This window comes from Rana temporaria, chromosome 1, assembly GCF_905171775.1.
Source record: "Rana temporaria chromosome 1, aRanTem1.1, whole genome shotgun sequence".
Taxonomy (NCBI): Eukaryota; Metazoa; Chordata; class Amphibia; order Anura; family Ranidae; genus Rana; species Rana temporaria.
The window spans coordinates 551673446-551912119 of record NC_053489.1 but is presented as its reverse complement, the minus strand read 5'-3'; the positions used below and the strand labels follow the sequence as shown (position 1 = coordinate 551912119).

At 43.8% G+C, this 238674-nt stretch overlaps 2 protein-coding genes across 7 annotated transcripts; one reads left to right on the top strand and one right to left on the bottom strand.

The window, feature by feature from the left end:
* Positions 1-23737: 23737 nt before the first annotated feature.
* SPATA4 (spermatogenesis associated 4) lies at positions 23738-41196 on the top strand. Its single transcript, XM_040333674.1, has 6 exons — positions 23738-23936; positions 29955-30084; positions 32052-32170; positions 34288-34508; positions 37016-37138; positions 40848-41196. The coding sequence occupies exons 1-6, from the start codon at positions 23833-23835 to the stop codon at positions 40964-40966; spliced, it is 816 nt and encodes a 271-aa protein (XP_040189608.1). The 5' UTR covers positions 23738-23832; the 3' UTR covers positions 40967-41196.
* A 3210-nt stretch (positions 41197-44406) lies between these two features.
* On the bottom strand, positions 44407-212614 carry WDR17 (WD repeat domain 17). 6 transcript variants are annotated; one of them, XM_040333663.1, is made up of 31 exons: positions 212508-212614; positions 212199-212284; positions 169172-169300; positions 162578-162761; positions 158632-158862; positions 156092-156343; positions 140697-140819; positions 134311-134498; positions 130766-130934; positions 130587-130678; positions 126455-126537; positions 123347-123433; positions 110562-110726; positions 107894-108096; positions 104887-105036; positions 98120-98250; positions 95655-95780; positions 82704-82859; positions 82148-82212; positions 81436-81568; positions 77621-77709; positions 77398-77497; positions 74714-74853; positions 71030-71050; positions 66156-66267; positions 63171-63312; positions 60988-61090; positions 56489-56590; positions 54346-54441; positions 48791-48974; positions 44407-45088 (listed from the first exon to the last, which is right to left on the bottom strand). In XM_040333663.1, exons 3-31 carry the CDS (start codon positions 169292-169294, stop codon positions 44969-44971), a joined length of 3870 nt encoding a protein of 1289 aa, XP_040189597.1. In that variant the 5' UTR covers positions 169295-169300; positions 212199-212284; positions 212508-212614; the 3' UTR covers positions 44407-44968. The 6 variants fall into 6 exon arrangements, with proteins under 6 accessions (XP_040189597.1, XP_040189553.1, XP_040189562.1 ...); XM_040333619.1 differs by lacking the exons at positions 212199-212284; positions 212508-212614 and adding an exon at positions 177442-177603; XM_040333628.1 differs by lacking the exons at positions 212199-212284; positions 212508-212614 and adding an exon at positions 177442-177603 and having other exon boundaries at positions 134311-134489.
* Positions 212615-238674: the final 26060 nt, after the last annotated feature.

Here is a 238674-nt window from a genome sequence, read left to right as displayed (position 1 = left end):
CTTCCGGGTATGGGTCTTCGGGAGCGGGCGTTCCTTCTTGAGTGACAGCCTTCCGAGAGGCTTCCGACGGTCGCATCCATCGCGTCACTCGTAGCCGAAAGAAGCCGAACGTCGGTGCGGCTCTATACTGCGCCTGCGCACCGACGTTCGGCTTCTTTCGGAAAATCGTGACGCGATGGATGCGACCGTCGGAAGCCTCTCGGAAACCTGTCAATCAAGAAGGACCGCCCATTCCCGAAGCCCATACCCGGAAGCGACGGAGAGGATGCGTCTCGTAAACGGGTAAGTACTGCACATATTTTAAAATAAATTGCCGATTCCCCTAGTAATAACGAGCAGGAAGCGAAGGGGGAAAAGTGCCCTCTAAGGGTGAACCCCCGCTTTAACTTGAAATGATTTGACTATTATCTTTGTGTGTGTGTATATACTGTATATAAAGTGATGCTTTCAAAAACACCGATAAACTCCTCTACAAGTTTATAAAGGAACATTCACGCTGTTCCTGCCAGGAACAAAATGTGTTATTCACTACAAGATTCATTACAAAAAAAAAAGTACAAACAGATGATTTTTGCTGATTCTGTCAGTATTGGAAGACAATCATTACAAGTGTGGACAACAGCAGATCTGTTCTCAGAGGCCCAGGTAATGTATGATGGTGCTTGTCTTTGTGAACATTTTATTGAAAAAAAAAAAAACATGTTTTGCTAATGTAGGTTTAAACACCATATAGCTTCAGTTCAGTACATGCTGCTGCATTGCTTGTATGAAGACTTATGACCAATGCTATGTTATATACCTGACTGTGTTGTAGGTGTCTGCTGAACTTTGCACAGGACAGGAATAGACTTTCTCTTCAGCCAATGTATAGTTGCAGCATACTAGCCACTAACCTGCTTATTTTCACTCCTGAACCCTTTGGGACAATTGCATTTTTTCTGCACTCCTGCGATCCATTGTCAGTTGAAGCTCTATGTCGGCTAACATCACAGAGCCGGTCCTGGCTTTGGAAAGATCCCGATCATAAGGTAAGGAGCCAACCAGAAGCCTGGATTGACAGCTGGCTCAGCCTCTCAGCAATCTGCTGAGAGCTTGAGCCAGCCCCTCCCACTCCAGTGAGTGATTGATCCAGTGAACACTCGGGGTAGATTCACGTACGGGCGCCTAAAATTAGGATGGCCTAGCCTACTCTTTTTAGGCTACACCGCCTTAAATTATTTAGGTTAAAAGTGATTCTCAAACCACTTACCTTCAAATTTTAGGCGGCGTAGCCTAAAACGAGCGTGCGTAAGCGCACCTAATTCAAATGACTGGGAGGGGGCGTGTATTATTGAAATGAGGCTTGACCTCACGTTTTTTGACGTTTTTTACACTGCGCATGCACCGGGCGACTACATTTCCCAGTGCGCATTGCGGCTAAGTAGGCCGTACAGGCCTATTGATTTTGACGCGTACGTAAACGACGTAAATCCCGATTCGCGGATGACTTGCGCAAACGACGTAAAAAATTCAAACCACGCGGCGGGAACAGCGGCCATACTTAACATTGTTATTCCACCTCACAGGTGGAATAACTTTAGGCGGCCTATCGCGTACGGAAAACGACGTAACTCGACGGTGTAGGCCCGGCGTACGCTCGTAAATCGTCGGGAATCTGCGTAGCCCCTCATTTACATAATCTAGGCCGGCCGCAATGGCAGCGCCATCTAGCGGGCAAAAGAAACATTGCAGCCTAAGATAGAATGGCGCAAGCCAGCCTATCTTAGGTATGTTTAAGTGTATCTCTGTTTGAGAATACACTTGAACATAGGCCGGCTTAGATTCAGAGTTAGGTCGGCTTATCTGTAGATAAGCCGGCCTAACTCTTTGTGAATCTACCTATCAGTTCTCAGTGCAGAGTAAGGATGAGCTCCGGCGTGTTCGCATAGAACACGTGCAGAGCCCGCCAGGAAGTGAGCACGGCGCTGTGCTAATCACAGCCAGGGAGACATTGTCATTGTCATTGTCCCAATGGGATCGTGAAATGTCTCCCTGGCTGTTATTAGCGCAGCGCCGTGCACACTTTCTGGCGGGCTCTGCTTGTGTTCTATGCGAACACGCCAGAGCTCATCCTTAGTGCAGAGCTGGCAGGGGACAGATGCAGCATTGGATCGATGCTGCATCCACATAGGTGAGTATAATTGTATTTATTTATTCATTGAAAGTCCATACTTCTTTTTTTAATCTCTAATTATAGGGCTGTGCTGTCCATGAGGCTAATCATCTATTCGTTTCAGACAGAGGCCAAAAATGGAAGCACCCATACTTTTTTCATGACAGAGCCACCTCAGTTCACACTGGAAATTACCACGATTCGCACATGCGTCCCTGTTTTTTGTTTCAGGGACGAATCAGGGTCGAATCTTTGCCTGAATTCGGCCCTGAAACTGAGCCAAAGTCGCACAGCGTTTTTGTGCAAGCCGCCCAGGAGTTATGTAAACCGGCTTCATAGAGACCCGGTCACACTCTTCTGCTATGCGAATTGGATGCGAAAAATTCACAAAGGTGTAAACCCAGCCCTAGGCTGGGGCTGCTGTTTACAGCATGGGGTCTGGTGCATCCCTGTTCACTGATTCAGGTGCAAATCGGGTCCAAATTTGTGCCTGATTCGGCAACCAAAGATGCACGGGACCCTTTTAAAATGTGAACCGACTCCATTGAGAGTGGGTCATACTCTCCTGGCATGCAAATTGGATGCAGAGAAATCTGCATCGAATTCGCATAGGTGTGAACCCAGCCTTAAAGATGACGCAGCTATCACGTATTACTACTTTTGCATTTTTGTGAACAATTAGCAGCAATCTTTTGAAATTTTGTATTTTAGTTTTTTTAATTCTTTTGCATTCGTAGTCATTGTTTCCCCAAAAAATATTTGTGGTGGAGCAGTTCATCTTACACTAAATGGTTTATTTATAAAAAAAAACATTAGATTTGCTAATGTCACAACATTATGCAAGCGTAATGACTTATACCTGCAGTGTTTGTAATGTGCGTGTAATAGTTTCCTTCTTGTCTTTTGCTGGGCAAATGTGACATTTGATCTTAAGACCAAAATAGCCCTAAGAACATACGACCATGAAAGTTAACATTCACCAATGCGGAAAATAGCCTAATACCATAGGCTAATAACATTTGACCAGCAGGGGAAATAATATGAGGGAGATCTCTGCACTGTCTATGGAGATTTCTGTGCAAACGACTGATTGGATGGGTGTTTGGCCAAGCAAACCTCCAGCTGCAATTGGAAGTGAAACATTAGCAGTGGTAATATTACCACTGCTAAATGTGACAGCTTCCTCCTGGTTGTTAGGGAACCAGGACGTGCTGGTGTCTTAACATCCAATGACTTATTCCAGCCTGGCACATTCAGTTTACAGTCAGGGATTACCGACTGACAGGTGAATGTAAACAAACAGCATTAATAGCATATAAAAGGAACATTTCCCCTAAAATTCATACCAGACCCTTTAGGTCTAGTAGGGATTTTAAGGGGGACCCCATGAGAAAAAACAGCATGGTGTCCCCCCAAATTTTATACCAGACCCTTTGAACCTGGTATGGATATTAAGTGGGAACCGCATGCAAGAAACAAGAAAAAAAGTGTGGGATACCCCCAAAATTCATACCAGACCCTTATCAGAACCTGGGTGGCCAGGGAAGGGAAGGGGGGGTTATTCCCTTAATCATTCACATGTGGGGGAGTGGTGACTCCCTTAATTTTAAAGGTGTCTTCCAGATTCCGATAAGCTCCCAAATCACTGAGGGCCAGGGTTGTGGGGAAGAGGCCCTTGTTCTCATCAACATGTCAAGGTACCCCCCCCCCCCCATTTTGAGAGTAAGTTGTCTAGTATGGTTCAAGGAGGGGGGTACGCACACTCATATGTCATTTTCATGGTCACCCAGACTGTGTGCTTGATGGATTTTTTGAGGAGCCCCGGAGCTATTTTCTCTTGCTTTTTTGCAAAAAAAATTTAAAATCCAGACTCAAAATGTCTAGTATAGAATTTGAGGGGAACTCCAATGCCTTTTTTTATGCTATTTCTGCTGATTGTTTACATTCACCTGTCAGTCAGGATTCCCCAGCTGACAGCTTACTGGGACAAGCGGGCAAAAGTCACTGGTTGGCAGGATGCTGGTGGCCGCTGGTTCCCTAACAACCAGGAGGAAGCAATCACATTTATCAGTGGTAATAATACAACTGCTAAATGTTTCACTTCACACTGCAACTACTAAAAAAAAAACTATACACCCACTATAGTCACATGATCAGTTTCAGTGCTAAAATAAGGGAAAATAAGGGAAAATTGCTGGGAGAAAGTCCAGCCAATCACATGAGCAGGTAATCAGAGTAAACCTGCGCCCATGGTAAACCTGCGCCCATGGTAAACCTGCGCCCATGGTAAACCTGCGCCCATGGTAAACCTGCGCCCATGATCATGTTAAACTATAACTAGGAACAATATTTTTTTTCTACAATAAAAAACATTGATAAGAATTGATGTTGATCTCTCACATATACTGTATACCTAAATGAAACATATGTTAAATAAGTTATACTGTATTGCACAAAAGATGTGTATGGTTAGCAAACAACATTAAAGCCTCATACACACTTTTTGGCAGGGGATTGTCTGTTGACAGACTGTTGTTGTCCAACTTTCGGCCAAAAAATGTTTGTAAATTGTAAATTTTCGGTGGACAACGGTTTGTTGTCAAATTTTCTGATGGTCAGTACACAAATCTGTCACAAAAAAGTTGAAAGTACAAACACGCATTCTCGTAATCAATGCTCACCAAACACAAAATTAGCAGAAGGGGCCCAAAGGGTGGCACTCAAGAGCTGAAATCGCTTGTAGTACGTCACTATGTTTGTTGCACGAAAATTGTGTACCGTTCGTATGCAAGACAAGATCTTGGCACATGTCCTTAAGACAAAAATCTGACGCTTGGTTGGCCATCAATTGGATCGTGTGTATGAGGCTTAAAGCATCATGTTTTTGGGCAACATTCGTTTTTTTTTTTTTTTTGTATGTTGGTTTTAGAAAACCATAGTTAGTATCAGATTGAAATTATCATTAACGTTCACATTTTACCTACATCATCATGGCACAGGTAAGTAATACCAAGTCATATATTTTTGGAGTAAAAACTTTCCTCTATCTCACAATTGTTAAAAAAAAAAAAAAACATCCATCCTAGACAACTAAGATCACATTGTTTCCAGCTACCAGTCATTTTTAAATGGATTCAATTGTTTCCAGTCAGCACTGTTATAAGAGTATCAAAAATGCTGCGCCCATGGTAAACCTGCGCCCAAGGTAAACCTGCGCCCATGATCATGTTAAACTATAACTAGGAACAATATTTTTTTTCTACAATAAAAAACATTGATAAGACTTGATGCTGATCTCTCACATATACTGTATATCTAAATGAAACCTATGTTAAATAAGTTATACTGTATTTTTCTTTTACTAGCTTGTACAACATCTATAATACATTATGGTATACAGAATTAACAAAAGTTGAGTTTCTGCTTATCTGAGGAAGGTGTATAATTAATGGGGTTGTCTCCCTGAGGCCCCGTACACACGGCCGAGGAACTCGACGTGCTTGGCACGTCGAGTTCCTCGTCGAGTTCTGGGATGAAGCCGCCGAGGAGCTCGGCGGGACGCCTTCTCCCATAGAACAACGAGAAAATAGAGAACATGTTCTCTATTTTCTCGTCGAGCTCCTCGGCGGCTCCATCGAGCCAAAACTGTACAGACGACAGAGTTTCTCGGCAGAATCCGGGTTTTGACCGAGTTTCTCGGGGAATTCTGCCGAGAAACTCTGTCGCGTGTACGGGGCCTCACACATCATTCGTAGAGCCTTTTCATTTCCATCAAACCAAATAGGTCATGTCCTGATTTCATTATTATGAACAGCTGGGGATTACTGATCTACTGACAGCAAACAAAACAATGATGCCCCATTGCATTGGTGGCAGGACAGGATCAGTGATGCAGATCATAAACGGTTACATTTTTCCCTTCTTTATTTTAAATGGGAAATTTAAAGAGAAACTACAGTCTGCTCACATAATTTGCATATTATTTTATATATATATATACTCAGTGGCGGCTGGTGCTCAAAATTTTGGGGGGGGGGGGGACGCAAACGAAAAAAAAAAAATTGCAGCCTCACTGTGCCCATCACATGCAGCCACTGTGCCATGCCACCAAATGCAGCCACTGTGCCATTAATTGTCACCACTGTGCCCTGCCATCAAACACAGCAACTGTGCCATCAATTGTCACCACTGTGCCATGCAACACAGCAACTGTGCCATCAATTGTCACCACTGTGCCATGCAATCAAATGCAGTCACTGTGCCATCAATTGTCACCAATGTGCCATGCCATCAAACAGCAACTGTGCCATCAATTGTCACCACTGTGCCATGCCATCAAACACAGCAACTGTGCCATCAATTGTCACCACTGTGCCATGCCATCAAATGCAGTCACTGTGCCATCAATTGTCACCACTGTGCCATGCCATCAAATGCAGTCACTGTGCCATCAATTGTCACCACTGTGCCATCAATTGTCACCACTGTGCCTTGCCATCAAATGCAGTCACTGTGCCATCAATTGTCACCATTGTGCCATGCAACACAGCAACTGTGCCATCAATTGTCACCACTGTGCCATGCCATCAAATGCAGCCACTGTACCATCAATTGTCACCACTGTGCCATGCCATCAAACACAGCAACTGTGCCATCAATTGTCACCACTGTGCCATGCCATCAAACGCAGCTACCGTGCCATCAAACGCAGCCACTGTGCTATCAATTGTCACCACTGTGCCATGCCATCAAACGCAGTCACTGTGCCATGCCATCAAATGCAGCCACTGTTCCATCAATTGTCACCACTGTGCCATGCCATCAAACGCAGCCACTGTGCCCCTCAATTGTTGCCACTGTGCCAATTGTCACCACTGTGCCCTTTAATTGTCACCACTGTGCCCCATAATGCCACTGTGCCCATTGTCACCACTGTGCCCCATGATGCCACTGTGCCCATTGTCACCACTGTGCCCCATGATGCCACTGTGTCAATTGTCACCTCTGTGCCCTTTGTCGCCACTGTGCCCATTGTCGCCCCTTTCCCTGTAAAAAGCACTTACCTGAAGCTTCCACGTCCTCCCTCGATGTCTTCTGCCGCCGTTGTGAAGCTTCAGCCAATCAGGTTCCTGATAACCAGAATCCGGGAACCTGATTGGCTGAAACGGCCATCAGTCTTATGCAAGGAACGCAGGTTGCCTGCGCTCCGGGTATAGACATCTGAGAGCCGGAGGGCGGTACTGGAAAAGCCTATCAGAGCCGCTGGCTTTGATAGGCAGTTCCCCTCAGCCAACCAGCTGCCGCTATTCGGGTAACCGGCGACCCATGTCCGGTTATATGAATAGACCAGGCAGCTGGCAACCAACAATAACATACATTCGTGCATTTATGCACGAATGTGTGTTATTTGCGAGAGGGGGTGGCGCTGCAGTGCCCTCTATAGACGGCTGCCAGAACTGCGGTTAAAATATCAAAATGACATTTTAGCCGAATAAAAGTTCTTAAAGGGCCCGTTTTTTTTTTTTTTTTTTGTGTGACTGCGGGAGGGGGGGGGGGCGCGCCCGTGCGTCCCTATGGACGGGCCGCCACTGTATATACTGCATAGCTCCCAAATGTCCTTGATTTTGAGGGACTGTGCCAGATTTGGACATCATCTGATTTCCAAATAGCTGCATTTGTAAATTCCAAAAGCCAGTAAAAAGGAATAGCAGTGGTAAAAAAAAAAGCACTTGTGGGTTTAACCAATCTTGTTTTTTTGTACAATTCTCCTTTAAGGGGGTGTGGCAATGGGCGTGTCCTATGCTTTCATAATTTTGTATATAGGTTTCCCCCATTCCCATCACAAAAGGTTGGAAGGTATGTATACTGTGATTCTGTACTTGCCAAATATGCTGCAGAAATCTCCCTCCACTGAGTCTGGCTGCAACTATTTTAACTGTGTGCAGCTGAAGCTGCTGCCTGTTCACTTCCTGGCTTTACACAGACACACAAAGGCACACCTCCAGCTCTGCAGCTCTCATTGGCCCATTTATGACTCATCCCCCTCCCTTCCTTGCAAACTCTCACAAGAGTGAGACAGAGCTGTGCATGATGTCTTAAGCCTAGGTTTTTTTTCCCCAGACAAGAAACAGGAAGTGGGCTGTATAAGGTATTTACTGGCAGAAACAAAAATGTTTTACTATCCAAAATTAAAACAACAAAGGCAGAAGATTTAATAGATGGAAAAAAATATTGAAGTCTTGCTTTAAAGTCGTTTCCCAGGTGACATAAGCACCATGGCAACTACATTATTTTATTTTTTTTTAAATGCGGGTTAAATGAAAAAAAAAAGATCCCGCCCTGAACGCCAGCTGGCGGTACATGTTTTTACTGCAACTAAACTGACCATAGCAAGGGCCTGGAAGACCCCGGTCCTCAGCTTTGCAGCAGTTAAAAACTGCATTAATGATATTATGGTTAATGAGAAACTTACTGCCGTGTTATTGGACGCCTACAATAAATTCCTCCGGGTATGGCAACCCTGGGTGGCTCACAATCACCCTTCACGTTTTGATCCAACGCTACTTTTTCTCTGATGAGCCTCTGTTCCCCCCACCCCGAGGACCCTTTTCTTCTATCCCATTTTTCCTTATTTATTTATTTTTTTATCTTCTTTTTATTTTTTCTCTCTTTCTTTTCAATATCATTTGTTCATGCTACTCTTCTAGCTGGTTCTCTTTCCTCTCATCCTCCCTTTCTTCGTTCTTTGTGGCTCGGCCCACAGGCTTGGTCCTGTTGGTCTTGGACACATGATGCGCTTTATTTTACAATTTGGTTAATGTTATCCTCTGTTATGTGACTTTTTACTTTTATTTTCCTTTTTGTAATGTTGCACATTGAATAGCCCTTTCGCTTTTAAGTTCTACATATACTCCGGTGTGTAAGCCAGTATGTTATCTAAACCAGCATAAGGTCGATTTAGAAGGATCCTTGTGATTGGGACATCCTATTGCTGGTCTTCTATGTTCGCCCTTGGATTCCTAGGAGCTGGATCAATCTCAGGACTACGGACTAACTTTTCTGACGCCTCCAATTCTATACATGATAGCTCATGGTGTGTCCACCACTGCTTTTCTTTTTTTTTGTATTCCTTTTTCTGTTGCTGTGTTCTCAATAAAACTCATTGTACAAGAAAAATAAAAGATCCAATTCCCCCATCCACAGATTCGAGGTGGATGAGGAAATCCTTTCCGCTGTGGTATTGTATTCTGACAGCGAGAAGACTTCTCTACATCGATCAGTTCTATAATTCGAGGAAAAAACCCAGCAGGCTTGTGGTCGATTGACCGATTGACTTGTGTACAATTAGCCTGCCCAAAAATGGCTTGAAATTTGGCTGGTCCCTGCTGAACCCCCCAAATTGCTAGCCCCCCAACGCTTAAGCCTTGAAAAATTAAACATAGGACTAGTTATCCTAACATTATCAAATAGTGCCCCCCTGGGCAACCTAAATCATGCCATGCCTGATGATTGAACGAAAAAAAAAAAAGATTAATGCATTGGCTCCCAAAGTCTACGAGCTTGTTCACACCATTGTGCTGCAGTATAGCGTGTGCTACTACAACATACCGTAATGCCCCGTACACACCATCACTTTATGTGATGAAAAAAAATGACGTTTTTAAAAACGTCACTTTAATTGACTGCGTGTGGGGGAAAACGTCGTTTTATGTCTTCTAAAAAACGACCAAAAAAAATTGAAGCATGCTTCAATTTTATGTCTCGTTTTTCAAAACGTCAACTTTTACTTCACAGAAATTGACAGTGTGTAGCAAAAACGTCGTTTAAAACGACGTTTTTTCACCCGCGCATGCCCAGAAGCTACTTATGAAGCAAGCTTCAATGGAAAAAGTGGTGAGAACGTAACCTCGCTTTGCTAGAACATTGTGAGAAAAACGATGGTGTGTAGGCAACTTCGTCTTTGAAAATTGAAGTTTCAAAAACGTCATTTTTTACTTCACAGAAAATGTCGTTTTTTTTCATCACATAAAGTGATGGTGTGTACGGGGCATTAGGCCTCATTCACATGGGGCTTACAAAACCGTAAACCCATAAGGGCCATGTTTACCTGCACAGGTGTTCTGTGCACCACCCTGCAGGCAGTCCAATTTCTGTCAATTGGGACACAATGGCTGCATGGGCACAGCCGAGGCCCCAATGTGACATTCATGCAGATGCAGGTGCATGGCCCCAAATGCATCCAGCATTGGTGCAATTTGGTGCCATTCATTGTCAGTGTCGAGACTTCCCAAGGGTTTGATTCCCAGGTCTTCAGTCTTCACATAGTTTGGTGTATTTATGATGTAAACAAGTGTATACATTTTTTACATTTTTGTAATAAATACCATAGTTTAATTCATCCTTTATTGATATTTACCCTCAAAAGAAGTTACATAGAATCTATCAAGTACCGTAGTTGTCATAATGTGATATACAAACATACCTCATTGATAAACTTAGATTTGTTTGCCAATTAATTTACTTTGTATAATAACTTGTTACTACAACATACACAATGTATGTTTCCAATTTTTGTTTTGATAAACAGTAAATCTAAATCAATTCCAAGGAATGACAAGGATTCCTTTATCTAAAGAAAATATCATTTCTTTATATATATGTACATGGTTCCAGCAGTGCTATCTATAAAGGTTAAAAGGATGGACACCAATCATTTACGATAAATAGTGCTGCCAATATTCAATATTTGCATTAGGCTCTGAATAAGGCCCCTTTCACATGGGGTGGATCCGCTTGCAGTGGTCCGCCAGCTCAGCGGTAGTGATGGATGAACATCCAACGGGACGGAACGCAAACGCTAACCGCGAACGATCGCAAATGTCCATTGACTTTAATGGCAGGCGAATACTAAAAACCTTGAGATCATATTTTCAGCCACAAAATACTTACTAGCTGTGCACAAATAGTCCCACAACATGGACACTGACCTACCAGAAGTATTAAGTAAAAAAACGGATACATAAGTAAGTGCCGGCCATTACAAGCCCCAAAAATTAGCTGACAGCCGTTCACCTGACAGCAAACAACCTTGTATTATGTGGCTGGTGGTACAATAGGCATTCACCGGATACAGAAGTAAGTGTCGGCCATTAGAGGCCCCAAAAATTAGCCCACGGTCACAGGCGTTCACCGGACAGCAAACAACTTTGTATTCTGTGGCTGGTGGTACATTAAGCCATTCACTGGATACAGAAGTAAGTGTCGGCCATTACAGGCCCTAAAAATTAGCCCACAGGTGTTCATCTGACAGCAAACAACTTTGTATTCTGTAGCTGGTGGTACATTAGGCATTCAACGGATACAGAAGTAAATGTCGGCCATTACAGGCCCCAGAAATTAGCCCACGGCCACAGGCGTTCACCGGACAGCAAACAACTTTTCATTCTGTGGCTGGTGGTACATTAGGCATTCACCGGATACAGAATAAAGTGTCGGCTAGTACAGGCCCAAAAAATTAGCCCACAGGGGTTCACCAGAATTTGAATCAAACATGGTCTACTGGTCACATGTGTTGAATTCCTCCGAGATCCATGCTTCATTCATTTTTATAACTGTGAGGTAGTCAACACTGTTGTGAGCTAGGCAAGTGCGCTTATTGGTCACAACCCCCCCCCCCCTGCTGTGCTGAACGTCCTTTCGGACAGGACACTGGATGAGGGGCAAGCCAACAGTTCCATTGCAAATTGTGCAAGCTCTGGCCAGAGGTCAAGCCTGCCCACCCAGTAGTCCAGGGGTTCATCACTTCTCAATGCGTCCACATCGGCCGTTAACCCGATGTATTTGGACACCTGTCGGTCTAGGCGTTCCTTGATGCTGGATCCGGAGGACAGCTGTCGATGGGTCGGCTGAAAGAATGATCTCATATCATTAGTGACTAAGACATCTTCAAACCGCACTCTTCTTGCGGGCGCTGTTGGATTGGTACCCAAAACTGTTTCTCTGTGAGTGGAAATTCCTCTGCCAGCGGACGCAAAAGAAGAATGCAGCATTTCTCGAAGCAAGGCCTGGAAGTGCTGCATTCTGATAGCCCTCTGTGATGGTGGTAACATTTCCACAATGTTTTGTTTGTATTGGGGGTCTAAGTATGTTGCCACCCAGTACTGGTCCTTGCCCTTTATGCTTTTTATACGGGGGTCCCTCTTAAAACACCGGAGCATGAAGGCCCCCATTTGCACTAAACTGGAAGCGCTGTACTGACCTGGCTCCTGCTCATCATCCAGGATAATGTCGTCCTTGTTCTCCTCTCCCGATCCACGGACAACACCAGGGATCCCAGAAAGGTTTAAAGCATGCTCTTCTTGCTCCTCCTCCTCCGCCATGGCACCATCCTCCTCTGACTCCTCTTCAGACTCCCGTTGTTGACTTGTTTCAGGTGGAGTAGCCCCCCTGGGAATTCATCCAGCATTGCGACTTCCTCATCTTCCTGCTCCTGCTCCTCGACGGCTTGATCAATGACACGACGCAATGCACGCTCCAGAAAGAAGGCGTAAGGTACGATGTCACTGATGGCGCCCTGGCTGCGACTGACCAGTTTGGTGATCTCATCAAATGGCCGCAGAAGTCTGCATGAGTCACGCATGAGCAGCCACTGGCGCGGTGCAAAAAAACCAAGCTCCCCAGAACCTGTCCTGCCGCAGAGTTCGTATAGGTAGTCGTTAACTGCACGTTTCTGCTGGAGCAGCCTATCAAGCATATACAATGTTGAGTTCCATCGCGTCGGGCATTCACAAATAAGACGTCTGACGGGCAGGTTGTGTCGCCGCTGAATGTCAGCAAGGCGAGCCAAGGCCGTGTAAGATCTTCTGAAATGGGCCGAGATTTTCCTGGCCTGCCACAAGACGTCCTGGAGCCCAGGGTATTTGGCAACAAATCGCTGCACGACAAGGTTCAGGATGTGTGACATGCATGGCACGTGTGTAATTTTGCCCTGTTTCAGCGCGCTCAGCAGATTGGCACCGTTCTGGGAGCGCCAGATGTGACTGTACATGGTTGATGGCTCGCTCCTGATACATTAGGAGTCTGCTTTGTCCCTCATGTGCAATGTAAATTCGGCCTGCTTCTCCTCCCTATCTGCTGGTCCATCTTTCCCTCTGAACTCCCCTCCTCTTCCTCTCTTGTGGGCAACCACATGACGTCTGTAGACACGTCATCATCGACGTCACCTTCCCCATCACTAACAGTAGAGATCTCGGAGTAGGCAGCAACAGCGGGCACCAACCTCTTTGGTCTGATCTGAGTACTGTCGTCAGACTGCTGAGTGGCGGCTGTTGCTACCTCCTCTTCCTGATCCAATGCCAAGAATGGCTGCACATCCGAAATGTCTTCTGATGGATCGGAAAATAATTCCTGTGACTCAAGCGGAGGGTATGTGGTGGTGGTGGTGGCGAGCCACTCAACCAAGTCTGGTGCGTCCTTTGACGTAATCGAACGAACATTGTGCCACTTCCCACTTTGGCTCCGGCCTGGTGGTCCTGCCCTACCCTTACCACCCCTGCGGAAGGGCCTGCCTCTTCCTGTCATTTTTTAAATGACCCTGTGACAAAAGTCTCTAGAGAAGCGCAGTATATGTGGAAGGTGTATATAACAAAATCTGTCGTTTTGGGGGGCCACTGGTTTATTTATTTATGAAACTTTTTTTTCAGGATTTTTTTTTTATGTGTGTAACAGAGGAAACGCAGCGAAAGAGGCAAAAATCCATCAGTAACCAAATACACCGCCAGTCACAATGCTGCACAATACAAATCCACTATAATATGCTTTCTATATTCGAAAGTATATTATAAGTGTATATTACACCTATATACTGCAGTACACAGCAAGTAGCACACCTATACCAGTGCTTGAAAGGACTTTTGTGGACCTGTTAGGTAGCGATTTTTGTCGCTAAACTCTGTCCCTGCTGGAAACGCCAACCTCTCCCTACACTGACAAAATGTATATGAATGTATTACACACTATTATGTTCTGCAGTGCAGACCAAGTAGCACACCTATACCAGTCCTTAAAAGGGCTTTTGTGGACCTTTTAGATAGCTATTTGAATGAATAGAGCCTGTCCCTGCTCCAAACAGCACCCTCTCCCTACACTGACAAAAAGTATATGAATGTATTAGACACCTATATACTAGAGCAAGTAGCACACCTATACCAGTCCTTAAAAGGACTTTTTGTGGACCTTTAGATAGCTATTTGAAATAATACAGCCTGTCCCTGCTCCAAACACAGCACCCTGTCCCTACACTGACAAACAGCAGAATGTAAGATGGCCGCCAGATCAGGTCTATTTATAAGGTAGGGGGTATGTCCATGTGCTGAAATGTCTCAATTGGCTTTCCTGCACCACCTGATGCATGTGTCATAGGTCAAAGTTCTTACCCATGTAACATTGCGGACTGCTGCGAACATCTGACCGCCTGGCGAACCGGCAGGCCATCTCTACTCAGCGGGAGATTTCTCCGTTGATCTCTGCTGAGCCAGCGGATGACAGGTCCCTCTCTGCTCACTGAGTGGAGAGGGGCTTGTCGAACACCGCTGTCTCCTTTGGAGAGATCTCACCTGATCCGATCTGCCATGGACGTGTAGCGCTCACCCCTGAAGGAGCCGCTGATAATTAATGGGATGGCAGATTTACCTCATGGCTCTCTCCGAATGTCTAGGGATGAATGGTGCATGCAGCAGCAGCAGCAGCAAAGGAATGTCCATGAAAGAATGTGTTTTTATGTGCTCTTTATTACCCAGCCGGGTAAAAACAGTGAACAGGTAATAAAAGGGATAGAGATGGAAAGAAGAACAGCAGATTCAGGCATAGTATCTGGAACAGTCCTGTTCCCATGCGTAACACTCTTACACCACTCCTGCTTGAGTGGGCTTAGCGTGCCCGGATAGGCCTCTCTCACTGACCTAGCAGCCGGAACACCGCTCGAATCTCTTCAGAACAAAGTCTCTGCCACAGACCGTCTTGAATGAATGTTCAGAGAGGAACCTCTGCCACAGGTCCTCTCCGATTACAGGTACGGAGATAATCCTCCTAGGTAAAGTTACGCCTGGATCCTCTTTTCTTTAACGTCGCCCAGGTACCGACTGAAAGAGGAGTCAATCCTTCAGTGTCCGGTCACCTCGATCCCCGGTGGTTCATCAGAATCCTATTGGACCGCCAGCCTCTCATTGGCTGGGATCTTCAAAGTGGGAACCCAATCAACCACTGGGTCCCCATCCTGCTCAAATGCTCCGGACCAACTTAGGCCCGAAACCAGGAACACTGCATAGCCCGCACACTCCAGCCAGGTAGGCCATAATGCCGGAGTGCCGTGATGTGGCCACCCTGAAGGTGGGTGCCACACCGGAAGACCAACAACACAAAATGGCATCTGTCTCATAAGTACCCTCTCCCAGCATGCCCAGCGAGGCCCAAAACCTCCTGATTGGCCACTGGGAGAGAACACCCAGACCTCAACTCCACTGCTGCCACCTACCGCACCGGGGTGGGAACACACCCCAGCACGACAGAATGAGCCCACAGCACAGCTAAGCTGAAACAGAGACCCTCTCTAGAATTTTAATGGAAATCAGAGTCACTTACACTCTGATTATACTCCTAAATTTCGATAGCATCGGTTACCTTGGGAGTAACCCGGCGCTACAGACATATTGGGGATGTATCGCCATTCGTCTGATTTTAGCGGCTTGGATGTCAGCGGACATGTCACCGCTGACATCTGACACTCCATAGAGAAGCATAGAGCGGCCGTTCAGGTCCACCGAAAAAACTGACAGGTGGACCTGAACGGTCCGGCACTATAAAAGGGGCCTAAAGACTCTCATTACATTTATGAATTTACATACTGATAATGGATTGTAAACTATATGTACATAAATGTGTCACCTACCTTTCACAGAAGAAATGTCAGCTTGAAACCTGTACTCTGAAAAACCTTTATTATACCATACAAACTATTTTGTGGATCTCAGTGGAGGGATTTTGGGAAGTATAGAGGGAGCTTTACGGGGCACGGATGTGTGAAAGCAGTGGTATAATCCTATACTCCTAAATACTCCTGCACTGTTATACTCCAGCTAAATTATATGTTACTTACTCCTGTACACTATGGCCTGGATTCACAGACACTGGCGCATATTTATCCCGCCGTAGCGTATCTCCTTTACGCTACGCCGACGCAGCGCAGAGAGGCAAGCACTGAATTCACAAAGCCAGTGCTTCCAAATCTGTGCTGGGTTTCCAAGGCGTAAGTCGGCGTAAGTGGAAGTGGGCGTGAGCCATGCTAATGAGGCGTGACCCCATGCAAATGATGTGCCGAGCGCCAGACAGATACGTATCGCCAACTGCGCATGCTCCGTCCCGTGGGCTCATCTCAGTGCGCATGCTCACAATCACGTCGGAACAACTGCCTAAGATACGTCGGATCACTGCCTACGGCGTGAACATAACCTACGCCTAGTCATATTCACGTCCTACGTAAATTACGTAAAATATGTTGGCTTGTGTTCCCTGGTGCAGCCTTTTGCATGGATGCTGCTGAGTTACACCTCCTTTATGGGGCATAACTTTACGCCGGACGTATGACTTTACGCGCACTGCGTCGGACGGACGTACGTTCGTGAATCTGCGTATCTCCCTAGTTTGCATATGTGAATGGAAAATCAATGGGAGCGCCACTTGCGTCCAGCGTAAATATGCGCCCACTCTACACCGGCGTAGGCAAGTTATGTCGGTCGGATGAAGCCTATTTTTAGGCGTATCTTGGTTTTGTGGGCACGCCGCACAGATACGACGGCGCATATTTGCACTTACGCAGCGTATCTCGAGATACGTTGGCGCAAGTGCTTTGTGAATCCGGGCCTATGTGATCATTTAGAGAACAGATATTTTCTGCTTTCTGTTATAATTCCCAATATACTACAGTGGGGAAAAAATATTATTTGATCCCCTGCAGATTTTGTAAGTTTGCCCACTTACAAAGAAATGAAGGTTCTATAGTTTTTATCATACGTGTATTTTAAATGATAGAGATAGAATATCAACCGAAAATCCAGAAAAAACACATGATACAAATGTTATAAATTAAGTTGCAGTTCAGTGCGTAAAATTAGTATTTGATCCCCAAGCAAAAAACGACTTAGTACTTGGTGGAGAATGTGCCCACACCCCTCCCGCCACGTTACGGTCGTCTCTGCCACTACCGACAGCTCAGGCAAACGGGGGAGACAACCTCCTCAGAGGCGGTGAGGGAATGATGGCCCCCACTCGCAGGGCCGCTGATAAGTCAGTACCACTGGCCCTGTTGTACCGGGCCCGGCCAGTAGGGGTTAACTGGGCAATCTGACAGCAGAATGCATGCAGAATAAAAAAAAGAAAAAGAAAACTCCAACTAGCGCCCTTCCCTCTGTAAATGTCCTTGTGAGAGAGATAATTTCTTGTGTTTCGAGTGGAAGGTCACCTCCCCCATGTCAGTGATGGCTGAAGTCCTGGCCAGCCTTCCCTGGCAGGGTGACTTAGCTCCACTCATTCATGGGGAATCCCCTGCTGTGTTATGGAGGAGGGGTCTGAACTGTTTGGCGGCCGTATATTCACTGTAAAAAGCCCCGCCTCCTAAACTGTGATGCCGGGAAATTGGATCAGTGTTCCGTCTATCACGATCTAGGAGGCGGGGCTTTGTTACAGTGAGTGGATGGCCACCGAACAGTTTAGACCCCAGCTCCATAACACAGCAGGAGCTACCTGCTCTGTGTAATAAGGGTGCTGACAAGGCTGCAGATGGACACAGTGAGGCTGCAGATGGCACAGTGAGGCTGCAGATAGCACAGTGAGGCTGCAGATGGGCACAGTGAGTCTGCAGATGGGCACAGTGAGGCTGCAGATGGGCACAGGGAGGTTGCAGATGGAACAGTGAGGCTGCAAATGGGCACAGTGAGGCTTCATTAATGGGCACTGATCAGGCTACAGATGGGCACTGGTGAGGCTGCATTGATCTCTTGTATCATGTCTTCAGTCTCTGACCATCTACTGTACACCGTCTGCAGTCTCTGACCATATCTTGTATCATCACAGTATTTCTTTTGGATAATCAAACTTTTAACTGGCTGGAGAAAGATAGATATCACTTGAAGACAAACTTGCACTTTGTTTCAAGGCAGGATCTGGGGAAGGGGCAGGGACGGGGCCAGGGTGGGGCTGAAGGAGGGACCATTGGTGGGGCTGAAGGGGGCCCCATCAGGTAAGCTGTACAGGGCCCCGTGATTTTTATCAGCGGCCCTGCTCACTCGTCTCAATGATGTTGGATGATGGAAGCAACGTCAAACTTCACTTTCGCCCAATGGCCTTAAAGGGACATTTTTTCTTTATTGAAAAAAAAAAACTTTATTTTTTATTTTATTTTTTATTGCATTTTAAGTGTAAATGTGAGATCAGAGGTCTTTTTGACCCCACATCTAACATTAACCACTTGCTTACTGTGCACATATACCTCCTTCCTGCCCAGGCGAAATTTCGGCTTCTGGCACTGCGTTGCTTTAACTGACAATTGCGTGGTCATGCAACGTGGCTCCCAAACAAAATTGATGTCCTTTTTCTCCCACAAATAGAGCTTTCTTTTGGTGGTATTTGATCCCCTCTGCGGTTTCTATCTTTTGTGCTATAAACAAAAAAATAGCGTAAATTTTGAAAAAAAAACACAATATTTTAAAATGTTTGCTATAATAAATATCTGATTTAAAAAAATAATAATAATAATTTTCTCAGTTTAGGCCAATACGTATTATTCTACATATTTTTGGTAAAAAAAAAAAAAAATATCGCAATAAGCGTATAGTGACTGGGTTGCGCAAAAGTTATTTTTTACTAGGAATGGCGGCGATCTGCGATTTTTTTTTTTTTTTTTATTGGGACTGCGACATTATAGTGGACACATCGGTCACTTGAGATATTTTTGGGACCATTCACATTTATACAGTGAACAGTGCTATAAATATGCATTGATTACTGTATAAATGTGACTGGCAGGGAAGGGGTTAACCACTAGGGGGTGGGGAAGGGGTTAAATATGTAGCCTAGTGAGTGTTCTAACTGTAGGGGGAGGGGGGTGACTGGGGGAGGTGACCGATCTGTGTCCCTATGTACAAGGGACACAGCATCGGTCTCCTCTCCCTAACAGGACGTGGATCTCTGTGTTTACACACAGAGATCCACGGTCCTGCTCAGTTTTTGGGCAATCGCGGGTGCCCGGCGGCCATCGCGGCCGCCGGGCATGCGCATTGTGTTCCCAGTAACGCGGCACCCCCTAGCAGCTTTAAAAGACGAGGACGAGAACAATTGAGCTACCTTGCCGCCGTCAATTGATGGCGGCTGGTAGCCGAGTGGTTGAAGAGGTTATGTCATGCTTTTTTTTCTATTACGAGGGATGTTTACGATCCTTGTATTAGGAATAAAAGTGATACAAACATTTATTTTTTTAAAGGGACAGTGTAAAAATAAAATGCATTATTTTCTTTTAAATCCCTCATCCCTCCGTGCTCACACGCAGAAACTAACGCATATGTGAGTCACGCTTGCATATGTAAATGGTGTTCAAACCACCAGAGTGAGAGCAATAATTCTAGCAAAAGACCTCCTCTGTAACTTAAAACTGGTAACCAGTAAAAATGTTTAAACATTGCCTATGGTGATTTTTAAGGGTCAAAGTTTGTCACCATTCCACGAGCGGGTGCAATTTTGAAGCGTGACATGCTGGGTATCAATTTAATCAGCTTAGCATTATCTTTCATAAAATAAAAATCGGGCTAACTTTACTGTTTTCTTATTTTTTATTTCCTGGCTGTGCTGAATGGATGGTCACACTGCTGCATGTCCTGCTAGGCTGTCAGCAGTGGGGTAATGTGGGACAAACAAAGCTTAAAATGTGGGAAAGTCCTGCCCAATCAGGGACTGTTGGGAGGTATGGGCGCTGCCCCTGACTCTGGGGTGTCCCCAGTCTGGGGATGTCTGGTCACCCTAGTGTATAAGCACCATTTACCTGCATAGACAACTTTTGCTAAAGATGAACTAACCCTTTAAAGTTTATGGGGCACAGTTGGCAGGCAGTGTGGTGAGTAGGGTTGCCACTTTGTCTTCAAGCCAAACCTGAACACTTTAGCTGCACACAGTCATTTTTTCTTTTTTTGGTATTCACTATAATATTGTAACAGACCTGGGACACCTTTGGGCACTCCAAAGAGAATAGTAATGTGGTGCACATCAGCAGAGGCCCGTCTATAGAGGGCACACGGATGCCGCCTCCCCTATCCATGTGTCCGGTCCCCTGATCTACGTATCAGTGGTGCCGGACTATGGATTACAATGAGGGGGGGTGTTTTGTTAAGCACCTGATTAGAGCCAGAGGCTCTAATAGGCTTCAAAAAAGGGTGGCCTCGGATGCAGAGCATTCTGCTCCGAGTCCACCCAGTTGAGTGACGATAGCAAATTAATTTTCGCTATTTTCACACTAAAGTTCCTCCCTGCCAATCAGGAGGCATGTCGTGAAACCTGTTTCCTGATTGGCCAAAGTGTCAGGCGATCCTATTGGATGCCTAGCGCTCTGGTGGAAGAGGAGACGCACGGCAGAGGAAGCTTGAGGAATGGACACCAGAGCCGCCGATGCCTCCACTGCAGGAGAGGACGCCACAGCCTGCCACACGAGCGGATAAGTGGCGGACTGCCTGGGGGGGGGGGTGTTTGTTTGCCGTCCCCTAAAAAAGAACAACCCATCAGCCTCTACTGGTGCACATAGTGCCCACTCACCCTCCTGCCAGGCCTTGTTCCGAATCACATTCCTGTCTGAATAATATGTCCGGGTTTCAGGTGGACTGAGACCCGGACACATGACTCAAAACCCAGACTGTGCGGGTGAATCCTGGACAGGTGGCAACCCTAGTAGTGTAATAAAAATAAGCTGCACTAATAAGTGATAGTGAACTTGCAAATATCTAAACATAGTGTGTGAGTATGCAATAAATAGTGTAAGAAGCCCTTAACCAAAATGATGGAACAAACTGATAAAAGTTTTTTGGCAAAGTAAAAAACTAATTTTCCAGTCCTAACAGGATCCAAATCTGTTCATCCAGGGTGACACCAAACAGAACACCCAAAGAAACGTGGGAAGGTAGGATAGAAGGTTCCACCACCTTTGAAAATACAGCCGCTTACCAGCTAAAATTGATCTCTTGTTATAGGAGATCAAAAACCGCCTGTGGCTTGTTAACCCAGCCCCGGTTCTCTGTATTAGGCAGGCGAATACCCCAACTTCTCCACCAGTGCAGGTCCTCTGTTATGCTTACGATCAATTAATCCCCATGTAAGAAAAAAGGCTTGCATAGTGTAAATCCATACAGTTTATTAAGTTTAAAAAGAACAAGATTGCACTTACAATATTGTGTCATTAAAATGGCATCTAAAAAAAACTTGACAGCTCTCGATAGCAGCCAGCTGCTTCCGGGACCTGCGTACACGTGGTGACGTCCTCCCTATGCGTTTTGTCACAATCAACGTCGTCCTGGGGCACGGGTGGCGTGCTGACTCACCGCCATATATAGTCTACAACACATGGGGTAATGCCCATCTCTGAGTTCCAAGTGTCCGCTATGTTAAATCGGCCATCTTGGAATAGGGATAATGCCCATAAAGAGTGTTCCTATTGCAAAGAGCTACCTTACCTAGGTGCGGGCTTAAAAACGTTAAATCCAGGTTTGCTTAACCTCTTGGACACAGACAGTTCCCAGTGGGGGTGTCAGAGAGGTCATTGTTATCCAGAAATCCTGTCCTTTATTCGTTCCATGAAATTAGACCCAGTACACACATGGGGTTTTTTATTGTGTAACAACAATAAGTCTAAGGAATTATATAATATATGGAAATATCCTTTTATTTATTTAATTATAAATTATTGGTTATACCTAGCTTTTCTTTTTAGCTATTACAATCTGTTATACTCTCACTGTATGGTGATAGCATATGATATGGCTGTATATGATAGTTAGTTTCTATGACAAGAACATCTTCTATGTAAAGCAATGCATTGGATTTATTATTTTCTGTGTATTACTGAATCGTATACTGCTGTTATAGTACAAATGTATGTACTTTTATTGAAAATAAACTTAAATTTGAATGAAAAAAAAAAAAAACGTTAAATCCATGTAAAAATGTATGTAACATCACACTCCCTCCCCCCCCTCGATCAGCATGCAATGCTGCAAAGCCAACCAGACGATTCTGGAACAAAGTTGAGTACTTTAATCAAGAATCATAATAAACTAAAAAGATTTCAAGGAGCTACTAAAGATCTCCGGTGAACAAGAGAATGGCAATATCGGGAAACCATGAAACCACGGGGGGTTCACACACATAAGAGCTGATCTTAAAGTGGTTTTAAACCCTTTACAACCACTTCCTGCCCGGTCAATATACAATTGACGTCTGGGAAGTGGTTGTGAAATCCTGACTGGACGTCTATTCGACGTCCTGCAGGATTTTGTGCCGGCGCGCGCCCGTGGGGGCACGCAGCGCGGCTATGCGGGGTGTCAGTCTGACACCCTGCATCTCTGATCTCGGTAAAGAGCCTCCGGCTGATCACGATGTAAACAGGAAGAGCCGTTGATGGCTCTTCCTCACTCGCGTCTGACAGACACGAGTAGGGGAGAGCTGATCGGCGGCTCTCCTGACAGGGGGGGGGTTCGCGCTGATTGTTTATCAGTGCAGCCCCCCCTCGGATGCCAACACTGGACCACCAGGGAGTGCTCAATAGTGCAAAAAAAAAACACCAATAAAAAAAATAACACAATCGATGCCAATCAGTGCCCACAAATGGGCACTGACTTGCAACATGGGCACTGGCTCAAATGATACCCAGCAATGGCATCAGTGCCACCCAGTGTGCATCAGTGCCACCTCTTAGTGCCCATCTATGCCCAGTGCCCATCAGTGCCACCCATGAGTGCCCATTAGTGCCGCCTATCCGTGCCCATCAGTGCCGCCTATGAATGCCCATCAGTGCAGCATACCAGTGCTGCCTATCGGTGCCACCTCATCAGTGCCACCATATCAGTGGCCATAATTGAAGAGGAAAACGTACTTATTTACAAAAAAAAGCACAGCACATCATTACTAATAGCTACCATACTTCCTATACTATAAGCAGGACAGCACCCCTCAGAAGACTACTTTCGGACCAGGCTCCATGGAAGACATGCTTTCCTCACAAGGATGACATTGAAATGCCGCCCAATTGGTCTGCACTGGGCCCCGTGACTGCGCTATCACTTCTATTATAAAGTGAGGGATTTATTCGGCAGGTATGAGCGGACACAGAGCTGAGCAGACGCTCATACACAGGCCACGCCTCCCTGCTGTCTGATACTGTAGGCGGAGGATAATACTGGACATCACCAATCACATGACCTGGAATCAGCGCCTCCTTACAAACCACAAGTGCAAGGAGGCGGGGCAGAACGATAGAGCCGCACTGTGATTGGTCCTAGCGCTTCCTGCTCTGTTAGCATGACAGCGGTTGCTATGGCAGCGGAGAACGCGGCTCGGCTCAGCGTGGAGTGTGATTGTCCCGGTCCGCCGTCTCCATGTCCTCGTACCCCGAAGCCCCGCGTAGAACCGGCGTGCCCAGAGATGTGCTCCGGTGGTTGCAGAGCCTGGATCTGAGCGTCTCTCCTAAAAACTTCCGGAGGTATCAGTGTGAAGGGGGAGGGGGAGAGAGGAAACCTGGGGAGACCAATGAGAGAGAAGCTGACAGTACTTCCAGCAGGAGAAGATCTACCAGCAGTGGGCATGCCCTCACCTGACCCATGGCTGGTGACTTAAAGGGGTGTTCCAGTCATTTGTTATGTTTATTAAAAGTCAGCAGCTACAAAAAGTGTACCTGCTGGTTTTTAATAAACATACACTCACCCGCTCCACGTTCCAGCGACACGCCGGCCGGGGCTCCGCTCCCCCCCCCCCCTCTCCGGCCGGCGTCTTCATTCCAAGTGTGTGCACCCGGCAGTGACAGCTTACGGCTTCATGGCCGGGCACCCACTACGCGAGCGGCGCTGCGCCATCCAATTGGACAGGCGATCGCCTACAGGGAGGGGCTGCAGAAAGGCGATTAGACTATTCACCTTAGCAGCCCCTCGGCGGAAGGAGGAAGTGGGACAGGAAGTCCCACTCCTCCTGAAGCCCCCACTCCCCCCCCCAAAAAAATGACATGCCAAATGTGGCATGCAAGGGGGCGAGGAGTGGATTAAGCGGAAGTTCCATTTTTGGGTGGAACTCCGCTTTAAGCTGGCCATACATTATACAATTTCCTTTTGATTTACCTTCAACTATGTAGTGTAGGGCCGGTGTCTTGCAGAAAAATTTGCCCCGACAGGTAAGGACAATAAGCTTCCGAAAATAGCCGAACATGTAGAGATGAGAGTCAGCTCTAGACGGCGCCTGCGCACACCAAATTGTACTGCCGAGGCGGTGGTGCTACACTTCTGACATCCAGGCTCATTCCTTACCATCCCTACCATGGACATGGAGTATGTTTAAAAAAAGAGCCAGGAGGCCGAGCGTGCAAAGCAAGGACGTGAGGCCGCCTGGCCACTTACAGCGAGGTCCACGTCGCCCTGGACCTGTTGCAATAACTATTTACATCAACATTGCAAAAACACCCGCCCCTTGCAGAGTAGCACTGGCATTGCGCAGGCGCCGTCTAGAGCTGAGTCTCAGCTCTACATGTTTTGGCTATTTTCGGAGCTCAGTTCACGCCTGCGCAGTACAGGGGGACCTTATCCTCCGGGGGGAACTTATTCGGCAGAACACCAGCCTGATTTCATACAGACTGAAAGTCTTTGGGTGTAACCTCAGCAGTGGCGGCCTCTTCATTAGGGGCCCCGTCCCACCCTAATCTATGCGCCCCAATCCCCTAATATACATGTAGGGCGCTGGACGCATGGATTCCAATAGGGGTGTTTTTTTTTTTTAAGCACATGATTAGAGCTTGAGGCTCTAATTGGCTTAAAAAAAGGTGGGTGGGTTTGGGGCACCCTAAGGAGAAATAAAAAACGATCACCAGCTTAAGTTGCAAGGGACATCGGTCCCGAACAGGAAAGAGGCACATCTGCCTCTATGTGCCAATCTAAACTCCCTGCCAATGCCACTCCAGTGTACACAGTGCCCACCAGTGCCACCTATCAATTCCCACCACCATTGGTGCCAATCGGTGCCACCTAGCAGTGCTGCCCATCAGTGCCCATTATTGCCATCCATCCATCAGTGCCTATCACTGCCAGCTATCAATGCCACCTATTAGTGCCACTTTTCAGTGCCACCTATCAATGCCCTTCAGTGCTGCCCACTAGTGCCGCTTTATCGGTGCCCATCAGTGCAGCCTCATCGGCGTACATTGATGAAGGAGAAAAATTACCTGTTTTGCAAAATTTTATAACAAAATTTAAAAAAATAAATATATATATTTTAATTCGGTCTTTTTAATTTTTTTTAACCAAAAATAAAAACCACAGAGGTGATCAAATACCACCAAAATAAAGCTCTATTTGTGGGGAAAAAAATGATAAAAATGTCATTTGGGTACAGCATTGTATGACCGCGCAATTGTCATTCAAAGTGCATCAGCGCTGAAAGCTGAAAATTGGTCTGGGCAGGAGGGGGGGTCTAAGTGCCCAGTAAGCAAGGGGTTAATATTTACTATTGTTTTCCTGCTTCTCCTGGCCAGGCAAGAGGAGTGCAATTGGCCTATAGGAGAACCGATGGTATTGGCCGGGCGGGGAGAGGATGTACAGAAGGATCCGGGAATCGGGAGATGGCCGCCCAGAGCGATCTCTGCATCGGTGACGGTTGAGATTGCCACTGTGTGGCACCACCCGTGGGTGGGTGGTTTGTTTGAAGCCCGTCCCCCCTGGCTGGTGCACCAGCCGCCACTGATCTAAAGCAGTGTTTCTCAACTCCATTCCTCAAGGCGCCCCAACAGGTCATGCTTTAAAGGGGTTGTAAAGGTTTGTCTTTTATTTTCTAAATGGGTTCCTTTAGGCTGGCTTCACACTGAAGCGTCAGCCGCGGTGACGGTATAGCCGCGCTATTTGTAGCGCGGCTATACCATCGTGTTTACCGCGATATTCGGGCGCTAGCGGTGAGGTTTTAACCCCCGCTAGCGGCCGAAAAAGGGTTAATACCGCCCGCGTTGCGGAGGTATTGCAGCGGTATTACCGCGCTTTCCCATTGATTTCAATGGGAAGGCGCGGTATAGGAGCGGTGAACACACCGCTCCTATACCGTGGTAAAGATGCGGCTAGCAGGACTTTTGGAGCGTTCCTGCTAGCGCATCGCTTCAATGTGAAAGCCTTCGGGCTTTCACATTGAAGAGTACAGGGCATGATTTTTCATGCGGTATAGCAGCGCTATTTTTAGCGCTGTACCGCTTGAAAAACGTCCCAATGTGAAAGGGGCCTTAGGCTAGTGCATTGTTGGTTCACTTACCTTTTCCTTCAATTTCCCTTCTAAATGTTTTTTTTTCTTTGTTTGAATTTCTCACTTCCTGTTTCTCCTCAGTAAGCTTTCCACCATCATCCGAGCGGTGGAAAGTCATTCAGAACAGCTTACTGAACAGCTTACTGAGGAGGAACAGGAAGTGAGAAATGAAAACAAAGAAAAAAAAAACATTTAGAAGGGAAATGGAAGGAAAAGGTAAGTGAACCAACAATGCACTAGCTTAAAGTAACCTATTTAGAAAATAAAAACCAAACCTTTACAACCCCTTTAAGGCTTTCCATTATTTTGCACAGGTGGTTTGATCAGTGTCACTGCCTTAGGAATTACCACAGCCGTTTCATCTGAGGGAAATCCTGAAAACATGACCTGTTGGGGCGCCTTGAGGACTGGAGTTGAGAAACATTAGGATTAGGTGTTAATGGATTCCATTGGACAGATTATAATGTGTTCTGGCCAATGGAAGGAATCAATGCTCAAGCGATAAACGTGTACATTTTAGGCGTGTCAAGCACTTTTTATTCTGGTGAAACGCTCCTCTCCTGAACATGCTGGTGATGTTTTCTTTTCGGCCTGTAAATGGTTATGTATGTATGGACACCAGGCTAACATAGAGGTGCATATACAGGCTGAAGTTACACAGCCATAGAAGGAGCATTGTTCAAGCCCACTGTGGATGAGGCCGGAATCTCATGTGTAAGTTGTGTGAATCCTGGGTAACATTATTGATACATAGATCCCATAATAGAAGATCTCATCTCTCATGGCAGAACAACGCGGCTTTTAGCCTAGGTTCACATTGGAACGATTTGTCATGCGATTTGAGAGATCAGATCACATGACAAGTCGGAGGCAATGGCACTATTCCAATCAGTGCGACACCGATTTTTGTGGCGCTGCACCGGTTTGCAAAAGTAGTTCCTGCACTACTTTTGCCTATTTCAGGTGTGGCTTCAATGGACAGCTGTGCGTGACGCCACACAGATCTGGAGAGGAGCTTACTGGCATCATTTATGCACATAAATGCATTCCAATGGCTAGAATACATGAATATTCTAGCCAATAAAATGAGTTTCTAAACGCCATACACCTGTAAATGACAAAACAAGCTTTTTTTTTTTTTTTTTTTTTTTTTTTTAAGCTGGATTTTTCTACCAGCTCCTGGCAGTAGGATCCAGTGTGCATTGGACTATTTTAATACATGTGTGTGCATGATGCCCTAAAGTGCATTGCATTAAAGCACCACATTCATTTAACCACTTCAATACCCGCCTAATCTAATATGAATTCCACAGATGGGATCTCCTGGGCAGGCGTCACATGACATTCCCAGCGGTATAAAGGGCCCGCGTCAACGAGTAGACGATGCGTGTGCCTGGCGGCTGCGATGTCCGGATGGGTTAAATGGATGGGTTTACTTCCGCTTTAATTTAACCACTTAACGCCCGCCGCACGACTATTTACGTCCGCAAAATGGCACGGACAGGCAGATGGGCGTATATATACGTCCTTGCCTTCTAGCGGGTCGGGGGTCCGATCTGGACCCCCTCCGCTGCGGGCGGCTCACCTCGGGGAGCGATCCGGGACGACGGCGCGGCTATTCGTTTATAGCTGCTCCGTCGCGATCGCTCCCCGGAGCTGAAGAACGGGGAGAGCCGTATGTAAACACGGCTTCACTGTGGCGGCGTATCGATCGAGTGATCCCTTTTATAGGGAGACTCGATCGATGACGTCAGACCTACAGCCACACCCCCCTACAGTTGTAAACACACACTAGGTGAAACATAACTCCTTCAGCGCCCCCTGTGGTTAACTCCCAAACTGCAACTGTCATTTTCACAATAAACAATGCAATTTAAATGCATTTTTTGCTGTGAAAATGACAATGGTCCCAAAAATATGTCTAAATTGTCCGAAGTGTCCGCCATAATGTCGCAGTCACGAAAAAAATCGCTGATCGCCGCCAATAGTAGTAAAAAAAAAAAAAAATAATAAAAATGCAATAAAACTATCCCCTATTTTGTAAACGCTATACATTTTGCACAAACCAATCGATAAACACATATTGCGTTTTTTTTTTACCAAAAATAGGTAGAAGAATACGTATCGGCCTAAACTGAGGAAAAAAAAATTATATATGTTTTTGGGGGATATTTATTACAGCAAAAAGTAAAAAATATTGCATTTTTTTCAAAATTGTCGCTCTATTTTTGTTTATAACGCAAAAAATAAAAACCGCAGAGGTGATCAAATACCACCAAAAGAAAGCTCTATTTGTGGGGAAAAAAGGACGCCAATTTTGTTTGGGAGCCACGTCGCACGACCGCGCAATTGTCTGTTAAAGCGATGCAGTGCCGAATCGCAAAACCTGGCCTGGGCATTTAGTTGCCTAAAGGTCCGGGGCTTAAGTGATTAAAGCGTATCTCCCATGCCAAAATGTTTTTTTTGTTTGGGGTAGTTAAACGGATAATAGGAAGGGTTAAATAAACTCACGTTTCGCTGGTTAAACGTCCGCTCCTTTCTCTTACAGTCTGCAAGAATGAGTTATATTTCTCTGTGTGCGCCGTTGCCATCTTCACTGTGGGCAGTAGAATCCCACCAGCAGCGACTTCCTGCTTTCGCTGTAATCCCAGCATGCACTGCGCGATCTCGCGCATGCGCACTCTTAGCAGGGAGCAGCGGCGTCAGCGTCTCTGTTCCCCTAATAACAGCTGGCGTTCCCGTCCCGCCCCCTCAGATGTAAACACAGCCACGCATACCTGTAATGGAGATTGTTGTGAAGCCCGCCCTCCTTCCTTTGTTGATATCGCACGTCACTTCCTGCTGTAGAAATTGCACGATATTTGCTATCACGGCTGCGCAGTGAAGACAGGGAGCTATGGAGAGAAGCTCCCAGAGTGCTCTGCTTCAAACGGGAAGTGACGCAATGCCCGTATTATTCCCGCAACTATGCAGACCGGAAGCCTCAACAATTATACAGGTACTGTACAGATTTAGAAAACGAAAACGTCGTTTTTTAGCGTTTTGGCTAGCGCAAGTGTAATAGAACTAATGTTGTAATTAGGGTGGAGCTCCGCTTTAAGGACCTAACGTGTAAATTCTGACAACCTGATTATATTTTGCAGTTTCTTTTTCTGCAGTTATATTAGTAAGTGTTTCAATGCCACCTTCATTGCCACTTGAAGACGTGGCATCATTGCCATTTTGTATGTTACAGAGACTTTTCAAATGGTTTCATCACAGCTGAGATCTTCTATTGGTATTATCCAGAAGACATACAGTTGCATTCATTCGACAATGGGACATCTCTAGCTACAAAATTAGGCAACTGGTCACAGCTAGAGAAGGTAAGCACCCTGCTTGGTAAACTAATTAAGAATTGTTATATCCTAAAACAGACCTGATGTATGCCTGATTATATTATATCTACCAATGAATATGTTTGGTATGATTATTTCTACAGACTGGATGTTTGCTTTCTTATTTCATATCTACTAATGCAGCCATTCTCAACCAGGGTTCCTCCAGAGGTTTCTGTGGGTCCTTTGATCTGGAACTGACTGGCCTACCATCTGTAGGTGCCTACACAGGTCTGGGGCCAATGGTACTTGGCAAAGCCAGCAGAATGGCACATGTATCTTTTTAGTTGTCTGCAAGACTGGCATTCCCACCACCATTGTAAGAGGGCATTTTCCCCATCAATCCTCAATGAATTGGTTTTAGCAAGGGTTCTCCAGGGACCTGAATTTTTTTTTTGTGGGTTCTCCTGAAATAAAAAGGCCCTACTAATCTTTGAATCGTTGTATTATTTGTTATATACTATATATACTCGAGTATAAGCCGAGTTTTTCAGCCCTTTTTTTAGGGCTGAAAATATCCCTCTCGACTTATACTCGAGTCGGTGTACCTGAAGGGCTGCAGTCGTCCATTTTTTAAAACTCTCGGCTTCTTCCTGGTCCCCTCCTGGACAATGTGTTCAGTGTTCCGCCTATCACGGATGTTCTTTTATTCTCGGACTCGGTTTCCCAGCAGACTGGGGGCTGGATTCAGAAAGGAGAGATACGACGGCGTATCAGGAGATACGCTGTCGTATCTGAGTCCGGCCGTCGTATCTATGCGCCTGATTCATAGAATCAAGTTACGTATAGATATCCCTAAGATCCGACAGGTGTAAGTGTCTTACACCGTCGTATCTTGGGCTGCAATTTCATGCTGGCTGCTAGGTGGCGCTTCCGTTTGTTTACGCAAGGAATATGCAAATTGGTATTTACGTCGATTCAGAAACGAACAACCGCCCGGCGCTTTTTTTTTACGTCGTTTGCGTTCGGCTTTTTCCGGCGTAAAGTTACCCCTGCTATATGAGGTGTATGTGCGGCGTATCCTATGTTAAGTAAGGCCGGCGTTCCCGCACCGAGTTTTGAAATTTTTGCGTAAGTCGTTCGCGAATACGGCTGGACTTAATTTACGTTCACGTTGAAAGCAATGACGTTTTGCGGCGGATTTTCGAGCATGCGCACTGGGATGTTTTCACGAACTGCACATTCGTTGTTAAAAAAAAATGTAAAATACGCGGGGTCAAGCCTAATTTAAATAAAACGCGCCCCCAACATCCCCATTTGAATTACGCGGCCTTACGCCGCAACACATATGTTACGCCGCCGTAAATAAGCGCGCAAGTTTTTTCTGAATACAGAACTTGCGCCCAAAATTACAGCGGTGTAACGTATCGGAGATACGTTACACCGGCCGGACAGCTACGCTCAGGTATCTGAATCCGGCCCACTATGTTCAGTGTTCCGCCTATCATGGAGCTTCTCTTGTCCAAGGATGAAAGAATGCCTGTGATTGGGGGAACACTGAACACAGTGTCAAACGCATATCACGGAACAGGATGGGACCAGGGGGAAGCCGCGAGTTTTAAAAAATGGACGCCCACAGCGCAGCCTGTCAAGCATTTCAGGTACGCTGTAATGAGCACAGTGAGGTTGTAATGGGCACAGTGAGGTAATGGGCACTGTGAGGCGTGAAAATGGGCACAGGGAGGAGTGAAAATGGGCATTGTTGACCCTCTTTTCTGCTTACAGTAGCTGCTGCATTTCTCACCCTAGGCGTATAGTCGAGTCAATACGTTTACCCATTTCTTTGTGGTAAAATTAGGTGCCTCGGCTTATACTCAAGTCAGTTTATACTCGAGTATATACGGTAATTTGTACTGACTGGTGGAATGTTTTCTTATATAGATTTTTTTTAAGGTATATATTGTTTGTTGTTATTATTTGTAGATTTCATTTTAATGTGTTATGATATTTCACAGTTTTTCTTAAAAAGGAATTTGAACCTTTCCAAAGAATTAATTGATGGAACAATTCATAGCAAACCTGGAGCAGCAGAACTATTGTTACAAGAAATTTATGTCATGCTGACAAATAGGAGGTAAGATATTCAGCTTTTTATGTTGATTGTGTTGTTTACAGTGTGACAGGGCGAGGCCCTGCCACAGTGTGAGTTTAGAAAATGTCACAAGATTCTCAGTTGGGGTTTGTGTTTGTTGTGAGCGGAGAAAGCAGTTTTTTTCGAGGTTATGTAATCCCGGATTGGGGCCTGTAGCTTGAAGGTTTCAAAGTGTTTTTCGGAAGGGACAAGGACTTCAATCCTGTGTCTTGGGTCCTGCAGGTTGTGTAGCTTAGGGCTCCCATTTGCAGACAAAGCCCTTGTTGGAAGATATAGAATATAAAAAAAAAAAAGTCAGTGCTACTACCCATACATCACATAGAAAGCAAAGCTCCTGGGTGCTCGATCCACAGTCGTTAGCTGAGTAGAGTAATGAGGAAAAGATGATCCGCACTCCGGTCGTTGCTCTTAAAAAACTTTGGGCTAGATTCAGGTAGCCCTGCGTAACATTGTGCGGGCGTAACGTATCTCCGATACGTTACGCCGCCGTAAATTAGGGCGCAAGTTCCGTATTCAGAAAGAACTTGCGCCCTAAGTTACGGCGGTGTAACGTATGTGCTCCGGCGTAAGCCCGCCTAATTCAAATTTGGATGATGTGGGCGTGTTTTACCCAAATTTAGTCTGACCCCACGTATTTGAAGTTTTTTATGAACGGCGCATGCGCCGTTCGTAAAAGAATGCCAGTGCGCATGCTCGAAATTCCGCCGCAAATCGTCAATGCTTTAGATGTGAACGTAACTTACGTACAGCCCTATTCGCGAACGACTTACGCAAACAACGTAAAAATTAAAAAATTAGACGCGGGAACGACGTCCATACTTAACATTGCGTACGCCTCATATAGCAGGAGTAACCTTACGCCGGAAAAAGCCTAACGTAAACGACGTAAAAAAATGCGCCATACGTACGTTTGTGAATTGGGGTATCTACCTAATTAGCATATTCCTCGCGTAAATCGACGGAAGCGCCACCTAGCGGCCAGCGTAAAATTGCAACTAAGATACGACGGCGTAAGAGACTTACGCCGGTCGGATCTTAGTCAAATCTATGCATAACTGATTCTAAGAATCAGGCGCATAGATACGACGCCGCAACTCAGAGATACGACAGGGTATCTGGAGATACGCCGTCGTATCTCCTTCCTGAATCTAGCCCTTTGTATTTATTAACAAGCCACAGTGAACAAATGCAAATGACGGGACCCCCATGGCAGGACTGTCATGGTGGGACCTTCATGAGGTTGATTTTTGCTGTGATTTTTATGTGTTTTCATTACTAGTGGTCAAAGTGCAGAATTTTTTGTAAAGGAGAGTTTAGGGTTAAAAAACATGACATATTTCAAATTACATCAAATCTGCATGTACATGCAATTTGTGTGATTCCATTTGTGGCCAAAAATCACACCAAAGTAGCACAGGAACCTTTTTCAAAATCACGCTGTGCTGAGTTGCATTGATATGAACGTGCACCATTGATAACAATGTGATTTCCATTGTCATGCGATTCTGTGCGACTCAAGTTGCATCAGAAATTGCACTAGTATAAACCAGGCCTTATAGTGGTTCTAAAGGCTGAAGGTTTGTTACCGGCATGCAGGTAAAAAAACTTCTGTTTGCAGCAGCCCCTCCTAATACCTACCTGAGCTACCTCTCAATCCAGTGATGTGCACGAGAGCATCGGCTCTCTGGGGTCTCTCCCGCCTCATTGGCTGAAACAGCAGCAGGAGCCAATCACAGCCAGTGAGCCAATGAAGGGATAGAGGAGGCGGGGCCGAGCCACAGCTCCGTGTTTTAATGGACATGCAAAGCAGCGGCTTGGGAGCGTGCCTGCTTGGATGCCCTCGTTGCAAGCTGCTTGCTTTGGGGGCACTCAACAGGGAGGAGCCAGGAGCACCGGTGGTGGACCCAAGAAGAGGAGGATCAGGGCTGCTCTGTGCAAAACCAACCGCACAGAGGAGGTAAGTATAACATGCTTGTAATAAAATATATATATATATATATATATATATATATATATATATATATATATATATATATATACCTTTTAATATCACTTTAAGCAATAATCAGAGCTGTTTATTTTGTTATTTTATAATCTAGGATTAAAACTCTCCAGGATAACGAAGTGGACTTTACTGATAGAAATTATCAAGACAAGCTGCCTATGGTGGCCAGATCTACAGCGACAAAGGCAGTAAAGAGCAATATAACCCTAAGTGAGACCCTGGCTGAGCCAGACATCATCATCAACCAACAGAAAGTTCAGGCTGTCATTGACTTGCATTTGTTGCAGAGACAGCAGGAGAGAATTGATGACCCAAGTGAGTAGACTGCATACATTTCTACAAAATACTTTATCTGTTTCTTTCTGTGCACCTAGGTACTTGCCTTTTCCAACCCATTTTTTACAATGCGTTATGAATGCCATTATTGTACACTGAGAGCTCATTGGATAGTGGGGCTTAGTTCATGGTTCCCTATGGTTTTAGCACTGCAGCCTCTGTCAATGTCTTCAGCATTCGATAATCCCTGCGAGTGTCAGATGTCCATGCCCCCCTCTGTGCAGTGGTTCTAATATCTGACTCCTACATCATTGCTTTATATTGTGTTTCCATACTGGTCTGGATGATGGGACACCGCACGTGATGGAGAACACAGAAATGCTGAAGACACTGACAGGGGCTGCAGCTCTCAAATGGTTAGAAGGTAGGACTATCAGGGAGGGGAGTATATAGTATGGTGTGTGTGTGTGTGTGTGTGTGTGTGTGTGTAGTATCTTCTTTTTCAGACATGCTCTAGTCACTAGTGTCTAGTGAGTTCTTAAAGGTGAAGTTTGGCCAAAGTTCTTTCTGCACTCCTGTGAACAATTTTAAGCCGACAGCGAGGTAAAGTCCACTGTCATCTGATATCACTCAACTGGCCCAGGTTCTGGATGGATCAGTTGGGATTCATCCAGATGCCTGTACTGGCAGCAGGCTCAGCCTCTCAACGACCCGCTGGGAGATCGAGCCAACCGCACCCACCCCCTCCACAGCCCAGTGCTCCAGGAAGCACTGGAAGAGCAGAGCTGACGGACAGTCACCACTTAGACCGGAGGGGAGAACTGAGCGATCAGCGGCCTTTGATCACTCCAGTTCTCAGTGCAGAGGCAGTGGGGCACAAAAGCTGCATTCACCTAGGTGACTGTACTTAATTTGACAATTGTGATTTACCGTATTTATCGGCGTATAACACGCGCCGGCGTATAACAAGCACCCCAATTTAAGAGGGAAGTTTCAGGAAAAATTTTTTTTTTTTTAAATTAACCACTTAGAAGCAAAATAATGGTATCTGAGCATCAATGCATCTGTGTCCATCTGCAGCTTCAGTGCAGCCTGATCTGTGCTCATCTGCAGCTTCAGTGCAGCCTGATCTGTGCTCATCTGCAGCATTGATCTTTAATGCCGTTTGATTAGTGCCCATCTGCAGCCTTTAAATTTATCAAAATGCTCTCCCTGTTCAGTGCCAATCTGCAGTTTTTACCTTTCAATTACATCTCTGTTTGTTGTCTCCGAGTGAGGAGGGGGAGCGAGTGCCACTGAATTACATAGAGCTGTGATCTCCTTCCTGTGTATCTGGCGCTCCGTCACTCACAGCCACGCCTCCTGCCCCTGCTCATATGATAGACAGTACAGTAGTCCAATGCGGGGCCAGGAGGCGTGGCTGTGCGTGACAGAGCGCCAGATACACAGGAAGGAGATCACGGCTCTATGTAATTCAGCGGCGCTCGCTCCTCTCCCCAGACAGCAGGGATCGCCGTATAACACGCACACGTGATTTCCCCCTGATTTTTAAGGAGAAATAAGTGCGTGTTATACGCCGATACATATGGTAAATCTCAGCTTCACATTTGTTATTTGTAATAATAACCAGTTTTGCAAACAGTATTTTGATCATTTCATTTATGCCTACACAGGCTTTAAAGTGTTAATTGTATCCAGTTACAATGTCCTTCTTTTTTTTTTTTGTATTTTTTTTTTTTTTTTGACACCCATACTAGTAAATAAATAAAAATATCCCATAGTTTGTAGACGTTATAACAATATACGCTTATTGGGATTTTTTTTTTTTTTTTACCAAAATATGTAGCAGAATACATATTGACCTAAATGTATAACATTTTATATTCTAGATTTTTAATTGGGTGTGTTTTTATAGCAGAAAGTAAGAAAAAATTTATTTTCTTTAAAATTGTTGGTCTTTTTTTGTTTTATAGAGTAAAAAAAAAAAAAAAGGAGATGATAAAATACCACCAAAAGAAAGCTCTATTTGTGGGGAAAAGAGGGTATACATTTTTTGGGGAACCGTGTCATATCGCCAAAAAATGGCCTGGTCATGAAGGCGGTAAATCTTCTGGAGGTCAAGTGGTTAACAGATGTGTTACCTGTGGAGCTGAGCTACACGTACAAACCAGCCGCCTTACAGACACTTAGAGTCGGTTCACACAGGGGCAGCATGACTTTGGGGGCGACTCAGCAAGGCGATCTCAAGACAACTTGAGAGGCGACTTGCAAAATGACTTCTGTATTGAAGTCAATGCAAGTCGCCCCCAAAGTCGTACAGGAACCTTTTTCTAAGTCGGAGCGACTTGCGTCGCTCCTATTAGAACGGTTCTATTTAATAGAGCGGAGTGCATCTTGTCAGGCGGCTGAGTCGCCCCTGTGTGAACCAACTCTAAAAGCCGGGGTTCTAACTCCTGTAGTTTGTCAGGCCATTGATACCTTTTCATTTTTTATATTTTATTAAATGTTTAAATCTGTAATTTTACTGTATTTTTCTCCACTGCAAGGACGGTTTAATGTGAAACCATCAGTGGGTGAGCTTGCCCTCCGTATCCCACCACCGCCTGATAATCCTGGCAGTGAAAGCAGCCTGTCCAACAGATCAGCATCATCTTTGTCCTCTTCCTCCAGTACGTATGAAAAACTGCTACATTATAATGAAAATATTTCTGAAATATAAAAGAAAATGCAGTACTTTCTAAAATTGTTAGTTATGCTCATAAGTTTACATACCCTTGCAGATTTTATGATTTCTTGGCCATTTTTCAGAGAATATAAATGATAACACAAAAACATTTCTTTCACTCATGGTTAGTGTTTGGCTGAAGCCAATTATTATTAATCAACTGTGTTTACTCTTTTTAAATCTTAATGGCAACAGAAACTACCCAAAGGCCCCTTTTTAAAAGTTTGCATACCCGGGTGATTTTGGCCTGATAGCATGCACACAAGTTGACACAAAGAGGTTTGAATGGCTATTAAAGGTAATCAATCTCACCTGTGATCTGTTTGCTTGTAATTAGTGTGTGTGTGTGTGTGTGTGTGTGTGTGTGTGTGTGTGTGTGTGTGTGTATAAAAGGTTGAGTTTTTGGACTCGTAACAAACCCTAATCTTTCATCCAGTGCTGCACTGACGTTTCTGGATTCTGAGTCATGGGGAAAGCAAAAGAATTGTCAAAGGATCTGTGGGAAAAGGTAGTAGAACTTTATAAAACAGGAAAGGGATATAAAAAGATATACAAGGAATTGAAAATGCCAATCAGCAGTGTCGAAACTCTAATTAAGAAGTGGAAAATGAGGGGTTCTGTTGAAACCAAACCACGGCCAGGTAGACCAACTAAAATTTCAGCCACAACTGCCAGGAAAATTGTTTGGGATGCAAAAAAACCCCACAAATAACTTCAGGTGAAATACACGACTCTGAAAACGTGTGGCTGTTTCAAGATGCACAATATGGAGGCACTTGAAGAAAGATGGGCTGCATGGTCGTGCCGCCAGAAGAAAGCCATTACTACACAAATGCCACAAAGTATCCCGCTTACAATACGCCAAAGAGTACAAAGACAAGCCTCAAACCTTCTGGCACAAAGTCATTTGGAGTGATAAGACCAAACTTGAGCTTTTTTTTTTTTACCACAACCATAAACACTAGATTTGAAGAGGAGTCAACAAGGCCTATGATGACAGATGCACCATTCCTACTATGAAACACGGAGGTGGATCACTGAGGTTTTGGGGATGTGTGAGCTACAAAGGCACAGGAAATTTGGACAAAATTGATGGCAAGGTGAATGCGCAGTATGTTATCAAAAAAATACTGAAGGAACATTTGCATTCATCAGCCAGGAAGTTGCACATACGTACTTGGACATTCCTACATGACAATGATCCAAAACACAAGGCCAAGTCGACCTGTCATTGGCTACAGCAGAATAAAGTGAAGGTTCTGGAGTAACCATCTCAGTCTCCTGACCTCAATATCATTGAGCCAATCTGGGGAGATCTCAAACGTGCCGTTCATGGAAGACAACCCAAGAATTTACAGGAACTGGAGACTTTTTGGCAAGAGGAATGGGCAGCTTTACCATCTGAGAAGATAAAGAGCCTCATCCACAAATACCACAAAAGACTTCAAGCTGTCATTGACGGTAAAGGGGGTAATATGTGGTATTAAGAACTGGGGTATGTAAACTTTTGATCTGGGTCATTTGGGTAGTTTCTGTTGTGATAATTTAAAAAGAGTAAACACAGTTGATTGGCTGAAGCCATTGATTATCAAACACTAACCACAAGTGAAAAAAGTTTGTGTTATCATTCATATTCTCTGAAAAGTGGCCAATAAATAACAAATTCTGCCAGGGAATGTACACTTAGGAGCACAACTGTATCTGAACTGTTAAAATACTTATAGATATAAAGCAGCAGATTATTTTGATCATTCAAATATTTTTGCCACTGAACGCCCCTTTAGGAAATCCACTACAGTAATAAACGCATTCACTGTCTGCACATTTTCTGCCATTTTTAAAGTCCAGTTTAAGCAACACTGGACAAATATAGCTGACCTTTCAACCATTGCTTTGAATCATTTAGTGTTTCTATATGGAGAATGAATGAATGATTTTGCTGTTCCATCTAAAGTCCTCATTTACATACATTCCTTTTTATAAATTTGCTCCAATCTGCCATTTTCCTTTTTTTTTTTTTTTTTTTGGAAAATAACTTGCCTATTAACAGCCACACTGTCAACATAATTGTAGACATGCACAAAGACAGCATTCAGTGTCTGGTGACAGTTTAACACTTTTAAAGTGACTATAGGACTATTTTGAGAAATCTCTTTTCTAAACAAAGTACCCCAGGTTTTGGAGCTCATAGGGCCAAATCCTCAAAAGGGATACGCAGGCGGAACTGCTGTTCAGCCTGCGTATCCCTGTGCCTATCTTTGGAACTGATCCTCAGAAGCAGTTTTCCAAAGATAGGCAGAAGATCTGACATCTGTAAGACACTTACACTGTCAGATCTTAGGATGCAGTACCGCATCCGCCGCTGGGGGCATTTCGCATTGAAATGCTGCTTTGCGTATGCAAATGAGGACTTACGGAGATCCACAAAGCTTTTCAGCTTTGTTTTTTCTGCGTAAGTTTACGTTTGCATACGTAAAATTAGGGCTGCTTTTACAAGGTGTAAACTGTTTACACCTTGTAAAAACAGACCTTTTTTTCGATCGCCGTGATTTTTTTAAAATTTTGAATTTTATTTTTCGGCGCGTAACTTTTTTTTTTACCCGACGCAACTTTATTGTCCCGTCGCAATCCACAAAGCCCGGCGTAACGTAATTTTGCGCGCTGCCCGTCGGGGAAAATGACGTCACGAGCATGCGCAGTACGGCCGGCGCGGGAGCACGCCTCATTTAAATTGTCATCGCCCCCTGGATAACAGGACCGCCTTGCGCCGGGAGAATTTAGGTTACACTGCGTGAAATTTCTAGGTAAGTGCTTTGTGGATCGGGCACTTAGGTAGAAATTTCCCGCCAGTGTAACTTAAATGGGAAAAATTAAGTTAGGCTAGGATTTTGAGGATTTGGCCCATAGGGTTTTCTGCAGAACATACTGTAGGAGAGTTTGTGCAGACATCCCTTTGTTCCCAGAGCCTATCAACCTCTAATAGTGATAGACTGCCTCAGTGTCCAGAAGTGGGCAACGCAAATGCCGTTATGTGCTAGCCAACTCCTGGCCCTGACCGGTAACCTATTACATTGATGGATGATCTGACTGATTAATGGTGAAGTGTGAGAGGAATGAGGGCTACACGCCGAAGCAGGAACTGGTTTATGGTTTGCATTACAAAGAGCGTAGGTTTTGGGGCCACCATAACACTCTGTAAATGCCTGCCATGGTATCTGATGTAATAGGTTGCACAGCAAAGTTGTATAAATGTCAAGTTACTCAAGTCTTGCATGGGTGTGGGTACTCTTTTCTATGCAGGTTTTTATTTTTTTGCTCGCTTTATGGTTACAGGTAGTGACTCTTTGGGGGTTATTTACGAAAGGCAAATCCACTTTGCACTTAAAATTGCACTGAAAATGCAATTGGAAGTGCAGTTGCTGTAGATCCAAGGGGGACATGCAAGGAAAATAAAAAAACAGCATTTTAGCTTGCACATGATTGGATGATCAAATCAGCAGATCTACCCCTCAGATTTACAGCGACTGCACTTTCAGTGCACTTTGCACTTGTAGTGCAAAGTGGATTTGCCTTTCGTAAATAACCCCCATGATAGCGGATAGTGGATTACTAGTGCTTATTGTTCACTGTGGTTGTGTTCTTCATTTACATAGGCATTCGAAGCAAATCAAATGTGAACTTCAAAGAAATTCAAGTCAAGCAAGGAGATAGAAGTTATGTGTCCTCCAGTATGACCTCTACAGCATCATCCTCTGCATTAAGCACATCCTAAGCGGAAACATGTGTATACGAGTCTATCCCAATGTGATTTGTGTCCTTATCATTAGACAGTGTGGTGTCTTCTGTTAAATAAAATACCATTACTTAAATGATTTATTAATCATTTTCATAAAATACCATGACTAGATCGAAAGCATAATACACAACTTATGGTGTTTCAGAACCTGCGTTGTAAGTTTTGTTGGCTCTTGTGACATTCAGTAATAAATTGTATCTGAATCATTGCTGCATCCTTCACACAGTTCCGGCATCCCACATTGAGATGTCACATTTAACAGCATGGGTTATTCGGGCTGTTGCAAGTTCTGCCAGTCAAGGGGTGTGCCTATTTTTTATTTATTTTTTCCAGGATTCCAGCCAGGAATTTGGCCATGTATGAGATCTGATGTGGACTAAGACCCAGCCCTATTTTATTATCTAACACATTTCTCAATATACAAATGGAAGCACTGCCTGTGTACATTGGGAAAGGTTTCTCTAACATTTTCTTGTAGTTCTTTTTTTTGTAACAGTAAAAAAATAAAATCCATAGCGGTAGACCATCATCAATTTCAGCCTTATGTGGCGTATACTACCGTGTTTCCCCGAAAATAAGACGTACTCCAAAAATAAGCCGCAGCGGGATTTCGACGCAAGATCGAAATATAAGACACCCCCCGAAAATAAGACGTAGCGATGGCGTGTCGTATGCGTAGCGGGAAAACAAGACGTGATAGGCGTACTGTACTGGTGCGGAGCTCAGGAGCTGTAAAGAAGTCGTGCAGCCCTTCTTATCTGCTCCACGGTATCTCTAAGTGACCGGAGAGGTGTCGGCAGCCCCATAAATACAGTAAGGTCGGCTCCCCCTGTCAGGTGAAAGTAAAAAGTCTCCTCAGTGAAGTGAGGAGAAGGACGCTCTGTACTCGGGAAGAAGTAAAGCTTCTCCCCAGCACCAGTCTCTCACCCCCACACAAACACCAGGGGATAGTTGAATAAATGTAGATTGTTGTACCATACTGTTGTACCATACTTGCCGGTAAAAAAAATAAGACATCCCCCGAAAATAAGCCATAGTGTGATTTCTGGAGGAAAAATAAATATAAGACGGTGTCTTATTTTCGGGGAAAGACGGTATATTCAGAACCACAAGACCAGTAGATATGTACAATTTTCCAGGCATGCATTTTCTTGGATGATGCTGAAAAATTTTTTTTTGGGCATTCGGGTAATGCTACATTTATTTATACAAAAAAAAAAAAACTGTGAGTAGTCAGTTGTGATTACAAGTCAACCCTAATTACATTATTGTGATCAAATTTAAGGCCTTCTCTTATTATGAGTTTCCTCCGAAAGATGCAGTTTCTTCAGAGTACAAAGGTCTGTAGGGTAGTCAGTTAAAGCTGACGCCGTGTCATGAGTCTGGTATGTGTTTATTGTTCTGTCAGTACATAACTTTATCCTTTCCATGTTTTTGGGTATTCAGGGTTCTGATTATTTTTATGACTTAGCCTGCAATCCAGCTATCATCTCTTCCTGTGTTTAGATTATGTCCTTCTGTCTTGAATATTCCAATCATGTTATTTAACCTCCAATGGCAATATTATGATCCTGCCTGTTTTTATGTGTATACTGGTGATCCTGCAAATAAGTACCGCCGTGCTCCCGGTCCAATCTGTGTCAGTGTATGTGGTAAACTTGGCTACCACCACTCCACAAACCACACCTCTGGCACGTTTTGCCCCATCCATCCCATCGGGGGTTTAGTTATAGGGGTAAAGGGCAGAGGCAGGGCAGAAGAACTTAAGCAGGCCATACACGGTCGAATTTCGAACAATTTTTTTTTTCGAAATTAGAACATTCGTTTTTTTTTTTGTTTTTTTTGTGATCTGATGATGCCACCATTGATTTTCGAAAGTCGGCCGACCAAACCTTCATGTTGCCGGGAATATTCTTTTCGCTCCGGGAATATTCTTTTCTTGCACATGCGCATTTTTTTTCCCTATTACTTTTCTCACACGATTCTCCCATCGTTGATCAGAAAATCGTTTGTTTTCCAAAAAATTTCCAACATGTCGGATTTCTCAAATTTGATTGCCGCACAAAAATCGGCTGTTGCTGAAGCCGACTAACGGTGCGAAATTCGTACGAAAATTCTTTGATACGATTTTCGAAATTCGAACCGTGTATAGCTGAAGAAGCACTAAGAAGCACTAAGGCATAGTGCGAAACGTCAGCTTTTCTTTTGTTGTGCTGTTTTTTGCTGTGGCATGTATTTTGTGATTTTTAATTAAAGGAGGAGTTTTTTTTGGAGTGCGGCTGTCCCAGCTTTTTTCCTCAATAGGTCTACGTACCTTACAACAACCTCCCAATAATGGTGGCCTTTCCTGACATGGAACTGTGCAACTTTGTGTCTTTAACTAGATACATATGGGAATGGATTCACACCCAAATGTATACGAACACTGAACTTGATCAAAACATGACCCTCTTAAACAATTTGTTACATGTTCTCCATATACATAAAGAACTCCTACCCATGGAGGTATCGGCGAATCCCCTTATACTACTGGTTGGCGTGGCACAAAATACACACATATTGCCTACTAAACAGTCCCAAGGAAGTCGGTGACAATAAACAGGCAAGAATAGGGCAATATTCCGGCAACCAAATGGCAATCATGGAATTTCTAAAAGTCTGTGACAATAAACAGGCAAGAAAAATGCACATATACTATGGGATCAAGAAGGGAGAGATACTGCAGACTAAGACTGGCTTTGTTCACCACACAGAGGGAGACCACCTGCTAACACTAGAAGTTGGTGAAAGGCTGCTGGCCAAAACTACTCTACATTTTGACCAAAGCAACATAGTATCAGCTCCTAAAGGGACAGAGTTATCTGCAAGTAACACATTGTTAGCACCTGCATCAGTTCTCGAAAGAGACACTGACCTGAGCACTCCAGCGTAAAAGTTTGGGCCCCAATGAGCTGGCCAGCAGAAGGGGTTGAGACTATTTTAGAGACTGCTTGAGTGTTGTGGTGGTTCAGTACTCCCTAGATGGGTTTCCCCCAGTATAGGATTTCAGAGAAGTTGCTCTCTGCACCCGCTGCTTGTTTTTACAGTATATTTCCTTATACTGTTCATCTATTTGCAATATATTCCTTACTACAGTTTAACTGTTTGCTGTAGTGTCATATCTCTTTTGCTACCGAGGTATTGCATATACATCTGAAATACATCTGGCTGGGTGGTGAATATGTATCAGAATGTTGTGGGCACAGAAACAGGGGACCCAACACATCAAGCGGGGCACCTTCAGGGATAAACACTACACATACTTGATCAGTACCAAAAGGTCCGAATAACAGCTGGGCAACTAACATTTTCAAAAGAAGAGGCAATTATGTTATATGCACATGACAATTGTACTTCAATTAAATCAGAGCCACAAATACATTTACTTTAACTTTATTCTGTAAATAGAACATCTGTATAAACAATAAATGGAAGGGGAAGTATATGATCAAACGTCTGCCTTCATTCGTGTATATTTTTACAATTAGTGGTATACTACACACAGTAGAAGTTACAGTACAAATTTGTGTGATAAATCTTTACATTACTTAAAAATGGTCATAAATTTCACAGCTTTTTTTTTCTTTGCCTATGTACAGCGCTAATGGGACCACTAAGGAGCTTGCCGTGCGTTCAAACATATACAGTCAGTACCAGTGTTATTTATGGTGTGGTAATAAACTGCATTAAGGAATATGTAAACAGATTGACAGAAAATGTTGGTCTTTGGCTAGTCAAACTATATATTTTCTCTCTGATTATTATATACACAGATTTGACTTTACCATTACCAAACACAAACTAAATATAGCCGCATCTGATATTTCAGCTTTTTCTGCAGAGAAACAAAAAACAACGGAAAGTCCTATTTCAAAACCATTTCGCCCCGTTCCCATTTGTTTGTTGTTCTGTTGTAAAGTATTTGCCTTCTCACCGCACTTAGAATGGGTTGAGTCGCATTCCTGTTCCTAAAGGTGAGAATGGGTTAACCTTGGCCCACATTAAAGCGTCATTCAATGATATTGCAGACTTTCCATCTTCTAGAAAGAATACAGGTCCCTGTGAGACACAAAAATATATTTTAAATAAACTGCAACAGTACATTTCATGGTGGATCACAATGCCTAAAATACAACGAAGATTAACTTTCAGTTTAAAGCAGAATTTTACCCATAATAGTTTGATAACAATTAAAGGGCTCCAATTCACAAAGTGGTATCTATCACTTTAAGATCCACAGTAAAATACCTGTTAGCGTTTTTTTGCAAATCACAAAAAAATACTGCATGAGCTATTTTATGAAGTGATGCGATATTTTAGTAGTAAAAGCTAGCAGTATTTTACCACCGGCAGTAGCCGGCGTCCTTAACCAGTCGGGGTCCACGCTATAGACGAATGACAGCCACAGCACAGACCCCAATTGTCTTCGCGCGCTTTGATCACCCGAGTCACTGAGACTCGGGTGATCACAGATCCGATTAAGGGGCCAATCCCGGCCCCTAAGACCCCTTTCACACTGAGGAGTGTTTCAGGCGGTACATCGCTAAAAATAGCGCTGCTATACCGCCTGAAAAACTCCTTCACTGCATACTCAATGTGAAAGCCCGAGGGCGCTGGCGGGAGAGAAAAAAATCTCCTGTCAGCAGCATCTTTGGGGCGGTGAGAGGAGCGGCGTGTATACCGCTCCTTCCCATTTAAAACAATGGGAAACCGCGGCAATACCGCCCGCAATGCGCCTCTGCATAGGCGCATTGCGGGCGGTATTTACCCTTTATCGGCCGCTAGCGGGGGTTAATACTGCACCGCTAGCGGCCGATTCCCGCGCCAATCCCGGCGGTATAGCGCCACTATTTTTTGCGGCGCTATACCGCCACCGCGGCTCTCGCTCCAATGTGATAGGGGCCTTACCATGTGATCAGCTGTCAGACAATGACAGATGATCACGTGATGTAAACAAAGCTCGGTAATCTTTTTTTTTTCTCCTTCCGCACACAGCGGGAGGAGAAAAAAAAGCCGATCACCTGCTTATGTGCAAGGGACATCGGTCCCGAAGAGGAAGGAGGCACATCTACCTCATCTGTGCAATCTGTACCCCCTGCCAGTGTCCACAGTGCCCACGAGTGCCACCTATCAGTGCCACCTAGCAGTGCTGCCTATCAGTGTAACATACCAGTGCTGATCAGTGCCCATTATTGCCACCCATCAGTACCCATCACTGCCACCCATCAGTGCCCATCACTGCCAGCTATTAATGTCACCTATTAGTGCCACTTCTCAGTGCCCACCAGTGCCACCTTTCAATGACCTTCAGTGCCACCTCTCAGTGCCCACCAGTGCTGCCTATCAGTGCCCAACAGTGCTGCCTTATTGGTGCCCATCAGTGCCTATCAGTGCAGCCCATCAGTGCCGCCTCATCGGCGTACATCAATGAAGGAGAAAAATTACCTGTTATAACAAAATATAAAAAATATATAATAAAAATTGTCTTTTTTTTTTTAACAAAAATTAAAAACCACAGAGGTGATCAAATACCAACAAAAGAAAGCTCTATTTGTGGGAAAAAAATTATAAAAATGTCATTTAGGTACAGTGTTGTATGACCATGCAATAGTCATTCAAAGAGTGAGAGCGCTTAAAGCTGAAAATTGGTCTGGGCAGAAGGGGGGTTTAAGTGCCCAGTAAGCAAGTGGTTAACCAGTAAAAAGCTGTTTTTTATGGAGTGAGTGGCTGCTGCGTCATTACCAACCATAACTCATCTGCTATCCATGGGAATCCCCACTGTCGGCAAAATGTAAACAAAAGAATTGCCAGCATTTAAAAAAAGAAAACAGCGTGGGGGTCCCCCCCAACCCCAAATCCATAGCAGACCCATATCTGAGAATGTTGGGGGGGGGGGGGGGAATTATATGTGACAATTTACAGTATCTCACAAAAGTGAGTACACCCCTCACATTTTTGTAAATACTTTCTGCATTAAATATATCTTTTCATGTGACAACACTGAAGAAATTACACTTTGCTACAATGTAAAGTAGGGCCCAATTAGCCATCCCCCCCCGATGTCATGTGACTCGTTAGTTTTACAAGGTCTCAGGTGTGAATGTGGAGCAGGTGTGTTAAATTTGGCTCTCACTCTCTCATACTGGTCACTGGAAGTTCAACATGGCCCCTCAGGGCAAAGAACTCTCTGAGGATCTGAAAAAAAAGAAGTGTTGCTCTACATAAAGATGGCCTAGGCTATAAGAAAATTGCCAAGACCTTGAAACTGAGCTGCAGCACGGTGGCCAGGACCATATAGCGGTTTAACAGGACGGGTTCCACTTGGAACAGGCCTCGCCATGGTCAACCAAATCAGTTGAGTGCACGTGCTCAGCGTCATATCCAGAGGTTATGATCAGAGGAATATATTGCTTTGCATAAAAACTAAAATACTAGTTGCAGAGAGATGAAAGTACTGTATTTATTGGCGTATAACACTCACTTTTTTACCCTGAAAATAGACTGTAAACTGTGCCTGCGTGTTATACGCAGGGGCTGTGGAAAGTTTTCTCCCTGAAACTTCCCTCTTAAAGTTAGGGTGCGTGTTATATGCCTGTGCGTGTTATACACCGATAAATACGGTAATTCTTTCTGATTATATTTTATGGTATGTGTAAAATTGTATGCATAGTGTGGATAGGATCCAGAAGAAATCCCCAGAATGTTTGTATGGACCCTGTTCGACAGCCAAGTGGTGATTATTCTTGTTGCAATCGGATTGAAGCTCTGGTGTCGAAAATCCTATCCCCGACCCAGCCATCAAAGCCATTCATGGCCCATTTAACTCTGGTCCCTTCAGAACGTAGAACCGTCCCCAGCACCCTCGGTACCCCCATCCCTGATACCTTCCCTGGTCTATCAAAGACTAGTTGGGTTTGACTTTAGAGTATTATTTTGACGTTTACAGTCATATATCAGATAATAAATAATAATAATATAGTGTTTCACAATTGACAAATAAATGATTAACTGTGGCGCACGACTCTTGGATATCATTTGATCATCCTGATATGCTTGTTAGCAGTATTTATTTCAACCAGATACAGGTGACACTTGATTGTGAAGACATGGTTCAAATCAGGGATTTATAAGACCAAAATGCAGCATGTAAAGTGACTTACCTATGACAATGTGCACAATTAACCCTGAATTACTTTGCTTGACATTGCTTGGTATATCTATTCTAACTGCTGACAAAGAAGTGCCATCAAAAATACTTAAAGTGGAAGTAAACCCTCCTATCGTTTTCAGCCAGGGAAGCGGCCATCTTGACCTCTGTTTAATCTGCAACTGCCATGATGCTGTACATGTGACCTGTTATGAAACCAGCCATTGGATGGTTTGGCAGTTTGCTTGAGAGCACAAACAAATGTGACAGCTAGCATTTCCGGCATGCCGGGAATGTTAACTGTTTTTGTAACTATGAAATTGAAGGGTTTACTTCCACTTTAATCTGACATGGACCAAAATGGATTCCAGCAAAAAAAAATAAAAAAAATGGGGAAGGATTCAAATTTCTTTCAGGTGTTAATGATTAATTTGGCCTCACAGGACAAAGTTCCCCTCACGTCCCTGACCAACTTTTATTGTTTGCTCTCACTTCCTGTCCTAGTGACAAATGAAGGAAACAAGAGTGGAACTCTTCAGTATGGTAACTGCAGAAACTTGCCCCAAAATAAATCACCACTGCTCCGATGGCTAAATAAGTACGGTAAATCTTACCTGAATCCATAACCCTGTTAAGCAGGACACCTGAACATCGGAATGACTTGGAAGATTGGATCCTGTGACATAGTCTGGCCCAATTAATCCTTTAAGAGGTTCTTCTTTTATTCGTTGCAGAATACTTGAATGAATCTTTCTTTGTAGCTCAGTAGGGGGTGTGTATGGAAGATCATCAGCTGACCTGCATAATAAACAGTGCCCAAAAATTTAGTCTACAAAGAAGGCACTCTTGTAAAACACCAGTCCACGGATTTTCTTTTTTTAACAGGTGAAAGATCCATCAGTGTGATGACAGAGGTAGACTGATATGCCGCGTACAGGCGATCGGACATTCCGACAACAAAACCGTGGATTTTTTTCTGACGGATATTGGCTCAAACTCATCTTGCATACACACGGTCACACAAATGTTGTCAGAAATTCCGAACGTCAAGAACGCTGTGACGTACAACATGTACGACGGCACTATTAAAAGGGAAGTTCAATACCAGTCGTGTTCATAGAAGTTTGGTGAGAGACGATTTGCGCTTTTCAGCCTCGTGCTTTTCAGTCGGTAACAGCGTGACAAATGTGCTATCTCCATTGCGAATGCTAGTTTTACCAGACCGAGCCCTTCCGTCTTGTACTTGATTCAGAGCATGCATGGAATTTTGTGCGTCAGAAATTGGCTACACACGATCGGAATTTACGAGAACGGATTTTGTTGTCAGAAAATTTGAGAACCAGCTCTCAAATTTTTATTGTCGGAAATTCCGGCAGCAAATGTCCGATGGAGCCCTCTACACGGTCGGAATTTCCGACAACAAGCTCCCATCGAACATTTGTTGTCGGAAATTCCGAGCGTGTGTATGTGACAAAAGGGTTCTACCTGTTTGATCAGTGAGAAAAAGCAACTTCTAAGGGTGTACTCACACTAGGCACAGAGAATGAACAGTGTGAGGCCCCGTACACACGACCGAGGAACTCGACGTGCCAAACACATCGAGTTCCTCGTCGAGTTCAGTGTGGAAGCCGCCGAGGAGCTCGGCAGGCCGACTTTCCTCATTGAACAACGAGGAAATAGAGAACATGTTCTCTTTTCGGCCCGTCGAGTTCCTCGACGGGTTCCTCGCTGAAAAGTGTACACACGACCGAGTTTCTCGGCAGAATCCAGCTCCGACTGACTTTCTGGCTGAATTCTGCCGAGAAACTCGGTCGTGTGTACGGGGCCTCAAAGAGAAACCCTGACACTACCAGGGAACGCGGAGATGTGTGGTCATTTTATCTGTCACAATCTGTCACAGAAATCTACTGGTTTCATTGGGTTGAGGGGGGCTGTATGGTAACCAACCTATTTATTCTACTTCAAACAGCCACTGGATGAAATTGTTACTTGGGTAGGGATTATGTTTGTCAAGCACAGGGCCCCCTGTAATGGAATGATCCGTGACACCCAGAGACTTTTGGAGGATGGGGGGTACTCCTGCGCCAGCGTCACTAATGACTCTTGGGTCTAGGGTCACCCTGTGCCCCTTTTGGGCAAAGGGTGACTGGGAAATATTAATTATAAATTACATGAGATGGGGCATTACTGATAATTCATGTTTTGCAGGAGATCTTGGAATATTACAGTTTAATTGCATGCTGACCCACAACCGGTCAATAAGAGTGTCTACTTCAATGCTTAACCTAGGCTTTTGAGATGCTAACTAAGTATGTCTGCTCCTAAGACCTTTCATTGTGTGAAGATGCTATTGATGATAGATATGTATTGTGAGTTAGCAGTCTAAAGGTCAGATGTCTCCTTTCAGGGTTAGGGAATTAGCATGTCAATTATGTTTAGTAAAGGAATGTGACTTCTCAGCTGTAGTAATTAGGTCATGTTAAATTGGTGCCAAAACGTCTGACATAGAAATGTGTATTATGCAGGTGAATCATTTAGTATTGGAGTCCAGACATCTGGGGAATAATTAACTTCTCTGAATGTCATTCTCTAAAAGAATGTGATTGAAGCCCCCCCATTGTGTGATGTGTAGGTGGAGAGTTTATTTGTTCCTTTGATTACTGTAAACATGCCTGTACTGTATATAAGAGAGCTAAGATACTATTAAAAGTGTTCATACATTTTGACTCAGAGAACGGAGCTTGTCTCGTTTATTCTGGGGAAATCCATATGGATCGTGTCTGTTGGATGGTTGGAGTGTCAGATAAGCTGTCGTGGGCGATGGAATGGGAATATCGTAAACGGTGGTGACCGTTACACCCCGTTAATAACCAGTTAATGTTAATGGTAGAATAAGTGGACCTGGAAGTAATTTCTAACTTTTAATAAGTAAAGAGTTAGACATGCAGCAAATACTGTCTACTCCAGGGGAGCCGAGTTGTTGTTTTTTGGAAACATACTAGATAAAGTGATACTAAAGACTCAGTTTTTTGCATTTAAAAATAACAAACATCTTATACTTACCTGCTCTGTGTAATGGTTTTGCACAGATCAGCCCCGATCCTCCTCTTCTCAGGTCCCTCGCCAGTGCTCCTGGCCCCTCCCTCCTTCCCCCACAGCAAGCAGCTTGGTATGGGGGCACCCGAGCCACCTCTCTGTGTGTCCATTCAGACATGGATTTGACTCCACCCCCACTCTCTCCTTATTGTCTCACTGACTTTAATTGACAGCAGCAGGAGCCAATGGCACCACGCTGTTGTCTCAGCCAACAAGGAGGGAGAGTTCTGGACAGCCCTTACTCTCCTGCAACATCACTGGATCGTGATGGGTAAGCACTAAGGGGGTATGAGGGGGCTGCTGCACACTGAAGGTTTTTTATCTTAATGCATAGAATGCATTAAGATAAAAAAACTTCTACCTTTAGAACCACTTTAAAGTTGCTGGAAACCTCTAACATGAACAATATACAGTTGTGGCCAAAAGTTTTGAGAATGACACAAATATTAGTTTTCACAAAGTTTGCTGCTAAACTGCTTTTAGATCTTTGTTTCAGTTGTTTCTGTGATGTAGTGAAATATAATTACACGCACTTCATACGTTTCAAAGGCTTTTATCGACAATTACATGACATTTATGCAAAGAGTCAGTATTTGCAGTGTTGGCCCTTCTTTTTCAGGACCTCTGCAATTCGACTGGGCATGCTCTCAATCAACTTCTGGGCCAATTCCTGACTGATAGCAACCCATTCTTCCATAATCACTTCTTGGAGTTTGTCAGAATTAGTGGCTTTTTGTTTGTCCATCCGCCTCTTGAGGATTGACCACAAGTTCTCAATGGGATAAGGATCTGGGGAGTTTCCAGGCCATGGACCCAAAATGTCAATGTTTTGGTCCCCGAGCCACTTAGTTATTACTTTTGCCTTATGGCACGGTGCTCCATCGTGCTGGAAAATGCATTGTTCTTCACCAAACTGTTGTTGGATTGTTGGAAGAAGTTGCTGTTGGAGGGTGTTTTGGTACCATTCTTTATTCATGGCTGTGTTTTTGGGCAAAATTGTGAGTGAGCCCACTCCCTTGGATGAGAAGCAACCCCACACATGAATGGTCTCAGAATGCTTTACTGTTGGCATGACACAAGACTGATGGTAGCGCTCACCTTTTCTTCTCTGGACAAGCCTTTTTCCTGATGCCCCAAACAATCGGAAAGAGGCTTCATCGGAGAATATGACTTTGCCCCAGTCCTCAGCAGTCCATTCACTATATTTTCTGCAGAACATCAATCTGTCCCTGTTTTTTTTTGGAGAGAAGTGGCTTCTTTGCTGCCATTCTTGACACCAGGCCATCTTCCAAAAGTCTTTGCCTCACTGTGCGTGCAGATGCGCTCACACCTGCCTGCTGCCATTCCTGAGCAAGCTCTGCACTGGTGGCACTCCGATCCCGCAGCTGAATCCTCTTTAGGAGATGGTCCTGGCACTTGCTGGACTTTCTTGGGCACCCTGAAGCCTTCTTCACAAATGCAGTGGAATTTTTTTTTATGGGATTAAGTAAATTTTTATGGCAAAGAGGAACTTTGCAATTAATTGCAATTCGTCTGATCACTCTTCATAACATTCTGAAGTATATGCAATTTCCCATCTCAAAAACTGAGGCAGCAGACTTTGTGAAAATTTGTATTTGTGTCATTCTCAAAACTTTTGCCCATGGCTGTATATCTGTCTATACTGTGTACTTGCCTCAACCCAAAGTGACAAAAGTGTAATGTCTTATCCCTCTGCTGTATGCATGAGTCAGTGAAAATAGTCCAAGCAACCTCCACAGCATCCTGCGTTGTGGCCTCCAGCACACAGCAGATCCCCCTTCAGAACACAGTAGCCGACTCAAGCCTCAGCTGTGTTTATTTCCCTATGATTCTGTGTAGGGGGAGGGGGGGTGTCCATTCCTTTCACTCAGGTTTCACTGAGCTCTTTATTTTAGGTGTGCGGTGTGAAGAATCCTGCCCCCTGCCTTCTACTGCTGAGAAATTGCCTTTGATCTTTGTGGTTGATATGGGGCTGCAGACACAAAGGTAAAACTTATGTGGGGGGATTTGTTTAATCTCTGTGTATCACCTGAAGCTAGTCACTTTAAAGCAGAGGTCAAGTGAACAAATAAATAAATTAAAAGCCAGCAGCTACAAATACTGCAGCTGCTGAATTTTAATATATGGACACTTACCTGCCCTGGGTGCCCGCGATGTCGGCAGCAGAAGATGAGCAATCGCTCGTCTCTCGGCTGCCCATGCCGCCATCCTCAGTGAGGGAATCAGGAAGTGAAGCCTTGCGGCTTCACTGCCCGTTTCCCTACTACACATGCGCCAGTAGCACGGCGCGTTCCCAGTGGTCCCCGCTGTCTCCTGGGACCAGAAGGCAGCGGGGGGAGGGGGCAGGAAGTGGAGTGACTCCCGTGGGAGTCTCTCCCCGAAAGTGGGTGCAAATACCTGTATTATACAGGTATCTGCATCCCCCTCCCCCATGAAAGGTGCCAAATGTGATACCGGAGGGGGGAGAGGGTTCCCAAAAGCGTAAGTTCCATTTTTGGGCGGAACTCCGCTTTAATGGATATATGTAAGGGTTTACAACTAGAGAAATTAAATAGGACAGCTGCACTCCAATATGCCTTTATTGACATCAATTTTGTCCATACGCCATCAGAGGCACAGATGATAGCTGAGGAGTTTCGCACCCTTAGTGGCGCTAATCATAGCTTGACTAAGCGCCACTAACGGTGCGAAACGCGTCAGTTATCATCTGTACCTGTGCCTCTGTTGGTGTATGGACTATATTTTGTCAATAAAGACATTATATCGGAGTGCAGCTGTCCTATTTCATTTCTCTAGTTCCCGCCTTCATCTCCTGAACACAAGGATGGTGTGAACACGGGGCTATCACCTGGAGCTGTGATTTCTTTGAACTAAGGGTTTACAACTTCTGTAACCAAGGTTTAATTCAACATTGCTGCAGCTTTAAACTCTTTATAAAGATACAGATGAATCTTTGCACCGCTGTGGTGATCATGTCACCTTATTTATTATGCATTTTCAAGTGATTTTTTCGGGATATATGTCTACGATTATGGAATATACTGACACTTACTTAGTGGATAGGGTACACGCTCTCCATGCATCCAGTTCCACTGAGAGCTGCTCAATCTGTAAGGGAACAGACACTTCCCGACGTTTCAAAAGCTGACTGGAAAATAGTATCATGAAAAGAAAACAGTGACCAATAAAAAGCAAAAACCTAATCGTAACAACCATAAATATCATCACGCTACAACATTATGAAATACAATAAAACCTTGGATTGCGAGCATAATTCGTTCCGGAAGCATGCTTGTAATCCAAAGCACTCTTATATCAAAGCGAGTTTCCCCTTAAGAAATAATGGAAACTCAAATGATTCGTTCCGCAACCATTTATTCAAAGGTCCTTTCGTTTATAGTCCATATAAAAAGATTATAGCAATGTGACCAGGTTATGTAACCATAAAATGTTCATCCACAAGTGGATTAGAAACAAAATCCAGCAGGAGCTACAGAGTATAAAAGAGAAGAGAGGCGCCTCTAAGTGTAACAATATGGTTACATTTAATGAAGGTACAACATTTAGCAACTCACATGGCACATCTAAGTATGCAGGCATCTGGAGTAAAGCTGTCCACATAGACCATCCTCCGCACCGCCGGCTCTCACCGATGTCAGTCTGCAATCGTGATCGTAAAGACTACCCTGCAGTAGAGCGTTCTGAAAGCGAGGCTTCAATCACTTGTGGAGTGCAGAGTGGAAGAGATGACGTCGAGAGGAGGATTGTTTATGTGGACATCTTTACCTCGGATGCCTGCATATCTAGATGTGACTCAATCAGCCATGTGCGTTGCTAAATGTTGTACCTTCATTAGCCACTTCCAGACCGCCGCATGTATATGTACGTCGGCAGAATGGCACGTACAGGCACATTGGCGTACCTGTACGTCCCTGCCTAGACTTGGGTCGGGGGTCCGATCGGGACCCCCCCCGCTACATGCGGCGGTCGGATTACCGCAGGGAGCGATCCGGGACGACGGCGCGGCTATTCGTTTCTAGCCGCCCCATCGCGATCGCTCCCTGGAGCTGAAGAAGGGGGAGAGCCGTATGTAAACACGGCTTCCCCGTGCTTCACTGTGGCGGCTGCATCGATCGAGTGATCCCTTTTATAGGGAGACTCGATTGATGACGTCAGTCCTACAGCCACACACCCCTACAGTTGTAAACACACACTAGGTGAACCCTAACTCCTACAGCGCCCCCTGTGGTTAACTCCCAAATGGCAACTGTCATTTTCACAATAAACAATGCAATTTAAATGCATTTTTGCTGTGAAAATGACAATGGTCCCAAAAATGTGTCAAAATTGTCCGAAGTGTCCGCCATAATGTCGCAGTCACGAAAAAAATCGCTGATCGCCGCCATTAGTAGAAAAAAAACAAAAAAAAACTATCCCCTATTTTGTAAACGCTATAAATTTTGCGCAAACCAATCGATAAACGCTTATTGCGATTTTTTTTACCAAAAATAGGTAGAAGAATACGTATCGGCCTAAACTGAGGATTTTTTTTTTTTTATATATATGTTTTTGGGGGATATTTATTATAGCAAAAAGTAAAAAATATTGAATTTTTTTCAAAATTGTTGCTCTACTTTTGTTTATAGCGCAAAAAATAAAAACCGCAAAGGTGATCAAATACCACCAAAAGAAAGCTCTATTTGTGGGGAAAAAATGACGCCAATTTTGTTTGGGAGCCACGTCGCACGACCGCGCAATTGTCTGTTAAAGCGACGCAGTGCCGAATTGTAAAAACCCCTTGGGTCATTTAGCAGCATATTGGTCCGGTCCTTACGTGGTTAAATGTAACCATATTTCTACACTTAGAGGCGCCTCTCTTCTCTTTTATACTCAGTTGTGACTTGATGTTACTTGTATATCAAGTCAAAATTTATTAAAAAATTCTTGCAAAAAATGGTTTGCAAAACACTCTCAAACCAAGGTTTTACTGTATACATTTTATAAACAATGCCAAGTTAATTAAATATAGAGTAACTACTGTATGTATCATATACTGTATGTGGGATGAATTAATCACAATACATTTATTACAATCTCACCAGGTTGAATTTGTTTTAATGTTTCTGCTAAAACATTCCGAATATAAACTTGTACTAGCGGTAAATTGATACATGTTATCACTAAGAATAAATTACCTTGTATATTCATAAAGTGCAGGAACAATGCTGATATAGTGCCTTCTAATAGCCAGTAAAGCTCCAGTGTATCCACAGAGTATGAGCAGTTCATTGCGTACTCTGCATGGAAATAGAATGGTCATTTTAATTCAAATCTAATGAAGAATAAGCTACATTATATTAGTATTAACTCTAATATAAAAAAAAAATTCTGAAGCTTCCCGCCAACCACTTTGCATATTATTTTATATATACTGTGATTCTGTACTTGCCAAATATGCTGCAGAAATCTCCTTCCACTGAGTCTGGCTGCAACCATTTTAACTGTGGGCAGCTGAAGCTGCTGCCTGTTCACTTCCTGGATTTACACAGACACACAGAGGCACACCTCCAGCTCTGCAGCCCTGCAACTTTCATTGGCCCTCTTATGACTCATCCCCCTCCTTTCCTGGCAAACTCTCACAAGAGTGATAGAGAGAGCTGTGCATGATGTCATAAGCCTAGGCTTATTACCAGACAAGTAACAGGAAGTGGGATGTATAATGCAGATTGTTTCCTTTTTTTTACTATGCATAATTAAAACAAGGGCAAAAGATTTAATAGACGAGAAGTAAAAAAAAAAATACTGAAGGTCCCCTTTAACCACTTAAGGACCGCCTCCTGCACATATACGTTGGCAGAATGGCACGGCTGGGCACAAGCACGTACATGTACGTCCTCTTTAAAGCGGGGGTTCACCCTATCGACGAAATTATTATTATTTTTTTTATTTTACCATAAAATCAGGCATTGTAGCGCGAGCTACAGTATGCCTGTCCCGAATTTTTTACCCCCGTACTCACCTTGTTCTCGTAGATTGAAGATACCGGGGAATGGGCGTGCTTATGGAGACGGAGGATGATTGACGGCCGGCTCTGGCGCGTCACGCTTCTCCGTAAATAGCCGAAATAGGCTTGGTCTTCACGACGCGTGCGCATAGCCTGTGCGCAGGCGCCGTGAAGAGCCAAGACCTACTCCGGCTGTCTTCGGGGAGAGTGACGTGCCAGGGCCGGCCGTCAATCATCCTCCCTCTCCATAGGCACGCCCATTCCCCGCGGGAGCCGAAAAATACGATCTCCGATTACAAGGTGAGTCCGGGGTTAAAAAAATCGGGACAGGCATACTGTAGCTCGCGCTACAATGCCTGTCTCGATGGTAAAATGTGTCGGGGGGGGGTGAACTACCGCTTTAAGTGCCCAGCCGTGGGCCGCGGGCGCGCGCGACCCGGTCTGAAGCTCCGTGACCGCGGGACCCGCGGACCCGATCGCCGCTGGAGTCCCGCGATCGGTCCCCGGAGCTGTAGAACGGGGAGAGCTGTGTGTAAACACAGCTTTCCCGTTCTTCACTGTGGCGTTGTCATTGATCGTGTGTTCCCTTATATAGGGAACCACAATCAATGATGTCACACCTACAGCCAAACCCCCCTACAGTTAGAAACACAGATGAGGTCATACATAACCCCTACAGCGCCCCCTGTGGTTAACCTCCAAACTGCAATTGTCATTTTCACAATAAACAATGCATTTTAAATGCATTTTTTGCTGTGAAAATTACAATGGTCCCAAAAATGTGTCAAAATTGTCCGAAGTGTCCGCCATAATGTCGCAGTCACGAAAAAAATAGATGATCGCCGCCATTAGTAGTAAAAAAAAAAAAGAATTAAAAAAAAATGCAATAAAACTATCCCCTATTTTGTAAACGCTATACATTTTGCGCAAACCAACCGATAAGCGCTTATTGCGATTTTTTTTACCAGAATTAGGTAGAAGAATACGTATCGGCCTAAACTGAGGAAAAAATATTTTTTATATATATTTTTGGGGGATATTTATTATAGCAAAAAGTAAAAAATATGAGGTGATCAAATACCACCAAAAGAAAGCTCTATTTGTGGGAAAAAAAGGACGCCAATTTTGTTTGGGAGCCACGTCGCACGACTGCGCAATTGTCAGTTAAAGCGACGCAGTGCCGAATCGCAAAAACTGGCCGGGTCCTTTAGCTGCCTAAAGGTCCGGGTCTTAAGTGGTTAATGAGTACTCCCATTAAATACTCTTCAGTGGAGGGGTATGGAGTTAGTATAGGATATAAAGTAACTTCGGTCATTGGTTGCACTGCACTGCAGCTCCCTCTGTGACCCAATGGGGGTTATTTACGAAAAGGCAAATCCACTTTGCACTACAAGTGCACTGGAAGTGCAGTCACTGTAGATCTGAGGGGAAGATCTAAAAATTGGGGGAAGCTCTGCTGATTTTAACATCCAATCATGTGCAAGCTAAAATGCTGTTTTTTATTTTCCTTGCATGACCCCCTCGGATCTACAGCGACTGCACTTCCAAGGCAAAGTGGATTTGTCTTTCGTAAATAACCCCCTCATGTATCAAACCACATTACTGACCACTGAAGCTTCCCATCACATTTAGGAAACATAGTACATGTGGCACAAACACCATGGTAGGAGGGGGCAAACGAATCAGAAATCACAGTGAATGGGGTTTTGGCATACAAAGACTACAGGTGCCTTGTAGTTGCTGTTCTTACAAAATACTTTTATTTACAAGAGTCTAAAAGGACTGAAAGATTTGCTTTAAACCTGAACTTTGGGTAAATGGCTAAATTTGAAATAGATTTAAATGATCAGTTTGACATGTCAAAGGTTTATAACTCCGTTCACCTACTTTCAATCCATGCACCCCTGTAAAAGAGCATGGTTGTGTCGATCATCTCCAGTGCAGTTGAGCAGCACAACCTGCTTAAAGCGGAGTTCCAGCCTTTTTATGTTTATTAAAAGTCAGCAGCTAAAAAGTGTAGTTGCTGGCTTTTAATAAACAGACACTTACCTGTTCCACGGTCCAGCGATGTAGCCACCCGGAGCGTCTCTCCTCTCCCCCCCTCTCCGTCGGCGCCTCTATTTACATTGTGGGTACCCGGCCGTGACAACTTTTCCTTTTCAAAACCTGGCACTCACTGCACATGCGCGAGTCGTGCTGCGCTCTATGAGTGGACAGGCGATCTCCTGGGACCTGTCACGTGTCCCAGGAGATTGCCTAAAGGGAGGGGCCACCTAAGGCGAGAGGAGGAGTCGCCAAGGCGGTCCGTAGGTGGAAGTAGGAAGTGGGACAGGAAGTCCCACTACAACTGAAGCCCCCACCCTCCCCCCCCCAAAAAAAGATTACATGCCAAATGTGGCATGTAAGGCGGTGAGGAGTGCTTAAAGCAGAAGTTCCACTTTTGAGTGGAACTCCGCTTTAAGGTCCCACACCCAAGCTGATGACAGGGCAATGAAGGAAGAGCAAACTATTGTTATGGCAAACGCTGTGCTATTTTTTTCAGTAATCACCCTCACAGTGTAGACTTGCAGCATTGTTCAAAGCGGTCAGTGCTGCCATCAGAACACAATAACACAGCTGAATAATTTCCTCATCCACATCAAATATGTGGATGAGGGAAGTACAGTGGGGATCAAAAGTTTGGGCACTCCAGGTAAAAATTTGTATTAATGTGAATAACGAAGCCAAGGAAAGATGGAAAAATCTCCAAAAGGCATCAAATTACAGATTAGACATTCTTATAATTTGTCAAAAAAAGTTAGGGGCAGATCCACATACATAGACTGCGCCCGGCGCAGATGTGAGATATGCTACGCCGCTGTAACTTATCTGGCTTTGGTTTGAATCCTCAACGAATTTGCGCCGTAAGTTACGGCGGCGTAGTGTATCTCTCGCAGCGGAATTCTAATTGGGCGGGTAGGGGGCGTGTTTCATTTAAATGAAGCGCGTCCCCGCGCCGAACGAACTGCGCATGCGCCGTCCGTAAAAACTCACAGGGTGCATTGCTCCAAATGACGTCGCAAGGACGTCATTGTTTTCAACGTGAACGGCGTCCAGCCCCATTTACGGACGACTTACGCAAATGACGTACATTTTTCAAAATTAAAGGCGGGAACGACGGCCATACTTAACATTGAGTACGCCACCATATAGCAGCTTTAATTATACGCCAGAAAAAGCCGAATGGAAACAACGTAAAAAAATGCGACGGCCGGTCGTACATCGTCGGTAATAGCTCATTTGCATACTCGACGCGGATTACGATGTGAACGCCACCTAGCGGACGCCGAAAAATTGCATCTAAGATCCGACGGCGTACGAAGACGTACGCCTGTCGGATCTATCACAGCTGCTGTCGTATCTTGTTTTGTGGATACCAAAACAAAGATACGAAGCGCATAATTCGTAATTTCTTTGAGGATCTGCCCCTTAGATTTTATTTCCATCATTTACACTTTCAAAATTACAGAAAACAAAAAAATGGCGTCTGCAAAAGTTTGGGCACCCTGCCTTTCCTGGGGGGATGAAGACAGTAACAACCAAGGCAAGTTTTCGAAGCCCAAAAAGCTATCTCAATAATTTGGGTGGCGTTTAAAATAATACCTTCTATGAGCAGCAATATCTTTTTAAGGCAAGAGAAAAAGTACTCACTCACTACATTTATGAAGTACTAATCTTTCTGTTCTGATGTAACTGAGAAGCTCAAGGATTGGACAAATGGAATCCAAGGTCCAGTCAGCACTGCTGATTTGTTCTGCAGAAAAAAAAAAACATAAAAAAAATAGCCATGGTATTAAAATATATGGTAATTGATAGGTATGCATAAATTCATCAGCCATAGGTTAATAATAGACAAAGCAGCCCACATGGTTAAAGGGGTAACCTGAGCTTCCTAGGCCCATAACCGCTGCCCCCCCCCAAGCTTTCCTGGCTTCCTATCTTAGTACATGCCCACCATACTGTACATGCCCACCATACTGTACATGCCCACCATACTATACATGTCCAACATACTGTACATGCCCACCAATTTCTACACCTGGCCACTATGCTCTTTTCTCCCACCAATTCAACCCCCAGTCTCATTGTGTCAAACATGCCTTTTGCTGCACAACTCAAGAAATGGGTACGTTTTGCTAGATTGCGTTATAAAAAAAACTTCAAGCCCAACTCCAGTGGATAGACTGAAAAATATTAACATTGCTATTCAATTTATCAGTTTTGACCCTACTTGGAAGATTTCATATCACTTCTGTTCTTGTGACAGCAGGAAAAGAAATGAGGGCAGGGATTGTCACGGAGAGAAGAAGTCACATATGATTTCAATTTCTTATTACTTCCTGTCCCAATAGGAAGAGAGAGGACATCTCCCCAATATTTATTTCCAACGCGCAAAGTATCGCTGAACTAAAGTCCAATCATCCATTCAGTGATTGCCACTGTGGTAAAGATCAATGCTTTTGGACCATGCAGGTCCCTTTCATCAGGTATGTGATGACACACTGGGGTTGATTTACTACAACTGGAAAGTGCAAAATCTGGTGCAGCTCTGCACAGAAACCAATGAGCTTCCAGTTTTTTTTGTCAAACTTACTGTATATACTAGAGTATAAGCGGACCCAAATATAAGCTGAGGCACCTAATTTTACCACAAAAAAATGGGAAAACGTATTGACTTGAGTATAAGCCTAGGGTGGGAAATGCAGCAGCTACTGTAAGTGGAAAAGAGGGTCAACAAAGCCCATCTGCAGACTCACTGTGCCCATTTGCAGCCTCACTGTGTCCATCTGCAGCCTTGCTGTGTCAGTTTGCAGCCTCACTGTGCCCATTTGCAGCCTCACTGTGCCCATTTGCAGCCTCACTGTGCCCATATGCAGCCTCACTGTGCCCATCTGCAGCCTCGCTGTGCCCATTTGCAGCTTTACTGTGCACATTTGCAGCCTCACTGTGCCCATTTGCAGCCTCACTGTGTCCATCTGCAGCCTCACTGTGTCCATCTGCAGCCCCACTGTGTCCATCTGCAGTCTCACTGTGTCCATCTGCAGCCTCACTGTGCCCATCTGATCTCCCGTGTACCTCCATGCTGCTGCAGTCGTCGACGGCCGTCTACTGTAACAAAGCCCTACCTCCTCCTCGTCCATGATACACGGAACACTAAACACTGATCCTAGCATTGTATCAGTGTTCCGTCTATCACGGACGAGGAGGAGGCGGGGCTTTGTTACAGTGGACGGCCGCCAACTGCAGTTAAGACTTCATGAACAGCGGGACTCGAGTATAAGCCGAGGGGGGCTTTTTCAGCATCAAAAAATCTGCTGAAAAACTTGGTTTATAATCAAGTTGATACGGTATTTGAACAAGCTGAAGTTAGAAGCTGATTGGCTACCATGCACAGCTACGCCAGATTTTGCACTCTCCAGTTTTAGTAAATCATCCCCACAATGACAAACACTGCAATTTACCACTATGATTACAAAATTAATGCTTGGACTTTCTTTAAATGATCCTTGGTATGCTGGCGATGTATACTTTGGCTTATGGTACTGGTCTCTAGCTGGCAGGTGCTACAACACCCACTTACTTGCCTTTTCCTGGAACGCATGCAATGGAAATATTATACATGGTTTACCAATAGAGACACAGACACATACTGCAATAAAGACAAAAATGTAATTCCTTAACCACTGTACTAAACTGTAAAAAAAAATAGTTTTTGCTGGAGCTGGGCTTAAAATATTCTATAGCTTCTCTTACCAAGTAGCTCATATGGGCTTATGTGGATATAATGTAAAATGTATATTTCTTATTATGTGCCACTGATATAACATAGGTACCTTTTACAAAACTGATCCCTATAGGCAGGGCCTTTTCTGGTTCTGAACTTAACAAGTGGTATTTGACAGCTTGGAAGATGTCTCCATCTGCATAACTGGTCTCTGCCATCTGTACACACTCTTCCAAACATGGCAAGTTACACTGTAAAGAAATATGCAAAAGAGGGATAAAAGAAGGAATATGCAGAGGCTGATTTACTAAGTATCAATCAAACCACAAAGAAGGCTACTGTACTACGTGGCTGCCATTGATAATATTTTAGTATTTACAGTCATTAAAACAGTCCAAAGAGGTGTTAGCAAAATGAGGATTCTTTAAACACGGTAAGGTGGGGGTTGCAAATAAGGGTCCAAAATCAGGGCTACCCTCTCCACACAATGGATTTAGTGGCTATACTTATGCTGGTTTATTAATATTACATTGCCTTTCAATACACATCATAAATATGTATTTTTCTAGGCAATTTAGCTTTAATAGAGTATGGGCGAGATCCACAAAGAACTTACGCCAGCGTATCTATTGATACGCCGCGTAAGTTCTACGATGCGCCGTGGTATCTTTGTTTTGTATCCACAAAACAAGATACGCCTGAATGTGGGCTAGATCCGACTGATGTACGTCTTAGTACGCTGTCGGATCTTAGGTGCATATTTACGCTGGCCGCTAGGTGGCGCTTCCGTTACTTTCCGCATAGAGTATGCAAATTAGCTAGATACGCCGATTCTCAAACGTACGCCCATTTTTTTACGTCGTTTACGTAAGGCTTTTTTCGGCGTAACGTTACCCCTGCCTCTATTAGGTATGGACGTCGGGACAGCGTTGAATTTTCTGTTGTTTACGTTGTTTGCGTAAATAGTTCGCGAATAGGGCTTTGCGTAAGTTACGTTCACGTCGAAAGCATTGACTATTTGCGCCGTTCGAAAAAAGAGTCAATTATGTGGGGTCATACCAGATTACCATACAACACGCCCACTCCAAGCCTACTTTGAATTACGCGGGCTTAAGCCGGCCGATTTACGTTACGCCGGCGCACATATAAGTGCTTTGTGGATACCCTACAAGCCACTCTGAGTTACGGCGGCGTAGCGCATATGAGATGCGCTACGCCCGACTAAAATATACGCCCGTTTTTGTGGATCTGGCCCTATGAGTTTTCTTTCAGAGATGAGGAAATGTCATTGTTTCTTGATTGCCTATAAACTACCCACAGACATTGTTTGATTTGGCTACTGGGTCCCAGAATGTACATGCTTGTGCCTACAGAATGGACAAGGAGGTGCGCTTCACAACCATTTCCTCTCTCAAAGCAAAACAACAGCAATCAACAAGGTTGCAACCAACTCTTGTTGAGTAGGGTCTATAGCCCCATACAAATATTCTGCTCTGAGATCTCTCAACTTGAAAAGATTTCCTCCACTTCCTGCCACATAGCCAAAACAGGAAGTAGAAGGTAAATCTTCACAATGGGACACAGATGGCAAAAACACAGACAGGGGATATAACCCTCCCTTACTCTGACAAAAATCTATCTATTGGTTGGTAAAACCAGGTTTGGGACCTTGAGTCTGGAGACTTCGTAGAGACTTAGGAGGGATGAAGTCTCCAATCCTGGGTCCTGGTTTTGTGAACAACCAGCACACTAATTGAGCAGGTGTGTGCAGTGATTTTAGAAGAGACCCGACTATTGTTTAGGATTCCACCCCAGGTAAAACATCCCTTGTAATAGGAATAAGCATGACAGGTCCTCTTTGCAGTGAAATATGGGGTCAATACGACCCCGCATTTCACCTCTAGGCTGGGAAGCCTGAAATAAATAAACCGATCTCAGCTTCCCAGCCAAGGCGGCACCGTTTTTTTGAGTGCAGAGGCAGGGCGTGACGTCATAACATAGCGAGTGAGTGAGTAGGTGAGTAGGTAGAAGCACCGGAGGGTGTCGGGAGGGGAGATACGTCCTCTCTCGTCGCCCGTAAGAACAATCAAACGGTGGAACAGCCGCTATGATCGTTCTTATGGTGCAGGGAATCGCTGGCTCTAAAAGATGATATCTGAATGATGCCTTTAGCTGCAGGCATCATTCAGATATCCCTGCTCAAAATCAAGAACGTTCATATACGTACCTTGGGCAGGAAGTGGTTAAAGTTGTCTCACAATATCTAAGAAAGTCTCCAAAACCTGGTTAACTCAGCTGACTTCATACTAAAGGAATGTCATTACAAACTGACCAATACCTTAAAGGTCATGTTACTTGATGTTACTTGCAAGGGGGTTGGTCATTTCCTAACATTCAAGTCCTGTAAATAACACTACGAAAAACTTGTAATAGTTGAGTCTCTATCAGGATGAGCATTCGCCTGGGTCTGATGATCTGTGCCACGCCGTAAAAGACGGGGAGCATCATGGTGTACACAGCATCTTTAGCAGGGAGCTGGAGACTGAGGCTGCATTTATGCCTGAGCGTTTCATGCGTTTTTACCACAATTTTGCCGTGATTTTGTACAGGTCACCAATGTAAAAAGCAGAAAAACGACTGTAATCTGCCCCAAAGAAGCTCATGTTCTTTTTTGAGCGAAGGCATTTTTCTGGTGTTTTGCTTCAGGTGACAAAGTGCTTACATGTGAACAGGTGCCATTGAAATCAATAGGAATTTGCTTGTTGGGTGTTTTTCAGGTGTTTTTATGGGCTGAAAATGCTCAGGTGTGAATGTAGCCTGACAGTCACCAGCTCTCTGCTCAATGAGACCTGAGAACCGAGTGATCGGCTGTGTTTGATCGTTCAGTTTTCAGTGTTGGAGCCGGCGGGGGGCAGATGCAGCATCGGACCCATGCTGCTTCCACCTAGGTAAGTATGATTAGAAAAGAAAAAATATTCCCATACAACCACAAAAACATAAAACATGATAGAAACAATATATACATAGATCATTCTTTTAATATTTATTAATAATAATTATTTCTTTACAGTACATGTGAAAAATAGAAACATACTTTGCTGTGAAGGTCGTTAATCTCTGCAGTGCAGCCCGGGTAAAAAGCGCACAGCTTGACTAAGAAGAGCTCATTGTCAGGTATCATTCTCAGAAGATCTGCTGCCAAATCCCTGTAAAAAATAAACAATGCTCATACAGCTGGTCGCAGCAGCAGGGTTTCCAGCACAGCCCTGCTCATCGCAGCTATTTATAGAGAGAACGTGACAAGCATGTACTGTATTAGCACGTCTCGCCCACTTTACAGCATCACAGAAATCCACTACACAAGCTTATCTCAGGTGCTTAAATGCAGAATGGAATTAAAAAGCTTACATTTTCACTCTACACACAAGCAAATAATAGGAAAAAATGCATGTATGTTATTAATGTGTAATGATGCCTTGAACAATATAAAATAAATACTAAATGTCCATTAGATGGCATTATTAACACAGGTAATATATCAACATGTATTTTTTATTTGATTTATTTCGATTTTAAAATGGGCATTAAATTGCTTTTCAGAGGCTATTTCTAGCGCTAAAGTGCCTAAAAACCCACTCGGTGTGAAAGGGGTCTTAACCTCCCTGGCGGTATGATTCTGTCTGGAATTACTTACCAAAAGCGGTACCATTATTTGCAAGGAAATTTGGTGTTTTATACTGTAGGTCTGTAATTTTTAGGAATAACTCATTTAAATCTGACCAAACAAGAGTCTAGTAGGCATCCCGCGTATGATTTTTTTTTTAAACAAAATTATTAATGATAATATAATAAATAATTATAACAAATAATAATATAATTATAATAAAAATTATTCAATAATGTAATCAACTCAAAATCACTGAAATTTGCTCAGTTGCAGAATTGTCGCTGTCATTACTTTTATTTTTTTATGACGTATTTCCCCACAAATCCCCACAAATCGCTATCGCACAATTCTGCAAGTGATTATAATTTATTATTGCTGTTTTCTAGCTGCTCTAAAACCATTTTTGACATAAAGGGACACTTTTGGACAATCTACAGTTTTCAGGCAGAAAGAACAGTTTTTATTATATAAAAGAACATGTAGGACACTGGGCAGACCACTAGGGACAAGGGGGGGGTGTGTATTTTTTACATACAGTACTGTAATCTATAAGATTACAGTATACTGTGTGTATTGTGTTTATTTACTTTTTTGAATTTGGCACCGTTATCCACCTCCGCTGCACACTCTGCACAGCTACCCCGAGCGTGACTCGGGGATACCGATCGCAGCATGAAAAACCCACCCCGAGTCACGCTCGGGGATACAGCCAGGCAGGTTAAGGAAAAGTATCAGTCTTTGGGATACTGACCTTTAAAAAAGAACTACAATCATTTAGATTTTTTTAATATACTTTGGGCTAGATTCAAGTAGCCCGCCGTAAGTTTGTGCGGGCGTAGCGTATGTTATTTACACTACGCCACCGCAACTTACACGGGCAAGTGCAGTATTCACAAAGCACAGTATAGATACGCCGGCGTAAATAAATGCTGAATCTAGTCCTTTATATTTGAAAGAGATCAGCTTCATTTTCTTATCATTGTGTAATAATGTTAAAATAAAACTGTCTCTGTATAGTTGGTAAATATGGGCTCTGTATCTTTTATATAATATCAATACAGTCCGCCTACTTTAATTATGTGAACGGATTTGGTCCACATAATCTTTCTAGGCTATCATTTTTTTTCTACTGGGGGTGTATAGTATACTTTTAAATGACAGGTCGGCTTTGAATTAGAACTCCAGAAAGAACAAAAATTCTAGGTATTGCTGCCTAAACATAAATTATATTTATGCCTGTCCCACATATGGCTGCTGCTACATTCAGGAATATTTTTTGTTGTCGTACTGTAAGCGTTGAATGTTCAGAGCTGGAGCTTGTAATACCAATGGAAGTACACTAATCATAGAAAATTGCTTGTTGTACAATGCCGTTCAGAAAAACCTTAGGTCACTTTCACATTCTGTTTGTCCGATCTGTTGACAGATGAAAAACGGACACCAATGTATTTCTATGGGCAAGCAGATGTTAGCGGGTGATCATGTGCTGACATCCGCCTCCGTTAACATCCGATTTTTGAAACGGAAGAAGGCCCTATTTTTCTTCTGTTTAGAGGACAGAATGGACAAAAAATAGGACTTAGGCCTCGTACACACGGGCAAGAATCTCGTCAGAAAAAAATGTTGTTTTTCCCGATGAGATTCTTGGCAACAATCTCTTGCCGCCCGTGTGCACACACAGACCTTTCAAAAGAACCGCAGTTCTCTTGAAAGGCAAGAACACGGTGACGTGTTTGCGCACGACGAGCATGCGCTTGTCACATTCGATGCAATCGCCGCCATCTTGCTTCACCCTACCTATGCCGTGAAAGCTACCGTGCATGCGTCAAAGTCATTTCGAGCATGCGCTGGTTTCCACGGCGACAGGTAAGTATACACACCCTTGGGTTTCTCGTCGGGAAACAGGCCGACAAGAATCTCGGCGAGAAAATAGAGAGCAGGATCTCTATTTTTCTCGTCGAGATTCTGGCTAGATTTCCAGACGAGAAACCTGAAAGCCTCGTACACACGCTCGATTTACTCGGCAAGAAAGCTCTCCCAGCAGTTTTCTTGCTGGTTCTTGCCCAGAAAACCGAGCGTGTGTACGAGGCTAAACAGTAAATGGACAAACGGTCCATTTTTGCATTGGTAGTGGATGTAAATAAACTGGTGTAAAAACTGATGAAATACTAATGCCCTGTACACACGACCGGTTCGTCTGATGAAAATGGACCGATGGACCGTTTTCATTGGACGAACCGATCGTATATGGGCCCCGTCAGTTTTTTTCCCATTGGTGAAAAAAAATAGAACCTGTTCGTATGGTTAAAAAACCGATCGTCTGTGGGGAAATCCATCGGTCAAAAATCCACGCATGCTCAGAATCAAGTCGACGCATGCTCGGAAGCATTGAACTTCATTTTTCTCAGCACGTCGTTGTGTTTTGGGTCACCGCGTTGGACACGATCTGATATTTAACCAATGGTGTGTAGGCAAGACTGATGAAAGTCAGCTTCATCGGATATCTGATGAAAAAATCCATTGGTTCGTTTTCATCAGCGAACCGATCGTGTGTACAGGGCATAACTGATGAAAAACTGATGTAAACTGAATCGAAAAAAAAAAACATGACTGAACTGATGATACAAATGGAACCCCCATGTGAAAGGACCCTAATATTGTTTATATGCTTTTCAGTAAATGCAATGCTTTTTGTGATTGGAGGAGGGGCAGATCTCCTCTTCTCTTAGGAGATTATTAGACTATAGGAGCTTCCATTGCCAACCTGCACCCAAAAACAGGAGACTTCATCCTCAGCCTTCTTTTAGCAGTGCCAGGTCACTACATTGGATCAAGCCTATGCATTTTGGGTATCACTACACCTGATAGGTACATACTAGAGTTGTCCCGATACCGATACTAGTATTGGTATCGGGACCGATACTGAGCAATTGCGCGAGTACTTGTACTCGCGCAAATGCTCCCGATGCCTGACCCGATAAAAATTTTCTTCCCAGAGCTGGTGGAGAGGGGGTGGAGTGCGGGTGGAGAGGGGGTGGAGAGCGGGTGGAGAGGGGGCGGAGAGCGGGCGGAGCAGAGCAATCCTCGTATGGAGGAGAGGGGAGCTGCTGCCGCTGCCGCCTAGTCCCCTACGACAAAGCCAAGTCGTCGTTCCCCCCGCCGCTGCTGCCGACATCTAGTTAATTTGCGCTGGGGGAACAAAACAGCTTTCATTTGAATAGCTGTGTGTTACCTGCCGCGCCTCGTCATGTATAGACACTCCCCCTGGCCCAGAAACTATGATAGACATATCACCCGTCCCAGGATTGGACGGGTGATATGTCTATCAAAGTGCCCGGGCAAGGGGGAGTGACGAGGCGCGGCGGGCAACACACAGCTATTCAAATGAAAGTTGTTTTGTTCCCCCAGCGCAAATTAACTAGATGTCGGCGGCGGGGGGGGGGGGGGACTTGGCTTTCTCTTAGGGGACACATGGCTGCATTAGGGACTTGGCTTTCTCTTAGGGGGACACATGGCTGCATTAGGGACTTGGCTTTCTCTTAGGGGACACATGGCTGCATTAGGGACTTGGCTTTCTCTTAGGGGACACATGGCTGCATTAGGGACTTGGCTTTCTCTTAGGGGACACATGGCTGCATTAGGGACTTGGCTTTCTCTTTGGGGACACATGGCTGCATTAGGGACTTGGCTTTCTCTTAGTGGACACATGGCGGCATTAGGGACATGGCTGAATTAGGGACATGGCTGCATTAGGGACATGGCTGAATTAGGGACAAGGCTGAATTTAGGGACAAGGCTGAATTTAGGGACAAGGCTGCATTTGGGGACACATGGCTGCATTTAAAAAAAAGTATCGGTAATCGGTATCGGCGAGTACATGAAAAAAAGTATCGGTACTTGTACTCGGTCCTAAAAAAGTGGTATCGGGACAACCCTAGTACATACCTTTTTTTGACTCACTAAATAATGCAAGAAGAATAAAGATGAGAGTCCTAAAAGTGCATTTCAAACAAAAAAACAATGGGCACTTTTATATTTCTCTCCTGACAAATAATTTGAAATAATGAAAGTAAGAAGCTTAAATATGGAGCAGCAGCAACATCCGCAGACACAAGAAAGTACTACAGTGCATCAATTACAATTGGATTCAGCACATAACAAAGTGTTTTTGTAGCAATTGAACATATTTGAAGATATGTAATGCCTGGAAAGGTTTTAATAAACATATATTTATCTTCTCTGTCACTATATAGCAAATTCCATGTCACAAGTAGAAATAGAACACCAATCAATATGTGTACCTGTATCCAAGAGATGGAAAGCTAAACAAAAGGTAAATCATTAGAATTAGTGCCGTGTAGGAAATTCACACAATGTCAGTTACCACACATTAGTAAAAGCATGTTTCACAAGTTCTAATTGATAGACAATTTTCCCTGTCATTAAAAGTGAAGGCATACATTGAAATATAAAGAATTAGGACAACCTCAAACAAGTTAATGTGGTGCTACAAAGTTTTTCAAGTTTTACTTTGGAATTACATACTTCCCATTTTCATTTACAATAATAGTACGGTATATTCATTTTCTTTGCATTAAGATACTGCAAGTCTCTAACCATCTAGACATGTAACGAAAATTCTCATCGTCTAACGAAAGTTGTTACTGTGAAAACATTTTCTGTCTAAAATCTCTCTCTACACTACAAATACACTGGACCTATTAAACAGAACCTAAACGCTGGAAGCTGTGTCCAAAAAAAGGCCAGGGGACTAGTCAACAGTATTGCCTTTGGTCTGCCTGCAGTGAAAATGTCCCCATTATTGACTCCCTATGCCTTGTTCTGTACTGTGTCTCTGTGAGGGGTCAACCATCTAATGCCGCATACACACGATCGGTTCAACTGATGAGAATGGTCTGATGGACCCTTTTCATCGGTCAAAACCGATCGTGTGTGGGCGCCATCGGTTATTTAACCATCGGTTAAAAAAAAGGCAACTTGTTTTAAATTTAACCGATGGATTCCTAACCAATAGGACAAAACCGATCGTTAGTAGGCACAATCATTGGTTAAAAATCCATGCATGCTCAGAATCAAGTTGACGCATGCTTGGAAGCATTGAACTTAGTTTTTTTCAGCACGTTGTGTTTTACGTCACCGCGTTCTGACACGATCGTTTTTTTAACCGATGGTGTGTAGGCACGACGGACCATCAGTCAGCTTCATCGGTTAACCGATGAAAACGGTCCATCGGTTCGTTCTCATCGGATGGACTGATCGTGTGTACGCGACATTAGAGGAGGCAAGGATTTTGCTTGCTTATGTCAGAGCTTCCAGGAATAACAACAGTGAGAAGTGCAGTAGTGTCATCACTAAATATTACTCCAAATCTCCTGAAAACAGCAGCCAGAGGTAGCAGTGCCTTAAAAGAGAAGTATGTTTAATTTATTTTTTCTAAAAAGTCCCCTGCCGTCTCTGCACTCAGAACCAAGCCATCAAACACCGCCGATGGCTCGGTTCTCACACCTCCCCGTGCAGAGCGATGCCGACTGTCAGGCCTCGTACACACAACCGAGAAACTCGACGGGCGAAACACATCGTTTTGCTCGTTGAGTTCCTTGTGAAGCCATCGAGAAACTCGACAAGCCAATTTTCTCCATTCCCGTCGAGGAAATAGAGAACTTGCTCTCTTTTTGGCTCGTCGAGTTTCTTGACAGTTTCCTCGACGAAAATGTACACACGACCGGTTTCCTCGGCAAAAAAATATCTCCCAGCAAGTTTCTTGCTGGTTTTTGCCGAGAAACTCGGTCGTGTGTACGAGGCTTCAGTCAGCATCTCTGCTGCTCTGCTACACTCCATACGGAGAGGCTGAGCTAGCTACTGCTAAATTAAAAAGTCAGGATCACTCCAAAGTCTTGAGCAGCTGAGTGATGTCAGCCTACAGTGGACTTTAGCCCGCTGTTGACTGAATGTTGCACTCATCACACAGTCTCATAGGGAAACATTTATTTTCACACGTCATGCGACATGAGCTCCCAATGTTGGAGCGTTTGCTTTTTTCTATTACAAGGGATGATTACATTACTTGTAATAGGAATACAATTGATCCATTTTTTTTTCAGTGTAAAAAATAATAAAATAAATAAAAATAAATAACAAAACAAACAACATTTTTTTTTAAAGCGCCCCGTCCCGACGAGCTGGCGCGCAGAAGCGAACGCATACGTGAGTAGCGCCCGCATATGAAAACGGTGTTCAAACCACACAAGTGAGGTATCACCACGATCGTTAGAGTGAGAGCAATAATTCTAGCCCTAGACCTCCTCTGTAGCTCAAAAGATGGAACCTATTGAATTTTTTAAACGTCGCCTATTGAGATTTTTAAGGGTAAAAGTTTGATGCCATTCCACGAGCGGGCGCAATTTTGAAGTGTGACATGTTGTGTACCATTTTACTCGGCGTAACATTATCTTTCACAATATATAAAAAATTGTGCTAACTTTACTGTTGTCTTATTTTTTAATTCAAAAAAGTTAATTTTTTCCAAAAAAAGTGTGCTTGTAAGACAGCTGCGCAAATACGGTGTGACAAGAAGTATTGCAATGACCGCCATCTCTAGGGTGTTAGAAAAAAATATATATATAATGTTTGGGGGTTTTAAGTAATTTTCTAGCAAAAAAACTGTTTTAGTCTTGTAAACGCCAAATCTGAAAAACACTCAAGGTCCTTAAAGCAGGGGTTCACCCTAAAAAAATGTTTTTCTTTATCTACCATCTTATCCAGCATACTAGCTTTAGCTACAGTATGCCTTTTTTTTTTTTTTGCGCTGTACTTACCGTTTAATCGTCCAGTTTTGTTTCAGACTCCGGCGGGGAAATAGGCGTTCCTATGAAGAGGGGAACATGATTGACGTCCGGCTATGGCGCATCACGCGTTCCGAAAATAGCCGAAATAGGACTCGGATATATACGGCGCCTGCGCAGTCAGCTCCTAGTCTGTGCGCAGGCGCCGTAAAGCGCCCTAAAGAGCCCAGTCCTACGCGCCATAGCCGGACGTCAATCATGTTCCCCTCTTCATAGGAACGCCTACTCCCCGGAGTCTGAAACGAAACTGAAGGATTAAACATTAAGTACAGCACAAAAAAAAAAAAAAGGCATACTGTAGCTGACGCTAGTATGCTGTATGGGATGGTACATAGATGTTTTTTAGGGTGAACCTCCGCTTTAAGTGGTTAAGGAGTTACACATTAATTATTGCTATTAGTTATGAAGTAATATAATTTGAGGTGATTTATTAATTTATATACTGCATATTTTGTGACACATTAATAAAATAATAAATATGCAGTTAGTGCTGTATTGAAATATATTATTTGTTCTGGTTTATTTACATTTATGCAAAATTTTTAGCTTTACTAAGAGAGCAGGATTTGTGGGATCTATTTATCAAAGAGGGTAGTTCAAGCCATTGAAATTGTTTTACTGTATAATCTGGTGAAGTGAAGAGAAAATAATTATCAAAGTTGTCAGCAAAACACCCTGTGTAACATATTGACTTTATGAGGAGTGATAGGTAGGTTGGCATCTTCAACAACTACATTCATAAGATACATGCGGCCTTATTTGTAATCATTTGTGAACACATTGAGGCTGCATTGCGACTGGTAAGAAAAACGTATGCTCTTTTTCTATGTGATGAAAAAGTTTGTGGTAAATCCCCTACTAGTTAACTTTACTAAACAAATATATAAAACATTACAATAACATTAACAAGAAAACTAGTAGAATTAAGAAGCAAATTAGCTCTATTGATATCAAAAGTTTTACAGACCTTGATAAATTGTGTGAGGGAATCAAAATGGAAATGTCATAGAAAAATAGGTAAAACTTACAATAGCATCCTTGATGAACAAGCCTGATGGTGAATGAAATGCTGCACTCATCACACAGTCTCAAGGATCACACTCATTGTATCGCTATACACACCATGTTGTTACTGTCATGCATTTCCTTGCCAGTAGTTCCAGTGCATATTGAGTGGCTTCAGCAGCACTCTCTCCAAGGACCGTGCCGACACATACCGCCAGTTCCAGCTCATTGCCACGAATGAGGTTGGCCATGGCCAGCTTTAATAAAGTAAAATACATTAGCTTTACTAGAAAGTCCTTTGCATGCAGTGACTGACTACATTCAGCTGTAGAATTAAATAATAGTGGAAGTTCCTATCTACGGTAGTATTTTAAATATAGGGCTCTCAGGACCACACAGAAGCCACGAAAAGTTGCAGCCAACTTTCATTTCCAGCCACAGACACAAGACCCAGATCATTTTTAGTTTACATATTTATTATTAAACTCTGTCTTATGCCTGCCATTCTCCTCTAATTTGTACTGTTTGCATAGATCAGGCATGTCCAAAGTCCGGCCCGCGTTTCGGTTTGATGTGGCCCCCACTTGGAATTTTTTATATACATTCATCTGTGGCCCCCCCCAAGTATATCCATCTGTGGCCCCCAAGCTCGAGCGTGTTCTGTTTTTTTTTGCTGTGAATATATCTATCTTCTTTAGCTGAACAAATCCCTGAGTGCCGCACTCATTGTTGGGATAAGCCGGGGTGTGTGGCTGGGCGTGTTGCTGGGGCGTGTTCAGAAGTGACTGTGATTGGTGGTGGTGCTGCGTGCTGTCAGCTTCCTTGCGGGCTCGGGCACATCGACTTGAACACGCCACAGCCACACGCCCCGGCTCATCCTAACAATGAGCGGGGCGCGGCGCTCATGGATTTGTCAGGCTAAAGAAGATAGATGTAGTCACAGCAATAAAAACTACACGCTCAAGCTTGGGGGCCACAGATGGATATACTTGGGGGGCTACAGATGGATATACTTGGGGGGCTACAGATGAATATATATGTAAATTTCAAGAAGGGGCCACATCAAACCGGAACGCTTTTCCTTCAAGTCAGTGAGAGGCGCTGGTGGAGTTGGCTGGCTAAAGAAAAGATTATTATTTAAAAAAAATAACAAATACTCAAGCTCATCTTTACCCCGAGAGGTGCTTGGGGATTGGTCAGAGGCTAAAGAAGAGAAAGAGAGATAGAGGTGTAGATATACAGTATATATATATATATATATATATATATATATATATATATATATATATATATATATATATATATATATATATATATATATATATATATATATTTTTTTTTTTTATTATTTTATTTTTTTTTTGTCATTTTTATATTGTCATCAATATTGCAAAATGAATAGTATGCTGTTTGCAATAAACTTTACATAAAATATTTAATTTGCATTTAATTTTAATGGTTCAAAGAAAGTCAGGCAAAATTGTTGGCCCTCACGCATGTTCACTTCATGAAATTTGTCCCTCTTTGAAAAAAGTTTGGACACCCCTGGGCTAGATTATAATTGTTGGTGCATCACACAAATAGCAGCCCTATCAAAGGATCAATTATGGCTTTCTTAAAGCAACCCTATGCTTTTTCAATGGAAGGAAATACAAAAGGTTTGCTTTAATGCTTCCATCCTTAGCAGCACATCCTCACCTTTCCTTATCTTCCCATCACTCCATTTAGCTAAAAGGCAAAGAAAATATCCAGTAATTCCAGGTATAGAGAAGCATTGAGCGTCCTCCATGTGACAGCATGTGGCACAGAACTGTCATATAGAGCGGGGTGAGTCTCCGGCCCTGTGAACGCTCCAACTGGAGTACCTTGGAGCTTATACAAGGTTACCTTTCTTTGTTTCTGGTGGATGAACAGAGCAGGGGTAGTAGCATAGGAAAGGTAAGTATGTGCTGCTGGGTAGGAGGGCATTAAAGTGAACCTGTTTCTCTGCCCAGGTGCTGTTTCCTAGTAGTCACCATTAGTCATGGATTAAAAAGGTTTTTTTCTTCAACATGTCGACATCTTTAAAAAGGGTATTTTTCCCTCGCTAATAAGATGCTAAGGGGGTAATCCACAAAGATCCGGCGTAACCTAATTTTTCCCATTTAAGTTACACTGCCTTAAAATTTCTACCTAAGTGCCCGATCCACAAAGCACTTACCTAGACATTTTTGGCTGTGTAACTTAAATTCCGCCGGCGCAAGGCGTTCCTATTTTCATGGGGGCGATTCCCATTTAAATTAGGCGCGCCGGCCGTACTGCGCATGCTCGTGACGTCATTTTCCCGATGTGCATAGCGCGAAATTACGTTACGCCGAGCTTTGTGGATTGCAACTAAAAAAAATTCAAAACAAAAAAAAAATCGCGTCGCTGGACAGAAGGGTCTGTTTTTACAAGGTGTAAACAGTTTACACTTTGTAAAAGCAGCCCTAATTTTGCATTTGCAAACTAAAACTTACGGAGAAAAAACGAAGCTGAAAAGCTTCGTGGATCTCTGTAAGTGCTAATTTGCATACCCGAGGCGGCATTTCGACACGAAATGCCCCCAGCGGCGGATGCGGTACTGCATCCTAAGATCCGGCAGTGTAAGTCCCTTACACATGCCGGATCTTCTGTCTATCTCTTGGAAACTGATTCTGTGGATCAGTTCCATAGTTAGAAACAGGGATACGACGACGTAACAGCAGTTACGCCGGCGTATCCCTTTTGAGGATCTGGCCCTAAATTACAGAGATTTATATAAACAGCCAAGTGATTCTTACTTCATTGTTGTCCACTGCCAAATGGCAGCATGCTGCAAGTACAGCCCGCCCATCTTGGAAATACCACTCTGCCAGTTCTGTACTGACTCGATGCAGAAGCCTGTACAGAGGACAGTAAAACAAAATAATAAAATGGCATTCAAACAGCTCACAATCTGTATGACCATTTGACTGAAGGTGTACATTTTTCAAACTGCGAATGGATAGATGTATGGCCACTTACCCCGTATAATCTTCCACATTGTTGCCTTCAGTTGGGGATACAGTCGTTACTGAAACATGATCAGACTGTATGTTGCCTTCACAAGCTGCCTAGAAGTAAATAAGCAAGTTAATCAGTAGAAAGCGCTTAGTGCGATTTTTACAAGCAATTCAAATTCTTCAGGTTCTGAATGAGCACTGGTCAGCGGACTGAATATTGTTTTTTTTTTTTTTAACTCTTGGATGCTTCAATTTTCTTAGTAGTAGTTTTTGTCCTTGTATTTTATTGCCACAACATTAGATCTTTGTTCAAAGATGTTCATTTTAATAACGTTCGTTTGATCTACTAATTATTAGTGGGGTCAAACTGAAGTTCGTTTTTGATTGCAATGATGAAAAAATCCGAAGGATTTGTAAAAATGTCTAAAGCTGGGTACACACTAGCAGATTTTCGAACAAACCTTCATTTGAATATTCATACGAGCAATTGTAAAAAAAATTCTCAGCACATTTCACCGCTTGATGAATGTTATTTGAAAATAGTTAAAAAAAAATAATATTCAATTTTGAAGTGACCGGAAAATTAAAAAACAAACGTTCTTAAAACAATGAAAATCTACTAGTGCAGGGGTCCCCAATCCTTGGTTTGTGGCTTTTTGGGGGCCGAAACGAGCCAGCATAACCTGAACTGCCACCCTCCCACCACCAGAGGGCGCCTGCTCCCTTTCTCCCAGCAACACTACTCCCTTCCCTCTCTGGTCACCTTACCTACAGGGAAGAAGGAGACTGGGAGAGGAGGTGACAAGAAAGTGACTTCTTAAGTAATATTATCACTGCTGATACTGTTTCTTTAGAGGTCAATTTAGAGGTCAATTGATCCGCGGATCAGTTCCAGCGGATAAATCCGGTCGTCTGTACGGCCTAGCGGATATTTATCCGCGGAGATTCCTCGGCCCGATCCATTTCAAGCGGATATAAATTTCTTAGCATGCTAAGAAATTTATCCGCTTGAATCGGTTCCAGCGGATTGATCCGGTGGTCTGTACAGACTCACCGGATCAATCCGTCTGCTCCCCTCCCTCGCATGCGTCGTAATGATTCGACGCATGCGTGGAAGCACTTACATTCCAGCGTCGCGCACGTCGCCGCGTCATCATCGCGGCGACGGTGCGACACGTCACCGCGGATGGATTCCGCGCGGATTTTGATCCGATGGTGAGTACAAGCCATCGGATCCAAATCCGGAGGAGAAATCTCTGCTGGAAACGGTCCGGTGGACCGTTTCCAGCGGAGATCCCCTCGTGTGTACGGGGCCTAAGTGTATAGCTGTTAGAGCTTAATGAAGGCCCCTGGTATTCAGTATAAATGTGCAACTAGCACTGACTATACCTGCAATGTTTTAGCTGCCAATACCAATTTTTCTACCAATAGCAGCTCACGTGGGTATATGGTTAGAGACTGCACACCACATCAGTACAATGTTTAAAAAGACATACCTTGATTCGTGTACTGAAAGTTTTAGTACCAAGATTACCATTATAGTTTCCATCAAAGTAGAATATACAGTATCTCACAAAAGTGAGTACACCCCTCACATTTTTTGTAAATATTTTATTACATCTTTTCATGTGATAACACTGAAGAAATGACATGTTGCTACAATGTAAAGTAGTGAGTGTACAGCTTGTATAACAGTGTAAATTTGCTGTCCCCTCAAAATAACTCAACACACAGCCATTAATGTCTTAACTGCTGGCAACAAAAGTACAGAGTACACCCCTAAGTGAAAATTTCCAAATTAGGCCCAAAGTGTCAATATTTTGTGTGGCCACCATTATTTTCCAGCACTGCCTTAACCCTCTTGGACATGGAGTTCACCAGAGCTTCACAGGTTTCCAATGGAGTCCTCTTCCACTCCTCCATGACGACATCACAGAGCTAGTAGATGTAAGAGACATTGCGCTCTTCCACCTTCTGTTTGAGGATGCCCCACAGATGCTCAATAGGGTTTAGGTCTGGAGACATGCTTGGCCAGTCCATCACCTTTACCCTCAGCTTCTTTAGCAAGGCAGTGGTTGTCTTGCAGGTGCGTTTGGGGTCGTTATCATGATGGAATACTGCCTGTGGCCCAGTCTCAGAAGAGAGGGGAGCGAGCTCTGCTCACGGATACAAATGTAACAGTTTTTAGTACAGGAGCAAGAGAGCCCCAAGAAATAGGGACAGAGAGGAGGAAATAAGAAGAGAAAAGCTAGAAATGGAATAGGGAAGGAGGAAGAAGAAGTAGGGAGGGAGATTGTCGGCGTGGGCGCGCGAACCCACAAGGGGTCGTGGCGTTACAGCGAGGCAATGACCTACCGCTCATGGGGAAGATAAGGTGACTTCAAACTCAGGGGGGAGGAAATTCTCCAACCAGGGGGACCATATTTTGTCATGCCGAGAAACCCGGTCCAGGACAATCGCTTCGGTCTTACTATGGATCATTGCTTGGGTCACTCTGTGTTTTACTTCGGTTATGTGGAGTTTAGGGGTCTTCCAGGCTTTGGCTTTATTATATCTTTTCATGTGACAACACTGAAGAAATTACACTTTGCTACAATGTAAAGTAGTGAGTGTACAGCTTGTATAATAGTGTAAATTTAGTTTATATTTCCTTAATTTTGAATTTACAGAGTACATACTGTTGTTTTGCACTATTTTTGGAATCGTCTCCATTGTTGTCTTGGATCTAGTTGTACCTATATACAATGTCCCCAATAGTATCCGTTGTACAAACCTTTCTAGTATGTCTGCATTGTTCTCAAGCTATCTGTGCTCAGAAGTTCCCAATGTCACGTTTGTATCCATTATAACTGAGATGTACCATTATATTCCCTTTATTGACTCAATCTGAAATGTTGACCATGTTACTCTGTGCATTTTATTTTTCAATAAAAAATTTGAACAATAAAAGATATAATAAAATATTTACAAAAATGTGAGGGGTGGACTCACTTTTGTGACATACTGTAAATGTTGTGTTTCCCAAACTCACCATCAGTGTCCGGGTACCACATGTACTATGAAATATTATTATAAAATTTAGTATTAACTAAAAAATGGTATTAAAGTGGGGCATTTGTGAAATTCTAAGTCAGAACACACTGCTTTCTTCAAAAGCTATTTTTATTTTTATTATTATGGTAATTAAGGGTCCTTTCAGACTGGGCGGACTCCCTCAAGCGGATCCACCTGCTCAGCGGGGAATCTGCTGATCCCCGCTGAGCAGGTGAATGACAGGTTTGTTTCTGCTATGCTATGCAGAGCGGAAATTTACACATCCCGCTGTTCTTAATGGCACAGTCGGATGGAAACGGACAGCTTGTCCATTTCCATCCGACTGTCATTCGATACGTTAGACGGATGGGGAATGTATCTCCATCCATCTGTTTTTAGCGGACCGGCCTGCATCGGATGCCAGCGGGTGTCCACTGACATCAGTCGCTCCATAGAGAACAATGAGTGGTCCTATTGGGTTTGCCTAAAAAAACGGACAGCAGGCCTGATCGGTCTGCTGGTGTGAAAGGGGCCTCCTTACTTGGAAACAAGAAAAAAGATGAAAAATTTTAAGATTAAGAGAAGGGAATTCATCTTCTATATTGTTCCCAGTGATATATTACAGGGGTTTTGTTAGAACCTTGTTCTTTTACATCATATGTCATCTTATCTAGAATGTTACAACATGTGGATCTGTCAGTAGAGAGGATACCTTATAATCGATAAATATTCTTGGCAGAAAACAAACTTCATGACTCATTGATTTCTAAAACAAGATCCATCATGAACAGACGACAGTCATACCTGTGCCACAAGTAAAGCCTCTTTAAGTTGCCCTCTGGAGGTAAAGAAATGTACCAATCTTTTCACATCCCCAGTAGCTATGCAGTAGGGAATGACATCATCATTTTCCTCTTCAATGAGCTGACTCGCTCTTCTAAATAATACAAATAAAATCACAAACAATATAGAGAATTCTGATATATTTAAAAGAGAAGTGCAGGATTCTGAAAAAAAATAAACATTCATGCCTACCTATGTAGATGCAGCATTGAAATGGTTCTGTAGATGTTCCCAGCCAGCTCTACACTGAGAACTGAGAGAACAAAGACCGGTGGGAAAACCGGCCGTGTGTATGCTCCATAGCAGTTTTCCCGATAGGAAAACTGCGAGCCAAAAAATGTTAACTTGTTCTCTTTTTTCCCGCCGATTCTTGGCGGTTTTTTGCTCGGCAATTTTCCTATGGGAAACACTGCAGTGGAGCTTACAACCGGCCTTGTGTAAACGGGAGAAGCAACCAAGCAGGTTCTAGGGGTTTCCCCTCGGTTTTCCTGGCAGACTTTTGACCGCCGGGAAAACCGATCATGTGTACGAGGCATCAGACTACGGTTATTAAACTACTCTATAAAAACATTTTTTAACAAGCACTCACCTCTCTAGCCACTTGCAATATAAATGAATTTATGCTCAAAGATTCTCAAAGATCACAACAAAGGTTCTGATACTGTTCACTCACCTTTGCATTAATTTTTTCCAGTATTTCATAGAAACACCAGGAGCCACTGATAGCGCTTTATCCCACTAGAAATGAAAAAAAAAAAAAAATTATACAAACAGTATAAATTTGCATTCTTTTAGAACAGTGGTTCTTATCCTTCTTTTTTTTCCCTAACTCCTTTAAGAATCCAATGAAAGCTATGTACTGGTGAGCAGGTCCTCCCACTACAGGCTACCTGCAGAAAACTAGGGGAGGGTGTATACGAGACCAGTCTCCTGCACAAAGAGGGAGAACAGAAGTGACCAGTCTCCTGCACAGAGGCAAAGTTCAGGAGGTGTTCCATGCTGCATTACAGCACAGATTTGAAAGTAATACACAAAGGATATCAAAAATCAAATAAGTGTACACATGATTCTTGAAATTAATCAATAGCCTGGATTTTAAAATTTCTATAAATTTGCCCTTTTGGCAAATGAGGCCAGAAATTGTTTTAATAGAGCTACCCACAGAGGAACAATCTGTGCTGATTTTACTGTCACTTTACTGGCTTCAGTGTTAAAATTGCATTCTGTACCTCTCCAAGTTCGACTAACAGTTCACAATATCTTTGGATCTGTCCGAGTCTCAAATGGATCTCTGCAGCTTCTTTTAGCCTCTCTTCTTTGCTTGGAGCACCAATGCCACCACCGAACTTGGACATCTTCACTGTTGTTAGCTCCTGGGCTTTAGACTGTCAGGGATACATACGTATATTCAATATTTATCAACAATCAAAAACAATAATTTTTTTTGTTTATGCATAGTTAACTGTCATTCATATCCAAAGCCAAATACAGGGTGGAGTTGATTTACTAAAACGGGAGAATGGGAAATCTGGTGCAGCTGTGCATGGTAGCCAATCAACTTCTAACTTCAGCTTGTTCAATTAAAGTGGTTGTATAGTAATTTTTATAACTTTTACCTACAGGTAAGTCTATAATAAGGCTTACCTGTGGGTAAAAAGAATATCTTCTAAACCTGTACGGTTTAGGAGATATTCCCCTTGCAATGAGCCGCTGACTTCAGCGGCGCATGCGCATCAGGGATTCTCGGCTGAAAGCCCGGCAAATGCCAGACCTTGCCGAAAAGAAGTCTCCCGCGGTGCATAATAGCTCATTATGCCTTTTGCCTTACAGATGTACGAAAAAAAAAAAAAGTGTCAGCGGGTATACAACCGCTTTAAGCTTTGACAAAAAAATACGAAAAACACCTGGATGCTCATTTGTTTCTGTGCAATGTTGCACCAGATTTTGCACTCTCCAGCAAAAAAAGTCTTCATTCAGTAACCCTAACCACGTAATGTGAGTTCTATTAATAAAGCAAGTTTGTTGGCTACCATAAATGTATAAAAGTAAAGTGAAATCACTGTCCAAGAGAAGGTATACAAGCATACCCCACTTTTAAGTACACAATGGGGTTTATTTACTAAAGCTGGAAAGCGCAAAATCAGGCTCACTTCTGCATAGAAACCAATGAGCTTCCAGGTTTTTTTACCAGGCTTAATTGAACAAGCTGGGGTTAGAAGCTCCATGGTTTCTAGGCAGAAGTGAGCCTGATTTCGCGCTTTCCAGCGATAGTAAATAATCCCCATTCTGTACTTAAAAGTGGGATATGCCTGTAATAAAGAGATTTCAATTAGGCCTCGTACACACGACCGTTTTCCTCGACAGAATCCATCAAGAAACTTGGTGGCAGAGCTTTTTTGCAGAGGAAACCGGCAGTGTGTATGTTTTTCATCGAGGAAACTGTCGAGGAACTGGACAAGAAAAAAAGAGAGCAAGTTCTCTTTTTCCTCGACGGGAGTCTCAATTTCCTCGTCAGGGTTCCTCGTCAGGCTGGTTTTCGACGAGAAACACGAGCGTGTGTATGCTAAGAAAACCGCGCATGCTCAGAATAAAGTATGAGACGGGAGCACACCTTCGGTAAAAGTAGCGTTTGTAATGGAGATAGCACATTCGTCACGCTGTAACAGTCTGAAAAGTGCAAATTGTCTCTCACCAAACTTTTACTTAACACGCAGTAACATGAGATTAGCAAAAGCAGCCCCAAGGGTTGTGCCAGTGGAATCGAACTTCCCCTGCCGTTGTATGTGTTGTACGTCACCGCGTTTGAGAACGAGGAGATTTGGTCTTGACAGTGTGTACGCAAAGAAAGCTTGTCAAGTTTCCCCACAAGCCTGTCAAAGAACTCGCCGAGGAAACCGATGTTTAATTTATGACGAGTTCCTCGATCGTGTGTACGAGGCCTCACTGTTGTAAGCCATAAAAGCCTCTTCTATGCGCATTTAAACCTGAATTACTTTTGTTATTAAAGCCTCATGCCCGGAGTAGGACAGCTTCAGTTTTGGCTTGTGAAAGTGCAAAATGTAAAATATCACACCCCCCCCCCCTGCTCACACTAAAATGGAGGCATTAGCTCAAGACAAAATAAGTTACTTTAAGAGTATATGGCTCCTTTGGGTGACTCACTATTTACCATCAAATTTTGATGAAGCCATGTTGATGCCTTGATAGTTTTACTCACATACACACTCTCTCTTCTATAGCCATATGATTATTATTATTATTATTACTCAACCCCAGGGATTCTTCCTATCAGTTCTCCTTTTTCTTTTTCTCTCTTTTATCTTCCTTCTACCTTTCTCTTCCTTCTACCTTTCTCTATGTTTTTTTTCCCTTTAGGTTCAAGTAGCAATACTTTTATTTTCTCTACCTGGTTTCATAAAATCATAGACATCAGGGGTCAAGTCCTGGGGAAAAAAGTGTGGGAACTCCCACCCAAGATCCACTTCCCCATGAAAAAAAAAAAATGATACGCTCATATGCATAATTACTAAACCGCAAGTTCTTTCTAAATCCCGCGATAACTCGCGGCAGACCTCCGCAATGTCTCCTGGGAACAATGACAAAAGTTCCCAGGAGACATTGCGGCATCAAAGAAATGACGGAATACCCGCACGGCGCATACTGCCCGATGAATCCATATACAGGAAGCGGCCAGTAACATAAAGGATTACTAAGGTTCGCCTGCCCCTGACAGTGACTCAAGCTGGGCATCGCCGCTTAGTGAAGGATTGGCTCGGGCGGCTGCTCTAGTGATGCAAAGGGAACTGCGTTCCTGCTGTGAAAAAAGTGCAGGAACTCTGTTCCCACGCGTTCCCGCAGGACTTGAGCCCTGATAGACATATAAGCTCCTAGAAGCTTTATAACAGTGATAATCCCTTATTACTTTACTTACGTTTTCTGATGAATAATTTAGTTTAGTTGTAACTTTTTCCTTATGCGAGACTTTGTTTTATCTTTATTATCCATTTTAGATTACAGCCTCTACTGACCAAACTATAAAATGTTATCTACACCACTAATCCTAAAACAGACTATGCAAAATAGGCTATTTTCAGTTATATTGTGGAGCAATGTTTATTATACCTTGACATGTTACTTTCTAGCACTGCTTTTGAACCTATCTTTGTAATTTGTTAAACTTTAATAAACAAATTTGAATTGAAATGAGGAGCAATATAGCCCAAATGGCATCAGCATAAAAATAAATATAAATGATCAGTGAACAATAACAGTAATGGTGCAAATCATATAACTACACAGGTTCCTCTTAATGTGATGAAATACACTATAAGTAATGGTGCAAAAAATTTTTTCAGGTAACTGTGCTAAGTGACACTCCTATATTGGTGATAAACAGTCCATCAACAGAGTTTGAAAAATATTAGCAAAAAATATAAGTAAAATTTCAAAAGTCCAAGAAAGCAAAAGTGCAAGTGTAGGTCCGCAATATGGAGTGAGAGGAAAATGGGTATCCAGTGATCCTTTTAAGGGTAAGTAAGGATGTCCCCTTACCTTACTGCTGTAAGGTAACAGCATATAGATCCAACCACATTAGATGGTTCACTCGATGGGCTCTGATCCAACAACGGCAGGTCCTCCTTGGGGTTCTCGTCCCAGATTGGTCAGTTTCTCGCCCCAAAGAAATAAAGCATCGATGGTGTGATACCGTTTTAAAAATTTTAATTCTCAAAGAAAATAGACAGGGGTACTCACATAATCCAAAATACAATTGAGCATGTAAAAAAGAGGGGCAATCTGTCGCCAACGTCACCTCCGATACCTCTCAGTGGACTCATGCGCATTCGTCACTATCATGTGACTTCCTCAGGAGTAGTGAGAGGCATAAATGGGATCCTTTTTATAAGGTGACTTGTTTAGTAGGCTGTAAGTAAACTCAGCTGTTTGCCATGTAAATAATGCAGCTGCAGCCATTTTCCCGTAGTCTGCTAGGCATTTAATAGTAAAATCAAAAAATTTCGCCCAGCATATAAAATATTTAAATTAGTAGCATTCAGATGGTGGGTGACAGATATGACATCTCATTTATATGGTTAACAATGAAAAAAATTGAAAAAACTTAAAAGCTTCAGCCAGGGGACGGAGACCATGGGGGGGGGGCAAACACAGAAGTCCCATTGTACCATCATAACATTCTGTGTTGACAGTACACAGCATTCTACAGGAAGTCTGGCAGCCGCCATTTTGTTGTAGCTCAAAAGTACCATCATAACATTCTGTGCTGACAGTACACAGCGTTCTACAGGAAGTCTGGCAGCCGCCATTTTGTTGTAGCTCAAAAGACGTCCCCAGCATCTCACAGAGCGCTGGTGATACGTCTTACAAAAGTGAGCCATTCTGTCTGATGTCTGGTCGGGGGCCTGCATGGGGCCCCCCGACCTCGGCCAGCATCACAAATAGGCTTCCATCACGTATCGGCGGCGTCTATCAAAACGAGCGCCGCCGGAAGTGGAGCTGCAGCCACCTTGCAGCCACCGGAAGTGGAGCCGCGGCCATTTTTTTGAAGCCAATGCTTGTTAAATGGTGACACACGGCATCCTCACAAGGGAGCACTCGAGGGAAACAATTAAAAACACAGGGGAGCAGGAATTTATGTGTATATACACACTCATAATGCACCGAGAAGATTGAGGCTCAATTGGTATATTAAAAAATATTGAGAGCCAGAATAATTTGTTAAAAAAAAATATATATATGTTAAAAAGTATAAAAAATTTAAATGAATGTATGTCGACATATTTAATTTCATTGAATGGATATGCCACATAAGGTTAAAAGACGTAGATGACGTGTGCGAACAGATCCACATATACAGATTAAAAACAATCTACGTCATCAATATTAGATAGCGAAAAGGAGAGAACAGAGAGGGTAAGTGAAGCAAGAAATAAATCAAAAAATAAAGTCTTATCGGTCACTTAAAAAACAATTAAGATCAAAATCTATGTTAAGACCTCGGGGAGCAAAAGTATCCAGAGTAAATATCCAGCGAGATTCTAACTGGCTCAATGTTCTAACTTTATGCCCGCCTCGCCAGTGTCTCACATAGGGCTCTATGCCCCAAAATTTAAGATGTGTCGGATCTTTATTGTGGTGGGTAAGGAAGTGTCTTGATACACTATGTTTATCGAAACCTTTAAGGATGTTTTGGACATGTTCTTTTATACGCACTCGTAATGCTCTTTTTGTCCGGCCTATGTATTGTAGACCGCAACTGCATTCGAGTGCGTATACAACTCCCTCTGTGTTACAGCAGATAAATTCTTTTATTTCGTATACATCTCCTGTACTAGTTGCAGTAAAATCTTTCCTCTTCTGGTTTGGTTTGTGAGTTCTCAAACATGCGTAGCATCTTTTGCATGGAAAAAAAACCTTTACCAGTGAAAAAAGAGAGGAAGTTGTTTTTATTTTTAGGCGGATCAGGCACATTTTTAACAATTTTGTCCCTAATAGTAGGTGCCCTTTTATATACGAACTTTGGAATCGGTGGAAGGACACCCCCCAGTTCTTTGTCAGCCAGTAGTATATTCCAATGGCGTCTAATGACTTTTTCAATGCATTTATGTTGTATACTGTAATCGAAGATGATAGGCATCAAGTCTTTATGCATTTTTTGTTTAGGCTTATCACTCATAAGAGTCTGTCTATCCATTGTTGCCACTTCTGCAATCTTCTGGTTAATAAAGGAATTGTCGTATCCTTTTTGTTTAAACCTTTCTCCCATGTCTTTTGCTTGGGTGAGAAAAGTATCTTTGTCTGTACAATTTCGTCTTAGGCGCATTAATTGCCCTTTTGGAATGTTAAAAAGCCAGTTTCTGTGATGACAACTTTCAAGCGGCAAGTAGCTATTACGATCCACATTTTTAAAATGAGTTTTAGACCGGAGTTCATTATTTTCTTGTTCCACCTCTAGGTCTAGGAATGTGATCTTTTTGTTGCTGATTTCCCAAGAAAGTTCAATGTTTCTGTCATTGGTATTTAAATCTTGTAGAAAATCTGCTAGCGTTTCTTTCTCGCCCCTCCACAGTATGAAGATATCATCAATATATCTTTTATATATGTACAGATCATCAGGAGGTTCAGAGAAGATTTTCCCTTCTTCCCATTGGGCCATAAAAAGCCCAGCTACACTAGGGGCAAATTTTGCCCCCATGGCTACGCCGGTTTTCTGGAAAAAGTAATTGCCGCCATACCAGAAGTAGCTATTTTTAAGACAAAAGTCCAAACTTTTTACCAGATATTTTCGTTGGATGCAGGGCAACTGGGAATATTTCCTGAGGCCCCATTTGACTGCTTCGCATGCTTGATGATGTAGTATGATCGTGTATAACGACGATACGTCTGCTGTTGCTAGCCAAAAGGGTCCATCATCTCTTGGTATATCATCCAGGCATTGTAACATCTGTTTTGTGTCTCTAAGATACGCTCTTGTACTCTGAACTACTGGCTGTAAATAGAAGTCAATGTATTGCCCCATTCTTGCAGTTAAGGAATCAATTCCATTTACTATAGGTCTGGGCGGTGGATTCGTGCTGTTCTTATGTATTTTGGGGAGTGAGTATACAATAGGTGTGCGACATGATGTAGGGATCAGATATTGTGCTTCTTTCTTATCCAGGATTCCTCTTTTTAGTCCTAAATGTACAATCTGTTCCAAGGCTTTTCTGCATATAAACATGGGATTACTCAGAAGGCGGTTGTAGGTGTTGGTATCTCCTAGCATTTGTTCCATGCTCATTTTATACTGTTCCTTGGAAAGTACCACAATGCCACCACCTTTATCGGCTGGTCGAACTACTAGATCCTTTCTTTTCATCAATTTGCGTATTCCACTCCTAATATGTTTCGGTTCTTCTTGTTTTTTCACTTTCAGGTCCATTAGTTCTCCTGTGACCAATCTTTTAAAGACTTCCACACATTTATTATCTTTCACAGGCGGATTAAAAATAGATTTATTCTTCAGATTACTATGTCTAATTTCTTCATCTGGATTGGCAGTCCTAGTTTTGTAAGGGTTACTGATCATATACTTTTGAATATTTAATTTCCTTACATACTTTTGAATTCCTATATATGTCTGGAATTTATCCAGATTTTTCGCTGGTGCGTATTTGAGGCCTTTATCTAGGACGCCAATCTCTTCATGTGTAAGTGGGAGTCCACTTAAGTTGAAGATTCCCTCTCCCTTTCTGTTCTTTTTCTTTTGTGTTCTCTTTCCTCCTCGCTTTCCCCGTTTCTTTCTGGGGTTCTTCTGTAGGTTCTTATTTCCTCTGTATGTCGAGGCGGATGGTATTCTTGACCTCTCTCTAAAAAAGAAGAGGTATTGGGATTTTGATGTCTTTCCACTCTATCATCCACTGTTCGCTGTTCTAGGGGTGCATAATAATTCCGTGTAGGGATTGGACTCCTATCCTGTGGGTGATGAGTGTAATAACCTCGATCTCCCTCTCTTCGATCATTTGAACGAACAGGGCTTCTTCTTCTCTGTTCATGTGTATATCCTCTGTTCTCATGGTATTCATTTGGACGTCCCTGATAATAGTTGGTTTCCTGTGGCCGACCTCTATTCTCATAGCCTCCACCTCTATTATCTCGTTGGTTTTGGGGCTGGGGTCTATTATCCCTCTGGTCTTGTTGTGGTCTTTGTCCATAGTTATGGCCATTGTTATTATTTCTGCGTTTTTTCCAGAAGGGTTTCTTCCAACCATTCTGTGGTGTCCGCTCATTTTGGGGTGGTCTTCTCTCATTTTGGTAGGGAGTGTGTTGATTATAGTTGCCCTGTCTCTCTTCATTTCTGTACTGCCGGGGCGATTCGTGCCTATTCCTATCATGCGTTTCTTGGGTGGGCCCTATATAGTTGATCACTCTTGGGGGTGAATAGACCCTCACATTTCTCTCTGGTGTGGAATAGGTTGAGATGGGATCTGGTCGGCCCGATTGGCTCTGCCATTTAAACGTATGATCCGTCAATCCAGATGAAGAAATTAGACATAGTAATCTGAAGAATAAATCTATTTTTAATCCGCCTGTGAAAGATAATAAATGTGTGGAAGTCTTTAAAAGATTGGTCACAGGAGAACTAATGGACCTGAAAGTGAAAAAACAAGAAGAACCGAAACATATTAGGAGTGGAATACGCAAATTGATGAAAAGAAAAGATCTAGTAGTTCGACCAGCCGATAAAGGTGGTGGCATTGTGGTACTTTCCAAGGAACAGTATAAAATGAGCATGGAACAAATGCTAGGAGATACCAACACCTACAACCGCCTTCTGAGTAATCCCATGTTTATATGCAGAAAAGCCTTGGAACAGATTGTACATTTAGGACTAAAAAGAGGAATCCTGGATAAGAAAGAAGCACAATATCTGATCCCTACATCATGTCGCACACCTATTGTATACTCACTCCCCAAAATACATAAGAACAGCACGAATCCACCGCCCAGACCTATAGTAAATGGAATTGATTCCTTAACTGCAAGAATGGGGCAATACATTGACTTCTATTTACAGCCAGTAGTTCAGAGTACAAGAGCGTATCTTAGAGACACAAAACAGATGTTACAATGCCTGGATGATATACCAAGAGATGATGGACCCTTTTGGCTAGCAACAGCAGACGTATCGTCGTTATACACGATCATACTACATCATCAAGCATGCGAAGCAGTCAAATGGGGCCTCAGGAAATATTCCCAGTTGCCCTGCATCCAACGAAAATATCTGGTAAAAAGTTTGGACTTTTGTCTTAAAAATAGCTACTTCTGGTATGGCGGCAATTACTTTTTCCAGAAAACCGGCGTAGCCATGGGGGCAAAATTTGCCCCTAGTGTAGCTGGGCTTTTTATGGCCCAATGGGAAGAAGGGAAAATCTTCTCTGAACCTCCTGATGATCTGTACATATATAAAAGATATATTGATGATATCTTCATACTGTGGAGGGGCGAGAAAGAAACGCTAGCAGATTTTCTACAAGATTTAAATACCAATGACAGAAACATTGAACTTTCTTGGGAAATCAGCAACAAAAAGATCACATTCCTAGACCTAGAGGTGGAACAAGAAAATAATGAACTCCGGTCTAAAACTCATTTTAAAAATGTGGATCGTAATAGCTACTTGCCGCTTGAAAGTTGTCATCACAGAAACTGGCTTTTTAACATTCCAAAAGGGCAATTAATGCGCCTAAGACGAAATTGTACAGACAAAGATACTTTTCTCACCCAAGCAAAAGACATGGGAGAAAGGTTTAAACAAAAAGGATACGACAATTCCTTTATTAACCAGAAGATTGCAGAAGTGGCAACAATGGATAGACAGACTCTTATGAGTGATAAGCCTAAACAAAAAATGCATAAAGACTTGATGCCTATCATCTTCGATTACAGTATACAACATAAATGCATTGAAAAAGTCATTAGACGCCATTGGAATATACTACTGGCTGACAAAGAACTGGGGGGTGTCCTTCCACCGATTCCAAAGTTCGTATATAAAAGGGCACCTACTATTAGGGACAAAATTGTTAAAAATGTGCCTGATCCGCCTAAAAATAAAAACAACTTCCTCTCTTTTTTCACTGGTAAAGGTTTTTTTCCATGCAAAAGATGCTACGCATGTTTGAGAACTCACAAACCAAACCAGAAGAGGAAAGATTTTACTGCAACTAGTACAGGAGATGTATACGAAATAAAAGAATTTATCTGCTGTAACACAGAGGGAGTTGTATACGCACTCGAATGCAGTTGCGGTCTACAATACATAGGCCGGACAAAAAGAGCATTACGAGTGCGTATAAAAGAACATGTCCAAAACATCCTTAAAGGTTTCGATAAACATAGTGTATCAAGACACTTCCTTACCCACCACAATAAAGATCCGACACATCTTAAATTTTGGGGCATAGAGCCCTATGTGAGACACTGGCGAGGCGGGCATAAAGTTAGAACATTGAGCCAGTTAGAATCTCGCTGGATATTTACTCTGGATACTTTTGCTCCCCGAGGTCTTAACATAGATTTTGATCTTAATTGTTTTTTAAGTGACCGATAAGACTTTATTTTTTGATTTATTTCTTGCTTCACTTACCCTCTCTGTTCTCTCCTTTTCGCTATCTAATATTGATGACGTAGATTGTTTTTAATCTGTATATGTGGATCTGTTCGCACACGTCATCTACGTCTTTTAACCTTATGTGGCATATCCATTCAATGAAATTAAATATGTCGACATACATTCATTTAAATTTTTTATACTTTTTAACATATATATATTTTTTTTTAACAAATTATTCTGGCTCTCAATATTTTTTAATATACCAATTGAGCCTCAATCTTCTCGGTGCATTATGAGTGTGTATATACACATAAATTCCTGCTCCCCTGTGTTTTTAATTGTTTCCCTCGAGTGCTCCCTTGTGAGGATGCCGTGTGTCACCATTTAACAAGCATTGGCTTCAAAAAAATGGCCGCGGCTCCACTTCCGGTGGCTGCAAGGTGGCTGCAGCTCCACTTCCGGCGGCGCTCGTTTTGATAGACGCCGCCGATACGTGATGGAAGCCTATTTGTGATGCTGGCCGAGGTCGGGGGGCCCCATGCAGGCCCCCGACCAGACATCAGACAGAATGGCTCACTTTTGTAAGACGTATCACCAGCGCTCTGTGAGATGCTGGGGACGTCTTTTGAGCTACAACAAAATGGCGGCTGCCAGACTTCCTGTAGAACGCTGTGTACTGTCAGCACAGAATGTTATGATGGTACTTTTGAGCTACAACAAAATGGCGGCTGCCAGACTTCCTGTAGAATGCTGTGTACTGTCAACACAGAATGTTATGATGGTACAATGGGACTTCTGTGTTTGCCCCCCCCCCCTGGTCTCCGTCCCCTGGCTGAAGCTTTTAAGTTTTTTCAATTTTTTTCATTGTTAACCATATAAATGAGATGTCATATCTGTCACCCACCATCTGAATGCTACTAATTTAAATATTTTATATGCTGGGCGAAATTTTTTGATTTTACTATTAAATGCCTAGCAGACTACGGGAAAATGGCTGCAGCTGCATTATTTACATGGCAAACAGCTGAGTTTACTTACAGCCTACTAAACAAGTCACCTTATAAAAAGGATCCCATTTATGCCTCTCACTACTCCTGAGGAAGTCACATGATAGTGACGAATGCGCATGAGTCCACTGAGAGGTATCGGAGGTGACGTTGGCGACAGATTGCCCCTCTTTTTTACATGCTCAATTGTATTTTGGATTATGTGAGTACCCCTGTCTATTTTCTTTGAGAATTAAAATTTTTAAAACGGTATCACACCATCGATGCTTTATTTCTTTGGGGCGAGAAACTGACCAATCTGGGACGAGAACCCCAAGGAGGACCTGCCGTTGTTGGATCAGAGCCCATCGAGTGAACCATCTAATGTGGTTGGATCTATATGCTGTTACCTTACAGCAGTAAGGTAAGGGGACATCCTTACTTACCCTTAAAAGGATCACTGGATACCCATTTTCCTCTCACTCCATATTGCGGACCTACACTTGCACTTTTGCTTTCTTGGACTTTTGAAATTTTACTTATATTTTTTGCTAATATTTTTCAAACTCTGTTGATGGACTGTTTATCACCAATATAGGAGTGTCACTTAGCACAGTTACCTGAAAAAATTTTTTGCACCATTACTTATAGTGTATTTCATCACATTAAGAGGAACCTGTGTAGTTATATGATTTGCACCATTACTGTTATTGTTCACTGATCATTTATATTTATTTTTATGCTGATGCCATTTGGGCTATATTGCTCCTCAATTCAATTACACCTACTTTCATTCCCCTCCCCCACCTGTTTATTCACTTATCCATTCACCACTGATTAGCGCAGCACTACCCTCCCCATTTTCAATTGCTTATGGTTTGATACACCTTCCAGTGCCGCAGCTGTACCTCCACTTCTCATCACTTTCATTTCCCCTCCCCCTTTCTTCCCCTCTCTGTTTCCCCTCCTTTGATAAGCGCGGTAATATCCATTTTTCCAAACAAATTTGAATGCAACAAAAAGATCCTGGGTAAAAATGTTCCGTAAAGATCGTGCATAAAATTCTTCTTCGTCCTCTTCTAGTTGCCAGTGCTGCAATATATGCATGTATACACGTTGAACTTTAAAGAAAAAAATGGTCGTGATTAAAAATATAGGCATGCTGTGGGTAGCATCGAACTGCCCATAGCAGAATTTAATAGGTTGCTACTGGCATTGGGCCAGATTCACAGTGAGAGTACGCCGGCGTATCTACTGATACTCCGGCGTACTTTCAAATTTGCCGCGTCGTATCTTTAGTTTGAATCCTCAAACCAAGATACGACGGCTTCTGGCTTCGATCCGACAGGCGTACGGCTTCGTACGCCTTCGGATCGTAGGTGCAATACTTCGGCACCCGCTGGGTGGAGTTTGCGTCGTTTTTCTGCGTCGGGTATGCTAATTAGCTTTTTACGGCGATCCACGAAGGTACGCGCGGTCTTTGCATTCTCTTACGTCGTCGCTAGTCGGCTTTTCCCGGCGTATAGTTAAAGCTGCTATTCTGTGGCGTATAGATAGACTTGCCATGTTAAGTATGGCCGTCGTTCCCGCGTCGAATTTTTTTTTTTTTTTTTTGCGTAAGTCGTCCGTGAATAGTAAAGGATGTAACGCACGTCGAAGTTCAAAAAATTACGTCGGTGCGACGTCATTTCGCGCAAAGCACGGCGGGAAATTTCAAAACGGAGCATGCGCATTTCAATCAGCGCGGGGACGCGCTTCATTTAAATGAATCACGCCCCCTACCCGCCCAATTTCAAATACGCCGCCAGAAAAACACTACACCGCCGTATCTTATGGCGCGAAATCGCTGTGGATTCGAAATTTCGTCAGGTAAGATACAGCGGCGTAGCGTATCACTGATACGCTGCGCCAGGGCAAATGTACCTGAATCTGGCCCATTGTCTCCATCTTTCTCCTATACTCATACAGATCTTTTACACCAATTATTTAGGTAACATTGTAGTAAGGTATACTATGTTAATACAATGAACAGAAAAGCATCCATTGTCTGCAGAATAAATAACATTTATGATAGTACTTACTGTCTTAAATCTGACAAGATGCTTCATATGCATAATCCCTTTGCAGTAGTTCTGTGGGAGAAGACTGTCATCTTGACCTTTTAACACTGCTACCAAGTCCCATACATTTTTACTGCCTCCTGGAGGCTAAGAGACAGAAGACAGAATATGTCATGTATGGGGAAAATTCCCTAAAGATTATTTAGAAGTCGGTTCTGTTTGCAGAGAAGTGCTTTTCTTTCCAATTCATAAATTAGGTAAAAACTGTTCAATTATGTATAAACAACAGTTGTCTTCCATTAAGAGGACCCTAGGCAACACACCAAATTCAGCATTATAACAACATAATGAACGATATACAGATTTTATATATACACATATACAGTTGCCACAAAAATTATGTGAACCCTTTTGGAATGATATGGATTTCTGCACAAATTGGTCATAAAATGTGATCTGATCTTCATCTGAGTCGCAATAGACAATCACAGTCTGCTTAAACTAACAACACACAAAGAATTAAATGTTTTTATTGAACACACCATGTAAACATTCACAGTGCATGTGGAAAAAGTATGTGAACCCTTGGATTTAATAACTGGTTGAACCTCCTTTGGCAGCAATAACTTCAACCAAACGTTTGCAAATCAGACGTGCACAACGGTCAGGAGTAATTCTTGACCATTCCTCTTTACAGAACGGTTTCAGTTCAGCAATATTCCTGGCATGTCTGGTGTGAATCACTTTCTTGAGGTCATGCCACAGCATCTCAATCGGGTTGAGGTCAGGACTCTGACTGGGCCACTCCAGAAGGCGTATTTTCTTCTGTTTAAGCCATTCTGTTGTTGATTTACTTCTATGCTTTGGGTCGTTGTCCTGTTGCAACACCCATCTTCTGTTAAGCTTTAGCTGGTGGACAGATGGCCTTAAGTTCTCCTGCAAAATGTTTTGATAAACTTGGGAATTAATTTTTCCTTCAAAGATAGCAATCCGTCCAGGCCCTGACACAGCAAAGCAGCCCCAAACCATGATGCCCCCACCACCATACTTCACAGTTGGGATGAGGTTTTGATGTTGGTGTGCTGTGCCTCTTTTTCTCAACACATAGTGTTGTGTGTTTCTTCCAAACAACTCAAATTTGGTTGCATCTGTCCACAGAATATTTTGCCAGTACTGCTGTGGAACATCCAGGTGCTCCTGTGCAAGCTGTAAACGTGCAGCAATGTTTTTTTTTGGACAGCAGTGGCTTCCTCTGTGGTATCCTCCCATGAAATCTATTCTTGTTTAGTGTTTTACGCATCGTAGATTTGCTAACAGGGATGTTAGCATATGCCAGAGACTTGTAGCAGCAGTGCTGAACTTTCTCCATTTATAGACATTTTGTCTTACCATGGACTGATCAACAGCAAGGCTTTTGGAGATACTTTTATAACCCTTTCCAGCTTTATGCAAGTAAACAATTCTTAATCGTAGGTCTTCTGAGAGCTCTTTTGTGCGATGCATCATTCACATCAGGCAATGCTTCTTGTGAAAAGCAAACCCAGAACTGGTGTGTGTTTTTTATAGGGCAGGGCAGCTGTAACCAACACCTCCAGTTGGCTGACACCTCAGGCCCCATACACACCATAGAATCTATCCGCAGATAAATCCCATCAAATGGGTTTCTGCGGATAGATTCTATGGTGTGTACACTCCGTCGGATATTTATCCGCGGATAAATCTCCCCTGGGATGGATTTCCAGCAGATGGATATTTGCTGACATGCTCAACAAATCCATCTGCTGGAATCAATTCCAACGGATGGATCCGCTCGTCTGTACAGACTTACCGGATCCATTCGTCCAAAGGGATTCCCCGCACGCGTCGTAATGATTTGACGCATGCGTGGAATTCCTTATATGACAGCGTCGCGCCCGTCGCCGCGTCATAATAGCGGCGACGGCGCGACACGTCATCGGCAGAGGATTTTAGCGCGGATTTCAATGCGATGGTGTGTACACGCCATCGCATAGAAATCTTCTGAAATCCTCGAGAGGATTTATCCGCGGATACGGTCCGCTGGACCGTATCTGCGGATAAATCCTCTCGTGTGTATGGGGCCTCACTCCAGCTAGCTCTTGGAGATGTCATTAGTCTAGGGGTTCACATACTTTTCCCACCTGCACTGTGAATGTTTACATGGTGTGTTCAATAAAAACATGGTAACATTTAATTATTTGTGTGTTATTAGTTTAAGCAGACTGTGATTGCCCATTGTTGTGACTTAGATGAAGATCAGATCACATTTTATGACCAATTTGTGCAGAAATCCATGTCATTCCAAAAGGGTTCACATACTTTTTGTAGAGGCAAGGTAACTAACATGGTTATTTACTCTGCCATTATCCTTTCCTATTTTACCATTTTCTATTACATATACAGACCGGCAGCACTGATAATACTGTTCTGATATTACTGTAAGGCTGTATCATTTTTTTGACACTTACAGAAAGACATTCTGAAAACCATCTTAATTTCTTCCCCCTGAGGTTGCCAGTCAGTTTGTCTACTTCTTGTTTAATATCACGGGACACTTTTCCACACAGTAACGGTGGAGCGCCAGGCTCCATGGCACGATCTACATAGGGAAAAAGCGACACAAAGACATTCAATAACCAACAGACCTAAAAAAGAAAATCCACAGTGAATCAAAATATGACAAAGCAGAATTACATTTATTCTCTTATCCTGTTTCAATCCCACCCATCATAGTCCAACATCATAACTGAATTATAGCCAGAAATATAGCATATGGCAGCTTGAGACCCAAAATAAATAAAAGGCTTTATAGTAGCCTTTTCAATATCACCAAAATTGGAAGAATATGTCTAAAATCAGCAAAACTTATAGCAACAATGTGTAATCACATTTGTTTTAAGGACCTTCTTAAATTCTGACTCTGGCCTTTAATCCTCCTCCCAAATCGACCAACCTTCTTTCCTTAAGGCTCTCCTGAAAGTACTCAATGATATAGAGAGAGATGCTGGCAGGATGACTTCTGCAGTGCTCTGTGCATCATTAAACTGCGATGAACATGGTGATGCACCTCAAAAAATGAGTCCATGATGCCCTGCACTCCGAATATGTCCTCCCTCCTCCAGACTAAATGACGCACTTAGCTAAATAGTTATCTGTTAAATTCCTACCTTGCATGATCTAGCTAGACACTAGAAGACTCAACAGCAAGGCAATGCAAGAGGTGGGATAAAATCCAGAAAACATCCCCAGATGCTACAGTCAGCCTCCTTTTTCACAAGTGTTGTGGTTCTGACCAATGTCCAAAGAAACAAGTACCTTCAGACATCACTATAAAGTCTGGCCAATAACAGCATATGTCTCGTCATCATCATCATCATCAAGACAGTGGCTTAGCATAAGTAATTATCCCAACATATCATGTGAAAGGTGGAACAATAGGAGGAAAGCTGGTCTCTTTAAAAGGGCAGTTGCCTCCCAATTTAAGGGCTTTTCCAGTACACACTGATGCCTGAACTTACTTCACTAGGATCATCATCTCATCCAGAGGAAGGTTTCAGCTTGATGGAACCTTTGAACAATATTGCAGAACATTTATCCTCTTCTCTAGAAGTATTTTAAACTCTGCAATATCAAACAAGCTGCAGCAGCCAGTAAGAGAGAAGCCCTGGACTTGCAGGGCTTAAAACCAGAAACCTTTAAAGGGGTTGTAAAGGTAAAAAAAAAATCCCTAAATAGCTTCCTTTACCTTAGCGCAGTCCTCCTTCGCTTATCTCATCCTTCGATTTTGCTTTTAAATGTCCTTATGAAAGGCTTTCTCCCAGGTGTGGAGTGTCTTGCTCGCCCCCTGCCTTGAGGGGAGAGGAGACAAGCAGGAGAGTCAGGAACGCCCACTAACACACAGCTCCTTTACTATCTGCAACGTAGAGAGCGTACTGACTCTCCTGCTCACCCCCTCAAGGGAGGGGGCGAGCACGACACTCCACACCAGGGAGAAAGCCTTGCATTACTGTGTGTAGTTACAGACAGAAGAACAGGAAGTGAGGATTTCTCAGAAGAAATAAGGACATTTAAAAGCAAAATTGAAGGATGATACTTTTACAACCCCTTTAAGAACCCAAATAAACATGACGCACCTATGAAAGAAACGTTTGGCTTAGTTTTATGAAAATTCTGAAACTGTGAGCCTTAAATTTATTCCACCCAGACCTCCTCCTCATTGAGAAGCTAGGGGCCTATTTATAAGGCTACTTCACACCAAGATTTAGGGTGATTATCACAGTTCTCTGAAACTTCTCACTTTATCCTTTTTATAGTTTGGACGTCACACTTTGACTATGCATAGTTTATACTGACTTTAAAATTTCAATCAACTTGAGTTTAGCAGCTTTTATCCTATGAGTCAGAGAACATGATCCTTTTATGACGTTTGTTAGCTGTGAGGTTTTAAAGGGACAATTTATAGATCGATAGAGCAACTGGATATACAGTAGGAATATAATATGACAACGGAAATTGACTAACTGACGTTACTGCTCATATTTCATACACTAAAAAAACAATTGTAGATTAATAATGCAAGTTAGTTTTGTTATGTGTGCACTGCAGCCATGCCAAAGCTCTATCAACTATAGAAGAGAGAAGTTGGAGCTTCGAAAAAGGTGTTTGACTACAGATACTTTTCCTTTCGGCGCTCAAAGTCTGACAATTACTGCCACTAATTTAAGCAGAGCATTTGCTTATATGAATAATATTATGATGAAATCATCTAGGCCAGTTAACCTCCCTGGCGGTATGATTCTGTCTGGAATTACGTACCAAAAGCGGTACAATTATTTTGCAAGGAAATTTGGCGTTTTATACTGTAGGCCTGTAATTCTTAGGAATAACTCACTTAAATCTGACCAAACAAGAGTCTTGTAGGCATCCCGGGTATGATTTTTTTTTTAAAAAACAAAATTATAAATTATAATATAATAAATATTTATAAATAATTGTAACAAATAATAATATAATTATAATATAAATTATTCAATAATGTAATCAACTCAAAATCACTGAAATTTGCTCAGTTGCAGAATTGTCGCTGTCATTACTTTTATTTTTTTATGACAAATTTCCCCACAAATCGCTATCGCACAATTCTGCAAGTGATTATAATTTATTATCGCTGTATTCTAGCTGCTCTAAAACCATTTTTGACATAAAGGGACACTTTTGGACAATCTACAGTTTTCAGGCAGAAAGAACAGTTTTTATTATATAAAAGTACATGTAGAGCACTGGGCAGACCACTAGGGACAAAGGGGGTGTGTATTTTTTACATACAGTACTGTAATCTATAAGATTACAGTATACTGTATGTATTGTGTTTACTTTTTTGAATTTGGCGCCGTTCTCCGCTCCCGTGCGTCGTAACGTCGCAGGGAACGGAGATCGGCGGCACACGGGGACACTGTGAATCGAGCGAGGACGTCGCTCGCTCACACAGCGGGGATGCATCGCAGGATCCAGGGACAAGGTGAGTAACTTGTCTGTGGATCCAGCGAGAAGGTAAGCCGCTGCACGCCGCTGCACACTCTGCACATCCACCCCAAGCGTGACTCGGGGATACCGATAATAGCATAAAAAATCCACCCCGAGTCACGTCGGGTTTACTGCCAGGGAGGTTAAAGGGTCACTAAAGGAAAACATTTTTTTTGCTGAAATGACTGTTTATTGGGTATAGAGACATAAAAGTTAACTGATTCCTTTTAAAAATGATTAAAAATTGAATTTAATCTATCATATAATGTGCCTCTAGTTTCACTTTCGATTTTAAAGGTACATACATGAAGTTCCGGGTGAGAGGTGAGTCGGGAAGACTCACAGAACAAAAACAAACAATTCCAGGGCAGTGTTTTTTTTTCAAAATGAATCTGATTGGTTCTGAGGAGTTTTAGACACACAGTAATGACAGCTTAGACCACCGTGAAAATCTCTCAGTACCATGGTTATAAGGAAACAGGAAGTGTGGAGATCACAGCAGAATTACAAAGCAAAACTTCAAAGCAAAAACGAACAATGAGGACATGAAACCAGTACTGCAGTAAGGTAAAGGAAGCTATTTAGCTAAAAAAAAAAATCCTTTAGTGACCCTTTAAGTAAGGTGCGGAAGAGAGGACTGAGGATGTGCAAAGCACAGTACCCCAAAGCAACCAATCAGATGTCAATTTACTTAATTTGCGTTAGTTATATGATGATTGCCCATTGGGCACTATAGGTAACTGTATTTTGCAGTGTTTTATCGAATAAACACTCTTTTTGAGAGATCGCAGTTGTATTTGCAACCAAAAACTCACATTGCTTACAGCCTGTGGGTAATTTTTATTTATCAATAGAATTTAGGCCTCTTGCACAATGCAGCTTGAAAAACAGCTTATTTTTTTACTGAGCTAAAATACAGCTAAATAACTGCAATGTGCCTATGCACACAGGCAAGTAAACAAGCGCCGTGTATTCTTCAGTAAAGAAAAAATAGAAAAATATGCATTTTTGGTCAGTAATTTATGCCTCATGCGCGCAAATGTCCATAACATATGGTGAACGCGAGAATCCAAAAATGCGCAAAATTGTGTGAACGCATATGTGTGAAAATACACGCAAATACATACCAAAAAAAAATAAACGGCTGAAAAAAATAGATGCTCAAACAGGAGTGTCATGTGCAAGAGGCCTAAGGGTCTGAATAATAAAATAAATACATTAAAATAGTTATCATTGTAATAGAATGTATTTTTTTTTTAAATATAATTATTTATTCAAAGATTTTTTTAGTTATAACAACACATATAAACAATAACAAGAGAAGGAATAAACCGAAGTAGGAATAGAGAATAGCAGTAATAGAATGTATAAATAACTGACTCCATTTTCTTTAAGTAGAAATTAACTTTTGAATGTATGTGTTTTGACATAACTGTTTGCATAGAAACACACCCTGGGAGTCACTGTGGTTAAGCTGATTCACAGAGCAGCCTGTTGTGTAAGCAAAATCATCTGCCAGTTCTTTTTAAAGCGGGGGTTCACCCTAAAAAAAATTCTAACAATACATGGAGCCGACCTATGAGACCGACAGTATGCTGTTGTTTTTTTTTTCCGTACATACGATTATACGGCTATTTTCACCTCCGGCTTTCCCTCGGGAGTGGGCATTCCTAATCACAGGCTGTGATTGATGTGCTTCCGGCGGGCGCATACTGCGCGTCACGGGTTGCCGAAAGAATCCGAACGTCGGTGCGCATGCGCCGTATAGAGCTGCACCGACGTTCGGCTTCTTTCGGCAACTCGTGACGCGCAGTATGCGCCGGTCGGAAGCACCTCAATCACAGCCTGTGATTAAGAACGCCCACTCCCGCGGGGAATAGTGATGGGCAGGAGAGAAACTGCTGCAGTACTAAGGTAAGGATTGTGATTAAAAAAAAAAAACAACGGATTAGTTATTGTCTATGCCTGTAGGTTTACTTGAGCCAAAGTAAAAATTTAGGGTGAACCTCCGCTTTAACTAAAGTCAGTAGTTTAAATCATGATAAGAAAGTACTGAGTTTGTATAACTTTTAGAAACATATGCATTAAAACACAGCCCCTCCCTTCTTTCTTCTGCATTTAAAGGGGTTGTAAATAAAAAAGAATGTTTTGCTGAAATGACTGTTTACAGGGTATAGAGACATAATGGTTAACTGATTCCTTTTAAAAACGATTAAAAATAGATAAAAATCAATCACATAATGTACCTGTAGTTTTTTGCATGTTGTTTCCTGCCTCTCTGCCCTACAGAGCATACAGAGCCAAAGAGCAGTGATGGTTTGGAAAACGAAACTAGAAACTAGACACACAGTAATCACACCTCCTTGATTAGTGACCACAGAGAGAAAGTTACCAGCACTGTGGTCATCAGGAAACAGACAACCAGGAAGTGTGGAGATCAGAGAAGAATTACAGCAACTCGAGAGCAAAAACGAACAATGAGGACATGAAAGGAAGCTATTAACCGGTTAACGCCCGCCGCATGTATATGTACGTCCACAGAATGGCACGTACAGGCATATGGGCGCACATGTACGTCCCTGCCTTTCCCGGGGTCGGGGGTCCAATCGGGACCCCCCGGTACATGCGGCGGTCAGAAACCTGCGGGGAGCGATCCGGGACGAGGGCGCGGCTATTCGTTTCTAGCCGCCCCCTCGCGATCGCTCCCCGGAGCTGAAGAACGGGGAGAGCCGTATGTAAACACGGCTTCCCCGTGCTTCACTGTGGCGGCTGCATCGATCGAGTGATCCCTTTTATAGGGAGACTCGATCGATGACGTCAGACCTACAGCCACACCCCCATACAGTTGTAAACACACACTAGGTGAACCCTAACTCCTTCAGTGCCCCCTGTGGTTAACTCCCAAACTGCAACTGTCATTTTCACAATAAACAATGCAATTGAAAGGTATTTTTTGCTGTGAAAATGACAATGGTCCCAAAAATGTGTCAAAATTGTCCGCAGTGTCCGCCATAATGTCGCAGTCACGAAAAAAATCGCTGATCGCCGCCATTAGTAGTAAAAAAAAATTATAATAAAACTATCCCCTATTTTGTAAACGCTATAAATTTTGCGCAAACCAATCGATAAACGCCTATTCCGATTTTTTTTTACCAAAAATAGGTAGAAGAATACGTATTGGCCTAAACTGAGGAAATGAAGAAATTTTATATGTTTTTGGTGGATATTTATTATAGCAAAAAGTAAAAAATATTGCATTTTTTTTTTAAATTGTCGCTCTATTTTTGTTTATAGCGCAAAAAATAAAAACCGCAGAGGTGATCAAATACTACCAAAAGAAAGCTCTATTTGTGGGGAAAAAAGGACGCCAATTTTGTTTGGGAGCCACGTCGCACGACCGCGCAATTGTCTGTTAAAGCGACGCAGTGCCGAATCGCAAAACCTGGCCTGGGCATTTAGCTGCCTAAAGGTCCGGGGCTTAAGTGGTTAAGATAAAAAAAAAAATCCTTTACAAACCCTTTAAGCCACGTTCCCTTGATGTCAAACCATAAATGGCTAAAAAAATACTTCCTATATCTACATTGCAAATCTTTTTAAAATAGAATTACATAGAAAAATATACAATTGATGGGTGTTTTTGTTTGCATTCTTGTTTACCTTGTTATTTGACATGTGCAATGCAATATCTAGTAATAAAAATTCATAAACATACCAGTGTTACCAATAATTTCTTCCCAAGTACGATCTGCCAGGATATTTATTTGTAAAGGTGAAATCAATGGTGTTAGAGACCAGAGGCGAACCGTGGAGTCCCGGGAGCAAGATGCCATAGTAAATGGTCGATTAGGATGGCAGGTTAAGCCTGCAAAGCAATGTATCATGGATTAGTAGCTGAAGTTTGTAGACACTAGTCTATCTGAGGTGCAATGCAAACAACAAACAACACTTTGACCCTGCGCTTGCTCTCCTATACTTATGAGCTATTGGTCATAACCAAATAACAAGGTCACAATTTCAGTCTTCAGAAAAAAGCTTGTCAGCCTTTTTGACATTCAAACAACTGTCAATAGTTAAGATCTGAATATTTTTTTTTTGTTTTTTTTAACATGGCTTTGGCTTCTTTTGCTGTGATGTTGTGATGGTGTAGGAGAATAAAGTAAAAACTAAAAGTAAAAACTGGGGTTATTGTACTAAATAGAAGATAGAAAGACATTTCCTTATACTGACAGAACCCAGGGAGGTTCATTTTGGAGCTGCTCCAAGCACAATATACCACACTGATGCCTTGTACACATGATCGGGAAAACCGAGAACCTGCTCGGTAGCTTTTTCCCCCTACACACGGCCGGGTTTCCCGACAGGAAAACTGCCATGAGAGCTTTGGTCAGGAAACCCAGCTGTGTGTATGCTCCACCGCAGGTTTTCCCCATAGGGAAACTGCCAGCTTAAAAAACGCCGGGAATACCGGCGGGAAAAAAGAGAACGTATTTTCCTGTCAGGAAAACTGCAATGGAACATACACACGGCCGGGTTTCCCGGCCAAAAGCTCTCATGGCAGTTTTCCTGCCAGGAAAACCGGTTGTGTGTACGGGGCATTAGGTTTTTATTCTTCTAGCTGACCTTGGAACACTCCGGATTACACAAGGAAGACCTTCAGTATCATAGGTGGTCTATTTAAAGTATATATAAAGTGAAAAGTTTTTGTTTTACATTTTGTATAGTGTAGAGGAGGGTTAAAACCTCTGTCAGTTTTTTTGCCATCTGTTTCTCATTAGGGAGACTTCCTTTCACTTTCTATTCTGTAAACGCAACAAAAATCAGGAAGGTATCTTTCCAATGTGAGGGAAATCCTCTCTTAGACATGTACTTGTATAATGAAAAAGTGGGCATTAATTAGTGCCCACAGCATGGGATTGTGGTAGTCTAAATAAAAAAAAAAAAAAAAATGTTTGGTCATGTCTCTCTAAAGCACTGACCTGTGTAGCTCAGGCGGGAAAAACGTGTTGTTGAGCGGGAAAAACACATGGATTTCAGTCTTATACACGTGTCAGGCCCCATACACACCATAGAATCCATCCGCAGATAAATCCCATCAAATGGGTTTCAGCGGATAGATCCTATGGTGTGTACACGCCAGCGGATCTTTATCCGCGGATATATCTCCCCTGGGATGGATTCCAGCAGATCGGATATTCGCTGACATGCACAACAAATCCATCTGCTGGAATCCATCCCAACGGATGGATCCGCTGGTCTGTACAGACTCACCGAATCCATCCGTCCGAAGGGATCCCCCGCATGCGTCGTAATGATTTGACGCATGCGTGGAATTCCTTATATGACAGCGTCGCGCACGTCGCCGCGTCATAATCGCGGCGACGGCGCGACACGTCATCGCAAGAGGATTTCGGCGCGGATTTCAATGCGATGGTGAGTACACACCATCGCATGAAAATCCGCCGAAATCCACGAGAGGATTTATCCGCGGAAACGGTCCGCTGGACCGTATTCGCGGATAAATTCTATCGTGTGTATGGGGCCTCAGGTGGGTATATAAGACCACACACTGAGGCACAAGTCACAGTTGACCCTAAGATGGCTTTGTGAGCTCCTCCTCCCTCACACCCTGTCGCAGCACCTGTTATGTGGTTTGTCACCCTTGAATCAAGGGGGGACTTTAATGGAATTTTATTTATGATATTCACTCGAGTTCTATGACTGAGCGAAATGTTGAGAAATGTTTTAAGTTTTGAAAGTTTTATTCATTTATAATTTTAATAAAGATAAGTTTAAATAAATAATAAAAAATATATTTTTTTGTTATATACTAATGAAAGGTGCCGCGGCCATTTTTATCCAAAGAATATATATAATAATAAATATTATTACAATTTATTTATGGTGTTTGGAGTCTTTTTATTTATTATTCATTATTTAAGTACGGCCTACATTCCCATGCATTGTTCTCACGTTGGAACCACATGGTTATGATGCAAATTCCTGTCTCTGTGTTATAGCTGTTTTCCAATAAATCACGAAGACTCAGCAATGTGTCCGGCAACATTTTCATAAATAGAGGAAATGTGGACAATTTAACCTTGGTTGAAAAATTGAGGATATTAAAGAGGAACTGCAGTCTGCTCACATAGTTTGTAAAAAAAAAACATTTTTGCTATTCTGAAGCTTCCCTCCAACCTCTTTGCATATTTTTTTTATATATACTGCGATTCTGTACTTGCCAAATATGCTGCAGAAATCTCCTTCCACTGAGTCTGGCTGGAGCCATTTTAACTGTGGGCAGCTGAAGCTGCTGCCTGTTCTCTTCCTGGATTTAGGCAGACACACAAGGGCACACCTCCAGCTCTGCAGCTATCGTTGGCCCTCTTATGACTCATCCCCCCTCCCTTCCTGGCAAACTCACAAGAGTGAGAGAGATAGAGCTGTGGATGATGTCATAAGCCTACGCTTTTCACCAGACAAGAAACAGGAAGTGGGCTGTATAAGGTTTTACTATCCAAAGTTAAAACAACAAGGGCAGAAGCCTTAATAGATGGAAAGTTGAAAAAATTACTGAAGGTCCGCTTTAAGCAAATGTTACATTGAATCTTTAAAAATACACCCCAGATGTGTGATGTATTTGACAAACTATATACTGTAGTCTGTGGTTTCAGAACTAAAATGACAAATGCCAAGATATTGTGGTGTAAAAAATAACCTACCATATACATCTGCCCCATGGTCATATACAGTGTCCAGACATGTCCCATCCCTTGTATCCCAGACTCGAATTGTATAATCCCAACTGCCAGATATTAAAAGGTACGGGATCTCTGTATTCCACATTAATCCTCGGACTGGTGCTGTGTGGCCGCTTAGAACATTTATGCAAGCATCTTGTGTGTAGTCCCAGATCCTCACAGTTCTTAAAACAAAAGCACAGTTTCATTAAAGGATTTATGTGGTGACAGCATGCAAATTAATTTTATAACATCAGCATTGTAATATCAATACAAATAATAGTTATTTTTGACAATCCAATATAAGTTTACTTGAAAAATCTCCTTTCGTGTTTTGTGAGTTCTGCCTATCTGCTGATCATCTCTTTCCACAACTTCCTGCATGCTTTGCAGTTTCTCATCTGATGTTTACTTTCCATTTCTAAGGACTACATATCCCATGGTACCTTGCTGCCTGCAAGCAGTGATTCCTATACTGACTCCAACTCCTGAAACTCCTCCGCTCTCAGTAGTTCAGAAGGCAGTCTGTGTGAGTTCTGTGACGCAGCAGTGCCTACTCACAGGGCATAGTGAATGTCACAGAATTCAATTAGGTAAATGTGTGAGGAGCTTCTTCGCAAAGTACGTTTATAAACTTTAGTGTCATTCAGATTAATATGAGTAGGCTAGAAATAATGAACATGTATTTTCAAATTTTTATCAAATATACGAGTTCTTGTAAAAACTTTTTTTCGCCAACCCGTAATTATAAAAAAGTAGGAGATATGATGACATTTGGTAGCATTGTCCTAAATGACTGTACACTGTAAAACTAAGCACCTAAAAACTTTTTTCTTTCACATCCCATATGGTAAAACTTAGCATGAAATAAACAAACCTGTAAATAAAATATGCACTTCCCATCCACCCCAAAGCAGATCTACTGCTACAGGGCGCCTATTCTGTGTAGAATCACATTTTTATAATTCTTCACTGCCGCCTAGGTGGTGCGCCACTTCTTCTGTTATCACAGCAGAAGCCAATCAGCGCGTGTCGGCAAATGGATGTCTGTCAGCACCCGCCGATCATCGGGAACAGAGGCGGGACTGAGCTCTGCCTATGTAAACAAGGCAGAGCTCCGTCCCGACATGAGGGATGTCATGGATTTTCTTTCTCTGCAAATCAGGAAATGAAATCCATCACATCCCTTAGTAAAAGCACCTCGCAGTACACAAAAACACTAGCTAGGCGAACATTTAACCCTTTGATTGCCCCAGATGTTTAACCCCTTCCCAGCCAGTGTCATTAGTACAGTGACAGTGCATTTTTTAGCACTGATCACTGTATTAGTGTCACTAGCTCCCACAAAGTGTCAGTTGGTGTCCAATTGTCTCCACAATATCGCAGTCCCGCTATAAGTCACTGATTGCCACCATTACTAGTATAAAAAAAAATCCAGTATATACCCCATAGTTTGTAGACGATATAACTTTTTTGCAAACTTAATATACGCTTATTGGGAATTTTTTTACCAAAAATATGTAGCAGAATACATATTGACCCAAATCTATAAAGAAATTGGATTGATTTTTTTATTGTATATGTTTTATAGCAGAAGGTAAAAAAAATAATATATATATTTTTTTTTTCAAAATTGTTGGTCTGGTTTTATTTATAGCGCAAAAAATAAAAAACAGCAGTGATCAAATAGCACCAAAAAAAAGCTCTATTTGTGGAAAAAAATTACATACATTTTATTTGGGTACAGCGTCACACGACCGCACAATTGTCAGTTAAAAATAACACAGTGCCGTATCGCAAAATCTGCCGTGGTCATGAAGGGGGGTTAATCTTCCGGAGGTCAAGTGAATATACTGTATTACCTCAACTTTGTGTTTGTTGCCATAAGTGAGATCATAGACACAGATGTGTTTACAGAATTAAAACTGTGCCTACAAAAAAAGCAGCTAATTCCACAAAATGCTGTCAATGGGCACAATCACAGTTGTGTCTAGAGTGCCCCTAATATCATTATGCAACATTTGACACTGCCGTGACAAATGGATTTACAGCATGGAAATCAAAACAAAACACAGAATACCAAAATTAAGATTTTTGGTCAAGAATGGCTTATCAGTGCCATTAATAACGGGACACATCCACTTAGACCCCTTTCACACTGGGGCTTTTTAGGCGTTTTAGCGCTAAAAATAGCGCCTGTAAAACGCCTGAAAAGCACCTCTCATGCCTCCCCAGTGTGAAATCCTGCGTGCTTTCACACTGGGGCGGTGGGTTTGCAGGATGGGAAGAAAAGTCCTGCATCAGAATCTTTGGGGTGGTGCGGGAGCGGTGTATATACCGCTCCCAAAACGCCCTGCCCATTGCAGCGCCACAACATGGGCACTATTAACCCTATTGCCACCATAACATCGGTAAAGCGCAAAAGATAAAGGCGCTTTACTGCTAACGCCCACACTGCTCCAATGTGAAACGCCCCTTAGCATTGTAGGCAATTTTGTATTACATTGTTTTTAATTCACAAAATTACTCATGGGGCTGTCTGTTTTGTGAATGGTCAGGAAGATATCTGCTACTTTGTCACATCTACTTGGACATTATTTCGAAAAGCTTTACCTGTTGTTTGTCTGTTAACATTTTAAATGGGACCTACCCATCGTCTGAACCACTGCAGAGGATTCCTTCCCTAAGTGGAGACCACCGAACGTGGAAAACTTTTGCTGTATGTCCAGTAAAAACCTTCAGCGGCTGGTCAGAGCTGGTGGCTAAATAATAAACTCTCACATTTTTATCTTCACATCCAGTTGCAATCATATCTCTGTAAAAAGGAAGTAAAGCAAAACAATTACAGGCACAAATTTCGAGCATTTTAAAATTCTGTTAAGCCTCGTACACACGACCGGTCTTCCCGGCAGGAAAACTGCCAGGAGAGCATTTGGCCGGGAATCCCGACTGTGTGTATGCTCCCTAGCAGTTTTCCCGTCAAGGAAAACAGCCGAGAATCCCGCCGGGAAAATAGAGAACCTTCTCTCTATTTTCCTGTCGGGATTTGCGGCAGAGTGCTTCCTGCCGAGAAAACCGGTTGTCTGTATGATTACCTGCAGGGTAGAAAGAACGTGCATGCTTGATACTTCGACGCATATGCAGTAGCATACAAGGTTAGTCTGGGGTGTAGCAAGATGGTGGCCACTGATTTTATTGTGATGAGACACCGGCTTGTTGTGGTCGATGACAAAACCGCGTTCTTGCCATTCAAAAAAACGGCGGGTCTTTGTGTGGCCGTGTGTATACACGGCTTTTCAGGGCAAGCCTGCCCAACGGGATTCCCGGTCGTGTGTACAGGACTTAAGATGATAAAGAATTTGGACAATGTGAGATAAGGGTGTAAATATTATAGGATCTGTACGGATATACCTTCCCTGTCCGCCACTGATCTTCCACCAGGTTACTAAATCCCAAGTGACCACTATAGTTAGGCTAGTGCCTAGTACACACGAGAGGATTTATCCTCTGGCGGATTTTGATCTCCTGGTTGTACTAACCAGGAGATCAAAATCCCAGCGGAATTCCGTCCGCGGTGACGCGTCGCGCCGTCGCCGCGATGATGACGCGGCGACGTACGCGACGCTGTGATATAAGGACTTCCACGCATGCGTCGAATCATTACGACGCATGCGGGGGATGGATTCGGACGGATTGATCCGGTGAGTCTGTACAGACCAGTGGATCAATCCGTTGGAATGGATTCCAGCAGATAGATTTCTTAGCATGTTAGGAAATTTTTATCCGCTGGAAATCCATCCCCGGGGACAAAAATCCGCGGAAACAGATCCGCTGGATTGTACACACCAGGGGATCTATCCGCTGAAACCGGTCAGCGGATCAATTTCGTCGGATCGATCCTCTCGTGTGTACGGGGCCTAGGGCCAGCGGATATATTTCGGGCCGACCGATTTCCAGCGGATAAAAATCTCTTAGCATGCTAAGAAATCTATCCGCTGGAATCGGCTCCAGCGGATCGATCCGGTGGTCTGTACAGACTCACCGGATCGATCCGTCCGAACCCATCCCTCGCATGCGTCGTAATGATTCGACGCATGCGTGGAATTCCTTATATGACAGCGTCGCGCACGTTGCTGCGTCATCATCGCGGCGACGGCGCGACACGTCATCACGATGGGAATTCGGCGCGGATTTCGATCCGATGGTGTGTACACTCCATCGGATCAAAATCCTCAGAGGATTTATCCGCGGAAACGGTCCGGAGGACCGTATCCGCGGATAAATCCTATCGTGTGTACTAGGCAAGGCCAGGCCCATTTTGCCTTTAGTTCCTGTTAAGGCTCTACAGACCAAGAAACCTCTAACAAGGTTATCATGGAAGCTTTCCTGCAATTCTATAGTAAACTTATATAAAACACATGCTCAATATGAACCCAATGATCTTGTACACTATTTGGGTTCTATCCAGATCCCTAGTCTCTTGAAAGCATCAGGAATTCTTAGATTCAGATACCTTAACAGAGGAAATTGATCACGCTCTTTCCTCATTTTCCAAACCTAAAACCTCTGGCCTAGATGGATTGCCTAGAGCCCAGGTGTCAAACTCAATTTCAGTGTGGGCCGCATCAGCATTATGATTGCCCTCAAAAGGGCCGGTTGTATCTGTGAAGCCCTGTACACACGATCAGTCCATCCGATGAGGTTAACCGATGAAGCTGACTGATGGTCTGATGTGCCTACACACCATCAGTTAAAAAACCGATCAAGTCCAACGCGGCGACGTAAAACACACGACGTGCTGAGAAAAATGAAGTTCAATGCTTCCATGCATGTGTCAACTTGATTCTGAGCATGCGCAGGCTTTTAACCAATGCTTTTGCATACTAACCGTCGGTTTTGACCTATCGGTTAGGCGTCCATCGGTTAAATTTTAAAGCAAGTTCTAAAATTTTTGACCGAAGGATAACTGACCGATGGGGCCCACACACCATCGGTTTGGACCGATGAAACGGTCCTTCAGTCCGTTTCCATCGGTTTTGACCGACCGTTCTGATTACCAAAACAGATAAAGATCCTCTGTATTGTGGTCTCACTGATATAATATCTCTTATTAGTACAGATGTAAAATTCCTAGCAAATATTTTGGCTAGACAATTGAACTTAGTTGTTTCTACTGTTATAGGCTCCACAGAGATCCAGATACATACTGTATCTACTGACACTTTACAAACCTTCAAATCTCAGCCCCCTGCTCTTCGTATACCCACAAAGCAGCTTTCAACTCTATTAAATGGCCCTATATGGCTATATGACCCAAGTGTTGTGGAGCCTTGGGTTTTGTAATACGTTTATATTTTGGGTACAAACCTTATACAATCATCCTACTTCCCAACTCAGAATTAACAATAATGTTGCTGACCCATTTCCCAGGTAAAGATGTGCAAGACAAGGATGCCCCCTCTCTCTTCTCCTGTTTGCCCTGGCCATAGAGCCTCTAACAGCATTGATTAGTTGTACTCCATTGATCACAGGTATCCACCTGGGTACACTGGAAGAGAGAGTGTCTTTGTACTTAAATAATATGCTAATATACTTATTATGGGCCAAATCCACTATTCAAATGGGGGCGATTCCCATTTAAATTAGGCGCGCTCCCGCGCCGGCCGTACTGCGCATGCTCGTAACGTCATTTTCCCGACGTGCATAGCGCGAAATTACGTTACGCCGAGCTTTGTGGATTACGACGGGTCAATAAAGTTGCGTCGGGAAAAAAAAAAGATACGGCGGGAATTTTTTAAAAAAAATCGGGTCGCTGGACAGAAAGGTCTGCTTTTACATGGTGTACTAACTTTACACCTTGTAAAAGCAGCCCTAATTTTGCGTATGCAAACTAAAACTTACGGAGAAAAAACGAAGCTGAAAAGCTTTGTGGATCTCCGTAAGTGCTAATTTGCATACCCGAGGCGGCATTTCGACACAAAATGCCCCCAGCGGCGGATGCGGTACTGCATCCTAAGATCCGGCAGTGTAAGTCCCTTCACATGCCGGATCTTCTGCCTAACTATGGGAAACTGATTCTGTGGATCAGTTCCATAGTTAGGAACAGGGATACGACGGCGTAACAGCAGTTACGCCGTCGTATCCCTTTTGTGGATTTGGCCCTATATCCCCAACAAGCCATTGAGAAAATTCTGGGTGTAATGCAAGAATTTTGTGTTTACGTATACTGGAACAAGTCATATATTATTTTGATGGATGAGGTTACTAATGTTGACCGTCTCACTAGTTACCCTATACAACTCATTGACAATTTCAAATATCTGTATATAGTAGTTAAAGTGGTTGTAAAACCTTCAGTATGCTGCTCCCCCCCAAAATACTCACCTGAGCTCCCTCTCGATCCAGCGACATGCATGAAAGCCTTGGTTGTCCCGGGACTCCCTCACCTCATTAGCTGAGACAGCAGCAAAAGCCAAACCTTTAATACCACTTTCAATTATTGCTGGTCAAGTATATTGACAATAATTTCACCCTGCTTATCTCAGAGTTCAAGTGAACACTGACCACGTAGACAAAAATCTCCCACTTATGCTGTTGGGGAGGGCTAAACTTTTTAAAATGGTGTTTCTCCAAAAACCCTTGTATATTTTTTCTAATTCCCTAGTGCAGCAGTGTCAAACTAAATTCCATCGTGGGCCGCATCAGCATTATGAATGCACTCAAAAGGGCCAGTTGTATCTGTAAGATTAGATGTCCAGCACATCCCCTCCCCTTACATTAGATGTCAAGAGCCCCCCCACCATCAGAAGTTGGGTCCCTCACCCTCCCTTACACCTTATGCTGCTGCTGGGAAGAAGCTGGGTGCATTGCTTGAAAGCAGAAAGTAAGGGTCTGGAGGAGGACCAGAGGAGGGCTGGAGCTCTCCTGCAGCTGCAGGAGAGGTGCGAGGGCCACATGAAATGGCATGGAGGGCCGGATTCAGCCCGCGGGCCTTGTGTTTGACACCTGTGCCCCAGTGTATATATCCAAGCTTATTTTTAGAGAACTCAATTCTGAAATTAATACATTTTATGCTATCAAAAATCCCCTAGGATGTTATTAGCTATTATTTAACCACTTCCAGACCGTAGGTGTTTTTCAGATTTGGTGTTTGCAAGACTAAAACAGTTTTTTGTGCTAGAAAATTACTTAAAACCCCCAAACATTATATATATTTTTTTCTAACACCCTAGAGAATAAAATAGTGGTCATTCCAATACTTTTTGTCACACCGTATTTGCGCAGCGGTCTTACAAGCGAACTTTTTTTGGAAAAAACTTTTTTTAATTAAAAAATAAGACAACAATAAATTTGGCCCAATTTTTTTATATATTGTGAAAGATAATGTTACGCCGAGTAAAATGATACCCAACATGTCACGCTTAAAAATTGCGATCGCTCGTGGCATGGCGTCAAACTTTTACACTTAAAAATCTCGATAGGCGATGTTTAAAAAATTCTAGAGATTGCATTTTTTGAGCTACAGAGTAGGCCTAGAGCTAGAATTATTGCTCTCGCTCTAACGATCGCGGCGATACCTCACTTGTGTGATTTGAACACCGTTTTCATATGCGGGCGCTACTCGCGTATGCGTTCGCTTCTGCGCGCAAGCTCGTCGGGACGGGGCGCTTTAAAAAAATATTTTTTTTGTTTTCTTATTTATTTTTATTTATTTTATTACTTTTTACACTGAAAAAAAAAATGTATCACTTTTATTCCTATTATAAGGAATGTAAACATCCCTTGTAATAGAAAAAAGCATGACAGGTCCTCTTAAATATGAGATCTGGGGTCAAAAAGACCTCAGATCTCATATTTAGACTAAAATGCAAAAAAAATAAAAAAAAATTGAAACTGTAATTTTTTCAAATGAAAAAAAAAAAAAAATGTCTCTTTAAGAGGCTGGGCGGGACTGACGTTTTGACGTCACTTCCGCCCAGCAGAGCTATGGGGACGGGCGAAGGAGATTTTTCCCTCAGTCTCATCCCCAGTCACCAGCCGAACGGTCCCGATCGCCTCCGCCGCTACCGACGGCTCCGTTAAGCGGCGGAGGGCGTGGGAGAGCGGCGGGAGGGGGGGGCCCCCTCTCCCGCCACCGATAACGGCGATCTCGTGGCGAATCCGCCGCGGAGACCACCGTTATCGTGTACCGGACCGCGCACACTAAAGATGGATACCTCGGTTGTGGCAGCAGCTGCTGCCGTTACCGAGATATCAATCTTTAAAAAGAGGACGTAAATCGTTGTGCGCAGGTCTGGAAGTGGTTAAAGTATAGAAACAAAATTGTGTAGTGCTATGGCAAATTAATATCTATAATGGTAGTTCCTCATGGGAACAATGGGAACATAAATAAAGTAACAAATGCAATAAAAAAAGTTCTCGTGAAAGATAAAGTCCAATGGTTGTAAACACAAAGTCCATATATCTGTAGACACCACGTGCAAAATGAGGGAACTTGATTAGAATCCCATCGAGACAAATTGTGTAGTGAGTGATCACCGCCACCAGTGGTAGTAAATGGAGGCTTACCGAAGATGGTGGACCTGAAATGCCGTACGTCAATCAAGTCATAACAAGCTTCAAGTACCAGACAGGGTACACAAAGTAGCAATCACCAAGAAATTTGCTAGAAGTAATCAATCAGTGTATGATCATAAATGGATAACCTTGGATCTTTGCAGCTCAGCAAGGGGTTAAATAGTTGAAAGAAAATGGAAAGAGAAGGGCCACATAGTGTAAACCGGTATAAAACTGGGTATTTATTGTAAAAAGATAGCAAGTGCACTCACATGTATCTGGATAAAACTCGCATATTCTATAGTATGAGGCGGCAGTGGAGGCGACCCAACTGCCGCCTCATACTATAGAATATGCGAGTTTTATCCAGATACATGTGAGTGCACTTGCTATCTTTTTACAATAAATACCCAGTTTTATACCGGTTTACACTATGTGGCCCTTCTCTTTCCATTTTCTTTCAACTATTTAACCCCTTGCTGAGCTGCAAAGATCCAAGGTTATCCATTTATGATCATACACTGATTGATTACTTCTAGCAAATTTCTTGGTGATTGCTACTTTGTGTACCCTGTCTGGTACTTGAAGCTTGTTATGACTTGATTGACGTACGTCATTTCAGGTCCACCATCTTCGGTAAGCCTCCATTTACTACCACTGGTGGCGGTGATCACTCACTACACAATTTGTCTCGATGGGATTCTAATCAAGTTCCCTCATTTTGCACGTGGTGTCTACAGATATATGGACTTTGTGTTTACAACCATTGGACTTTATCTTTCACGAGAACTTTTTTTATTGCATTTGTTACTTTATTTATGTTCCCTTTGTTCCCAGGAGGAACTACCACTATAGATATTAATTTGCCATAGCGCTACACAATTTTGTTTCTGTTTGTTCCAGCTAATGTGTCTTTGTTAGCAGTGTGAGCAGCTGGTCTTATTAATTAGTGTGTTTTAAGCAGCGCAGTATAATCACCCTTTTTTGTGGTTAAAGTATAACTAAAGGGAAAACTTTTTTTTTTTAATTTTGAATGAGTGGAGACTGGATTAGAATCCTTGACAGTTTTTATTGCTGTCTGTGTCCCCATTAAGGAGATTCACTCTCTCTATTTGTCCTGTTTACCGTTATCATTAAAACATTTAAAGTAAAAGAAAATCCCACATTTTGGGTTGTCCCCAGAAAAGTAATATAGGGTAAACCTTCCAATGCTGACAATAGTTATGGTAACCTGGGGGGTCCCCAAGGAGTTCACTTAATTTGTAAAGATTTTCTCTCACTTCCTGTTTAGCTATGGGACAGGAAGTGAAGGTAAATCTCCACAATGTGACACAGATGTAAAAAAAAAAAATGCCAGGGGTTATAACCCTCTCTTGCTCTACCCCCTCAAAAAAAAGTTTTGCCTATAATTCTACTTTAACTTCCACCTCTCCAGGGTGGGCTGTCAATGTTAGATCTGCAGAGATATTATTATGCCTCTCAATTGGTGTATGTATATTGGTAGTTGTTTCCACAGTAGATCAACATGACTATGGCTACCGCAGCAGCTTTATTGAATTTCAACCCTTGAAAATCTTTCCATGTCTCCGGAGGGAGTTTCCCTTTTGACCATTACCTTAAAAAGCTATCAAATATATTTTGTCTGACTTATCCTATTTGGAACAAACCCGAGCTTCCTCATTTCGTAACAATCTCTAGTGCCTTTCAGTGGGCCAGATCAGACTTAAAGGGGCAGATTCTCGTAGATCGCTGCATCTCTGCAGCGGCGTAACGTATCTCATTTACGTTACACCGCCGCAAGTTTTACGGGCAAGTGCTTGATTCACAAAGCACTTGCCTGTAAAGTTGCGGCAGCGTAGCGTAAATCCCCAGGCGCAAGCCCGCCTAATTCAAATGATCCGGGTAGGGGGCGTGGATCATTTAAATTAGGCGCGTTCCAGCGCCGAACGTACTGCGCATGCGCCGTCCATAAAATTTCCCGACGTGCATTGCGCTAAATGACGTCGCAAGGACATCATTGGTTTCGACGTGAACGTAAATGGCGTCCAGCCCCATTCACGGACGACTTACGCAAACGACGTACATTTTTAAATTTCGACGGGGGAACGACGGCCATACTTAACATTGGTTGCCCCTCATATAGCAGGGGCAACTTTACGCTTCGCAAATTTAACGTAAACGTCGTATCTTCACTGCGTCGTCCGCGCGTACGTTCGGGAATTCGCATATTTTGCTAATTTGCATACTCGATCGGGAAAACGACACCTAGTGGCGAAAAAAATAATTGAATTTAAGATCCGACAGCGTAAGAGCCTTACGCCTGTCGGATCTAATGGTTATCTATGCGCAATTGATTCTAAGAATCAGTCGCATAGATACGACGGCCCAGATTAGGACTTACGATGGCGCACATTGCGTTGTGCCGTCGTAAGCCCTTTCAGAATCTGGGCCAAAATATCTACATGGACTATATGTATGGGTTTGCTTTAAAGACTTTCATTGCACTACAGCAGGAACTAGTGTTTCCCCCACAGGGCAGCTGCAGTATCTCAAACTAAAACATTCTGCAGAGGAGCAGTTTGGTTTACAAGACGTTGTATTGCAGCCTTCTACCTTAGACAAAACCTTATTGCCACCATCTCATTCAATACTTTTCAGATTGTATGGTATTTTATCACACGGAACACCATAAAGACTTTCTTTAATCAAGGAACAATGGGATGAGAATGCAGTTTATGCCACCTATTTTAGCACAACTATCCCTGCAAGAAACACACTTGTATGTAGTTTCCATAGGGTCTACCGTACACCAATGCAGTTATTCCAGGCATGTCCAAAGTCCAGCCCATAGGCCAATTGCGGCCCCCGTTCTGGTTTAATGTGCCCCCCCTGGTAATTTGGATATATATATATATATATCTTTTGTGGCCCCCAAGGGCCACAAAAGATATATACTGTATTTATCAGCGCTGCCTCGGAGGGGACAAGGAGGGGGACGAGTGCCGTCAGATTACATACTGGAGAATCTCCTGTTTACTCTGCGGCATCTGTAATAGGAAGTCCCGTCTCCTGGACTGCCATTGGATGACTCTTGTGCAGGGGTGGACTGACAACTCATGGGGCCCCCGGGCAATAGAAGATTATGGGGCCCCCGGGCTTATAGATGGCCACAACGCCAGGAGGCAGTGCAGAGGCGGGGCAGCTAAAATCTCAGGCATTTCACATCAAAAGCATGTCGGTTTCGGACATATCAGGGACAGATGTAAAAAAAACACAGATTTTTACATACTGTCCCTGTTTTTTTTGAGCCTGGCAACCCTGATGGGGCCCCCTAGTGGCATGGGGCCCTCGGGCAGTGCCCGAGAGTCCCAATGGTCAGTCCGCCCCTGCTCTTGTGTCTATCATAGAAGGCGGGACATTGTATTAAAGAGGCTGCTATGTAAACAGGAGATCCTGCTGTATGTATGCTGTATTCAAGCAGACTCTGGCTGGAAAAAGCGCCCAGAGGTGATTCAGTTCGTCATTCATTCATTCATGTAATCTGTTGGTGCTCGTCCCGTCTGCCCCCCGTCCCCTCCGAGGCTGAAGATGGGCATCGATCAGGCTGCATTCATGGCAATGGAGAGGCTGCATTCATGGCAATGGTGAGGCTGCATTGATAGCAATGGTGAGGCTGCATTCATGGTAATGGAGAGGCTGCAGATGGGCACTGACCCTTATTTTACTTCACAGTTCTTTATTTAAAATGTATTTTTTTTCCTGAAACTTCCCTCTTAAAGTGAAGGTGCGTGTTATACGCCGATAAATACGGTATATCCAAATAACACGCCCGATCTCATCCTTAGTCCTGAGCAGCGGATTCTTTGGGGCCACAAAAGATATATATATCCAAATAACACGCCCAACCTCATCTCTTCACCACACACAGCCACAAAGGCAGGAGAATTCTTGTTGGGCAGTGTATTACTGCTCGAACGAACACACTTAGACCAACTTTTAATGGTTCAAAGAATGTCAGGCAAAATGGTCGGCCCCCACGCATGTTCACTTCATCAAATCTGGCCCTCTTTAAAAAAAAGTATGGACACCCCTGAGTTATTCAAAATTTAGAAAGTGGACAACCCTTTATGTCATAAATGGCAAGCAGCTGATAGGGATCTTAAACATATGAGCTGGAACTGTCCTATGGTTACCACTAGTGAATACTGTTCTTTTTTCTTTACAGGAAAAAAAAAAACATGAGACCAGAGGTTTCCCTGCTAAAAATTTGGGAGGATTGGGTATCGTGTCTCAATTCTTGTGAGCAACTTTACGTGTCATCTACAAACTAATTGTATTGACCATGTCACACTTACCAATGGTTTCTCTAATATAGGGTAGGGGTTCTGTTACAGCATAAATGCCCACATTTGAAGGCTGTTTCACGCTTTGTCAATGACTACTGTGTACAAAAAACACAGCCGCCTACTGTTTAGTGGTTCTATTTCATCTTCTATTTACAGACGTGCGTGAATCCTGCCTTTATATGTTGCTGTTACATATATATTTCTGTGGAAATACTCTTTTATATGACATAGTATCACATGGATAATTGTACCTAGATTTGCTAAAAAATACAATAAAATTTAGGGAAACATTTCACAGCCCCCAAAGGTCTGCAATATTTATGAACTAAGCACTGGCCCCCTCCCCTCCTCTACAGGTCAGTGAGGGGGCTAGAGGTAGAATGGCCCTGGCCAGAGCATCATTTTCTCTACAAAAGTCTCCTAGATTTTGGCACCCCTGGAAAACTCATCATACTGACTCATCGTACGTGATGGGACATCTGTATTTCAATTATGATGACAATATTAGCTATTTTTATCTATTGACATCTGTACTGTAAAACAATTCTGAAGCTAAAATTTGGTGCCTTGTTCTTAGTTAATAATAATAGTAATGAGTTGCAGAATGAAAAGAAGTTGAAAGTAGACTAGTTATTATATTGAATAGATTTGGATGGAAAAAAAAAGTCACTGTTGACATTGCACAAAGCAGGAGTCCTCCTTTTACACCACTGTTCAGTTTTTGAGCAATAATTCTCATGCCCGCGTACACACAATAATTTTTCGGCATGAAAAAAACGTTGTTTTAAATTTATTTAATTCAAAATGATCGTGTGTGGGCTTCACATCATTTTTCGGCTTCTGAAAAACTACATCATTTTTTTTCGAACATGCTGCATTTTTTAACGACTTTTTAAACAATGTCGTTTTTCGGGTTGTAAAAAATGATCGTGTGTGGGCTAAAATGACGTTAAAAACCCGCGCATGCTCAGAAGCAAGTTATGAGACGGGAGTGCTCGTTCTAGTAAAACAACCGTTCATAATGGAGTAAGCACATTCATCACGCTGTAACAGACAGAAAAGCGCAAATTGTCTTTTACTAACACAAAATCAGCTAAAGTAGCCCCAAGGGTGGCGTCATCCGCATGGAACTTCCCCTTTTTAGTGCCGTTGTATGTGTTGTATGTCACGCGCTTTGCTAGAGCATTTTTAAAAAACGATGGTGTGTGGGCAACGTCGTTTTAATGATGAAGTTCGAAAAACATAGGGCCAGATTCACAGAAGAGATACGACGGCGTATCTCCTGATATGCCGTCGTATCTCTGAGATACGTTTGACGTATCTATGCGCCTGATTCATAGAATCAGTTACGCATAGCTAGCCCTAAGATCCGACAGGTGTAATTGACTTACACCGTCGGATCTTAGGCTGCAATTCTAGGCCGGCCGCTAGGTGGCGATTCCATTGCGGTCGGCGTAGAATATGCAAATGGCTAGTTACGCCGATTCACGAACGTCCGCTTTACCCGTCGCTCTAACTTTACGCCATTTCTGTCGAGATACGCCGCGTAAAACTAAGGCTGCTAGGTGGACTAGCCAAAGCCAATGGACTAGCCAATGTTAAGTATGGCCTTCATTCTCGCGTCGAAATTTGAAAAATCACGTTGTTTGCGTAAGTCGTCCGTGAATGGCGCTGGACGCCATTTACGTTAATGTCGAAACCAATGACGTCCTTGCGACGTCATTTAGCGCAACACGCGTCGGGTAATTTTCCCGACGGAGCATGCGCAGTATGTTCGGCGCGGGAACGCGCCTAATTTAAATGGTGCCCGCCCCATTTTAATTAGGCGGGCTTGCGCCGAGCGGATTTACGTTACACCGCCGCAAGTTTACAGGTAAGTGCTTTGTGAATCAGGCACTTACGCTATAAACTTGCGGTGGTGTAACGTAAATGGGATACGTTGAGCCGCCGCTGCGCAACGTATTTGTCTGTGAATCTGGCCCATAGTTTTTTTTCATGACGAAAAATGATCATGTGTACGCGGCATCAGAGTTAATGCATACTGGGATTAAAAAAAGACAGTTCGTTTGGCAGAAATAAACTCTTATATGGAGCATTTTTGTACAGGCATTTAGGAGCATTTAGCATGTTTTTTTTGTTTTTTTTTCAGAAAACGACTGCCCCAAAACGCTGAGCTTAAAATATGCCTCTTAACGTCCTAATGTGCATGGACATATAGGATAACACTGAGTTGCTTCTACAGGAAAAACACAAAACTCTTGTGGAATCAGCAATTTTTAAGTCCATTGTGCATGAAACATAAAAGTTTTTCTAGAAAGCCTTAAATATTCGTTGCCTATCTTCAGGAATAGCCAAAGCAAGTTCAAGCGGTGACTATAAACTGTTATATACATTGGATCTGCAGTAAAGAAAATTTGTAAAACAACTATTTGAATACATAAGTTACAAACTAATGTCTGCAATAAAAAGCCTCCCTAGCTTACGCAGTAGGTCTCATAGACGAGACCCAACAGTTTGAGAACCTCTGACTCACTTGTTGTTTTGGCTCCAGTCACATCCAAACACAGCCGCTGGGTGTTTATACTTGTGCAAAACCTTCCCATCAATTGTGCGAATAATGCTGAAACAATTTTAAAGGAAAATAAACATTTCTCACTTTTATAATGCATGAACCAGAATAACAAATTTAATACAATGAGCGAATCTAATATATCAAAGTTTCACGTAAAGTATATCTAAATCTGAAAATTCTCCCAAAGGGTTTACTGCTTGTTTAGGTCTAGGGGCATAGGAGATACTTTGCACTACGATACCAGTCCTTTTAGTGTCTTCTCGCCCATACTCCAGTGGTCTATGGTCCTGATGTCATCAAGAACAATGCAGGGTCCATAACATAATGGTGCAGAGGGACAGTCTATCACTGTAGCATGGGGGAGCGTCTACCAGGGAGTGGAGGATCAGGTACAGTGCCTTGAAAAAGTATTCATACCCCTTTACATTTTCCACATTTTGTCATGTTACAAACAAAAACGTAAATGTATTTTATTGGGATTTCATGTGATAGACCAACACAAAGTGACACATAATTGTGAAGTGGAAGGAAAATGATAAATGGGTTTCAATTTTTTTTTTTACAAATAAATGTGTGAAAAGTGTGGGGTGTATTTGTATTTGCATTTGTATTCAGCCCCACTGTGTCAATACTTTGTAGAACCACCCTTCGCTGAAATTACAGCTGCAAGTCTTTTGAGTATATCAGCAGCTCTGCACATCTAGAGAGTGACATTTTTGCCAAATAGCTTAAGCTCTATCAGATTGGATGGAGAGCCTCCGTGAACAGCAATTTTTAAGTCTTGCCACAGATTCTCAATTGGATTCCGGTCTGGACTTTGACTGGGCCATTCAAAAGCCTCGTAAACACGACCGGTTTTCCTGCCAGGAAAACTGCCAGGAGAGCATTTGGCCGGGAAAACCGGCCGTGTGTATGCTTCCTCGCAGTTTTTCTGACAGGAAAACTGCTGGGAATCCTGCCGAGAAAATAGAGAACCTGCTCTCTATTTTCCTGCCGGGATTCCCGGCGGTTTTAAACCCGGCAGTTTTCCTATGGGAAAACATTGTGAGGGAGCATACACACGGCCGGGATTCCCGGGCAAAGGTCACCCCGCAGTTTTCCCAACGGGAAACCCGGTCATGTGTACACGGGCAAACTTACTGAGCAGGTTCTCGGTTTTCCTGTCGGGATTCCACGGTGGACTTTATACCCCCAGCAATCCCGGTCGTGTGTACAGGGCTTTGCACATAAATATGCTTTGATCTTAACCATTACATTGTAGCTCTGGCTGTATGTTTAGAGTCGTTGTCCTGCGAGAAAGTGAACCTCTGCCCCAGTCTCAAGTCTTTTGCAGACATGGTGGGGATGGTGTGTTCTGGGTGATATGCAGTGTTAGTTTTCCATCACACATAGTGTTTTGCTTTTAGGCCAATTTTGATCTCATCTGACCGGAGCACCTTTTTCCACATGCTGTGTCCCCCACATGGCTTGTTGCAAACTGCAAACAAGACTTCTTATGACTTTCTTTCAACAATGGCTTTCTTCTTGCCAATCTTCCATAAAGGCCAGATTTGTGGAGTGCACGACTAATAGTTGTCCTGTGGAAAGATTCTCCCACCTTAGCTGTGGATCTCTGCAGCTCCTCCAGAGTTACCATGGGTCTCTTGGCTGCTTCTCTGGTTAATGCTCTCCTTGCCCAGCCTGTCAGTTTAGGTGGAATGGCCATGTCTTGGTAGGTTTGCAGTTGTACCATACTCTCCTTTTTCGAATGATGAATTGAACAGTGTTCCGTGAGATGTTGAAATCTTGAGATATGTATTTATAACCTAACCCTGCTTTAAACTTCTCCACAACTTTATCCCTGACCTGTCTGGTGTGTTCCTTGGCCTTCGTGATGCTGTTTGTTCAATAAGGTTCATTAACAAACCTCTGAGGGCTTCACAGAACAGCTGTATTTATACTGAGATTAAATTACACATGGACTCTATTTACCAATTGATTCCACTAGATTTTAGTTAGAGGTATCAGAGTAAAGGGGGCTGACTACAAATGCACACCCCACTTTTCAGATATTTTTTTGTAAAAAAAAAATTAAAACCATTTATCATTTTCCTTCCACTTCACAATTATGTACCACTTTGTGTTGGTCTATCACCTAAAATCCCAATTTAATACATTTACGTGACAAAATGTGGAAAATTTCAATGGGTAGTTATACTTTTTCAAGGCACTGTATATGAAAGTGCTTTTATACTTTGAAATAGACGTTCTCTGGCACAACACCAGAGCAACCTAGACTGCCCCTGATTCAAATTGTGAAAACATGCAGACACGAGGAGAGTTTGCTTGTTTCTGTGTCCGACTGTCAAGAGGCCGAACCCTTTATTATCATAGCTTTATAGACAGAATGACATCATTCACATGAGCACATTTGATTGGCTTAGTCCATATATGGCTTCCTTCTTGCGACGTTTATTCTTGGCATGAGGTCCTACTCTCAGACTCACAGGGTCCTTCACTCAGGGCCATATTTGCTTCTTCGGTGGAAGAAGGGAGGAGGGGTAACAGCTGTTTAGTATTAATAGTTAAACCATCTGTCTTTTTGTCTTCACTCCGAGCTGAGATCTGCTGTAACTCTGTCATAACTTCTTTTAAGGATAATAACACTTGTTGCAATACCCACACACATATATATTTATCAAGAAATAAAACAATATAAGAAAGAAAAGCAACATTTGAGTGTTTTAGGAAAAAGTAACAAACACAAAAATAATCATTTTATTTAGCTCCATCACAACTTCCTTAGAATAAACAAGCAGTTAGCCCTTGCAGTGCAGAGCAGCCATACTGCAAGGGAGAACTTCCAAATTTCCTTAAGTTGGGCTTTAATTAAAATGCCAAAACGAAAAACTCTCTCAGACAATCCATATTGTCTCACAGTATTGTTAGACTAAAACTTATGTTTATCCAGTAAAGATTTGTAATTGGTAGATAAGGCACAATCTATTCTATGCAATAGTAGTAGTTTTTTTTACAAACCCTTTGATAAGTGAGAATCATAAAGCCCAAATCATTGATTTCTCCACTCACCAGAATCCATCTCCACTGCATGTGGCAATGCGCTTAGAATCTTTATGGCTCCAAGAGATACAGAAAATGCCATTTTTTCCATGCTATAACAAGAAAAAATCACAATGAATATCAAATATTTTAAAGTTGATTATATAGCAGCAAAATAAGATGTGTAGCCTTGTTGAGCGGCTACCTCTTTTGTCTGGTTTGGACATACACTTGATGCTCTTGGTGATAGAGACACATTTGGTAATAGTTCCCTTGATCATCCTTTATGGGGCCAATATCCTCTGACATAGCTTTTTTACTATTAATATATTTAAACACATTTCTTGGGATTCTTTTTACTCTCCTTTCCTCTGTGTCTCTCATGGTCTATTTTTGCTGCCCTGATCACGCTCTTATGCCGCGTACACACGACCGTTTCTCATGGCGTGAAAAATGCCATTTTTTAAAATGGTCATTAAAAACGATCGTGTGTGGGCTCCAGAGCATTTTTCTCTACGTGACAAATGGGCATTAAAAATGTAAAATTAAAAAATTTTCACGTTGTCGTTTTTCACGTTGTGAAAATTGGTCGTGTGTAGGCTTTAACGACGGGGAAAAAACGTGCATGCTCAGAAGCAAGTTATGAGACGGGAGCACTCATTCTGGTAAAACTAGCGTCTGTAATGGAGATAGCACATTTGTCACGCTGTAACAGACTGAAAAACACGAAGACTGAAAAGTGCGAATCGTCTCTCACCAAACTTTTACTAACACAAAATCAGCAAAAGCAGCCCTAAGGGTGGCGCCATCTGAATGGAACTTCACCTTTATAGTGCCGTCGTACGTGTTGTATGTCACTGTGCTTTGCTCTAGCATTTTTTTTCACGATCGTGTGTAAGCAAGGCAGCCTTGACAAGAAACACTACGATAAAAACATAGTTTTTTCTAGGACATTAAAAATGGCCGTGTGTACGCGGCTTTACATTTTCGAATGCATTCTTTGTAGTGTTGTAATGTTGCCGGTGTCCCCTCAGTCTTATGATTTTTAACCACTTAAGGACCACCTCCTGCACATATACGTCGGTAGAATGGCACGGCTGGGCACAAGCACATACCTGTACGTCCTCTTTAAGTGCCCAGCAGTGGGTCGCGGGCACGCACCCGCGACCCGGTCCGAAGCTCCGTGACCGCGGCACCCGCGGACACGATCGCCGCCGGAGTCCCGCGAACGGTCCCCGGAGCTGAAGAACGGGGAGAGCTGTGTGTAAACACAGCTTCCCCGTTCTTCACTGTGGCACTGTCATTGATCGTCTGTTCCCTGATATAGGGAAAGGCGATCAATGACGTCACACGTCCAGCACCGCCCCCCTACAGTTATAAACACATATGAGGTCACACTTAACCCCTTCAGCGCCCCCTAGTGGTTAACTCCCAAACTGCAATTGTCATTTTCACAGTAAACAATGCATTTTTATAGAATTTTTTGCTGTGGTCCCAAAAATGTGTCAAAATTGGCCAATGTGTCCGCCATAATGTCGCAGTCACGAAAAAAATTGCTGATCGCCGCCATTAGTAGTTAAAAAAAATAAAAAATAAATGCAATAAAACTATCCCCTATTTTGTAAACGCTATAAATTTTGCGCAAACCAATCGATAAACGCTTATTGCGATTTTCTTTATCAAAAATAGGTAAAAGAATACGTATCGGCCTAAACTGAGGGAAAAAAAAACATTTTTTTTATATATTTTTGGGGGATATTTATTATTTTTTCAAAATTGTCACTCTATTTTTGTTTATAGCGCAAAAAAATAAAAACCACAGAGGTGATCAAATACCACCAAAAGAAAGCTCTATTTGTGGGAAAAAAGGACGCCAATTTTGTTTGGGAGCCACATCGCACGACCGCGCAATTGTCAGTTGAAGCGACGCAGTGCCGAATCGCAAAAACTGGCCAGGTCCTTTACCTGCATTTTGGTCCAGGTCTTAAGTGGTTAAAGGACAGATTTATTTCTTTATGTGCCTTTTTACATTAGAATTTAGCCACCCAGGTTTAGCCTTAGTTCTTTTATATTTGTTGCCCTTTGGAATACACTGGCAAATGCCATTACCTAAAAGCACTCTCACTTTTCCTCCATGTTTTTAGTTACTAGAATATCTTCCCATTTAGTGTCATTAAGCATGGAGCACAGTTTGGTAAAGTTGGCCCTGTTAAAATTAAGGCTGTTTTCACATGGGGTATCCAATCAGGTCCGCCTGTCAGTATTTCAGGCAGACCTGATCAGACCATCCCATGCTCTCTATGGAGCTGATGTCAGTGGATACAGTGTATCAGATCCAATCTTGACCACCAAAAACAACGGATTGGATCAAATGACAGTCAGATGGAAATGGACAGGCAGTCCGTTTCCATCTGAAACCCCATAGAGAACAGCAGGGTTGTGTCCGTGTCCGCTCTGCAGAGTGGACAAGGACCTGCCATCCGTCTACTCATCGGGGAGATCCCCTGCTGAGCAGGTGGATGTGGCCTACAAAGCCTGTGTGAAACCAGCCTTAAAGTGGATGTAAAGCCACTCTCATCCTTTCTAAACTACTGCCATAGTGCTGATCTATAAGTATATATGTGCCTCCTGTGTGTATCCTTACCTGTCAAATGTCTCCCCTCTGTCTGTTATAAGAACTGAAAAACTGCAGATTCTGTGGGTGGGTCTGTTGTCTGGAGCTCTGTGGGTGGAGTCGTGATGTCAGTAGACTCCCCGCCCACCTCTACACTCACCTTGTCAACATGCATTTTCCCCTGTGTATTCCTTACACTAATTTTTGCTATGATCACTAACATCCAGTCAAAATCCAGAAAAGTAACCACATGACTTCAGATAAGGAGTGGAGGTGGGAATTATAAAATAATGCCTGTCTCAGGCTAGTGCAAGAGATATGTAAATAACCTGTCACTCACAGCAAGGGGGAAGAACAGACAAAAGTTTTCTCCTGTTTGTCCGTTTATCTCACTGAAAAAAGAAGATTGCTCAGAGCTGGATTAACTCTTTGTGGCAAGACTGGGCACAGATGATAGGAAATCTTATACTCTACACTGTGACAGCAAAAAAATAAATAAAAAAATGTGGGTTTACATCCACTTTAATGTACTTGTCCTACCCTCTTGTCTGCTTTTCCTGTGAACATAATTGTCATGTGATTGCTGTCATATTTAATTTACATTCTTCTTACTGTAGCAGTAATATAAGCTGATTACTGGCACTATGTTTAGAGCTATTACATGCAGTGCCGGCCCAAGACATTGTGCTGCCTGGGACCAAAAATGAAATGCTGCCCCCCCCCCCCCAAAAAAAATCACGCCCACCAAAAGGCCCCCACATTCATTATTTTATATCATGATAACTAAAGGGGACCCGTCATGGCTCTATACATGTATAGGAGTATAAAGAGGACCTGTCATGGCTCTATACATGTATAGGAGTATAAAGAGGACCTGTCATGGCTCTATACATGTATAGGAGTATATAGAGGACCTGTCATGGCTCTATACATGTATAGGAGTATAAAGAGGACCTGTCATGGCTCTATACATGTATAGGAGTATAAAGAGGACCTGTCATGGCTCTATACATGTATAGGAATATAAAGAGGACCTGTCATGGCTCTATACATGTATAAAGCAGTATAAAGAGGACCTGTCATGGCTCTATACATGTATATAGAAATGTTCTGCCTGCCCGCTCTTGTCACCACTAACAGCAGGGGCGCCGGGCTCCTCACAGGCAGTGGCGCCTGCCCGCTCACTCGCTGACTGCTCCCCCCCCCTCTGCGAGTGTCTTCACAGGCAGCCCGGCGCCGCGCTCCCCACATGCAGCGGAGCAGGCGGAACGGGCTGGCTGGCAGGTGTCAGTATGCTGCCCCCCCTAAAAATGCCGCCTGGTACCTATGGTACCACCTGGTCCCATCATAGGGCCGGCCCTGATTACATGGTTTATACATGTAGACAAGGCATCATTTTAATTCTTACCCGCTGCAGCTATGTTTGAGTTTGCTCTATGTTTACAGATTCCAACATACTGGCACTTTGGCAATTAGAAGACAATACAAGAAATACAAAATTCATGATTAGCTGGCAAACTGAAGACCTTTTGATTTAAAAGCTCCTACCTCGTTGAATCGTGTTATCATTTTCCCTTTCTTAACATCCCAGATGAAACCTCCATTCCTTGATGTTGCACCTGCTATACAATTTAAATCTCCTAGGAAGAAAGTAAATGATTACTAAATGAAAGACTGTGTGTTAATAGAATGGACACTTTAGAATCTCAGTATGACAAACAACTTACCTGGTGCCCAGGACAAAGAGTAGATAACACCTTCATTTCCTGGTGACGTGTACACGGCTGTCAGTGTGTTGATGTCCCAGACTTTTATTGTACCATCAAATGATGCTGTAGCCAATAAATTTGGATCGTCCGGTTTGAATTTGCAATCAAAGATGGTTTCAATGTGGCCCTACACAGCATGAAATGTCAAATTAAACCAACCTAAATCATCCCAACATTTAAGATAACTGGATGTTTTTTGCTTTTTTTTTATTAAATAAAGTCAATCTTTTAAAAACATGTATTTATTTTCAAATCCCAAAACACAAATGTAACCCCTTCCTGTCGACTGTACAAATATATGAGGCCTCATTGAAGTGGGTCTTCTTCCGTGGGGCAGCATATACTGGGCCACATTCACAGAAGAATTATGCCGGCATATCTATTTATACGCCGCGTAATTTCAAAGTTCCCGCGTCGTATCTTTGTTTTGTATCTACAAAACAAGATAAGACGGCATCTCGGATGGATCCAACAGGCGTACGTCTAAGGCCTTGTACACACGGGCAAACATGTCCGCTAAAAACGGTCCGCCGTACCGTTTTCAGCGGACATGTCCGCCCGGAGATTTCTGTATGATGGCTGTATACACCATCATACAGAAATGAGAGACAATCCGCGCGGACAGACAGCGCGGTGACGTGTTTGCGCCGTCGCCACGACGATGACGCGGCGACGTGCGCGACGCTGAAAGGTCAATGCTTCCACGCATGCGTCAAAGTCATTCGACGCATGCGAGGGATGGCGGCCGCTCGGACATGTACGGTAAGTCTGTACAGATGACCATGTCCGACGCACAGGATTCCAGCGGGCATGTTTCTAAGCAAGTTTAGAAGCATTTGTCCGCTCGAAAATGGTCTGGCGGGCAAATGTACGCTGGAATCCTGTCCGATCGGCCGTACACACGACCGAACATGTCTGCCGAAACTGGTCCGCGGACCAGTTTCAGCAGACATGTTCGGTCGTGTGTACGGGGCCTTAGTACGCCGTCCGATCGTAGGTGCATTTTTCCGCTGGCCGCTAGGTGGCGTTTCCGTCGAATTCCGCGTTGAGTATGCAAATAAGCTAGATACGGCGATCCACGAACGTACGTCCGGCCGGCGATTTTTTTTTACGCCGTTTGCGTTCGGCTTTTTCCGGAGTATAGTTACCCCTGCTATATGAGGCGTATCCTATGTTAAGTATGGCCGTCGTTCCCGCGTCGAATTTTGAAAATGTTACGTCGTTTGTGTAAGCCGTTCGCGAATAGAGCTTTGCGTAGAATGACGTCACCGTCGTAAACATTGGCTTGTTCCGGTTTAATTTCGAGCATGCGCACTGGGATACCCCCACGGACGGCGCATGCGCAGTTGGAAAAAAACGTCATTTACGTCGGGTCAAGACGTATTTACATAAAACACGCCCCCATCACATCCATTTGAATTGCGCGCCATTACGCCGCCAAAGTTACACTACGCCGCCGTAACTTACGGCGCACATTCTTTGAGGATACAAAAAAAAGTAAGTTACGGCGGCGTAGTGTATCTTAGATACGCTACGCCCAACGGAAATATGCGCCAGGGTACGTGGATCTGGCCCACTGTGTTTGTGCTGGGGTGGCACTTCCCCATTTGCCTAAGGGGGGGGGGGTGGATGGAAAAAAGGCAGCTCAACAGCATATTTTTGCTGCCCCCTTCCCCCCCAACTGTCTAAATGAAGCCTTAATTTACATTTCAAAACCAAATGTGGTCAGGTTCTCTGGCTCAGGTTCTGGTATGTGTCACGGAATGTTCTCATTAACTGCTTAAGACCCGGACCATTATGCAGGTAAAGGACCTTGCCCTTTTTTGCGATTCGGCACTGCGTCGCTTTAACTGACAATTGCGCGGGGTTGTGAGACGTGGCTCTCAAACAAAATTGACGTCCTTTTTCCCCACAAATAGAGCTTTCTTTTCGTGGTATTTGATCACCTCTGCGGTTTTTATTTTTGCGCTATAAACAAAAATAGAGCGACAATTTTGAAAAAAATTAAATATTTTTTACTTTTTTCTATAATAAATATCCCCCAAAAAATATATAAAAAAACATATTTTTTCCTCATACGTATACTGATACGTATTCTTCTACATATTTTTGGTAAAAAAAAAAACGCAATAAGCGTTTATTGATTGGTTTGCGCAAAATTTATAGCGTTTACAAAATATGGGATAGTTTTATGACATTTTTATTAATAATTGTTTTTTTACTACTAATGGCGGTGATCAGCGTTTTTTTTTCGTGACTGCGACACATCGGACACTTTTGATGCATTTTTGGGACCATTGTCATTTCCACAGCGAAAAGTGCTATAAAAATGCACCGATTACTGTGAAAATGACAATGGCAGTGAATGGGTTAATCACTAGGGGGCGCTAAGGGATTAAGTGTGCTCTAAGGGAGTGATTCTTAGGCCTCGTACACACGATAGGTTAAACAGAACAACGGTCTGATGGACCGTTTTCATCGATCAAAACCGATCGTGTGTGGGCCTCATAGGTTATTTAACCATCGGTTAAAAAAAAGCCAACTTGCTTTAAATTTAACCAATGGATTTCTAACCGATAGGTCAAAAACGATCGTTAATAGGCACAACCATCGGTTAAAAATCCACGCATGCTCAGAATCAAGTCGACGCATGCTTGGAAGCATTGAACTTTGTTTTTTTCAGCACGTCGTTGTGTTTTACGTCACCGCGGTCTGACACGATAGTTTTTTTAACCGATGGTGTATAGGCGCGACGGACCATCAGTCAGCTTCATCGGTCAACCGATGAAAACGGTCCATCAGACCGTTCTCATCGGATCGACTGATCGTGTGTACGCGGCTTTACTGTAGGGGGCGTGGCTGGACGTGCAAAGTCACTGATCATCGTTCCCTATGACAGTGCCACAGAGAAGAACAGGGAAGGTTTGTTTACACTCACCTCTCCCCGTTCTTCAGCTCCTGTGACCGATCGCGGGACACCGGCAGCGATCGGGCCTGCGGGTCCCACAGGCACGGTCACGGAGCTTCGGGCCGGCGGCGCGCTTTGCGACCCACGGCTGCGTTCTTAAAGGGGACGTACATGTACGCCCTTGTGCCCAGCCGTGCCGGTGGTCCTTAAGTGGTTAAAAAAAACAGAATCTTCCATATGCAATGCACCCATTTGTAATATCATCAAAGAATGTACAATTGCTCACAACAGCGCTGATACTCTATTTGGGCTTATATTTTGGACAATCCGATTGTGTTTTATACTATATTCGTTGTGGATTATGCTTCTGGTTTGCCTAACAGCGTGATTTCTTTTTCTTGTATGCTCTACACCTCTGTATGTGCCTCGTCCTTCTGTTATGTGGGATCTTCATGTGGCTTCCTTCACTAAGTTGTAAACACTCTTTTTTGAAAAAATTCAATAAACATCCAAACAGACCAAAACTGAATCTGATATGCTACCTTAAGATTATTAAAGTTGGCAATTGGTTACTTAAAAAAAAAAAACTTCATACCAAATCCCGCAAAAAATCCCACTTCTTAGCACCCATGTCATAAAGGCCAACTCCTCCATCCATGAAACAACACACAGCATGACCGGGAGGCAGTGAGAAGGCGTGGTTCTGTGTCAGCGTGGGAGGGGGGACAGCCTCACTAGTGGATGATGTGTGGTGGTTCTTCGTAGGGGACTGTGCTAAAAATGCTCATTAGAGGGAAAAAACAAACAAAAAACAAGGCATTTATCACTCTGCAAAATATAAAGCTGTGTCTAGACTGTATATTTGTGAGGGGTACAATAGAATAGTACAATAGCTAATCTATTAAACAGTAATCCTCCTTTGGCCCTCTTCTGTAACATGTATCAGAGGGATTTGCTAAGACTTAGAGCAGCCAGATTTTGTAGCTGCTGTACATGCCAACCAATCATCTCCTACCTTTCATTTTCAAAGCTTAACTGACCAAGCTGAAGGTAGAAGCTGATGTTTTGAATTTGAATACCGTATTTATCGGAGTATAACACGCACCCTAACTTTAAGAGGGAAGTTTCAGGAAAAGAAGGTTCCATAACCCCCTGCGTATAACACGCAGGCACAGTTTACCCTCTATTTTCAGGGTAAAAAAGTGAGTGTTATACGCCAATAAATATATATATATATATATATATATATATATATATATATATATATACTGTATCTCAAGCTTAAATGAATATTAAATACACTAAAACTGGAAAGTGCAAAATCTGGAGCAGCTGTGCATGGTAACCAATCAGCTTGTTCAATTACAGGGGTTGTAAAGGTTTGTTTTTTATTTTCTAAATAGGTTCCTTTAAGCTAGTGCATTGTTGGTTCACTTACCCTTTCCTTCCTTTTCCCTTCTAAATGTTTTTTTCTTTGTCTGAATTTCTCACTTCCTGTTTCTCCTCAGTAAGCTTTCCACCATCATCTGGCTGGAGGTTAGTCAGCCAGAACAGCTTACTGAGGAGGAACAGGAAGTGAGAAATTCAGACAAAGAAAACAAATTAGTGAACCAACAATGCGCTAGCTTAAAGGAATCTATTTCGAAACTAAAAAACAAACCTTTACATACCCCTTTAAGCTTTGACAAAAAAAAACAAACAAACATGGAAGCCCATTGGTGCACTCTCAAGTTTTAGTAAATAAACCTCAATATGTAGTTAAAGTGGAGGTTCACCCAAAAAACTTTTTTTTTGGTTCCAAATATTTTATTGAATTTTTTGAATAAGAACAAAAATGAATATAACAAATTCACAATGTGTAACAAATGATAATGGATGCAATAAATACCATAGATAGCATTGAATAATCAGATTAATAACTTTGCTATATATAGTAAGTTGTACAGCAAAGGGGGGGGGGGAGAAAGAGGAAAAAAAGGGGGGGGGGGTAGGGAAAAAGAGGGGAAGTGAAGAGAAGTGGGATAGAAATCATGCAATGCATTGTGAAATAAAAGTAGAACATACAAGAAGCGTCGCTTATCTAAAAACCTTTTTTTTAAACATTAGATTGAGGCTCGTTTTGTCAAGGGGAATCGGGAATCGGGTGTTTTTTTTTACAATCGAAGCCGTACTTACCGTTTTAGAGATGCATCTTCCCCGCCGCTTCCGGGTATGGGCTGTGGGACTGGGCGTTCCTACTTGATTGACAGGCTTCCGACGGTCACATACATCGTGTCACGATTTTCCGAAAGTAGCCGAACGTCGGTGCGCAGGCGCCGTATAGAGCCGCACCGACGTTCGGCTTCTTTCGGCTACTCGTGACGCGATGTATGCGACCGTCGGAAGCCTGTCAATCAAATAGGAACGCCCAGTCCCGAAGACCATAGCGGCGGAGAAGATCGTTCTCTAAAACGGTAAGTACTACTTCGATTTTAAAAAAACTACCCGATTCCCCTTGACAAAATGAGCCTCAATCTAATGTTAAAAAAAAAATTTCGGGTGAACTCCCGCTTTAAGATAAAAAAGACACACCATAAAATTCAAAATACATATTATAAAAAATCATTTTTACATATGCATTGGTATAAAAAAACAAACTAAAGAACAATTATGCATTTTAATATACCTGCACCAAAACATAATAATAATGAAAACAATAAATTCTGGTAGTAGCTGAAGCAGTTTTAACATGATTTTACTGTCAAAGTTATGGTAAACCTGGCTTAAATTTTGGGTGGAAGACCCTTTATAAGACATTCCCAAAACTTTACAGATTGTTTACTAAATGACAGTTATTTTTATACTGTATTTTCTATGTTTTAACGCAAGACAGGTGAAGGAAATGCACAGTGCACAGAGCATGATTTGGAGCCTTAAGCCTCGTACACACGATCGGATATCTGATGGAATCTAATCCGATTGATTTTTTCGTCGGATATCCGATGAAGCTGACTTTCATCAGTCTTGCCTACACACCATCGGTCAAAAATCCGACCGTGTCCAATGCGGTGACGTAAAAGACTACGACGTGCTGAGAAAAATGAAGTTCAATGCTTCCGAGAATGCGTCGACTTTATTCTGAGCATGCGTGGATTTTTGACCGATGGACTTTCACACAGACGATCGTTTTTTTCTATTGTTTTTTTATCCATAGGAAAAATTTAAAAACATGTTTTATTTTTTTTCACCGGTGGAAAACAAACCGATGGGGCCCACACACGATCGGTTTGTCCGATGAAAACAGTCCATCGGTCTTTTTTAATCGGACAAACCGATCGTGTGTACAGGGCTTCATTAATACAAATATGTGTACTTCTTTGCCGAATTGTAATAAATAGGATACTAATGAAAACTTTGTGTTATTAAAGAGAACTTGTCACCTCTCTAAAGAAATCAGGAGCGTCAGATGCCTCTGTTCCCCATTGTGCACCCTCTTTTCACCTCTACATCACTATAGGACAGTGATGTAAGGGTTTGGAGGATAAAACTACAGAATGAGGCAGGAGACAAGCATCCAACATTCCTAGATATCGGTCAGCCAAGCAACTTGCTTTTTAAAAAAGAAGGCCAGCAAAGGCAATACTGATATTTTCCCAGAGCAGGTTTTATATAAACTTCACCCTGGTTACTGTGAATTACTTTGAGAAATGCCAACACTGCATGAGGTTCCAAGCTGAAGTAAAAAAAAAAACATTCTCTATAGCTTTAGTGAGCTAACATACTGTGGGGCAGATCCACAGAGATCTGCACCCGCGCAGCCGTACCTTACCTGGTTTTAAATCGAATCCTTAAAGATTTTGCGCCGTAAGTTACGGCGGTGTAGTCTATCTCTGGCGGTGGAATTCAAATCGGCGATTAGGGAGCGTGTTTCATTTAAATGAAGCGCGTCCCCGCGCCAAATGAACTGCGCATGCGCCGTCCCGAAATTTACCGCCGTGCATTGCGCTAAATGACGTCGCTAGGACGTCATTTTTTTTAACATAGACGTGAATTACGTCCATCCCGATTCACGGACGACTTACGCAAAAAAAAAAAAAAATTCAAATTAAACGCGGGAACGACGGCCAAACTTAACATGGCAAATCTAACTATACGCCGCAAAACACCAGCTTTAACTATACGCCGGAAAAAGCCGTCTAGAGACGACGTAAAAGAATGCGACGGCCGCTCGTACGTTCATGGATCGTCGGAAATAGCTAATTTGCATACCCGACGCGGAAAACGACGCGGACTCCACCCAGCGGACGCCGAAGTATTGCATCTACGATCCGAAGGCGTACGAAGCCGTACGCCTGTCGGATCTAACCCAGATGCCGTCGTATCTTGGTTTGAGGATTCAAACTAAAGATACGACGCGGGTAATTTGAAAGTACGCTGGCGTATCAGTAGATAAGCCGGCGTACTCGCTCTGTGGATCTGCCCCACTATTTATTGGCGTATAACACTCACTTTTTTACCCTGAAAATAGAGGGTAAACTGTGCCTGCGTGTTATACGCAGGGGGCTGTGGAAAGTTTTTTTCCTGAAACTTCCCTATTTAAAGTGGAGGTAACAAATGTTTAACATTAGACTAAGCATAGTAAGGGCATTTACTTTCGGCAGGTCTTTTTTTTTTTTCTCCGTACATACCATTATATTCTGATTTGGTCCAGGGCTTCCGTGTTCTGATGACTCCGGGACTGGGCGTTCCTATCCCTGCCTCAGGGTTCCGATGACTGCGGGACTGGGCGTTCCTATCCTTCAGGTCGATGATTGACGGCTTGTGAAACAGGTGACCTGTCGCACAACGCGCATCACCAGATTTCCGGAAATAGCCGAGCTGCTAGTCGGCACTATACGGCGCCTGCGCCCGCCGTGAAGAGCTGACTGTGCAGGCGCCGTATAGTGCCGACTCGCAGATCGGCTATTTCCCGACATCTGGTGATGTGCGTTGTGCGACAGGTCACCTGTTTCACAAGCCGCCAATCATCGAACCGAAGGATAGGAACGCCCAGTCCCGCAGTCATCGGAACCTGGAAGCCCTGGACAAAAACAGAATATAAAGGTATGTACGGAGAAAAAAAAAAAATTACCTGCCGAAAGTAAATGCCCTTACTATGCTGGCTCTGCTAGATGTAATGTTAAAAAACTAAAATTTGGGTGAACCCCCGCTTTAAGTTAGGGTGCTTGCTATACGCCTGTGCGTGGTATACGCCGATACATATTGAAGGATGTCCCTGGATGTTGGAGAAAGCTTCACAACATGGATCCTCCTCCTGGCTCTCATCTTCCAGGACTGCGGGTGTTAATATCTTTATTTATGAAGCTACTGTCTTTATAAAGTTACTGTAAAATGGCATTTCCTGTGTACTGGTCGGTTAAAGTGGCTCTGCTTTTTTCTTTTTTGCATGCAACATGTGGACCGAGGTTATGGATTTTAAATTCATTTCTCTATCTACTTTTATTTTTTTTATTGCAGTTTTTGCCACTTCAAGTGTAACACCATCCTGGCCAATATGATTAAGTCTTTAGGATTATTGGGTTGAATGTGCACCTTTGGGCGTTCCTTGTGCAGTTCCAGAACTATTCTCTTCAGGATATTGTTGGTGAATGCGCTCATCCTAACTCCTATTTTGTGATCATTAGCCCATCACTGTATTAACCCCCTGAAAAAGACTCATACGCCTGGAGAGTTGAAACGCGTTGGGTCTTATACTCACAAGTTACACACTTTTTATGTGATGAAGATATGTACTTTGTGGTGGTTTTTCCTGTTGAATAATATGTTGTGCATTTGTTTTTATAACATATGTATTTATAAAACTTGTATGCTTTTAGAATAATTCTTATTATGTTTTAATTTTGGTGCCCAAAAATTCATATTCCTTATTGTGAAAACTTGTGTAATCTACAGGATCCAGCTGCCTGCACAACGTAGGTCATTCTTCATTACAGGTAAGTTAGCACACTAGAGCTTTAGAGAATGTTTTTTTTTTTCTTTTCTTTTTGAGCTATACTTCAGCTTTAAACACTAAATGATGTGATTGTGTGTACAGAAGGTGGGTATTGTCTGTACTAATCACACTTTCTATAAACAGCAAATGTGTGAAAATGCAAGCAAGCTGTTATGGAGAAAAGCTTTTTTTCTTTATAACTTGTACAATCATTTTCATATACCGTGTTTCCCTGAAAATAAGCCTGGGTCTTTTATTAATTTTGGACACCAAAAACACATTAGGGCTTATTTCCGGGGGAAGGGAACATACCAGTAAAAGGATCATATATTGGAAAAGGTGCTGCTGCAATACAACTGTGCAAACACCCTTACCGTATATCGGCGCTTCCATCGCCTGCCCCGAGCTGTCTTCTCCACTCTGAACACTGCAGGGCTGGTGGCCGAGATCCCCGCCAACACCCGGTGCTTTCATGGTCAGCCCCAGGCTGTCTTCCCTGCTCTGAACACTGCAGGGCGGGTGGCCGAGATCCCCGCCAACACCCGGTGCTTCCATGGTCAGCCCCAGGCTGTCTTCCCTGCTCTGAACACTGCAGGGCGGGTGGCCGAGATCCCCCCGCCAACACCCGGTGCTTCCATGGCCAGCCCCAGGCTGTCTTCTCCACTCTGAACACTGCAGGGCGGGTGGCCGAGATTCCCTGTCGACACCCGGTGCTTCCATGGCAAGCCTCAGGCTGGGGTCTCCGCTCTGAACACTACAGGGAGGGTGGCCGAGATCCCCCGCCAACAGCCAGGAGATTAGAGACATACACACAGCACTGCCATATCAGGATTATATTGTGTTTCTCCGAAAAGCACACAAGCACTTCAAACTAGGGCTTATTTGCGGGCAAGGGCTTATATTGCAGCCCTCCTGGAAAATAGCGCTAGGTCTTATTTTTGGGGTAGGTCTTATTTTCAGAGAAACACTGTATGCCTTTTCTGTTTAGACACTTCGTAGGAGATACTCACTTTTTTTCTTGGGAGGGGAGTTGAGGACATGTAATGCATGGAAACCAGTCTTCTTCAATTTGAAATTATCTATAGGTGTTGTCTTTGAAACATTCCATACCCGTAATACACCAACCTGGGAATCTAAACATAATAGAAAAGTGTGAAACAGATAACCCATTACAGCATAACGTGTACAGTATGTGACAATTTTTTACTAATATATTCCTCATTGACATACATATTCACTGTTCCATTGTAGGGATTCTTAGACTGTATTTCTGGGCAAAAACATATAAAAAAAGTATGGGATTTTTTTTCCCATAATCATACTTATCTAGAAAGATACAGCATTGGTCAAATGCTGCATCTGTCCCCCCGGCGTCTCTATACTCAGAACCGAGGAATCAAACACCGCCAATGGCTCAGTTCTCTCGGCTCCCCGAGCAGAGAGCTGCTGCCTGTCAGTTAGCAGTTCTCCTGTTCTGCTCATCCACTCTCACTGGAGCACTGACCTGTGGAGGGGTGGGGGAACGGCCCTCTTAGCACCTCGCTGAGACAGCCATCAGTCCAGGAACCTGGTGGGTCCAGACTCTCAGAGTGTGCCTGGACTGATATTGGTGATATTGGTATATTGGAACCAGTCCGCTCGTTGTAGAAAACGGGTCACAGGTCATAGGAGAAGCCCAGCCAAACAAGCTCAGGCTGGACTTCTTTTAAATACATCTCTACAAAGCATGCACATTTATCCATGGGTGGAGAAACAGCAGTACGCTAATCTTCCCAGTGAATGGCTGAGCAGGGGGAGTGTCTGCAGTAGTCTGATCATTGGAGGACAGGCAGGACGTGCTGCCAGCACAGCCAGAAAACTGACCAAGCTGAGATAGGTGTGCTCTCATGCCTAATCTGGTCACTTTGAAATAAGAAAGGACGGAGAACACCATGTATTTTACACAAAGGAAGAAATACAGAGAGAACAGGATACTTTTTAACACAAGTACATGGTACAATAGGCACATATCATAATTATTAAATGTTGGTGTAGCACCCTTGTCCCAAAGCAGGGCTACAGGTAAATTTAGTTGTGCTGGGTGGTAGCCAGCCTGGCTAGTTTGTAGTGTTTAGTGGTCAAATGATTTTTTTCTAATCCTGTTTAGCTGTGGCTTCTCCCTTTTGCCAGTAGATTGCACTGTTTCCTTTGACATTAATATGATGAGCTACAGTGAGTTCAGGTTATCAATAAACATACCTTTCTCAGACAATCAGATTTGCTGCTATGAATGCTGGGAGGAGGTATTTTTTTGGAAAGAGTCAGGTCAGCCCTCCCCGCCAGGCTCCCGGAAAGTTGGGGTAGGTGATAAATTGGGGTATTATTATTATTATTATTATTTAAGGTACTTATATAGGTCTGTCAATTTACACAGCGCTTTACATATACATTGTACATTCACATCAGTCCCTACCCTCAAGTAGCTTACAATCTAAGGTCCCTAACTGACATTCAAATACTAGGGACAATTTTAGTCAGAAGCCAATTAACCTACCAGCATGTCTTTGGAGTGTGGGAGGAACCCGGAGTACCTGAAGGAAACCCACACAGGCACAGGGAGAACATGCAAACTCTAGGCAGGTAGTGTTGTGGTTGGGATTCAAACCAGCAACCCTTTTTACTGCTAGTCGAGAGTGCTACCCACTACACCACTGTGCCGCCTCGTAACATATTTTTTGACTAATATCTCAAGAAATATCTCAAGAAATGTTATCAAACCCATCTGGGTTCTCCCCCACTGGACCACAGAACACCCACTGATTGATCTCAATAAGATAAGAGTGTGTTCTGAATTTCAGCAGGGAAAAACTCAGGTATGACTTTCAACAGTGCATGGGATATTAGTGCAGCAGAGGTGTTGTGTTGGCTTAGATTGGTGTACAGGCCACAGAGGCTGTAGACTATAGCAGCACATTTTAAGTAGAATTCATTTTAATAGAAGTTAGCAGATTTGTATTTGTTTGACTTAAAGAGGATATAGAGCCTCAGGGTTTTTTTTATTGCATACTCTGCATTAGCGTGAAAAAAAACTTTTTTGTCTAGGACCTCCCCCTTATACTTACCCAAGTCATATTTAAATCTGGCACTGTGCGTGATAGCCTCTGATCTCTCCTTCCTCACTAGAAAGAATGATAGCAGGGGAACCATTGGCTACTGCTGCTGTTAATCAAATCCTATGACGAGGGGGGCGGGGGCAAACCCAGCGGGGCTCGGGAGCGATCCTGCATGAGTACCTCCTCTACCAAGTAAATTGCTGGGGGGGGGGGGGTACTTGGAAGGAGCCTGTAGCGCTGGCGGGGACTCCAGAAGAGGAAGATCGGGGATTCTCTGTGAAAAACCATTGTACAGAGCAGGTAAGTATTTTTATTTTTTAATTGTAGGTTTAAAATCACTTTAATAATAACAAATTGGATTTCTCAAACCAAACATACAACAAAAGGCACATTTTTTCAAGGTTATATCTTATGTATTGTGGGCAGCACAGTTGTGTAGTGGTTAGCACTTTCACCAAGCAGCAAAAAGGATCGCTGGTTCAAATCCCGACTACGACACCATCTGCCTGGTGTTTGCATGTTCTCCCTGTGCCTGCGTGGGTTTCCTCTAGGTTCTCTGGTTTCCTCCCGAACTCTAAAGCCATGCTGGTAGGTTAATCGGATACTGTCTAAATTGGCCCTAGTATGTACAGTATGAATGGAGATTATTTATGGAAAGGCAAATCCACTTTGCACTACAAGTGCACTGCAAGTGTACTTGGACGTGCAGTCACTGTAGATCAGAGGGGGACATGCAAGGAAAATAAAAAACAGCATTTTAGCTTGCACATGATTGGATGATAAAATCAGCAGAGCATCCCCTTATTTCAGAGCTTCCTCTCAGATCTACAGCGAGTGCACTTGTAGCGCAAAGTAGATTTGCCTTTCGTAAATAACCCCTTATGTGAGTTAGAGACCTTAGGTTGTAAGCTCCTTGAGGGCAGGGACTGATGTAAATGTTCAATGTATATGTAAAAGCGCTGCGTAAATTGATGGTGCTATATAACTGAAAGGGCGCAATTCATATATATTATTACAATAACTACCTGAAATAAATAAATGTATTGTATTGAGAATTTCCAATCACTGACATTTGTGAACATAAAGAAGTAGCGGCAACCTGGTGGCATACAACTGGAAGTCCAGTTAACATATGTTCACTTAAAATTTTCCATTCACACCAGGCAAATCTTTTTATTTTTATCTTCCCTAAGCTTAAAGGGATTGTAAAGGTTAATTATTTTCCCCCTAAATAGCAGTCCTCCTTCACTTACCTCATCCTTCGATTTTGCTTTTAAATGTCCTTATTTCTTCTGAGAAATCCTCACTTCCTGTTCTTCTGTCTGTAACTCCACACAGTAATGCAAGGCTTTCTCCTTGGTGTGGAGAAAGCCTCTTGAGGGGGGAGGGGGTGAGCAGGGGTGTCAGGACGCCCACTAACACACAGCTCCTTTCTCTATCTGCAAAGTAGAGAGTGTCCTGACACTCCTGCTCGCCCCCCTCAAGAGGCTTTCTCCACACCAGAAGAAAGCCTCACATTACGGTGTGTAGTTAGAAGAAATAAGAACATTTAAAAGCAAAATGGAAGGATGAGGTAATTGAAGGAGGACTGCACTAAGGTAAAGGAAGCTATTTAGGGAAACAAATTTTTACCTTCACAAACCCTTTAACTGCAAATTTACAAAAAAACAGAAAAAATATTCTCTCTGCACTAACAGCAATATTGCTGCTTTAGGGAGTAAAACGTTTGGCATACATAGTAGCTGGCCACATATTAAATCATCTGAAGAGCTTGAAGACGTCTATAGCATGTTAAATGCCTACAGATATTGCTAAATCTGGAAAACTGGAAGAAATGCTGTAGATAACCAAGGCCAATGGGGCATGTCTCAGTCTAACATGGTGTCCCAAAGTTGAAGTGTCCCAAAGCAAGTCCAGAAAGTCCAGGTAAGTCCAGGTAAGGCTGGTTGAGTCGTTTATATTATTTACCTCTTGAATTGCCTACCTATTGCAGACAAGCCCACAGGGATGGATGGAGAGATAAAGATACTCTGGAGAATATTTTCTATTGCTTACAGGAAATACAGAGTCTGACATTGTTGACCTCCTTCTTATTTCAATATGTTTAATGACCCACAACAAGAATACAGAAAGCCAAGTTTGTGTGAAATCACAGCTTCAGATCTGCATGAATATAAATATATAAAATATAGAAGTTATTGGATCTGCATAACAACTAGGCGACTTATATCCTAATAGGGATATATTAGCAATGACTGGATCTATGTTTTCCTCAATAAATAATTCATAAATTGTGAAGATACTAAGCAAAGCCCCAAGGCATGAACTCATCACATTAAAGTAGATATAAATCTTAGTTCAATGGCCTTTAGGATTTTTAAAGAACTATAAAAAAGAGGAAAATCCAGATTTCATCCCCTTTTGCCTCTCAGTGTTTCCGATTTCCTCTAGCCTTCTCCTCCTGCTGAATTCCTCCAGTCTCTTTGCAGTCACTGCCTGGATAGATGCATGCACTCCTATGATGGCTTTGTGTCTTTGCTCAGGGTAAGCTTTCTGAGAGTGACAATGGTGGAACATTCCTTTGCAATGAGTGTTGGCATGGCCATTTATGATCATCATAACTTGCATGTGACAGGGTAACAACAGAAAAACATTTGGGAGACGGAATCAGAACATTGTCACACTGTAACAACAGGATTTTTATAACAGCTTACCTGTAAAATCCTTTTCTTGGAGTACACCACGGGACACAGAGCCAGTCATTACATAATGGGTTAAGGGTCACCAGCGGTGATTGGACACTGGCACAACCAATGAAAGACAGTTCCCCTCCATATAACCCCTCCCATCAGGGAAGTACCTCAGTTTTGTAGCAAAGAAGTAAGGTTCCCTATGTGTCCCGTGGTGTACTCCAAAAAAAGGATTTTACAGGTAAGCTGTTATAAAAATCCTGTTTTCTTTATCGTACACCACGGGACACAGAGCCAGTCACTACATAATGGGACGTCCCAGAGCAATGCTCAATGAACGGTGGGAGATACAGATCAAGCAGGCCGCTTACGGACAAGAAGCCCTATACTGCAGCCAGCAGCACACTACGTCCAAAGGCGGCATCCTCGTGTCCTTTCACATCTACTTGATAGAATTTGGAAAATGTATGGACTGAAGACCAAGTTGCAGCTTTACAGATCTGAGCCATTGAAGTCTGCTGATGCACTGCCCATGAAGCACTTATCGTCCTGGTAGAGTGCGCCTTAACAGAAAAAGGAGGAATCCTGTTCTTTAAACCATAAGCTTGAATAATTACATGTCAAATCCACCTAGCTATGGTGGATTTTGATGCCGCTTGTCCCTTCTTGGGACCATCTGGCAAAATAAACAAAACATCCGTTTTACGTATCTGAGCGGTTGCCTGCAGATACACTTTTACTGCTCTCACTACATCTAGAGAGTGCAATAACTTTTCCCCCGCTGTCCACGGATCAGGAAAAAAAGGCAGAACAATATCTTGATTCAAATGAAAAGCCAACACCACCTTTGGTAAAAATCATAGAACAATCTTGTCTTTGAGACAAATAAAATAAGGCTCTATACAAGAAAAAGCTGCTAATTCTGATACTCTCCCTGCAGAAGAGATCAAAAAGGCCAATTTCCTGCTCAAAAGGATCAAAGGAATATGGTGAATAGGTTCAAGGGCTAATTTCATATCCACTCCTAACTGGCAAAAGGAGAGAATCCTACTTATGTCATACTTCTGAGGATTCTATCTTCTGGTTTCACACCAGAAAATATATTCCTTCCAGACTTTATAGTAGATAAGCCTGGAGGCTGGCTTTCTAGCATTAATGAGTTGTTTCTTCAAAATGTGGGTCTCAGTAGCCAGACCGTCAAATTTAGCTTTGCAAGGAAGAATGGAACACTGGACCCTGCGACAGCAGGTCGTGACGAAGCGGGAGCATCCAAGGTCTTCTTACCGCCATCTTTATGATCTCGGCGTACCAGGGCCTTCTGGGCCAATTTGGGGCCACTAGGATTACTGTAATTCCCTCCTTCTTGATGCTGCAAAGTAGCCTTTATAAGAGAGAGATCTGAGAAAAAGGAATAGATCAGTGAGAACTGATTCCAGGGAATCCGTAGGCCAGAGGATCTCTCGTCCTGGATACAAAGTTGTTCAACTTCCTGTTGAACCTGGAAGCTAGCAGGTCTACATCTGAGTTCCCCCATTTCTGACATTTGGTCTGAAAGACATCAGGGTGGAGAGACCACTCTCCTGGTGACAGCTGCTGGTGACTCAGATAGTCCGCCTGCCAGTTTTCTACCCCTGGAATGAAGATTGCAGAGAGACAAGGAACATGATCTTCTGCCCATGCCAAAATCCAATTCACCTCCTTCTGAGCACTCTGACTGCGGGTGCCTCCTTGGTGATTGATGTAAGCTATTGCAGTAGCATTGTCGGATTGAATCCAAACAGGGTGGCCCTGTAACCTGTGTGTCCAGGTTCTGAGGGCTAGATATACTGCCCGAATCTCCAGTATGTTGATGGGCAGGCTCACTTCGATCTTGGCCCAGGTTCCCTGGGCTGAAGCTTCTTCTAACACTTCTCCCCAGCCCAATAGGCTGGCATCCGTAGACACCACCTTCCAGGTGACTGGGAGAGAGGATCTTCCTTTCCGCAAGTTCTTGGTTGCACTTGTGGAGATAGGCGCATGGGTAAATCCAGAGCTTGGATCTTCCTGTTCCAGGCAGCTAAGATACTGCCTTGAAGTAGTCTCGAATTAAATTGGGCGTAAGGGATGGCCACCATCTTCCCTAATAGCCTAATGCAAAGGCAAATAGACGGCCCTTTCTTTGCCTTGACCTTGTGGATCAGGTCCTTTAGAGACTTGATCTTTGGGTATGTCAGGAATACCCTGCTTTGGGCTGTGTCTATGATCATGCCCAAATACTCTACCCTTCTTTGGGCTTGTAGAGAGGACTTTTGTAGGTTTACGATCCATCCTAAATGCTCCAGGTACTTTACTGTAGTGAGTGCAGCGTGATCTAATCCTGCCACTATACCTAGGGCAAATTGTGGCGGCGCTGGGGTGAGGGGACCTTCTCTCATAGCCAGAAAAGAAAAAAACTCTGCAGCCTGTCTTTTTAAGGCTTCCTGTTTAACAGCACTACCTGTTTTTGGGATCCGACTGAGAGGAGGGAGAGGCAGCCATCTATCAGGCAGAGCTCTGCAGCGGAGGTATTCAGTGTGCTTGTCCAAAGGAACTGACACTGTATGGAGCATGGTGAGTACAAAACTCATCTCTCTACCCCCCCCCTCCCCGTGGCGGTAATCAACATTTAGAAAAGGTCCTTAAGTTATTTTTAGGACTCCTTTCCTCTTACCTTATCCCCGCCGCAGCTTTTTCTGCTGAAACCAGACAGAACCAATCTTCACCCCTCAAGGCGTGTTTTGTGTGCCAACCTTCAGGGATATGGGTTCCTACTTAAAGAAGACCTCTCCCCTGGGCCTTGTAAAGGACTCTAACCAGGACTTTTAGCGTAGTATAGCGAAAGTGCTGGACTCTAGAGCCCAGTCCTCCGAAGAGAGACATTACAGATGACACCTCATGCATGAGTCCCGGATCCCATCCAGTTTTGGCATAAAATCTTAAGTGTCTTGGATGGATCCAAAAGCATAGCTCTTTTTACCCCCAGAGGGTCTCTTTGGCAGAGTTTTCCTTTAGCACATCCTAATCACGTCCAACACCTTAGGCACTGGCGAAAAAACTGAGGTACTTCCCTGATGGGAGGGGTTATATGGAGGGGAACTGTCTTCAATTGGTTGTGCCACCGCTGGTGACCCTTAACCCATTATGTAATGACTGGCTATGTCCTGTGGTGTACGATAAAGAAAGGAAGTTTGCGTGACATATTAACAATTGGGTTTACATCAGTGGCCATAAGGAGCTCATGGGTGCCGCCCCCTCTTTCCTGGCACCGCTCTATCACCATAGATTCATGCATTGCTTTTTGGAAGCACCTGAATAGAGCCGTAGCCCAAAAAGGTGACCAGCGGGTGCCATGCTGGCCACTCGCTGTTCACTCAGCGTTGTGTTAGCAAAGCCAAGACGCCGAAAAAGCATGGGGACAGGGTGCTTTGGGGTGGGGTTTTTTTTTTCCCCGGAGTACGGGGGTTCCCCTTATGATCCATAGCAGACCTGGTATGCTCTTGGAGGGGGAACCCATGCCGGTTTTTTATTTGAAATTTGGCGTTGAGTTCCCCCTCAAGATTCATACCAAACGCAGCTGACACAGTGCACTGCGTTTACCTGTGGTTATGTGCCGATAGCTGCGGTACATCGCAGCTGGACGCATTCAATTCTATTTTTTCTATTCGCACAAAACCGCAGGTAACTGTAGTGTGGGAAGGGTGTCATAAGAAAGCATTGTGTGCTTCCAGCTGCAGTAAAATCCGCAGCTGATAGCACCATTCTATCCGTCCATGTGAAAGGGACCTTAAGTCTAATACCGCTTATACATGACAGTTTTTCATGACGAGAAAAATGACCAAAAAAGTTTAGAACCTGCTCTATTTTTTCTCATCGTTTTTCACGTCGGGAAAAACGATCGTGTGTACGCTTTAACGAGGGGAAAAAAATGCGCATGCTCAGATGCAAGTTATGAGACCGGGAAATTAGCAAAAACAGCCCAAAGGGTGGCGCCATTCGAATGGAACTTCCCCTTTATATTTCCGTCGTACGTGTTGTACGTCACCGCGCTTTGCTCAAGCATTTTTTTTCACAAACGTGTGTATGCAAGGCAGGCTTGAGAGGAATCACGACAAATCACGTTGCGGAAAACATTGTTTTTTTGCATGACATGAATAACGGTCGTGTGCACGCAGCATTAATGGCTCTAAAATCACTGGCCCAGATTCAGCATAGCTTGCGCTTTATTTGCGCGGGCACAGGGCAACGATTTTGCCCTGCGCCCACGCAAATATTTTGCGCTGCCCTCGATTCACGGAGCAGTAGCTCCGTGAACTGCGAGGGCGCGCCGGCAAATTTGCCCGGCGTAAGCGCGCGCAAGTTAAATGATCCCGCCGGGGGCGGGAATCATTTAAATTAGGCGCGCTCCCGCGCCGAGCGTACAGCGCATGCTACGTCGGGAAACTTTCCCGACGTGCATTGCGGCAAATGACGTCGCAAGGACGTCATTTGCTTCAAAGTGAACGTGAATGGCGTCCAGCGCCATTCACGAAGCACTTACGCAAACGACATAACATTTGAACGTCGCGACGCGGGAGCGGCGGTATACTTTAGCACAGGCTGCCCCTGCTATTAGAAAGGGCAGCCTTGCGCTAAAGTAGCCGTACGGAAACTCCGTACCTGGCTTGCGCGGGGCCCGCGCAAGATTGTGAATCAGTGGTAGTATGCAATTTGCATACTACACGCTGATACACAATGGGAGCGCCCCCGCAAGAATGCAGCCTAAAATCTGCGAGGCATAAGAGCCTTATGCCGCGCAGATTTTAGGCTGCACCTGGTGTAACGAGGTTCATGAATCAGGAGCACTCGTTACACCGGAGCAAGTAAGCAATTGCGCCGTGTAACTCATGGTTACACGGGCGCAATTGCTTCTTGAATCTGGGCCACTGTCTTCCAGGATCTTGAAAGTACAGCTTTGGAAAATAAAGGAGCTCTTTGGCCTTTTCTGGAAGTTCTAAGGCAAGTAATGTTTGCCATTTTGTCTCACTGTGAGAAAAATCCGCCATACAGCAAACCTTTCCGGCACTAAATCAAAGTGTTCTGCTGGAAATAGCAGATCTCATTAGTGGAGCCCCCAGAATGGTATAGGGAATTCCATCTCTCAGAAGACCGGCCAGAGACAGCAGGTGGCAGACAGATTCACGTCTCCCTAACAGCAAGCAAGAACTAGAGAAATACCAAACAAAAACCTTGGCTGTCATACTATCAAGCTTTGCTTGTCGGAATGATAAACCCAAAACTAGCAAAGAGATGTAACAAAAACACATAGGGCCATATTCTCAGTGAAGTTACGATGAAGTAAGTCAGATACTCCATCGTAACTCCCTTTTTTGGCCCGTGTATCTATGCTCCTGAAAAAACATTCTTAATTTAAAGGGTAACTCCACTTTTGTGGCGCAATTTTTTTTTTACATATCGTATACAATTGCAACACAAATCATATTGTAATTGAATGTTATTAAAAATTATACAGTGTGTCCACCCCTCAGAAACCACCCCTCAGAAACATAATTTCCCACTTGTGTGATTGGCTCACTGATTTTCCCATTAGTCTGCACCAAGATATAAATCAGATATTGAGCATCCTCTGCAACAAAAATTATATTTTTAGTAAGATACACTCAAAGGGAAATCATGTCTAAAGGGATGCAGACCCTGCATGTTTCCTCATTAGAGCCCTACAGGTGCAGCAGCCGAATGATAATTATAAAATCACTTGTATACTGATTCACATGGACACAAACAGCTATTCCTTCAGAATAACAGAAGATAGGAATCTGCAACAAAGTTTGTTAAAATCGCTACAATGTACATTGATCACGCAGAGGAGAATGTTTTTATTCAATAAAAGTGGAGTTAGGCTTTAAAGGAGAAGCCCAGCCTGAGCTCATTGGGCTGGGCTTCTCCTATGGGTCACAGGAGTGCAGTGGCGTAGCGTGGGGGGTTCCAGGGGGGTCACCGCCCCGGGCGCAAAATTTAGAGGGGCGCTGTCACAAGTGTGGAGAGGAGGGAGCACCAACAACAGATGGAGCCGAAAAAGGGTTAATACTGCCCACAATGCACCTCTGCAGAGGCGTATTGCTGGCGGTATTACCGCGGTGTCCCATTGTTTTCAATGAGAAGGAGCGGTATACACACTGCTCCTCTCACTGCTCCAAAGATGCTGCTTGCCAGAATTCTAAACCGAGATTTCATCTTCCCTCGATGTTCCATCTTGTGAGGAGAAAATTCATGTCTGTAGGCCGGAGGGACACCGTGGGAAGGGGACAGAGGGACTACATCTCCCAGCAATCTCTGTCCGCATGGGGAACTACAACTCCCAGCATGCACTGTGTATGTAATGGGGCTTCAGCTCCCAGCCTGGAATAAGATGTTACAGGACTATATGTCCCAGCATGATTTTTTCTATAGATGTACTACAGGTCCCAGCAATCTCTACATACCACAGCCTGCTCCCCTCCCCCTCCTCAGGGGTAATTTCACCCCACACTCCTCTCCCACCAAGGGTGGTGGGTCCCCTCCCCCCAGGATAAGGGTGGGCCGGTTGGGCCTGCGGGGGAGGGGTAAAGGGCGGTGGGAGATGAGTGGGGAGGTGGGACTGGGGGGGTGCAATCCCCCATGAGGAGGGGGAGGGGAGCAGGCTGGGATATGTAGAGATCACTGGTACCTGTAATATCTCCATAGAAAAATCATGCTGGGAAATGTAGTCCCACAGCATCTTATTCCAGGCTGAGAGCTGAACCCCCACTACTTACACAGTGCATGCTGGAAGTTGTAGTTCCCCATGCGGACAGAGATTGCTTGGAGTTGTAGTTCCCTTAGAGCCTGAGCAGAGGCGGCAGATTACACAGACACATCGTGACCCACCTGTAGTCTGGACAATGGCTCCTCCCTCTGGAGCTCTGTGTGGGGGATTGTCCCTCCTACCCCGCTCTCCACACACCGACACCCACATCTCCACTCACTTACCACCGAGGGTGGGGCTCCAATTGCCCGCCCTCCCCCACACACAGGGCTGATCCAGGAAATATTCGATTGCCTCTCGGGGGATCAGGAAGGAATTTTTTCCCCAGCTGGAGCACATTGGATCATGATTTGCTGGGGTTTTTCGCCTTCCTCTGGATCAACTGCCTCACAACCCAATACACCCACTCATCTACCACCAAGAGGGGACGCTACTACCCTGAGTATAGGGCGAGTGTAGTCAGTTGAATTTCCCCCCAAGTTTCATCTGCCCCCACGCCCAGCATACTGGTAATACCACCTGCCCTCACCTATATGCACTCATCTACCACCAAAAGGGGACGCTACCACCCTGAGTATAGGGTGAGTGTGGCCAGTGGAACTTCCCCCCAAGTTTCATCTGTCCACACTCCCCCACGCCCAGCGTAATGGTACTACCCTCTGGCCCCACCTATATGCACTCATCTACCACCAAGAGGGTCCAGAGAAAATGGGGTGCTTTGCAGATAAGTTGGGCTACATGCCCAGGTAAAAACAGAACTAACATTTATTTACTAACACACTGGTCAACATACAATGACTGGCATGCACTGACCTACACTAACAGACGACGTCCAGATATACATAAACTGACCGCCCCATGCTTTAGATAGATGCACACAGACAGACAACCAAATTAGGAGAGAGTAGATCGCACACAGAGTATAATAGGATGAGGCCTACTACAAACATACATCCAACATTAGAAAAAGGATGACTAGCATCCAGTAGGGTAGCTTAGTGTAGTTAGTGTAGGTCCTGCCCTAGAAGAGTCTACCTTGCCATGGTGGGCAGGCTTGCAATCTCTTGGTCAACAGTGTGCCAGCAAACAGGCGAGAGGATCACTAGATCTTTTGGGTCATTTTTTAGAAGAAAAAAAAACAATGTGAAGCCCACACACAGTCATTTTAAATGACGTTTTTAAAAACGTTGTTTTATTTCATCACAAAAAACGACCATGTGTACGCGGCATTACAGCCAGAAATATTTTTTCTATTTGCCAGGACTGAGCATTTACTGCTTTCACACGGAAGCATCAGAAATATTTCTGTTGGGCTTGACTTATTTCCCTGATCACCGTTCTTTATTAGAATGGACTTCTCCATACTGGCTAGCATATGTGGTGTGACTAAATGGGGTTCTGAAATAAGCTTTTCCTTAAAGTGGTTCTAAAGTCTTAAAGTAATTGTAAATGTTTTTTTTTTTTATTTAATAACAAACATCTCTATACTTACCTGCTCTGTGCAACGGAATTGCACAAAGCGCTGGTGAACCTCCTCTTTTTGGGTCCCTGTCAGCGCTCCTGGCCCCTCCTCTCTGTCCAGTGCCCCCATAAGAAGCCGCTTCCGATGGGGGCACTCGTACATGCTTACTTCCGAGTCTGCGTCCATTGACACAGACAGCGGGACACGGCCCTGCCCCCCGCTACCTCGTCACGGGTATGGATTGACAGCTCTGGAAGCCAAGGGCACAGCAAAGCCAGCAAGACTCAGAATTGAGGGGAGAGAAGAGCAGCAGGCATGCATGGCGCTGGATCGAATGAGGATATCATCTTGGCATCATTCTTTTCAGCCATCGGTCGGCTTTTGTGTAAAAAAAATCCTAGCGGCTAATTAGCCTTAGGCCCCATACTCACGACCAAACATGTCTGCTGAAACTGGCCCGCAGGCCAGTTTCAGCAGACATGTTTGGTCGTGTGTGGGCGCGAGCGGGCCGAATTCCAGCAAACATTTGCCCGCCGGGCCTTTTCCCAGCAGACAAATATTCCTGGACTTGTTTTAAAACAGCCCGCTGGAATTCAGCCCGCTCGGACATGTACGGTCGTCAGTACAGACCTACCGTACATGTCCAGGCGCCCGCCGTCCCTCGCATGCGTCGAATGACTTCGACGCATGCGTGGAAGCATTTTAAAGGCGGGCCGCCCACGTCGGACCGCTTTCACCATACATGTTTGTCCGTGTGTACCCGGCCTTAGACTGCTTTTACAAGCAGTGGGAGGGAACACCCCCCCCCGTCCCCCCCACCGTCTTCCATGGTTTTCTCAGGGAGTCTGAGAATGCAGCTGGGGGTTCCCCCAGCTGACCATAGAGCTGATCAGAGACCGATGAACGAAAATTCTCGTACGACAAAGGCTTACAAAATGTTACCTCGGCAAGGCAAGGAAGAGAAATGCAGTTGCTATGGGTAACCAAGTGAAGGAACAAGCAACCAGTCCTTAGACGTGGTACCTGGTAAGGTAGCAGGTCTCCGGTAGTGAGGGGGTCAGTGTTCTGGCTCCTGCCCTAGCAATCCATTTCCCATGGCAACCGGAATGCAGACTAGTGCCACAGAGCTCTATGGCCTGGTCAAGGTACGAGAAGGAAGGATTTAGGTGAGAGCACGCATGAGGTCCGGGAGGGACCATATTCTGTTACTGGGAGTGAGATAACAGAGGTACACTGGATTGGTGGAGTGGGTGCAGGCTCAGCACATCCCTTCCAATGCAAACATTCAAGTTGCAGTGTGTAGTGACAGATTATTACTAAAGTCCCCACCTGGTCATGGGCATTGATGAGTGCGTCCGTGAGACTACAAGGAAGCAGGTAGAGGCAGTGGCGTAGCATTGGGGGGCCAGGGGGGTGGTTGCCCCGGGGGCCAAACTTAGAGGGGCGCCAGGCGGCAAGTTACCTGCAGCGCTTCTTTTGCGCTGTGCAGTCAAGGAGACTGTGAGCTCTTCTGCTTCGCTATGAGAAATAAGTTGCGGTGCAGTCCCGGCTTATGCTCCAGCGGTGACACTGACACAGCAGTGAGTAAATGTACACTGAAAACCATCCATGATGATCCCAGGGATTATGACCGGGGGGAAGGAGGAGGGCAGTTTAGTATAGGAATCAGGTAGGTCAGTGTAGTGGTCAGTATAAGAATCAGGTAGGTCAGTGTGGTGGTCAGTATAGCAATCAGATAGGTCAGTTTAGTGGTCAGTGTAGGAATCAGGTAGGTTAGTATAGTGATCAGGTAGGTCGGTGTAGGAATCAGGTTGGTCAGTACTACTGTACTAGTGGAAGGTAGTGCTAAAAAATCCACGGGTTAGGGGACGCAAATTTCTTGCCCTGCCCCGGGCGTTGACAATCCACGCTACGCCACTGCAGGAGTGCAATTTGTTTTGCACTCCTGTGACCCGTTTTCAGCAGAGAGCGGTCTGAAGTCCCACACAGATCAGTCCAGGTACTGCGTCATCCCGACTCTGGGAGTCCGGATCCGCCAGGTGCCTGGACTGATGGCAGTCTCAGCCTCTCAGCAAGCCGTTGAGATGCTGAGATGGCTGATTCCCGCCCTTACATAGCTCAGCAATCCAATGAGCATGGAGGAGCAGAGCAGGAGAGATGGAAGCCGATTGGTTTCTATGCAGATCTGCACCAAATTTTGCGCTCTCCAGTTTTAGTATAGCAACCCCTCTATGGCTGTGTCTAAGATACATTATGGCATAAAAAAATGGCTAGGCTATACTAATTCTAAAAAGTAAAAATTGTTATAATGTCTGTAATTTCTGTGTTGTAATATAAAAAAAGGCAGTATAAATGAGCTTACCTCCTGTTATGAACATGCCCGGAGCCGTGGGGACCCAGGCCAAGCACTGGACAGATGCTGCTGCACTTGGAAAACTGAATGTAGTGATACAAGATAAGGAATCAGAGTCTACTAGTCGAATCCCATTGTGTAAATTAGCAACAAGAAGGTAATCCGTGGATAGTGGATCCCATTCTAGTGCTGTCACTGGATCCTCCTCATCTGTTCCTTCCAGTGATTCTGGTCTTAGTACATGCTTCTGACTCTTGCAAGCTAAACAAATAAAAATAAGTATATGTTTCTGGTGGTGCTTTCAATCTGTAGTTATTTATTTATTATAAGCATTTCTATTTCTATAGGCCCTTAATGTTAAACTAAACACAAAACCCAAACATTTCACCTATAAATAAATGCAGTGGCTGCATTTGTTTTATTTTTGGGGTCTTTTTCCCTCTGTTTTCACCTGGTGATCTGTCAGGTAACACACCTCCTGTATTAGGGCTCTTTCACAAGGCCGGCCCGTTCAGGTTCGCCTGCCAGTCTTTTTGGCGGAACTGAACGGGCGCTCCGTGCTCCTCTATGGAGCCGCGGATGTCAGCGGTGACATGCCCGCTGACATCCGACCCGCTGCGATCCGCCAAAGTGTGACGGAGGAAAAACCTACTTTTCCATCCGTCTGGCGGATCGGATCGGGTGAACACGGACAGACGGTCCGTGTTCATCCGATCCCCCCATAGGGGAGAGCGGAGAAAAGACAGGGCGGTCCCTGCACAGTGTGCGCGGACCGCCCTGTCATCCGCCGGCTCAGCGGGGATCAACGAAGCGATCCCCGCTGAGCAAGCGGAGGTTCACAGGGCGGATCATTACTGATCCGCCTCGTGTGAAAGGGGCCTAAGGGTGTCCCTACTCTGGATGAAGAAGCAACAGATACGTACACCTTTGGACAGCAGCATTGTCGGTCTGGGGGAAGGGGAGCATTAGATGCACTAACACATTTAAATACACTAACAAATTGAAGCCAAACCTCAGCTCACACTGCTGTTACACAAGCAGTTGCGGCAACATTTTTTTTTTTTTTACTTTTGGGATGGAAGTCTTACATAAATAAAAGGTCATTATTGTAAGCACCCCTGTCAGCGTGAAATGGTTTGTCTCAACCCTGTAAGTGCTACATCTGCAGACCGGCTAGTTCTTTTGAAAAACAACAGACTTACTGGCTGGATCACCAGGTGCAAGTAATGTAAAGAAAACCTAAAAAAAAAAAAAGGAAAACAAATGCAGCCATCACATCTAAGAAATGGTAAACTGCACTTATAATAAATGTTTGCTTTAAAGTGTTTGTTACCCTAAAAAAAAAATGGATCCTGTTCCTTTAAAGCATGTTATACAGCACAGTGCTTGTGCTGTGTAATTTGGCCCCCTGTACATAGTAGGTGAAGTTGAAAAAAGACACACGTCCATCAAGTCCAACCTATGTGTGTGATTATACGTCAGCATTACCTTGAATATCCCTGTATGTCGTTCAGGTAACACCTGAAATACAGGGTTGATCCTGCATGGTTCTGCCCCCCCCCCCCCCCCGTAAACTTACCATGGTTTATCATGGCTGCTGAGCCCTGACACCATGGTCAGTTTACGTGCCTCTGTCATCCACAGCCCTGCTCTGTCCTCTCTCCCCCTTCCCTCCCTGCCTGTCAGCTCGTGACAGTGCCTGCCCCCTCCCCTCCTGATGCTGAAATGTATTTTAATGTGTCATATAATCCTTTATGTTTCCTAATCCTGTGTGCCCGTCTCTGTGTTTTATAAAAAAAATGCCATCTAACCTAATTTTAGAGCGCCTCCCGGTGCTTTGGTGACCAGCCACCTCTCCTCCTCTCCTCCGGACTGACAGTCAGCGGGGGATTTTCATACCCTCCCACTCAAGCTTTCAGATTGAGAGAGGGGAGGGGCGGCCAGTCACGTGAGCACCGAGCGGTGCTCTGAAATCAGGTATAGACAGCATTTTTTTTTATAAGACACAGAGACAGGAGCACACAGAATTAGGAAAACACAGGATTATATAAAGATATGACGGTGGCTTAACAACCACTTTAAGGCCCCTTTCACACTTGTGCGATTGTCTTGCGACTTGGGACTACAAAGTCGCATGACAAGTCGCACCCCAATGCGTAACCCACACCGACTTAAAATTAGTCCCTGTACTACTTTGGTCCAACTTTGGTGCAAGTTGAGGTCTAAAGACCTAAAATGTACACAGGCATTCCCTGAAATCGTGGCAAAATCATGGCAAAATCTTGCAACTTACAAGTCGCGGCATTGTGAAAGGGGCCTAAAACAGACCAAAACCTGTTGAAGGACCGTTTAACAAATGTCGGGCATTGTGCCCTTATCCAGAGTGGGGCACTATAATACAGGAGATGTGTCAGTTGCTGAATGACCAAGTGAAAACTAAGGAAAAAAGGCCTTAAATAACAAATACAGTCTGCAATATATTACTTTTTTGATTTGGGTTTAATATTTATTTTAAATATACCCCAACAATGAACATTATATTTTGTTACCTGGTTGGAAAACGGAAAGGCTGCCATCTGTATGTCCAAAGACAACTTTTCCTTTTTTTCTTGGATGCCACCGAAACAGACAGATGTCTGACAGAAAGCTGTGGGCCTCTTTGTGAACAGCCACACCACTATCTGGTCCAGAGATAGTCCAAATATAAAGGGGCCCTCTGTGTGAGACAAAGGCTACGGCATCACCCGAATTCCAACACCAACTCAGTGAGGCTGGCATTCCTAGACAAGGGCAAGATAAGAAAGGAGAGGCTCTGAAATCAGAGAAAACAGTTCACAGCATAGAAAAGCCATAACTAAAATTAGATGACTTTAAAGCCTCTTATACACTAAGGCCAGGTTTATTGGATGTGGAAATCCCCGCATCCAATTCGCAATAGCAGGAGAATGTGAATGTCTCTCTATGGAGTTGGTTTACATATCTCCGATGCGGCTCCAGTGCGAATTTGCACAGGAGCCCTGTGCATCTTTTGGTCCGTTTTAGGCACGAATTCAGCACAAAATTCAGGCTGAAACCGCACCTGAAACGGTAACCCAGGACGCACAGGACCCCTGCTGGGAGCCGCATCGGCATCCAGTGTGAACGGAGCCTAATGCCCTCGTACACACGATCTGGATTCTCGGCGGTAAAAAGTCAGCTGGAAATCCCGGGGGGAAAACCAAGAACCTGCTTGGTCAAGAACCTGCGGTGAGAGCTTTGGCGTGTGTATGCTCCACCGCAGTGTTTCCCATAGGGAAACTGCCGGGAAAAAGACCGCCGGGAATCGCGGCAGGAAAAAAGAGAACATGTTCTCATTTTTCCTGCCGCGATTGCTGGCGGTTTTCCTGTCGGGAAAACTGCCATGGAGCATACACACGGCCAGTTTTCCCAGCCAAAGGCTGTCATGGTAGTTTTCCCGACAGGAAAACTGGTCGTGTGTACGAGGCATTAGACCCATTTTCACACTGAGGCGGTTTTCAGGCGCTCAGCGCTAGAAATATGAAAAAAAGGGGGAAAAACTGCGCTAAACCAAACATAAACGTGAAAAAGCTGCCAGCACACAAACAAACAAAGTAAAAACGAAATGGTGAAACAATAGTGCAGCGCTAGTGAATATTGTGATAGCAGGAGAATGTGAATGGCTCTCAACATGCCCCTGTTGACGGCACTGTAAGCCGAAACGCGTTGGGTCCGCTTTACAGCATCCCATACTGCTTTTATTACTATTCACATGATTTTATTCTTACTTCATGCTTTTGTTCATTTTAAATAAAACCTGTCACGGTTTAATTTGACCTGCACCATTTGGAGCATCTTTTTCTTTTCTCTCCCAATTTTTTGCCCATTTTACTCTGTGAACCCACTGGGGCTCTTCATATGCCCTGCATTGGAAGTCACATCCGTCCGGTTCCTGCAATTGATGGTATTCGTCTCATCAGGATCTATACAGCCATTGCCGTCCGGGGAGGCCGTCCATGCAGAGAATAAGGTCCGTCGAGACCACTACGCCTTTAAGGCCCCGTACACACGACCGAACATGTCCGCTGAAACTGGTCCGGCGGACCAGTTTTCGCGGACATGTTCAGTCGTGTGTACGGCCGACCGGACAATTGTCCGGCGGATCGGACAGGTTTCCAGCGGACAAATGTTTCTTAGCATGCTAAGAAACATGTCCGCTGGAAGCCTGTCTGTCGGACATGTTCGGTTGTCTGTACAGACTCACAGGACATGTCCTCTCGGCCAAAAGCCCTCGCATGCGTCAAAGTGATTCGACGCATGCGTGGAAGCATTGACCTTCCAGGGCCGCGCACGTCGCCACGTCATCGTCTCGGCGACGGCATGGCCACGTCACCGCGTATCCTGTCCGCGCGGATTTCTGTTTGATGGTGTGTACAACCATCAGACAGAAATCTCCGAGCGGACATGTACGATGAAAACGGTCCGCGGACCGTTTTCATCGGACAGATCCCCTTGTGTGTACAAGGCCTAAGACTTAAGCCCCATACACACCATCAGATTATCTGCAGATTTTTGTCTTCAGATTTACCAAAACCATGTAGTACAAGGGCCTGCCTGATTGCATACAAATTGAAACTCTTAAGGTTTGACCTCCTATTAGATGGTTTTGGTAAATCTGCAGAAAAAAATCTGCAGATAATCTGATGGTGTGTATGGGGCTTTACTGTTATTACAAACAGCTGAGTCCACACCCTCTGGTAAGAGTATTTATTATACTTACCTTTTCTACTTGATGCCTTGGTGATCGCTTCAGGCAACTGTATACTCAACGTTGATATATCCACTCATCACCTTTCTTTGGAATTTGAATGTATTCACTTAATGGTGAGATTTATTGATTCATTCAGCATCACTATTTTTGGGACTCAAGGTTCTCACATGGACTTTATACATACATATATATATATATATATATATATATATATATATATATATATATATATATATATATACACTTCTACTATATATAGGTTCTGAGACTCAAGGCTCTTACACAGACTTTATATTTATATATATATATATCATTTGTGTGTTCATTATTTTTGTCATTATAACTTTTGATCACAATATTCACTAGCGCTGCACTATTGTTTCATCAGCGCTAGAAATAGCCTCTAAATAACGCCTGAAAACCGCCTCCCATTCATTTCAGTGTGACTTTTCACACTGGGGCAGAGCGCTTGCGGGACGTTAGGAAAAGTCCTGCAAGCAGCATCTTTGGGACGGTTTGAGAGTGCTGTACCGTTTTCATCTGTTCAGCGCTGAAGTGGCCTGATGTGTGTACACACCATCGTTCCAAAAACCGATCGGGTCAGAACGCGATGACGTCAAACACACGACGTGCTGAATAAAACAAATTTCAATGCTTCCAAGCATGTATCGACTTCATTCTGAGCATGCGCGGGTTTTGAACCGATGCTTTTCTGTACTAACCATCGGTTTGGACCGATCGGGCAGCGGTCCATCGGTTCGGTTTTGAAGCATGTTTTAAAATTTTGGACCGAAGGAAAACAGACCGATGGGCTATACACACCGTCGGTTTGGACCGATGAAACTGAACCTCGGTCCATTCTCATCGGTTTTGTCCGACCATGTGTACGCGGCCTAAGGTGTGAAGGAAAAAAAACTGACAGCTCCGGTCGGAGCCGCTGTACTAATGATACAACATTAGTAAAGCAATCTCCCCCGCTGAGCTGTTGTGTTCTGACAGGGGGACAGCCCCCGACAGAACACTACGGTCAGCGCTCTCTGCTATTGCCTAATCAGCTGCTGGTTTTCCAGCATGCTTGTCCGACAGAAGCCGGCCAAACACATGGGCCGAATATCGGCCAGTTTTTATTAAACCGGCCAATATCTCCCAACATTGCACGCTTACATACAGAAGATTACATACAGAAGGAAGGAATACGGTACAGAGTAGGTGCAACAAAAACAATTTAATACAGGATATGATAAATATTAACTAACAACTTGTGCCCAATGTTATAATATAGATATTGCCAATACTTCTGTCTGCAGCATTAACTTTTCAAGAGGTTCAAACCCCTTTCTCTTCCCAACTAGGTCTAAAAAAAAAACATTTTGGCAGAAGTTCCAATTTAACATTCAGCATTTAGAAATGTGTGGGTGTATCGCAAATGCATGCCATTTTGAAACAAGCATTACATTTTTGTGTATATAACGTTTTGAACCCCTGGCAAGCTTGTATGGCCATCTGTGTCCTTTGTCACCACTGAAAATAATGGGGAATCTAAAAGTGTATGGTTATCACCAGAACAAGAATACAGAATAGTGACGTCATCTAATGGGTACACCCTTCACTTTGGGGAGGTTCCCTCTCTCTTTCTGTTCCTCTTGGACAGGAACTGAGTAGGACATAGATATGTCTGTACACCTTTGAGCATCTAGTATCACAGGCAGCTGTCATGTTCGCCTTACCTTTTGTGCTGTCAAGTCTGGCCACCACTTTCTGTTCGGCCACATTCCAAATGATCACTAGATTGTCCGCACTGGCACTGGCAAACATGTCAGGGTTATGAGGGCACCAGGAGATGGCTGTGATTGTCTTTTTGTGCTCTGACATAATTGCACATAGTTTAAATTCATTGTATCTGTGATCCAGCTAGACGTAAGGAATTTAATCAGTTATTTTAATCATGTAAAATAAGATACAAGTGCAATACAAAAAAAAAAAGTTTTAAACTACCTCCTGTGTACAGAACATCGTAAGAGGCCCCTACAACATATACAGGGCCATCTTTAAAGGTGATGTAAAGGTAAAAAATGTTTTCCCTAAATAGCTTCCTTTACCTTAGTGCAGTCCTCCTTCACTTACCTCATCCTTCGACTTTGCTTTTAAATGTCCTAATTTCTTCTGAGAAATCCTCACTTCCTGTTCTTCTGTCTGTAACTACACACAGTAATGCAAGGCTTTCTACCTGGTGTGGAGAAAGCCTCTTGAGGGGGGGAGGGGGCGAGCAGGAGTGTCAGGACGCCCACTAACATACAGCTCCTTTTTCTATCTGCAAAGTAGAGAGTGTGCTGACTTGCCTGCTCGCTCCCTTCCCCCTCAAGAGGCTTTCTCCACACCAGGGAGAAAGCCTCGCATTACGGGTGTCACCGGCATAGAGATGGTATTGGAAGCTGTCGGAGGTTATAAAGTGACCAAGAGAGGAGGTGTAGATAGAGAAGAAAAGAGGTCCAAAAACATAGCCTTGGGGGACCCCCATAAAAAGAGGAAGTGGAGAGGAGAGGACAGAGTTATAGATAAGAAAAGCCCATGACGGTGCAAATTTCTTTCTTGCAACTACGGGTTGCAGGAAAGAAATTTGCACTATTTCCCCATTAACACAGACAGTGTTGACATTGGAACCCCTCCTGCCAATCAATCGTCTTCTCCCGACGGGGGGTGGTAGCCGAAATTAGCCCCACCAGGAGGAGACAGTGATTGTTGCTATAGCAGATGCTTGCTATAATTGCCAGTGAATCTTGCAGGCTGCTTGTACCGAAGTTGATCGAACGAGCAAGTTGGTACATTTAGCCTGCCCATTAATGGTTCAAATCTTGGCCAGTTTCTGCTGAATCGGCTGAGAATCGAGTCACGTAAGGCTGGCCTAACACTAAAGAAGTGCTGTGATTGATATGAGGAGAAACAGGATTAAGCAGAATCTTGGAGGAGGAGAGGGTGGTCAACAGTATCAAAGGCTGCAGCGAGGTCAAATAGTAAGGCCCCGTACACACAAGAGGATATCCGCTGGAAACAGTCCGCCGGACCGTTTCCAGCGGATAAATCCTCTGGCGGATTTGGATCTGATGGCTGTACACACCATCAGATCGAAATCCGCGCGGAATACATTCGCGGTGACGTGTCGCGCCGTCGCGGCGACGTGCGCGACCCTGGAAGTTAAATACTTCCACGCATGCGTCGAATCATTACGACGCATGCGAGGGAGGGGAGCGGACGGACTGATCCGGTGAGTCTGTACAGACGACCGGATCAGTCCGCTGGACTGGATTCCAGCGGATAGATTTCTTAGCATGCTAAGAAATTTTTATCCGCTGGGAATCCGTCGGCTGGATTTTTATCCGCCGGGAAATGTCCGCTCGGACGTACACACGACCGGATCTATCCGCTGGAACTGATCCGCGGATCAATCCCAGCGGATAGATCCGGTCGTCTGTACGAGGCCTAAGTGTTTGGATTTAGCAGTTAGTAAATTGTTAATGAGTTTTAGTAGGGCAGTTTCTGTGGAGTGCTGCGAGTGAAAGTCAGAATATAAGGGGTCAAGTGAAAGGGAATTTAAAAAGACACCCGGACATTCACTAAAACTGGAGGAGAAGCAGTTTAACCTTAAACTGCGTAGAGAGTTCTTTACTGTCAGAGCAGTAAGGATGTGGCATTCTCTTCCACAAGTAGTGGTATCAGCAGAGAGCGTCGATAGTTTAAAAAAACTATTAGATGGGCACCTTAACGACCATAACATACAGCGGTATACAATGTACTATTGACATAAACACACGCACACACATCATACGTTTGAACCTAATGGACTGGTGTCTTTTTTCAGTCTCACCATCTATGTAACTATCACTTACTGCCCACTGTTATTTCCACCACACTTCCCTCACACACATTTAGCGCATTGTCATACCCTCCATACTTCTCTCCTGCACATACAGATGAAAGTCGAAAAATTTGAATATCGTGCAAAAGTTCATTTATTGCACTAATGCAACTTAAAAGGTGAAACTAATATATGAGATAGACTCATTACAAGCAAAGCAAGATAGTCCAAGCTGTTATTTGTCATAATTGTGATTAGGGATGAGCCGAACACCCCCCCCCCCACGTTCGGTTCGCACCAGAACCTTTAAACGGACCGACCGTTCGCGCGAACATTTAGAACCCCATTGAAGTCTATGGGACTCGAACGTTCGAATTCAAAAGTGCTAATTTTAAAGCCTAATATGCAAGTTATTGTTGTAAAACGGGTTTGAGAACCCGGGTCTTGCCCCAGGGAACATGTATCAATGGAAAAAAAAGTTTTAAAAACTGTAGTTTTTTCTGGAGCAGTGAGTTTATTGATGCTTAAAGTGAAAAAAAAAAAAAAAAAAAGAAAAATTCCTTTAAATATTGTACCTGCTGGGTGTCTATAGTATGCCTGTGAAGTGGCTCATGTTTAGAACTGTCCCTGCACAAAATGAGATTACTATAAGAAAAAAGTAATTTAAAACTGCTTGTGGCTTTAATGTAATGTCTGGTCCCTGCAATATGGATGAAAATCATTGAGAAAAATAGCACAGACACAGACAGTACACACACCACGTAGCTTTAGGTGCACACTGCAGAGGACAATGGCAGTACACACACCACGTAGGTTTAGGTGCAAACTGCAGAGGACACAGGCAGTACACACCACGTAGCTTTAGGTGCACAATGCAGAGGACACAGGCAGTACACACACCACGTAGCTTTAGGTGCACAATGCAGAGGACACAGGCAGTACACACACCACGTAGCTTTAGGTGCACACTGCAGAGGACACGGGCAGTACACACACACCACGTAGCTTTAGGTGCACACTGCAGAGGACACAGGCAGTACACACCAAGTAGCTTTAGGTGCACACTGCAGAGGACACAGGCAGTACACACCAAGTAGCTTTAGGTGCACACTGCAGAGGACACGGGCAGTACACACATCACGTAGCTTTAGGTGCACACTGCAGAGGACACAGGCAGTACACACACCACATAGCTTTAGGTGCACACTGCAGAGGACACAGGCAGTACACCACGTGAGAATACTGCAGCTAGCACAATCACCTGCCTGCCTGTCAGTAAATTTGGAAGAGCGGATCTAGCTAAACTATACAGTGTATAAATATATATACAACACCTGGGATGCATATATATCCTCTACACACTGTAACTTTAACTGACTAGCCTGCCTGCCTGCTCTATCTGCCTACAAAAAATGACACTCTCTCTCTCTCTGTCTTAACCACCGCAACACACTACACAAGGCCGACCTGCAGGCGGCCTTTTATAGTGTGGGGCGTGTACTAAACCCCCTGAGCCATAATTGGCCAAAGCCACCCTGGCTTTGGCCAATTATGGCTCTCTGCTTTTTGCAAGCTGTGATTGGCCAAGCATGCGGGTCATAGTGCATGCTTGGCCAATCATCAGCCAGCAATGCACTGCGATGCCACAGTGAATTATGGGCCGTGACACGCCACTCGAATTTGGCACGAACGGCCCAAAACGTTCGTAATTCGACGAACGATCGAACATACGATGTTCGAGTCGAACATGAGTTCGACTCGAGTACGAAGCTCATCCCTAATTGTGATGCTTATGGCTCACAGCTCATGAAAACCCCAAATCCACAATCTCAGAAAATTTGAATATTACAGGCAATCAATAAAACAAGGATTGTACATAGAACAATATCGGACCTTAGAAAAGTATAAGCATGCATATGTACTCAGTACTTGGTTTGGGCCCCTTTTGCAGCAATTACTGCCTCAATGGCATGGAAACAATCAGCCTGTGGCACTGCTGAGGTGTTATGGAAGACCAGGATGCTTCAATAGCGGCCCTCAGCTCTTCTACATTGTTCGGTCTCATGTCTCTCATCTTTCTCTTGGCAATACCCCATAGATCTCCTATGGGGCTCAGGTCAGGCAGGTTTGCTGGCCAATCAAGCACAGTAATCCCACGGTCATTGAACCAGGTTTTGGTGCTTTTTGCAGTGTGGGCAGGTGCCAAGTCCTGCTGGAAAATGAAGTCAGCATCCCCATAGAGCTCGTCTGCAGAAGGAAGCATGAATGCTCCAAAATCTCCTGGTAGAAGGCTGCGTTGACCCTGGACTTAATGAAGCACAGAGTGGACCAACACCAGCACATGGCTCCCCAAATCAACACAGACTGTGGAAACTTCACACTGGACTTCAAGCATCTTGCAGTGTGTGCCTCTCCATTCTTCCTCCATACTCCTTGGTTTCCAAATGAGATGAAAAATTTGCTTTTATCAGAAAAGATGACTTTGGACCACTGAGCACCAGACCAGGTCTGTCTCTTTTTAGCCCAGGTAAGACGCTTCTGACGTTGTTTGTTGTTCAGGAGGCTTGACAAGAGGAATACAACATTTGAAGCCCATGTCCAGGATCCGTCTGTGTGTGGTGGCTCTTGATGCACTGACTCCAGCCTCAGTCCACTCCCTGTGAAAGTCTCCAACACTTTTGCATGGCCTTTTCCTGACAATCCTCTCCAGGCTGCGGTCATCCCTGCTGCTTGTGCACCTTTTTTTCTTCCACACTTTTCCCTTCCACATAACTTTCTATTAATGTGCTTTGACACAGCACTTTGGGAACATCCAACTTCTTTTGCAATTACCCTTTGAGGCTTATCCTCCTTATGGAGGGTGTCAATGATGTTTTTCTGCAAAACTGTCAGGTCAGCAGTCTTTCCCATGATTGTGATTCCTACTGAACCAGACTGAGAGACCATTTAAAGGCTCAGGAACATTTTGCAGGTGTTATGGCTTAATTAGCGGATTAGAGTGGGACACTTTGAGCCTAGACTATTGCATTTTTTCACAATATTCAAATTTTCTGAGATTGTGGATTTGGGGTTTTCATAAGCTGTGAGCAATAATCATCACAATTATGACAAATCACGGCTTGAACTATCTTGCTTTGCATGTAATGAGTCTATCTCATATATTAGTTTCACCTTTTAAGTTACATTAGTGAAATAAATGAACTTTTGCACAACACTCAAATTTTTCGAGTTTCACCTGTAAAATCTCTCTTCTACACACATTTCCCCTCATCATACCCTCTGCACTCCTCTGCTGCACAAAACAATTCTGCACTCCTCTTCTACACACATTTCTACCATCATATCATTTGCACGTCTCTCCTGCAAATAACAATTCTGCATTCCTCTTCTACACACATTTCCCCCATAATATCCTCTGCACTTCTCGCCTGCACATAACAGCTCTGTACTCCTCTTCACACACATTCTACCATCATATCCATCATATCCTCTGCACTTCTCTCCTGCACATAGCAACTCTGCACTCCTCTTCTACACACATTTCCCCCATCATACCCTCTACACGTCTCTCCTGCACATAACAACTCTGCACTCCTCTTCTACACACATTTCCCCCATCATATCCTCTGCACTTCTCGCCTGCACATAACACCTCTGCACTCCTCTTCTACACACATTTCCCCCATCATATCCTCTGCACTTCTCGCCTGCACATAACACCTCTGTACTCCTCTTCTACACACTTTTCTACCTTCATACCCTCTGCACTCCTCTGCTGCACATAACTCTGCACTCCTCTTCTACACACATTTCCCCCATCATATCCTCTACACTTCTCTCCTACACATAACACCTCTGCACTCCTCTTCTAAACACATTTCTACCATCATATCCTCTGCACTTCTCTCCTACACATAACACCTCTGCACTCCTCTTCTACACACATTTCTACCATCATATCCTCTGCACGTCTCTCCTGCACATAACAACTCTGCACTCCTCTTCTACACACATTTCCCCCATCATATCCTCTGCACTTCTCTCCCGCACATAACAACTCTGCACTCCTCTTCTACACACATTTCCCCCATCATATCCTCTGCACTTCTCTCCTACACATAACACCTCTGCACTCCTCTTCTACACACATTTCTACCATCATATCCTCATCATACCATCTGCACTTCTCTCCTGCACATAACACCTCTGCACTCCTCTTCTACACACATTTCCCCCATCATATCCTATGCACTTCTCTCCTGCATATGATATGATACTCCCTGCTCCCCTTTCCTCTTCTGCACATTTTACCCACTGAAACAAATCATCATTTTTTGTAAAACCTTCAGCCTTTTCCATTCTGCAACGTACACACTTTTGCCAGTATATATATAAAAAAAAGAAGTAAAGTTTAAAGATGATGGTACACCAAATCACTGACAAAGATAACAAAGGAAAAAGAACATACCTGATATACATATATAGCTAGAGTGGCACAGTAAGCAAATCTGTCTCCACTAGCAGCACACACATCTTTGTTCCATGGCTGGCACCCAGCAGCTAAAAGACCTACTTGCTTCACTTGAGACATCTTTGCCTGCAACAATACAAATCACATTTAATTACTAAAAGTAACGCACAACATACATTACTGAAGCTGATCATTAGTAGGAATGAAAAAGCAAGATAGCATTACCAAATTAGAATGTAATTAAATGAAATACAATTACTGAATAAAAATGTGTGTAAAGTCAGCAATTTTTATGTTAACTCTAATGTGTTTGCATTCATTAATATATTTCAGCAGGTAAAGTCAAGACTACTGCCTAACAATTAAAAACGTTCATGTTTAAAAGAACTGTTTTGGACAACAAATGATAGAAATCGGTCATCTAATGCTGTCCAACAAGTTGTGCAATTTTACTAAGTTAAAGTAGAACTATAGGCAAAACTTTTTTTTCATTTTGGATAAATTTAACAACTTAACTTAACACTACCAGGCACTTACACCCCCTTCCTGCCCAAGCCAATTTTCAGCTTTCGGCCGGTGTCACTGTTTAAATGACAATTGCGCGGTCATGCTACACTGTACCCAAATAGAGTTGTTATCATTTGTTCACACAAATAGAGCTTTCTTTTGATTACCTCTGTGTTTTTTTTTTTTTTTGCTAAACAAATGAAAAAAGACCGACAATTTTGAAAAAAAAAAAATTTTCTTTAGTCTCTGTTATAAAATTTTGTAAATAAGTAAGTTTCCTCCTTCGCTGATGGGCACTAATAAGGCAACACTGACGAAGTGGCGCCAATAAGGTGGCACTGAGGGGCACTGACGATGGGCATTGATAGGCGACACTGATGGGCACTGGTAGGCGGCACTGATGGGTGGCACTGATATGCAGCACTGATGGGCATTGATAGGCGGGACTGATGGGCACTCATGGGTGGCACTGGTGGGCACTGATGGGCACAAAAAGGCTGCACTTATGGGTACTTATGGGTGGCACTGATAGGCGGCACTGCTGGGCACTGATACGTGGCACTGATAGGCATCCCTGGTGGCACTGGCAAGCATAATGGATGGGCACATATTGGCAGCTGCCTGGGCACTGATTGGCATATCCCTGGTGGTCTAGGGGGGCATACCTGGTGGTCCAGTGTGGGTGGCCATCCCTGGTGGTCCTGGGTGGGCATCTGAGGGGGGCTGTGCTGATAAACAATCAGCACAGACCCCCCGGTCAGGAGAGCAGCCGATCGGCTCTCCTCTACTTGCGTCTTTCAGACTCGAGTGAGGAAAAGCCGATCAACGACTCTTCCTGTTTACATTGTGATCAGCCATGATTGGACACAACTGACCACGTGGTAAAGAGCCTCCGTTGGAGTTTTTTTTACCTCCGTTGGAGGCTTTTTACCGAGATTGGTGTATCGGTGTCTCAGACTGACCGACCACACCACCGATCGCCGTGGTGCGCGTTCCCCACGGGCGTGCGGCAGCTGTTATCCTGCTGGACGTCATATGATGCCCAATCAGGATAAGTGAAACACCGCCTGGCCATCATTCTGCTATAGGCTGGACGGGAAGTGGTTTTAAGGAGGGTCATAACCCCTGTCAGTTTATTTTTTGCAATGGGTGTCCCATTGCGGAGATTTCCCTTCACTTCATGTCCCATAGCCAAAACAGGAAGTAAGCAGATATCCCTACAAATGAAGAGAATTCCTTGGGGACATTCCCCTTTTCTCCATTCGTTTTACTGGGGACAACTCGAAGTTTGTGATTTTCTTTTACTTTCGCTTTTAATGATAATGGTAAACAAGACAAATAGAGAGGACGATTCTCCCTAACGGGAGCATAGATAACAATAAAAACCAGGTGTTCTAATCCCTCTACACTCTGTCCAAAACTACAAAAATAAGTTTTGCCTTTAGTTGTACTTTAAAGTTTGTCTACCCTAATTTGAGTCCTAAGTAATTACAGCAAACAGATTCAAGAGCAATCTTTACAGGTAAGGAGGTAAAAATAAGACCAATAGGTAGGCTGATGACAAGGTAGTATAGGATGTTTAAAGTGGATGTAAACCCGATTCATGAAATTTGAGCTGGGCACATATATCTGCAGTATTTTGTTATCTCTTTTCAGATAGCTGAGTCTTATAGCTCTCTTCTGAATGGTTCCCCTGTTATCAGCATGAGAACTCCTGACATATTTTTTTACTTTTTAGACATAAGCAGCCTGAATCTTTTGTCAAAGGAGGTTGCTAAAATAGATTAGCAGAGAGCAGCTCCTATTACAAATCACCTCTGAGAGTCTCTGCCTATGAGGAGAGGGGGTGTGTGCCTTTCCTCCAATCAGCAATTTTAGCTGTCTAGGCTGTATGACCAGACATCACACTCTGTGTTAACCAGGAAGAGAAAATCTCCTAACAAAATCTGAACTTTCTAAACACAGAATATAAATGTGAACACAGCAGATATACATGTAAAACCTATGTAGGGAGATTTGATTAATCTCTGTGTATCATCTGAGGCAGTTCACATCCACTTTAAGAAGGAAGATGAAGGGATCACAAAAAGGACTGGACAAACAACCAATGCTGCTGGGATAGAACACATGTCATTGTAGTTAGTAGAACATTCGTACAAATTTGCATGAAAATTCTCAGTATACTCAATGACACGGCAAAATGTTTAAAAATAAATAAAAATGTTGCTTGCTTTTAACATTTAATTTTGGAATTAATGTATTATTCCGAGCAAAAACAACATATACCTTTAAAATGTGTTGATTGGTTAGTTCTTCTGCTGTCAATCAAAACCAGTGACGTGGGAGTGGGGGGCCAGTCCCAGTTTATTTATTTTTTAAAGAACATTTAGAGCACTTTCCCACAGAGATGCTGGCCGCGTTAGCGGTGAAGCAATGCTAATTTCAGCGATGCTTTTTGGCCACTAGCGGGTCGCTTTTAACCCCCGCTAGTAGCCGGAAAAGGGTTAAAAGCGCCCGAAAAGGCGCTTCGGGAGTGCGGGCCATTGATTTTAATGGCAGGGGCGGTTTAAATACAACGGTCACGCACCACCCAAAAGATGCTGCTTGCAAGACTTTTTCCTGTCCTGCAAGCGCACCGCCCCAGTGTGAAAGCACTGGGGCTTCAGAAGAGGCAGTTTACAGACACTTTTCAGGCTATATTTTTAGCGCCATAGCGACCGTAAAATGCCTCAGTGTGAAAGTAGCCTTAGCGTCACTTTACATTTCTGTACTGTATAAACATAAATACTAATATTTTGGCTAGTAAACCATCCTCATATACAGGCAGTCCCCGAGTTACAAACAAGATAGGGTCTGTAGGTTTGCTCTTGAGTTGAATTTGTATTCAAGTTGAAACAGGTGTAAGTGTAAGGCCCCGTACACACGACCGGTTTTCTCGGCAGAATTCAGCAAGAAACTCGACGGGAGACGTATTCTGCCGAGAAAACCGGTTGTGTGTACACTTTTCGCCGAGAAACCCGTCGGGAAACTCGTCAAGCCAAAAAGAGAGCATGTTCTCTATTTCCTCGTTGGGCAATGGGAACATTTGGCTCGACGAGTTTTCTGACAGCCGAACAAGGAATTCGACAGGGAAAACGATGTGTTTCGCCCGTCGAGTTTCTCGGACGTGTGTACGCGGCCTTACTCCAGCCCAAAAATTATTTTTTTAAAGGAGCAGTAAAGGAAAAAATATTTTTTGCTGAAATGACTGTTTACAGGGTATAGAGACATAATAGTTAACTGATTCCTTTAAAAAATGATTAAACATAGATAAAAATCAATCATATAATGTGCCTGCAGTTTAGTTTCGATTTTAAACTAGTTTCATGTTTCTGTGAAGTACAGAAACACACAGAACAAAAACAAACAAACACAGGGCAGTGTTTGTTTTTAAAATGAATCTGATTGGTTCTGAGGAGTTTTGGACACACACTAATCACACCTTCTTGATCATGGACTACAGTGAGAAGCTCGCATGAGTTTTTTCATAAGGAGCCAGACAAGCAGGAAGTGTGGAGATCAGAGAAGGATTACAGCTACTTCAAAGCAAAAACGAACAATGAGGACATGAAACCAGGACTGCAGTAATGTAAAGGAAGCTATTTAGCTAAAAAAAAAAAATCCTTTAGTGACCCTTTAAGTTTTTTTGGATAGCATAGTAAAGGGTTATCACCCCGGTAACATTTGTTTTGCTCCCTGTGTCCCTGTTCAGAAGATTTCACCTCACTCTGTGTCCCTGTGACAATTGGATTTTGAAAATTTTGAGTTGTGGAAACAAGGATTGGTGATAAAGCTCCAGTGGAGACACCTTTTTCCCATGATAACTCATATGCCGCGTACACACGATCGGAATTTCCGATAAGAAAACTTTGATGTGAGCTTTTGGTCGGAAATTCCGACCGTGTGTAGGCCCCATCGGATATTTTCTTTCAGAATTTCCGACAGCAAAAATTTGAGAGCTGGTTTTCAAATTTTCAGATGGGAAAAGTTCTTGTCGTAAATTCCGATCATCTTTATGCAATTCCGATGCACAAAAATCCTACGCATGCTCGGAATCATTGAACTTAATTTTTCTCGGCTCGTCGTAGTGTTGTACGTCACTGTGTTCTTGACGGTCAGAATTTCCGACAACATTTGTATGACCGTGTGTACGCAACACAAGTTTGAGCCAACATTCTGTCGGAAAAAAAATCCACGGGTTTCTTGTCGGAAATTCCGATTGTGTGTACGTGGCATTACAGGAGTGAATTTCCCTTCCTAGTAGTAGATTTTCTCTCACTTCCTGTTTTCTCCCTCAAATTGTAAGTAGGAGTCGTATGTATGTGGGGGGAGAGGGGAGGACGGATGGCTGAAAACATGTTATGCTAGAAAGGAAAGCAACTCACCGCCCGTATGTTGAAACTGTCTCCGCTCTGCTCGCACACAGCCCCGCCTCCTCCTAACCCCACGCTGTGATAGACAGAACACATCTCAGCATTAGACCCGCATTCTGTCTATCACAGCGTGGTTAGGAGCAGGCAGAGCTGTGTGCGAGCAGAGCGGAGACAATTTCAATGTGTGTTTTACCGCTCTGCAATCCCGCGTTGCACCACTAGTCATTATCGGCAATTTTTAAGTTGTTTCGGCATTTCCCCAAAACAGCTATTTTCGGCTGATATGTATCGGCCGCCGATATATCGGTGCATCCCTACTTGTAACTGTCACTCTTGCAATGCCTCATGGGACTTGTAGTTTCGCAACAGCTGGAGGGCCACAGGTTGAGCACCCATGCTTTAAAGGTTGGCCTAAGAGTTACTTGTTGTTATATAGGTTGAGGGCTCTATAAGATTTAATTTGAGTTGTATGCTTAGGTGTTATGTTCAAGATAGCAGTTATTTTTAATGAAATATTCATGTGTGATACAATATGTTGGAAATAAGACCTGGGAAATGTAAAGTACTTTAGCACCCAAAGTCAATGCACCAAACATACCCCCCCCTCCTAATTTTATTGTGACTATAATGGATATACAGGTCGTTCTCAAAAAATTAGCATATTGTGATAAAGTTCATTATTTTCTGTAATGTACTGATAAACATTAGACTTTCATATATTTTAGATTCATTACACACAACTGAAGTAGTTCAAGCCTTTTTATTGTTTTAATATTGATGATTTTGGCATAAAGCTCATGAAAACCCAAAATTCCTATCTCAAAAAATTAGCATATCATGAAAAGGTTCTCTAAACGAGCTCTTAACCTAATCATCTGAATCAACTAATTAACTCTAAACACCTGCAAAAGATTCCTGAGGCTTTTAAAAACTCCCAGCCTGGTTCATTACTCCAAACCGCAATCATGGGTAAGACTGCCGACCTGACTGCTGTCCAGAAGGCCATCATTGACACCCTCAAGCAAGAGGGTAAGACACAGAAAGAAATTTCTGAAGGAATAGGCTGTTCCCAGAGTGCTGTATCAAGGCACCTCAGTGGGAAGTCTGTGGGAAGGAAAAAGTGTGGCAGAAAACGCTGCACAACGAGAAGAGGTGACCGGACCCTGAGGAAGACTGTGGAGAAGGACCAATTCCAGACCTTGGGGGACCTGCGGAAGCAGTGGACTGAGTCTGGAGTAGAAACATCCAGAGCCACCGTGTACAGGCGTGTGCAGGAAATGGGCTACAGGTGCCGCATTCCCCAGGTCAAGCCACTTTTGAACCAGAAACAGCGGCAGAAGCGCCTCACCTGGGCTACAGAGAAGCAACACTGGACTGTTGCTCAGTGGTCCAAAGTACTTTTTTCGGATGAAAGAACATTTTGCATGTCATTCGGTAATCAAGGTGCCAGAGTCAGGAGGAAGACTGGGGAGAGGGAAATGCCAAAATGCCTGAAGTCCAGTGTCAAGTACCCACAGTCAGTGATGGTCTGGGGTGCCATGTCAGCTGCTGGTGTGGGTCCACTGTGTTTTATCAAGGGCAGGGTGAATGCAGCTAGCTATCAGGAGATTTTGGAGCACTTCATGCTTCCATCTGCTGAAAAGCTTTATGGAGATAAAGATTTCATTTTTCAGCACGACCTGGCACCTGCTCACAGTGCCAAAACCACTGGTAAATGGTTTACTGACCATGGTATTACTGTGCTCAATTGGCCTGCCAACTCTCCTGATCTGAACCCCATAGAGAATCTGTGAGATATTGGGAAGAGAAAGTTGAGAGACGCAAGACCCAACACTCTGGATGAGCTTAAGGCCGCTACCGAAGCATCCTGGGCCTCCATAACACCTCAGCAGTGCCACAGGCTGATTGCCTCCATGCCACGCCGCATTGAAGCAGTCATTTCTGCAAAAGGATTCCCGACCAAGTATTGAGTGCATAACTGAACATAATTATTTGAAGGTTGACTTTTTTTTTATTAAAAACACTTTTCTTTTATTGGTCGGATGAAATATGCTAATTTTTTGAGATAGGAATTTTGGGTTTTCATGAGCTGTATGCCAAAATCATCAATATTAAAACAATAAAAGGCTTGAACTACTTCAGTTGTGTGTAATGAATCTAAAATATATGAACGTCTAATGTTTATCAGTACATTACAGAAAATAATGAACTTTATCACAATATGCTAATTTTTTGAGAACGACCTGTATTGCATTAGACTTCCTGTGTAATAATAACTAATAATGAACTGAATAATCTGTCACAGTTTAATCTCCTTTTGTACAAAATGGCTGCTAATTTGCAAAAAACAAAGGGCCAGCATACAGGAGTTCTAAAAAGTACCATATTCTGTATCTATAAATCTTTTTATAGGACCAGGCAAACATTACATAAATATTTGTTAATATTATCCCTCGCTCCTCTATAATTCAACGTAAGTTGACTTTGTTTAATATAGCCGAAGAACATTTCTTGTTATTTCTAAGAACCTTCAATTCTAAACTAATAACCGAATAATAAACTACCATTTGCAGCTGGTCCTAGAGATATTTTTAAGAAGAAAGGACTTCAATGTCCAGATAAGAAAATGATATAACCAGGCTTTTATCTTTGTTATCACCTGAAAAAAAAAAGGAAGCTGACAATAGAGGTGCGTGAGGAGAACACGGAACGGATTTCCTGTAGACCTGACGCTTGATGTACCTAAAATGCACATGCAAAGTGCCAGATGCTTCTGCCACGGCCTCAACTGCCAGCAAAGTGGATTACAAATACCCTGCTGACTCCTGTCTGACATAGCATATCCCACCTTGTAAGTTGCAGGAAACACCATTCATCACAATACTCTGAACAAAATGGCAGCAGAGGGCTGGATGAGGTTTTGAAATACATAAAAAAAAAACGAGCCCTTTCAGCAACGTGATCCCAGCAGTCACCTTTTTCTTATCACTCAATAGCTGCATCTTTTTTTAGATCGCCTCTGCATACCTCCCAGGAATAACAAACAAGGCTGCTAGAACACATCCAGGGTACCAGTACAATATTCGCAATGCAATAGCGCTTGATATCAAAGATTATTGCAGTTTCCACGGAGATGGAAGAAAGCAGAAAAAAAAAAAACATAACGCTTTGTATCCAGCTTCTTCTGCAGTAAACTGAGCCCTCTTCCGTTCCTATTCAAAGAGGTCCATTTAAAAAAAAAAAAGGCTAAAAATAAAATAAAAAAAGCAGCAGTCTATTAAAAGAGTCCAAATCCTGCCGTCCTTGAAATACAGTGCATGGCTAAACATCTGGAAGAGGTATGCCTACCTTGACATAGGTGTCATATTTTGTGAACCACTTAAGGATTTCCATGTCCATTCCAGATTTCAGCAGCTTCCAGAAGACTGCCGAATCCTGCTTTTTCTCTCCAGCAAAAAAAAAAAAATAATAGAAAAAAAAAACAGTTGACTAGAGAGATGGAAGGACCTGCTCACAGGATAATGCAGCCTTCCTAAAGGATGCAAGAAAAGGCATGAGTATTGTGTCACAGCACTTATACACAGCCGCTGTCAGTAGCCTGGCAACTGCAGGCTTTAATAGGAGTCATTTTGTTTGCTTGTTTGGATTTCTAGCTTTTTTTGTTTTTGTTTTGTTAGAACCTATATATATATATATATATATATATATATATATATATATATATATATATATATATATAGTTTGTGGTTACTGTATGTGATTCTCTTTTATACAAATTGCAGCTGAAAAGAATAGCATACCACCCCCGATGATGGATATCATTGGGATTAACCCTTCCATTGCCAGCTATACTATAGAGCAGCTATCCTCTATTAGGATCCCTCCAGAAGTTGTTAGGGGTTCCTTGAGCTGTGGCTGAATGACTTTACATTTGATGGCGTCTACAAAGTTCTGGGACCAATACGTAGCTGCATGGCACCAATGATCTTTTTAGTTGTCTGTAAAGGTGGCAATCTGTCATGGAGGGGTGGCAGTGGAGGGTAGTATAATGGGAGGGGGTGGTAGTGGAGGGCAGTATAATGGGAGGGGTGGCAGTGGAGTGCAGTATAATGGGAGGGGGGCAGTATGATGGCAGGGGGTGGAAGTGGAGGGCAGTATAATGGGGGGTAGTGGAGGGTAGTATGGGGGGACTGTACAGCATGACTGGAGTGGGGCAGTGTATGGGAGGGAGTAGAGTGACCATGAGCGTACTCAGGGCAGTGGCAGGCAGCATATCTCCTACCTTTCTTCCAGCGGCAGCAACAGCCTTCAGGGAAGACCTGGAGTTTGGGGCGGAGTCGGGGGGAGACGGGGGTGGAGCTTGGGCGCGAGGAGGAATCCTCCTCTGGTTCGCTCTGAATGCTGGTGCTCCGCTCTCTTCCTCGTCGTGACATCACTGGTTGTTAGAAGCCAGGCGGGCTGTGTCTAGCAACCAGTTGTTTTGGCAGTGAGCCAGGCAGGGTCTGGGGGTGAAATAAAGCGGGTCTCGGCCAGTGCTAGTACAGTGGGCAGTGAGGGACAGTGGCGATGCGGCAGCATTTTTAGGGGGCATCAGATCAGCCAAGGGGGCAAGGTGCCCATGATGTGTGACAGACCTCCCACAGCGGGAATTTCATGGGCAATTCGGGACGGTTGGGAGGTATGCAATCTGATCACCACTATAAGGGGGACATTTCTCCACTGGTCAGCAATGTAAGGGGCATTTTTCCAACAAGACCTGACAATTATTTCATAGGTTCCCCTAGAGTAAAAAGTTTGAGAAAGGCTGCTAAAGATATTGTTGGTGATTCCTCTGCACTGAAGCGTAAGTAACCTTAAAAACCTAAAAAGGTATCTGTAGCTTACAGCAAGTCTCCAATTTCATAAAAGATTATGTTTTTGTCAAGACTGCCAATGCCCAGACTTATTTTATATTGTGTTATCACCAAAGTCCAGACATGGAGCAGAGTTTAGCTCTACAAACTTCATAAGACAGATTTTCCACTACTGATTGCTGAGCATTGGCAATATGAATGCAAAAAGATTCTTGTCTGCATCACCTTCACTGTACTCTACACATTTTTTTATATGATGATGTTATGATATTTAAAATGAACAGCTGATCGAAACATAATATAATGAATCAATATGTTCAAATAATATCAAATAGTTTTTATTTAATAAAAAATAAATAAAAGATAAATTGTAATGGAAGACATCCCTACCCCCCTAATGCCTTGTACACACGACCGGTTTTCATGACGAGATATCTGCCATTTTTTATATTGGTCATGAAAACCAGTCGTGTGTATGCTCCCTAGCAGTTTTCTCGACGAAAAAACTGCCCGCAAAAAAATAGAAACCAGCTCTTTTTTCTCGTCGTGTTTCCCGTCAGTTTTTTTCTCATCACGAAAAAAAAAAGGTGTGTATTTTTTTCTGAGGGAAAAAAAAAACGTGCATGCTCAGAAATAAGTATGCAGCCCAAGGGTTGTGCCATTTGAAAGGAACTTCCCCTTTATAGTCCCGTCGTACGTGTTGTATGTCACCACGCTTTGGTCAGACGTTTTTTTGCATGAACGTGTGTACATACAAGGCAGTTACACGCTGACAGGAAAAAAACAGTGAACTACCTAGAATGCTCAACAGCACCCTGGTAGTTCATTGTGAACTGCAAGCCAACAGCTGCAAAAGTTGTCGGTAGTTCATTCATTCACAGAGCTCTGTACCGCACAGCCATGTTTTTTCAACGTGCTTTAGTTACATTTATTTGTCTAAGCCCTTGTTCACATTGGTCTATTTTGACATGTGATTTGACATGTTATGTTTTTTTTTTTTTTTTGTCTAGCAACCCACTAGCATCACTAGTTTCCTTTATACACACAGAAATTCTAATTTTCCGTCTTTTTGTCCCTGTTGGCCAACTCCAAGTAAAAAAAAAAAAATTCTAGGCTGGCTACATGGTCAGACCTAGTCTTTAACGTATTATTATATTTATTAATACTTTTTAGCTTTTGTTGTATTAATTGCATCTCTCAGTTGAAAGTGCTACTTAATTTTTTTTTTTTTTTTAATTCTTCACAAATTTTTTAATGCCACTTTTTTACACTAGCATTAAGCCACATTTCGTGTAGCCATATCATCTAATTGCCAAGGGGATATATGTCAGCTTTTGACACATTGCTTGTATATCTTAAATAAGTGTTTCTTACATTTAATATTATTAAATGTCTTTTTTTTTACACTAACATTAGGTCACATTGGTATTAAAATACTTTCTTATAGGACCTGTGCCTTCAGTTGATAATGTTCCCTCCCAATCTATGTTTTGAAAAGTGTCCCTTAGCATTGGAAAATTAAAGCATTTTTTTGACAGAGTAAGGGAAGGTTAAAACTCATCAGCTTTTTTTTTGTCATATGTGTCCCGTTGGAAAAATTTCCCTTCACTTCCTGTCCCATGGCCAAAACAGGAAGTGAGGTGAAATCCCACCAAAAGAGGAAATCCCCAGTTGTCCCAAGAGCCAGAACTCCCTATAGAGGGTAAATCTCCCTAATGGGGCACAGACATAACAAAGATCTGACAGGTGTTCTAATCTTTCTCCATGCTATCCAAAACTGTCTTTAGTTATACTTTGAGTTTTTCTCTTGCTAGTATGTACCTGTAGCTTATTACTTAGATTAAAAGAGAAGTTTGTAGATTTTTAAAAAACAAACCTTTATACTCGCCTAGATGGTTGCAGCATGAATCCAATGCTGCGGGGAACTGAACAGTCAAATACCGCTGATTGCTTAGTTCTCAGTCTTCAGTAAGCAGAGAGGCATTGGTTGACTGTCAGTCACCGGCTTCTGCTCAGCTCCTCCAGTGCTCACTTGAGCGCCGGACTGTGGAGGCAGCAGGCACCGCTGGCTGAGGCTCTCAGTGGCCAGGAATCTGGGTGCAACCCGACATTATTGTCAGGGCCCCTGGAGAGCCTGGCCTGGCTCTGTGAAGTCAGGTGATAGCATAATTTAGCCCACCCCACTGCTCTGGGTCATAGGAGTGCAGAACTAAGTGACCCACAGGAGAAGTATGGCCACAAAAGCTTTGACCATACTTCTCCTTTAACCACTTGCTGCCCACCCACGTCAAATGACAGAGGAGTGGTGCGGCTTTCATTCTGAGGCGACGGCTGCTCTCCCACGCCCACAGAACACAGCGTGACCACAAACTTGGTAAAGAACCGCAGCCATTTATCGTGTCTCCTCGCATCACACAGATAGTGTGTTGGGAGGAGGTGGCATCTCCTCAAAGGGGAGACCAGGTAATCAGGGCACTGATCATAAGTGCCCTGATTACAGTAAAGCCCCAGCAGTGCCCATCAGTGACACCAATCAGTGCCCATCAGTGACACCAATCAGTGCCCATAAGTGATATCAATCAATACCCATCAGTGGCACCAATCAGTGCCCATTAGTGATGCCAGTCAGTGCTGCCTTTCAGTGCCCATCAGTGCCTGCTCATCAGTGCTGCCCATCACTGCTGCCTATCCATGCCGCATATTAGTGTCGCCTATCCATGCCACCTATCCGTGCCCACCAGTGCCACCTATCAGTGCTTTTGTCCCAATTTTTTGCTGTGGAATGTTTATTTTGTGATTTATTTTAATAAAACGGAACGTTTTTGGAGTGCGGCTGTCCAAGTTCCTTTCGTATTTTTGCATTTCCATTGCATTGCCGGCACCCAGGGTTTGGATCCAGTGAAGGGGCTCTCTGATCACTTTGAGCGGTTATCTTTTCTCTCTATCAGTGCTCATTAGTGCCACCTCATCAGTGCCACCTAATCAGTGCCCATAAGTGCCACCTCATTAGTGCCCATCGGGGCAGCCTATCAGTGCCACCTCATCAGTGCACATCAATGAAGGAGAAAAATTACTTATTTACGAAATTTACAGACAGAAACTAAAGAGAAACTTTTTTTTCTGTCTTTTTTACTAGTAAAAAAAAACATCAGTGAATAAATACCACCAAAAGAAAGCTCTATTTGTGTGAAAAAAAAAATTATACAAATTTCATTTGGTTACAGTGTTGCATGACCGTGCGAATATCATTCAAAGTGTAACAGCGCTGAAAGCTGAAATTGGCTTGGCCAGGAAGGGGGTGAAAGTACCCTGTAGGCAAGTGGTTAAATAAAACCCCTTTATGGTCACAGCTAGCCAGTTTTCTTCTATATGAACATTTGCTCTAAGCGGTTTTAGATGAACAAATCCAACAGACTGTCATTTCTAGTTATGTCTGAGTTTACAATAGTGCCTTTAAATATCTAAAAATATATATATATTGCCCAAAAAAAATATATATATATATTTGCACAATTGTAAAGCAGTTTTGAAAACTTTAGAAATCCCATAATCTTATATTCAGATAATACACAGACGTCAGTAATTCAGTACTGGAATACACTTACTGTACTGTATATGTATTCAACTTATCTGTATGGGATTTAAAGTTCACAAAGAGATGTTGTTATGGTATCCCGTTCTCCTGTTGCCTGGATACAACTCCCGGTGGTACTGCTGCGTGACATAATTATTCATTTGTTTTCTGCCTGAAAAACAACGTTCAGTAAAGTGCTTTGGTAAACTAGGCTCTCTAACTGCATTTACTATATAAATTGATTAAAAGTAAACTGCATCTTAAATCAACAAATCAATAGCTTTAAGCACTGGAATCTTGGCACTGTTGTGTGTGATGGCGGGCTGTGAGGATCCAACGCCGTTACTACTTGTGAAAGAGGGTAGGACATGAGAAGACGTACCGTATAAGGAGATCAGGTAGTGGTAGGGAATAGCTTAGAGATTGGCCTGGCCTCTTTTATCATGGCTTTCTTCTAAGTACTGATCTTTGTGGTTGCGCCAGAATCTTTGCTATTGGTCATGAGATTTTGGCACCGTAAGGTCTTGGCTCAACAATGAAAAAAAATGAGTTTCCAGTACTTTTTGGCAATTATAAGATAAGTATAGCTTCCTGGCAATTATAAGTAATGGTTTTTGTGCCTTTACTTCCTCTCTAAGAGAGCTACTTTTTAAAGGTTAAAGTGTATGTAAACTCTAGAACGATACATGAATATATTGCACCTAACAGTCCTTAGAGGTGGTCGTTGTGTTTGTTTAATTTTTTATGATGTTTATTTTCTCTATTTTAAGCTGTTGATCCCGCTAGTGTGACAGTTCCAACTATACTATACAGTGGGGCAAAAAAGTATTTAGTCAGCCACCAATTGTGCAAGTTCTCCCACTTAAAAAGATGAGAGAGGCCTGTAATTGTCGTCATAGGTATACCTCAACTATGAGAGACAAAATGTGGAAACAAATCCAGACAATCACATTGTCTGATTTGGAAAGAATTTATTTGCAAATTATGGTGGAAAATAAGTATTTGGTCAATATCAAAAGTTCATCTCAATACTGTTATATAACCTTTGTTGTCCAGAGGTTTTCTATGGGGTTGAGATCTGGAGACTGGCTAGGCCACTCCAGGACCTTGAAATGCTTCTTACAAAGCCACTCCTTCGTTGCCCGGGCGTTGTGTGTTTGGGATCATTGTCATGCTGAAAGACCTATCCACGTTTCATCTTCAATGCCCTTGCTGATGGGAGGAGGTTTGCACTCAAAATCTCACGATACATGGCCCCATTCATTCCTTTATGTACACGGATCAGTCGTCCTGTTCCCTTTGCAGAGAAACAGCTTCAAATCATGATGTTGCCACCCCATGCTTCACAGTAGGTATGATGTTCTTTGGTTGCAACTCAGCATTCTCTCTCCTCCAAAAACGACGAGTCGTGTTTCTACCAAACATTTCTACTTTGGTTTCATCTGACCATATGACATTCTCCCAATCCTCTTCTGGATCATCCAAATGCTCTCTAGCAAACCTCAGATGGGCCCAGACATGTACTGGCTTAAGCAGGGGGACACATCTGCAGGATCTACATCCCTGGCGGCGTAGTGTGTTACTAATGTTAGCCTTTGTTACGTTGGTTCCAGCTCTCTGCAGGTCATTCACTAGGTCCCCCCGTGTGGTTCTGGGATTTTTTCTCACCGTTCTTGTGATCATTTTGACCCCACGGGGTGAGATCTTGCGTGGAGCCCCAGATCAAGGGAGATTATCAGTGGTCTTGTATGTCCATTTTCTAATTATTGCTCCCACAGTTGATTTCTTCACACCAAGCTGCTTGCATATTGCAGATTCAGTCTTCCCAGCCTGGTGCAGGTCTACAATTTTGTTTCTGGTGTCTTTGGACAGCTCTTTGGTCTTCACCATAGTGGAGTTTGGAGTGTGACTGTTTGAGGTTGTGGACAGGTGTCTTATATACTGATAACAGGTTCAAACAGGTGCCATTAATACAAGTAATGAGTGGAGGACAGAGGAGCAACTTAAAGGGGAGTTCCAGCCATTTGTATGTTTATTAAAAGTCAGCAGCAACAAAAAGTGTAGCTGCTGGCTTTTAATAAACAGGCACTTACCTGCTCCAGCGCTCCAGCGACGCGCCGGCCGGGGCTCCGCTCCTCTCCCCCCCTCCCCGGCCGGCGTCTTCATCTTCAGTGTGGGCACCCGGCCGTGACAGCTTTCGGCTTCACGGCCGGGCACCCACTGCGCATGCGCGAGCGCGAGCGGCGCGGCACTGCGCATGCGCGAGCGGCGCGGCGCCGCCCTGTAATTGGCCAGGAGATCGCCTAGGACCTGTGACGTGTCCTAGGCGATCGCCTACAGCAGCCACTTCCTGAAGGCGACTAAGCTTAGTCGCCTACAGGAAGGAGGAAGTGGGACAGGAAGTCCCACTCGTGCTGAAGCCCCCACTCCCCCCCCCAAAAAAATTACATGCCAAATGTGGCATGTAAGGGGGAGAGGAGTGGGTTAAGAGGAAGTTCCAAATTTGGGTGGAACTCCTCTTTAAAGAAGAAGATACAGGTCTGTGAGAGCCAGAAATCTTGCTTGTTTGTAGGTTACCAAATACTTATTTTCCACCATAATTTGCAAATACATTCATACAGTGTATATATATATAAGCCGGAACGTGGCGGAACTCTATTCTGCCACCTCTTGCGTATCCTGTCTTCTCCAACCTGTCACTAAACTCAGGAGACGGTAGAGGACATTTTTGCAGTAGTCACTTCCTTTTTCCCGGCTTCTATGTGCTCTCACCAAGTACCTAGGGCATGTGCAGGGTAAGTCATATGTTTGTTGGTGCCACGATCCCGACACCACAACTACCAGCATTTGTTTTTCCATTTGTGTGGTGCTTCAGGAGTAATATGTGAAGAGATTAGAGCTGTGAGAAGGGGAGGGATTTGTGAAGAAGGGGAGAATTTTGAAGAGGTGTATGCCGTGAGAAAGGGGGGGGGGGGGGGGTAATTGTGAAGAGATGAGAGTTACTTTTTTTTCCTTCTTGGCAGAAAGTTTTGCATGGTGTCAGACCATGCCCCACTGAACTGGACGAGACAAAGCAAACACATGAATGCCAGGGTTACTAGATGGTTCTTGGCACTGCATGAGTTCAAATTTGTGGTGGAACACAGGCCCGATTCTGGGAAAAATGAGAATCACGATTCTTTTGCATAAAATGAAGATCACGATTCTCAAAAATGTATTTATTTAAAGTTATTTTCAACAAAAAACGGAGCTCTGATTTTCACATTTAACTAAATGTGAAAATCAAAGGTGTTCTGTCACATTAGCAAGCATGTAAGGTCAGCAGGTTTGCTGCGGCATTTAAAATTTAACATCTAAACAGTCCGTCAGATTTACATATAGTGGGCCATATTCTCAAACATTTCAGGCGGCGGAACGTATGTACTTTACGTTACGCCGCCGCAAGTTTAAGTGGCAAGTGCCGGATTCCCAAACCACTTACCTGTGAACTTGCGGCGGCATCGCGTAAAGTCCACCCGTGTAAGCCATCCTAATTCAAATGATCCAGGCAGGGGGCGTGGATCATTTAAATTAGGCGCGCTCCCGCGCCGATCGTAATGCGCATGCTCCGTCGGGTAAATTACCCGACTTGCATTGCGCTAAATGACGTCTCACGGACGTCATTTGTTTTGACTGTAACGTAAATGGCGTCCAGCGCCATTCACGGACGACTTACGTAAACGACGTTCAATTTTGAAATTTCGACGCGGGATCGACGGCCATACTTAACATTGAGTACGCCACCTAGGGGGCATCTTTATCTTTACGCCGCGTATCGCTTACGGAAACGACGTTAAAACACTACGGCGGGCAAGCGTACGTTCGAGAATCGGCGTGACTAGTCATTTGCATATTCTACGCTGACCGCCACCTAGCGGTCAGCGTAAATATTGCAGCCTAAGATACAACGGCGCAGGCTGTTGTATCTTAGGCATGTTTAAGTGTATCTCAGTTTGAGAATACACTTAAACATAGGAAACGGACTTACGTAGGCGTATCTGTTGATACGCCTACGTAACTTGTTTGAGAATATGGCCCACTGTATTTAAGCACATAAGCTCAGTTTTGTGTTGAAAATAACTGTGAAATCTAAAACTCCGTTGGGTGTAACAAGATGTCCACTTGCCCCCTTCTCACCAACATTACTGTGCAGGAGTGTGGGGTGGAGCAAGATGGCGGAGACAAAACGTCACTTCCTGATGAGACAGCCGCCACCAGGTGTACCAAGATGGCCGCCGCTCCGGAGCTAGGCTGGAGTCAGGGATTTTCCTATGGCCGTACCCGAGTAGCGGTACCGCTCGATCCATTCCACGCTGGATCCGAAAATCACGGGTCATCCAGCCTGGAGATCGCGGGGGGGGGGGGGGGGGGTTGAATCGAGATCGCGAGCTCTAGAAGAACCTCCAAAACACTGACTACCAGGGCTCTGGTCCTGAAGTGGTTAAGCCCCAGAAAAGGAAGGCTTGAATGGCAGCAGAGCCAAATCAGCACCTGTGTCAGTGAAGGAGTGTGGAGTAGCTCACAAGCTGAAAGCACGAACGGGCGAGCGCTCTTGGGAACTGAGACACTTGTTGCTGAAACTCTGTGGCTTGTCCAGTAGCCAGAACCACGGAGAAACACTACCCCAGTATTGGAGGGACCAAGAGTTTGGCTGTGAACCAGTTGTATGGGTCCTTGTATCGCTAGAACTGTGAACTATTTATTTGATTTTGTGCTGAAGGAAGCTATTTATGTTATCTGTTTTGGTGGAATTAAAGAACTGTTTGCTTTTACAAATGTCCGCTGGTGATCTTGGCCCCCATTATTACACACACACACAGTATCTCACAAAAGTGAGTACACCCCTCACATTTTTGTAAATATTTATTATCTCTTTTCATGTGACAACGCTGAAGAAATTACACTTTGCTACAATGTAAAGTAGTGAGTGTACAGCTTATATAACAGTGTAAATTTGCTGTCCCCTCAAAATAACTCAACACACAGCCATTAATGTCTAAACTGGCAACAAAAGTGAGTACAACCCTAAGTAAAAATGTCCAAATTGGGCCCGAAGTGTGAATATTTTGTGTGGCCACCATAATTTTCCAGCATTGCCTTAACCCTTTTGGGCATGGAGTTCCCCAGAGATTCACAGGTTGCCGCTGAAGTCCTCTTCCACTCCTCCATGATGACAGTTGTGGTGCCACACTGATTTCCCAAAGTAGTTTCTGTAAAATTTTGGCAATTTCGAGATGCGATTCCCATTGACCTCCATGCAGAAACCCACACAGATGTCTCTGAAATCGTCCCCGAATTTGGGACTGACCTGCGGTAATGAAATTGTGTGAGTGAACTCGCATGATTTCATTACCACACTCAGTGTGAACCTGGGCTAAACATCCATTTTCAAACAGCAGTGTACATGAGGCCTAATAGGCTTCATGTACACTGTGTAAAACACAACATGTTTAAACAGCTTTTGTTCCTAAACCTATACTAGAGGTGCAGGTGGGCAGAAAAGCAGGTCATACAATTGTATTCAAAATTATTCAACCCCCACTGAAATTGATTGTTTTGGCCAGTTTGACATTGATTTTGATCATTCAGTCATCCTGCTTACAATTAAATCAAAGAGGCACGTGTAGGTCAGACAAATATAACATAACATTTATAATGAAATAACCACAAATGTATTTTCTGTGCTCACATCATTATCAGTTTTATTCAACCCCCAAGTGACATTCAATCTTAGTACTTAGTACAACATTCTTTTACAGTTATAACAGCTTTTAAACGTAAAGCATAGCTTGACACATGTGTCTTGCAGCGATCTACGGGTATCTTCGCCCATTGGTCATGGGCAAAAGCCTCCAGTTCAGTCACATTCTTAGGCTTGCGCACTGCAACTGCTTTCTTTAATTCCCACCAGAGGTTCTCAATCGGATTTAAGTCTGGTGACTGCGATGGCCACTCCAAAATGTTACAGCCTTTAATCTGCAACCATGCTCTAGTGCAGTGGTCATCAACCCTGTCCTGCAGGGCCCACTAACAGGCCAGGTTTTATGTATTACCTTGGGGAGATGCAGACTAGAATACTGCAATCACTGAGGAGCAAATGATATCACCTGTGATGTATTTCAGTTATCTTGCAAACCTGGCCTGTTAGTGGGCCCTGCAGGACAGGGTTGATGACCACTGCTCTAGTGGACTTGGAGGTATGCTTGGGATCATTGTCCTGTTGAAAGGTCCAACGTCTCCCAAGCCTCAGGTTTGTGACGGACTGCATCACATTGTCATCCAATATCTCCTGGTACTGAAGAGAATTCATGGTACCTTGCACACGCTGAAGCTTCCCTGTACCTGCAGAAGCAAATCAGCCCCAAAGCATGATTGACACCCCGCCATGCTTCACAGTAGGCAAGGTGTTCTTTTCATCATAGGCCTTGTTCTTCCTCCTCCAAACATAGCGTTGATCCATGTTTGTGCACATGATTTTTGCATACTGCAGTCGACTCTTCTTATTCTTTGGAGACAGCAAGGGGGTGTGCCTGGGAGTTCTGGCATGGAGGCCTTCATTACGCAGTGTGCGCCGTATTGTCTGAGCAGAAACTTCAGTACCCACATCTGACAAATCTTTTCTCAGTTCCTCAGAAGTCACAAGGGGACTTTTCTCCACTCTACGCTTCAGGTAGCGCTCAGCAGTCGAAGTCAGCATCTTCTTTCTGCCACGACCAGGTAGCGTTTCAACAGTGCCCTTTGCCTTGAATTTGCGAATGATGCTTCCTATGGTGTCTCTTGGTATGTTTAACATCTTTGCAATCTTCTTATAGCCATTGCCCTTCCTGTGAAGAGTAATCACCTCTTCTCTTGTCTTCCTGGACCATTCTCTTGACTTCACCATGTTTGTAACCACACCAGTAAATGTCTAGAAGGAGCCTAGTATCACAGTCATTTTAAAGCTGCCTGATTGGTGCTTATTAGGATTTATTGCTGCTCCCTGACATCCACAGGTGTTTTCAATACCTGATTGAATACACGTCAATGAACCTCTGTTCTTCAGAGTGGTAGTCTTTAAGGGGTTGAATAATTGTGTAAATGAAGAATTCACAAAATAAACATTTACTACTGTATTACAAAACCAATTGATGTCATTTTAGTTGCATATGGTTCTTTAAGAAGTCCTTGTAGGATTTCATTCTGAATACAATTACAAATGTACACTAAATTCTCTAAAACCCTTTACAGCATTGGGGGGTTGAATAATTTTGAACAAAACTGTATGTTCTTCTGTCTGGCTGCAGACTAAAGATTGTATTATAAAGCACACTGGGAGATCTAATCCTTCCAACATGCTGGTTCGATCCTGTGGCCTCCTCCCAGGTGTGGGGACTCCTATGGGAGCCTCTATGGGAATTCTGAATAACAACCTGCCTCCCTCTGATAATAAGAGGCAGCAGCTTAGCTCTAATACCCGTGGAGCACATACTCAACCAAGAAGACATCTATTTTACTCCATATAGGACTGCGACTTTAACCTTAATTAAACCCCTGTGTTTGATTAGACTGATTGCCTAACCTCAAGTTTTGCCTATTGGTCCAGTCTGATTATCAATGCCATGTTTCCTCTTGGTGTCACTCAGTAACATTAGTTTTGGTATTGCATTATTTACGCATACAGTGGAACCTCGTATTGCAAGTAACGCGGTTAACGAGCGTTTCGCAATATAAGCGCGGTATTTTAAAAAATCCTAACTCGGTTTGCGAGTGTAATCTCGCAAAATGAGCAGGATTCAAGCCAAAGAAATGTGCAGAACCGCTATTGGGCTGAGGTGGGGGGGGGGGGGGGGCGTTCTAAACTGTTCGAAAAGACACGGAAATGTTCTGTTCCCGAGCCTTTCCGAGGTTTGTCGAGGTCAGCAGAGCTGTCCTTGGGCCTTTTCGGCTGTTTCCGAGGCTCTTCGGCGACCCCCCACCTCTGGCCGCATGCAGTATTGCATGCCATTTAAGTCAATGCGGAACAAATTATTTTCGTTTCCATTGACTTCAATGGGGAAACTTGCTTTGATATGCAAGTACTTTGGATTACGAGCATTCTCCTGGAGCGGATTATTCTCGTGATCCGAGGTTCCATTGTACATATATTAAGCAATAAATAAAATGGTAATACTTTATCAGGGGCAAAAAAATCCAAGCCAAAGATGATACCAAAAGTAAACTTTGTATCATTCATGTAAAGTTGAACCCCAAGAATTCCCTTTATCACATACTTCCATTGGTCCAGCGTGGCACAATAATGAATGCATAGCCCATACCTGATGGGTCACTGGGGAAGCTGACAATTACTGTAGTATGGGCGCTTCTACAGCAATAGCTGCAATCTTAGATATTATTAATATTAGACATCAATGTCAATCTTCTCCACCTTGTCCAATCAGAACACACCTTACAATTACTTGTCGTTAAAGTGGCACTTCACTCTCTCAATCACCACTGACTATTTGTAATCCTCATGCTGCTAGCATTAGTAAATAAATAGGAAAGTATATCATATTTACTTGTTTTAAACCTTATTTTTCCCTTCTTTCTTCAGTTACTTCCTGGTTTGCATACCTAGGCAAATTATGTCATACATCCCAGCTAAGCACACCCTCCTGCCCGCATGCCTAAGAGAAGGGCAGATGGATTCCAGGAAATAAATGCTACATGAATCAACTGCCCACACTCAGGATGACCATGGTCAGAAATGCTATGGTGGTGTTTTTCAAAGTGATTTCCCAGCAAAATAAAGCATGGAGACATGGATGGATGGGAGTGTTTGCTTTGAATATTAAGAATCAATTAAATTGTTTTTTTGTTTTTTTGGTGCTCAGGTGCAGTACTTCCGAAATGTGTTGGGCTTGGGATGCCACATGTTTGAGCCCCTTTGCCATATCTAAGCAGCTTACATTGTAACATCTTGGACACACAGGGCTGTTTGTGACCCTATGACATTATGCCTTGTATACATTGTCCATATATATTATGTCTGTATATACATTTGAACCTTTTTTATGACTCTGCAATAAATAGTGTATATTCACTTTTTAACTCATTGATTTTTCTGGTGTACTGGCCTTTAAAATCCTGTCAGGAGTGTCTCCTTTTGGCTTTATTACTGCAATTGGGGATGTTGGCAAAAACACCTACAGTATAATACCACTTACCCCATCTTAGCTATTATCCCTATAAGTGATAACCAAGTTAGGACAGTTCTCAAGACAGTCCTCCCAATTTTCCAGAGTCGGCAAATTAGTCTTCCAGAGATCCCAGAGACACTCAACTTTTGAAGAATTAGTACAGAGTAGGGCAGTATACAAGGAGTATAGGGGTTTATGCTGGTCCCCCAGGGCTAGCAACTCCTCTATGGGGTCATCTTGGAGGACTGGTGTATGAAAAAACTAACGGCATGTCTTAATTGGAGATATCTGAACAACACCCAGCTAGGAATCTGAAACTTTTGAAAGAGCTGTGAAAAAGAAAGCAGGGAACCAGCCGGGTTTTGACACCATACCGTGCCCAGACCCAGGGGTCTGGAATGGTACAAAAATGGCCCAGGGAGGGGTTCCCCAACTGGGACTGGGCAGGAGACAAATAATTTGACCCAAGAAATGTGTGTCTATCTGTCAGGGAAATCGTATGCACAGTCATTGCACGAAGACATGTGCGAAGATTCGCACATGCTAATAACAATTCTCGAGTGACAACCAGACACTCCCTAACTCACACACATGCTCATAATAATTCCTGAGTGACAACTAGACATGCCCAGACTCACGCATGTGTCTGTGCATGTGTGTTAGCGGAAATGTATGTGAATACTTGGTGCTCACTTGCCTATTTAAACTGGCTCCAGAGACCAGAGGATTGCTAAGTGGTCAACAGCTTCTTCTGTTTGTGACCTGTTCCTGTACTTCCCAGCTTGTCTTAACCCTGATTTTTCCTGATACCCCATTGCTGATTCTGGCTTGTGACCTGCCTGCTGTTTTGGTACCTACTCTGCTCACCCGATGTTGACCCCGGCCTGGCCCTGTCTCTGCTTTGGTTCCCGATTCTGCACCTCTGCTGCCCAGCTGATACCGAATCTTGCCTGCCTGACCACCCAAGATTCTGGATGTGCCTGCTGGCAAACCTGCTGCTGCTCATGGTTCCACACCTGCTGCTGTGTCTCTGCTTCAGCCAGCTCATCAGTCCACCTGTTGCTCGGCACCCACTGCAAGGTTCTTCCAGCCAGGATCTTCTCCAAGGCACCCGTGCCACTCTGTGCCCTATTATATGATGTCATCACCTCCAGGAGAAACAGTACAGGAGGTGTAAGGGAAGGCCCCCTCGTCAGTTTGGCCTCAACCAGTCATGAGATACTATCTTTGGCCCAGACCAGTAGGACAGTCCTAGTAGGACTTGGTACATTTCTATAGGCCCTAGACCATCTACAGACCAAGTTGTGAAGTTCAGTAAGGGAGCAGAGCAAGGCACCCTCCAAACAAGGAGACCCAAAAGGCTAGGCTTCCTCTAAAGCTGAGCAGCTCAGAAAATGTATTCTTTTGTCTTGATTATTTAAAAAAAAACTAAATCTAGTTATAAGTATTCAAAATATTATATGTCATATCTGGTATGCCAAGACCCAAAACAGACTTACAAGATGTGCTCTATAATATTATATACAGTATTTATGGGCGTATAACACACACTTTTTTCCCCTTAAAATCAGGGGAACATCGCGTGTGAGTGTTATACGCCGATCCATGCTGTCTGAGTGAAGAGGAGCGAGCGCCGCTGAATTACATAGAGCCGTGATCTCCTTCCCGTGTATCCGCCACTCCGTCGCGCACAGCCACGCCTCCTGGCCCCGCATTGGACCACTGTACTGTCTATCATATGAGCAGGCGCAGGAGGTGTGGCTGTAAGTGAAGGAGTGCCGGGTACACAGGAAGGAGATCGCGGCTCTATGTAATTCAGTGGCGCTCGCTCCCCCTCCTCCCTCGGAGACAGCAGGGATGATCTGACAATGAAAGGTAAGACTACAGATGGGAACTGAACAGGCAGGGCATTTTGGTAAATGTATAGGCTGCAGATGGGCATTAATCAGGCTGCAGTGAGGAGCAATGTTGCAGATGGGCACAGATCAGGCTGCACTATAGCTGCAGATGGACACAGATCAGGCTGCACTAAAGCTGCAGATGGACACAAATCTGGCTGCATTTAGGCTGAAGATGGACACAGATCAGGCTGCATTTAGGCTGAAGATGGACACAGATCTGGCTGCATTTAGGCTGAAGATGGACACAGATCAGGCTGCATTTAGGCTGAATATGGGCACAGATCAGGCTGCATTTAGGCTGAAGATGGACACAGATCTGGCTGCATTTAGGCTGAAGATGGACACAGATCTGGCTGCATTTAGGCTGAAGATGGACACAGATCAGGCTGCATTTAGGCTGAAGATGGGCACAGATCAGGCTGCATTTAGGCTGAAGATGGGCACAGATCAGGCTGCATTTAGGCTGAAGATGGGCACAGATCAGGCTGCATTTAGGCTGAAGATGGGCACAGATCAGGCTGCATTTAGGCTGAAGATGGGCACAGATCAGGCTGCATTGATGCTCAGATACCATCATTTTGCTTCAAAGTGGTTTATTTAAAAAAAACTTTTTTTTTCCTGAAACTTCCCTCTTAAATTGGGGTGCGTGTTATACGCCGATAAATACGGTATATATTGTATGTTTTTTTTTGCATTTTGACAATCACTACTTATATAGATGAGTTTTATATTACTTCAGTTGCCAATGTAATGACTGTCTATTAGAGTTGGTCTATTATGTTGGTCTATTAAAAGAAAGCTCATCCACACAATAATCAGCTTTGGAGTCTCTGACACAAATCCTCTTTCAGTACAATCCATCGGGCTACCTATTCACGAGCACACATATAATGTATAAGCCTGACATAACCTTTCAACCCTGAACCTTTGATGAAGCATTGATACTAGAAATGTATTACATGTACAATCATCAGCTGGAGATGTGTCCTCAGATCAAACAGGGCAAAAGAAGGACATTCAAACCAAGCTCCATCCACCCTACGATCAGATTGATCATAAAATGAAAGAGATGCCAGATAGTGTAAAATCCCAAAGGGCCCTTTCAGACATGCGAATCCCGTGAAGATCCGATTTTACCATCTGCTTGCTCAGCGGGGATCGCTCCTTGATCCCCACTCTCTGCAGGGACTGCCCTGTCAGATCTCCGCTCTCCTCTATGGGGGGAATAGGATTTTCCTCTGTCTTCAGAAACGGACCATAGCGGGGACCAACGAGATCAGATGTCAGCGGATGTTCATCCGCTGACATCTGCAATCTCATAGGGATAGATGTATGTCCGTTTTTTATCTGAAAACGGATGGATGAAAAACAGACATAGGGTCCGCATGTGTGAAAGGGCCCAAAAGGTTTGTTTAACCACCTCAATACAGGGCACTTTTACCCCCTTCCTGCCCAAGCCATTTTTCAGCTTTCAGCACTGTCACACTTTGAATGACAATTGCGCAGTCATGCAACTATGTACCCAAATGAAATTGTTATAATTTTTTCCCCACAAATAGAGCTTTCTATTGGTGGTATTTGATCACCTCTGTGGTTTTTATTTCTTGCACTATAAACAAAAGAAGAGGGACAAGTTTAAAAAAAAAACACAATGGGGGTAATCCACAAAAGGGATACGCCGGCGTATCTACTGATACGCCGTCGTATCCCTGTTTCTATCTATGGAACTGATCCACAGAATCAGTTTACCATAGATAGGCAGAAGATCCGACATGTGTAATTGAATTACACTGTCGGATCTTAAGGATGCAATTCTAGGCCGGCCGCTAGGTGGCGAGGCCATTGCGGCCGGCCTAGAATATGCAAATGAACACTTACGGCGATCCACGAACCTTCTGACGGGCCCGTCGCTCTAAATCTACGTCGTTTACGTCGAGTTACGCCGCGTAAAACTAGGGCTGAGCCCTAGTTCTTTTAAGCCATGTTAAGTATGGCCGTCGTTCCCGCGTCAAAATTTAAATTCTACGTCGTTTGCGTAAGACGTTCGTGAATGGCGCTGGACGCCATTTACGTTAACGTCTAAGCAAATAACGTCGGAGCGACGTCAGTTAGCGCAATGCACGTCGGGTAGGTTACCCGACGGAGCATGCGCAGTACGTCCGGCGCGGGAGCGCGCCTAATTTAAATGGGACTCGCCCCATTAGATTCGGCACGCCTTGCGCCGGACACATTTAAGTTACACCGCCGCAAACTTCAAGGTAAGTGCTTTGTGGATCGGGCACTTAGGGAGAAATTTTGCGGCGGTGTAACTTAAATCGGAAGATTTAAGTTGCGCCCGATATTTGGATTTGGCCCAATATTTTTAATACTTACCTTTTTTGAAGCCGCTCTGGCTCGGTCTCCATCGGCAGAAGCTCCATGCAGTAAAGACAGCCGAAAATGGTTGTGAAATGCCAGGGAAGTGACGTCACCCATAGACTTACTATGGGGCTTCCATTGTCGCTGCCTCCTCTGACAGCTCAGCGTGCGACCGAACCAGAGCGGCTTCAGAAAAGGTATGAATAGGGATTTATTCTTTACAGGGCTAGATAGATTAGTCTTAGATTGTGGATACCTGTAGATTTAGGACTCGTACACACGATAGGTTAACCAGAGCACACCGGTCTGATGGACCGTTTTCATCAGTCCAAACCGATCGTGTGTGGGCCCCATAGGTTATTTAACCATCGGTTTAAAAAAAGCCAACTTGCTTTAAAATTAACCTATGGATTCCTAACCGATGGGAAAAAAACGATCGTTAGTACTAGTAGGCACCACCATCGGTTAAAAATCCACGCATGCTCAGAATCAAGTCGACGCATGCTTGGAAGCATTGAACTTCGTTTTTTTCAGCAGGTCGTTGTGTTTTACGTCACCGCGTTCTGACACAATCGTTTTTTTTAACTGATGGTGTGTAGGCGCGACGAACCATCAGTCAGCTTCATTGGTTAACCTATGACAACGGTCCTTCAGACCGTTGTCCTCTGGTTAACCTATCGTGTGTACAAGGCCTTAGGCCCCGTACACACGAGAGGATCGATCCGCTGGAATTGATCCGCGGACCGGTTTCAGCGGATAGATCCCCTGGTGTGTACGATCCAGCGGATTTTTTCTGCAGATTTTTTTCCCCGGGGATGGATTTCCAGCGGATCAAAATTTCTTGACATGCTAAGAAATCGATCCGCTGGAATCCAGTCCAACGAATTGATCCGCTGGTCTGTAGACTCACCGGATCAATCCGTCCGAATCCATCCCCCGCATGCGTCGTAATGATTCGACGCATGCGTGGAAGTCCTTATCATTGCGGCGACGGCGCGACGCGTCACCGCGGACGGAATTCCGCTGGGATTTTGATCTCATGGTTAGTACAACCATGAGATCAAAATCCGCCAGAGGATTTATCCGCGGAAACGGACCCCCGGACCGTTTCCGCGGATCGATCCTCTCGTGTGTACTAGGCCTTAGAGATTTTAGTGTTAGGGTGAACTTCTACTGTTTGCAGCATCCAAAATAACGTAACCACATAACGAACGATACTTACATCAGATCCATTTAGTTTTTTTTGTGGCATTAACACTTTTCCTCAATATAAAAAATGCACTGCATGTGAAATGAAAACATTGCAATGAATACAGTAATGTATAAAAGTGAAATAAGATGATGATACCTAGATGGAAGTGGATTCATTAGAATCTCTGAATCATAATAATGAATCCCAAATAAATGTATTTCCTTTGTTATGTTATGATTCAGAGATTTTGATGGATCCAAAGAGTGCATAAGTAATCTAATGAAATAACAAATGAACACTTTAAAATGAATATAGCCAATCTTTCTAAATAACTTCTGAAATACAAATGGAAAACGAATTTATGAAACAAATATCGAAAGTCATTCATTCTAACATAACAAATATGAGTGCACATCTCTAATGGAAGGTACAATAGGTCAGAGAACACATCAGTGCGTGTGTATAGCTATTAAACAATCATTTCTATTGTCACCTAATTAGTAGATAATGTTTCCACCAACCAAACCATGTCTGTCAAGGTTATGGTCCTATGTTGTACATCTGGTTGACTGAAGACTAATCTGCCTGAGTATTTAAAGTGGAGTTCCGGCCACAATTTCACTTTTTAAATATAAATACCCCTGTAATACACAAGCTTAATGTATTCTAGTAAAGTTAGTCTGTAAACTAAGGTCCATTTTGTTAGGTTGTTACAGCATTTAGACACTTTATAAAATAGAAATTGACTGGGGCCATCTTAAGTGTGGGCATCATGAAGCCAGACTGTATGACTTCCTGGATTTCAGCCTTGCAGATCTCGCACATGCTCAGTGCTGCACAAACAGTGTGATCAGGTTTCAGCACCTGTACTGTCCAAGTCACATGACTCTTCGAGACTGGGGAGTGCACAGACTCCTGGAAAGTTACACCCACTACATTCCCAGGAGTCTGTGCGGTGTAGGTTAGGAAGCTTAAGCACCTAGGTGCAGGAAGAGGGAAGATTAACTATTCTGCCTAGCAACAACACTTTGAAGGCATCTAAAAAAAAAAAAAATCTAAAAAGGACTAATGACATTTTTTTAAAACTACTGATGTAATGTTATATTTATGGGTGGAACTCCACTTTAAAGTATACAATTGACTGACACAATTCTGGTTAATAAAGAGGTAACTGGCTAACAGATTTTATCAGGTCAATACATATAATGCAACTATGTGTTAACATGTAAACATCCAGATAATACATTTCCCATCTTAGTGAACTGATTTACAGCTAATAATGCTTTTGAGTAAATAGTAAATAATATATATAAATGCACAATTCTATTTGTAGGGTCACCATAAAGGCATTGTAAAAGTTTGTATTTTATTTTCTAAATAGGTTCCTTTAAGCTAGTGCATCGTTGGTTCACTTACCTTTTCCTTTGATTTCCCTTCTAAATGATTTTTTTCTTTGTCTAAATTTCTCACTTCCTGTTTCTCCTCAGTAAGCCTCACACCATCATCCGAGCAGTGTTTAGTCAGCCAGAACAGCTTACTGAGGAGGAACAGGAAGTGAGAAACACAAAGAAAACAAAGGAAAAAAACCTTTAGAAGGGAAATCGAGGGAAAAGGTAAGTGAACGAACAATGCACTAGCTTAACTTCTTCAGACCCGCGCTATAGCCGAATGACGGCTACAGCGCGGACCTGAAAATCCAACTGGATGTCAATTGACGTCTGCCCCTTTGGGCGTTCCCCGCGCGCGCTCCAGAGCACGCAGCGAGGAAACTCTGTGTTGGCCGTGTCCCTTGGACACAGCCAATTACAGATCGCCGCGAACGGCCAATCAGAGTGGCCGTTTGCGATACGATCTGTGCGGCCAATGAGAGATGATCTCATATGTAAACATATGAGATCATCTCTCATTGCCGGCTCACACAGAGACAGCGTCCTGTCTCTGGAGAGGAGACCGATCTGTGTCCCTTGTACATAGGGACATAGATCGGTCACCCCCCCAGTCACCCCCCCTCCACCTACAGTTAGAACACAATGCAGGGAATACATTTAACCCCTTCCTCACCCCCTAGTGTTAACCCCTTCAATGCCAGTCACATTTATACTGTAATTAATGCATATTTATAGCACTGATCGCAGTATAAATGTGAATGGCGCCAAAAATGTGTTAAAAGTGTCCGATGTGTCCGCCATAACGTCGCAGTCCCAATAAAAATTGGAGATCGCCGCCATTTCTAGTAAAAAAAAAAAATAATAAAAAATAATAATTCTGTCCCCTATTTTGTAGGCGCTATAACTTTTGCGCAAACCAGTCGCTTATTGCGATTTTTTTTTTTTTACCAAAAATATGTAGAAGAATACGTATCAGCCTAAACTGAGAACATTTTTTTTTTTTTTTTAAATTGGGATATTTATTATAGCAACAAGTAAAAAATATTGTATTTTTTTTTCAAAATTGTCGCACTGTTTTGTTTATAGCGCAAAAAAATAAAAACCGCACAGGCGATCAAATACCACCAAAAGAAAGCTCTACTTGTGGGGAAAAAAGGATGTCAATTTTGTTTCGGAGCCACGTCGCAGGACCGCGCAATTGTTAGAAATTTCACCTGGGCAGGAGGGGGGTATATGTGCCCAGTAAGCAAGTGGTTAAAGGAACCCATTTAGAAAATAAAAAACAAACCTTTACAACCCCTATACAGTGGACTGCTGAAGAAGTATAGGCAGCTGTCAATCCTCAGTGTGGAGCAGAATCCTGCTTCTCAATCTATGGGCTTTATCTTTCTAATGAATACTCCACCCATCATAGACAACTCAGTGGGGAGTCCATCTCATACACACATACACATCGGATAATAATTGCCATGGAGGAGGCATAATGGAGGTATCTCCAGAGACAGACCCTACTGTAAAAGTACTGGGGATAAGTAAACGGTAAATTTTACAGGGCTTTTAGAGCTGTATTTATAAAATGTTTAAGGCCTAGTACACACGGGGCGAATGTCAGGTGACATCGGCCGGTTCAATAAAAAACGTCTGACATTTGGCCTGTGTGTATGGCTGCCGGTCTGAAAGAAGCCAAGTGTAAGGCCCCATACACACGATAGAATCTATCCGCAGATAAATCCCAGCAAATGGGTTTCTGCGGATAGATCCTATGGTGTGTACACGCCAGCGGATCTGTTTCCGCGGAGAAATCTCCTCTGGGATGGATTCCAGCAGATCGGATATTTGCTGACATGCACAACAAATCCATCTGCTGGAATCCACTCCAACGGATGGATCCGCTCGTCTGTACAGACTTACCGGATCCATCCGTCCAAAGGGATTCCCCGCACGCGTCGTAATGATTTGACGCATGCGTGGAATTCCTTATATGACAGCGTCGCGCCCGTCGCCGCGTCATAATAGCGGCGACGGCGCGACGCGTCATCGCCAGAGGATTTCAGCGCGGATTTCAATGCGATGGTGTGTACACGCCATCGCATAGAAATCTTCTGAAATCCTCGAGAGGATTTATCCGCGGATACGGCATGCTGGACCGTATCTGCGGATAAATCCTCTTGTGTGTATGGGGCCTCAGGCTGGCCCCTGTCCGACAGGCATGCTGAGAAACCAGCAGCCGACTGGTTCCGATCAGTGATCTCAGCCAATTGCTGAGAATGCTGACCACAGTGCTGTGGCGGGGTGAGAACACAACAGAACAGCAGGAGAGATCACTGTACTAACATATGATTTTTAGTACAACAGCTCAGACCGGAAAGAAAACCCATGGTATGTACCAGGCTTAAAGGGTTTGTAAAGGTAAAAAATAAATTCCCTAAATAGCTTCCTTTACCTTAGTGCAGTCCTCCTTCACTTACCTCATCCTTCCATTTTGCTTTTAAATGTCCTTATTTCTTCTGAGAAATCCTCACTTCCTGTTCTTCTGTCTGTAACTACGTACACACCGTAATGTGAGGCTTTCTCCCTGGTGTGGAGAAAGCCTCTTGAGGGGGCGAGCAGGAGTGTCAGGACACTCTCTACTTTGCAGATAGAGAAGGGAGCTGTGTGTTAGTGGGCGTCCTGACACTCCTGCTCGCCCCCTCAGGAGGCTTTCTCCACACCAGGGAGAAAGCCTTGCATTACTGTGTGGCGTTACAGACAGAAGAACAGGAAGTGAGGATTTGTGAGAATAAATAAGGACATTTAAAAGCGAAATCAAAGGATGAGGTAAGTGAAGGAGGACTGCACTAAGGTAAGGGAAGCCATTTTAGGGAAAAAAATAAAATTACCTTTACAACCCCTTTAAGACATAGATAGCAAGGGATTGCCACTGCCAGAACTGCTTTATTTTTATTTTCTGTAGGTTTTATATTTAAATGCAAATCAATGTAATATTTGGACATCTCTTCTGAATAACTGATGATAGCTGTGAAAGCCTGTGACTGTTACCTGATATAATAATAATGTCACAGTTTGAGTACCTGAGGATTAGTCAATGAAACCTCCTAAAGGCGAGATTTCTCTGGAGTCTAATTATGATAATTACTTTTCCATATGTACAAAACACACAGTACCAATAATATATCTTCTACTAATGAGGGCACAAAAACATTTTCAATGTGGTGTCTCCTGATATTTCATTCCTGCAGTAAATGTGTCTATGGAAAAATATTTTGCAGATAAACATGTAATTTCTTGATCATGAAATGACTGGATTCTGCTGTGCTGTATGGAACAGTGGGGCCCTCAATCTACTCATGTTTACATTGCCATGGTGGAATAATTGAATCCACTGAAATACAACTCTTTCAACCGGTATCATAAGACCAGCTCAACATGGTTTGTGGGCTTAATATTAGGTGGTGCCTTCTGCCACATTCCAATCTAGTACACTATGGGGGTTATTTACAAAAGGCAAATCCACTTTACACTACAAGTGAAAAGTGCACTTGAAATTGCACTGAAAGTGCACTTGGAAGTGCAGTCGCTGTAGATCCGAGGGGGTCACGCAAGGAAAATAAAAAAACTGAATTTTAGCTTGCACATGATTGGATAATAAAATCAGCAGAGCTTCCCCTCATTTCAGATTTACCCCTCATGCCGCATACACACCATCACTTTATGTGATGAAAAAAAACGACACTTTCTGTGAAGTAAAAAATGACGTTTTTGAAACTTCAATTTTCAAAGACGAAGTTGCCTACACACCATCGTTTTCTCACAATGATCTTGCAAAGTGAGGTTACGTTCCACCACGTTTTTCCATTGAAGCTTGCTTCATAAGTAGCTTCTGGGCATGCGTGGATGAAAAAACGTCTTAGAAAACGACGTTTTTTGCTACACACGGTCAATTTCTGTGAAGTAAAAAGTGCACTTTTGAAAAACGACACATAAAATTGAAGCATGCTTCAATTTTTTTTGGTCGTTTTTTACAAGACATAAAACGACGTTTTGCCCCACACACAGTCAATTAAAGTGACGTTTTTAAAAATGTCATTTTTTTTCATCACATAAAGTGATGGTGTGTACGCGGCATTAGATTTACAGCGACTGCACTTCCAAGTGCACTTTCAGTGCAATTTCAACTGCACTTTACACTTGTAGTGCAAAGTGGATTTGCCTTTTGTAAATAACCCCCTATGTTCTAAACCTGTGGGAAGGGACATTGCACTCTGCAATGGCAACGCAAGGAGGACTTTTCTGTTTTTGACACGTTGAGTCACCACATTTCAGTTGTGATGCCGCGTACACATGACCATTTTTAATGGTCTAGAAAAACCATAGGCTCCAGAGCATTTTTCATAACGTGAAAAATGGCCATTAAAAATTTAGAACATGCTCTATTTTTTCTCGTCGTTTTTCACATCGTGAAAAACGGTCATATGTAGGCTTTAACAACAGGGAAAAAAACGTGCATGCTCAGAAGCAGGTTATGAGAAGGGAAATTAGCATAATCAGCCCAAAGGGTGTCGCCGATCGAATGGAACTTCCCCTTTATAGTGCCGTTGTACGTGTTGTACGTCACCGCGCTTTGCTCGAGCATTTTTTTTTTCACGATCGTGTGAATGCAAGGCAGGCTTGACAAGAATCACGTCGAGAAAAATTTTGTTTTTTTCCATGACATGAAAAATGGTCTCGTGTACGCGGCTTTAGAGTGCATTCACACCTTTGCATTCTGGGAAACCTGCGAAAAACTCGCCAAAATCTGCTTTGCCCTTGCGATGTTATTAATTCTTAACCTCCTGGGACCCGCGCTATAGTCAAATGACGGCTACAGCGCGGATCCCAAAATCCAACAGGACGTCAATAGACGTCCGCCCCTTTGGGAGTTCCCCGCGCGCGCTCCAGAGCGCACAGCGGGGAAACTCTGTGTTGGCCGTGTCCCTTGGACACAGCCAATTACAGATCGCGGGGAAAGGCCAATCAGAGTGGCCGTTTGCGATGCGATCTGTGCGGCCAATGAGAGATGATCTCATATGTAAACATATGAGATCATCTCTCATTGCCGTTTTACACAGAGACAGCGTCCTGTCTCTGGAGAGGAGACCGATCTGTGTCCCTTGTACATAGGGACACAGATCGGTCACCCCCCTCCACCTACAGTTAGAACAAATGCAGGGATACATTTAACCCCTTCCTCACCCCCTAGTGTTAACCCCTTCAATGCCAGTCACATTTATACTGTAATTAGTGCATATTTATAGCACTGATCGCAGTATAAATGTGAATGGCGCCAAAAATGTGTCAAAAGTGTCCGATGTGTCCGCCATAACGTCGCAGTCCCAATAAAAAAAAATCGCAGATCGCCGCCATTTCTAGTAAAAAAAAAAATAATAAAAAATAATAATTCTGTCCCCTATTTTGTAGGCGCTATAACTTTTAAGCAAACCATTCGCTTATTGCGATTTTTTTTTCTTTTACCAAAAATATGTAGAAGAATACGTATCGGCCTAAACTGAGAAAAAAAAAATTGTGTTTTTTTTTTTAAATTGGGATATTTATTATAGCAACAAGTAAAAAATATTGTATTTTTTTCAAAATTGTCGCTCTTTTTTGTTTATAGCGCAAAAAATAAAAACCGCACAGGCGATCAAATACCACCAAAAGAAAGCTCTATTTGTGGGGAAAAAAGGACGTCAATTTTGTTTAGGAGCCACGTCGCACGACCGCGCAATTGTTAGTTAAAGCGTCGCAGTGCCGGAAGCTGAAATTTCACCTGGGCAGGAGGGGGGTATATGTGCCCAGTAAGCAAGTGGTTAATGGCACCCCAAATGTGGGTAGTAGTCACGTGTTTTGTTGCATGAAAAAAAAAGCACCAATATGCACTTGGCTCACTGCCTAAAAAGGTGCAGGAGCTACTTTGGCATATTTCTTGCACGTAGGGCATTTAAGTGAACGGCCCGCACTATGCTGTCGCACGACAAACTTGCGTAAAAAAAATGACGCATCGTGAAGGTGTGAATGCAGCATTAGAATTTACCAACATAATTTCAGTGAAAACTAAAACCTGACATAATCACCAGACTTCATCTGTAATTTTTCGAATGCAGGTTAGCGGTTGTAAGCATCACCTTCATGCTCCTTTATTTAAAGTGTATTTCTCTGCAAAACCCCTTTCATTTAGTTTAGGATTGAGTGGGGAAGAGTCAGACCCTCTGTCTGTTCACCCCTCTGTTTGTACTGGTGACCATTGTCACCAAGAAAGTGAGGGAAATCCCACGTTTTTGAGTTATCCCCAGAAGAAGAGGTGATAGGAAACCTTCCAATGGAGACACCTGTTCCATAAAAAAAACAGCGTAAATCCCTCCTGCGTAAGCCCGCCTAATTCAAATGATCCGGGTAGGGGGCGTGGATCATTTAAATTAGGCGCGTTCCTGCGCCGAACGTACTGCGCATGCTCCGTTTTGAAATTTCCCGCCGTGCTTTGCGCGAAATGACGTTGCACCGACGTGAGATACGTCCTTTCCTATTCACGGACGACTTACGCAAAAAAAAAATATTAAAATTCGACGCGGGAACGACGGCCATACTTTAACATGGCAAGTCTAACTATAGGCCACAAAATAGCAGCTCTAACTATACGCCGGGAAAAGCTGACTAGCGACGACGTAAGAGAATGCGACGGCCGCGAGTACCATCGTGGATCAACGGAAAATGCTAATTAGCATACCCGACGCGGAAAACGACGCGAACTCCACCCAGCGGGCGCCGAAGTATTGCACCTACGATCCGAAGGCGTACGAAGCCGTACGCTTGTCGGATCGAAGCCAGAAGCCGTCGTATCTTGGTTTGAGGATTCAAACTAAAGATACGACGCGGCAAATTTGAAAGTACGCCGGTGTATCAGTAGATACGCCGGCGTACTTCTTCTGTGAATCTGGCCCAAAAAGCCTAATGCCGTGAACACACGACTGTTTTTCGGGATGTAAATTTTTTTATTTTTAATGGTCTAGAAAAAACGACCGATTAAACCGGCCTTGCCTACACACGATCGTGAAAAAAAAATGCTTTAGCAAAGTGCGGTGACGTACAACATGTACAACGGCACTATAAGGGGAAGTTCCATACAGATGGCGCCACCCTTGGGGCTGCTTTTGCTGATTTTGTGTTAGTAAAAGACGATTCGCGCTTTTCAGTCTGTTACAGCGTGATGAATGTGCTAGTTTTACCAGAACGAGTGCTCCCGTCTCATAACTTGCTTCTGAGCATGTGCGTTTTTTTCACGTCGTTAAAGCCTACACACGACCATTTTTTACGACGTTAAAAACGACATGAAAAATTAGAGCATGTTCTAAATTTTTAATGTCCATTTTTTACGTTGTGAAAAAATCTCTGGAGTCCACACACGATCGTTTTTAATGACATAAAAAAAACATCATTTTTTACAACCCGAAAAACCGTGTGTACGCGGCATTATTCCTTCTGAGACTATTTCTCACAATGACACTGAGGTGGTGTGTGCTGAAAGAAATACGGCATGCAGTACAATTTTCAGTGCAGTATAGTGAGTTGCAATTCAATGTATCGCACTGCAACGTAGCTAATGCCATTTAGTTATTGGTAACCTTTCAATAAAATTCTAACCAAAAAAGAAAAAAGTAAACAGTGGAACTGTGTCCCCAATGGGAACTTTCACCTTCTCCATATGTTCTGGTGACCACTGACTGCAGTACAGAAAATTATCTAAAAATTCCAATTTTTGGCGTTGTCCTAGGACAGGGCTTGACAAATCCCGGTCGCCAGGTCGCCATAGCGACTAGAAATAGCCTCCTGGTGACTTGGCTTGGAAGGTGGGCAGTCCCCAGCTCTTCCTTGTGTAAGCTGGCGCCATCTGGTGGTGGCCGTTGGTATTACAAGTTAAGCATTACAAGTTAAACAGCAATTCTAATGTCTTTTTCACTATTTTCACTGCCATCTTCTTCCCTCTAATTAGAACCCCCAAACATCATATATATTTTTTATCCTAACACCCTAGAGAATAAAATGGCGATCGTTGCAATACTTTCTGTCACGCCGTATTTGTGCAGCAGTCTTACAAGCGCACTTTTTTGGGAAAAAATTACACTTTTTTAAATTAAAAAATAAGACAACAGTAAAGTTATCCCCATTTTTTTTTTATATTATGAAAGATAATGTTACGTCGAGTAAATTCATACCCAACATGTCACGCTTCAAAATTGCGTCCGCTCGTGGAATGGCGTCAAACTTTTACCCTTTAAAATCTTCATAGGCGACGTTTAAAAAAATCTACAGGTTGCATGTTTTGAGTTACAGAGGAGGTCTAGGGCTAGAATTATTGCTCTCGCTCTACCAATCGCGGTGATACTTCACATGTGTGATTTGAACACCGTTTTCATATGCGGGCGCTGCTCACGTATGTGTTCGCTTCTGCGCGCAAGCTCGTCGGGACGGGGTGCGTTTTCTGGCTCCTAACTTTTTTAGCTGGCTCCTAGATTCCAAGCAAATTTGTCAAACCCTGTCCTAGGAACAGGAGGTGAGTGGGAAAATCGTCCAATGGGTGAGCCTGTTCTGTGACAACTGTCTAAAAAGGGATATCCCCCAACTTCGAAGGGATCTCCTCTTGCTTCCAAATGTGCTTCTGGGACAGAAAGGGTAATGGAAATCTCATATACACTGACCATTCCTCATTCTCGTCCAAACTAAAAAAAAAGTTTGGTCCCTTTACATACACTGAATTGAACAACGAGCCCTATAAATGCACAGCCTCTGTGTACAGTATGCATAGTAACTCAGCAGACACCACAAGGTTATCAATATACAGTACTCTGACAGCTAATCAATTCAGTGCAGCGCGTTGGAGAAAGAGCTGCTATCAGCGGATAATTAGAGCGGCTTAGGGAAACTCAGAACATGCCTGATCTGCATTTAAATGTAGGAAAAACTGACAGTAAAGAAGTTAGAAAAAGATGTAGAAAAGTAGAAATAAAGACAAGGGGGCAGATTCACAAAGAGTTACCCCGGCGTATCAGTAGATACGCCGACGTAACTCGGAATCTAAGCCCGTCGTATGTTTAAGTGTATGCTCAAACTGAGATACACTTAAACCTGCCTAAGATACGACGGCCTGCGCCGTCGTATCTTAGGGTGCAATATTTATGCTGGACGCTAGGTGGAGCTTCCATTGAGTTCGGCGTAGAATATGCAAATTAGTAAATACGCCGATTCACGAACGTACGATTGCCCGTCGCAGTAAAGATACGCCGTTTCCGTAAGAGATACGCCGCGTAAAGATAAACATGCCCCCTAGGTGGCGTAGCCAATGTTAAGTATGCCCCCTAGGTGGCGTCGCAATTTGAAAATTTTACGTCGTTTGCGTAACTCGTCCCTGAATAGGGCTGGACGTAATTTACGTTCACGTCGAAACCAATGACGTCCTTGCGACGTCATTTGGAGCACTGCACACTGGGAAATTCCACGGACGGCGCATGCGCAGTTCGTTCGGCGCGGGGACGTGCTTCATTTAAATGAAACACGCCCCCTACCCGCCGAATTTGAATTCCACCGGGTGATTTACGCTACGCTGCCGCAACTTTACAGGTGCTTTGTGAATAAAGCACTTGCCTGAAAAACTTGCGGCGGCGTAACGTAAATGAGATACAGATTCCTCCATCTACGCTGAACTATATGGATGGAAGAATCTTCCACTGGCTCAAGCTTCCATATCTTGCTAGTCCGTCCCGCTGGCTCGCACAATATCTGAACATTCTGATTGGGTGCAGGCATTGTTTAGGTTGAGAGCCAGCGGGGCCGACTAGCAAGATACTGAAGCTTGGCCCAGTGGGAGATTCCTCCATCCACACAGTTTAGCGTACATGGAGAAATCTGTTGCACTTTTTCCATCTAACCATAGAAAATCTGCAGATAATCTATAGGTGTATGGCCAACTTTAGCCTCATACACACAATCGGACAAAGCGTAGGACTTTTGTCCAAAGGGCGTTGGCCATGAACTTGTCTTGCATACAAATGGCAAAGAATTGTTGGCAAACAAACACAAAAATACGTGTTTTTTCAGCTCTTTAGCGCCACCCTTCTGCTAATGTTGTTTTATGGTGAGCATTGCTTCTGAGCATGCGTGTACTTTGGAGTTTTGTCCGACGGACTTGAGTACACACGATCGGATAATCTGACAACACACATCTGTTGGCGGACAATTTTAAAGCATGCTATGCCACATTTGTCGGCGAAAAATCTGACAATTGTCCGATGGAGCATACAAACGGTCGGATTTTCCGACAACAGCCTGTCATCACACAATTCCCACCGGATAATCCGATCATGTGTATGAGGCTTTAGATTGTAAGCTCCTTGAGGGCAGGGACTGCTGTGAATGGACAATATACTGTATATGTAAATCCTTGGTTTGAGAGCGTTTTGCAAGACAAGCAAAATGTTTTAACCACTTCCAGACCTTAGGTGTTTTTCAGATTCGGTGTTTGCAAGACTAAAACATTTTTTTCTGCTAGAAAATTACTTAAAACCCCCAAACATTATATATATTTTTTTTCTAACACCCTAGAGAATAAAATAGTGGTCATTCCAATACTTTTTGTCACACCGTATTTGCGCAGCGGTCTTACAAGCGCACTTTTTTTGGAAAAAATTCACTTTTTTTAATTAAAAAATAAGACAACAATAAATTTGGCCCAATTTTTTTATATATTTTGAAAGATAATGTTACGCCGAGTAAAATGATGCCCAACATGTCACGCTTAAAAATTGCGCCCGCTCGTGGCATGGCGTCAAACTTTTACCCTTAAAAATCTTGATAGGCAATGTTTAAAAAATTCTAGAGATTGCATTTTTTGAGCTACAGAGTAGCTCTAGGGCTATAATTATTGCTCTCGCTCTAACGATCGCGGCGATACCTCACTTGTGTGATTTGAACACCGTTTTCATATGCGGGCGCTACTCGCGTATGCGTTTGCTTCTGCGCGCGAGCTCGTCGGGACGGGGCGCTTTAAAAATTTTTTTTTTTTGTTTTCTTATTTATTTTATTCTTTTTTACACTGAAAAAAAAAAAATATTAATTTGATCACTTTTATTCCTATTACAAGGAATGTAAACATCCCTTGTAATAGAAAAAAGCATGACAGGTCCTCTTAAATATGAGATCTGGGGTCAAAAAGACCTCAGATCTCATATTTGGGCTTAAATGCAAAAAATAAAAAAAAAATAAAAAATGTAATTTTTTCAAATGACCAAAAAAAAAATTTGTCTCCTTAAGAGGCTGGGCGGGACTGACGTTTTGACGTCACTTCCGCCCAGCCGAGCTATGGGGACGGGCGAAGGAGATTTTTCCTTCAGTCTCGTCCCCGCTCACCAGCCGACTGCATCCGATCGCCTCCGCCGCTACCGACGGCTCCGGTAAGCGGCGGAGGGCGCGGGAGGGGGGGGGGGCCCTCTCCCGCCACCGATAACGGCGATCTCGCGGTGAATCCGCCGCGGAGACCGCCATTATCGGATTCCAGACCGCGCACACTAAAAATGGATACCTGTGACAGCAGCTGCTGCCGTTACCGAGATATCCATCTTTAAAAATAGGACGTACATCGTCGTGCGCAAGTCTGGAAGTGGTTAATAACTTTTGCCTTGATATACAAGCGATGTCTTGATATAAGAGTAGCGTCATGTCACAACTGAGTATAAAAAAGAAGAGCGGAGCCTCTAAGTGTAGCCATATGGTTACATTTATGAAGGCACAACATTTAGCAACTTATTGCTACACTTTGAGGTTCCTCTCTTCTCTTTTATACTCTGTAACAAAAAATGCTTTGATACACAAGTGCTTTGGATTACAAGCGTGTTTCTGGAACGAATTATGCTTGCAATCCAAGGTTTTGCTGTACATGTAAAGCGCTGTGTAAATTGACAGCACTATATAAGTACTAATAAGAAAAATAAAATAAAAGAGATTGATTGGAAAATAAATGAATCATTTAACCGCTTAAGGACCGTGCACAGGCATTATCACGTACCTGTACATGGCCCTTTAAATGCCCGCCGTGTGGTCGCGAGCACGCCGGCGGCGCGCTTGCGACCCTGCCGCCTTCCCTGTGAGTTGGGCCGCGGGCATCCCTGCGATCGTCTCACGGAGGTATAGAGCAGTGAGATGCTTGTGTAAACAAGCATCTCCTTGCTCTGCCTAGTGAGAATGACACTGATCTCCGCTCCGTGTACTCGGAGCGGAGATCCGTGTCATGTGACACAGAGCCCACCCCCCTACAGTTAGAAACACAATGCAGGGAACACTAAAAGTGGTTGTAAACCCCACTTTATGACTTTTACCTACAGGTAAGCCTATAATAAGGCTTACCTGTAGGTATAAAGAATATCTCCTAAACCTGTACGGTTTAGGAGATATTCCCCTCGCAATGCGCCGCTGATTGCAGCGGCGCATGCGCAGGGGGGATCCTCGGCTAAAGGACCGGCAGCCGCCGGACCTTGCTGAATTTAAATCTCCCGCGCGCATGCGCGGGAGTGACGTCATCGCCGCTCCAGCCAATCACAGCGCTGGAGCGGCGATACCCGGAAGACACGCCGGAGCAAGATGATTTCTCGCTCGGCGTGAACCAGGTAAGTTTTACACACCTCGTTCCGAGGTAAGTATTTCATAATGAGCTAATATGCGGTGCATATTAGCTCATTATGACTTTTGCCTTGCAGGAGAAAAAAATTTTTTTTTAAACGGGTTTACAACCGCTTTAACCCCTACAGCGCCGCCTAGTGGTTAACCCCTTCACTGCCAGTGTCATTTTCACAGTATCCAGTGCATTTTTATAGCACTGAACGCTGTGAAAATGACAATGGTCCTCAAAAGTGTTCGATGTGTCCGCAGTCACGAAAAAAAATCCCTGATCGCTGGCATTACTAGTAAATAAAAAAATAATAATAAAAATGCCATAAAACTATCCCCTATTTTGTAAATGCCATAACTTTTGCGCAAACCAATCAATACACGCTTATTGCAATTTTTTTTTTACCAAAAATAGGTAGAAGAATACATATCAGCCTAAACTGAGGAAAAAAAAATGTTTTATATATTTTTTGGGGATATTTATTATAGCAAAAAGTAAAAAATATTGCATTTTTTTTTTCAAAATTGTCGCTCTATTTATGTTTATAGTGCAAAAAAAACAAACCTGCAGAGGTGATCAAATACCACCAAAAGAAAGCTCTATTTGTGGGAAAAAAAGGACGCCAATTTTGTTTGGGAGCCACATCGCACAACGGCGCCATTGTCAGTTAAAGCGACACAGCGCCGAATCGCAAAAAGTGGCCTGGTCTTTGACCACCCAAATGGTCCGGGGCTGAAGTGGTTAACAATGCGCATATGAGCCCCTTCACGTGGATCAGAATAGAAAGCGATGGCGGACCTTGGCACCCAGATGTTTTGCAACTACATTTCCCATGATGCTCATGCACTCTGCAGTGTCATGGAGCATCATGGGAAATGTAGTTCCAAAACATCTGGGGTGCCATCATAAAGGAATTGTGTCCATTCAGAAGCAAAACTGGTCAGAAAGTCCTACCTGCTCTCAGTAGGTAAGCTGCAGTTCCTAGTTCGGCCAGGGGTGGCGCTCGTGTCACCTGTGTGGACAGCAGGTAGGTGCTGAACCTAGGGAGACAATAGAATAGCACTATGACTGGATGGAGATCATGGGAGAACACGGGGGTCATGGCATGTGATAGACATGGAATACATCAGACAACTCGTATTGATCAGTATGATGCAGGGAACACCCGGATGTGTATGGGATACACAGGATGACAGATGGGGAGGGGCTGGGTGACAGGAGGATGAGGGGGAGGGGGGCATGGTCCAGCGATCACACACTTACCTCTCCCCAGTCGGGTCCTCTCTATCACTGTACAGGAAACACACACACACACTACATTCACAGATCTGATCTCACCAGGCCAGGGGAAGACACATCACCATCACACCCTGACACACTACAATCCCATTGGACGAGGGAGATGTCTGTCACACTGCCAGCATCCCTATTAACTCATCCCTTCCTGGGTGCAGACAGCTCTGTGCTGCCAATGGCTGGGGCATTGCATTCATTTATAGATCATCCATCCTGTACACAGGAAATCCATGTGCAGTAATGTCTTATGTGTTTTGATGCACTAAGGTCCATTCACACCAGGTGTGGCGAGACAGGGTTGGACGGCTATCCCAGCGCGGTCCCGCTGCACCAATCCTGCAACACAATGTGCAGTAAACATGCTCTGTGCAGTACGTCTTTCCAGAGCAGCGCGGATCACCTGATAAAGTTTATCTAGGCTCTGTTTTCACTTTTGCAACCCCAAAGTCGCGCGATTTACAATGAGACTTTGCGATGCGATTTTTAATACAATGTCATGCGACCGGTGAAAACCATGTGAGAACAAGTCGCCCCGGAGTCGGAAAAAAGTAGCGCAAGAGCCTTTTATGGAGTCACTGCGACTTGAGAACAGGGACCACTGAAATATAATTGGGTTTTGACTTGTCATGTGACTTCACACGTGTCAAGTCGCACAACAACTCGCAGTAATGGAAACAGAGCCTTAGACCCCTTTCACACTATTAAAAATAGCGCTATTAAAACGCTCATAAAACGCTCTCTATGCATCTCAATGGACCCTTTCACACTGAGTCCTGCAAGCAGCATCTTTGGAGCAGCTTTTGGGCGCTGAAAAAAACGCTCCAAAAACGCCCCTCTCCATTGAAATGAATTGAAAGCGCTGTAAAAACGCCTTGCCCTTTCACACTGAGGCTCCATTCACATCTAGGCGTTTTCACGCCAGACGCCCGCCGCTATTGCAGCCTGCAATATGCTGGAGGGGTGATTTTACATTGTCGGCTATGGAGATTGTTCACATCTCCACGCCGAACGCCGAAACGCCTGAAGCTCAAAACAAGTCCCGGACCCTTTTTTTCGGGCGGCTTCGGCGTTCGGGCATAAATCACCCTGAGGCACTGCAAAAACGCCCTAAAATGTTAGGGTCTTAGTGGTGCTTTACCAGCACATTGGGATTGCAGATGAGGCTTCGCTCGAATAACACTCGAATAACACTCGTATAACGCTTGAAAAACGCTCGAAAAACGCCCCAGTGTGAAAGGCGCCTAAGGATACAGTGAGTTGCCCCAGTATTGGCGCTGGTCCAGCCGGACTGCACCCCCCAGCAGTCACTGTGTTGCAATGCAGCAGCTGCTGTGAATGAGCCCTTAGGGCCAGTTTACACCACATGCAGTCCAGTGCGTTTTTTTTTTTTACTGCATCAAAAACGCAAGGAAATAAGGTTATATGGTTTCCAATGGTATAGTTCACACTGGTGATTGCAGTTCCAGTGCGTTCCAGTTCCAGAAAAAAAAGGAGAACATGCTGCATTTTTACTGCACTGGGCTGTAAAACACAACAAAAACACACTGGACCGCAGCTAAACGCATCAAAAACGCACTGGAACATACATGTACTTATTGAAGGTTAAGAAAAAAGAGGGGGGAGGCACTGGACTGCATCAAAAACACAGCGAAAACGCACTGGAACGCATCAAAAACGTGCATGCAAAAAAGCATCTTGAACGCATTCGGACTGCATTTCTATGGTGTGCACTGGCCCTTAATGTGTGTTGCGGCATCAGAAAACAATGGCGTTCTCTGTGTCCCCCTGCCAGTGCAGAAAAAAAACGCAGGTCACCGGACGCGGTGTGAATGAGCCCTATGTGCGTTTTTCTACACTAAGAAAACACAGGTCTCTGCAAAGATAAACCATTGTTTTCTGTGTACCTGCGATTCCAAAATGCTGGTCTCATGTGTGGCAGAGACCTGTAAGAAAATCTGCTGCCTGTCTGCATTTTTCTGCAATGCGACATATATAAACGCATGTACAATTTACATAACCGTGCATAAAAGCAACACAATGCTCATACATGCAGATCTGTCACTAATGTGTTTGCCAGTGATCAGGTTCAGTGCTGACTCATCTACAGCGTCTCTCGTGTGATCTGCGACACCTTACCTGCATCTCATACCGTTACCTACCTGGCTCTTCCTGACCATCCTTTTAACTCTGCCTGCACTGTCTTCAGCTTGCTTCCTGAACTCTGGTTCTGCCTGTTCCTGTTGCCACTGTACTGCTAGTCTCTAACTAGGGATGAGCCGAACACCCCCCCGTTCGGTTCGCACCAGAACCTTCGAACAGGTCAGACCGACCGTTCGCGCGAACATTTAGAACCCCATTGACGTCTATGGGACTCGAACGTTCGAATTCAAAAGTGCTCATTTTAACCCCTTAACGCCCGCCGCACGACTATTTACATCCGCACAATGGCACGGACAGGCAGAAGGACGTATATATACGTCCTTGCCTTCTAGCGGGTGGGGGGTCCGATCGGGGGACCCCCCCCCCCCCCGCTGCGTGCGGCGGAAGGATTCCCTCGGGGATTCCCTTCGTTTATAGCCGCTCCGTCGCGATCGCTCCCCGGAGCTGAAGAACGGGGAGAGCCGTATGTAAACACGGCTTCCCCGTGCTTCACTGTGGCGGCGCATCGATCGTGTCATCCCCTTTATAGGGGAGACACAATCGATGACATCAGACCTACAGCCACACCCCCCTACTGTTGTAAACACACACTAGGTGAAGCCTAAAACATTCAGCGCCCCCTGTGGTTAACTCCCAAACTGCAACTGTCATTTTCACAATAAAGAATGCAATTTAAATGCATTTTTTGCTGTGAAAATGGCAATGGTCCCAAAAATGTGTCAAAATTGTCCGAAGTGTCCGCCATAATGTCGCAGTCACGAAAAAAATCGCTGATCGCCGCCATTAGTAGTAAAAAAATAATAATTAATAAAAATGCAATAAAAATATCCCCTATTTTGTAAACGCTATAAATTTTGCGCAAACCAATCGATAAACGCTTATTGTGATTTTTTTTACCAAAAATAGGTAGAAGAATACGTATCGGCCTAAACTGAGGAAAAAATAATGTTATATATGTTTTTGGGGGATATTTATTATAGCAAAAAGTAAAAAATATTTTTTTCAAAATTGTCGCTCTATTTTTGTTTATAGCGCAAAAAAAAAAAACGCAGAGGTGATTAAATACCACCAAAAGAAAGCTCTATTTGTGGGGAAAAAAGGACGTCAATTTTGTTTGGGAGCCACGTCACACGAGCGCGCAATTGTCTGTTAAAGGGACGCAGTGCCGAATTGTAAAAACGCCTTTGGGCATTTAGCAGCATATTGGTCCGGGGCTTAAGTGGTTAAAGCCTAATATGCAAGTTATTGTCGGAAAACATCTTTGAGAACCCAGGTCTTGCCCCAGGGAACATGTATCAATGGAAAAAAAAGTTTTAAAAACGGTTGTTTTTTCTGGAGCAGCGATTTTAATGATGCTTAAAGTGAAACAAAAAAAAAAGAAAAATTCCTTTAAATATCGTACCTGCTGGGTGTCTATTGTATGCCTGTGAGGTGGCACGTGTTTAGAACTGTCCCTGCTCAAAATGAGATTACTATAAGAAAAAGGTAATTTAAGACTGCTTGCGGCTTTAATGTAATGTTTGGTCCCTGCAATATGGATGAAAATCATTGAGAAAAATAGCATGGGTTTCCCCCCACTCCCCCCAGGTCATTACAAGCCCCTTTGGCCCTATATACTTTGAACAGCATTATACAGGCGGTCCAAACAAGACAGGCATGTTTGTTGTTAAGTAGAATCTGTTTGTAATTTTGAACTAGTACTTTTTTAAAGTGTAGCCAGGGCAGTCTTAATAGCATCATGGGCCCCTGGGCAAAGTAATGCTCTGGGGCCCCTACAATGATGACAGTGCAGGTAAACAGACATCAAGTAGGTAGGAGGCAGACTGCCTCCCCTGTGCATCTATCACTCTCAGTGCCATCATGGCGCCCCAAATTTTAGGTCAGCGTGGGCTCAAGGACAAGCTGCTTTGGGGAAGTTCAAGGGCCCCCCATGCAACTGGGGCCCCTGGGCAATGCCCAGGTGTGCCCCCTCATTAAGACAGCCCTGAGTGTAGCTCCAGTCATAAAATCAATTTTTAAGCTTTTCTGAAAACATAGAGATGTTTTCAGGGGTTATCACCCCTGTAAACATTTGTTTTGCTGTCTGTTCAGAAGATTGCAATTCACTTTCTGTCCCAATGACAAATGATGTTTTGAAAATTTGTTTTTTTTAGTAAAACAAGGATTGGTGATAAAGCATCAGTGGACAGGAGACACCTCTTACAGAAGAGAATTTCCCTTCCTAGGGGTAGATTTCCTCTCACTTCCTGTTGTCTCCTTCCATTTGCAAGTAGGAGTCGTTTGTAAGTTGGATGTTTGAAAGTAGGGGCCTGCCATATATACTCTGCAGAAATTTGGGCCCTTGGTGTTGGTGTTGCCACAACACTGTAAGCCCTCACAGTTAGTCTTGGTGGGCGCTGGAACGCCCTGCTGAGTGAACTATTATATTAAGAATTGTAATTACATGCCATTGTTGAACAGTGGTAGAAAAATTGGGCCTTTGGTGCTGGCGCTGGTGCCACAACTCTGTAAGCCCTCACAGTTACTCTTGGTGGGCACAGGAATGGGCCCTGCTGTGAAATAATAGATCAAGAATTGTAATTACATGCCCCTGTTGAATAGGGGCAGAAAAATTGGGCCTTTGTTGGTGGTGGTGCTGGTGCCACAACACTGCAACCCCTCACAGATACTCTAGTTGGAGCACAGGAGTGAGCCCGCTGCAAAGTATTGCATCAAAAATTGTAATTACACGCCCCTGTTAAACAGGGGCATAACAATTTGGCCTTAGGCACTGGTGCTGGTGCCACAACACTGCAACCCCTCACAGATACTCTAGTTGGAGCGCAGGAATGAGCCCGCTGCAAAGTATTGCATCAAAAATTGTAATTACGTGCCCCTGTTTAACAGGGGCAAAACAATAGGGCCTTAGCCACTGGTGGCAGTGCCCAGAACCAAAAATGTTCTTACAAGCTATCAGCATGATCATTGAGGAGGAAAAGGATAGTCACTCAGCATAACAGGATAGTCACTTAGCATCAGCATAGGCAGTCTTGAAGGGATCTAACATTTCAAAAAAAATACTCAGTTACATCAGCATCAGGTGCTTGGTAGCTGGTGGTGATCCAAGCCTGATTCATTTTTATGAAGGTCAGTCGATCGACCGAGTCGGTGGAGAGGCGCACCCTGTGATCGGTTACAATGTGCATTCTGAAAGAACGCTGGATGCAGGGCAAGCCAGTAGCTCAATTGCGTACTGTGCAAGCTCTGGCCAGTGATCCATCCTCAAGACCCAGTAAGCCAGAGGATTTTCGGTGGGAAAGGTGTCCAAGTCTGATCTTGCCCCTATGTATTCCCGCACCATGTAAAACAGACGCTGGCGATGGTTGCTGGAACCGGTCATACTTTGGGGCTGCGGACTAAAAAATTGTCTGAACGCATCGGTCAGACAGCCACCTTCTCCACCGCTCCTTCTGTGACTGACCGAAGCCTCAGCAACACGTTGTCCAGGACCTGGATTTTGTAACCCCCCAGTCTCTGGGAACGTGTTGCACAGACCTTTCTGCAAGGCCTCCCAAAGATGTTTCATCTTCTGCTCCCTCTGCGCCGTCAAGATAAGGTCCGCAACCTTATTCTTGTAACGTGGATCAAAGAGAGTTGCCAGCCAGTAATGATCCCTCTCCATGATAGCACGAATACGAGGATCCTTCCGCAGGCTTTGCAGGATCAGGGAGGCCATACAACGTAGGTTTGCTGAGGCATTCGCTGCGGAGTCCTCTGGGTCACTGAGGACGACATGATCCGCAGCCACCTCACCCCAGCCACGTACAAGTTCATGGGTTCCTTGGGACTGTAATTGATCCCTTGAAGACTGCTGCTGATGCTGAGTGCTAGGCTCCACCTCCATGCTGACACAATCCTCCTCCTCGTCCTCTTCCTGTGTGATAGTCGGGCAAGCAGGAACACTGTCTGGATAAAGGGGGCCTTGAGAGGTAAGGAAGTCCTCCTCTTCCTCCCTCTGTTCTGCCTCAAGGGCCCTGTCCATTATTCCATGCAGCGTGTGCTCCAAAATGTGAATAAGAGGGACAGTCTCACTGATGCATACACTGTCACTGCTCACCATCCTCGTGGCCTCCTCAAATGGTGACAGGACAGTGCATGCATCCCTGATCATGGCCCACTGGCGTGGGGAAAAACCAAGCTCCCCTGACCCAGTTCTGCTGCCATATTGGCACAGATACTCATTGATGGCCCTCTGCTGCGTGTGCAGCCGCTGCAGCATGGCCAACGTAGAGTTCCACCTGGTGGGCATGTCACAGATTAGGCGGTTCTTGGGCAGGTTGTATTCCCTTTGGAGGTCTGCCAGCCAAGCACTGGCATTATATGACCGTCGGAAATGCACACAGACTTTCCTGGCCTGCTTCAGGACATCCTGTAAGCCCGGGTACCTGCCCAAGAACCGCTGCACCACCAAATTAAGGAGATGAGCAAAACAGGGCACATGGTTCAGTTGTCCCTGTCGCAGGGCAGAGAGGAGGTTGGTGCCATTGTCGCAAACCACCATTCCTGGCTTAAGCTGGCGTGGCGTCAACCACCTCTGAGCCTGCCCCTGCAGAGCTGACAGAACCTCTGGCCCAGTGTGGCTCCTGTCCCCCAAGCACACCAGCTCAAGCACCGCATGGCATCTCTTTGCCTGCGTAGCCCCTTGAACGCCTACGGAGCACAGCTGGTTCCGAGGACACATCCGCACAGGAAGAGGCCACAGAGGAAAAAGAGGAGGGGGTGGAGGAGAGAAGTGTGTCACAACCAGTAGTAGCATTTTGGAGGCGTGGTGGCGGAACAACCTCCAACACTACTGTACCTTGTCCTGCGTCCTTCCCAGCTGCCAGCAGAGTCACCCAATGCGCCGTGAAAGATAGGTAATGTCCCTGTCCCTGCCTGCTGGACCATGAGTCAGCGGTAATATGCACCTTACCACTGACCGCCCTGTCCAGCGAGGCATGGACATTGCCTTCCACATGGCGGTAGAGAGCCGGAATCACCTTCCGTGAGAGAAAGTGGTGTTTGGGAAATTGCCACTGAGGTACCGCACATTCCACAAACTCACGAAAGGGGGCAGAATCTACCAACTGAAAAGGCAGCAGTTGAAGTTCTAGCAATTTAGCCAAGCTAGCATTCAACCGCTGGGCATGTGGATGGCTGGGAGAGAACTTTCTTTCAGCGCTGCAGCAGCTGGGGCAGGGAAATTTGCCTGGTACAAGCTGCCATTGGTGTACCGATAGTAGATTGCCCGCATGTACTAGGCTGTGACACACCTAATTCTACACCTTCAGTCCTATCAGTGCAGGCTTCAGAGAGGACTGAGGGTATAGTGGGGTTGGAGATCCCAGCTGATGAGGGGCAAGGGGAGGTCCGCTATGTTCTTTGGTGTGGGTCTTTGAGGTACGCTTGCCAACGAACTGCATGGCAGGTCGACATCTGTCTGGTCAAGCATGTGGTGCCCAAGCGGATGATGTTTTGGCTACGCGAGATACGCTTGAGACATATGTTGCAAATAGCAGCGGTGTGATCTGATACACTCGCCTCAAAAAAGGCCCACACCAAAGAACTTTTGAAATAACGCTGAGACACAGCAGTGCCCTGCATATGCGTAGCTCTGCGTTGTGATGCAGTCGGTGTGCTGCGTTTAAGCTGGCCCCTGGAGGGCATCCTGCCTCGTTGGAGTTGTGCCTGTGCCTCCTCCTCCTTCTCCTCTCTCCTATCAGGCACCCACGTAGAGTCAGTGACCTCATCATCCCCTCCCTCCTCAACATTGTAGAAAACCTGGCAGTATGTTGCAGCTGGGGGGAACATGACTGCCAGATTGCTGTCCTTCTTAGGCACCCCCTCTCTCTGGGCCCACGTTACTGCCTTCCTCTATCTGTGTACCATCATCGGAGCCTTCAAAACGCTGCGCATCCTCATGCAGCATGTACCCAACACTGTGGTCAAACAGTTCGGGGGACTCCTCAGGAGGACATGGTGGGGCTAGGGAAGGAGTGACTGATGCCATTGAGCAGAGGGAAGAGGACGCCTTGGCAGCTTCTTTGCCAGACAAAGTACCCTGAGCCTGGGTGAGAGAGGATGAGGAGGATGAGGATGGCTTGGTCATCCACTCTACCAAGTCTTCGTCATGTTGCGGATCAACACGGCCAGCTGCCGAAAACAAGGACAAGCGTGTCCAACGGCCACGTGTTGATGAGGATGCACCGTGTCCACGACCAGCACTGTTGCCTCAAGACGCTGACCCTGCTTGCCCTCGTGACTCTCTGCCTCTCCTTGTTGTCCTTCCAGACATACTAATGGCCTGCAGAGGACAAAGGCAGTACACACACCTTGTAGCCTTAGGTGCAAACTGCAGAGGACACGGGCAGTACACACCAAGTAGCTTTAGGTGCAAACTGCAGAGGACACGGGCAGTACACACCAAGTAGCTTTAGGTGCAAACTGCAGAGGACACGGGCAGTACACACCAAGTAGCTTTAGGTGCAAACTACAGAGGACACGTGCAGTACACACCAAGTAGCTTTAGGTGCAAACTGCAGAGGACACGTGCAGTACACACCAAGTAGCTTTAGGTGCAAACTACAGAGGACACGGGCAGTACACACCAAGTAGCTTTAGGTGCAAACTGCAGAGGACAAAGGCAGTACACACACTACGTAGCTTTAGGTGCAACCTGCAGAGGACACGGGCAGTACACACCAAGTAGCTTTAGGTGCAAACTGCAGAGGACAAAGGCAGTACACACACTACTGTACGTAGCTTTAGGAGCAAACTGCAGAGGACACGGGCAGTACACACCAAGTAGCTTTAGGTGCAAACTGCAGAGGACACGTGCAGTACACACCAAGTAGCTTTAGGTGCAAACTACAGAGGACACGTGCAGTACACACCAAGTAGCTTTAGGTGAAAACTACAGAGGACACGGGCAGTACACACCAAGTAGCTTGAGGTGCAAACTGCAGAGGACAAAGGCAGTACACACACTACGTAGCTTTAGGTGCAAACTACAGAGGATACGGGCAGTACACACCAAGTAGCTTTAGGTGCAAACTACAGAGGACACGTGCAGTACACACCAAGTAGCTTTAGGTGCAAACTACAGAGGACACGGGCAGTACACACCAAGTAGCTTTAGGTGCAAACTGCAGAGGACAAAGGCAGTACACACACTACGTAGCTTTAGGAGTAAACTGCAGAGGACACGGGCAGTACACACCAAGTAGCTTTAGGTGCAAACTGCAGAGGACACGTGCAGTACACACCAAGTAGCTTTACGTGCAAACTACAGAGAACACGTGTAGTACACACCAAGTAGCTTTAGGTGCAAACTACAGAGGACAAGGGCAGTACACACCAAGTAGCTTTAGGTGCAAACTGCAGCGGACAAAGGCAGTACACACACTACGTAGCTTTAGGTGCAAACTGCAGAGGACAAAGGCAGTACACACACTACGTGTCAGAACCGTTAAGGTAAGTACTCACCGAGGCCGAGATGCCGAGGGCGGCTACCTTTGCGACTCTGTGCACCTCACCCCCTGGAGGTGGAGACAGCGAGGAGGGGCACAAAGAGGCACCGGCTGCCTGCAGCGGGAGGTCACTTGAAGGTAAGTCACGGAAGATGCGATCTGGAAACTCCGGTGAGGCTGAAGCAGGTAGAAGCAGCGATGCAGGAACAAATAGAGTCCACGGGGCTGAGAGCCCGCTCAGGGCGGAACAAAAGCAGAATCAGAAGACAAGCCAGGTGATCAGGGATTCCGGAAGGTAGAGAGTCCAATGAAACAGAGCCGGTGGTCAAGGAGTGGAGACGTAAGCAGATCCGATAAGCAGGCCAGGGGTCAAGTGCAGGAGAAGGCAGAGAATAGTCAAAGTCCAATCCGGGTCAAACAGGTCAAGGTATCCAGGTTTCAAGGTTCTTTCAACAGGGTAAAGCTGACAACAAACCAGCAATTAGCAAGGAGGAAGGGGCTGGCTTAAATAGGCCGCTCAGGCCACTGATTGGTCCACAGTAGTACAGATTCAGAACCAGGCTCCAACGAACAGCAAGCAGAATAACACTGAGCAGTGGCTCAGAGGCAAAGAGCTGGACCTGTAATGGAGAGGTCCTAGGTTTGATTCCACCCAGAGCCAACTGGGGAATGTGACCGTGAAAGGCCAGTGCCCTGACACTACGTAGCTTTAGGTTCAAATTGCAGAGGACATGGGCAGTACACACCAAGTAGCTTTAGGTGCAAACTACAGAGGACACGAGCAGTACACACCAAGTAGCTTTAGGTGCAAACTGCAGAGGACAAAGGCAGTACACACACTACATAGCTTTAGGTGCAAACTACAGAGGATACGGGCAGTACACACCAAGTAGCTTTAGGTGCAAACTGCAGAGGACACGGGCAGTACACACCAAGTAGCTTTAGGTGCAAACTGCAGAGGACACGGGCAGTACACACCAAGTAGCTTTAGGTGCAAACTGCAGAGGACACAGGCAGTATACACCAAGTAGCTTTAGGTGCAAACTACAGAGGACACGGGCAGTACACACCAAGTAGCTTTAGGTGCAAACTACAGAGGACACGTGCAGTACACACCAAGTAGCTTTAGGTGAAAACTACAGAGGACACAGGCAATGCACCACGTGAGATTACTGCAGCTAGCACAATCACCTGCATGTAAATTAGGAATAGCTGATATAGCTAAACTATACAGTGTATAAATATATGTACAACACCTGGCATGCATATATATCCTCTACACACTGTAACTTTAACTGACTAGCCTGCCTGCTCTATCTACCTAGAAAAAATGACACTGTCTCTCTCTCTCTCTGTCTGTCTTTAACCACCGCCGCAACACACTACACAAGGCCGACCTGCAGGCGGCCTTTTATAGTGTGGGGCGTGTACTAAACCCCCTGAGCCATAATTGGCCAAGGCCACCCTGGCTTTGGCCAATTATTTCTCTCCGTTTTTTGCGCGCTGTGATTGGCCAAGCATGCGGGTCATAGTGCATGCTGGGCCAATCATCAGCCAGCAATGCACTGCGCTGCCACAGTGAATTATGGGCCATGACGCGCCACTCGAATTTGGCGCGAACGGCCTGTAACATTCGTATTTCGACGAACGTTTGAACATACGATGTTCAAACATGGGTTCAACTCGAACACGAAGCTCATCCCTATTTCTAACCTAGCATATCTCCATTGTTCCTCTACCTGCTTTTTACCAATCCACTCCAAGCAGCTACCTGCTCCTCACCTATTCGTTGACCAGCCAGCACCTACTTGTCAGCTGCCCACTGCCAGCCAATACCTGCTCACCACCTGACTGCTAACAGCCAATACCTGCTCACCACCTGACTGCTAACAGCCAATACCTGCTCACCACCTGACTGCTAACAGACAATATCTGCTCACCACCTGACTGCTAACAGCCAATACCTGCTCATCTCCTGTCTGTCCATCAGCCAGTACCTGCCTGTTCCAGCCTGCTACTTACTTGCTGTCACCCAGCCAGTCCATTTCGCTGTGGTCCACTGTCAGCTTCCTTCTGCTCCAGCTTGAACACCCTGCTGCTAGCAAGATTAATTGGCACTCGTGCCACTTTGCGCTCTTGTGCCACCTGTCCACTCTATCAGGGGCCCTGAGTCAGGGGTGTGATGGGGCCTTCTTAATCATGTCAGGCTTCCCTACCAGGCACTTCACAGCTTGTCTATGATGGAGAGAGACTGAACTGTCGCTGTTGCTGCTGCTGGATAAACAAATCCCTGCCAAATCTGACCACAATCGGGTGAGAACTCAGAGAAGCAAAGAGACTGAGAACCTTCTCCCTGGGAGGGTGTGATTTGGATGTCTGGTGAGATCAGACTGTACTAGAGAGCACTCCTACCATTTGTAATGAATGAAAAGAAGGGCTGTCTCAGCAGGATTGAAAGAGAGAGATCATCAGAAACTTCTATCCCTGACTGATTTGAAGTGAATCAGAACTCCAGAATGTCCAGAGACCCAGAAGAGGGGGCCCTGGATCTGGTAAGAGACTAACACCATACAAGTTAATTTGTCTGCTGGAAAGTATTGTGCCTTTTTCAAGGGACCCAACTTTGCCGGCCAGCATTTTTTTTATTTTTATATATCAATATAGCCAGTGGGATAAAACGGGGGCTGTTATAGCAAGTTAGGACTGTCCTTATGTACTGTTGCTAGTTATAGGCAGTTCAATTCTGTTATTAGCTGGTAGTCAGAATACTACAGGTGTTTAACCATATCTCTCAGAGTAATGTGATTGTCTTAATAATTGCTTGTATAATTACACTTGCTAATTCTCTCTTATGTTTGGCCTAATAAAATCAGCCTGAAAACGCTCATGCCAATAAACGCTCATAAAAGCCCATGTTTTTTTGAGTTTATTGGCTGCAGGAAAAAAAAAAGGCCTGACGCCAAAAACAGCAACTGTAAAAATACCCAGTGTGCATGAGGTCTTATGGATAAATAGATAGATAGAGAAATAGGTTCAATCTTGTAGGAAGGTGCCTACAGAAGGGTTAATGTTTTTTTATTCTGTGCCGACTCATGTTCTGTAGTTTCTGCAGTTATCTGGGTCAAGTCTGCTGTCTTTCCTGTGAAACTGTTACATGGTAGATGTGTGGTGGATCTCAGGGATTAATTGGCTTGTTTTTCCCACCAATTTTCCACAGGTCCACATAAAAAGGGGCCCTTTAGTGCCCAAAGAGAGAGCTGCTGGAAATACTGACAAGCTATAGGCTGTTATGCTCCCAAATGTCGCCCCCAGCAGGAAGGGGGCACTCGCGGCTCCCTTAGGGACTGGGAGCCTGAGGCCTGTTAAAGAGGAAGTAAACGCTGCCTCTTTTTTTCCTTGTCAAAATTATCTTTATTTGGTGATTGTCAAGTTACATTGTACATTTAGCAAACTTTTGGTATAGTGAACAAAAGGTTGGCATTCCATATTCTCAACAAATTATATCATCTTTAGAATTAAATGCAAAATAAAACAAAGAAGAGTATAACCAAATACTTCTGGCGACAACTGGAGAAGCTTGAGTATTTAGATGTGGAATGCTTACAGTCTGTTCCAGTTGCCTCGTTTCCAGATTAGCCGTACATTAAAGGGTCACTAAAGGAATTTTTTTTTTAGCTAAATAGCTTCCTTTACCTTACTGCAGTCCTGGTTTCATGTCCTCATTGTTCGTTTTTGCTTTGATGTTGCTGTAATTCCTCTCTGTTCTGGACACTTCCTGGTTGCCTGTTTCCTGATAACCACAGTACTGGGAGATTTCTCACTGTGGTCACTAATCAAGGAGGTGTGATTACTGTGTGTAAAACGAAACTGGATTGGTGCTGAGGAGTTTTAGACAAAGTATCACTGCCCTCTATTGGCTGACTGCCCTCTAGTGGCTCTCTGTACATCAGAAAACCAGCAAACAACAGCAAAAACGAAACTACACTGCAGGTACATTATATGATTGTTTTTTATCTATTTTTAATCATTTTTAAAAGGAATCAGTTAACTATTATGTCTCTATACCCTGTAAACAGTTCAGCTAAAAAATGTTTTTCCTTTAGTGACCCTTTAAAGGCTACAAGTTTCTGTTTAACACAACCTTAAACATATTAATTATAAGTTACAAAAGTACGCTACCATCTCTGCATCGATTGTAAAAAATAAGAGTATATAATCACATACAATAACTAACCGGGCTGCCTCTTTTTTTCATTGCTTTTATCTGCTCTGAAAAGTAAAGGCATAATGCATATTATAAGTGCCACATCCAGTATTAATAGAGGGAAACAAAAATCTCCTTGTGATGGACTTTTAAGGCACAAAGTCTTCCAAAAAGTATGTGTACAGTTTTAAATTATTTATTAAATAGGATGTATAAAAAGCATATATAAAAAACACTTGACATATTTGAACATATTTACAATATTGTCATGATAACATCATGATAGTACAAACTGTAATTTTTATCTTGCATCCTGACGCATTTCGGAGTACGTATATGTCTCCTTCTTCAGGGGTATATTTAAGCAAGAATTCTTTATGTTCTAGAGTAGAATATTAAAGAAGAGTAAATAAATATACAAATGTATGGCATTCCAGCAATGTTTAAAAACATACATAGAGTCAGACAGGATTCATGGAAATTCACTGTATGGTGTTATAATTACTTAGAACCCCCCCAAATTTATATATATATTTTAAAGCAGGGGCCCTAGAGAATAAATTGGTGGGTTTTGCAATTGTTTATGTCACATGGTATTTGTGCAGCGTTTTTTTGCGGCGATACTTTACATGTATGGGACAATCAAGGTCTGCGTGCGCACGCGCTCAATTTTGCACGCTAGCATGGGGAAATGGGGGGACTGTAAAAAAAATTGGGGGTTATTAATTATTAACATTTTTTTTACACTATTGTCTTACATTATTTTTTGTTGATCACTGTTATTGCTGTCACAAGAGATGTAAACATCCTTGTGACAGCAATAGCTACAAGACAGGTACACTTTTTTTCGGAAGGATCTGGGGTCTATAATACGAGCGTGCCACTTTTTAGACATTTATTCAATCTTGAAATTGGCTGCTGTGGCACCGTGTGACCTAATCGCTAGGGCTTCCCCCAAAGACTCAATAATTGATAGGGGGGGAAAACTGCTCTTGGAATGGTGAATTACTTTCAGTGAAATGGAAGGACAAATGACCTGCCTTCCATTCACACAGATACGACAGTCCAAATTTGAATGGCATCTGGTGTCATTGCAAAGCCTCTCTGTGTCCACGAATGTACCGTATATACTTGAGTATAAGCCGAGTTTTTCAGCACATTTTTTTGTGCTGAAAATGCCCCCCTCAGCTTATACTCGAGTCACCTTGTTGCACCTGATCTCCCGGACTTTGGGGGCTCGGTACCGGCCCCAAACTAGGCACACATATAGCCCCACTCTTCCTCTACAAGTGTGGAAAGTTGCTGTCTGGGGGACTTGGAGCACCGATTTTTTTTAAAGTCGGGCACCCGTTCCATAGACTCCCATGTTAAACGGTCATTTATCCTGTAACTTTGGGGACCCGGTACTGGCCGGCTATCCCCTGAACCCCAAACTTGGCACACATATAGCCCCACTCTTCCTTCACAAGTGTGAAAAATATGCTGTCTAGGGGACCTACGGCCATAGAGTACCGATTTTTCAAAGCTGGGCACCCCTTCTATATACTCCCATGTTTAACATAAGTCTAGTCATGGACACAGTGAAGCATGGAAACAGTGAGGCATGGGCACAGTGAGGCATGGACACAGTGAGGCATGCACATGGACACAGTGAGGCAAAGCGAGGCACAGTGAGGCATGGACAAAGTGAGGCATGCACATGGACACAGTGAGGCAAAGCGAGGCACAGTGAGGCATGCAGATGGACACCCTAGGCTTATACTCGAGTCAATAAGTCTTAACAGTTTTTTGTGGTAAAATTAGGTGCCTCAGCTTATATTCGGGTCGGCTTATTCTCGAGTATATACAGTTATCTTAATATGGGAGGCGTATACTTCAACAATCAAATGATAAAGCCGTACTAAGTGTCTCTGCAGAGCCAGGCTCTGGAACAAAAAAAGTGTCTGAATGTTTATTTCAATTGACTCTATATATTGCTTTTGTTATTTACAAAGCAACAGGAAGTAGTGGATCCTTCCTAAAATTTAAGGAAGCGATTGTTTCAGCCCTTTTGCATCTAAAAGGTGCTGTGGCCCAAACTCCGAATCCAGATTCAGTGAGCCAGCTGCATGACAGGCATATTACTGATGTCTTTCCTGGTACCCTGACCCTAGGGTCACCCCCCAAAAAAGTTTTTGTGTCTATAGTAGATACGGAATTAGGCATGACACACATTTTTTCTGTCCCACCTGTCCTGGCTATCCTGGTCTCTGCATCAAGGATTGCTTCCATCGCTACCACACACCAGTGGAGTATTGGTTTAGCGTACAGCAAGACACAGTCTAGGGTACACAATTTATACAAAAGGGTCTCAAAACATGTTAGGTAGTCAGGGATCAGATCAGAATCAACAGAACAGGTTGGCAGCGAGGTACACCATCAGCCGTGGTCAAAGTCCAAGCCAGAGTCAGTTTGGAACACAAAGGCAGGCAGGTAAGGAGAATCCAGGAGAATGGTCAGAGGGAAGCCGGGTTTTCAGGAGCAGAGTCGGTCAGGCAAAAGTACAAGAACACAGGAACAAGCTGAAAACGATCCAGCTCTGAAACTGGGCAGAATCTCTGTTTATATAGGGCGCCGTGTGCCAGTATTTGTGGAAGCGTGCGCATGCGCACTCGCGCGCACGCAATCGCATGATACTCCATTGCACATGCCCATTCGCCGTTCGCCTCACTCTAAGATTCCGCACATGCGCATTGGTGTTAGCGGAACAGAGATTAGCAGCTGCTGCATGAGGATGGGCACTTGCTGTGTCATTGGTGTTAGCAGAACGGAGGTTAGCAGTTGCTGCGTGAGGATGAGCACTTGCTGTGTGAGTTCTCTGACATGGTTCCTTAAAGCAGCGCTCCAGCCCCCCTACCCCCCCCCCCCAAAGTTAAAAGGCAGCAGCTACAAACACTGTAGCTGCTGACTTTTACTATTAGGGCACTTACCTGTCCAGGCATCCAGCGTTGTCCTTACCCGAGCCAATTCTTGAATCGGCTCTCGGGTGCTGCCGCCTCCATCCTGGCTAAGGGAAACCAGAAGTGAAGTCTTGCGGCTTCACAGCCGGTTTCCTAGTGTTTCCTACTGCGCATGCAGAAATCACGCTTGTAAATGGGCCGGCTGTGGAAGAAGGAGATGGGGGCCGAACCAGGTACCCGCTCCCCCCCAAAAGGTGCCAAATGTGGCAGCGGAGGGGACAGATGAGCTGAGCTTCCCCTTATGGCTCCCCTTTAACATTGTGCTGTTCTGTAACACCATGTATAGCTGTAATGCCGCGTACACACGATCATTTTTCAGCATGAAAAAAAAACGTTGTTTTTCAGCATGTCCAAAAAACGATGTTTTCCCAACTTCATCATTAAAACGACGTTGCCTACACACCATCGTTTTAAAAAAATTATCTAGCAAAGCGCGGTGACGTACAACACGTACAACGGCACTATAAAGGGGAAGTTCCATTCGCCTTTGGGCTGCTTTAGCTGATTCCGTGTTAGTAAAAGACAATTTGCGCTTTTCTGTCTGTTACAGCGTGATGAATGTGCTTACTCCATTATGAATGGTAGTTTTACCAGAACGCTCCCGTCCCATAACTTGCTTCTGAGCATGCGTGGGTTTTTTACGTCGTTTTATCCCACACACGATCATTTTTTACAACCCGAAAAAAGACATTGTTTAAAACGACGTTAAAAAATGCAGCATGTTCGAAAAAAAAATTGTCGTTTTTCAGAACCTGAAAAATTATGTGTAGCCCACACACGATCATTTTAAATGAAGTTTTTGAAAAACAACGTTTTTTTCATGCCGAAAAATGATCGTGTGTACGCGGCATTAGGCATCACCCAAACCTGTAATTTAAAGGTTTTGTGTAATTCCAATGTCACCCTTAAAGTTGTACTTCTGTACATTTTTTTTTTTTTTGCATTGGCTGATTCACTAATTATATCCAATAGAGAAATACCAGCGCCATTATAAACGGGACAAATTGCAGAGTAAAATAAGAACTTTTGGTCACTTATATGATGTTTTAGTTATAGTGGTAATAAAAACCTGGCACGGTTTTACTATGTTAAGTCACAATACCCCTCCAACCTTTTTTCCATGGCATCCCTGTCTGCATAAGCAAAGCAAAGATTCATTTTAAAGACCCTGAATGCTGACTGCAATTGCACAGGCTGTAAATGTTATAGATCTGCTATTTGTAACCCTTAACACAAAACATATTGTACTGGAAATAGGGTTAATATACTGACAGTAATGCCCTGGCAGCTCATTTCACTACTGCTCCTGTACACAAGGCCAGTGTGGCTTATCCTGTATTGAAATGGAGCTTGTAATAACATGGGATCGCAGCAGAAAAAAAAAAAACATTATAATAATTTAGTGGCCAGATTTCTCTGTAATCTAACATACATCTATGCCATATCCTAAATCATTGTTTACATTTATATTAAATTATTATGTTTGTATTATATTTACTCTATTATTATATTATTACAGTATGCTCGTTTGTTGACCCCTTTTATCCACTAGATGTCACTGTTACCTTTTTTTGACCAAGTTTGCATTTATGTAAAAAAAAAAAAAGACTACATTCTGAAAAGAGTATGCAGTTAATTCATGTAAATTAGTATTCAGTAGTGATGATCCGAGCTGCCCTTGATTCAGTTTGAGCAGGGTTCGATTAAATTCAAACAGGTTTGAATGCTGAAACTGCACCCCAGGTAAATTAACGAGGGCCAAATCAGTCAAATAAAAAAAAAAATGCCATATTTCTGGGGTAATAGGCATGGGTGTGTCAAAAATATTGGGAGGGGGGAATGGAGCACTACCCTGGTGAACATGTATTAATGTCAATTTATTTTTTAAATATTATTGTGCCAGGAGTAGAATTTTTTTTAAACAAGGGCCTCATCCTCACAACCATGACTGCTGGTTGAGTGTCTGCAGGTGGGGGGCTTATCTGAATCTGGAATCTCCCTTTACTAATAAGGGGACCGACCAGATACTTTCCCCTTGTATGTGAATGAGTCTGGGGTAAACAAAAAAAACAATGACCTGTCACACACAACCAATACTAACGTTACCACTAGTTGAATGACTGCTCCTCAAGCTGTCATCAGCTACCGTAGATAATGGAAAGGGTGGGAATAGTGGTGACATCTTTGACCAAATAGGCTATGGCCACATTAAGTCAATGTCATTGACAAATGTGGCCATTTGTACCACTGCTGTCCATGTTCCTTTGCTTGAAAGGAGTGTGGAATTCCTGGTGACATCAGTAGTTCCTAGGGATGCCACAGATACTTAGAAACCAGTCACAGTGGGAATCTGTCATATATACATCACCAATTCCAATGATCTTCAGGTGCCTCACCAGGATTCACAGTTTTCCAGGTGTATTATTATCAATCATTCACCTGTGGTGGTGGCATTCTCTCTTTTAGTACCTGGCCCTGAAACCTCCTATTCTTCCTTTTGAGATTCCAGACCTTCTACAGCTGGACTAAGTGCTACATGACAACTCAACCAAATTTCAACCTTGGAGGCTGAGAGGCAAAGACTGACTTTCCCGGACTGCTCATCTTTGGTGATTAAAACCCTATTAAAAGCTAGGACACCTACTACAAACCTCATGTATACTAGGGTGTGAAAGAACATTTCATAATTTGTATGTTCTAAAGGATTTAAGCCTCTGATCCCTGCGGGAAAAGATATACTACATTTCCTTCCTTGATATGAGATGAAGTGTCAGGACCCTCAAGCCCCGTACACACGACCGGGTTTCCCAGCGGTATAAAGTCCGCTGGGAATCCCGACGAGAAACCCAAGAACCTGCTCGGTAAGTTTCCCCGTGTACACACGACCGGGTTTCCCAGCGGTATAAAGTCCGCTGGGAATCCCGACGAGAAACCCAAGAACCTGCTCGGTAAGTTTACCTGTGTACACACGGCCGGGTTCCATCGGGAAAACTGCAGGGAGAGCTTTGGCCGGGAATCCCTGCCATGTGTATGCTCCCTCCCAGTGTTTCCCCATAGGGAAACTGCCGGGTTTAAAACCGCTGGGAATCCCAGTGGGAAAATAGCAGGTTCTCTATTTTCCCGCCGAGTTCCCAGCAGTTTTTCCTGTCGGGAAAACTGCGAGGAAGCATACACACGGCCGGTTTTTCCAGCCAAAACTCTCCCCGCAGTTTTCCCAACGGGAAACCCGGCCATGTGTACGGGGCTTTAGAGTTCAAGGCTCAGACACTCTCTGTAGGGGGCCGATTGCCCAATCTGGTCAATGCTGTGGTAATGCTCCTTGTTCCCACTGGATTGGTGGTCTCCTCGCCAGGATGTTGTGTAGATCAACTTAAGGTGACTCCTTCTGCTCCAATTCAGGATATAGGAAATGTGTGAAGCAAAACCAGCTAGTAATGGACTCAGTGGGCTCCAAACATGAAAAAAAAAAAAAACAAGGAAAGTGACTCCTCATAGCGTAAAAAAGTTAAAAAATTTAAATCCACAAAAGGGCAGACATTTAAACCCAAAAAATTTCAAAATTAAAATTAAAAGTATTCACCACAACAACCATATCAAAAAAATGTAAAGGTCATCAATACACAGTTTGCGCAGTATGGAAGTGGTGTGGACCAGGGTATGTGCCCGACCGGTTTAGTCTAAGAAGACTTCAACAGGGGCATTATGCATTATGCATTACGCAAACTGTGTATTGATGACCTTTACATTTTTTTGATATGGTTGTTGTGGTGATTACTTTTAATTTTTATTTTGACATTTTTTGGGTTTAAATGTCTGCCCTTTTGTGGATTTTAAGAATTACGTAGACGCGTTTCACACATACATCTTGTGCTTAATCATTACCATTATCATGATTAAGCACAAGATGTATGTGTGAAACGTGTCTACGTGACCTCGTGTTGGTGTCTTTGGTGTTATCACTTTAAACAACAATCGGAATTCCTGGATGTGCAGTCATTTATTTTCTTACAAATTCAACTGGCACATCTGGGTTTGATCTCATCTAATTTTTCTGGTGATTTGGTTTCTAATTTTATTAACCACTTCAGCCCTGGACCATATTGTTGGTCAATGACCGGGCCACTTTTTGCGATTCGGCACTGCGTCGCTTTAACTGACAATTGTGCGGTCGTGCGACGTGGCTCCCAAACAAAATTGGCATCCTTTTTTTCCCAGAAATAGAGCTTTCTTTTGGTGGTATTTGATCACCTCTGCGGTTTTTATTTTTTGCACTATAAACAAAAATAGAGCGACAATTTTGAAAAAAAATGAATATTTTTAACTTTTTGCTATAATAAATATCCCCAAAAATATATATAAAAAAACATTTTTTTTCCTCCGTTTAGGCCGATACGTATTCTTCTACATATTTTTCGTAAAAAAAATTGCAATAAGCGTATATTGATTGGTTTGCGCAAAAGTTATAGCGTCTACAAAATAGGGCATAGTTTTATGGCATTTTTATTAATATTTTTTTTTTTTACTAGTAATGGCAGTGATCAGCGATTTTTATCGGTACTGCGACCTTATGGCGGACACTTCGAACACTTTTGACACATTTTTGGGACCATTGGCATTTTTATAGCACTGATCGCTATAAAAATGCCAATGGTCTCAAAAATGTGTCAAAAGTGTCTGAAGTGTCATAAGGTCGCAGTACCGATAAAAATCGCTGATTGCCCACGCGCCCCTATTGGCTGATTCGTGAGATGACGTATAGCTACGTGATCTCGCGCAGCCGAGCCGACCTGCCGCTTTATAACTGCGGCAGCTGGTCGGCAAGCAGTTAATTCATCACTTTCCACTTTCACTAACTGAACCTCACCTATACACTCACTAGCATCCCACTGTCCTATCCTTTACCAAGCATAGGACATATTACACGTTATAAGATAATATAAGAGTTCTCAGTATTCTTCTATTCTTGGTTTCAGCATTCACGGTCATTCATGACTATTTCTACCTCTTGGAAACTCTCTTCTTCTTGGATATGATCTTTGTTGAGTCCACCTCAGCTCCTGCTAGTGATACCCCTAAGGGATCTTCGATCCATAGTGCCACACTCCCATGATGTAGCTATATAGAGAGTATGGGGGTTCCAGTTAATTCTACCTCCTATTTATTTAATTTTAATTCTTACCTATCAAGAACTCTCTCTTTCTGATGCTAAAGCATGGCAACATACAAAATCCTCCCAGGGCTTCACATTTTTAATAGAATATTCCTTTATGTTGGGAATTTCATTTTTAGTTTAACCGGTCCGGTGACTGGGTAGGGGGTGGAGCTATACCTACGTGTGAAAGTTACCGATAGGTAAGTATACATTTTTCTATTTTACAAACTACATACAGTACTACATAATCATAATGGTGAGGTATATTTTTAGGGCTGCAGTATACATTGGCCCAGATTCATGTACGACTTGCGCGGGCGCAATCGCGATATGCGCCGCGCAAGTACGGATTTGCGCCCAGGCAAATATGCGGATGACCCAGAAAACAAGCTAAGCCTGAAATCAGGCATTTTTCAACGCACGCAGTTTTTTCTGCCCCGGCGCAATTAATGGGCATTTTTGCGCAGGGTGCAACTTGCGCTCTCAGTTTTCCCTCAGCAAATATGCAAATGAGGAACTAACGCTGATTCAAAAAAACCTGCGCGGGTGAGGCGCAGTTTGCACACCAAGCGTGCAAGCTGTTTTCCCCGGGCAAACTTGCACATTATAAAAGCAGGGGCAAGTTAGCAACAGATGGCCACAGGTCAGCTGGAGAGCAACTACAGCAGCACCAATACGGACGAGCTGAATAAGCAGAGCACCCACACTTTCTGGACCTCACATCTGTGTGCCAACATGCCAGGGGCAGCTATGGTTCTAGCAATACTATAGAGTGAACCGACTCGTAGGAGGGCACGGGAGAGGATATACCGAGTGCGCAGGAACATCTTTGACATGAGTGATATGGAGGTGTATCGCATGTTTAGATTCAGCCCTGAAGTCATCCTGGAATTAGCCACAATCCTGCATGATGACATCACCAGCCAGACACATCGTGGACATGCAGTGGAGCCACTGGTCAAGGTAGTGGCAACCCTGCATTTCCTGGCAAGTGGATCTTTTCAACGCACAGGTGGAATGGTGGTTGGGATGTCCCAATCCTCCATGAGTAGGTGTGTGCACCAAGTTGTCCCTGCAATCCTCAGGCGCATGTCACACCAGTTCATCAAACCAACCCAGGAGGACCTGCGGCAGAAGGCAATCACAAATTTCTACCAAATTGCCAGATTCCCACGCACTGTGGGGGCCATTGATTGTACCCATGTGGCACTACGCCCCCCCCCCCCCGTGAGCTAGAGCATATATACTGTAATAGGAAGCACTGGCATTCCATCAATGTCCAGGTCATAGTGGATGCCCATGGCCTCATATGGCATGTCCGTGCCAAACACTCAGGATCCAGCCATGACAGTTTCATCTACCGTCAGAGCAGCATCCCCACCGAATTTGACCAGAACATGTATGGGGACAGCTGGCTGATTGGTGAGTGACATGGGTGTCAGGTATGACTGCCCCCCCCCCATGATGCAGACATCACGAGAGGGGCACATGCATGACTAACATCCAAATGTCTTTTCCCTTCCAGGTGACTCGGCATATGCACTGGGACCCCATATGATGACTCCATTCCGGAACCCCCAAACCCCAGGAGAGGAAAGATATAATGAAGCTCACGCACGTACCCGTGCAGTGGTGGAGCGCACATTTGGCATCCTTAAGTCCCGTTTCAGATGCCTGGATAAATCCGGGGGGACCCTGTTGTATTCCCCAAACTTTGTGTGCCAGATCATAGGGGCATGTTGTATTCTGCACAACTTTGCCGAGAGAAGGGGCCTGCAGATTAACATACGTGATGACCTTACCCCCGAACCCCACAATCCCCCCCCAAGAAACTCTACCGGGTCTACTGAGGGAAGAGCAATCAGGAGTGGTCTCGTGGAACATCTCTTTGCACGTTAAAAACACACATTAATCATGTCACAAGTAGAATGCACCCGTGCACACCACTGTGTTCCCTAGCACACACACCCCACATGCACCCAAAATTGGATTAGACCCAAGGATACCCCATGGTATTAGGGAGCAGCAACGCCGCGTCAAGGCTCCAATTATGTTGCTGTCCATTCATACACCTTTCACATGGCAGAGGGTGACACCCCTTTTCCAGCAGGAGTGACACCCCCCCCCCATTCACACACCAGTCACACTGTAGTATACACTCCTCACTGTGTGTACGACTACAAAATAAAATAAAAACTCAAACTTTGAGCATAAATTAAATATAGAAAAGCTCATCATCTGAGCAAAAAATAAATATCCCCAAAAATAAACCATATAAGCATAATCAAAATAAATAGAAAAAGCTCCTTATATGAGCGCAAAGGGATATGTTAAAAATACAAAAAATAAAAGGAAATTTTATTTTTATTTTGTTGACATCCTTGTGCCAAGGGTGCCCCGGCTCTGGCTCCTCAGTCGGCGTGGTTGAGCCTGTGGTGGGGATGGAGCCTGGGCTGAGGATGGAGCCTGTGGTGGGGATGGAGCATGGGGTGGGGATGGAGGGGAAGGAGGAGCATCAACCCCTACTTCCTCACTCCTGGCAGGTGGTGCCTGCATGCCCTCCATGGCGTTGGCCAGGCGGGTGAGCACGCTGTTGGTTTGTGCCAACATCCGCATCTGCCAGGTGGTAGTGTTCCTCTGCTGCCGCCGGGTTAATCTCCCCTCCTCCCGCACAGCAGCAGTGTTGGCCTCCACCGCCCCTGCCAACCTGCTCACCTCCGCTGTGAGCAAAGCGGTGGCGCCCTGCTGCTCAACCATGCAGGTGACCATGGCAGCACAGTTTGCACTGACTTCCTCCAGGCTCTCGGTATCTCGTTTGCCCCGGTCAGCATGCAGGGTGAGGGCCTGCTGCACAGAGGAGGAGGAGGATGCCAGGCTGTCCGCCACCCGCCTCAAATCTCCCACCATGGCCCCTAGATGGCGGGTCTGCCGGCCCTGTTCCTCCTGCAGACCTTCACGGAGGAGGGAGGGTACACCCCTTGTTTTGTAAAGTGCCTTCCTGGGAGGAGAGGCTGGGGCACGTCCTGAGGGAGAAGAAGGGGAGGGGGCCACACTGGAGGGGGGGTCACTGGAGGGGGGACACTGGAGGGAGGGACACTGGAGGGAGGGAGGGACACTGGAGGGAGGGACACTGGAGGGGCTTGCCCTGGAGGGGAATGACGTGATGGTCGGGGGGGTGGTGGGGAGGTCAGGGATGGTGGGATCCTCCTGGAGGAAGACAGAGTCCTCCAGGTTGAGGATAAAGGACTCCTCCACTTCCTCCTCCATAGTTGGCCTATGGCCGCTCTCCTCCTCCACCAACATGCCCAGTATCTCCATGGGGCCTGACTGGACCCCATGCTGATGGGGGGATGGCGTGGGTTGCCCCGCAGCCGACGACGGCCCAGCTTCATCATCAACATCTGTGGATGACACAAAAAACACACTTGTCACATGTTCCCTTCTACCCCCTCATATGTTCCCTTCTACCCCCTCCCATGATACACAGCAAATATGAGAAAAAATACACTTGTTACATGTTCTCTTCTACCCACTCACATGTTCCCTTCTACCCCCTCCCATGATACACAGCAAATATGAGAAAAAATACACTTGTTACATGTTCCCTTCTACCCCCTCATATGTTCCCTTCTACCCCCTCCCATGATACACAGCAAATATGAGCTAAAAAAAACTTACCAGTCCCCAACAGTGGAGTCATAGCCTGGGAGTCCCTCCACCTGCTCCAGCGCTAAACTTTGGGCAACCACCTCCTCCTCCGGATTTAAACGGATTGTGCAGGCTGGTCCTCCTCCCGTGCCACTAGTATGCTTCCGGATAAGCACCAGCTTATCCCGGACCCTAGGCCGCATATCATTAAGCTTTTTCTGTATGTCCTCCCAGGTCCTCTCCTCATTGCCAAGGGCATTTATGTCCATAGTAATGGCATCATATATTGCCCTCCGTTGGGCTACGGTGGTGTTTTTCCGCTCTGCACCATAGAGCACTGTAGTATGGCGCGTGAGTGCCGCCAGCATTATCTCCATCTCAGCGGAGATAAAATTAGCTTTTCTCTTTTTTTTCTTCTCAGGAGGTGCCATCTCCAAAAAAAAGTGCAAAATTACCTTGCTCGGGGGGGGGAGTGGAAAAAGCA

Bases quoted from the DNA above. Each gene is read 5' to 3' on its own strand.
- WDR17 (XM_040333619.1), bottom strand. From the start codon at position 177,492: ATGGACATGGAAATCCTTAAGTGGTTCACAAAATATGACACCTATGTC. The intron at 108,097-110,561 runs GTAGGTCCCATT...TTTTGTTTTAAG, and splicing joins TGCAGTGGTTCAGACGATGG to AACTGTGAGGATCTGGGACT. The intron at 48,975-54,345 runs GTAAGTGTCAGT...TTTATTATGCAG, and splicing joins GCGTGTACCCTATCCACTAA to GTCAGCTGATGATCTTCCAT.
- SPATA4 (XM_040333674.1), top strand. From the start codon at position 23,833: ATGTCCTCGTACCCCGAAGCCCCGCGTAGAACCGGCGTGCCCAGAGAT. The intron at 34,509-37,015 runs GTGAGTAGACTG...CTCCACTGCAAG, and splicing joins GGAGAGAATTGATGACCCAA to GACGGTTTAATGTGAAACCA. The intron at 37,139-40,847 runs GTACGTATGAAA...TCATTTACATAG, and splicing joins ATCTTTGTCCTCTTCCTCCA to GCATTCGAAGCAAATCAAAT.